This window comes from Corvus cornix, chromosome 12, assembly GCF_000738735.6.
Source record: "Corvus cornix cornix isolate S_Up_H32 chromosome 12, ASM73873v5, whole genome shotgun sequence".
Classification (NCBI taxonomy): domain Eukaryota; kingdom Metazoa; phylum Chordata; class Aves; order Passeriformes; family Corvidae; genus Corvus; species Corvus cornix.
In genome coordinates this window covers 20,257,950-20,469,261 of record NC_046342.1, presented here as the reverse complement: position 1 = coordinate 20,469,261, position 211,312 = coordinate 20,257,950, and the positions used below count along the sequence as shown (strand labels likewise).

Here is a 211,312-nt window from a genome sequence, read left to right as displayed (position 1 = left end):
CCCTCCTTCCCAGGCCCTTCCACAGCCACTGAGATGCAGAATGCTTCTCTGTGCTGCCTGCTTGCACTAGGTAAATTATTTGTGTAATGGGCTGGGGTTATTTTTTAAAGTTGGCAGAGTAACTGTGAATCATCAAATCTCCCTGAATTCACTCCTCACAAGACACCCATAAAAGAACCCATTGTGTGGAGCAGTGATGGGAGCGTAGCCGGGGCCGGACAGAGGACCCACTCAGTGGATTGTGGATCCTGCCTGTCCGAGGGCTCGGATGTGCCATTGCATACGCTGCTGGCAAGTGTGTGAGGTTTCATGGACTGGCTCCCAACCGCTCAACTAGAACCCCTGATAAAGAGCCTTAAGCACTGATGTTGCTTCTGCTGGAACGAACACTTTCTCCTTTTTTCCTTCATTTTAACAAGAAGTGACAAATCTGCTCCCGTGCACCCGCGCAGTCGCAGCGGCGACCGGATGGTGCCGGAGGGGCCGCTCCGGGAGGGGGAATCGTGCGGGGAGAGCGGGGCGCAGAACGGGGCGATCTGCACGCAGCGGTACCGGAGGGTGCCGGAGCACGGCGGCGCTGCCCGGCCCGGGGACCGCGGCCGAGCCGAGCGGAGCGCGGCGGGGCCGGGGCGGGGCCGGGAAGGGGCTCTGGGACGCCCCGCCCCGCGCGCAACCTGAGCGCGGGAGCGGCGCCAGGGCCCCGCCTCGGCCGGCGGCGGGAGCGGTTGCGTTCGGCTCAGCTCGGCTCGGCTCGGCTCTGCCCTGCCCGGCTCCGCTCCCGGCGGCGCTGCGCTCCCCGCGGTGCGGGCGGTGCGCGGTGTCCCCGCGGCGCGCGGTGTCCCCGGCGCCGCCAATGACGGCGGCCGCTGGCGGCGGCGGGGCCGCGGCCGGGTGAGGCGGCGGCGGAGCGCGGCGGGCGGCGGTCCCGGCGGGGCCCGCGCCCTCCCGCACGATGTCAGCGCAGGGCAAGTTCAAGAAGGACAAAGAGATCATCGCCGACTACGAGGCGCAGGTCAAAGGTGCGGAGCGGGGACCGGTGCGGGGCGCGGCGGGGCCGCCTTTGTGTGCGGGGCGGGGCGGGGACGGGCCGGCTCCGGCCGCGGGGGCTGCGCCGCCGCCCCCCGCCCCTCCCGCGCTGCGGCACCGCCGGGCGCGGGAGCCGCGGCCCCACGGAGGCACCGGCGGGCGAGTCCCGGCCCTGCCCGCTGGGCGCTGCGGGCGCCGGTGCCGTCGCCGTGCGGGGACTCGGCGTGCGGGCGGCGGTGATGGGCAGGGATTGTTCAGCCCCCGAAGCGCCGCTGGCCGGGGCTATCCTCCGGGGGCAGCGCCCTGCGCCCACCCGGGAAGTGCCCGCCCGGGGCGCAGGGGAGCGGGACCGGTGGCTAAAGGAGCCCCGGGGCTGTGCGGTGGGGGCTGAGCGCTGCCCACGGCCTCCTGGTGGGGAGCGCATCGATCCTGCGGTCCTTATGTAAGGAACTTCGCCTTCGTGCTCCGGCCCCTCGCCTCCAGGCCCGCAGTCATTATTATGCAAGTGCCGGTACTGGTGCGGGGCGCGGAGCTGTGCGACAGACGCTGCGTTTCTGAGTGCTGGAGAGGAATAAAATTAGACGTTTTGTCTATTGAGACCACTGAGCATCGAATCCCAGGCTCCAAGTTAATTCTTGTTTTGGAGGAAAGTTGGTACCCTGTGACACATGGCAGCTCTGCAGCCCAGGGAAGGTCTGAGCAGGTTGGAGGCTGAAGGAAACGAGCCAGTGTAACCTTCGCTCTATTGCACACCCAGGGATTTTCGTGTTGGTAGCAAACTGTATTAATGGACGTTTTTGGATAACTTAATAAATCTGCTCCATATTGCAATAATTGCTAATTCTGTTAGCTGATGACAATTCCTTTTCCCACCTTCAGACGGAGGATACTCTCAGTTGCTTACTTTGTGCCTTTTCCTTGCACTGCCTCCTTCAGTCCCCCCACTATTATATAAAACCAGCTCCACTCTCCCTTTGCTTGGTTGTTTCATATGGGTATGTGTTCACCACTTCATTATATTTAAGTCCAGGACATGGTTAATTAAAAGTGTAAACCAGCTTTTCTGCAGAGTAACTTGTGCTTGTGCAAACTCCAGAGCTTCCATTTTTCTCCAGATCCCGGCTCAGCTGGGTGATGGCTGGTCTGCACAGACTCCGCTTGGAAAAGTCTCTGCCTAACTGCGGCAGCGTGATGCCAGAGGGAGGGATTCTGGGGAAGGGGCTGGCTGTTGGTTTCGTGCCATTGTTTACTTTCTTGCATTTCAGTCTTTTGTAGTTGGCTTCGAAGAGTGATGGAACAGTCACAACACACCCTGCTCTGTGCCAATTACCTTTCTGCTTGTGTGTAATTTGGGCAAATTGATGTTATTGCACCCTGCAGTTAAGCAGATGAAATATTCTTTTAGCCTGTGGTATTGTTCGTTTTATGGGAGGGGATTTGCATTTGTTCCCAGAGACTGTCCCATGGTTTCATGTTATTCTCAAAGATGTCCTGGGCCGGGTGATTCCTGCTTCTTGGGTGCTCGGGTTGCAGAGGGGTCACTGGGGGCAGGACTGGTTCTGAGCTCTTCCAAAAACTTTGCTGTGGATGTCTCCAGTGTTTTTTCTGATTGTTGTTTGTAACTGGAGTACTCATGTGCCATGATGATTCTTGGCCCAGCTTCTGTAGCCTCATGGTTTCCATATGTGAGGCAGTTAATGTTGGAGTGTGTGTGAGGGTGTTACATTACACCACAGTGATCACGTTTTGGGTGGCTGTAATGCAGACAGTTTGCTGATGGGCCAGTAATAATTTCCTTGATACTGTTCTGTGCATAATTACACCTCCAGGAATGTCTGATTCCTCATATAGGGTACTTGGTCTGTGTTTTCACCTGAATAAAGGCTGATTTTTGTGTTGACAGGGTGTGACTGTGCCTGTAGCTGGGGAGAGGTGGGCAGAGTCAGACCCCAGCGCCTGTGTGTGCTGCCCGCCCGCTGCCTTTGAGGAGGTGGCAGCTCCATCCCTGGGCACATCGGGTCTGTTACACAATGAGGGTGGTCTTGGGATGACTGTGGTGAGGTGCAGGGGCTCCAGTGCTCACAGCTGTGACCTGATAGCCATCACTCGCTCTCTGTGGGGACCAGGGTGGGTCTGATCTTCCCACCTTGCTGAACTGTTGGAGGAGGATAACCATCTGTCTCTGGAGGGATTGGTGCAGAGCAGGGTTAGGGTTAGCCTGTACTTCCTTCACTAAATAGGAGCAGTGTAAACAAACGTGGCTGAGCAGGCAGGACAGCAGTTGGTCATCGCATTTGTAGGTGCCCAAGGAGGGCTGGGAGCTGAGGATGCACTGCAGAAGGAGCGGAGCTTTTCTGTGCTCAGTTGTGTGTTGAGTGTGCCAGCCCAACATGGGCCAGGGTTTGTGATCATCTAAACCTTCTCTGAGGCTGTGACAGTGACCATGAGCACCCACCTCCACTTATGCTCCCTTTGTGCAGAGTCTGGCCTCTCCTGGCTTGACTGAAGGAGTGAATGTAGGCTACCTCATTATCCCAGATACCCTGTTTATTTTCTTCAAGGATTGAGTCATTACGCTATTCATATCTAATCCCTTGCTACCCTGGTGAAGACAGATGCCCAAACCTCCAGAGAAAGACTAAAATGGAAGAGAAATAGGGATAAAGAAGAGGGGAAGTGGTGGCAACGGGGACCGACAGCCGAAAGGTTGGTACGGAAATGCTTAAATATGAAGATGATAATAGATGAAAATTTGAAGAAGTGATGCTGTGTTATGGAGGATGGGTCTAGAATCTGAACATGGCACAGTGCTCATCCCCATTGCATGGACAGGAAGATGGAAGGGAGAAAGGTGGAAAACCCTGCATGTGAGCTCCAGGGCATATATCAGCATGGATGGAAGGGAAGTAACTCCAGCAAAGCTGCATTGGAAGTGCATTTGGAGATGATGTCAGAGAGGATTGGAAGTGGGCAGGATGCTGCTGTTGTGAGGTGTCAGCCAGCGCTGGGTGAGACAATGGTGTTCCAGCAGTGCCTCAGGTGCATGAAGCCTCTGGACTAGAGGAGCTGACAAGACACCTGGAATGACACTGAGGGGGAAAAAGTTACTTAGACTGATTACAGGAAAGTTTTGCTGGAGCCTCTAGCTCCGGCTGTTGGGAAGTAGAGCAAAGGCTGGGGTGGTTTGGGGATGGCCTGTCAGTAGCTGCAGTGTGGGAGCCGAGCCCTGCCCGACCTGCTGTGTTCGGGTGCTGCAGCCTCGGGTACAGCAATCAAGGAGCCCACGCGCTGTGTGGGGAGTGAGATTGGAAGGAGGAGGGTTGAACTGGGGAATTATCTTCATGCACAGGGTGATTTATTGGCCATGATGGCTCTGTGTCTTCCCTCCTTCCCTGGAGAACCGTGTCTGCTCCTCTCATGGTGGGAAGGAGTTGTCCTGAAAATGCATGGAAAAGATAGCGGGGGTGTGTGAGGTGCGTGCGGGTCTGCGAGTGCCCTGCTGCATGCACAGTCTGTTCCTGGGTGTCTCAGAGAGGGCTGGGGGCTGATGGCTGGTCAGGGGCTGACAGTGCTACGTGGTGCATGAGGCTCTGGGTTGGAGCCACTCTGCTTTTGGGAGTGGGAGTATGTGATGGCTGCTGCCCGTGGCTGCTGCAGGTGCTGTTCTTGCAGCCCTGCACAGTGTTTGCTGTCTGCCCGTGCATGGAGACCTCTCTCTCACCTCTCCTGCACACATGCAGCGCTGGCAGGCTCCTTCCCATGGTGCAGTATCTCCTGTCAGTTGTCCATGGTCTGTCCTTCTCTTCTGCTGCTGCTTTGCACCCTCCAGCTGTCGGGACAGGAGAGAGCTGGCCCGAGTGCTGGCAGGAGATGCTTGCTGGATGGTACCAGAAAGGAAATATTTAAGAATACTTCCAGGAGGCAGGTTTTCTTATTTGCCTTAGCCTTGCAGACAGGAGTGGTGGTGTTAAAAATAAACACCAATGGAGATATTGCTGCAGATTTACAACTGCCACATGACAGCTGCCTGCGGAATACAGAACACAGCAGATCCTTGGATGCACAATTTAAAGCGCGTGTTTTCAGACGTACAGTTTTAATTGGTCTATCTGGGCAGAAATCTAAATAAATATCTCTCCCTCATTATGGTCACATGCCTGGTTTGTGGCTTTAATGCAGCAAAATGAACCAGTTATGCAGATGCAACCGCCTATGGTCCAGCATTGGAAATCTTGCAGAAAATTGGGCATTGTGTTGATTGGCTGTTAAATTTTATATTGCTTCCTGCAGTTTTGCCTTAACCCTGGCAAAGCACAGGTCCCTGTGTGATCCCTGCTGTTGGCAGGGAGACTGCTGTGAGGCAGTAGCATCTTGTGTCGTGTGACTGGCAGGTGACATGATCCTTTGTGATCCTGGAGGTGGGGCTCTCCAAATGGTGCATCTGGCTGCATAGTGGCAAAGGGATGATTCCTTGACTTCTGGGACTCTTGGTTGCTGTGTAAATTGATACTAAAACTAGAATTTTGATGGATTTAGCACATAAAACCACTAAAAACGTTTGCAGACTTGGGGCCAAAGAAAACCAATGTGTTCTTTCCCATTTTCATAAAGTTTAGGTTAATTTATCATTGCCCATTAGCTTCCTTTGACTTCTTCTATTGCAGTAGCCGCATCCCTTCTTTTGTATCTGTTCTCTTTTCCTGGCTCTTCTTATCTTTCGACTTTGCTCAGAAAATGTTGGGAAAACTCCCATGCCAGATAATTTTCTAGGATGCTGGTTTGCTCAGGGGAGAAGCTTTGCTTCCCAACGAAGAGGGGCATCAAGGCTTGAAATTGACAGCTCATTCAATGAAATAGTTCTGTGCAAGAGAGAAAGTTGCACCCCTTTGTGGGGGCTGGTGGGAAACTTCTAAGTGTTAATCGCAGAAACAGATAGAATGTCTGTTGGCTTAATTGTGCTTAACAAAATGTGGGGAAGTGTGACCCAAGGGCACCCAGCATGCCTGGCATAGCTCAGCTGGCTTTGGTGGAGCTGTCTGCAGCTGATCAGATCCTGATGAATCTGATCTAGTTTCTGCTGTGAGACTTTGGGAGAACTGCTCCGCGCTGCTGCTGGTTGTTACCATCCTCTTCCCTGCTGTGTTTCCTCCGTGCCTCTGAGTGTGGCCCTGGCAACTGGGTTTTACAGAGCCCTCTGTGTGTAGGCACTGGGCAGGCCATGTGCAGGGATAGCAGGGAGTTTAGATATGATTCCTAATAAAGATTAATTGTCAGTCTCTAATGGAAAGAAATTGAATTTATCAGAGCTATTCCTGCAAAGTTCAAGTCCTGAGCACTTTGGCAGAGGCTGGGATGGTTCAGCTGAGTCAGCAGCTCCTGTGTGCAACTGAAGCCCACCAGCTCTGTGCAGCTGCTGGTGCGATGGTCCATCCATCCTCAGCAGCTCCTCCTGCTTGTCTGCATGACCAGAGGTCGGAACTGCTGAGCAGTATGTCCAGGGTCATGGCTTGTCCCAGGGCAGAGATCTGGTGGCAGGAGCTGGGGTCCTGCCATGCTGTGAGGTGATTTAGATACAAAAGAAGGGTGTTTTGGTCCTGCAAGCCTGGCTGAGTTCTTTCCTGATAGCTGGCAGGTGCCTGGGTGTGCAGCTGGCATTATTTGTCAGTCTACCTCTCCACCTGATAACAATAAAACCCTCTTACAACACTTATTCAAGGCCTGTAGCTAGTCCTGGTTCCAGGTGAAGAGTTTTAAGGGCCATCAGAGTGCAGCACCAAATGCGCTTCAGGTGCTTAGTAGATATCTATAAGCCTCTGTAAGGTGTAATATTGTCAGTTCTGTGTGCGGTTTCAGCCCCTGTGAGGAGCAGGATTTACTCTCCCTTTTGCTGGCCTGCGGAAGATGGTGGGGAGCCCTCCCCTTTGAGCTCTCAGATTTTTCTCCTGCCTGGGTTTGGCTTGGTTTCAAGTTGCTGTTTGTCAAGCTACCACGCACAGCAGCAGCAGCAGTCACCTCCTGAAATGCTTTTAGTGACTTGGGGAGGTACCCGTGCTCCTGCTGGGTGATGGGACAGGTCACACACGTAACGCCTGGCTCGGGCTCAGGGCTGCAGAGGGTTCAGCGGCGTGTGCAGGCGTGTTCCTCATGCCACTCTCCAGCAAAGCTGGCACAAAGTAATCTCCCCTTTCTTACAACCTGGGTGGCTCTTTAGTCCTGACTATTGGTTTTTGCTGAGCTGCCAGCAAACCCTTCTCCTGAAAAGGTGAGTGTTCCTTAGTAATAACTAATGTGCTGCGTGTGCCCCACCCGTGTGTGTTACTGGCATGTGCCATAGCAGTGACTGAGGACAGGGAGATGGGTGAACAGTGTGAGCCTGTGTGGTGATGGGGTGTAGCTGTCACTGCTGACCGCCTTAGAGCTGCCAGCCCTTGCCCCGGGCTTCTGCTCTGGGCCTGTGGTTACTGGATGCACTTTACGCTGTTCATGTCTTCAAGAGCCTGATTTGTAAACTTTTCCCTGACAAACTGGCCTGAGATAACTTATTTTAGACTCCCTTTTCTCTCTGAAAGGCAGTTGCAGTGGTTTGGACAGAGGCAGCCACTGAACAGTGTATTGCAACATGCAATTTTAAGAGAGGAAGTAGAGTATCAAAATAAAATTACTGAGGGAGTTCATGTGGCTGTGGTGTGTTCCCTGCACTGGACTCAGTTGGTGTGATGGGGCTGTGTGTTCCTTACTGCCAGGGTGCTGTGGCAGTGTTTAATGTCTGTGATTTTCCAGCAGCGTGACTTTAGAGTTCACATGAGAAATAGCCCCATCACAGTGCAGCAGCCAGGGCTGCCAGGCCAGGGACATACAGCCCTGCTGTTTATCCCGGGGTTGTGCTATTTCTCACAGGGTTGTTGGTGCTCAGCAGTGAGGAGACAGCTGGTAGCATGGTCATGGTAGGGAGGGAGAGGTTTTAAATCTTCCTCCTTAATTTAAATATTCTCCTCTGTCTTACCAACAAAGATACATAAAAAAGGTGTGGTGACATAATTCCAGTGTGGAAGTTGGTGCTTCCCAGCCTCTTGTGGAGGTGGGTCCCCAAATTCAGCTCTGCAGGCACAGAGTTACCAGAGGGGAGCAGCAGCAGTGCCTCTAGGCTGGTGTTCATGTGGCTGTGGAGTGGTGTGTCTGTCTGTGTGTACTAGAGTGGGTTCTCCAGTATGGGAACCTCTGGCCTAGGAGGGACTGGGGGACCGGGGAGACGGGGAGAAAGCTGCTGGTATCAGAGTCTCTTGCTTCCATGTCTTGTGCTGTTGAGCTGCCTTAAACAATCTGCTTCCCAGAAGTGTTTTTATAGCTTTCCAAATGTCCTTTCCTGGCTATGAAGCTCTGCTGATGTTCAAGGAGATTCTTGTTGTGGTGCAGGTAATAGTCTGGAAACTGCAAATTTTGGGAAAATTACACAGCCACACTGTGTCCAGCAGCTTCTGAGAAGAATTTGCATTAGTATTGGTCGGTCTTGTTGCCTTTGAAGTTGGAGAATGGTTTTGAAGAGGGGAAAAATACCTCTGACTTTTTCACCTCAGCCTTTGGGAGGAACACTTGTGTCTGTGGCAAGAGATGGCAGTCAGTGGAATGTGTCTGGCTTCCCAAAGTAGCTCTGGAAAACATTACTCCATCTTGTAGCAATGGCAGGTGTGCAGGACAGCTGAGGAACTTGCTGCTAGAAGAACTGTGGAGTTAAATGGTCTCAGTGTCTGTATTAGCTGGGAGAGGAGAGGAGGTTGCTCCTGTGTTGAGCATCTCTGATGCCCTGCCTCAGGCAGAGGAGACGGAGTGCCTCTCTTCGGGATTCTGTTCTTCCTGCTGCTTCTTGGAATGCTCAGGGCAGCACTCCAGGGCAGGGATTTTATCCACGTGGCTTATGCTTTAGTTATTAAGGGAGACAGCAAAGTGAGCTGTAGTGGTGGGGTGAAGCTCGGTGCTGTTTTACTCGGGCTTGTATTTTAAGAGTAAATATTTAAGAAGCGAGGAGGATACAGACATGTAAATGACCAGAGTTCAGGAGATGGAGGACTGACTTTAATGATTCCCATTAAGGGAAAAGGGAATCTGGTTTTCCATGGCTTTTCTTCATCTGTTGGTCCAACTTTGTGGAACAGTGTTGCACACAGCAGGACTGCAGTATAAGGCCCTGTCGTGGACTTGCTTCCCCCTTCACCATGACAGAGCCCCAAAGACCCGTTTTCTTCTTGCTGCTGTAGTGTTGCTGCTTTGTTTGTTTGTTTGAAGAGTGGTTTGAGGTCTTGCTGCTTGTTTGTTTGAAGAGTTGGTTTTGGTCTCCAGGTGCTTCTGTGGCATGGTGAGAACCTGAGGGGATGTTGTGCGTTTGGAACTTTAAGAGGAGATGACCTCAAGAACAGATTTCTAAGCTCAGGATCATCAGTTTAATAATTTTTAGTTGCTGGCCTTGTGTGTGTGCAAAGTTTTTCTCTCTGTCAAATGCACTGATAAATCAGTAGTTGCTTCATGGGAATAACGTGGGTATTGGTAACGATTGAAAATGTTTCCCCTGACCAAGGTGCCGGAATTCTGCTCTACTGTATGGTGAATGCTTTCCAGAAACTTTCTGTGTGTGTAACCTTATGGCCTGCCAGCAGCTGGGATCCGAGGGAGCTCACACAGTGAGTGCTTTGGAACATCACTATCGGTGTAAAAGCTCTGGCTCTGAGCCTGGCTACAATAGGTAGCACTGGCTGTCTGGTCCTAGTGACCTGATGGCTCTAAGTGGACTGGGTTTAGTAAGAAGTCTGTCTTTAAATCTCCACTCCCTTTTTTTTTTACTTCAGGGAAGTTCGACTCTCATGGCACTTTAATCATTGAGATTATGGGACTCATGGAAGAGTAGGGACAAGAGATCAGACTGGTGGTGTGGCAGCCTAAAGCTTTTGTGTTGGCAAACACTTCAGAGACAATTGAAGATTTTTGGGAAAAGCTTAAATGATGTTTCATTCAAGACAGCTTGTTAGTGTTGGAAATTTTAAAGATACAGACTTGTATCTGAGCTGGAGAGAGCGAAATCCTGCTGCCATTTTGCAGTGTTGGCAGTGTTAGCAGGACTGAAGCTGCAGGAGAGCTTGAAGATGGGAGCTGCATTGCCAGAGAGTGATGGCCAGGAGGGAAAGCCATGTGCAGACAAGTCCACTTTGGGAATGTTGCCCTGGTGTGGAATGCAGTGTGGGTCAGTGGGCTGTGGCTTAGGACAAGATGGGAATGGTGTGAAAAATGCCGTGTTTAGCCGCTCCGTTAGTGCGGGAGGAAACACTGCCGGCAAGATTATCCTGCCAACAGCAGAGAGTATATTTAGCTTTTTCTTAAAATCCCCATCTACTGCTCCTGCGTGCCCTCAAAAGCTGATTAGTCACTCCAGACTGATGCTGGTGCTGAGCGGGTGACCTGTGGAGTGGGGTCTCTGGACCTTGTAAGCCAGATGGGGATGTCTGTTCAGTGACATCTCTGGAAGGATGCTGTGCACCACTGACCAGCAGTGACTTCCACTGGAAGAAGATAGGGCCCCAGCTGACGAAGATGTATTGGGCCTTCTAAGAAAATGTTATTGTAGGCACCTGTTCTTACTCCTCTGTTATTTAGGAGAGTGTGCTGATTCGTCTGGAAGGACAGTGTGCCCTAAATGACCCTTAAGTGGTGCGGAAGTCCTGCTCTGGCCAAAAGAGAGAGAGTTTAATTTGAAAATATGCTCAGCGGCTGTCAACCATGTCACTGTGGGTTTAAGCAAGTCCTCTTGAATGGGTGGGATGTCTCCCATGAACTGTGGCCTGTGGTGCTTCATGCCCTTGGGATCATGTGTCGAAATCCGTGTTCACATGAGGGACCATGCAGTGCATGTTGCAGCATTAGGAAAGAGTTATGGTGATCCTTTGCCTTCCTCTTCATCCTGCAGTGGCTGAAACCTGTCCACACCCACCCCTCCAGCAGGACCAGTCAGGGGAAACTCTTCCTTTGGGATGTCCCTTCCTGTAGGTAAAAATTCTTGTTGGTTGTCACATGGAGGACCTCAGCAGTAAGGTGTGTGCCACTGAGTGCTTCCCGCTCACCCCTGCTCAGTGCAGTCACACTCTACCAGTGCAGGCTGGAGAACTGTGGGGTGTTTGTTTTGCTGTGTTGCCTAATGGCTATTTCTCTTCCAAAGTGGGCATGTTTTCCAAAGGGCTGAGTACTTTTACTGTCAGTATTATATACAGTGAAGCATGCTGAGGCCAGCACAAGTGAGTATCGTGCTTCAGGGTGGAATGTGATTGCTGGAGAGATCAGAAAACAAATTTCCCTGTGCAGAGTACACAATTGGCTGGATATGTTTCACCTGCAGCATTGAAGCAATGCCCTGAGAGGCCACTGGATTAAGTTACACTGGCATGTCTGTAAATACTTGTGTAATAGCTTCAAAACAGTTAAGAGTATTAATGGCTGTATTTTCCCAGCACTTCCAAGAGGCAGGTGGGATGAGGTAGCAGGATGGGGACTTGGGTGGGGGGCAGTCCTTAGGAGCAGGAGCAGCAGTGGGGTCCCTGCCTCTGCCCCTGTGTGGGAGCCGTGCAGTGGCCGTGTGTCCTCCCCCAGCGGTGTGAGCCCCCATGGACCCTGTGCTGGGCTGAGCTGCGGGGGCTGGTCACCGTGGTCTGGCTGCCCTGCCGGTCTCCCAGCTCAGCTTCCTGTGCAGGGGAGGCAGTTGGCTCCTGGGGCAGGACAAAGTGTTCTCTGTCTGTGGGGCACAAATGGATGGATCTTCCCCAGCACAGTGTGTAACTTCACGTGATGGAGATGTACTGCAGCTCCAGGAGAGAGCAGGCTGCACCAAGCTTGCAGCCGTCGTGGATGGGGAAATGCTGGTTTCTGAGGTGTTGTACAGAAATCCTGATAGCCTGGGAGAGCTTGCCTCACTCTGGGAACAAAACCATTTGTTGTGTCACACCTTGGGGAACGTGAACTGCGTCTCTGGATGGGGCTGGGCATCAGGCAGGGAGAGATGGAGAAGCCGGACGCACTGTAGAGGTCATTCTGTAGCAGATGGCTGGTGAGCGCCCTGTGAGGGTGTGAGGCCTTCGTGCATTCTGTGCTGCACCCAGTGCAAGGGCGGCATCCTGGTCAGAGCTCTTGGAATTGGGTTTTACAGTCATAGACAGAAACTCTTGTATTCTGCCAGCTTTTCCTTTAATCGTTCTTGATTTTACTTTCCATTAAATAAATCAAATGTTTTGTGGGGAATTTCCTATTGCCCTGTTCTTTATTACCGCTAAAGTGAATGGAACTTCTACTCTGGTAATAAATGAACCTGGAAATCGGGATCTCCACTGTAATTGGATTTTTCAAATAGTGCAGGAAGAGCCCGAGGAAGTGTAGCAAAGAGTTTTAGTTTGGAATAGATCAAGTAACCTGGGAATCAGACTCTCAGCAGGTTCTTTCAAAGCATTTTTTGTTTCTTTTAACATCCTTGCTGGATCGTGTTCTGAGTGACTCGCAGCTTTAAAAGCGTTTTTTCCTGCATGTTTTTTCCTGCTTGTGTGCTCTTGACCTACTCTTGCTAAAATTCCTGAAGAAATACTAAGTAAACATATTGTAAGTGAAAATGTCATATTATAAACCCCTGAAAGTGAAACCATTACAAAGAGTACTCATGTAGTCATTGTTCTTCAGGATGGCAGTGTGAGATTGTGAGACTGTTGAAATAACAACAATCTGTTCCATGGCAGAGGTCAGCTCCAAAGTAAGGGAGAGTGGGAAGAAGAGGAAAAAAGAAATGCACACTCTTTTCCTCTCCTCCTGATCACACAGTGTGTACTCGTGCATCCCTGGGACTGTGTTGTTGATGTAGCTGCCTCCTGCTTTTAAATGCCTGCCCAGGGCGGTGGGGAGACATTTGTGTTGCATGGGAGAAGAGCCTGGAGCAGATGGTGTACCTTTCTTAAGGCTCTGGATGGAAGGAAGTAATTTTGCAGGTCACAAAGCCAGAGAGTAACTTCAGAATTAAATTTTCATTGGGAATTTAGTGGCGATTGGTCATGGGAATAGTCACAGGTTGTGTCCCTAGGATTTCCCTGACTGTGTGTGAGAGCTGGGTGCAAACCCCAGCTACCCCGCTGGTTTCTGGCACATGGAGTCTTGTCGGTGTGCCAAGAATTTACATGGAGGCTGGTCACGTTGTCACTGAGTTTGCTGCAGTGTCCTTGTCTGTGGTGTACATCACAATGACAATGAAAAAGACATTTATGGTCACCAAGCTAACTACTGAGCCTGCAGAAATTCATGGTGGCAGTATAGTATGCCTTTGGAAGAAAGAAAAAACCTTCAGCATCCTCTTCTTTCACTTTTCTGGGGTCTTCACCAGGCTGAACGTGTCCAGAGTTTGTTGGGAAGAGCTCCTTGTCCCCAGTCTTTGTGTGAAGAGTCTCAAGTTTCCCAGTAGCTTAACTGCTCTTCATCAGCCTGCATCCAAATGACTTGCCAGGGCAGAAGGACAGCTGGTCTCTGCAGGCTCTGAATTGCCAAGGTGTTAGCTGTGGCTCCAGTTGCAGCTTCAGTGGGCACCCGACATCCTCAACTTCTGGAATCGCCCTGACAGAGCTGCTGAGCTTTCCCGTTCTCCTGCATTGCTAGGCCCATCCCAGGATGAGGCTGGCTGTGTGTCTTCCATGGCACTGCCACTGCTCCCCGTTGCTGTTGTCCCTAAGTGCTGCCTGCTTTCCATTGCACTGTGGGGCTCTGTGCTCTTTAATTGTTGTTTGTTGTCATGGGAATTGCTTGTTCTAAAACCAATTACAACCTGACAAAACTGATTTGCCTTATTTACAAATACATCCATCTGGTCGTGGATTGCCTGATAGTGCTGCCAGAACAATGTGAGGCCTTGATTGCTGCTGCTGAGTTACCAAAGGGTTCCTGTGCCGGCATTGCCTGGAGCCGCGCAGTGCTTTGCTGCACGTGTGTTCTTTATAGGACAGAGGGAATTAATGATTGAAATAACAAATGCTACATAAACCAAAGAGAGATAAAGCATTGTGTGGTGCATCCTGGCCCCAGCCAGGGAGCTTCGCCGCCCACGTGGAGTGAGCGATGTGATGGAGGTGCTGGTGCAGCGGCTGCAGAGCAGCTCCACAGAGCACCAGTGCCCGCTGCATCTGGCACCACGCAGGTGGTGGGTGAGCTCTCTGCCCTGCTCATGGAGGAGCTGTGTTAGGAGAGGGATGCACATGCACGTGCTGGAGCTGGGAGACTGGAAACCTGGACTGTTTGGAAGGGGCTGGTGGTGGGTACCACTCAGGTGTGTGTTCTGTGCCCTTTGGCTGCTGCAACAGCTGTGGGAACCCAGATTGCAGGATCCCCACCTGAGGAAAGCTGGCAGATTCCTAATCTTCCAGAAACCTGTTTGATAATCGAGGCAGGACTAGATTCCTGCATGGAAGCTATAGTCTCAGGATAAGGTTCATGTAGGCAAGAGGAGGTGCCAGGTGCCTGGGGTGCGAGACTCTGATTTCTGTGTGTTCCTGGAACACAGTTTTGAAAAGGCTCAAAAAAGGGGAAAAATGAATGGCTGGTGTCAGGACATTGGAGATAAAAACCATCACATCTGGTAGCTGAAACTGTTTCAGACTATTTTCGTTTTCCTATAAATGTTCAGTTGCAGCTTAAAAAAGAACTGAGACATTATGAGTCAGTTCTGATTTCACCCTTGGGCCAGCAGTTCAAAACTGAATATAGTGAATTTCAGAAGCCTTCACTAACAGCCTTTGTTCCTTGTTTACTCTGTGTGTGGCCCACGGGGGGAGGAAACATGCAGACATACATATATAAACAAATATAGCATGAGGAAAAAAGGAAGAGTTGCCCCCTAAAATAAGTAATTGAGATTAGTGTGGCTGGGTTTTGGCAAGTAACTGGAGGAGAGTGAGTTAGTCATTGTGAATAATTGATATGAGAAATTCAGACCTGTTTTTGTTTGCGATTTATCTAGGAATGAACTTTAACTTTTATATTTATGAATAATCACTCAGTTTTCTCTGGCTGGCTGAATAACTGAAAATTCATAAATTGGGATTAACTGGCAGTACAGAATACTGCAATCTGCATATGAAAACCTGTGTTTACATGGATCTAAGTTTTTTCGATTCCCTGTCACCATAGCAACGAAAGATTTTCCATGGGGGTGAGCTAGTCTGGCAGTGGGAGCGTGAGGTAGGATATTCCCATTTTACCTCCAGATCTCTGAATGGACTTTGACCTCAACTCAGATTTTTAGTACCCCATTAATGTGGGCTTTTGGTGTTGGGCTTTTTGTAGTTGGTGACTGTTACCGTGCTGAAACTGGTGTTTGTGTTATAATCTGTGGTTTCCCCGATTCTCAGCAGTGTCTTTTTCCTGTTCCTGTTAAGAGGTTTTTCATAAGAATTTTTCTGAAATTCATTGGAGGCAAATAACAGCCCCTTGATTTTCCTCCTGGCCCCACCATCCAGTGTGTGCTGGTGCAGCCAGCTGTGGAGAGGCTCGAGAGGAGCCTGGGATTGTACAGTGCTGTTCACATGAGGACTGGTTTTGTTCACTAGTTTTAAATCCAAATAGAAAATTATACTTCCATGTTGATGATCTTTTCCTTGAAACATAATTATAGCTCTGTATAATGCAGCTGTTCCTTATCTCAGTAAAATATCCTGGCTGGAAGCAACTTATTGAACATAATTTATGAGCAAAGGCATCTTGTGACATTTTTTGGGAGAGGGAGAGAGAAAAGAATCCATTAAAATTGGCAGTAAAATTGTTAGGATAAACTGTGAATTTAAAAAAAGTTCGTTTGCTTATAGTTATTAATGAAATCTATGGCTAAGTTTAGGTGTGTTCTTTACACATTCCTTGGTTTGGACAACTGCTCTGCTTTGTTTTGTTCAGTTTCAGTGTTCATTTGAATCAAAAGCTCCTAAATTAAAAGGGGATTTTCTACTGAATTAATTCTGCTGAGTTTGGAATTAATCCTTAATAAGAGATAGTCACATAATATATAGACATTATTTCAGGGAAATATTAATATGTAGCTTTCCACCTTTTCACTAAAGTGACTGTAATTTTATTCATAATTTAAATTTTAAAACTTACAATAAAAGTATGAATCTCGAGCTTGATCTTAAAAGTTCCAGTAAGTTAAAAATATGCAATTATTTGTAAGGGTCTCGGATGTTTTCTTTCCTGTACTTTGCCTTGTGATCAGTCTGTCCGCAGCCTGTGCCTTCCTCAGCTCCAACGTGTGTCTTCCTTAATGAGTTCCCTGAAGGCCATTCTGTGTGATTTTTCCCAAACAGGGAGTGAGCACAAGGCCATCAAACGATAAAGCCTCGACGGTGCTGCTGTGGCTCTGTGTGCTCGGATAAATGAGATGTCCCTCCCTCCAAGAGCAGCACGTGGCTCCTGGGAGAAGTTCCACGTGTATTTCACTAAAGTATTTTTAGCTGTACCCTTTTTGTATTTATAAGTGTGATTTTTGGGTGTTTGCAAGGGGATTTCTGTGGCCTGCCAGGGTGCTGGGGCAGCCAGGCTTTCCCTGCAGATCTGCAGCATGGCCTGGCTGCCCTGCACTGGGGAGGGCAGGAAGGCAGTGACATCCCTTGGCTCTGTGGGAGAGGTTGCTTAGCCAAAAAACTTCCCTAACTAACGCCTCTCTTCTGTATCTTTATATCTTCCTGGCAGAGCAGACGTCTTTGACAGATGCTCATCTAGTCTGTTGATAAAATCCTGCAGTGCTGGGAGATCTGACATCCTCCCTGGGTAGTCTGTTAACTGATTTGATAGTTTTTTCCCAGTACTGAAACTAAATTTTATTTTGTGTAGAGGAGGTGACTTGTTTCTGTGCTTTCCTTGGTGCTTGTGAAATGGGATTCTCCGAGGACAAAATTGCTTCAGGGAAATCATAACATTTTTCTGAGAGTCCAGTTGTATCCTAGGTGAAGCAAACAGTTGCTCTGGCAGTCCTCCAGCTGGAGTGTGGGACTGGTGTGGTCAGGGAGGTGCTGTGTGTTCTGAGTGAGTGCGGCTGACAGACCCAGTGGTTGTGCTGCTGCTCAAAGGCACCTCGAGAGGCTTGGAGAGACAGGCAGCAGGAGTCTCGTGAAGTTCAGCAAGGGAAGTGCCACATCCTGCAAGTCTTTTTTCCCCAAAAGATAGGGAAATAGCCCTTTTAGACTCACTGTACTGTTACAGGTTACATTTCTTAAAAAGCACACTAATAAAATAATGGTGGGCTGGTCTCTGACTGGATTTAAAATGTTTCTTATAATTCACTGTCTTTCCCATCATGTTGCAAGAATGTATGCTGTGACTTTGAGGAGGCAGCAAATGCAATTTGCAGAGAATTCTGAACTGCCATTTATTTTAAGCAAGATCTTAGTTCTCACTTGGAGTTTCCTGCCATTGCTGAGAAGGCTGACACATTTCTCCTTGTTCTTGTGTGCTATTTAATCCCATTAGTGTGCTGGAGGCCCCCCTAAATCACGCTGTGTGAAGCCATTCAGGTCAGTACAGTTTAACGCAGGGGATAAATGTGGGGTGCTTGCCTTGGAGCCTGTGGGGCCACATTTGGTGGTGGGGCCTGAGCTGATTCCAGCCCTTCCTGCTCCTGGCCTGAGGGACCCAGTGTGTGCTGGCACTAAGCTCTGCCTGGCCATCAGTGAAGCAGCACCCTGGGAGTCAATGACAAATACTTACACAACCTTCTGTTTGCGTCCTCTTATTGGCAATATCTTTTGTCTTCTTCTTGGTAATACCTTCTTCTTCTTTTGGTATCTTTATTAATATAGATTCCTATAGAATTTTGCTAAGAGCAGACCAGCTGATCTTTGGCAAGATGGTGCTTTAGACAAAGAGCAGGAGCTGTGCTTGTGTGTGCTTCTTTGCTGAGCAGAGTAACTCTGTACCCCTGCAGTAAGGACACAGCTGTCCTCCCTGTCCCGCTGTCAGTGCAGGAGGTGCCCTTTATCACTGATAGAAACAGTCAGTGCTGGTGAAACTTAGCATTTTGTCCTATTTTTGCATTTATTAGCATACACTGATTATTCATAGCAATAATTACCCTTTACCAATTCACATTAATTTAGATGGCTTTTGAAAAGCAATCAAGAAGAGTGGGAATGATAATGCATCAAAGGCATATGGCACAAAAGAAATAGGGTGCATTTCATATAAGTGACCATGTCAAGACACTGTCAGCTTTTCCCTTCAGATTGCAGTTATTGGAACTCAGTTTGATGGTTGTGGCTAAAGGCCACAATGTGCTCCCTACCTCAGAAGTCCATTCATGCTCTTTGTCTCACTTCTGTGTCCCTTCAGAAAGGAACAGCATCATCTTACGGGGGGACAGCATGAGAGCAGGCAAAACCACGTGCTAGGTCATTTCACCATTCCAAAGTGCCTTGCCTGTCCCTGCACAGGTGTGATTTTATTATCAGGGAGCACATGGAGCTTTGAGGATACAACAGATTTTTGTCTGCCCTCAGCCACAAGGAAGAGCACTGGAGTCTTCTTCGTGGCTGGGGCCAGCATGTTTCTTTTGCAGGGAGGAAGGTCTTGACAGTACAGTCAGATCTTGGGCGTGTCTGGAGGGTCACACACCTCTGCAGTGCTGTGAAGCATTACTGTGTCTAGATCATCAAGAGTCTTCTCTGACTTTGAACTAGGCAATGCAGATGAAAATCTGAGTGTCACATGGGACTCATGGCCTAAAAGTACTGACTGTGTTCTTTTGCTCTAGGTTACAGATGCTGCTCTGAAAGCCAAACGTGATGTGATGAAATAAGAGTGCCTTGGTAGACAGAGATGTGCAGTGAGTAATCGTTAGAGATGGGCAGGAAAAGGCAGGATTCAGTTCAGGTCAGAGGACAGGCTGACCAGTGGAGGGGAGATGGGGCTCCAGGGGTTATGCACATATTGGAGGAGGAGAGCAACAAGCGTATATAGGGTTAGTGTTCGTGATGCTTCAGTGGCTAAAACCTTGTTTTCTCAATTCAGGGAGATACATTCTTCTGTTTTTCAAATGAGCTTGAAATGGCTCCTGTGCAGATTGGTACAAGTGTTGGATCAGCTGGTGCTGCTCGGCAGGAGCAGCTCCACAGCCCAGTGTGATTCCTGTCAATATTGGCTGCTTGTAGCGAGCACAAGTCATCCCTGATTGGAAGTGTCTCACAGAGGGAATGGCTCTTGTGCAGAAAACAAACACCACTGAGCTGTGTCAGATATAGCTCCTGGATTATTTTGCTGACATTGTCAGAATTTTAGTAACTGAGAAGAAATCTCCATTGAGGAACATTTGCAGGGGGTTGGTTACACACTTCATGTGCAGGGAGGGGTGGGTGTCAGTTCTGTTAGTTTGGAATAATGTGTTGTCAGGAGATATGAAGCTGGGATGCTGCTCAGGCTGGCTCTGTGGATTCTGCTGCACGTCATTAATACACTGTTCCGCATTCCATGTGCATTATTTTCGGCTAAATAAGTGAGCCCCTAAGTTCATCACTGCTTCAGCTTTGTGCTGTCAGATTGGAATGAGGACACGCTTTGAATCTGTGTGATAGAGTGGGACTTGTTCCACCAGAGGCTTGTATTAAAGGAGGAACACAGTTATTGTAGGATTGGAGACTTCTGTTTATTCCTGGCACTGATGGCAGGATGTAATCATAAAATTAGGAATTCGTGTGAGAAGCAGTGACAGCATGCTGCCACCTTTGTTTGAAAGAGTCTGTGTACAGCATCAGGAGAAGAGGAAAATACAGTTTTCCACCAGCAGTTCTTCATTACTTCATTTGATCTATGAATCATTTGGTAAGCATGGATGTGCAATAGCAAAGAATACTTTGACACAAAAAGATTGTGAATGTTTTCTTTCACTTTGGGGTCTGAACTCGTGAGATCCCCTGTCTGGGACCTCAAGAATTCCTTGGACTACTCCATGCTTACCCCTTGGCAGCAGTAGCTGCAATTTCAGGGGGTTATTTAGTCCATAAAGTGCTATTGAACAGTGATGGCAAGCTGTTCACATGGGCAAGTTTGTCTTGTTTGTGCCAAGATGGGCAGAGATGGTTTCGGAGCAGGGAGGAAACGTGTCCCCAGTGTGTCTAAGATACCCTGCTGTGCACGGGGGGGTCTGGGCTGAATCCCAAACGTGCTGAGGCTGACTCCTGTCCCTGTGCACACCCCCATCTCCACCTTTCCAGGCTGCCTTTTGTCTTCCCTCACACCTGGTTTGCTCATCTTGCTCGAGAGATGAGAGAAGGCATTTTACAGTGTTGGTTTAGGTGAGTCTTTAGGCTCCAGTTCAGGTCTAAGTGAGTGAAGAGATGGTGCTAAACATACTCCAGAATCACGTAAAACATCAGTTTGATGTGTGGGAGAGAATGAGAATAACACATGGAGCAAAGGAAGGAAAGGCCGGCTCTCGGGAGGAGCCCGAGGGACTCCTATTCTTCAGTGAGTCCATCCAAGCAGGTGGTGATGGATGTCTGAAAGGCAGAGGTTAAAGGTGCCTCTGAAGGAGCTGTTGAGTTCCCCGTGAGAAGGGAGGTGGCCCCTTTGTGATGCTGTTTCCCGGGATAAATGATACCAGAGGGAAGCACAAAGGGAGCTCTGCCCCTGGAGCAGGCAGAGGTGTGAGGTGGAGCCTGGTGGTGAGCAGCTGCACTCGGAGAGCTCTTGTGCACATTCTGCCATTTTAAGGGGGTAAGATGGTGGCTGATGCCTTCAAAACACAGGAGGGTTAGAGTAGAAGAGAGAACGCATGTTTGGAATGCTCCCAAGGTGTAACATATTGCCCATGTATTTTGTAGGCTCGGGAAATGATGTTTAAAGTAGCTGAGCCCACAGGCTACTTGGACAAAGCAAATATTAAGACCATTAAGTTCTCTTCTTGCTAAGCTTGACTTGTCCTTGTTATTAAGGTCACTTCAGTGTGTATTTTGATAAATGTGAGGTTCTTGTGTAAAAACTTTTGTGCTTAAATTTTTTTTTAATTCATTTGGAAAACATTTTGCCAGATTTTTGTCAAGCTGTCAGTGAGGGCTTTGTTACATGCGGGAGTGATAGAGAAACACTTTTGAAAGTAATTTTTCTTCTTTTTCACTCTTAGGCTGACAAATCAGGAGAAGCAGCTTTTCTGGTCATGTAGGTCAAGCAGAGAGAAAGGGAATGGTTCTCGGAGGGACTGCAGGTGTGGTGCTGCTGGGTTGGAAGGGGTTGAGACCCTGTCAGTCACTGCAGGGAGTGTACAGGGAGCATCAGTTCCATGTGTTTTTATAAGCCTGTTCCAATGTCAAACCCTGTCCTAAAAATGTGCTAAAATTGCCTGAGGATATTGACCCCTCAAGATGATCTCAGGGCCAAGGGAAGTTCAAGATTCCTGCTCAGAGAAACTCAGCATTTCAAAAGCGGATTTTGGGAGGGCTGGGGTAAAAAAAATTCCATATGGAATGCAGACTCACAGGTAACAATAACACATTAAGTGATGATGATGTGTGTAAGGCACTGCTGCTGCCTAAACCCTCTGTTTTAGTTTATTTATACCAACCTGTAGCAAATCTTTCCTCTGTCTTTGTAACTAATTGCTCTCTTTAATCTCTTTCCAACTAGCTGGAGTCAGTGTTGGCAATGTTAGCATGGTGTGGATGAATCCTAAGGCCACATGGAAAGACACCCAGGAGAGAGGGCTGAGGAGAAGCTGCCCATGAGCTCAGTGTAGGGAGCAGTGGCTCAGCTGCCCTCACCTCAGACCAGACATCCTGAGCTGGCTGCCTTAGCTCTCTTGCCAAACTCATAGTGCTTCTATCAGATTTAGCCAGGTTCTGTTCCTCTGAACTCCTGAAGTTGGGGCAAGGAAAGAAAGTGGAAGGCAAGGAAATTCTGGACATCCCCACCCATCCACACAGAGAAGCAAAGGATGTCTCTTCTGTGTCAGTTTTGGAAGGGCAAACTGTCAAAATTGCACGTGAGAGTGATGAATGTGACACTGTCAAAAGCAAATGTAGTTAAAGCAGCTTCTAAATAAGCCAGGAACAGTAGTGACTCAGCAGAGAGGGGCTATAAATACTGGAGCTGATGCAGCAGCTGCAGCTGGGGGGCCACCAGGGGAGAAGGGAGCTGAGAGGCTCTGGGATGTACCGGGATCCACATGTGTTTTGAGAAGCTGTCAGAGAGAAGAGAACCAGAACTGCTAATTACAAGGTGCTCTCCAGATGCTTAGTCTAGAGCTAAATGGTTGATTTTCTTAGGTCCTCCCTTAGATGAAGAAAAAATCAGAAATGACTTAGAGCTGTGCTTCAGTGGCAGGGGAGGCTCGTGCAGGTGTAGAGACACTTCACCTGCACTGGAGCAAGCACTGGTTGGTTTTGCATCCGTATTCCCAGCACTCTGGAGGGAGAGTTCACAGCAGTAAACAAACCCTTAATTTAACAGAGTTTTAGAACAACTGTGTTAACTGTCTCTGTGTGGTGTTTTTGGGAGATACAAAAGCAGGGGAGCAGTGCCTGCATGCTGCAGGTGGGGGGTGTGCATGGAAGTGGCATGGTCACAGCTGACAATTCAGAAAGATGAAAGGCAAAATAATGTTCTCATGTGCTTTTGGTATTGAAGATTATCTGGTGATAAAGTCATGAGATGTTTATTTGTGGGGAGGTTTGTGTATGTAATTGCTTCCTTTTACACCTTGGACATCTGCAGCTGTGTATTTTTTAAGTGAATGGTAGAAACCAGGGGCTGATAGGTCTAATTTTTAATTCCTTTCCACTCTCCCACTCCTGCAGGGCTGTACCCACTGACATGCTTCTCTCTGCTGTCCCCATTTGCCAGAGTGATGCAGTGATGGGGTTTCTTGTGCTTCCATTTAGTCTTTGTTTTCAGTTCTTAGTTTAGGTAGAAATCCATGGCTTTATTTGGAACAGTCCCCATGTCCCCCCTGCTCTCCCTGTCCTCAGGTGGGGTGGCAGTGGCATGGTGAGGGTTGCCAGTGGCTCATTGCATCCTTCTGTCTCCTGTGTGTTTTGCTCGAGTCTGAATTTCAGGTAGGCGGGCAGTTCATTACTCTTTCTGCAGCATTTATGCAGATTGTGGTCTGTGCTTATTTTAGAAAAGCAAAAATCAGGAGCAATTAGCAATCTGCTCAGGAAGGATCTAGGAAAGAGCAGACACCAGCTCTGTGGCATGCAGAGGGCTGGGCTCTTTGCTGAGCTCGGCCAGTGTGTCCCCATAGTAGCCCATGGGCTCGTGGATGTTCGTCAGTGTGGCCGTTTTGGGTAAGCATTCCTGCTGACAGCCAGCAGCTGCAGTAAAGCCATTGCAGGTGGTTAATATGGGAGTTCCTGGTGTATTGTAGATGCAAGGTGCAGTCTCAAGGGCTCAGGTGAAGGCAGGGGAGCGTGGCAGCAGTGCTGTACAGGACAGGCAGATGTGTCCATAGCCCAGGGTTCAAGCATGGCTACCAAACTCCGCAAGGGGCACAGGCTGCCCCAGGACATCTCACGATGCCTCCTCACCCAGCACCTGTGGGCAGCTGAGGTGGGTCAGTGGGGGCTCAGGTGGGTCAGGCCATGGCACAGCTGACCCTGTTGGGGAGATCTGAACAAGGGTTAGGTCTGCCTCTCAGTAACAGTTCACATAAATAAACAAATGACAATCTTTATTTGCTCACCCTGCCAGGACTATGCATGACTTCATTTTTTAAGTGACTGTTGTTAAGCTGGCTGGTATCTCAGCCAAGCTGCAAGCCCTGTATTGTTGCCTTGTGTGAAGGGATGTGAATTCAAAGAATTGGAGAACTCTGCACATCAGAGTGGGAGCAGAAGGAGGGTATTTTTTTAAATAAACAGTGCCTCGACAGAAGGAATGCTGGAATGTTTACATCTAGCCCTTGTCTTCCTTACACGTGTGACACAAGCCAAGCATGGCAGGAGAGTCCTGCAGGGACAGTGCTGCAGCAGCTCTGGCTCTGCATACCAAGGGAATCAAGTGAAATATTTGAGGGATTATTTTCTGGAAGTGATGGACACCTGCAGTGACAGCTGATTTTAGCCAGAGCTGTAGCTGTGGGAGCTCTTTCTGTCCTGATGGTTCTTCAGGAAAAGCCACTCACTCTGGTGCGTATGGATTGCGTTTCCCTGCTGACTCACTTCCCCTGGAGCTGCCCAAGTACCTTTAATGCCCTTTCTTATTTCTGGGTGGGAATTTAACACTTCTGTACTACACCAGGCTATTTCTGTGTTTTCTTTGGTATTGTTTATCTGTAACCATCTGGTTCTGCACCCACTAATAAATGGGATGCTGGGGAAGATGGTGAGAGCAGACAATACGCTTTATGCTGATTTTCCGTTCCTTTAGAAGGCAGGAACACGATCACTTCGTCCTGAAGAAATGAAGCAAGCGAGGGCGATAATCTCTGCTTTGTGGGTGGCAGCTGCACAACCCAGTGATCCCAGTGTGGAACATATCATTAGCCTCAAACTAAGCTGTCTGCAGTCTGGAACTTGCTCCAGGTCTATAGTAAATGATGAATTCATGAGGAAGTTGTGAAGTATTGAGCTGGATCCTGTCTGGTATGGAAAGCCCTTTGGAGACAGTCTCCCCACAGCTGTTGGATTCTCTATTGCATGTTTGTTACCTTCTGAATATCCACGTGATCCTTCAGCACTGCAGTAGTGAGATTCTGCAGGTCTCTATTCACCCTGAAACACCCCAAGACTGCTGGTGCTGCCTGAGGCTGCCTTTGCAGCCATTGGGGAGACTTGTGCTGGTTCTTGGGAAGGTGAAATTCCTCCCTACCTTGAGCTTCCTCTCTGCAAGTCCAGGCTGGCTGGAGCCGGTGTCAGACGATGTGCTTTCATTGTTCATGGCACAGCTTTCCCTTGCTATTCCAATATTGTTCTTTTCCTGGGAAAGGATGAGGAGTGAAGAGCATTGTCAGCCTTGGGCTGATGTTTTGCTGATCTCTGAGGCAGAGGCTCTGAATGAAGCAGCACTGTTGATTCCCTAGCAGCAGCTGAGGCTTTTCTGGTCAGTGCTGATGAAGGCAATGAGCAGAGCATCTGCACTTGCCTTTGGCCTGGTCCTTTGTGCTGAAATTGAAAAAGCCCAGTGGAGATAGTTAGTTAGCCAAGAGGACATGGAAGAACAGCATTTCTGGGTGATGAGGACATGCTCCAAATGAAGTGTGATTAGGCTCCGGGAATGCTCAGGAGGTTTTGGTCTGGAGGCACAGCAGGGAACTGGATCAGACCCTGGAGGTGCACGGGTTTTGGTCAGTGTGAAGCTGGCTGTGCCAGGTACAGGCTTCAGGGAGCCGGTTGCCCATGATATTTTTAGGAACGTTAAATCAAACAAAAGAAACTGGGCAACTGCTGCTGTTGGACTTGCCGATTCCTGCAGACTCCTCACTTTGTGTCTACTGCTTTGGAATTAGTTTTTCTTGTTTTCTGTGTCCCTCTCGGACTGGGAGCAGTTTGGCCTTGAAATGAAGTTCAGGCCCATCTCCACTGCAGAAAGGCACAGTGGGAAACAGCAATGGCAGAGGTGTCCAAGGAAAGATTTGTTTTATCCTATCTGTAAAATTAGGTTTGTAATCCTTCCCTCCTTCTTGAAGATGTTGAGGCTTATATGATTACCATTTATAGGATGCTTTGAGATGTGAGATGAAAAGTTCTTAAAGGAATTATCCTATATTTTTAATGCATGTAAAGCATTACTCTGGAAGAGAATTGCTTCAGTGGATCCATGAATGCACAGATTTTTCAGGCCAGAAGGCACTGCTGGGTAATCTGATCTGATTTGTGTGTGTAATATTTGATCCTGTTAGGGCTGTACAGAGGTTGGGGAACTTGCACAGATACATGGGGCTGGCTCCAGGAACTGTCTGCAAAGGTCCGCTCTCTTAATGATCTGTGAAATCTTTCCATGCCTGAATTAAGGAATGTGAGGTGCTGAAGTGAACCGTTTAATGATCTTTCCTTTATTCCATCTCAGTGGCTCAGGGCAGCATTCACATTCTTGTTCAGCTCTTTCTTTTCCAGTTTGAATGCATTCTCCTTTGCATCTTAATAGCCCCAAGCCCAGAGCTCTGGTTACATCATTTCAGGGCTTTCAGTGGGTAAAAGACTTTCTCCAGCCGATCCCGGTGCCTCCCATGTGCTGTTTCCACGCTGGAGAGTGGACAGATGAAGGACCTGGAGCTCATGCCGGCTGTGCAGGAGGGCAGTCAGAAGGGCTGTTTTCTCTGGGGGAAAAAGCCACCATCTGTTCTTGTGAAGCTTCCTTTGCTCTTCTTAAATCATGAACAAACACAAGAGATCTGTTTGGCTCTTTCTTTTTAATGCTTTTTTGCATCCCTTGTATTCCTAACAGACAAAAACAGAGGAGGCACAAACTCAGCAAAGGCAGCTGTTCTGCCTTCCCCCTTCTCTTCCTGCTCCTGCCTGGGAAGTGGCTGGGGACAGAGCTCGCTTGGGCAGAAATGCTGGCTGTGGGGCACGAGGGACTGGTGGAGGTGGGGATTCCCCAAAAGATGCAGGCAGCAAAGGATTGCCAGGGATCTTGGAATGCTGGAGGTTTGGCATGGACCTCTTTAAAGTTTGGCTTCTTTAAAATAACACCAAAAACCCCAAAACAAACAAACAAACCCAAATCCAAACCCCAAACGACAAAACCAACCCCAACCCCCTGAAAGTCTTTTGTTAATGAGCATTTCTGGGGTCTTGCTCCACTTTCAGTCCTGTAAATTCTCCTTCCTATTGATCAGTGTGATCAGTGCAGGGCCACAGCCCAGACAACAGGGTATAGGGACAGTAAATGAGATTTACTCCCTCAGAGCTGCTCGCGGTCAGACAAAAGTGGCAGCAGATGTGACCAGTTCAGGCTGTGAATTACAAGTGGACAAGTCTCTGTTCCCAAGGAGACAGGGAGGTGCCAAGGGCTGTGGGAAAAGCAGCAGGAGGATGCTGCAGCTGAGGCCAGGGGTTTCCTCCACGCCCAGCTGCTCTCGCTGGGGCCAGTGTTGGGGTCCCTGTGCAGTGTCACTGCCAGGCCCTTGTGGGCAGGGTGGGATGGGCACGGACCCCTCTGCTGACAGGAGCCTTTAGCTGAAGCAGGCAAGGATTGAGTGATGCAAAGAGCTGGAGTGGCTCTGGAAATTCCAGTGCTCCCTGGAGGAGGACACAGTGTGGAGCTGTACTGTGCCTGTGCTTGCCGTGTCCTGTGCCCTGCACCTTGCACACAGGGGCTGTACCTGTGTGGCCATGGAGGGATCCAGGGTCAGGATCAGTGCCTCACTGCCAGCAGGGTCATCCCTGGATATAACCTGCTGTGCTGCTGGCTGGGCTCTGTGCCAGGCAGGAGAAAACATGAAAATATGCACTTCTCTGCCTGAATTTAGCCCCTAAAGCTTGTCTGGTCCCAGTGCTGACTCCTGCAGCTCCAAAGTGAGGATCAGCCACATCTCCAGCATCTGACAAGGATGTGGGTCAGTACCTACTACCAGTCTTCAGCTCTGCACATGCCTCTCTTCACAGAGAGAGGCAGGGAGAAGAATGACTTTGGGTCAGTCTGGCTCTTTTCTGTGTAGGGTGCAGAGTGAAACAAGCCAGCTCCCGTGCAGAGTGCCAGGCAGCCTGGGAGCTGCCCTGGGCTGAGGCTGAAGGAGCTCAGATACTGTGGTGGGACAGGGCAGAGCTCCCCTGAAGCACTGTGCAGTGTGAGCAGGTTTCCTCTCTTGCTGCAGGTATTTATTTTGGCCAGGGCAGGCCCCCAGGCCCTGTCCCCTCTGCCTGCCTGTGGGTCAGGCTGGGTGCCTGCTGGCCCTTGGGCATTGCTCCCAGCAGAGTGGGCACCCTCACCAAGTCCCTGGGTCTGCTCCACATCCCCATGCCAGGGCTCACTTTGCTTCTCCTTTGGTTCCCCCCTGCCTTTCCCCGTTTCCATTTCACCAGCCACATCTCCACTAATGGATACTCTACATTTCTGCTATCTGCTCAGGGGCGGCTGTAAAAAATAGATATATTTTAAGAGACTGGTTAAATGTGTTCTTGCTTCAGTTCCTTTGGGCTGCATTCTGCCTTCAGCAGCACTGAAGTGATCCTGGACTAATCCTGGTGCTGGTTTTAGGTGGACTACATCCAATGGGAAGTTTGGATTCAGACAGGTGGACTTGGCTGTTCTCCCCATCAGTTCTTCCTGTACCATCACCCTGCCTTTGACCGATGTCCATAGTGATCTTGATGGGACCGGGATGTTGCTTCAGTTATTGGAAGATGGAGTATTAAATGACTAAATTCTGCTCTGTTTTTTCTCTCTTCTCTAATAATGCTGAACATCTTGCCAAGTTCTTTAGAAAACAGTGTAGTCACTAGCGCATTGAATTCATTAGAGGCTGGCATGGAGACAACGGGAGAGCAGCTGACGCCCCACAGAAAAATTTGCAATACATTTACTTGAAAACCAGTCTGCTTATGGATTAATCTCGGCTGAAATTGTTTTATTGGGAAAAGACATTTTGACTCTGGAGTTCAGCCCCCCCCCCCCGCCCCCAATTTCCCTTTGCTAATTTCTGTAGTCAGTGGGCATTGTGAAAGGAGCTTTTTGTGTGTGATAAAGGGTAGCAGGCAGGTAGTGTGAACCACACTGCTCCTGCCACCCCTTTTGCTTTGCAGCCATTCCTCCTCTGGGTGAGGATTTCTTCTACCAGCAGGTTTGCCTTCTCTATAGTCTGAGAGGAAGGGCCATGGTATCCCTGGACAACATTGGGTTCCATGCTGAGAGCACCTGGAGAGGCAGCCGCCCAGCTGCGGTCGGTGTTCCCAGAGCCAGGGAAGCTGTGATTGGCATTGATCCCTGGTCTGGGCACTCTCCTGGCCGGCTCTCTCTTCCCATCTGGCGCACGTGGTGTGTGGTTTGAAGTGCTGCTTCTCTTCTTAAATTGAACATAATTGCAACACACCACTATATCTGTTTTCAGTCTTGATCTGGGGGAAGTTTGGCCTTGAGGCTCAGCTGAAGTTAACAATAAACAGTTTGGATTCCTTTGGTTGGTTTTTTGGTTCCTTGTGTCCCAGGAGCACGGGCTGTCGTGCAGGCAGTGCTGCCTGTGGAAGGGAACTGGGTGCTGTGCTTCACCCAAAACACTTGTTCCCTGCTGCCTCCTCACGAGCCAGGCTGGCCACTTCCAGATCTGCGTTTAGAGCCAGCTTTTAAGGGAAATGCCCCTTCAGTAACTCCTGCGGATTTGGAGTATCAAAGTATATGACAAATGCCACCACCCTGCCAGCAGCAGCGGCTGCCATCCCGTGCAGGGACAGGAGAGGGAAGGGGACTGCATGAGGAGCAGCATGTGGGATCTGCTGTTGCTGTGCCTCTCAGTGGCAGAGCTTTGTCACCTTGTTCTTGTGCTTGCCAAGCTTATTATTAATCATTTCAAGGCTTCGTTGTAACTATATCAGCTGTGATCTTTGTTCTTGGACAGTGAGGAGCTGTTCTCGTCTTCCTTTGCATTAAACGAGGGGCTGCTCTGTAGGCATTGCATAAGTCTTAAGCCCAGTTGGGTGCTGTCATAAGCATAGTGTCTGCTTAGGCCAGGACTAACTTGATCTGAGAGGTTTTCTGGGGAGAAGGTTGATGCCATGAAATTTTCAGAGTGCAGGTCAGAGAGAAGTTGGCATTGTGTCTGGTTTGTGGTTTTGCCTTTTGTCATGGCACTGCCAACTAATTTAAAAGCCACCAATGAATTGGATTACAAAACCTGCACAGCCCAGGTAAGACCAGCCTTTTGCACAGTTTGTATAGCAGGAGCCTGTGCTGTCTTAGCAGCTATATTTGATCTTTCATTATTTGGTAGCAGGAGGCTTGTTTGCCATCTAGGAAGGTGTTTTGTGACCCAGAAAGATGGGTGAGTTGTGGTGTGTCATTTCTAGTGGATGGAATTCCCCTCTCTGACATGCTGGTGAGCAGTTGAACGGAAGTACCTGTGTGGTGGTTCTAACCAGAGGAAATCATTACCCATCTCCTATCAGGGGTATTCTCCTCCTACATTTGCTTTTCTCACAAAGAATGCCCTACTATTAAGCTACATTCTAAAAGTATAAAAGCAAAAAATGACTCAGTTGCTTTATTTTAAAAACATTATGACTCTTTTTCGTTGCATTTTGAATATCACTGTGAAAAATGAGGGGAAAAAAATTGCCAGTGTTTTAAATCTGGCCTAACCTGTTGCCCGTGCTACAGTCATTTCCTAAGAAGTGCTGCTGCTGCAGGGTGAGTGTCTGTGCTTCAGTTAAAAGGAGGAAAGGGATGATGGGGAAGAGTTTCTCCTGTATTCACAGGGAGGCATCACCTTGAATCTTGGGATCAGGTGGTCTGACCCACTGGGGTTCAAACACGCTCCATGGAAGGTCTTCTCTGTTGGGTCATGTTTACGTGCTGTGTAAGGTCTGGAGTAGCTGCGTGTTGTGTTGGGCTGGAATTCCCCCATGCAGGAGTGTGTATACCTTGTGCTGGTGGGCAAGAGCAGGTAGGACAGGTCTGTTGCTCTGGCATCTACCTCCCTGTTGGTCCTCTTCTCACATGGCTGCTTCCTGCCAGAACCCCAGCATGGACACTGTGCCCTGGAAAGGGGGAGTGACAGTGAGGTGACCACCAGCAGTGCCTGGTGCTTCCTTCAGCTCCAGATGTTTCTCCAGAGCACTGTACTGTGTCTGGAGAGCCTGGTCTGCCCAGGTTGTCAGCTTCTCAGTCTGGTTTCTGCAGACCCTCAGAGTGGGGTGTAGGAGGAAGAGGCTGGCTTGGCTGCCAGGTGTTTTTTCCTCTGATGATGTTCCACTCTCTCTGCTTGGGAGAGCTGGAGTATCACAGCAGTGGACCCTTTGGCTCGTGTTGCTTTGCAGGAAGCGGCTGTGTGCTGTGTATTGTCCCCGAGCAGAGCCATCAGCTTCTCCCACAGGGCGAGCAGGACTGTGCTGCTGAACCCTTCTGACCAGGCATTGTGGTGGGGTAAAGATTGTTGCTATTGGGATACTGGAGCCAGCAGATCTCATGGTAGGACCTAAGTGCTGCCTAGGCCTCAGCTTCTGTGCGTTTGGCTGAGTTCCCAGGGGGTCAGGAGGCCCTTGCTCTGCTGGGATTGCACCAGGACGCTGTTTTGGGAACACAGTGTAGAATTTATGCTCCTCACAGGTGGCTGGAAAGCCATTATCAACCCATTTCTGCTGACAAACTGCTTGGGCCTCTTGCAGGGGATGCACAGAGATATTTCCTGTAGCCACTGCTATGACCACGGACTTGAAATTTAAATGGAAAAAGCCTGATGAAGGCCAGTCCCACCCCAAACCATGCACCCCGGTAGCCGCTGTTGGCCGCACGTGTGCCTGTCTGGGTCAGGGCAGCGCAAAACACTGAACTGAGTTATTTGCCTCTTCATTTTGTGATGGGTGAGTTGGGTTTTGGGGGAGTCTTGTTAGAAGCAAAGTTTGTAGGTAACTGGAGAGAGCAGGAGGCAGAGCCCAAGCTGTGGGCTGTGGTCAGCTTGGCCCAGCTGCATTGCTGCCCATGTTGGCAGGAGAAGGTGGTCACCTCCCGCCCGCTGTGGCACTGCTGGGAGGCACACGGCCAGTGTGTCACTGCCCCTTGGAACTGATGGCATGCATGGAGCTGTTGGGATGATGGGTGTTTAGGTGTTATATCTGGCCCTGATGGGGTGCATGTCTTTGGGCACCCACCCACCGGTACACCGGTGCCCTGCTCCGAGGGGTGCCAGCACAGCCGTTCACTTCTGCTGCGTTCTTCCAGTTAATTCCAAGGGAAAAATGCTGTGTTTCAAACTGTATATGCAAATATCCCTACAGAAATGGAGTTTTTCCTTATGGCTTGGCCATGTTTTTCTTGGAGGTGTGGGAGGGAGCCCATCCTGCACCAGGATACTCAGTCTGAACTTGAAGGAACCCCCAGAACTGGCTATACCCTTCCAGGAGTGAGGGGTGAGCAAACAGGGGCTTGGGCAGGGTCCTAAAACCGTCTTGGTCAGCAGCAAAATGATTGTGGTGTTTTCCTAGCTCCTGGGCTGCTAGTTGAGGCTTTGAAACCCCATGGTCCCACAGCACCCTTTGGGGAAGCTACCCCCAGGACAACCCTGTGCCCTGACCTGGGCCCTCTCCAGGGCAGGGGTTTCCCAGGAGAGAAGTCGTCACTGGGTTCAAGATAGAATTTCTTACACTTTCACTTCCCTTCTCAGTAGTTGCAGATGGAGATGTTGCCTCACAGTCCAGCAAGTTGCAGTGTGGGGGCTTGGTGCAGGTACAAGGGAAAACTGAGGCTGTGCACATGAAGCACTGCTGGTCAGGCATGGGCTGGGGATTAAAGACACGCGTGAAAAGAACCTGAGAAGTGCCAGTGCCACAGGAGTTGTTTTCATACTGGAGAGAAGTGTTTTCCTTTCTCTTTTTTTTTTTTTTTTTTTTTTTAAACTGGGAACATCTCGTTTCAGATAAAAGGCTTGTCTTGTTCTTTGTTTTACCAGGAGCCACATCTCCTGTCTTTGTCTAGGTAGTGATGTTACTAATCACACGGAAGGAAGGAGAGGGGAGGCTTGTTGGCTTGCTTTGGGCTGTTTGCTTTCACTGCAGGTCCCCTCCGGCTGGCTCCACAGGGACCTGCGCAGCGGGACGGATGCGCCCCTGGCAGCTCTGTCTGTGGATGCTCCAGGCCGTGGGCCCTGCACCTCCTTGGCTGTTCAAGCTCAGTAGTGTCACTGCTGGGACCTGACAAAGTCTTGCCTGGATTCAGCCCTCACAAGGTTGATGGTCCTCTGGCAGCCCCATCCCTTGCATCCCTCTGCTGCTGCTCCCAGCCCCGTGTTGGCGTTGGGGGCTTGCTGTGCATGGAAAGCACCGTGCCAGAGGTGCCGGCAGCGGGAGCATCCCATGGACATGTGTGGGCTCTCGAAACTCTGCCAATGTCCCTTGCCTGCGGGGCTGAGCCCAGCTCCTTGGGATCTCACAGAGGTTTTGGCCGCTCTTGGGGCTGTGCTGGCAACACCTGCCTGTAGCAGGGGTTTTCCTGGTGGAACAGCCCGCTGGTGTTTCATACTGGATCCAGGCTCCAGTTGCATTAGCTCTGTGTGTGTGTGAGAGAGCTCCCTCAAGGGAAATGGTGTGTGCTGGTGAAACACGGGATGACAAAGCACTGGAAAATACATCCGAGGTATTTCTGTTATGAAGAGGGCTGGACTTTTAGGGAAGGCAGCACATGGATACTCTGAAGGGGGCATAAAAACAATTGAGAGTCAAATGGCCTTGTTAGTGTATTTTGTGTTTGTATAAGAATTGGATCCTCCCTGAGTCCAGCTTGCTGTGCTATATTTGCAATGGACTATTGGGTCTAATCCCAGTTGTGAGAAAATAATGGCTTTTGTTGCCAAGCACATTTTCTCACTTGTCACAAATCAGTGGGGTGGAGCATATGTTAGAGGAGCGGCTGTCTCAGGCTGCCCGGCGGGAGGATCCGTGACAACACTGTTCTCCTGGACGGATAATTCAGATAATTCAGCATCGTGGAGCAGCCACCCCGACCCAGCCGGGGGGGGTGTGTGGCTGCACCCGGAGCTCCGGGCTGGGGACTTGGCAGCCGGGCTTTGTCCCGCTCCCCGCCGGCAGGGGAGAGCGGGAGGCTCCGGCAGCTTTCATCCCAGCCCGTTGCTAGAGAAACCTCTGCTTTTGTCTGTCCCTGTCTGAGCAGCCAGAGCGTGGCTCTGGCCTGGCGGGACTGGGGAGGGGGTGTTGTGCCAAACCCGACATCCTGGAGGAGGAGGAGGAAGGTGCTCGCTTGCACGGGCCCGGCTCCGGTCTGCAGCTGGTGGGGCAGGGCTGTGCAGGGCTCCCAGCCGGCTCTGCTGCCTGGAGCATCACCAATCCCCACGGCTTCAGGCTTCCCCGAGATGGTGCACGCCTGGCTCCCATGGCCTCTCGTGTGTCAGGTTAGGCTCCAACCTTTGCAAGTCTGAACTATCCAGAATTTTCCACTGCCTGCTTTTCACCAGTGTTTGCCTGGGTAGAATTGGGTTTATTTAATAACTCATCCTGAACTTCACACGTGTTGCCTATCCATTAACTCCGCAGCATATCCTGATGCTGTTTGAGGAGCTTGGCCCGTATCAGCACAGGAGGTACAAAGTGAGCAGGCATTACTTGGAAGAGAGGGAGACTTGCAAAATAACTGTCCGGGAAAAGGATTGTCTCACCAGCTCCATTTACTGCCAGAGGATGAAATCCCAGCTACATTGGAGCTGGAGCTGGGATTTCAGCGTGGTGTTTGTGAATTCCTGGAAGTCAAAGATGCTGCTTCCCAGGGAGATATGTGAACTGTACAGAAACACAAAGAATAAGTGAATAATAATAATAATAATAATAATAATGACTACCACTGGTAAAAATTGCATTGATCTCATGGCATTTGTCTACAGTGTAACTTTTATGTTTAAAAAATGAGACCATATGGAAAATACCCTTTAGCAAGCTGAGAGTGGGACAAGTTGGAGTAGCAGCATGTTCGTAACGACCTGGAGCTGAGCGTGTGGTCTTTGGCCTGACTTCTCCACATAAGCATGGTGATTCTAATATAAGTGCTCAAGTTGGCCAGGGCTTGTCCCAGATAATTTTGCTCTTTGTCAAACCCAGTCTCATCCCTGGTGTCAGAGGCATGCTGTTTGGATGTATGTGAGTGTTCCTGGGCTCTGTGCATGGCTGCCAACATTGTCCTCACTGGTGGGAATGGATGAGGTTAACAGCCAAGGAGAGGAAAAAATGAATCTTTCCCTGATCTACTGGCCAAGATGTCAGATAGACCAAAACAGCACTTTTCTGATGTCTTGTGAAGGCTTGGGGAGTTTTCTTCCATTCACCCTTTCCCTGGCACACTGGTGAGTGTCTGTTTCCAACCCAGTGCAGAGCTCCCTCAGGCAGGGAGTTTGCCTTGCCATGGTGGTGGTTGTAGGAATTTCGGGGTTTCTGAAGGTCTGTGTTTCCAGTGGAAATGCCCCTGAGAATAGGTTCTTCTGGGGGCCCATTGTGAGCCCCGTTGACATGCTGCCCAGGCTGACCCAGAATCTTACTGATTTTTCCGATTTCTCACCTGATTTCCTTTATATCAAATTCACATCTCTGTATCTTATGCTGATACGCTTTCATTAGTTGTAAATTGCTCCATTCTTGGGTCGTCTTCCCAACAGACAGCACCTCTATTTGCTCTCTGTTGTTTTCCTGAGTTGCCTTTTGAATAGCTCTGGCAAGTTTTGCGGTGATGTTTTAAAACTTTTTTTTCTTTATTTGGTAGTTTTGTTTTCCCCCCCAGTTTTTAAAATGTTGCTGTTCATTTACAGACCTGCCAAAGGCTGAATGTAAATCGTGTCTGTCTCTCACACTTGGGTACCAGTTGTCTTCTGGTGGTAGGAGGGAGTCTGCGGTGGGTTTATCCCCCCATGGGCACCTCAGCCTGTGCTCTGTCACTCGGTTCCTTCTCAGAACAGCACTCAGAAGCCTTTTGCTGGGTTTCAGAGGGGTGGGGACATTCTTGGGGGTCTTTGACTGATGAGGGATTTTGCCATACCCTGGCAGCCTGGAAATGTGAACTCTGCCAACATCTCATGTGGCCTGAGGATAATGAGCAGTTATGGCTGTGATACAGGCTGACTGATTTGGAAATATTACAAAAACCAAATCCCCGGATGTTCTGATACAGATGTTCCCTCTCTTGTCTGGATTAGCAGTTCCACAGCCCACATTGACCCTTGCTGCTCTCCTTGGTTTGCCAAGGAATTTTGTTTTCTCCAGCGTCCCTGTCACTGTTGCAGAAATGCTGAGGAAATCAGATTTCCTGCATTTTCTACCCCTGATTCTGCATTTTAAATAACAGGACTGTTGACCGTGGAAACTCCTTCTTATGAGCCAAAGGTAAGGTTTTGGGGTTGGGTGCTGAAGAGAGATTATCTAATGTGGAAAACATAACTGGCACTTGGTTGAAGGTTGGAATTCCAGACCTGTGAATCCCCCCACAATGGAGAGGATGGATGTAGCATGGCTGCAGAATCTGTCGGGGCTGTGTCCGGGAGCGCTGACTCCCAGGGACCCTTGGAGCACTGAGCGATGTCCTTCTCTCTGCCACCATGTCTGTCTTTGCATTGATGATGCCAGCAGCTTCTCATTTTGTTTTCTACACAAACCCTTCCCATTTAGCATGCAGCAGCAGCCCCTGGGGTCAGTGCCCATCTCCACTGTTGGTGTGATGGCTTGTCACTGGGTGGCTTTACGGTCACGGCTGGCAGCTCCCTGTGCCCGCAGAGCCTGTCCTTTGCCTCTGCAGGCTGGGCTGGCGCTGACCTGCTGAACTCCTGCAAGGAAATGTAGAAGTGTCAAATCAACATATTACAGGCATAGGAAAAACAAAGAAATTCTGTTGACAAAGGTCAAAGTGTGCCAGGGACAGAGAGAGCTGGACCCCAGCAAAGTGGGGAGAGAATAAAGACTGAGGCACTCTGATACCAGTTGTTGTGAGACCTCGTTTGCAATTTTGTTTCCTTTTCTGCATTCTTTTAGCAGAAAATTTAACTTTTAAAGGTATCTCTAGCATTCTCTATGGAGTGGTATTGTCCTTCATTTTGGAGTTTCTACAGCTTGCTGTGAGTGAGGGCTAATGTCTTTTTGTCTATGTGCAGCAGATGCCCAGAGTCTCAGGGAAACCCCTGTCTGGGCAGAGGCAGCAGCTGTGCTGAGCATCCCTGCTGTGCCTCACCCTTCCTCCTCTGCAGGGGCCTCGGCCCTGCCGGCTCCTGTGTCAGTGTCCTTGTGGCTGCAGATGGGATGGATGTAGGTTAGAAAGGAGTTGGAGTGCTCGGGCTCTGCAGGGATGGTAACATGGTTCTCCAGGCAGCCTTCAGGAACAGCAAAGGGCTTTGCTGGTGGACAAGTGCTGTGTGTTGAGTCCCTTGCCATCGCTGGCTGTGAGCCTTGGAGGCATTTTTTGAACAGTTGTGCTATCCTCTCATGGTATATTTAGGACATAAAGAAAGTGCCCAGGGAGGGTCCCATGTAAGGTGATTAACTTTGGAGCATTTAGCATTTCTTATTTCTGAGGAGTTTGGCTTTAGGTGACCTTCATGCAGCCTCCAAGTCCCACTGTCATTGTTAAGTGACCAGTGATGAGCTAACCTGCCAAGCTGCCAGAGCTGAGACTCACATGAGAGTTGTTATATGAAGAAATGTTGAAAAATACCAGATTGAAATTGTTCATAAATCTTTCATGATTTCAGTCACCGCTTTGCATCATCATTACTCCATCATTTATTAATTCAGCATCCAGCACGGAGTGATGATTGTCTGACAGGATCTTGCTGTAGTGGTGAGGCTGTGGGAAAGCCCAGTGCCGGCAGGGACTGGCAGGGCCAGCCTACCTCGTGTACATGTAATACACAGGTACTGAAGATTCTTCCACGCACTGGAATGACACCTCTGTATTGTCTCTGTGTCATTGAGTGCCTCGGTGACCATGCAGCCATTTCAGGCCGTGCAGGCATTTTTAGTTTGCTGGGACTCTTGTGGGTAAGGTACTGTTTGTCATCCTAGTATGCTGAACTTGCAGGAGGAACCAAGGATGAGCTCTAGGCATCTTGCCAAAGAAGGATTTTGTGACTTCCTTCTCGGTACAGGCTAAGCCCTGTCACACAGGCAGCAACAGCTTGACATGCTGCAGTCCTGCAGCAGCACTTTGGGAAAGTCCAGCTCCTGCTGCAGCAGAAAATCCAGGCTGAGTCAGCCAAGTACTTCAGGATTTTGGGCACTAATTGGGAAAGGAAAGAACAATGTTGGGTCAGGAGAGAGAGTTGAGTTGGTTGTGGTGCGGTTACTGTGGCAGTGAACTGGCCCATCACGGGCCCACGGAGGGATGGGTGCTCCCCAAGGTGTCAGTGGGCTGCCCTGTGCTGCCCTGGCCCCCTCGAGCCCGGGGGTGCTCCACGGCAAGGGGGGCAGATGTGATGCTGTGCTCCTGCTGCCAAACTTCGCTGCTGGCTTTTGGCTGGGCCTGCTCTGCAAGTATTGGGGTCTACCAACGACAGGTGAGCAAAGTGAGAAAAATAGACCTCCTCACAATCCTTAGGGAAAGACAAAGGAGTGTTGTGTGTTGTGGATTGTTTATATATCTGTTAGGAGCAGTAAAGAGGCTGTTTCTGTAGGTAGACTAAAATGGCCTCAGGTGCTATGGCTGTTCTGGGCACTGTCATGAAGGGAAGAAAGTGAAGGGTCTCAAGGTGAGCACATGAAGGAGCTGCCTCACCTCAGGTGTGCTCACCTGCCTTCTGCCAGGGGGTGTGTGGTATTGGGGAGCTGGGCACTGCTCTTGCCTCTCCCCATGGGCTTTGGGAACAGGCAGGCAGCACATGGACCCATTCCATTAGCTGATCCCTGCCATTCCAACTCCTCTGATCCCTCCACCGTGCAGCTGCTCCCCAAAGCCAGCTCAGCCCAATTGTTCTCACTTTGAATAGATTTTCCTACCACCTAGTCTCATTTTTCCCTTCTTTTCAGTTCTGCAGGCCCCCTCCTGCTGGGGTCCCCGTCCCTCTGGGCCGAGCTCAGCTGCTGCTCCAAAGAGAGTGAGTGGCTCCTGCACTGGCGTCCTGGCCAGGTGCACTTCACAGAGCTGCAGAAACCCCGCCCAGGGTTGGGAAAGGTTGGGAAGAGTTGGGGAGGTGTATTTCCATCACATCCTGTGCCACAGGTGCTGTGTTGCTTCTCTTGCAGACAGGGCAAGGGGTCTGGCTGCTCCCATGAGCAGTGCTCCCTTCCCCACTGCCTGCCTGTCTTGTGGGATCAGACCCGTGTGGGGAATTTGCAGCCCAGGGGTGGGTTCTGGCAGTGCCAGGGAGAGTCAGCACTGGAGACCAGCTCTGTCTGTTGTTCCTGCTGTGCCTGTTCCCTGCAGGACACAGCAGGGACCCCGGTGCTGCAGGAGACACCAGCTGCCCAGTGAGCCCATCCCCACACTCCACAGGCACCTCCAGGCACTGCTGAGCCCACTTTGGGAAAGGTTGCAGGGGGCTGCAGTGTGTCTGTACTGGTGTCCAAAGGTCCTTATGGGAAAGCAAATAAACCTGGAATAGATGAAACCTTTTGTGTTTTTGAGCTGGGATTTGGAAGGTGTGAAAGACTTTTTAAGCCTTTGAGCCAAAGCCGCATTGGATTTGTTGGTAAACCCAGCAGTGCAGAGGGATGGGGGGAGAGGAGGGTGCATTGGCAGTGCCAGCTTCCTTAAGGTCAGTGCTGGCCATGCTGGAGGTATTCACATGGACATTTATCAAGAAATAATATATTTATATGAAAATAGTATGTGATTTCAGGTAGTACCAGAGAGATAGAAGTATCGTTTTCTGGTTTCAAAAGACAATTGAAGGATCTGAGGTTGGTCTCAGTGTTCTAAGACCATTTGTTTTGATGAAGAATAAGGGTTAATATGAGGCTGGTCAGCAGCATTGTTCTGCTCTCCCTTGGGATGCAGATCCATTGGCCTTATCAAACCCTGAATTCACCCCAGGGCTTGGAGGGAACTCCAGCAGAGCTGTGCTGTTTGCTCTGGGACAAGGAAGGACAACCTTCGTGACTGGTGTCTGTTGCTGATGTCTTTTGTTCTTTCTCCTCTTCTGTGTGCCTGCAGAAATCCGAACGCAGCTGGTGGAGCAGTTCAAATGCCTGGAGCAGCAGTCAGAGTCACGCCTGCAGCTGCTGCAGGACCTGCAGGAGTTCTTCCGCAGGAAGGCCGAGATCGAGCTGGAGTACTCCCGGAGCCTGGAGAAGCTGGCTGAGCGCTTCTCCTCCAAGATCCGCAGCTCCAGAGAGCACCAATTCAAGTAAGTGGGTGTTCCCAGGGACAAACTGGTGCAAAATGATGGGCAGAGGTTGCTGTGAGCACTGAAGGTTGGTTTGTAGCTGCACAGTCCTAAAGTGGAGTAAAGTCCATCATGTCAGCAGTGACCTCGTCTGTCCCATCCCTGTGTGGGGCTCACAGAGGAAACTGGACATGTCTCTTTCCAAGACTTCCACCACAGTGTCACTGACCCGTGCTGCATGAATTGCACTGACTGTGCACTTCTTGAGCAATACAACAAGAATATGAATCAGGGACAGGAAGGAGTCAAACCCCTTGATTTTTTGAAGGGTCTTGAATTCAGCCACTGGTTTGATTGTGCAAATAGTGGTGGGCCTGGTCTATACCCCTGGTTTCTGTGCGTAGTCCAGTCCGCAGCTGTCCCGGTGCTGCGTGTTTCATGCAGGCTCACTGGCAGGCTCAGGCTTGAAAGCAGTTTCTGGAAATGGAATTTACTGCAGTTTATTTGCAATAAAGTATGTGTTTTTTCTGTGCTTAGCTGTATGGTGCTGGAGGCAGGCAGATCCTTAGTGGAAATACTGTGAAACAAAGCTTTGAAGTAGGACGTATGAACTGGGTCCTGGGATTGTGTGAGTATCAAACCAGTGATACAGTTGTGAAAGCCATGAATATGTAAATATGCATTTTCAAAAGCAGCTTCTTTTCAGTTTAACCACACTTGTGAGCTTGGCTAAAACAGAAAATATCTGAAAAAAATAGAAAGAAAAACAAATGTGGAATTTCAGTTTGGAGCTGACTGCTGTGTGGTGAGGGTGCTGGCTTGTGCCAGCCATTTCTTCTGGCTGGTGGCCTCGAGGCTCTGTGAAGGCCACTGCCCCATTGCTGCTGGGGGCTGGTTCCTGCTCCCTGCATGCCCGTGTGTGTGCCAGGCCAGAGGTGTCCGGCTGGGCTCTGCGGGATGATGCTTGGTGCTCCTGCTGGGTGTCAGCAGCTGCTGGGGGTTGTTTTGTCCCTTGCCACAGAGGAGAGCGGTGCTGAGGGCGTGGGGGTCTCGCTGGGCAGCACGAGCGGTGCCACGGATGTGCCCGGCAGGAGCTGTGCTCTGGGGCTGTGTGGCAGCACTGGCTGTATGGAGCCGGGAGCTGATCCTGGCTGCTCCCCTTGCAGCACCTCAGCTCGAGCTCTCTGCCTTTTCCTCCCTGGGCCACAGTGTTGGTCCTTCTCTCTTCTTCTGCCAGCGGTATCTGTGAAAGAGTCTTTCGGCTGGAATTGTGCCCTTTGTTCCAGATGAAACTCATGTCATTCAGTTCAGTGGCTAAAGACTGCAGCTGCTGTTCAGTGCATTTCACAGAGAGCCTGGGGTTTGCCTGCTTGCTGCCCTTCTCTTTGCCAGCCCCAGGCTCTTCATGGTCTTTTTCTTCCTCTAACCCCTGGTGGTTTTTTTCCCGTTTCAGCTGCAAGAGCAGTGATTTCTGCTGTTACATTACTAAATCCTATTTATTCCATATTACTAAATCCCATTTAATCTGTTTACTCAGTCTCTCCAGTGTGAGGCTTTACTGCTGTCTTATGCCAAGCTCTGCTGCTGATGAGTTGCTGTTCAGATCCTCTCTGTCCTTTTGGCATCTGACTGTTGCGTGTTGGTTGTGTGGTGCCGAGTGCTGCAGTGTGCACCAAGGAATTGGGCAGTAAGGAGTTCTGGTTCAGAGATGGAGCCCACAAAGGTTCAGGGGATGTCTAGCCTCACCCATTAGTTCAGAGCAGTATTAGGGCTCTCCGTTGCTTACAGTTCTGAAAGCTGCTGCTCTGCGGTGTCCACAGGTGACAGTGGCTCTCCACTGTTACAAAACACCTGGGCACAAGTGCTGGTGTTGGTGGTGTTAATCAGGTCAGCTTCATTTCAGTGCTCACTCCTGCTGAGTCCTCACTGTCAGTTCCATGTCCAGAGACTCCCTTAATGCATTTTTTTTCTTCCGGACTGCTCTGTACCTGCCCTTACCAGGCTCATCTGCACCCCTTCCCCAGCTGCTCATGTGTGTCATTATTCTGATGAGGCTGTGACACGCTGAGGATTTACGGTCCCTTCAGCACTCCTTTGTCCCCATGTAGCTGTGTGCAGCGGGCTGTGCCCAGCCCTGGATCTGTCAATCACCGCGGTGCCGTAGCTCATGGTGGTTCCAGGTCCACGGACTCGTCCCAGTTTCTGTACACGGTTGTTCTGTCTGTGCGTGCATGCAGAGGTGTCTGAAGTCGCCATGCTGTCCCCTCCAGCATGCCTGAGTGTGTTCATGTTGTGCACAGACACTTGGAGGAAATGCTGGATGCAGAACCCTTTCATGAGCACTTTTTAGTGGACTAAAACCAGCACAGTGTATTGGGTGGCAAAGGGCCCTTCTGCAGTGGAGTGACAGCCATATTCTTAGTGTGAGTGGAAAGAATGAGCAAAACCCTCTCTCTTTCCAGGGATGTCTCTCCTCCTGTGCCATCTTCCAGAGCACCCAGTTTGGGAAGGGGCTAGCTGGGGTTCTGGTGTGGTACGGGTGCCTGTGTGCCACTGGACATCCCTGTGTGGCAATGCTGGTACAGCTGGAAGAGGAGATCACGCCCTGAAGCCCAGTGGCTGCATTCAGGGGAGGGGGGCAACATGCTGACAGCATTCATTTGAAAATGTGCCTTTTTGACGTGTTCACCTGATGATTTACCAAAATATGAATATCGATATCCAACTGAGATGGACAAAATCTCTCTAACAGCTTAGAGTTAGAAAGTGTGTATGTTTTATTTGGCGCCAGGCACTGTGTGGGATAGCTCCCTAAGACGCAGGGCCCCGATCCAAGCAAACACAAAGCTTTTTATTTACAAAAATTATGAATGTCCAAAATACAAATGCATATTCATAACATTAACACCTCCCATTCTCCACTTCATATGGAAATGAGCTTAAATGTCATTAAGCATGCATAGTGTGTGTCCTGAATGGAGTCAGTGGTCTTGAATTGGGTCAGTGGTCTCAAAAACATGAAGTAACTCATCTTCCTCATTTTGACCTTTTTGCCTTTTTGAACTTTAACAATCCGAATTACTTTAGTGACCTCTAAGTTTCCTCTTGCATGACTTTTGAACGGGTTCCCACCAAGGGAGGAAATTGGTAATTCTCCTTGTTCCCTACACCAACTTATCAATGTTTCTATTCCTCGTTCTAAGCACAGCTAAGCAAACATGCAAATGACAGATCATCAGTTATTTGGTAATCAGGTACTAACATCTTAAAACCCATTTCTGGTCCAGCTCTCTTAACTATTTTAATTAACTCTAGCTGGGCCCAAATTCCTTCCTATTCTAACTAATTTCAACACAGCTAGCCTGTAACTAAAATCTTTATGTTTCTTCTAAATCTATGTTTCACTGACCTTTTTGATTTTTGTTTCCACATTCTCTAGGAAAGATCAGCACCTCCTTTCCCCTGTGAACTGCTGGTACCTGGTTCTGACGCAGACCCGTCGGGAGAGCCGGGACCACGCCACCCTGAACGACATCTTCATGAACAATGTCATCGTCCGACTGTCGCAGATCAGCGAGGATGTCATCAGGCTCTTTAAAAAGGTAACCTGGGCAGCCTTGCTTCATGAGCATCCATCCTGGCATTTTAGTCTAAAATAGAGATGTCATAAATGTTGCAGAGCACATCTTGCAAGGACTACCACTAAAAGTCTTTCCAGGTAGTATTTATCCTAGAGTTTTAAAGAAACTGAGATCTAGACCTGTCAAGTCTAGAGTGTGAAGTGTGACCTGGTGCTCAAAGTGTGAGTGCTGGAGAAATGAGAGGTGGCAACGCGAGGACTTTTTTTGAAGACTCTTGGAGGGCCTCAGAGAAAGTCAGAACAGGCTCATTGGGTGGAACCTTGCTCAAGAGCAGGATGACAACTATGAGGCAGGTACGAGAAAGTCAGTGTGGCTTTCTGAAGGGAAGAGTCATGCCTCAGAAATTCGGTGGAGGTATTTTCAGGAGCTAGAGATCATGTCATTAGCTGGTGCAGGGCCTTCACTGGAAAAGGGCCTTAGCTGAAATTCTTGAAGAGCTGTTAAAGAGAGGGGTTGTTTTCTGGATTAATGATTAGTTAAAAGACAGGAAAAAAGGAAAGGAGAGTTCCAATGAAGTTCTTAATAAATTAGTTGGAAAAAGCCTGAATAGTAAGATGACAAAATCTGCTGATGATACGGAATTATTAATGATAACCAAATTAAAAAGCAGCTTCAAAGACTTCTGAGAATCACGCAGTCAGGTGGACCAGGACTGTCATTGGAAGTGAGGAGTGCAGTAAGGGCACAAAGAGTCCCAGCAGCCGGTAGGCTCTGTGGCCTTGTTTTCGTCAGGGGCAGCTGGGGACTGTAATGAGGAGCAGGGTGAGCCACAGGGCACCTGCCTCTCCAACAGGAGAAGGCTCATAATCAGGCCTTATCTTGAAATTTCAGCCTGACTGGAGAATAAATTTAATGTGATATTTTTATGGCCAGTTTCCTCTAGTTTATAGGTCTGACCTAGAAATTAAACTGCAAGGTCAGATTTGGGTTGGCTGATTTGATACAGGATATCATCCCTTTTCCTGTTCCCCTGGCCTCCAGAAATGGAGACATTTGGTATATGTTGGTTAGTCCAGTTCTGTCTCAAAATCTTCCTCCCATTTGCATTTTGCTCTGATCCTGTTTTTGAGATTTATATTTAAACTATCCTGCTTTCCCTGCCCATGTCTGTGGATGGTGTGTCTCATTTGGAAAAACAGGACAAATTCAGTCAGCTTGCAAACAAGGACATATGTTGAGTGTTTCCAGCGTTCTCTCGTCATATGTCAATCCTCAGCCAGGACAAGATGATGAAGTATTTCATCCACTCAACAGAATTATTTCTTTGTGTTTGGTTTTCTTCCATCTCCCCTCAGTTTTGAACTTAAATTTCAACTTCTAAGGCTCAACACTTACATTCGATAGAAATGGTTGCTCCTTGTTTCTCCCTCCTCTGTCTCCTGCCAGGAGAGCTGGTGTGACTCTCTCTGCAGCCTGCCAGAGCCAGCACCTGCTTTGCATCCAAAGGAGCCTCTGTAGTTGTGGTCATCTGTGATGTCACTGCATTTGTCCCTTGGACTTACCTGTCCCTGAAAATAATGTTCAGCTAAATCAGGGAAAAGACTTATTTTGTGTCAACATTTGCCTTTTATGTGGACCGGGAGGCTTCCACTTTTGGGCGTATTCAGGTTATTTATTTTTTTCAACCTATGGCACACCTTGTCTGAAGGGATCTGAGGCTGCACTTCCACTTCACAGCAGTGTTCAGTGGGAGCCTTGGGCACCTGTGTGGGAGCAGGAGCACGCTGGTAAATGGATTTTGACGATCTAGCCTTGCAGTGAATGAGGCTGCTCAGAGGAGGATCTTTCCCTCTTGTGTCCAGTCTGGTTTTGAGTGTGGTGGATAAAGTGCTCGAAGTACTCCTCCAGGGGGGCCATGCTGTGCAGGGCCACTGGCAGAGAACCCGGCTCCGGAAGGGTTAAAGCACCCACAGTTGTGGTTCAGCTGCTGGGTGTGCTGGAGATAGCTCTGTGATGGTAAATTAGGGTAACATTTTTTCCCAGAAATGTCACTTTTAATTCTTCCCATCTAGAATTTATTAATGGCCCGTGACATGCTGTGGGGACGTGAGGAACCAGGAGGTTTTGTGTTTCCTGCATTCATTATGTAAATGTAAACAATCCCAGCAAAGCGGCAGGGGGGGCTCACTGGGGTACAGGATGAGCATAACTAAGGAGCAATTGCTCAGCAAGTGGTCAGTTGCCTAGAAAGATGTGGGGTGCTGAGCTGGGGTGCTGAGCTGCCGCTGCCTCGGCTCCCCTGGGTGAGCTTGGCGGTGGTGGGGACACCCATCACCAAACTGGGGCGCTGCACTTTGTTCCTCTCCACCCAAGTGTTCTGCCCCCCGCTGACCGGCAGCAGCGACTCCAAACACGCCTCTTCTCGTGTCCGGCTGGGAACCCTTCCAACCCAAACCATTCTGTGATTCTGGGAGGAAAGCAGAAGAAGAAAACTCAATTGGGCAAATCTCCCTGGAGCTTCCAGGGCGAGTCACGTTCCCGATGCAGGAGGAGATGATCAAGGCGAGTGTGTTGATGTTGCTAATAGGCAGCAAAAAATGGAGATGCCAAGATGTGTCTCTCTGGAGATCTGTCTCGCTCTGCTGTTGGGGTGGGTCTCTGTCACCATGAGGTCTCGCAGCGTGTCCTGGCAGAGTCAGACCCAGGCTGAAGAACCCATTGCCAGGCAAGTGTTTGCTCCACTCTAACCTGCTGTGGCAGAAGGAAGGAAGTTTGATGCTTCTTCCAGGTATGGAATACAGGAAATTACACATTTGAGACAGAGCGTTGTTATGCCCAAAATAAGGGTGCTGGGTTACTCCCCAGTGTGGGATTTAATTATGTGCTATGACAGTGAATTTGATTACACCCCGTGCTGCATTGTCCTGGATGGAGGTTGGATGAAGAAGTAGTGTCTGGATGGGAGCTCTTTAGAATAAGCATTCTCCATGCTGCTCTTCCCCTTACTTTGTCACCAGTAGCAGGAATTTTAATAAATTGCTAACTTGAAGCCATTGCTGTCTCAGTTAGCAACTGTGGGTTTTAGGAGGAATGGGAGGGATAAAGGAAGCAGCTAAATTGTAGTTTGGGTTTTGTGGATGGTCCCAGGGAACTGGAATGATGTTTTGGTGTTGTCTTCCATAAGCACAGAAATATAATTTCTCCGTTGGAGAAAGGGAAGGCAGCAGGCTCAGAGGAGAGGCAAGTCCTTCAGCTGCTCACTTGCCTGTGCTTGAAAGAGGCTCCAGCATCCTCACTCTGGACACTGCCCTCCTGGATGCTGGGAGACTCCCGACGAAGCCGCAGACCCGTTGGTTTCCTGCAGCAGGTGTTGGGTTATAGTGTCTGTAATGGCTCTTCAGCTGTGGTCCCCACCTGTGGTCTCCTGTGCAGGCACAGCTCGTGGAGCAACACACTGAGCTGATTTGTGTTGCTCTATTTCAGAGTCTAAAATTGGGTTTGAAAATTACAGCTTTGTGGCCTTGCCCTGCGCTGCACAGGAAATCTGGGGCAGAGGCAGGAGCTGCAGCTGAGCCTGGGCCGTGGCTTCTGCCACCAGCCTGTCCTGTCCTCCTGCACAGACTTTTGGGAAGCCTTGGTTTGGGAGCAGCCTGTGACTCGTGGCAGCAGGGATGGCTGGAGGGGCTACATGTGACTTGGCTCCTGCAGGCTCTGGGCTCTGAGACCCCCGTTTGAAGACCTTGACCAAAATAACTCGTATTACAGAATTGTTTAGGTTGGAAAAGCCCTCTGAGACCATCGAGTCCAACCCTTACCCCAGCACTGCCAAGGCCACCACTAACCCATGTCACCAAGTGCCACATCCACACAGCTTTTAAATCCCTCCAGGCATGGGACAGAAATTTTTCCTAATATTCAACCTAAACCTCCCTGGCACAACTTGAGGCTGTTTCCTCTTGTCCTGTCCCTTGTTTCCTGGAAGCAGAACCTGACCCTCCACCTGGCTGCACCCTCCTGTCAGGGAGTTGTAGAGAGTGAGAAGGTCGCCAAGCATCTTTGGGCTGTCTGGGGGGATGCACACCTATCATGGCTCTGTTGGGAATTAGCAAGTCCCAGTGAGATCTTTGAGAGCAGTGATGACCATCAGTGTTTGTGGGCAGGGGACAGGGACTGGGGTCCAGTCCAGATGAGGGTTCCTGGTGGCTGTGGGCCTCAGCTGAGCACCTTCTGGTCATTGGCATCATCCTGGCACCTTGTACCAGTGGGAGTGGGACCAGTGTGCATCAGTTGGGCCTCTGAGGTCCTGTCCCAAGTACCCTGACACTAACTCACGGACACACTGTGGTTACTGGGTGGGACTTTCACCCTTTAGACTCCTTGCTTCAGGCTTTGCTTCAATTCTAATTTCTCATAATCTAGACTAAACTTTCAAAGTATGTAAGTTGTCCTTTTGACTGGAATTAGAGGACCTTTCTGTACCTTGGGCTTCTCTTGTCACCCAGCCTGATGGAATGTTGTTTTCCCTGCCCACGTGCACAAAACTTCCTGGAGTTATTTGAGGAAATCTGGAAGAAGCTGCTCAGTTTTGTTTTGGTTTGGTTTAGGGGAGGGAGGAGGGGGTGTCTGTACTTAGTTTAAACTCATCTTCAAGCTATAATAAGTGTTTCCTAGCCAAGAAGATTCCACAGAGAGATTTGTGGTGTAATTACAGGGAGGCAGGAAAGCAGTTCAAGTGCATCCCAGCACCTCCAGCCTCTGGGTTGCAGTAGGAGTTGGCTTGATCTGCAGCCAAGCTCCAGTGTTGGGCAGCTCCCCATGCTGTGGCCTTCCATGAAGAGCTGTGTCCATGCTGTAGGAGGCTGGCGACTGGATCTGCCTCATCCTGCCTGGCAGGGAAAGGGAAAACACAGGCTGGTAATGGGATTTCAGCAGACAGGAGTATGCCAGGAGTTCCTCACTGGCAGCGAGTGTCTCCTCAGCTGGCTGAACTTTGGCTGCTGCTGTTGTGAAACTGGAAACTTTATTATGTAACTGTGGTGTAGCTATTTTGTAAAGTCCTTTTTTCAGAGATGCTTTGGTTCACTTGGGTTATAATAGTGAAAATACTGAGCAGAAAATACTCAGAGTATTGAGGAGAAGCTGGGAGGGTGGGTCATGGCCAAGGGAAACATAAACCTGGGATGCCAGTGCTGAGGAGCCTTCATAATCTTTGCTCTGAAATACCAGCGTTGGCTGGAAATTGCAAGTCCAGGAGCAGGTGTGTTTAATGAGTGTTTCAGTTCAAGGCAGATTGACAGGTGATGCTGTGGGAGTGGAGAATGCCAGACTAGGGAACTCTGTACCCACAAATGGCTATTGGATGATGTACACCCTGCCAGTCCCAGACTGGGGCAGGGTGTTACGTGTTAGACCCAAACGGGGAGTTGGCTGGGCTGGGGAGGAATTCTACCAGTGGGAGGGCAAAGCAGTATTGCCTGTAATTTTAGATTAATCTGTTTTGCAGGATAAATATGTTAAATTATCTGAAATTCCTCCTAATGGTCTCTGAAACCCAGGCTGGGTGATCCATGAGCAAACATCAACCTCAAAGGAATACGCAGCAGTTCTGAAACCGCACGAGACTTTGCTGCACTCTGCATTCACGTTTCCCTCCAAAATGTATTTTCATTTCAGAACTGCATGTTTTGAACATAACAGTCTCAACTCTCCTTGCTTTTGTCTTGCAGAGCAAGGAGATTGGCCTCCAGATGCATGAAGAGCTCCTGAAAGTCACCAATGAGCTCTACACGGTGAGCAATGAGCCAATCCCACCATTCCTGGCCGGCAGCGTGGGGAGAACAGGCGTTTGTTAGAGCAAATCTGAGGGGGCTCTGCCCTGGCTGTCCTGCAGCATGGCCCATTCCTTCCCCCTGCATCCTGTGGGGAGAGTCTCACTCCTCACTGGGGGGATGGCAGTGGTGGAGGATTTCCCAGCGGTCCAAGGCCAAGGGCTGGATCACGCTGCCCAGCTGCTTCTCTTGAGCATAGCTGGGGATGTTTGGGGGTGATCCAGTGTGATCCCTGTGTCCCTAATGCTCTCACCTGCTGGGCACCACGTTGCCTTTTGGCCGTGCTCAGTCACTTGGTTGGTGATTTCCAGGCACCAGTGGCTCTGAGCTGGCTGTGCTTGTTTGTTGGACACCTCCCTGCTCCTGTGAGCCCGTGACCTTTTGCTGGGGAGTGCAGAAAATTTCTAGCTCGTAGGTGCTCAGCTCTGTCTTGTGCCCTGAGGAGCACTTTGGCTGCAGAGCTGCCTGGGCCTTCTGGTGGGATCATGCGCTGTTAGTCAGGACATGGCTCTTCAAGCAGGTTTTCTTAGCAGGGTAGTAAAAGTCTTTGTGTTGCTTCTGCCTGTTGCCCTGTAGCAATTGTTTTTTAAAGAATTTATTTTATTTGTGGTTTAGGAGCAACAAAACCATATAAAGTCTGTGTTTTGTTGGAAAATTGAGATAATATATTAGCTTTGTTTGGTTGTATCTGCTACTGGTACATAAATAATACTGCAGTAGTTTATTCCTAAACTATCATTCTATTTCATCTTTTTGAATAACAGGCCTTAACAACAGAGCGTGAACGATTGTATTTGAAATTTCTGCCATAAATCTTCCCTTAACAGGTTTGTTCCTACATTGGCTGTTGAAGGATTTGGTTGTTGTGAGACCTGCAGCGTGGGTGGACAGCAGATCAGATTAAAAAGCCTGTGTGAGATTTGGGAGGGCATTGTTGATGATTGAATGTCACAAGTTGTGTTAGGGGTGGTGGCTAATTAAGATTAATTACAACAGCAGCATGACAGATGCAAAACACAGAAAGACTAACAAGGGCTGGGCTGACCTGAGTACCTGTGGACCAGTGTGGTCTGAACCCAAACCCGGGACAGGGCCATCCCTGAGGGACGCGCTGGGGTCGGGGGGGACCAGCAGTGTGCTGAGTCTGAAGTGGGAGCAGTGCCCAAGGAGGAGCACGGAGGGAGATTCTGCCCATCCTCACAGGAGCTGAGCTTTTTCCCATTCTCTGCTTTGCTCCACATGCTGAGCAGAATGGGCTTGAAAGGTGAAACACACTGGTTTGAATGGTGAAACTGGAACAGCTGGAGAGCTGTGTGTTTGCATTCAGCCTTGCTGCTAAGATAACAAACTGGTTGTGTCATCCAGCCAGGTAGGAGCAGGGAAGGGACACGCTGGCTTCAAAAGCATGAAGAAAAAGCTGTGGGGCAATCAGGGTCACCTCAAATCTGCTTGGTGCCAGCAGCTCCTGCCAGTCAGGGTTCTGTCCTTGAGCCCACTGGGTGAAATGGGCCCAGCTGGCCCCTGGCTCACAGGTGCTGGGGGTGGCTGGGGATAACTTTGGGACTGAGCTGCTGTTGGTGTGTTCTTTGCAGCACATTGGGTCCCCACGAGCAGCACGAGAACTGTGGCTGCTGTCAAAGCCAGATAAGGATCTGGCTCCCAGGACACCAGGCTGCTGCTTCTTGAGAAATGTCACTTGTCTGCTGTCAGCACAGGGAAGTCGATTTTCTTGCCTTTGGCCAGGCCTTTACCCAGAGCTCATCTGGGCCCTGGCAAGGCTGCTTTTTAAGCCTCTCCAAGGGGAATTCTGTGCACTGGGAGGAAACTACAATTTTTTACAGGCTTCTCAGGGATTCACTGTCTCAAACTTAAGCCAAAACAAGCACATTGATTTTAACTCAGCCTTGTTGCTGTTCTGATGCAAGTCACCCTGTGGCCTCTCTGTGGAAAGAACCAACACTGATTTTAATCAAAACAGAAGTGGGTGACTTTCGTTCAGAAGTGGAGATGGTTGTGAATGGTTTTGTGCAGAAATAGTTCAGCTGTGAATTAAAACCAGCTTCGTTCCTTTGGTTCCTGCTTATGGATTCCAGCAGAGAGGTACCAGTTGGAGCTGGTAAAGGCAGAAGGCTGAGGGGGCCTGAGCCTGTACCTGCCCTGGTCACCCCATTTCTGCTCTGGCTCCTCTGCTGGGTCAGAACCTTGGGGATGAGCTGTTGAGGAGAACAAAGCCCTTGTAGCTGGAGACAGCCAACTGTGCCATTTACGGCCAGTATTTTGGCAACAGCCTTTATCCAGAACGTGTAATTAATATGGAAAACACAACTCGTGTTGTTAAATAACTAATGAACATTGGAACATATTTTTCCTCCTTCGCTGCAGCTAATTAACTGATTTGCAGGAAAGCTCCCCGGGATGCAGCTGTGGCAGTTTGTCTTTGTGTCACAGCAGTGCGAGCCAGGGACAGCGTGATTTGATTGCGGGCACCGAGATGGCACGAGGGAATTGCAGATCGGGCTGATTGCTGCAGTGCAGGTTGACCCTGGCCAAATTTAAGGCAGATATTAAACAGAAATATCCCCTGAATTTCCAAGAGTGAGCTGTGTGGCAGGGCAGCTGGTGAGGAGCACAGTGAACTGTTTAAGGTGTCTGTTTTGGTTGGGTAACTGTCCCATAGCCTTTAGATTTCACAAAAATCCTGCGATTTGGACCCCTGTTATTTGTTGGGCTTCTGTCATGTTGTGTCAGGGCCTGAGTGCTGCAGAAACCTTTCCTCTTACTGCCTGAAGCCCTGATGTGCAGCACTTTGCTTTTTCACTTCCCTCTGTGTGTTTCACAAAAAGATGGAGATGGTGAGGATGAGGTTGAGGGAAGGGCTCAATGAAATCCCCTGGTCTTTCTTTTTAAGAAAATCCTAGGAATCCTCTGGTTTGTGTGTATCCTGTGACATTCACTGCAGAAAATGCAGTTTGAAATACGTGGCTGGAATCTGTGTTAAGAATTTGCAAGGTCTGGAGATGAAGCAGCCCAGGGCCAAGGCAGGAACCTTTGCTCACTGTCCCTTGCCTTTGCCTGCAGTTGGATCTCGCTGCAGTGGCAGGTTTGTATGGCTCCGATGCGGCATTAGGAGCCTGCTTCAGCTGAGGTTTGTGCTTGGCAGGAGGAGGGATCATGCGGCTCAGCCTGACCTGCTCCAAGTCAAACACTCCTGGGTCCTGCTGACAGCCGCAGCTGAGGGAAACTCTGTGTTTTCTTCATTAAGCCGTGTGTAAAAATCCCCTGCATTTGCAGGTTCCTGCTCTATTTTAACCCTTGGGCCTCATGCAGCCCGTCCCAGCGTGCCCCAGCCTGCAGTGCCCAGCTCTGCTGAGCCCGACCGCAGCGAGCAGTCGGGCACCGTGGGCCGTGTCAAGGCAATGTGAAATAAACCATCCACATCCCGAAGGGAGATGATAGAAGGGGACAGTGTGACTAAAGGCATAAAGAGAAAGGAGCAGATGTGTCCCTCTTGCCAGCTCCATTAAAATGATCCAGTCTGCCCTTTGGGCTCCTGTTTCTGAAAGGGAAGGTTGTAGTGGAAGTTCTGCCTGCAGAGGGTTCCTGGATCAGCATTATCCCTCCTGGATCTGCAATGTGAAGGACAAGGTGCTGCTGCACCTACCCGAGCACTGCCTGTGCCTGCTGGCGGCTGCAAGAGGAGGATGAGGTGGTGACAGGAGACAAACCCCATTTCTGCCTGGGAATTGCAGCTCCTCCGCTTATGGATGGTTCTGCTGTCTGGGTGGAAGAGCAGGGGCTGTTTGATGGCTTTGCAAGTTCCAGTGTAGGAACGGAGGGCTTGGGTCAAAAGGGAGTTTGGGGTGATTGTGGCCTCATCACAGCCACTTACCATGGAGACCCTTATCCCAACTGCAGAGCACTGAGGTTATTCCTTATTTCCCTGTTGGCAGGCACACGGTGCTCTTTGACTGGGGGTGTGTGCTGGAGCACGTCCCCACAGTGGGACTGTTCTTAGACCAGCCTGGAGTCTCTAGAAATAGGGCTGGGGCTGGGATTAATCTCACAAGCTTTCCTCCCCGCTTTGTTCCTTAGTGCCACAGTGGCTCCCACAGCGGCCCCCACAGCCCCTCTGCCCTGCCCATGGCAGCTGGATTGTCCTGCTCCGGTGCTCTGAGTGGCCGTGGGCAGGTGGCTCATGACCTCCTGTGTCTGCAGGTGATGAAGACCTACCACATGTACCATGCAGAGAGCATCAGTGCCGAGAGCAAGCTGAAGGAGGCGGAGAAGCAGGAAGAAAAGCAGTTCAACAAGTCAGGGGACATCAGTGTGAACCTGCTGCGACACGAGGACCGGCCTCAGCGGCGCAGCTCTGTCAAGAAGATTGAGAAGATGAAGGAGAAGGTGGGTGAGAGGGAAGGAGGAGGGAGCTGGGCTGGGGTTGGGGCTCCCTGCGGGGGTTGGCTTCAGCCTTTTCTTTGTCTGTGAAGCCATTCCTGTATCTATGGGAAGGGGTTAGGAAGGGTGGTGTCTCGTGTGCATGTTCTGCTGAAAGGCAACCCAGGGAGACCATCACAAGTCTCTTCCCTGCTCGTGGCTGTGGAGAAGGGCCAGGACCAGCTGCTAGAGAAGGTTTGACCCAAAGTCAGGATGGCATGACAGGGATGGGCAGTGCAGCCTTGGGTGGGGGGTGGACCTGCACAGGAGCCATGTGGCCACCTGTGACACCTTCCTGACTGGCTCTCTGGAGGGAGAGCTGAGACAGGCAGCTGGAGGGGCCTTGGGGGCCATGGCTCCTGGAGCGCAGGACAAGAAGGGGTGGTGGGAGCTGCACCAGCAGCTCGGGCCAGAGTTTGCCGGGGGCCTGGCTGTGCCAGCGGGGACGTGGGAGGCCGTGCTGAGGAGGGCGGCACACCAGGATGTGTGGTTTGGCGTGATCCTGATCTGGACACCAGACCCTGCTCTGGGAAATTGGAGCTTGTCTGTGATGTATTCTTTTAAAAATGAACAACAACAGCCTCAGAGTTTGCTCAGGCATTGACTCCTGGTAGCAAAAAAATAGTTGGATCTATAAAATACCAGTGTTTTTCCTCTGTAGACTGGGCATGAGAGTGCAATATTTAGATGGATTTGCTAAGCAAAACACTTTGTGCCGTTCTGGCCTCAGCAAATCCCCCAGGCCTCAGGATCTCCACAAATTTGTGTGCTAATTTTGGAGAAAAGGAGATAGCTTCCTCAGCCAGGACGTGTTTGCTCACTGGCTCACCCAGCCCTGGGACATTTCTAACAGTGAATTTCTCGGAAGGGTTAATCTTTTGATTCAGCCTTCAGAGCAGGAATCTGTCTGAGCGGATGTCCCAGGTCTGGAGCACATCTGCTTTCCTACAGTTTTGAATTCTGGGTCCTGTTCTAGCTGTTCTGTGTAGCTTGGGCCTCTGGGCCAGATTCCACTCTGATACAGCTGCACACATCTGGAGCAAGTCCAAACGTATGTCAGCATTTCTGGGGGGAAAATTTGGCCATCTGATTTTGACTGATGCCAAAACCCCCAGCAGCAGCTGTGCTCAGGGGCTCCAAATACCTCTGAACAGGAGGCACTCATTGTGGCTGGCTGACACAGCGAGGGATGTTCAGATGGGATCTCCTCCACCCTGGCAAGGTCCCTGTTTCCGTACCAGATACCAAGTTGTAGTAATTACCTTGTCACGCCCAGGCTGCAGGGTGCTGTGCGGCTTTGTGGCAGGAGAAACTGTGCAAAACCATCCTGTTTGTGCTCTGACACTCCATTCTGCTTTTTCAGAGACAAGCCAAGTATTCTGAAAACAAGCTGAAGTGTACAAAAGCCAGGAATGACTACCTGCTGAACCTGGCAGCCACCAATGCAGCCGTCAGTAAATACTACATCCACGACGTCTCCGACCTCATCGACGTGAGTCCCTTCCCTGTGCCCATCCAGCCTGGCTGGGCTCTTAATTGCGCTCCTGTGTGGTGGTGAAGGGGTGTCTGTGGGGGCTTTAGGATACTCTTAACTGGGGCTGAAGATGTGCTGTAAATTGGATTTGCCTTGGGGTCAGCCAGGTGAGACTGAGGTTTGTTCTCGGCCCATCAGTCTGTGTTTGAGACAGAGAAATGCTTCCCAAGGTCAGACACAGCCTTGGTGCTGAAACTGAAGGTTTTTTTCTTTCTACTGCTTGGTGACTTTGGTGGTGGTTCAGTACATGTGGAAGTGCTGTCCTGGCTGGGGAAGGTGCCTTTGGAGCTTTGTCCCAGTGCTCCTTGCAGGGAATAGCCTCAGGGCAGGAACTGCTGGAGGCAGGATTCATGGCAGTGGCAGGAACTGAACACTGGTGACTCCTACAAACTGCTTTGAGATGATTTAAAGGAGGGATTTACCCAGAGAAGGGATTTCTGTTTCTTCCTTTAACAGACGTCTCACAGCGTGTAGATTGCACGGTGCAGTTTCTTCCTGCTGGAGTTGCCTCAGTGAGCACATAAATAGCTGAGCTCGAAGCACTGAGTTCCCATCATTACCTAAATGTACAATTTAAAAAACTGCTTGAGTGTTTACCTCCTTTTCTAACCCACTAACATGTAGTTACACTTCTGAGAGTTAATTAAAGTAAGTCTGATGCAAAACCCCTGATGACTTCAAGATTTTGATATACGATAAAATGCTCATTATGTCCCTTTTGTTCTCTTTATTATTGAAGATGTATTAAAAAACAAATGACTTGATTGTGGAGACATTTGAATGGCAAGGTATGAGAACACCTTGATTTATTTGCAGGCTTTCTGCTTTTGTGGTGTATATTCTCTCTTTCTTTCTCTTGTTTAATTATTTTTTAGGCAAGAATGACTTACTTTTGTGGAGTTTTTTGAATTTTGATTTTCTGGAGATTTGCTGAGTTCCATTTTAGCTCTGTCTGTTTATATTATTCTTCCCAACTTTTATTTCCTCACTGACACTTCCACTGGAGTCAGCAGATGGCTTTTCCGCTGCACTCCAGGAATCCCTTCAGGGACTTTAGCTAAAGCATCTTTAACATGGAGCAATGAAATTTCCCTGATTTTAAATTCTATTTATAGGCAAGAAACAAAAGTATTGGATGTGTGAGCTGCACATGGCTGTCCTATATCCTCAAAGGGAAAGCAGTTTATCTGAACAGGCTTTTTTACAAATTCAGTGTATTTTGCAGGGGTGAGGCAAGAAGGGCTTCAGCAGCTCCAAAAGAAATCAATCCAAGTTACCGGATCCCAGTGGTGCTGAAGGGGGTCTCTGCAGGGCAGCTGAGCCCATGGAGGGAGTGGGTCTGGGGGAGAATGTGGGTGAGAAGGGGCTCCATGGGACAGCAGAGCTTGGGGCAGCTCAGAGCCCAGCTGGCTGTGCTCCTGTGGATCCTGCACCGTGGGGATGGTGAGGGATGCACCGGGCTGGCTTTCTGGGACGTGGCAGAGGTGAGGGGGCTTGCACACCCTCCATCTCCAGCACAAATTGCCACGTGCAGCTGCGATTTCACGCAAATCCGAACCGTCAGGACACTACAGCAGCCAATTTACCAGCGTTTCCCCCAAATCCCAGCTGCCTCAGCGTCATCTCTTAGGCACAGCCTTGACATGGCTTGCTCCCTGAGCATCACTGCAGAGCAGTGGCTGGTAACAAAGTCGGGCTCTGCTCTCCAACTCTGGCAAGGCAGAGGACCCAGCTGCTCCGGGGGAGGGTGAGAGGCCTCCCAGGGCTGCGGCTTAATGAGAGCTGTAAAGCCCATCAGAGGAGCTGTGAAGGGACAAAGAGCTTGTCTGCCCCTCTGTCTCCAGTGGCCTTGGTGTTTTGTCTTAGAAGGGAAAGGAAGAATATAGCGACAGATCAAATTAGCCTTGGACTGGCAGTGCACCATTTGGGCCTCTTCCTCGGGTGACACGTGTGTCTGTTTAAACTCCTGGGCTTGACTCATTTCTGTCATTAACTGTGTGACCAAGTTAATCTCTTCAGCCACGTATGTAAAGTGGAGATAAAGCTCCTTATCCATCCCTCTGGAGTTCTGTGGGAAATGGCTGCAAGGTGGTTTGAACTGGTCATGTTTAGCAGAGAAAATGGAACAGTCGGTGTCCATACAAACTGATCTGCCAAAAAGTGCGCAGTCTCCTCTGAGTCCTGGAACAGCAGCTTGCTTCCCTATGGATTAGTGTTTGCTGTATCTGAGACAAACAAGCCAGGAAAGGAGGGGAACTCTGAGGAATTTACATGTAACTGTCAAATTGCTTGGTCCCTGGAAAAATTAGCTGAGTCAGGTTAGGGAAACAGAAACAGCAGTTGAAAAAGTTACGCCAAAAATCCTCAGTTGGCTTTGCTGGCCTGGTTGAACAGGGCTTGGAGCAACCTGGGCTAGTGGAAGGTGACCCTGTTCATGGCAGGGCAGTTGGAATTAGATCATCTTTCCGGTTTCCCCCAACCCAATTCTGTGATTTACTTGCCTCACAATACAGCTCTGGATTTTGCGGCAACATCAAGAGAGTAGAGGCCAGAGATTAAAATAGGCATAGAATTATTATATATTATGCATATAATTAAAAATAATGCAGAATATTTTTAAAAGAAAGGATAAAGAAAAAAATGCAGAAAAGAGGGAGCAAAGCAGATGAGCTGGGTTGTTTGTTTTCAGGCAGTGCTGGGTCCTGTGGAGGCTGGGGCATTACTGCTCTGCCTGGGAAGTGAAGGGGTGGCCTGCAGGACACCCAGGTGCTCAGGTGTTACTCCAGGGTTCCACTCCAGGGTCATCATTCAGGTGAGGCGTGGGCCTGGCTGAGCTCTGTCATGCAGATTCAGCCTCCCAGATAACAGAGGGACTCAAAGTTGCTGGAGCCACAGACCGTGTGCATTTGCTTCTCCCTGGAGCCCAGGACTGCCCCCCGGTGCAGCGCTGGGGTGGGCAGTGGAAGGCACACAGGTATTTGGCTGCTTCCGTGGTGTTTTGGCCAAACGTGCTTGCTTGGGCTCCAGGAGCTGGTTTGTTTCTCAAGCTGAACACTGGGATATTTCCACCCCTTGCAGGGTGTTACCAGACATGATGAATTAATGCTTGAGGAGCTCTGAGCTTGGCAGATGAAAGGCACTGCAGAAGGACTGGGGATTATTATTTGTGGTTCTAATTTATTTGCCATCAAAGAGATGAGAGGGGTGAGAAAATTCCATTTGTTCTGGGGTGGGGAGCATCAGTTTGAAGTCTTTTTTCTTCCTTTTTCTTTTCCCCTCCCCATTGTGTGTTCCTCTGGGAATTGCGTGGAAGTCCCTGCTCTGTCTTTTCTTCTCTGGGCACCCGTGTGTGAAGCAGCCGGCACAGTGCTGATCACCAGGGACTTCAAGGGCTGCAGTGTGTGCAGGAAGTGCCTGCCCTGGTTTTCAGGAGCAGCTGATTTCTGGGGGCTGCAAATCACCGCTGGCTTCAGTGCGAGTCCAGCAGCAAAAGAAGGGGAACATTTCACATGGAATTTTGTCCTAAAAGCAGCTGGCAGTGCCCTGAGCCCCTCTCCTTGGGTTCTATGGCATTCAGTGCTTTGCCTTGTAGTGGCTTGGTTAGTGTGCTGTGGGAATTCCCACCCTTGAACAGTGGCAGATATTTCTTCCTGGTACTTTGTAGCCTGGCTTTTTGTAGTCGAGTAGCTGTGATTTCAGGGGCTGGGAGAGCACTGGTGAGGGCTGGGAGGTGCTGGGGAATGTGCGGTCCGTTCCCAGGGCTGTGGTCAGCTGGTCATGGCAGGAGTGCTGGTCTTCCGCCAGCGCTGGCACAGGGGTACTGGCCCTGGTCCCTGCCCCATCTGTGTGACAGCCCCTCAGCTGCACTGTTCCAGCTCTGGGGTTTCTGTATGACCTGGAGGGTTCATACGGGTGTTGGTGCTGAAACTGTCTCATGGGAGAGACCTGCAACACAGAATGAGGTTTTGCCCCAAGCAGCAAATGGAAATTCACCCCTTATCTTTCTTGTGTTGCTTGTTGATTTTTTAAGGCAGGTCTGTGCCAGTCCATAACTGCCCATGCTCTCAACTAGTGTGATTAGAAGCTAAATAGAAGCAGGATAAATGGAGGGCAATTTGATAGTTTTTACAAAACGCCTCGTTATTGCACATGGGGTTTCAGAGCTTTTAAAGACTAGAAGGGACAGTGGGGCTCTCTTTGGCACCTGCGGGTGGGAATCTGACCAGTGTAGCTCTGCTGCTGCTGGTTTTAGCAGAAACTGAAGCAAGCACAGCTCTGCTGTGACGTGATCTGAGCTGAGCGGTGTCTTCTCACATCGGCACAGAGCGTGAGATGGCTTCTTGGGTTGGAGCTGCTCGTGGCACCAACTGAGCTTTCGGATTTCACTTAGAGTTTATCAGTATGAATTTTGGAAGAATTTCTTCACGGAAAGAGTTGTCAGACACTGGAATGGGCTGCCCAGGGAGATGGTGGAGTCCCCATCCCTGGAGGTGCACAAGGAATAGTTAGACGTGGCACTCTGCTCTGGGCTGGGTGACGAGGTGGAGATCGGTCGTAGGTTGGACTTATGATCTTGGAGGTAATTTCCAACATCAGTGAATCTGTGATTCTGTGAATATCTGATGTTCTGATACGGAATCACTTTCTGTGCCTTTCTGCATTGGTTCAGTAGTGCCTGTGGATGCTGCAGAGCTGGAGAAGTGACTTTCAACTACCAGCTCCCAAGAGGGAGCTCTGCAGAAAAGTTGGGCTCATTTGGATCATTGAGATTGCACCAGCAATCTGTCTCATCTTTCCTATAGCTTTTGTGCTGCGCTGGTCCTCCCGGCAACACTCATGGTGGGACTACACTGCGTGGCAACAAAGTGTCTTAACTTCTGTAATAGAAATTGTCCCATGGCAGTTTTCATGTGATTGGAGAGATTTGCTGGCAGTGGTTAGTTTGGTGGTGCAGCCGTGGGAGGTATTTGAGGCGTTCCTCCCAGGATTCCTCTGTTTCTCCCATAATTATCTAACTTTACATCTGTCAGGAACTCCAGCTCTCTCTTACATCCCAGAAATACCTGTGTGTCAGTGCTGGACTGTGGCCCTTCTGTTCTGCTGTGCTCTCTTTCCAGCCCCAGGGCTGTGGCTCAGGCTGAGGCATTGCTGTTCCCGCTTCCAGCATCCTCTGTCTCGCCTTTCCCTGCAGAACAACATCTGCTGACTGCCAGATTTGGAGTGGTTCTTCAGTGCTGTCCTTGCTTCTCTCCCGGGGTCTCCTGATCGCTGCTCATGGGCGCAGAGCCCTGTGAAGCCCTGTGCTGGGTCAGGCTCCTGGAGGGGACTGGAGCTGCTTCTTGCTCAGCTCTGGAGCTTTCTGAGCAGCAAATCAAGCTGTGCTGGTATGAGCAGCAGTGCTGGTATGACACTTGACATGCTAAATTCAATTATAGTGAGGACAGAGTTTAAAAGCAGTCTTTTGTCTAAAGTACAGTATTTTGGCAGCAATTAACTCCCAAGTTTTATGATTCTCCCCAGGACAGACATGAGAGTGATCAGTTATGCATGAGGAGCTGCTCCATGGTGAGAGGCAGGCAGCTGCCCAGGGACAGAGCAGGATGTACACACACTGCAGGGCATGATGTCCACTGCCACCTTGCTTCAATGTCCGTGTTTGAGAACTTTGGGAAATGGTTTGGGAGTGTTTGTGCGACCAGACCCTCCTTTGTGTTTCTCAGTGCTGTGATCTGGGATTCCACGCCAGCCTTGCTCGGACCTTCAGGACATACCTGTCTGCTGAGTACAACCTGGAAACGTCCCGCCATGAGGGCCTGGACATCATTGAGAACGCTGTGGACAACCTGGATGCACGGAGCGACAAGCACACCATCATGGACATGTGCAACCAGGTCTTCTGCCCACCGCTGAAATTTGAGTTCCAGCCACACATGGGGGATGAGGTAAGGTGCTCACCTGTGGGGCTGCAGAGGGGCCTGGCCTGGCCTGGCCTGGCCCGGCCCTCCTCTGAACCATCACTTTGAAATTGTTCCTGACTCCTTACCCCTCTCTGCTGCCTTCACACACTGCTGTTCATGTTTCCTTTCCTAATGAGACTCTTGGCTCGTCAGGGCTCCTCCTTTCAGGCTGCCTCTTGCTCTGTGTCTCTTCCAATTAGGGAGTCCATGGTTTGGCTCTCTCTGCCCCACAGATCTGCACAGGGGAACTGTGATTAACGTGCTGTAATTGGGAGAGTGCTGAGTGCAAAACATCGGTGCTGGCCCAGGTCCAGGGCACTGCTGATGGGACACATGGCAATGCAACCTCTCTGGAGGCTGCTAGGAGCTTGTGGGGGCTGGAGGGAGTTGTGTGGGTATGGAAATGTGTGTCTGGTCCATGCATGAGCCATGGAATGTCTCCTGTCTCAGGTGTGCCAGGTGAGCGCCCAGCAGCCTGTGCAGACCGAGCTGCTGATGCGGTACCACCAGCTGCAGTCTCGACTGGCCACCCTCAAGATAGAGAATGAAGAGGTAAGAGCTCAGGTTTGTGGGCAGTGCTGCTGAGCCTTTCTTCTGTTGGAGGTTTCCTGGTGTGCTCAGTGTGGAGCCCCTCCTGTGACAGAGCTGGAAGTGCCCACAGACCGCAGCCAATGCTAGCCCAGGGCTCAGGAGCTGCCTTTTGGCTGGTTGTTTTGGCTCAAGATGTGTCCTTTCCCCAGTCTACCTCAAACCTGCGCTGTCCTGTTTCTGATAGGTACGGAAAACGCTGGATGCCACGATGCAGACCTTGCAGGACATGCTGACAGTGGAAGATTTTGATGTTTCTGATGCCTTCCAGCACAGCCGCTCCACTGAGTCGGTCAAATCAGCTGCATCAGAGACCTACATGAGCAAAATCAACATTGCCAAGAGGAGAGCCAACCAGCAGGAGACTGAAATGTTCTATTTCACTGTAAGTCTCAGCTCAGGCCATACAGGACATGAAGCATGAATTGCCAGGGCTAAGGCCCAGTTAAGTGCTCATTAGTGAAGAGCAAGAACCAGTTCAGTCTCTTTAGGTACTTGTATTCTGTCAGATTTGAGTCTGGAATGCATTTTAGTGGCAGGGCACCACATAGGGACTGACAATCCAGGGCCTGCCTTGTTTTTCTCTTTGAAGGAACAACTGGAGAAGCCAGGCGAGATCGAAAACTTACTGAGTAGGAGAGGCTCAGAGCAGGGTGCAGACTTCAGATGGCCTCACCGTGGGCCACCATCCAGGGGCTCTTCAGGAAGGCCTTCAGGACTGTGAACTATCAGCCAAGCCTTCTCTCTCTAGCCTACACAGCTTAAATTTGCTCTGAGCCTGCAGATGAGCTGAAGCCACTCACATACCAAGGAAGGCACAAAAGCCAGGCTGTGGTGTGTGTGCCTGCCCTGCAGCTCTCATGCTGCACTCCCAGGCAGAATTCAGGTCTCTGTTCTGGTACCTGAAATACAAGTTACAGCCATGAGTTCATCAGAAGTCTCCCTCATTTCAGTGTGGGTCATAGCCTACAGTTAACAGCATCTTGTGATATATTACATGTGCATAGAAGAACTACTTTCTCTTAATAATATTATTGTAAATTGGGAGGGAAATTGCAGTTTTCATTTGGAGTTGTGCTTGGGGTTATTTTAATGGTTTTTGCAGAGATTTGATCTTTCCCATTCTCTGTCTCCTGTTTTCCATCTCTGTCTCCCTCTCTCCTCTTCCCTGTATAATGCCTTGCTCTGGAGTGTTCCTGGGTGTCCGATGGCCTCACTGTGGGGTGGGCAGTTGTGCTGCGCAGTGTCACCTGCTGCATGGAGCACCTGACAGTCCCTGCCCTGGGAGGGCTCAGGCACTGGGAGTTCTTGCTTGGCATTGTTGGTTGCACAGAGGCAAAGCCCTGGCAGTGCAGGCAAAGCTGCTTTGATTTCCTAGGCCATTCCCAGAAGCCTGACAAAAGAAAGCCAGCTTTGAACTCTTTGTCCCTCCCTGCGTTCCCAGGCAGGAGGGGCAGCACCAAGGCGACCAGGCTAATAAGATCATCAGGCCGGTGCCTGGAGCAGGGAGAAGTGATTAGAGCCTGCTGAGCCCGCTCCAGCAGCACCAGGCCCCCCCTGCAGCCCCCAGGCAACACTTAACGTCCATTAGGGGCTTCGTTGCTTAACCCACTGTGTGTGTTTGTTAATTCCAGAAATTTAAGGAGTATCTGAATGGCAGTAACCTCATCACGAAGCTCCAGGCTAAACACGACCTGCTGAAGCAAACTCTGGGAGAAGGTGAGTTGGGGTCAGGTCCAGAGAGGATCCTCCAGTCACCTGAGAGGGTTTAAACCATGTGTCATGTGTCAGCCTCACTTGTGTGTTCTCCTGAGTGACTGATGGTTCTGTGCCTGGCTGCTGCTGCTGCTCAGGTTAACCAGTGACATGCCAAAATCATGATTTCCTTGGAATATTACTCCTCCCACTTTTCTTTGGGAGTGCACATAGAGAAATCTCTTTGAATCTGATACTGTGTGCTGAAGTGCTGGGTTACTTCTCCAGCAGCAGAGATTCCCACTCACTCCCACCCTCTGCCTCTTTCCTTCCTCTCCCTCTTCTCCCCCGCTTTCTGCAGCCCTGACATGGTGTTTTCCTGCCCTTGGTGCCGTGTGTCTGTCACAGATTTGCAGCACCCTTGTTGATTCAACAGACTCCTTGACCCATGGCCATACATATTTTGACTTGTTCTAAACAAGAACTGCAAGGACATCCTTGTTTTTAAACCAGTTTTCCCATAAGAGTCTTTTATTCTCCCAGATAGTTTCACAGATCTGTTTTAGAGCACGTGCACACAGGCTCCACACAAAGCAGGGGCAGTGAGTGGCTCTGGGTGGAACCCACCACTGCTGGGATAGTGATGTCACCATGCCCCTGGGAGAAGATTTTAGCTCTTTAAAGCATCTCAACTAACTGAATTATTTCTGGTGTAAAGAAGATGGAGATGAGTTGGTATCCTGATTCAACAGGAGAGAATATATTTAAATGAAAACACACAAATGGTCCATGGCCTTATTTTAACAATACAAAAATTGGAATCCTCATCTTAGAGTAAAAACAATAAATAATAAATAATGGCTTTTTGTTGGCTGCTTTGCCAAACATGTTTTCTTTGCCAGATTTATTTAACCTTAAAATCCACTTTCTGTGGTGTGCTCCACTCAGTGAAGACAGGGCCCAGTCAGGCACAGACTGTGAGCACAGGGAAGGCCCAAGGGCCTGTAGGCAGGGCTGGCATACAGTGCTTGGGCTCCTGTGGATCGGGGCAAGAAGTGAGTAATCTGCTGAAGATTCACTTAATGCTGTGCTGCTTCCTTCCCCCAAATCCACACTGCTGCTGTGCTCAGGATGGAGATGCAGGGCCAGGCATGTCATTCTCCAGAGCTGTGCAGAAGCAGCTGTGGAAGATCCTCACATGAAGCTTTCCAAGCTTTTCCCAGGCCATGGGATCATCCTGCTCTGTAGGCTTTCAGCAAGTTTTTAGCCCAGAAATACCAAGTGCTGTGTTTCAGCGTGAGCTGATTCTCATTAGGAAGGAGTCTGAATTTGCAAATCACGCGTGTGGAATTCTTTGCTGTTTCAGTGAGGAATTGGCTCCCAGCTTGTTTTCTGCAGGTGCCAAGGGAAAGCAGGATGGAGGCATGTGCAGCCAAATGCTTCCTTTTATGTGTTTTAGCAAGGGAAGAATAACTCAGCTTTCCTAGCCCTGGGAGACAGGCACAAAGAGCATGTGAAATTAGTTTAGTTTTTTTCAGTGGATTGACAAATACTGTAAAAAATGAAGAGATCTAGTCAGCAGGGATCCGCTCGCATTTCTATAAGATCCAAGCACTAAAAATACACAAAGGGAATGGAAATAGTGACGGTCACAACAGAGTTTGCCTGATGGTGATTAGATGGGCTGTTATCTCCCAGGAAAAGCTGGGGACCCAAATACTCTGTTGCTTTCAGGTGCTGTTCATGGCCCTTCGTGAGGCAGTTGGGTGATCTCTGTGGCCTCCCTGGGCTCCAGCGCCTCTTGGGCTGCCCTGTTCCTGCTGGCACTCAGCCTGTCCTACCTGGTGCCCAGGAGCCTGTGCTGTGGGCCTGCTGTGCCACTGGGTACACACATGGTGGATTTCACATGGAAAAGGAGCTGGTGTTGTCAGTGGGAGCTGCAGATCCTTTCCATCTCTTGTGGCTGGGTCTTGGATTTCTAATATGTCTTTAATGGTGGGGGCACCAGGTGGGCATCTCTCCTCCCCAAATTCAGCTTCTCTCTGCCAGGAGCCATTACCTTGGGTAACCAGCAGTGAGGGTGTGAGCACCTGTACAGCTGTGCTCTGCAGTTGTGTGGTGGTGGCTGGTGTGGAGCGATGATGGGAACTTGTGTTTCTTACAGGTGAAAGAGCTGAGTGCGGAACAACCAGGTGAGCACTTTCTTCTCCTTACTTGCTCCTGGGGAGGGCTGGCGCTGGCAGGAGGGGGCTGTGGGAAGGGGGGTTTGCTTTGCTACTGGTGCAGCTTGGTGGGGTTCAGTTGCCCACCTCCAGCCCCCCTGTGCTGATGGGCTGGCAGTCCCCATGCCCCACATCCTGCTTCCCAGCTGCATGGCCTGGAATGCCTGGATCAGGGGGGTTACACACAGGCCCTTGGTTCTGCTGCAGTGTGGTTTCTGGCTGACTGGCTCTGATGTGCCTGGATGTGCTTTGTCAGCATGGTGCAGTGCCCTGGAGCGTAGCTGAGATGGGGTTGTGTTTGGACAGGGTGACATGAAGGTGTCCACCCACTCCCTGCCATCCCTCTTCCTCTGAGGACTTTAATATGTCCCTGAAATGCTCTCCCAGCTCTGGTTGCTTTGCCTATGAGTGCAGAGCATGTCTGTATCACAGACTTAATCCCCCTACTGCAGGGGGTGGGGCTGGGGTAAATGTGACAGAGAGGAGGCTTTGATCTGTGTCCAGTCCGTGAAGCTTCTCCACAGAACTCCAGTGGCTTGCTGGGAGTGTGCTGGTGTTCTGACAGTGAGACATAGGCCAGCAGAGCCTCCAAACTGCTCCCTAGAACACGCACAGCCTCTCTGTGTGTGAGCTTGTTCCAACCTTGTTTGTATTTAATAAAATTTATAATACCAGCAAAAAAAAGCTCCATTCCCTCTTAGAAGTGGTGAAGCAGATGGTGCGGCCTGGGCTGCCGTGCCAGGCAGGAAGGAGGCTCCTTGTGCTGCCGGCACCAGGCCGAGTGGCGTCAGGGCTGGGCACCCAGTGGGGCACTGAGGTGCTGTGAGGACAGAGAGGGACCTGCAGAGAGCAGGGGCTGTGCAGTGTGTGGCTGCCCCGGTGCACTCCGAGGAGCTGTCCGTGGCCCTGCTCACCAGTCCCTGCCGGATCAGCTGTCAGAGCAGCCACCCCTCACTGCCATTGCTGCCTCTGGGCACAGGGGAGCTGCCCCGAAGGCCTGGGCCCGGGTGTGTGTGCAGGCCCTGGCTGGGGGCTGCAGGCACAGCCCCTGCAGTGTGAGGGGCAGGGATGCTCCAGTGGGCAGCAGTCACCTCTGCTCCTCAGTTACCTCTCGAAGGAGTGGTTAGAAGCTGTAGGAGTGTAGAGTCAAGATTGCTTAATTAGAGGCATCTGATTAAGGAACCAGCAGGTGATGTCAGTGGGAGCTGCAGACCCTTTCCCTCTCCTGTGGCTGAGTCCTGCTGTCCCCTTTGCACCAAGCTTTGTGTAAAGTGTCCATGTTATTCCATGAGGACTCCTGCATGAAGGCTCCCAGCACCCAGTTTTGTGTGTGTTTGCAGTTGTGTTCTCTCCCCTACAGACAGTAGGGCCTGGGGCAGAGGGCAGGGCAGAAATCTGTTTGGGATTTTGTGGTGTTTTTCTCCTTTTTCTAGATCTAGACACTGAATGTCCTTCATTATCCAAAGAAATTGGACTGGGAATAGCATTAATGGAAGCAGCCCTCCAGTGTCCTCAGTACTGCACTGAAACCTGTCACAAGCTTCCCTGGCTTCTTGGTCACTAGCAGTGGCAGGGTCATTCCCCTCCCTGGGATTCCAAACAGAAGTTAGACACGGGAAGGTAGAGGTGTTCCCATTGTCCTCATTCAGGAACTTTCTGTGAGCAGAATGAAATCTCTTTGGGAACAAAAAGGAATACCCCAGCATTTTCTAGGGTAGCTGAGGTTTATATCCCCTCAGCTGCTCTTGGTGCCTTTTTGGGCTGAGGGAGTGCTGAGCTGTGGTGGTGGGAGGCAGGTGTTAAATCCAGCTGACCACCAATGCCTTTGGTTTCCTGCTGGAGCGGTGTCCATGTGGGACACACCAGTGTGAGTGGCTGCAGGGTGTGTGGAGCTACATGTCGAATCCTCACAGAAGGATTTTTCTGTTTGATTTTTTTATTCTCAGTTTTAACCTGTGAGATCTCACCCTGTCATTGCATTTATGTTGGTGTTTTGTTGATTTATTTTGTTCCATTTTCTCCCAGGCCCCCATGTCTTCCCCCTAAGCCACAGAAAATGAGGAGACCTAGGCCTCTCTCAGTCTATAATCATAAACTCTTTAACGGCAATATGGAAACATTCATTAAGGTACTTGTTGGCTTGCAATAGGAGTGTCTGTGAACGCTGGGAATGGAATGGTGGCTTTCCTGTCCTGGCTGCGTGCCATCCTCAGGGGGTCCCTCCGGCCCATCTGCAGCCTCTGCCTCGGTGATGATTTCACTCCATAGCTTCCCTCGTTCATTCCTGGTGTTCCCTGTCCCATCAACTCTGTGCCCCAGACCAGGGCAGCAGGGAGGGCCCATGGCTGGTGGCCATGTGCAGTATGAGGCAGTCCTGGCTGAGTGTTCTCATTGTCCTGCTGCTTCTACCCATCCTGAGAAAAAAGATTACACAAGCTCAGCCCAGCCCTCAAAGGATCAACAGACATCCCCCCTTCCCCTTTTCCACATGGTTTTGGTGGCCATCCATGCTTGTGGCTGAGAAGGAAGATAAAATGTCTCATAAGCCCCCAGAAAGTGTCTCCGACTTTCAAGGATTGTCAGCCTGTGGTAGAAATCCTGTTGTATGGGTGGCCATGTTGGAGGGCAGACAGGAGATCCTCAGCCTTACACAAAAATACATCAATAACAACCAGCCCAGCTGGCTCATCCCCTGCCAGCTGCTGACAGGTGATGTCCTATGCAGCCTGGGGCTTACTGGGTTCCCACAGCCCAGAGTAGGCACTAACCTTTGGGGAGGACAGGTGACCTTGTCCCTGCAGAGTCACCATCCTGTCTGGGTGACCATGACCTCGGAATGCTGCAGGGGAGGGGACTCGGTGGCCTGCACACTGACCAGCCCACGCCAGGGCCAGCCAGGGCCAGCACCTGGGCTCACTATCCAGCCTCGGAGCAGTCATTCCTAGGCAGCTGCCGAGGGTAGTCTCCTCCAAACCAGCGCTGGTAATGTATGGCATGGGGCTGTCATCCGTGGGACAGAGTATTCCTTTCCTTATGGTGGGGTGAACTTGGATGAACTCAGTTAATCCCAGTGCATCCCAGTGTAAGGGACTTTGGCGCTGCTCATCCTAGGAAATGACCCAGAGGGGAGGTTTGAGGAGCAAAATGAAGAGCTGTGGATGTGGGATTTGTCCCAAAGGATGCCTCCAACTATCCCACTGCCAGTCCTCCAAACCCTGCCGTTAGCTGTGGAATGGCTGTGGGAAGGATTTCCAAAGGCAGTGATGCTATTCCAGTGGCAGCGTTTAATCCTGCTCTGGAGAAAGCTTCAGTGAAAACACTGTAGGAAGCAGTAATGATGAACTGTTGGATTAGGTGACTAATAGGCATCATCTGGCTGGGGTTTATTCCCTAAGTCTCAGGGCAGTGTCTGTACACAGTGCCAGCACAGAGAGTACCGGCCCTGCTGGCAAAGCCTGTAATCCTGTTAGGATTTGTGATTACTCCTGACTTAAACTGGTTTTTAAAAAAGTAATGCTCATTAAATCCCAGCCTGTTCATCACTGAGAAGGAGGAATTACCTGCTCTAGAAAGCCATCTGAGCAGAAGTGTCCCGTGCTAGCAAAGACCCCTCAGGGGATGGCTGGCTGCCCCTGGGATGTACAGCCTCACAGGCAGCTGGGCCACTGGCAGCTGCCCAGTTGTCCCCTGGTCACCCAGTGCCCCCATGGCTGCCCAGTGCCCCCTCAGAGCCTTGCCTGTGCTCCAGGCAAGGTCTGGCCTTGTCCTCAGGCTCCTGGGAACGCCACAGGTTCAGAGAGGGAGGAAATCTGAGAGGCTGTCCCTGCAGGTCGCTGAGGCTGGGGTGCAGCGTGCCGAAGGGGTTTGGGCGGGAGGGCAGACATCCCAAAGGCCTGTGTTGGCCCTTGCCAAGCTGCCATTGCATTTGAGCGTTCATGGCCTCCGAAGGAGATGCTTACCTCTAACTGAACTTACCCCTGCTTAATCTGTTCTCTTTTTTCCACTCTGCTGCTTTTTTGTGTGCTCAGAGGAAGGAGGAATGCGCGAACGAGGAATCAGGTACTTACTGGAGGCCTATCTGTGAGATGAAGGGAATTGCCAGAGATGCCACTGTGCTGTCCTGGAAAAACAGCCAGAATCCCAAAGAGAAATGTGTCCACTTGGGCTGTCAGACATGGCCCATGGTCCCCTTGAGCTTCTGCCACCAGGGGCCTGGGGAGAAGCCAGAACTCTTCACTGGTTCAGATTCAGGCACTTCATTCCATGCACAGTGGTGTTTGTTCGGTTTTTTAGCACCTGCTGACAATGGCTGTTTCCTTTGGTGGAAATAATGTTGTAAGCTGTGTTACTGGAAGCTTATTCCACCAGCCAGGTGTAGCACAAGTTTTATTTCAGCTCAGCATTCCACCTTCGGGGTGGAATAGCTGTGATCCCTCACGGCAGTTCCTTGTCTGAGCCAGAGAGGGAGCAGCAATGTTTCACACACCTTAGTGACAGCTTTCTTGTGTGTTTTTGGCTGCACACGGTATCCTCAGCGCTCTTCGATGGCTCCATGTTTGTAACACCTCCTTTCCCTGCCTGTCCTCTTACTAAACTCCCCAGCACTAATTTTCAAATGTCTGGTTTTGCAGTCTTTAATGCATTTCCCATGCTTTGTTAGCAATAAACCAGTAATTTTTCCTCTTTTTCCTTTCCTTTCCTGAAGGATTCGGGACAGGCCATTCCACTTGTCGTAGAAAGCTGCATCCGCTACATCAATCTGTATGGTAAGTAGACTCAGTACATCCACAGAAACCTTCTGCCAAGGAATAAAGTACTTGAGTGAGCAGTGAGATCCAGCAGATCGCAGGGGTGCCTGCAGTCCATTCTCCATGGGCTTGGGTTATAATTCCAATGGTGTTGGCTGTAATGCAGCATTGGATGACTGGCAAATAGTGAGTTTTTGCTAGCATGTGCCCAGGTTAAATTGTTCACTCAGGCCATGAGCTCTTTCAGCACCCTGATCTGGGGCCTTGGTTGGAGAATATGAGCAGAAGTGAGATGGAGCAGGCTGTCCCTGCTTGGTCCAAGCCTGTCTGGTACATCGACTCCGGGGTTCTGCTGTTTTTACCTGCAGGTATTGCCCAACAGTTCCAGGAATCTCTCCTAAAGTGTTGTTCTCTTCCAGGCCTCCAGCAACAGGGCATCTTCAGAGTCCCTGGCTCCCAGGTGGAAGTCAACGATATCAAGAACTCATTTGAGAGAGGTGTGTAGCTGGGGTGTGCAGATACAGCAGGATGCCCTGTCCAAGCAAGGATCCTTGGTGGGAGTTGGTGTGTGCTGGCTGCATTAGCCATGGTGTAAAGCCTGTGTAAATCCCTTTCTGCTACGAGACATGAGAAGGTTTTATCCCTTCTGGGTTTCTCAGTGTTGTGTCTCTGGGAATAGCAAAGAGTCACCCAGGGAAGGAGTATGAGCAGTAGGGGTACATGCAGATGTCTTTTCCACAGTCATTAAAAACACAAGAGTCATAAAAGACTTTGCTGGGGATCCTTGTTCATCCTTCCTGCAGCAGTTTGCCAAGGGATGCACAGCATTCCTGCCTGTACCTGGTGGCAGTGCTGGCTGTGGAGGTGCCAGTGAATCTGTTGAGAAAATCACATTCAGGGTGCCGGGCTGGTGAGAAAGGGAAAGCAGTCCTGCTGTCCTGGGTGGAGGGGAGCTGGGACAGTCCTGCTGGGAATAGTGACCCTTAATCCTTGAGCAGCATTGGAAGGATCAGGGTGAAGGTGGATGGGGCAATGGGTAAGGGAGTGTTGGGATTGTCAAAGGCTGGAGGATTTGCATATCCAATTTAAGACGAATTAGTATCCAGATTTCTGGGGCGCTGAAAGCCTTTCATAGGTGTGAGTCAGTACAAAGCTGTCCAGAACCGCTGTGTCTCTTCCAGGGGTGTAGTTGTATCCTCCAGCCAAGCCTGTCCTCTCAGGCTCTCACTTGCTGTCGTTCAGACCACCTCAGCTTTCTGGGCTGGTGCTGTAAATGTAAATTTGCTGGACTGGAAACTGTGAAGGAGAGATAACCAATACCATCCTTGTCCTCAGGAAAGGTTTGAAATCCCCCAGTAAAACTGGTTTTCAGGAAAAATCAGCATTGCCGTTGCACATGAGGAGGGTTTCTGCACCCTGGGAATTTTGGGTGTTCCACTAAATGAGGAAAACCACTTGTTGTGTTAGTCCAGCTTGATGCTGATGCTGGACATAAAACCTTTTCTCTGGGCAGGTGAAGACCCCCTTGCTGATGATCAGAATGAACGAGACATTAACTCAGTGGCTGGAGTCTTGAAGCTGTATTTCCGAGGACTGGAAAACCCCCTCTTTCCTAAGGAAAGGTTTCAAGATTTGATATCTACTATAAGTAAGTACATGTGACAGCTCTTCGTGGAGAACTGGGTGGGACGAGAGAAATACTAACACACATAACACAGGCTGCACACTTGGTGTCCCAGCCTAAGCAGGGTGAAGGACTTTTCCTTTTATTCTTGGAGGGCTGGGGCTTTATGTGGAAGTTCCTCAAAGGCACATGGGCGATAGACAGGTCAAAAGGCACTTTGCAGAGGCCACATGGGGCTGTCCTCATGTGTGCAGTGGTGATGGTTATCCCCGTTAATTCCTGAATTATGCCCAGTTGGAACATTTTGCTCAATGAGAAAGGCAAGTGCTTTGAGAGTTTATTCCTCTAGGTGTCAAAACAGATCTCTATTGTCATAGGGTTTTATCCAGTTTGTATTTAGTTGTTTTGTTTTAACAAACATCCTCTTATGTAAAACCAAACTGAAGAAGTAGAGAACCCAGCAGGCAATAATGGGATAAATCAAATGGAAAAATTCCCCACATTAAATACTATAAAGCTATCCATCTTGGTACTGAGGCGGGATTTAGCTCAGAATTTTGATTAAATGGCAGCCCAGCTACATGTTGTCAGTGAATTTTATTGTGATTAGCAAATGGCATAGTTTGAGCCAGAGCAACACTTCTGTGTGATCTGCCTGCTCCAGAAAAGCTCTGGTGCTTGTCCTCTGCTTCCTATGGAACAGCAGCCACAGGATTAACTCTCTACAGAACACAGGGATAGCTTAGGGCAGGACAGCCCCGAGTCACCCCCTTCCCAAGGGAGGGAGCAGGTGTCTGATGGCAGCTCCGGGCTCTATGCACCCCTGTGGAGTGGAGAGCAACAAATCTGAGAGTACTGACTCAGCACTGGTTCAGCTAACCTATTTCCTAGGAATTTCTAATTCCTCTTCAGAGCAGTAGGAGACAGCAGTGGAAGGGCTCAGAAGGATCCAATGCATAGCCCAAAAGAGCAACACGAATAAAAACCGCATTTAAAAATCTGCCCTAGAAAACAGTGCTCTGTTTTCTGTGCCACATTGACTCAGGCTTTTGAGGAACAGAGGAGTTGTTGAGGAATGAAATAAATAATGCATAAACATTTGTTTTAAAAATAAACCCACGGAAATGTCTTTATATGCTCTTTATGCTGAATCTGAACATACAAATTGCCCTCTGGAGGAGCAGTGTGCCCCATTCTCTTCCTGCACCTTAGTGCCAAACTCATGGATGACCTCTGGAGACAGGTGTTTGTTTTCCTCTCTTACTGGGCCACTAGATCTGGAACAAGTCCCTCTGGTGCTGAGCTGTCTGGTCCTGAGAAGGTTTTTAAGGATGTGCTTTCTATCCATGTGTTCCAGAAATTGAGAACCCTGCAGAGAGAGTGCACCAGATCCAGCAGATCATTGTCACTCTGCCTCGGGCTGTCATCGTGGTCATGAGATACCTCTTCGCTTTCCTTAACCAGTGAGTCTGTTTTCCTGCTTTGCCAAGCTTCTCCTTGCCACCCCTTTTGCCCGGGCTTCCCTGTCTTTGCTGCCCGAGTTCTCTCTGGTGTTGCCATGCGGAGCTGTGCTTTGCTTCTTCCCCAGCCTTGCTGGGCCGTGGCTGTGTGTCCGGGGAAGGGGGCAGCTCGCTGACGATGCGTCCCGGGCCGGTGGGGGTTGGTGCTGGGAGGTTTTCCAAGCGAGCGGGAATGCGGCACGGCAGCTCCCTCACACATGTGCTTGCAGCTTGTCACAGTACAGCGATGAGAACATGATGGATCCCTACAACCTGGCCATCTGCTTCGGGCCCACGCTGATGCACATTCCTGATGGGCAGGATCCGGTGTCCTGCCAGGCCCATGTCAATGAGGTCATCAAAACCATCATCATTCACCACGAGGGCATCTTCCCCAGCCACCGAGAGTTGGAAGGGCCTGTCTATGAGAAGTGCATGACCGGAGGGGAGGAGTACTGGTGAGCTCTCTGCAGGGTTCCTGCGTACAAACACCTGCATCAGGCCAAGAGGCTCTTGCACGCTGAACCGTTTGATTTAGTGTTAGCAGTCAAAACAGGCAGTTTCACCAGATACTTCATTTTCTTGTATTAGAAAACCTCAGTAAAAAACATCAGAAGAAACTTTTTCCAGTGCAAATACTAATATTGATGAAGATTTTTTGAGCTGCAGATCCACAGAAGCATGTTCAACGAAACAGAATTTTAGGTCAATTCTATCTAAATTCCTGCTAGGCTGGGAATTTTGAGTAAAGTCCCATAGTTCCATCATAACTTGCTGGTTGGATGAAATCCCTCAGCCTGAGGTTAACCCAAACCTTCCAGTTCCCTTTGTTGCTGGAATTCTAACCCAGCATTCAGGTCTGGGTTTAACAAACCAGGATCAATAACAGACTTGAGCTGATTTTCTACAAATTTCATACATTTCTGAGACCTCACTGTGCCTGATACTAGTCACTTGCCACCATCCTTCCTGGTGCAGCAGAGGATAAAATGCTAAAGCTCACTGTGAATTAGGGAACAGGACATTTAACTCGGCGTCACTTTGTGTTACTTTTGCCAAACTCTACTAAATAGACACAAGAGCCAACAGAATGTGACATTCTGGGCCTGGTGATCGTGGTGCGGGTGTTTGCTATTCTCAGAGCAAGTTTGGAGATACACTGTGATTTGAAATCATAGAATCAGAGAATCACAGAATCAGTTAGCTTGGAAAAGACCTCCAAGATCGAGTCTAACCTTTGACCAAACCACCACCTTGTTGCCTAGACATGTCCAGTCATTTCTTGTACACCTCCAGGGATGGGGTCTCCACCACCTCCCTGGGCAGCATCTCCCTCAACACATGAGGTGTGCTGAGTGCATTGGGAGCAGTGCCATTTGTTGTGCGACAGCCTGATGTGTTTCTTTGCAGTGACAGCCCGCACAGTGAGCCGGGCACCATCGATGAAGTGGACCATGACAATGGGACAGAGCCGCACACCAGTGATGATGGTGAGCAGGGTGTGAGCAGGGGCTGGGTCCGTGTCAGCAGAGCCATGCCTGCAGGAGGGCAGCGAGCACTGCGGGATAGAGGCTGGACAGGCTGGCTGCTGGCAGGGCTGGGCTGGAGCAGGAGGCAGCGCTGTGCTTCCTGTGTCCCAGCAACACCAGCCATGAGGGGGAGTTTGGGAAATGCCGCGGGCACCGCTGTGGGGCAGGGAACCATGGCAGGGCTTGCTGTGTTGGGAGGGCCCTGGGGAGCTGAGCACCTTCTGCTTCTGACAGCTGCTGCTGCCTCGGCTGCGTCCTGCCTCGGCAGAACACGTCTGCCCTGCGAGGCCTGCGGGGAGGAGGATGGGCTCACCTGGCAAGCGGGGCCACGGGAGGAGGAATGGCACAGGGAAGGGCACGTGAGGCCAGGCGGCTCCGGGCACAGGGAAGGGGCACGCAGGGCCGGGTGGCTCCAGGCCTGCTCTCAGCTCCAGGCAGGAGCCGACAGGCCTGGCAGAGGGAGGCAAGGGAGCTGCTGTGCAGCCAATTTCACACTTAGGTGGCCACGTTAATGGCTCCGATTGGGATTTCCGAGTGATTAACTGTGGTGCCAAGTGTACAGCAGAGGAACGGCTTTGTGAATTTACATATTCCCTCTCCCCCTTGCCCTGCACACACTCCCTGCTGGTAGTCCAGCATTGTGTCAGGGCTGTGGGAGCCCTTCTGGCTCTGTCTCCTCCATAACATTTCCTGTTGACTCTGCCCTCATGTGGGGGTTGCTTAAGGTGGGGAAGATGAATCTGCTGAAGCGGCCTGGCCTGTCCCAGGTGGGGCTGGAATGGGGCAGGGGTCCAATGCAGCATCTCCCATGTCCTTTGGTGTCCCCCTTCTCCGTGTGGGTTTGGTCCCTAAGCAGAGTGTTGGTTCACACAGTGATGGTTGCTGAGCCCACAGTCAGTGATGGGGCAGAGCAAGTTTCTGTGTTTAATCAGAATGTGCACATCTGGAGGAACTGGGCAGGCTTGCCCTGTTTTGTTTTGTCCTTTTCTGTCTGCCAGTGTCCACGTGGGGATTGAAATGATCCAGTCTCATATAATCAAGGCACGATAATGCTCCGACAGTGGCAGGGGCAGCTGGGGAGTGGCAGCAGTCTGCCACCCAAGCAAGGCAGAGTGTGGGTTGCTGTGGTTAGTGAGGAGAGACACTGTTGCTGCTTTGCAGTTGTTGCAATGGTTTCTTTAGGATTCAGTGTTCCCCAGCTGGAAACAGATTGGCATTTTCACAGGCTCCTCTGTGCTGGGTGCCCCAGCAGCTCCTGCTGTGATGCCCTTGGCCAGAGGCTTAGAGAACCCTGTGTGCTCATGACCTTCCAAAGTGAAGTTCTGCCTCAGCCCTCCTGTATTTCAGGCCCTGAGCTCCCAGTTTGAGAGTCACAGGTGTTTGGTAGAGCTCACATTAGGAAAAGTGGGGTAGCAATGAGGCAAGGTGCTGCAGATGGTGGGGTGCAGAGCAGCTGCCTGGCTGGAGCCGGTATCATTATTTCCATGGGGGTCCCCAAAGGGGCATTAGTTGTTCATCAGTAATTCAGGCCAAACTGTCTCCAGAATAAGGAAGGGAAGAGAAGGTAAGTGGGGTTTGATCACAGCATCTGACACAGCTTGGCAAAATCTCAGGCTGGAGGATAATGGGGTTCTGTAACCAAAGGCGGAAAATGGGAGTGTGGGTGAGGATGCCATACGCACAGAGGGAGATTCCTGCTGCTCCCCATCTGGTTTGTAGCTGTTTGTAATTGCCGGTGGTTTGTGAGTCTGAGAGAGGTCCCAGAAAAGCTGGAACAACAATAAGAATTGATCAGTCTGGAAACAAGGCCTGTGCTCAGTGTCAGATGCTCTGGGGACACTGGGCAGCAGCAGCAGTGCTGCTCTGGTGAGATGGCTCTTTTGGGTTCATCTTCCCCTGTGGTGGCTGAACTGAGCTGCTCTCTTGCTGTGCCTCTCTCCTGTGCAGAGGTGGAGCAGATCGAAGCCATAGCCAAGTTTGACTACATTGGACGATCTCCACGGGAGCTCTCATTCAAGAAAGGGGCCTCACTCCTGCTGTACCATCGGGCATCAGAAGACTGGTGGGAAGGGAGACACAATGGGGTGGATGGGCTCATTCCCCACCAGTACATCGTGGTGCAAGACATGTGAGTAAAGTGGTGAGGGTTGTTAAAATCCTATACTTGCACAAGGTCCACTTCAGTCACCTAAAATAATCAGTCAGTTTTGCTGAGGTTTAATGACTTTGGTGAGAAATCTGGGCCTGTTCACTTCTCCCTGTCCATGTATTGGCTCCATTTTTTTCTCATTCGGGCTGATAAAGACAAGTACTAAACACTGTACCTCAGTGTACCTGGACCCCATCTCTCATGGACTCCTCGAAGTGATGTGACCCAGGCTTACCACTGGCCTTCCCCCTGTGAGCATTGACCTGGATAGTTTGGTGCTCACCTGGCCTGTGGGCAGATCCCAGGGCCCTTTGCAGGTGCTGCTTCTATTATAAGTACACAGGGGATGTGGCAGGGGATGTGGAGGAAGATGTGCACTGTTTCCAAGCTCCCAGTGAAGTTGTGGCCTTGGTCCAGCTCCTTGTTAACAAAGTGGGAGCTGCTGGAGTGGTGATGTTTGGATTCACGTGGCATCTGGGCCCTGGCTCCCTGGGGCACAGCCCTGTCCCTGATGTGGTCTCCTTTCCCTAGGGATGATGCGTTCTCCGACAGCCTGAGCCAGAAGGCAGACAGCGAGGCGAGCAGCGGGCCACTGCTGGATGATAAAGCCTCCTCCAAGAATGACATCCAGTCGCCAACAGATCATATCATGGACTATGGCTTTGGGGGAGTGATGGGCAGGTAACTCTCATTTTCCTGTGATCATGGAAGTGGTTGCTGTCACAGGTGTGGACAGTCGGTGTGTGGGGTAGGGCAGGACGAGAGGGAAGGCTCTAGTAAGCACTGCAGGATAATATGAGTAATGGAGGGGGTTTCATGTGCACTGCTAGTGGGGATTTAACATGTACAGAGGGGGGCCCTAAGCAGCCTGTTCTAGTGGAAGGTGTCCCTGCCCATGGCAGGGGGTTGAAACAAGATGACCTTTGAGGTCCCTTGCAATCCAAACTACTCTTACGATTTGATGCTGTCCCTTTCTTGGTACTAGCTAAAATATTTGTCTTCCCCCTTGCTTGAGTCTTCTGAAGCTGGAAGGCTCGAGTTTGGTTTGAGCTGAACAATTTTCTTGCAGCATGTGGCCAGCCACGGTCAGGCTGGCAGACGCTGACCTGCTATTGTGCTGGATTCTTTGCAGAGTGCGACTGAGGTCTGATGGTGCGGCCATCCCCCGGCGCCGCAGCGGCGGGGACACCCACAGCCCGCCCCGAGGGATGGGGCCTGGCATAGACACCCCTCCTCGAGCAGCAGCCTGCCCCAGCAGCCCCCACAAGATCCCCCTCAACAGGGGCAGGATCGAGAGTCCTGAGAAGCGCAGGATGGCGACGTTTGGCAGCGCCGGCAGCATCAATTTCCCAGACAGGAAGGCCCTGGCTGACAGCCACCCACTGAGATCGACCTGTGGATCCACCCGGCACAGCAGTCTTGGGGATCAGAAATCTCTGGAAGCAGAAGCTCTTGCTGAGGTAAGAGGGGTGGGAAAGGACCAAGAGGCTGAAGGGGAACTCACTAGGGAGTGCCCAGAGCCCCTTCACCTCAGACACTGTCACGGTGCTGCTGTCACAGCTGTTACCCAACTGCATTGGGTTGTTGTTGTAAAAGATGCTCCCCCAGCTGATGTAAATTTTCATCTTGAAGCCTGTGGGGCTGCTGGGCTTGGGAATATTTTCACTCATCATCTGAGCAGCTTAATAGAATGAATTGGAGCTAACTTGATAATTATTTCCCTTCAGCTGAACTTTACCTGAGGCTCAGCGAGCATTTTGTAGGTGTTATAAAATAAGGACTTGTCTACACCAGGACAGCATTAACTAGAGTGACTTTTCAGCACTTGACTCTGGTGCCTTAAGTTACTTCTCCCATGGTCTTGCTGAGTTAGTGGCCTTAATTAAATTAAGGTGAATTTAAGTAAATCCAAACTAGGGCCTCTCCATTTGTGCAGGAGACCCCAGCACTGTAGCCATAGGCAGTGTAGCTAGTTCTCTGTGCATGGGCACTTCTGGTTGAACTGCGTTCACCTTCCGGGGGATCCCTGTGGACAGACTGTGGAGGCTGGAGGTGGGTGGGCGGTGAGGGGCTGGAGCCAATCTCTCCTCAGCTGCCTCAGGCCTTGTTGCTGCCTCGTATATCCATGGCAAGCTGCTGTCGTGCCACTCACTCCATAAACATCCCTGTGCGTGTCCCCGCCACGTGCCAATGTCCTGTGGGCACAGGGACAGCAGAGGCCCCATGCATCCAATGGAGGCTGCAGGGCCTCTTTTGTGGGGAAAAGCCAGCCTCAGTGCTGAGGGGGAGCTGTGTGGGCAGGCTGGTGCTCACCCCATCACTCCTGGTGCTCAGGATTTACGCCCTTTGGAGCTAGTGATCAAGCTCCTGCTGACCTGGGGAACACCGGGTACCTTTGTGTGGCCAATTTGGGCTTCACACCTTCTCCCAAAGCTCCTGTTTTCCCTGGGGGCTCTTAGGTCAGAAACCCTCTCTGCAGACAGGCATGCCAGGACTGTGGGGTGGGGTGCAGAAGAGCAGGTGATGCTGTGGCACAGTGCAGACATTCCTTTGGCATTCACAGGACATCGAGAAGACCATGAGCACAGCGCTGAACGAGCTGCGGGAGCTGGAGAGGCAGAACACGGCCAAGCAGGCCCCTGACGTGGTGCTGGACACACTAGAGCCCATGAAGAACCCCCCGGTGGGCGCTGCCAACTCGGAGCCGGCCAGCCCCCTGCACACCATCCTGATCCGGGACCCCGACGCGGCCATGCGGCGCAGCAGCAGCTCCACCACCGAGATGATGACCACCTTCAAGCCGGCGCTGTCGGCCCGGCTGGCTGGGGCGCAGCTGCGGCCGCCGCCGATGCGGCCGGTGCGGCCAGTGGTGCAGCACCGCTCCAGCAGCAGCAGCAGCTCGGGGGTGGGCAGCCCCGCCGTCACCCCCACCGAGAAGCTCTTCCCCAGCAGCTCGGCAGATAAATCGGGCACCATGTAGGGTGGGACACGGGGACTGCGGCAGGAGAGCCGGCACCCGGACGGTGGGAGCGGGGCGGGTGCGGCGAAGCCTCGCTGCAGGAGCAGGGCTCAGAGCCTTGCTGCGGGGAGCCTCTGTGAAAGGAAACGTGTGTGGCCTTGGCCTGGTGCTGTACATACGTGTGTGTGTATGTACATAGGTGTGCACACACCCCATCCATGCAGAAACACTTCCCGAGCTTGCAGTCCTACAGCAGGAGGAGACGGCAGGTCTACGTGTTGGCACTGGAGAACATGCTCAATGTAGAAGTATATATTAAAAACAAAGTGTACAAAGTTCAGTGACTTCTTAAAACAGTAGATTTACCTCAGAAACTGGCTCTGAAATGTCCTCTCTTGAGACAGTGGGTTGGTCTGGGTTTCCAAGGCTCTCTGTGCACACATGGAAGTCCACACTGCAGCAGCTGTGCGTCAAGCAATACAAGGCCATCCTGGAATTTATTTTCTGTACTTCTTGGTGTTGAAAAAAAAAAAAACGGATGGGCATACAGTGGGGTCTGTTCACTGCTGGGCTGTGGAGAAGAGCTGGAAATCCATAAATTACCTTGTGTGTCTGGCCAGCTAGAGTCTTTCCAATCCTGAATCCTCAGATGTCTTCATGTGCCCATGATGCCCTGGGCAGCAGGGACAAAGCAAGGTGTGTGCCATGAGTGGGATGGAGTGAAGTGAGTGTCATGAGTGGGGACAGAGTGAGGTGTGTGCCATCACCCTTGCGCCAGGAGGAGGACACTGTGCTGCACCGGGACCGTGGAACACTGCTTCTCTGCAAGTTTTCAGAGTGAACAAGGACTAGTGACCAAACCTGTGGTAAAGCATGGAGTAATTTACAGAGTTTGGAGATTCTTCATCTCCCTTTCCCCATGCGCTTTTTCTGTTTTTTTTTTTTTAATCAAAACCCAACCCAATGCTCTCACGACAGTCCGGCCTGAGCAGCGAGGAGGGGTCTCGGGTCAGAGTGGTTGTCCTGCATGAGAAGCATGAGCCGTATTTGACCGCGTCAGATGCAAAACTGATCTGATGGGTTATACTTTGCACTTTTTGTACTGTACCATGTAATACAACCATTTGAGTTTATGCAATGGAATCTGCATTTTGTTTTACCCAGAGAAAAAAATATGCAGAAGGCTGGGCATTGCATGGTCCTCTCTGATGATCCAGACTCCTCTGTAAGCACTGAATCCAAGATGCTCTGTGCTTCTCCTGCAGCTTTTCCTTGTACAGATTTCCACGCAATGCCCCATGGTTTGATTTGGCACTTCCCCATGGTCATGTACTAATGGCTCCTTAACATTCATCCTTCCTCCCTGCCATCTCTGATCCTGCTGCTCTGTCTGTGCCTGGGCGAAGATGCCTACAAGCCCTCCTGACTCACCCAGCGGCCACCTACCCTGCCTGGGGTTTTGCTTTGTCCCCCCACTTCATCTTCCTCCTCTCTCCAGCACTGCTGTGGACCCCAGCTCTGCAGGAGAAGCAGCCTGACTTCCAGAAGGCAGTGGAGGTGTTGAGCAGGGTGGCAGAGCCCGTCAGTCCTGCAGTGGCTCGTGTCTCCTCGGCTGGGGAGCTCACACTCACGCAAGACCACCTGTACATGCACACCTGTACCTCTGTACCTGTACCTCCATGCTTGTACTTTCACAGCTGCACCCCCATATCTGTACCTCCACACCTGCACCTCTGTGCACCGGGCACGGAGTTGACACCGCGGACCGTTGGGACCGGCTGGCGCCTGTCCCGTGCCCATCGCACGTGTCCCCTCACACCCCGCTCTGCCAGCCCTGTATATATTGCTATACTTGCTTAACTGCTCGAAAGTAACTGTTAACCTGTAAACTGTACAAAGATAGGCTAAAATTAGATAAAAGCCGATGCCACTCAACAAATCTTTGCACTTAGTAGGTAGCTCGATGTAAAAATAAACCCAGTAATAATAATAGTAATTCCGAAGGGAAGCGAAGCCGCCGGCACCCTTCGCAGAGCCCGTGGGGAGCAGCTCTGCCCATGTCCCTCCCTGTCACACTGGCAGGGCAGATGGTGTGTGTGCTTGTCTGTGAACGTCCTTGGCGTTTGTAATGACCACAATTGGTTCATGTTGGTGTTTATTTCTCCATCATCCCCCTTTCCTGTCACAGCCCTGGCCACTGCCCGGCCTGGCGCAGATGTTCAGTCAGGCTGGGCTGGTCACGGACCTTGTGCTGGGAGAGGGAAGGATCCATTTGGCACGAGTGCTGTGTATCCATTGCCAGTAATTATTACTTTTGTTTCCATTTAGTTCCTGGAGAACGTTCACTTTGCCAGTTTTCTGTTTTTTATATGCTTTCTGAGATGACTTGAGAGCAAACCCATCTTCATTCAGGGTTTTATTTCCTCCCTTCTTGCTTTTGACCATACGGTACAAGTTCCAGTGTCTTTCTATTAAATTATTGCCTTTCGTTTTCCTTTGTTTTGTTTTGTTGTGAGTTTTAATACAATTATTTTCTTATCTTTAAGTGCCTTTTTGAGCACCAAAACAAACGGTTGGAGTTCAGGCCTGGGAGCTGTGCACACATGGGTTTGTCTGGGCAGTTGTGTTGTGCTGGGGGTGATTGCTTTTAAAGTCCTTCCATTTTTCTGTTTAATGAAAAGGGAACCAAGACTTTTTGTTGGAGAATAAACTCCCCCTTTGTAATATGGTATTCCAAGTGTAGTTTTAACTACTGTAAATTTAAGGGAAGAAATGTATTTTTCTTTAAGCAAACTTGGCACAAAATTGAACCACATACATTGTAGGAACATTATAACTGGAACCTGCTCATGGTTTGTGAGTGACTGACTCCGATCCACGGTACCTCCCCGAGGGCACAGACTGTGTGTGGGCTTCAGAGTTCACAGAGCTTCACTGTGACAACCCACGGCCGAGCTGCCGCCGGACCCAGGGTGGGTGTGCTCGTGCCCCAGGAGCGCAGCCCTCGCAGGGCGGCTGCACGGGGCAGCTGTTTCTCTGCTGTGCAGAGCGAGCGCGGATCTGGGCTCGGCTCCGCGGGCCTGCCCCACCCAGCCCGTTCTGCCGGGGCAGTTGGGCCCCGGGCCTGCGGTAGTGCTGGGGGCAGCGCCACGGCACCGCGGCCCCTTCCGTGGGGCGAGCGCTTGGTCCGGGGCGGCGATGACAGTGCACTTTGTTCCCTAGGCTGAAGTCCCTGGTAGGTGGTTTTTGTATCCCCGGGTATGTTATTTAACTAGCAGTGTTGTGGTTCTCGCGGGGCGGCAGTAGATGTCCCGAGTCTGATTTGCTTTGCGTGGCTGGGCTGCGAGGTCTGGTGGGGACGGGGTTGGTTATGCCGGGAGGCCGTGGGAAACCGCCGGCTGCTGCCCACTGTACCGGTCATCCTCCTCCTCCTCTTCCTCCTCTGGTATTGTCTCTGTAATGTATGGTGAGATGCCGTCAGCTAGAGTGTCTGAGTGGGTCCTCGTGTGTGCTGGTGATGCCATGTAGATGAAGCCACTGGTTGGGTGTGGACTCATCCTGTTGAATAAACTGCTTAACTTTTCTCAAAAATGTTGTCTGTGGTTTCAGAAGACTTGCTGCCTCTTGCCTGTGCTTCTTCCCCACCCCTCATCCCCTGGATCCTCAGCACCTGCCTTTGTGTGTGTTTGGATGGGCCATGGAGATGACATATGGGCTCTTTCAGCTCTGGGCATATGGTGCAAACACAGGAAAGAAGGATGTAGGTGAATAAAATGACCCACCCAGCACCTCCAAGGGATTTGCTCATTTCCACTGAGGTGGCAGGACCTGTGCTGATCTGTGCCAGCCGAGATATCCCCCCATGGGGGGTGTCACGGTATCCCACAGTGGTAGGGAGGAGAAGAAAGATCCAGCAGGCAGGAATTGTGCAGCAAGATTGATTTAGTTAATTATTTTACAACTCTTTTATAGACTTCTTTTCTTCATAGTCTAATTGGTCAGAGGATCAGCCACCCCTTGGGGTGACTGTCTAAAATCCTAAAACAACCATTGTCGAAATATTTTTCTACTGTACTGTAAACAAAGGTTTGCAAGGTCGCAGGTGTTCATAGTTTATAGAACTCTGCTAATATCTTCCGTGAGAGAGAAAAATATCTCACGGCACTGGAAAGAAGCAAGAGAAATTCTTGCTAGCTGCATATTTGTATCCATGGGGGGAGCCCCCTGCCCTGCCACAGGGGACACATCACATTCTGCTCTGGGAAGGGGACTGTGCCCGCAGCGCACAAATGAGGGCAGATGAAAGCAGATGTCAAAATGAGCTTTAAGCAGAGATTATTTAGTGCTTGCTGTGTGGCAAATGGGACAAGAGTGATCTCCTCCCAAAGGGAAGGAGCATAGCAGTGAGGGGGTAGCACGGCCAAGGGGACAAACCAAGCCCCTTCCTGCAGTGGCGGTGGGTCCCCAGCAGGCACCATGGGCCTTGGGACTGTCTACCTTGGCTTTTACGGAATCAATTAGAGCCAGCTCAGTGACATGAGAACCACAGGAAGCACAGGAGGACCTTGTCCATGGCAGTGTGCTCGGTGCTCAGCTCGGCCCCACTGTGTATCCAGTATCCTGCCACGGAGGTGCCCAGGCAGCACCGTCCTGCCCAGCTCTGTCAGCCCTCTCGGCAGTCACTGCCTTGCCAGCCGAGCTGGTCACACCTCACCAGGGCTCTGCGCTCGCCAAGCAGCACCTTGCTGCACTGCACCTCTAACCCATGAGATTTATCACCAGGTTCAGTAAAACAATGCAATTAAACAGCTTTCCCAATGAACCTGCACTGCTGGGTTCATCAAGGGTCTGTCCTGCATCCAAAATGCTCCCAGGCAGGCTCACCTCTAGCTGAGAAGGTCCCCACACCAACACTGGCAATGAGCCAAATGAAACCTTTGCCTGACAGTTAATGTCACTGTTACCAATAATAGTTTCAATTAAAAAGTCCCTGTTCTGCAGTACTCCTAATCCAGGCTCGTGTGAAGCTGTTCGTCCTCTCTTCTGACAGTGAGGCTTTAAGTTCCACAGCTGGGGTGGTAAATGGACCATGGGAGCTGTGCCCTTTGTCCCTTGGCCCCATGCAGGAGCTGACCTCGGGGCTGGGGTGTGGGCTGCTGTGGCTCTAGATGGGAGGTTGGGATTCAGCTCCTGGGCTGAAGTTACAGGCAGCTTTGTAAGTCAGGTTTGTTCAGGCTAGTTTTGGGTGGGCTCACCAGGGGCTAATGTACCTCTTGCAGACAGCAAGGTTCCAGCCTTTGTCAGCAATCTCTGAGGCAGAGGCTGTCCCGTGGCCCAGTGTGGGAGCAGCAGGATGGGGAAGTGTCACCACAAAGCAGGTGATACTGCAACCTGGGAACATGGGAGACCCTTGGCCTCTGCCTCTGCCAGGTGCCAGCGTGGGCTGTCAAGGTGCAGAGCCCTCCTGCGCCCCACAGCATCCTGTCCTGGGCAATACAGACACCATGTCCTGCCCCTATAGCTGGGCTCTGGGTGCTGTTTATGGCTGCTGAGAGGATAAAAAACTCCAATTCTAAACAAACAGCCCCAGAGCCCTTTGCACCCGAGCTGCAAGGAACCATGCTGGAGGTTCACTCACACTGGGTTATCTCTCTTCCCATTTTTTTTTTTTCTGCTGCTGGTTCATGGCTTCACTTCCCTCCCATCCTGGCAGCGTGGAGAGGCAGAGACCTCCCTGATTCCATCCATCATCCATCCCTGAGGTGGGGCAGCTGCAGACGCAGCTGGCGATGCTCGAGCAGGGGTTTGTGTGGGCCATGAGCAGGGGGAGGACTGGCTGAGCTGCAGGTGGGGCTCCACCTACATCACCCCGTCCTTAATTACACCTCCCATTAACCACTGGTTAATGGGGACAGCCTCAGGGGAGGGGAGTGCAGGGCAGGATAGGATAGAGGATAGAGGATAGGATAGGATAGGATAGGATAGGATAGGATAGGATAGGATAGAGGAGAGGAGAGGAGAGGAGAGGATAGGATAGAGGAGAGGAGAGGAGAGGATAGGATAGGATAGGATAGGATGAGTTCTGGACTGCCAGGCCTGCCCTGTACTGGTCACCACCCTCTCCTCAGCACCGAGAGCAGCAGGGTCCGGTTCTGACACGGCCCGGTGCCCACCGCGGGAGCATCCTGGGCACCGCCCCGGGGGAAAGCGCGGGGGTGGCTCCAGCAGGTCCCTGGGCAGCGGATGCGTGTGGAGGAGCAGGGCCCTGGCCAGGCCCTTGAGGGTGCCAGCTGTGTGCGACACTCATGAGGCCTCTCCGGGCTGTGTGTAAGGTGTGCACCGGGTGTGCTCGGTGCCCGTCTCGTCCCGCGGCGGGCGGGCCCGGTGTCCGGAGGGTGTGCGGAGGGTGTCCGGAGGGTGTGCGGAGGGTGTCCGGAGGGTGTCCGGAGGGTGTGCGGAGGGTGTCCGGAGGGTGTCCGGAGGGTGTGCGGAGGGTGTGCGGAGGGTGTGCGGAGGGTGTGCGGAGGGTCCCCGCGGTGTCCGCCCGCCGCCAGCAGGGGGCAGCAGCGCCCCGCGCCCGGCCGGGCCGAGCGACCCGCGCGGGGAGGGGGGACCCGACCCTTCCCTTCCCCTTCCTCTTCCCCTTCCCCTTCCCCTTCCCCTTCCCCTTCCCCTTCCCCTTCCCCTTCCCCTTCCCCTTCCCCTTCCCCTTTCCCTTCCCGACCCTCCCCGGCCGCTGCCCCCGCTCGGGGCCGGGCCGGGCCGGGCACTGCCGTCGCTCCGGGGGAAGGTGCTGTGCAGGCTCTCACTGACTGATTGAACTGAAATTAATACCTTTTCTGTTTCTCTCCAGAGGGTCCAGTTACCCGGCTGAGGTGTAATAATCATTAACTCTGTGAACAATAAGTTGAATGTGTTTATTAATTTCTATGGGCCGAATGCAGTATTTGCATTTAAATTACCTTTCCACACTGCTGCGCACTGACACGTGTGTTGATTTCCTTCTAAAGTTAAAAATGCCTTTTAACTGGTGAGTGTGTGTAAGCACGTCCTCGTCTGCTGCATCGGAGCGCTACTGGGCAGCTGCTCTGCTCCTTGCCCAGCCCACCGGAGCAAAGGGGCCTTTGGGGCTCAAGGAACTTGTGGCTGGCAGGTGCCTGCAGTGCCCTAGAAGCAGACCTGGGTGCTGGGCCCGGTCAGGGTACGCTGAGTTGCTCTGTCCCCATTTGGGGTTCTGCTGTGGGGTGCAGGGCACGGAGCAGGGGCTGCAGGAGCCTGGCTGGCCCCTCTGAGCAGAGGCTCTCCCAGGGGCTCCGGGAGCTTGGAAGTGATGGTGGTGTCTGAGATGGGTGCGTGGTGGGTCTTGCTGATGCCCCTTGCTGGAAGATACCACAGGACTGGACATGAACCAGGTGATAAAAAAAGACAAGGAGGTAAAATCATGACTCTGTGTCTACCTCTCTGAGCAACTGGGTGAATAAGACTCCTGGCAAAGCTGTGTTGTGTATGTCCAAAGTGCAGCCTGTCACAGGGTGAAATGTGCTCATCACAGCAGGGCAGCTCTGCGGTGGGATTGTCTGCACGGAGAATTTGCTGAGAGCGCCGCTGCGGAGCGGGGCCGGGGCCGGCTCTGGCTGAGCAGGAGCAGCCATGGTGCTGCAGGGAGCATGCGGCAGTGCTTGAGGGCCACAGCAGGGCCTGCCTGGGCTCTAGACAAGGGTGACTGGGGAAGCAGCAGCTCCCAACAATTCCTTCTTGGTGACTCTGGTTTTCTTCTTCTGGATAAATGGTGTTTCCTCCTGCAGCGCCAACGTCGCCCTGGATGAACCACACCGCTGTGAGATGGCACATGGCAGGATGAGGGCTGGGTGGAAGATGCTGTCCCAGCCAGCCCTGCTCTCCTCTGGTGAGGAGAAATAGCACAGAACCTGCTTTTAGCTCTGGGAGCGCTCCTGGCCTGATGCTGCCAGGGCTGGAACAGGACAGTGCCGGAGTGTGGCAGTGCCAGGCCTTGCCTCTGCCTCACCAGGACCTCATTCAACCCTAGAACCCTCTGAGGTGCTGAAACGAACTCTCAGCTTCCTCCAGTCATCTCTGGAGTAGTTGACCACCAAGGAATGCTCTGTGGGTGACTTGCCTTTAACTTGGATGGGTCCAGCAGTTCAGTACTTGGCTGGATCCAAGAGCCACTCACTCTGTGGGCTCCAAGGGGCACCTAAGGGCACTCTGGCACCTGTCACACTCATCACTAATGAATGAAAAAATGACACAGAAATGAAATGTAAAGGAAATGATGCAGAACTTAGTGATTAGTGCTTTGAACCTGGACTCAAAGTGAAGCAAGTGCTCTCAGTCGTGCTGACTGAATCAAATAATCCAAATTACTGATACATTTTAGTGGGTTTTTTTCTGTGCAAAGACATTAAAGTGCTTTTAGCAAATGAGGTAAAGGTTTTCCATCCATGTTTAAAACTAAAACAGAGCACTGTGCTGTGGGTGCCCAGAGCTTGCTGTGAGCTCATGGCAGGGACTGTGCGTGGCAGCCCCGTCCCTCCTGCATCCTCTGAGTCCGACTGCCCTGGGAATGGCTCTGCCTGGGAATGGCATCTGTGCACAGCCGTGGGCCACGCTGGGGAGCCAGCTTGGAGCCCAGGGTGCAGAGAGGAGCATTCCTTCCCAGTGAGAGCTGGGGCCAGCGGCTCACCCCAGGCATCTCAGTTCAGAGAGTTTTGGCAGCCCCTGCTGTTGTTTCAGCTCAGATATGGCTGCAGGTTGGTCCCTTTGGGCAGCAGCTCTGACTTTCATGGAGCTCCCTGGTCTTGTGAACATTTGAGAGATTCTCTATTGCATTGGCTTTGTTGCTGAGGGTGTATATTAATTGCTAAGGCTGTACATTAATTGCACCCTCATTGCTTCTGGCTGGACTATGCCCATGCTGGGCCATTTAGTGCCGTTTTTCCTGCCTGATCCCCTCTGCCTTTGGCACCCTCGGTGTCTGGGGCTGCCCAACAGCTCAGTCCCCCGGGGCAGGGCAGCAGGAGTGACCACAGCCCCAGGGATGTGGCAGAGATTTTCTCACGTGGGTGTGCGTGTGTTTGGAGACATTCCCTGTGAGCATATGTTTCAATTCCTGTGGAGAGGAGAAAAGACGTGCCAGATGAGATTGATTCTTGAAACTGGCAAAGTGTTTTTCAGTTGTCAGTTCCCCTGGCCAGTGATAGCTCATCAGCTGTGGGAGGGACAGTACTGGCACCAGCCAGTGCTGCTGTGGGATGTGCTGGGTTTTGGTGCAATTTGGTTTCAGAGTTAATATTTTTCTTTGCATGTTTCCCTCCCTGCTCCAGCACAAGCCAGAGCAGTGTCCCCATCTCCCTGGAGTGAAGCCCTTCCCTTGGCTGACCAGAGCTGACGTGGTGGGTGTCTGGAGTGTTCCTGGTGCCCCGGCTCTCCCCACCCCCCTGCCCACCTCTGGGCTTAAGCAGGACCTGGAGCAGCCAGGGCTGAGTGAGCCACTCCCTTGGGGAGGTTGTGCTGTATCCCGAGCCTGAGCCGGCTGCAGGCACAGGATGAAAATAAGAATATTTCCCCAACTTTTGATAACTTTTTTGTTTCCCCTTAATATACACCTCCAGCCTCACTGTGGAAACATTGGAAAGCAGACTTTAGCAGCCCTGAGAGACTGCAGTGTTATCCATCTTCTGTAAATACTGTGGAGCAGTTGGAAACCTTTTTATGATCACAGCTCAGCTGGAAAACAGCACCACATTCCTGATGCCCTTTGGGATCACTTTCCTTGCTTGTGGGGTGGAGGGCAGCAGCTGTTGAAGCATTTTGGTTTGTGTTCCATGAGATAAAAGTGTAATTTGCTGGATTTTAACTACTCGTGCATCAGATCAGCATAAACATTACAGGTATACCAGCCTTGCTCTGTTCCACAGAGATGCCTCTTCCCTCCCCAGGAACCTTCCAGAGACTTGGGCTTGGAATCCTTGATGCTGCAAAATCAGTGGAGGTTTGTGTGTTGGAAATGAAGCTTCAGCTTTGGAGCAAAGCTTATCCCAGACTTTAAATCTAATAACACCCTCCTGACAGCATCCAAAGGCCAGGCACCCTCTGACAGCTCCTAATTCCACCCGAGCCCCACCAGCGTGAGACTCATCTCTGGACATGCAAACGTGTCCGGTTCTATCTAACGAAGATAAATTTTTAAATTAAGATACCCAGCTGTCTGGGGCACTCAGAGATTTCGATGAGTGTGAGCTTGGCTGGGAGCTGGTGCAGATCCTTTGGCTGCTCTTCCAGGGAGCTCCTGCAGTGAGGTGGTGATGAGCCTGGATGGGGTTCTGCAGCCTGGTGAGAGCCCTGTTCTCCCTGTGACACTCCCCCAGGGAAGGGCTGTCACCAGTGCTGGTCACCAGCCCACACCTTCCTATCCCACTCAAAGCTAACGAGCTTGTTTCCCTCCTTTATGTGTCTCAGCTGACAAGAAATAACTGTCCTTGGCAGCCTTACCCACACCCTACCTGCTGCTGCTGAACACCAATGAAACTTGTGTTGAATTTCTGTCTCTAACTGTTGTTGCATCCATTTTTTACACCCCCTTCAAGACAGCCTTTATAAAAATAATGTATTTACAATGACTGGGCAAGTGCTGAAGCTGGCAGAGCCGTGCCACAGGGCAGGGCAGCGCTGGGCTTGTGGGGCTGTGGCAGTGGCCGAGGGTGACGAGGCTCTCAGGAAGTCTCTAGGGTGAGATGCAGCCTTTTTCTTAAAAGAAAGAAAGAAAAAAATTAAGTCTTACGTAAGTCAAAACATCTGCTAGTGCATGACTAATGCTTTCCCTCCTCCCTGGTGTGGCAACTGAAGTCCATGGGAATTATATAAATGATTGTTTCCTGTAAGAAGTTATACATTGTTCATAGGGCTTTTGGGGACAAGCCTCGTGTTCAGCCACCCCTTCCCTTGCGCTGTTTGCTCATGGCTTTGGACCCAGCTGATCCTGGCCCCGCTGCACTGCTGCCGTGAGCTGACAGCAGCAGAGCCCAAACACATTGTCCCTGGCCCAGCTGGTGCCAGGGCAGATTTATTCCTGCCAAAGTCAGCTTCACTGGACAGTTACCTGTGTTTAAAGCTGAGGTTATTGATGTACAGTGCTGACAGCTGAATTAGCTGAGTGCTGGGCTGTGGGTGTGCCCAGTGTGGCAGCCTCTGGTGATGCTGCTGTGCCCTCCAGATCACCCTGCCTGACACTGGGGTGCTGGTGCCTTCCCCACGACAGGGCTCATGGCAGTGACAGATCCCAAGATCTGCATCCCTTTGGTGTGAGAATGTGTTGCTGAGGGCTGGTCTGCCTGAGGGGAAGTGCAAGGAAATGTTTTACAGACCTGACAGCCAAAGCAGCCCCCAGATGTGGTTTTATTCCCACAGAACTTTCCCACTCTGGCAGTGCTGCTCTGCAGCATCTTTATAATTTTGCTCACTTGTTTGCCTCTTGATTCCAGCTGAAACCTTGGGTGGGTCTGGTGCCCCCTGCCCACCCTAAGCCTCCAACCTCCCCACGTCCCAGCAGGAGTCCTGCGGCTGCCAGTCTGCCCAGTACCACCCAGCGGGGAATGGGGCTAACTCACTTCTGTGCTGAATTTTTCTTGATATGTCTTCTTTTTTGTTCTAGTTTCCCTGCATGGATGTCTCAGTTCTGGATACTCTGTGTCTGTGCCTCTGGACAGAGCTGGAGGAGCTGCTGGGTCCTGCAGAGGTGAGCGCTCCTGGCAGATGGATGGATGCAGGATGTCTCTCAGCTTCCAAACACTGCACCAGGACATGCTCTGGGTTTCTGCTTTCCATGGTCTGGGACATTAACTGCTGCCAGAATTACTAATGGGCTTCTGCTTTTAGCCTGAGTGCTGCAGGCTGCTGCTCCAAGGTGGAAATCATGGAGTCAATTAAGTAATTACCTGGTGTTTCAGCTGCCAACACTCAAGGGGTTTTGTTTTTCACCACTGGCATCAATCCCAACACACATCTCACCCCAGACTCATCAGCAGTGGTCTGTGCACTACTATAGCAGGCTGCAGCACCATGGATGGGCTGGAGCTGCTTTTTCTGCAGGTGTTCTGGTGACAAATGGCTCCTCCTCCCTCTGTTTGGTCTCACTCTGGCACATAAATCCAGGCATAAACAGGCTAAGCTGAGCAGGAGCTGAAATTGTCTCTTCATAGTTCTCGTGTTCTGACTGTTTTACCCTCGCTTAGTTGATGAGCAGCAGTTCACCAGTGAAATGCAGAGTGAGCTGAGCTGTAGGTGACGCACAGTGGCACAAGGAGCAGCCAGAGACTCTGCTGGGGCCCCATGATCCAGGGAAATACATCTCCAGTGGCTCCTGGGACTCATTAGCATCTTGGCAAGACAGTGCTGGAAGTGCTGGGGACTGCTGGAGAGTACTAATGAGCAGGGATAGGGCTGGTGGGAGGCAGGATGGATCCCTGACCTCAGGCACCTCTGGGCAGAAAGTCCAGGGGCACAAGTTCATAATCCATGGCAAAGCATGGAAACCTTGTTGTTGAAAGTTGTGTTCTTAACTAAACCAGAATTGGGAAGTGCTTGAGGGGGCCAGAGCCCCATGGGGAGCTCTCCAGACTCTCTTGCACTTCCCAGTAATTAAGAGGGAGGATAAATGAACCTTCATTGGAGCAGGGGCATGTTTGGGGAATGCCTTACCCTGGCATAGGGATGGAGTGGAGGGAGGTGTGCTACTCTTGCATTGCAAAGGCTGAGAACTGCTTAATGTTTAGGAACAGGGGAAGGCAGCAACAAAGTGATAAATACAGCAGCAGAACAACCCATACAAGTTTTAGCAAAGGTGTGAAGTCCCAGTGATGGGCATTTTGGTGGCAAATCAGCAGCCATATGGCACAAGGGACTGGGAACAGCTTGTATCCAAACTCTGCTCCCAAGTCCTTCAACTGAAAAAGGCTAAATCTGTGCAGGAGAGCTGGAATGTCAACTAAGAAACACTTCTGTTAACATACGTCTCTTGCCTTTGGATTTCACCTGATTTACCCAAGAACCAAACAGCCAAAGAGTGACTCTAAGGTACAAAGCTGGCAATGGAATACACTGTTGGGAGACAGTCAAAGGAAATGGAAGGTATTACAGACCTACCACTGTGTCTAAGTGTGTGTGGACTGTCGGTGTGGGAGTTTTTATACTGGGGTAGTTTGGAGCTAGTGAGATTACTCATGATTTTTATAACATTTATTGCATCAGCATCAGTGTCCAAATGGGAGGTATCTGCATATGCAAAACAATGTCTCTGAAACGTCAGCAAGTGTTGCTGTGGCAGAAGGCCAAAACCAGCAAAGGCCAATTCACTGCTGGCTCATTCTTTGACACTGCGTTGCTGTCCCAGGTCAGAGCTGTGCCAGTTCATCTGCTGCCTCCTCTTCCCAGGCTGCCTGTCCAGCAGCCACTGTCATTTCATCCTGCCCCCTGGTCAAGCCCAACTCAATCACCATTGGTTTACTTGAAATACCCAGAGTGATTTTACCCATGATGTCCATCTTAAAGCACTCCAGGAAAAAGTTTAAATATTATTTCTGGCTCCTTCGGCTGCTAACTCTCACAGCATTTTCATGAAAGTTTCCATGCTGCTCTGTAAAACTGTAAGATGCTTTTCACTGGTTTATGTTGGCCTAAAATCATTGCAGTAGACTATAAAACAAAAAACCAAACCAAAACAAACAAAAAAGAAAAAGATTTCATCTGTGCTTTCAAGTAATTTCTGTGTGAAATGACCAGATACTTGTGGAGCTGTGGCACAGCCAAAGCAGCAAACGTTGGGTGTGAGGTTCCTGCCAGCACAACCTCTGCTAGGGTGATAAATTCGCTTCAGCACATAGGCTGTGAACATTTTGACTAATGAAAGGTTGTTAGCATGTCCTGTGGTCTTTTGTGCTTGCAAGGCTGCGACTGAGGCTCTTGGCATCACTGGCTGCACAGGAGGCTGCTGTGCTTGGCTCGCCAAGGAAACGACAGAGAGGTGGTGGGACCATTGCTGAAACAGAGGCTTTTAGCCAAAAACTAATGACAGGGAAGAAAAACCAGCACCTCCGAATCCGCCTCTGCAGTCTGTTTTCTTTGAATATGGCAGTGCAGAAAACCAGCAGATCCTGACCCCACAGCCCCTCGCAGGTGCCCTGATGCCTCACTCCAGGACATCCTCTGGCTGCCCCAGGCCTGCACCTGGTTGCGCTGGTTTTGGCTGGGGTAGAGTTAATTTTCTTCCCAGTGGCTGGTGTGGGGCTGTGTTTGGGATTTGTGCTGAACACAGTGATTATAAATAGAGATGTTTTTGCTCTTGCTGAGCAGGGCTCACACAGAACCAAGGCCTTTACTGCTCCTCGTACTGCCACGCTGGCAAGAAAGTTGGGAGTGCTGGGAGGTTGGGAGGGGAAACAGCCAGGACAGGTGATCCCAACTGACCCAAAGGATATTCCAGACCATAGGACATCATGCTCAGTACACAAGGTGGAGGGTCGTTGGAATCTGTCTTCCCAATTATCTGCTGCATGTGATGGAGCCCCGCTGCCCTGGAAATAGCTGAACACCTGACTGCCCATGGAAGGTAGGGAATTAATTCCTTTGCTTTGCTGGTGTGTGTGGCTTTTGCTTCATCTATTAAACTGTCTTTATCTGAACCCATGAGTTTTCTCACTTTTGCTCTTCTGATTCTCTTCTCAGTCCCACTGGTGGGGAAACAAGCGAGCGGCTGCGTGGAGCTTGGATGCTGACTGGGGTTAAACCATGACAATGTGGGATCTTTTTGTTCCAAAAGTCTCAACATCAGATTAAATTTAGTCCTATAAAAATCAATAAATGGTCGCCAACTTTAACACGAGGGCAGAGAAAGGTCACTGTTAAATATTTCTGAACAATCTTACCTGTGGTTTCAGGTTCTTCTCCTTTCCAGTTGGGAATGATATGATGAGAAACTTTCCACTGCTTTAAACATTAAGGAATCTCTGAAAATACTTAGAAACAATTAACTCAAAATGTTCTCTGGTTTGGGGTTTGATATTTTCTTTTGAAGTACAGTATGTTGTTCTGCTGATTTTTCATCCAATCCACGTGCTGGTATCCCAGAGGCTTGTTTCTGTGGTGTGTTTGTACATCTACAATGAAGAATGTCCAGTGACTCAGACATACAGGGCAGACCTTGGTGGAGTCTTAGCTTTTAGTTTTGAGATCCATGTACTAAGGGCAGCTGAGGATGAGCTGTTTGTGTCGGGGCATGGAGGAAAACAACAGTTCTGCATGAGGTGCTGAGCACCACGGGGGAACAAATACTCTTTACATTATTGAGTTGTGCACAACCAGCTGGGAATTATGTAAAACTCCACTTAAGTATTTTGTCTCAACAACACAAGTGAAAACCAGTAGCTTTTGGAGATTTGCTTTGTGTCAGGCTGCTCCACCTCCTACTAAGCTTTCCGTACATTTCTCTGCTAACAGAATAAGGCAACAAGTTTATGAAAATGCAGTTGGGACCTCCTGGTATTTTAATTTAAATGAGTATTTCAGGGGCTTGGGAGGAGGAGATATGTTCTCTGTTTTGGTGTTCTGTGTATAATAACAAGTTGTAACTTCGTCGTTCAGCAAGATAAACCAGTTTATTCCTGCTACAGCAAAGCCCGCAGTGCCAATAAAACAGCGGGAAGCATTCCTATGGAGGAGAACTGTCCTCACTTGGCAGGGCTCTACGGGGCCACTCTGCTCCCGGGGATGTGCTCGAGCGGGCTCCAGCCGGGCAGGTGGGAGCGCTTTGCCGGCCAAGCTCTTGGGCAGGGCGGCACGGCCCGAGGGCTGCCGGGGCTTCCCAGCGGCTCGGCCATGGTGGGACAGCCCACAGCACTGCATCCCAACGGGAAAGTGCTCACAGATCAGCGGGCTATGCACCGTGGGTTAAAGGGATCATCCTGCCATGCAGCCTAAGGAGGTGGATGCTCTCCAGCTTCTGCAGCATGCAGGATTCGGGTGAAAGCACAGATTTTCCAGGGTTCCTTTTCATGGTGCTTTTACTGTGGAAATAGTTTAAATTGTGTTTCATTCAGCAGTGGTCTATGTGGATGGTGCTTGGCTGCAAATTCACTGCCCTTCGCTCTTCATCAGATGACTTAAACAAAAAATAAACGTGTTGCTGCAGAAATGAACTCATGAACCCTCTGGGCCCATTCCTCAGTGGGTGAATTAATTCCCACCCAATGAGCTCTTGTCAAAATGTGTGAACCAAGATTTGCCATGTGTACGAGGGAAGGAAAAGAACAGAAAATTGCTAGAGTTTGATACATTAATTAGGTCGCAGCTCACAGAGAAAGCAGAAATTGATTCCTTAAGGTGAAAAGAACAGGCACTTAACTGTAAATTCCAGCACTTTTGGCAAGGGGCAGGCAGTGATCAGATCCATTCAAATATGTAAATTCAGAGATTCATCGTGCCCAAGGCCAGCAGAGATTATTGTGATGATTTCTTCTGACCTTCTCCATCATGTGGGTCATGGAGTACCTTTTATATAGATATGTATGAGTGTCAGTTGAGGGAGTTTGGCTTGTTTCAAAATTCACACTAGCTCAGATCAGGAGCAAGAGCATGTAAATTGCACTGCTACAAAAACCTCATAGGAAAAATCAGGCACACATGCACACAATTTTCGGGTAACAGCATGTTTGAGTCACCAGCAGCTGCAAAAGTGAAGGGCTTAAAACACAGCTGTGAGATGAAGTAAGCAAAGAGACGTAGTACTGTTCTGTAGAGTATTATAAAAAATGGTGAAATATATTTTGTGTGTGTGTGTGTGTAAAAACCTCTGCTGCAGCTAGTTAAATCAACAGGAATATTGTTAACAGTGTGAAGCGTGCCCGAGGACCCGCCAGGGGACCGGGATCGCTCGTGGTCAGTGAGCCCGGAGCGCGGCGGGCAGCGCCCGGACACAGGGCCGGGCAGCGCCTGGACACAGGGCCGGGGCAGCACCCGGACACAGGGCTGGGCAGCACCCGGACACAGGGCCGGGGCAGCACCCGGACACAGGGCTGGGCAGCGCCTGGACACAGGGCCGGGGCAGCACCCGCACACAGGGCTGGGCAGCGCCCGGACACAGGGCCGGGGCAGCACCCGCACACAGGGCCGGGGCAGGCCCGGACACAGGGCCGGGCAGCGCCTGGACACAGGGCCGGGGCAGCACCCGGACACAGGGCCGGGGCAGCACCCGGACACAGGGCCGGGCAGCGCCCGGACACAGGGCCGGGGCAGCGCCCGGACACAGGGCTGGGGCAGCACCCGCATACAGGGCCGGGCAGCGCCTGGACACAGGGCCGGGGCAGCACCCGCACACAGGGCTGGGGCAGCGCCCGGACACAGGGCTGGGCAGCGCCCGCACACAGGCCGGGCAGCACCCGGACACAGGGCCGGGGCAGCGCCCGGACACAGGGCCGGGGCAGCGCCCGGACACAGGGCCGGGCAGCGCCCGCACACAGGGCTGGGCAGCGCCCGGACACAGGGCTGGGCAGCACCCGGACACAGGGCTGGGGCAGGCCCGGACACAGGGCTGGGCAGCACCCGGACACAGGGCTGGGGCAGGCCCGGACACAGGGCCGGGCAGCGCCCGCACACAGGGCCGGGGCAGCGCCCGCACACAGGGCTGGGCAGCACCCGGACACAGGGCTGGGGCAGGCCCGGACACAGGGCTGGGCAGCACCCGGACACAGGGCCGGGGCAGCGCCCGCACACAGGGCCGGGGCAGCGCCCGGACACAGGGCTGGGCAGCGCCCGCACACAGGGCCGGGCAGCACCCGCACACAGGGCTGGGGCAGGCCCGGACACAGGGCTGGGGCAGGCCCGGACACAGGGCTGGGCAGCACCCGGACACAGGGCTGGGGCAGGCCCGGACACAGGGCTGGGCAGCACCCGGACACAGGGCCGGGGCAGCGCCCGCACACAGGGCCGGGGCAGCGCCCGGACACAGGGCTGGGCAGCACCCGGACACAGGGCTGGGCAGCGCCCGCACACAGGGCCGGGCAGCGCCCGGACACAGGGCTGGGCAGCACCCGGACACAGGGCCGGGGCAGCACCCGCACACAGGGCCGGGCAGCGCCCGGACACAGGGCTGGGCAGCACCCGGACACAGGGCCGGGGCAGCGCCCGCACACAGGGCTGGGCAGCGCCCGGACACAGGGCCGGGGCAGCGCCCGCACACAGGGCTGGGCAGCGCCCGGACACAGGGCTGGGCAGCGCCCGCACACAGGGCCGGGCAGCACCCGGACACAGGGCTGGGCAGCGCCCGGACACAGGGCTGGGCAGCACCCGCACACAGGGCTGGGGCAGGCCCGGACACAGGGCCGGGCAGCACCCGGACACAGGGCCGGGGCAGCACCCGCACACAGGGCTGGGCAGCACCCGGACACAGGGCCGGGCAGCGCCCGCACACAGGGCTGGGGCAGCGCCCGCACACAGGGCCGGGGCAGCGCCCGCACACAGGGCCGGGGCAGCGCCCGCACACAGGGCCGGGGCAGCGCCCGCACACAGGGCTGGGCAGCGCCTGCCCTCTGCAGTCACAGCTGCACCCAGACACCGCAGTTCGCTTTGCAGTTTTATCCTACGTGACTTGGGCAATACGTTCATTTCCCTCAAACTCCGGGGCAATTATTAAACCTCCCGACAACCCATGGGGAGCACTCAGCTCTGGTCACTACCTGCCGTTTTTGCGGGTTTCAGCCATCAGGCCGTGTATTTTAAGCCTGGTTTTTGCTGTCCCCTCTGTGGAATTCAGAGAGGCAGTCCCGGCCATGCCCGGGGCAGAGGTGATGTGGATGCTGCCCATTGCCGTGGCAACCCGGCAGGGCTGTGGGAAGGAGGTTCCCACAGCAAAGAGCAGACACACATCTGGGCAGAGCGCAGGTAACTGCAGAGGGAGGGAGGCGGGTCAGTGTGTTTCCAAATCGCACCGACACGTCTTAGATAGGTTTTAAATTAATGTCATCTGGAAGATACAGACGAGGACACCCATGTCCATCTTATGGGATCGCTCAGACACATCTCGTTCGGCAGCTGAGTAAACCAGCGATGGCAGCGGCTGTAAATCCTGTGGCATCCACAGAGAACAGCGGTCGGAGCTGCGCCGCGGGAGGGAGCCGCACGCTGCTCTGGGGCCTGCCCTAATAATATTCAGTCACAGGATTCTGGAACTGCCCGAGCAGGTGTTTAATACGACTTCATTAGAAAGTGAACGCGGAACGCTTTGCAGCTGTGACACAACCCCGCCCTCTGAAGAGGTCCCGCAGCGGTCTGTGTCGAGAGCGGGCGGATGGCGGTGCTGCGGCTCTTTTCCGGGGGCCAGGGCTGTCCGCGGGCCCGCGGCTCTGCCGGGAGGGAGCGGGGAACAGCGGGGTCACCGCACACGGGCCGGGAACGAGCGGCGGGGCTGGGCGCGAGGCGCGGCGGGGCCCGGGTAGGCGGCGCGGCCCCAGCCCGCTCCCTAACCCCGCGCCCCGGCCCAGCTGCCCGTTCCCGGCCCTAGTCCTAGCCCTAGCCCCAGCCCCGCTGCCCGTTCCCAGCCCCGCTGCCCGTTCCCAGCCCCGCTGCCCGGCCCCATCCCCGTTCCCGGCCCCGTTCCCGGCCGCTCCCGGAAGCGCCGCCGGAAGCGCGGGTGGAGGCGCGCGCGGCGCTGAGCGCGCGGGATCCGGGCCCGCCGCCCGCGCGGAGCGGGGCTGTGGGGCCTTGGGGTTGTGGGGCCGGGACATGGCCCTGGCGCTGCCGCTGCTCGAGCCGCCCTGGCCGCCCGGCCTGGCCCCGCTGAAGGTGCGTGCGGCGCGGCGGGGCCGGAGACCGGGAGGGTGGGCGGGGGTCCCCGGGGTGGCCCGTGAGCGGCCCCGCCGCCCCTGGAGCGCGGGCGGCGTTCGCAGCCGGTGCCGGCACCGCCGCTGCATCCGCCCTCGCCCCGCGCGGCCGCCGCCCTGGAGCGGCCCCTCGGCGCAGCGAGCCCCGCTGCCGGGGGCACCCTCTGCCCGTGCCGCCCGGGCGGCCTTGCCCGTGGCTGATCCCGCTCTCGTTGCAGGCCGTGGATGAGCTGCTGCGCTGTGGGATTTGCTTCGACTACTTCAGCATCGCCGTGATCATCCCGCAGTGCTCGCACAACTGTGAGTGCCGCGGCGGGAGGGCTGCGAGGACATTGGTTGCTCTTGCGGGACTTGCCCCGTCCCGCTGAAGTGGATGAGCTTCCCGAGTGTGAACTGAGAGGAAAGGCCGGGCGACTTGGAATTGTCCAGCGTGGCGAAGAGAAGGTTTTGGAGGGTGACCTAATTGTGGCCTTCCAGTGCCTGATGGGAGCCTGCAGGAAAGATGGAGAGAGACTATTCACAAGGGCCTGGAGTACCAGCACAAGGGGGAATGGCTTCCCACTGACAGAGGACAGGGTTAGATTAGAGATGCAGAAGAAATTGTTCCCTGTCAGGGTGGTAAGGCCTTGGCACAGGTTGCCCAGAGAAGCTGTGGCTGCCCCATCCTTGAAAGTGTCCAAAGCCAGGTTGGATAGGGCTTGGAGCACCCTGGGACAGTGGAAGGTGTCCCTGCTCATGGCAGGGGGTGGCACTGGATGGGCCTTAAGGTCCCTTCCCACCTAAACCATTCTAGGATTCTGTGATTCTCTTGGCGACGGAAGCTGGGAGGAGCTTTGTGAGATGGAAGCAGCCAGAGCCTTCCCTTTTGTAGTTCCTGCTGCAATACAAACATGTGGCATCTGGCATTCTTCATTTAAATATCTTTCTTACCATCTTGAGGGTGGTACAAATGCAAAGCTCTATGTGGAGAGCATTAATGAGCTCAAATTTTCCATGCTGTTCTGTCTGCCCTGGGCGATATCTGCTGGAACCTGGCCCCAAGCAGTTTGCTGAAGCCAGATTAGGGAGGAAGTTCGTTGCCTTTTTTCACGTTAAAATAAATGCTTATAGTTGTTTGGTTCAGAAACTGTAGTAGTTCCTTCTGTGAAGGGGGACATTGTAGCTTGGCAATTAAGTTTAGTTTAGCTTGGCAAAGCTGTCGCCATTGAAACCAGTGTGGGGAGCCACAAGACTGGAAATTCTCTACACTTGCTGGTAGTACAGCCTGCCTGGGGCACAGTGGGGTTCAGAGGCCCTTAACTTTGAAAAGAATCTGTCTACCTTATTTTTTTTTTTAATAGAGTACACATTTACTTTCCCCTGCAAACTGCAGAAGGTCCAAGGTTTTTACAGTAGATCAAGATTTCTTGAAGTATTTTCCTTTCTTTTGTCTCTGTAATTTCAGATGACTGAGGTTGGACAACTGGAGCCAAAAGCCCTTTGCCTTTAATGAGTAATTTGAATGGATGACAATGAAATACATCTACTTGCAAAACTTTTTGCTGATTCTCATTTTCTTAATGATCTATTTCAGGGCTTCTGAGCATCTCTGTAATCTGTTTTCACCTGTAGCCACATAAAATTCCTCCTCTGCTCCTCCTTGGGTGCCTGGGAGGATTCAGTAGCTCATGTGACAGTAGGTATTAACTGTCACAGTGGTTTGGACTGTGTCATCAGTGACAGAACCAGATGTGCTGTTGGTATTTTTTTCACACAATAAAAGCATCTGAAGGTGAATGTCTTCTCTAATATGAGCAGAGTGACATGTGGCCCAGGGATTTCTTATACTCTTGAGTCTGAGAGGATGAATTTGGTCCTCAGGCCAGCATAGCTGAAAGGTGGGCAGGGGAGCCCAGGCATAAATGCTGAGAGCTTGTGTGGTTTGTTCTCCCTGAGGGAGCTGTGGCTGCAATCGTTGCACACATGGGCCTGGCCCATTGACAGGGGCTGTCAGATGCTGGCAGCCTGGATCTCCCACTTCATTTGTACTCATACAGTTAAAGTTTGTTTCTTTTCTGTATGGGTTTCTCACCCTGTATTACTTCTTACTATGTATGTAGTAATTTTTGAGCATTTAGATGGATTTGCAGTTTTAAGTGTTAATCGGTGCATAACACCAGGTTGGACAGGGCTTGGAGCAACCTGGTCTAGTGGAAGGTGTCCCTGTCCATGGCAGGAGGTGGAATGAAATGAACTTTAAGGTCCTTCCCAAACCATTCTGGGATTATTTAATGCTTCTGCTGCTTTTCAGATGCATTCCCAGAGGGTCCATGAAATATGGATCTGTTTTGGGAGCTGCTGCTGAGTGTGTTCAGTGCTGAGGCTCTGACCCATAATGATCTACTGAGGGAATGTCTTTTCCTGGAGAATGATGAGACTTTTAAAATCCTTAAGTGACTGTGAAAGCTCACAGATAAGTTGACAAAGTGTAACGAATGCAGAAGTTTACTGTGACAATATGAAGCTTATGGTGTGTTTCAGCACCGAGTCTGTTGAGGCATCCTGTGATGATTGGATGACGTTAAGCTGTCTCCCAGCATTTCAGTGCAGTCTCCCTCCTTTTTAGCCTCTTCTTTCACCAAGTTGGTATTGTTTTGGAAAGGGGCTGAAGAGCCTGGGAAAAAGAAGGGATTGTGAGTTTGTCTGGGGTTGTACAGGAAGATGAAAGTGATCCAACATTAGTCATGTCAAAAACCCAACATGGTGAGGGAGTGAGCAGTGCAAACACTGCTGCAGTGGTGGTGGCTGATGAAGCTTTTCTTGTCATGCACTGGGAAATAAAAGGACCCAAACATCAGCTTTAGACAGAGCTGATATTTGATGTTGAAACATGTTGATATAGAACACAGGTTTTTTTTTTTGCAACAATGATAACCTCAATTCCATGGAAAAATGGTATATTTTCAATATTTGTGTATTGTGGAATATCTTGCACATATTGTACAATAAGGAAATACACAAGCAAGGATGTGGAACTGCATTTGGAAGAATGTCTGCTTCAAAATTATGTGTTTCCTTTTTCCAGATTGCTCCCTTTGCATCCGCAAGTTTTTATCCTACAAAACACAGTGTCCAACATGCTGTGTGGTAAGTGTGGGGTTTTTTTGGTTTGGTATTTTCCCCCCTTTTTTTTTTTTTTTTTAATTTTTCTGGCAAATCTCAGGAGCTTTTTCCTTTGGACTATGCCAAATAATTCTGATCACAGGGGCAAAGTGGGGTGCTCTTGCATCTGGAATTCTTGTGTTTCAGAGGTGCTCCAATGTCAGTGCATGCAGAAGTGGATGGAGCATCAGGCCTGGGCTTTGGCTTGGGGCTGTGTATACAATCTGTCACAAACCACTGAACATTAATTGGTTAAAATACTCCATCTTTTAAACCAGCAGTGCTGAAACATAAGCACTTACTTTTCCATGTGTGAGAGGCCTCATTTCGTCTCAAAGAGTGTCTGCAGGTGACCACACACCTCCTAGTGCTAAAGGTGGCTGTGCTGCGTGGCTTTTGGGGAGGGGAGCCCTCTGCTCTGCCCTGGGAACAGGAGGCTGAATGTGCAGAGCACTGGAGGCAGGCTGTGGCTGCTCTGCAGGTGGGTTGTTATTAGGATCTCACTTAAAGCCTTTTTTTTGATTAAAGAACACAGAACACAATTTTTTCTAGGCTTTAACTTTTCACCTTAAGCTGTTTGGGCTTTATTAACCTCAGAAACAGTGCCTAAAAACTGAGTGGCGCTTCAGGAATATTGGCAAAATAGAAGTAATTTTGGTCTGTGTTCTAAAGCATGAAACAGATGAGACTTTTCAAGACTAGAAAATGTACTTATTTGTATCTTTGCCAGTTTTTAAACATCAAACGAGTGGAGACTACAATAGAGTACATTTTACTACCACCTGTTTAAAGCTTAGAGGTACTGGTATGAGAAACTAAAAAAAAACTTTGTTAAAAAGAAGAACGGAGTTGCAGTGAGATAAAAATCAGAAATTGTTTAAAAAGAATGAATTGGATGCATAAAGTCATCTCATAATTCACATTTTCATTCCATAATCAGAAGATTAACATTTCCCTTCATCAGTTTTCATGCTTTGCTGCTTAAGGTTCTTACCCCCTTCAGAAGATCCTTGGTTTGGTAGACCTGTGCTACGATAAACCATTGTTGGAGCCTGGGCACACTGGGCTTTGTTGCTTTAGCTTTATGCTTTGTTTTTATCTATTACCCTTAATATCCCAGACTTAAGTTCTCAGGCAGTTATTTTAATATGAGATATTTTTTAGGGAAAAGTGTTTACCCTTTAAGCATCTTAATTTCTGTAGCACTTCAGTGGGGGTGGTTGAGGCATTGAGCCAAGAAGCAAGTTATTGATCACTTGAACATTTTCTGGGCACTTGCTGTTTTCACTGCATTAGAATGTTTGTTTAGGTTTGTTTTTGCTTTTTCTTTCTTTTTTTAATAGGCAGTCTCAGAATCTGACCTGAAAAACAACCGGATTTTAGATGATCTAGTGAAGAGCTTTAATTCTGCAAGGTATTTATGTGGTTTTATGACTATTGCCTCTGTTTTGGCAGCTGGAAAGGTGTGACTGTGGGGGGGGGGGACCAGGCTCAGTCCATGGAGAGGAGCAGTGTGAGAACTGAGCAAAAATATTGTGGTGTCACAGAAGCATTGTCAAAGATGAATGTTTTCACTTTGGAAAAATCCTGCAGTGTTCTAGCTGAAGGTTACTGTCCACTAGAGTGATGTGGAGGTTTTAGAAGCTTATTTTGGTTCTGCTTCTGGTTAGCTGCTCTGGAAGTTACAGTCTCTGCCCGTGTGTGGGAAGTCAACAGATATGTCAGGATTCTGTGGGGGAAATAATGGTAATAAAGATTTTCTTCGAAGATCCTTCCTATGTGTGCAGGGGAAATTCTGAATAGAAGGATTTTGTCCAGTGGTAATGGTCAACTTGCAAGAGACTTCTCTTGGTGAAGTTGTTGGCTGGGAAAAACATAGGTATTGAGAGACTAAAAATATGAGTTTTCTTGAGTAAGGAAAGTGACGGAGTGCTGTGTTTGCAACTCGATTTCTTAGCTGCTTTTCTGTTTGTTTTTAATTCATTTTTGAGCTTCACATCCTTTTAAAAGACAGGAACAACAGAATAAATATGACTTGGTGAACTCTCACCACAGTAGATACATGAAGCTCCTTGTATTATTTGTTTTCTTTTGATGAGAAGCAACTCAGTGATTTGCTGGGAATTCTGTGGGTATTCCTGTCTCTATAGGAGACAAATGCAATTTCATCTTTTTCTCTGAAATTAACTTGGAGCTGGAAGTCAATGAGACTCTTGGCTTTGTAAGTGACAAGAAGCATAGTTCAGCTGATGGCTTTGTTTCATGAGAGAATTTTTCTCTGATGAAGATCATAGAATGTAGATAGATGTAATCTTCTATATGACCTCTACTAGATTCAGTTGATTTATTTGAGTAATTTAAATCCTACAGTTCCATTGTTTCAGCTTGAATTTTGGTACTTCCTAGTGATAAATGGATTACTATTTTTTTGTTAATGCCTAATTTTGTAGGGAACAAGTAGTGCTGACTTGTATCCATTTATGATATTGAATCTTAAATGTTAATTTTTTTGGACTGCTTTAATGGATCAGTATAAATCTTACCAGTGAGAGTAGTTCAATAACCTTTCCTTTTGTGACTTGGAGTTCAATCAATTTCTCGTGTAGAGTTAGATCAGTAGGATTGTGGAGCCCAGTCTGGCCCGGGTGGAGGGAACCAGTGCAGGGTGTGCTCCAGGTCTGGGTGGGAAAGGCTCCCTGCTGGCTGCTGTAATGGGACAGACTCCTCAGGGGAATGCAGGTAATGGTCAGGATGGTGTCCAGGGGCTGGGTCTCTCTCCTGTGGCTGCACATGCCCTGAGCTGAGGGGACACTGCTTGTCCAGGGAGCGTTATGTGGGGTGGGTATCATTAAATTGTAACACCTTTGCTGTATTCTGCCCTGGTGATGTTGGTACAGGACAAATCTTCTGTGTCCCCCCTCCTTCTCCATCTGCTTTGTTTCCCCTTGGCTGTCCCCAAACCCAAAGTCCAGGGGTTGAAGAGCTCAGCATGTTTGAAAGACAAAGTATGTTCTAACTTGACTTTGAGCCTCGGGTAGTTTGATGTTTATGAAAATTAGGCCTTAAATCTTCTCAACATTTCACAAAGTGCAAACCCATTTCTTAAGTCAGGCCTGGAGGGGAAGGAAATGGTAATGTTGGTGGCACTTAGCAGAGTGAAAGCTGTGCTCCAAGGTCAGCGTATGCAGGGAATGGGAATCGTTCCAACCAGAGCCGAGTGCTGATCCCATTTATACTCTGCTCAGCGTCAGGTGTTTGCAGGATGAGCTGTCAGGATGTGCTCAGGGGTGCTGTGTAGGAATGCAGCTCCCTCCCTGTACAGAGAGTGGGCTCTCCTGTCTCCCAGTGAAAGTGGAGGTGTCCTGTGCTTTGTTAAGGCCATGGGTGTTTTACTGTGTGTGAAAGGGAGAGGAGCAGCTCTGACCAGGCTTTGCAGTGCCCTGCTGAGGGGCACACCCTGACCCCATTGGGGCAGGAGCTTGCGGGGCATTCCCATGAGTGGTTTTCTGTTCCCTTGCCTGTCTGTGCTCTGGGGCAGAATTCATGGCTCTGGCCAGGCCAGGAGAGAAGGATGAGGAGCAGTATTTGCACCAGCTGTCCTTAATGAAGAGTTCTTCTATCAGTTGCAGTGAGGCCAGTATCTTCAAAAATAATGTGTAAAGTTTTGTGTGAAGTGTAAAGAATTTGTTTCATTGCCCTCTACTAAAGAGAATATTTTGATAAAATTTGTCAGTTTGTGCATCACCTTGCCAGAAAACAATAGAAATTAGAGTTACACTTGCATAAGTAGAAAAGTAGTAGCCCTTGCTGAAAAGAATCTTTGCTTTTCTTCATACATAGGGAAGAAAAATGTTTTTACTGTCAAGTTTGAATCTGTTTCCTAATCAGGGTTACTCGACAGGTAGTGAGTCAGAGGAATAAACACATCAGCTCTGGGTGCTTGAGAGAGCAGGTGCTGTCATTGCTGATACACTGATTGAACCTCCAGCAGGAATGCAGGAGGAATTTCAAGGAGATACATTGCCTTTAGTGCAGTTGGGAATGTCCTGTGTGAGTTCTTCCTAGGGAAATTCACAGCTCCCGGCTCTTCCTTGGAATTTATTTATGTGGAAGCCCTAAATTCCCAACAACTTTGCTTCATTGCTGCTTCAGCAAGAGAGAAGTAAAAGAACCATAGAATAGGAACCGGGATCCTGATGAAGGACACTTAGTTTTTGTGGGCATTACAGATCTGAAGGAAAAAATGTGGGGAGCTGCTTATGCTGTTATTGCAGTAGAGGGAGGGTGCTGGAGGAGAGGATGTTAAGAAACCATCTGTCTTTGGTTAAACAAATGGTTTTTAACTCCCTGCTGTAACCCCACTCAGCAGCTGAGGAGGATGGGTCTCGCAGGAGGGTTTGGGTACTGGCTGTTCTGGTGGACCTGGGCTCACTGGCCCCTGGCTGATTCATCTCTCAGCCTTCAAAGGGAAGGACGCTGCTCTGCTCATAAACTGAGTGTTGTCAGCTGTGCTGCAGTTACTCCTTTGTGCCAGGAAGGTAAAATTCTGTCAGCTCAGACCTCTCAGAGCTCATAGCAGTCTGTTAAATTCGTGAGAGTATCACAGGGAATGTTGAGACCGTACACAAAATGCCGAGCTTTTTGAAAATCTGACTGAGGACTGAGGTTTGCCGTAGGATCAGCTCCCAGGTGAGCTGGACAGGCTGGTGATGGCAGAGGCTGGACCCTCCATCACTGCATGCTTCCTCTGGGCTCGCTGAGTGATGGATGAGTCTTCTGCTCTAGACATGCTTGTCCCAATCTCTCCAATAACAACTGTCAGAATTTCTGTGATTAGTGAGAAATTTGAGTAATTAGCTCTGGTGCTGAGGGAGGGGGTGGCAGGTGACAAAGTGTTGTTGGAGGGCCCAGGGCTGTGCAAGGAGCATCCCCATGCCCTGACTCTTCCATCCCTGGGGCTGAGGCATGGGACCATGAGATGTCATCACCCAGCTGCTCATGAGCCCAAAATACCACATTCTGGGAGAAGCCAGCATGGGACTGCTCCTTCCTCTTTTGCCTGCAGTACTAGCATTTTCTGTATTTTCCCACCCAAAAAAGTGGGTGTTGGCAAACAAGTTTTCAAGTTCTTCTGCTAGTGTTCTTTCCATTAATTCTGTGCCAAGATCAGATCCCTTCAGAAAGTCTGTTCCTATGCCTCTATTTTTTAATATGAGGAAAAGCTCCCTAGAATTATTTTAGATCAATGATGTAATTAGAGCAACATTTGCTATCAAATTATTGTTAGGATGGAGTTTTGTACTGTTTTTCCAGTTTCTCTCTGTTTTAGACCAGGTCATATTTTATTGAGCCAGCTGCTACTACAGAATGTGAATCAGAGTCTGTTCAGTTTTCTCTCTTCTGGCTCCCTTTGTACAAAAACAACACCCTTCATGTGAAGCGAGCTTGGTTCTCCTTGGATAATCTGTCCTCTTGGGCCTTGGGGCTTCAGGAGAGAGCTGTAACACTCTATGGTAGTGCACATTCTGTAAGGACATTGCTCACAGTCCTCTTCTTTTAAAGGAACAGGAATCCAAATTATTTCAGCTGTTATTAAGTGTTCTCCAGTTAAAACCTTTGCAAGTTGAGGATCTGCAGCTGTGCTGCTTTCCCTGGGCTTTGTCACCTCAGCTGCAGTGAACTGTGTCACAGCAGTGTGTAAAGCCATGGAATTTGATTACAGAGCATGTGCTGGCTGAGCCATGGAGTGTGGCAGTGCCTGCTGCAGAGTCCTTGCTCCAGGAGCCTCTGTAACAGCTGGGTTTGGGTGTTGTTTGAGGTGCTTTGGCCTGAAAAGGGTCTCCTGTCAGCTTCAAGTAAGGGAGAAAACTCCTTGATTTCTACTGCATTCCAGGTGGTGTTTGAGAGGCATGTCACTGTGTCTGCAAAATGCAATTTATTTAGTTTGGAATCAGGAAGATGGTGCTTAGGTTCTGCAGAGCATGGGAGGCTTGGCTGGCTTCTGCTCCAGGTTCTGAGGGCTGGGCAATCCCTGGGTGCTGCATGTGAGCAGGGGGGAGAGGGAAGAAGGAATCGGTGAAAAGCTCCATCTGTTTTCATCCTGCTTTCTCCAAGAAAAACTTAATACTGTCCAGTGCGCTAACTGTGTTTTCTTCTGGGTGCTTCTAGACAGCAGCTGTTCCAGTTAGTGTTGGATGCTCCCCTAATTCCATCCACTCCAGCCTGCAGCCAGTGTCCAGCTGCCGAGAGCCACAGGAGTCCTGTTCCTCAGCCAGATTCAAAAGAGGTGCTAGGGATTGACAGCTTCTTAAGAAAGGATAAAGTCTGCACCTCCACAAAGGCAGGTGGCCTGGCATGGACTGATCAGAAGAGTTTCAAAACTGAGGAACACCATGACCTTTACAGCACTTCTTCAGCGGTTTGTGGTAAAGACAGCAAAGTGGGATCACAAGAGATTCCTGGGTGCACCAAAAGTCATGAAAAGCCTTCTACATCTGTGGTAAAAGGAGACAAGAAAGGTGAGGTGTTTAATTGCTGGTTATGTCCTGCTCTCTCCCCCATGTGTGGGTGGCTGTACACATTAGAGGACCCTCAGTCCGTGGCACTCATCCCATTTCTCCACGTGGTTCTGATCCGTGTTGGCATGTTCAGCTCCTTCCCCTTTAACTGTCCCAGACTCCCTTCACATCGCTGCTTGTGTGGGACAGCTCTGCTCCAAGTGTGTTCTTCAGGAGGAAGCTTGAGCTGCTGCCAGGGAATGGAATGGAATTCAGCGCTTACGGATTCCTTTGCTTTGAGTAACAACACTAAAAAACAATAGTTGTGCAACAGACTTAGTAAAAATGAAGTAATTCCTCCTTCATCCTTGAGTAACCAGATGCAGGTTATTTTATAGCATGTTTGTTATTTGAGGGGTGAGCCTGAACTCAAAATGAGCATGGCAGCAGCTCTGTTAATATTTCTGTTCACACACTCTCCAGAAGATTCATCTGCTTCATTCTTTTGTAATTCCAGAGAGTTAAGGTGAATTTATTTTGAAGCACGATGGTACCAGTTTATACTAATCAACCACAATAAAATGGCAGAATCCTCTTAGTTCTATCGTGCTGGCAGCCATCCTATGGACCCAGCCAAAAGCCTAAATTAAAATAAAACACCATGTAGGAGTACACCCCTGGTTCTTATTAGTTCAAATTTATCTGTTCTTTTGTTTCGTGATTTATTTGTCTGGAACTCTGAAGTTCATATGTATTCATTAGCTGGGTGAATCCTGCTCAGAGAGGTACCACAGCCAGGAAAGGAGCCATGGGAAACCTGTCATGGCTTTATGCATCAGACCTGCTTGTGTTGGTAATTTGAAACTCAAATGAAATTTTACTGCTCATTTATTTTTGAGCAATTGAAACTTTGACCTGCTTGCCTGCAGTGAGGGGTTTTAGTGTTATTTATTCCTATTCTAAGAACTCAAATGTAACTTCCAATTCAGTCACAGACTGCTCAGGATTAGTGTGTTTTGTTACTGTCCCAACCATTTGGGGTGTTTTAACCTTTGGAATATGACATAGTGGGAGTTGGGAATTGTGGAGCAGAGAACTTGCTCAATCCCCACAACACCTCAGTGTTTTTCAGAGGTTGTTTTTTGTTTTGTTGTTTAAATCAAAGTTGGCTTCCTCAAGCTGACACAGAGGGGGATACAGACTCTCATCCTGTTCATTCAAAATTAGCCTTTTGTTTGTGACATAATCTGGCTGCTAAAGAGGAATATGTTAAGTCTATCTTTACAGATAATGCTTATAGGTGCTTCTTGAAAATATGGTACAAAAGTAATTGAGCTGTGTGTATCCATGCCTGTGGTGTTCGTGAGCCTCAGGCCAAGCACAGAATCCAGTTACCTGTGCTCAGAAGTGAGTGGGGAGCATGGCTGGATTGTGGGGTTCCTGTGAGGCTGTTACCTTGTGCATTGACAGTCCTGGGAGGGCCATACATTGGGAACACAATGTCAACATGAATAAAGCTTCTGCTGTAGTGTTTTCTCCTTTGTTTAGGAGTAAAATACTGCAAAAGTGGAAAGCATTACCAGGGAAATCTGCTGCTGTTTCTGTTAGCCCCGAGGTTACTGTGTAGTGTGTGTGTGTTAGTCTAGATTTTATTAGATATACTATTCCCTCTGACTGCAGGCAAGATGAGAGCCAGTCTGATATCACATAGAGAGGGAATTCGTTGCTCTGGAAAGAGCTAAAAAGGAAGATTCTGGACAGACACATGAGATCTTGTAAAACAAGAAATCTAGAGTTTTGGATTTTCATTTTCAATCAACAATTAGTTTCTCAGACGAAAACATTTGCTCTTTGCTGTTATAGCCACACTAGACAATTCCTTCTCCCTTGCTTTCAGTGGAATGTCCTGTTTGTGAGGTTGCTATCCTAGAGCAATATATAAACAAACATCTGGATAGCTGCTTGACCAGAGAGGAGAAGAAGGACAGCCTCCGAAGGTAAGGAACAGCTCTGAGAACTTCCAAATGCACGTGGCTGGTTTGTGCACTGCTGAACTAAGAACTGTTTGTTGCTGGGGTGTAATAGTAGTGCTTTGTGTTTGTTTCTGGCTTCCCTGCTGTGTAGAGCACTCCGAAATCACAGTGGGGATTGTCCCCTCTTGAGAAAGTCTGTGGATTGCCAGCACAATTGCTCTTTGGCTTTTAGTGGCAAGAAAACAGTGGCCAATGCTTTAACAAATTCAGCACAGGGAGGAGAACTTTGACTGTGCGTTGTTCTTGTCACCTTTCTTCTCTCTGGCATTAAAATTCCCTTCAGATAACACTGGTTCCCATTTTTCATTTGGTGAATGAATTGCTTGCCTTGGTTCAGGTGTGCCAAGAGACATTTTCTTCAATAGCTGTCAAGTTAAAGAATAAAAATTGTGCCTTGCTCTCCCTGCCGTGGGGTTGTTGAAATTTCCTGAAGATCTCGATTTCCATAAGATTAATGCATTCCTTTGGCTTTGTGCCCCTGCCCCAGCATTGGTCACGGTCGCCACGTTCACATCAGAAGTGGAGCTTCAGTTTGTTTTACTTACAGCAGAAATTTAGGCTGTTGTTATTTCTGACTGATCAGACTGAAGAACTGGGAGGATTTGTACTGCAATGCTTATTTTTCCAATTCCCCTGAACCTTGAATTAGAAAGTAATTTTATGTTAAAGCTCTTGTTTTGCCCAGTCACGCTTAGTGTGCAGTCCGTAAGCTAAAGGACTTTCAAGATGAAAAAATGGTAAATGAGTAATGAAATCTGATGTTACATTTAATTTCAGTTTGGAGTGTTTTAGTGCTTTCTCTGTTCTTAATAAATAGAAATACAAGCCAGATCTGTCCTTGGTGTCATGCCCATGTCCTTAACAGGATTTAAAATTCTGCTTATTTAATCTCTAGACTGCTTAGGCCTTCAGCAGGTGTCACACCAGACACTGCCCCTTGGGCACTGGCAGTTTTGGGTGGGTGCTGGCCCTTGGCAGTGTCTGGTTTGTGGCAGTGGTGTGTGGTTCCAGTAGCAGCACATCCCTAGTGCTTCTCTGAGGAGTGGGAGCTCTGTTTATTCTCAAACAAGGAGCACCATGGCTGTGTTAACAGCTGAGCAGTTTCAGCAGAACTGCTAATTTGGCCCCTCAAGGCTCCACAGGGGTAATTCCAACAGGTAAGTGTGTTTCCAGAGAACACTGTGTTTCTTAAGCGTGGGAAAACCCAACCAACATTGGATTTAAGCCTGTTGTGAGCTGTTTTCCTGGGGCTGGCTGCTGGAAAGCTGTTGGCACACTTTAGCTCATGCTTCTGGTGAACTGGAATACACACCAAGCTTCTGTAGGACTTTCCAAAGATTTAATTATTCTGTGAAATTTTTTTGTATTTCCCGAAGAATCTGAAAGAAGTTTCCCTGAACAGTGTATTGTGATAATCCATCTTCTTTTTACCAGCCATGCTACAGGGCTGGATGAGAGTAAATGAATTAATGACAATTTTTGCATAAGACGTTTTTTTTTAACCTTGAAATTTTCAACATGATAAGTTGAAAGTGCTGAATAGTTTTCAAATCTCTTGTTTTCACAGTGGAAAGCTGTTAACTGCTCTCTAATCCAGAGTAGTGCAGCTGAGCTTTATTTTGCTGCAGAAAGAAAAATGTCTAAATAAGTGCTGTTCCTCTGTGAATGATTGCAGTTGCAGAAGATGAGTGAGGCAGTAGATGGGTTTTGGCCCCTTTGTTTTTCCTAGTTTGAGAGTATCTCACCTGGAGGTGTAGGGAAGCCTGAGCTAATTTGACAGGAGGAAATGTTCTGCTAATTTTAGGTGACAAAAGTGGTACTAGGACTTGAATTCTCTCTGGCAGTTTCCTATAATTAAGATGCTTTCCCCAGCTGTGCCAGGAATGTTGAGTTCTTCTGACAGACAGCAATGGAAAGCAGCAAATTTTGGCTTTAGATGCTATTTCTCTGAGAGCACTGTTACTTATCTTTAATGTCTCTCTCTGTATCACCAAACCACCCTTCTGTTAGCTGGGAGCTGCTGCCTTCAGGTACATGACTATTTTTCTCAAAGACATTTTCCCAGAAAGCTGAAAAATCTCCTAATTCAAGTTTTGGCTTGATGTTTTAATGCTTTTAATATTTCTCCACCTGAATCAAGTAAGACATGAGCAGGACTGGGGTGGAAAACCCAAGTTTCTTTTATATGTATTTTACTCTGAGTGGGTGAAGTACCCTTAAGTAATTGTAAATACTTTGATTTTAATAGAGTATTAATTAAATAAAGTCTCTTTTGTTTTCCTTTGGCAGTTCTGCTCACAAAAGGAAGCTGATGTCCAAAGTTGTTTATAACCTACTGTCGGATCGAGATCTGAGGAAGAAGCTCAAGGAACATGGTCTGTCTACCTCTGGGACCCGCCAGCAGCTCATTAAGAGACACCAGGAGTTTGTGCACATGTACAATGCTCAGTGTGATTCCCTAAATCCCAAATCAGGTAAGTGAGAGAGTGCAGGGAAGTTGCTGCCATCACAAACCATCAGTCTGCATTTCCCCTTCTGTCACCTCTTGAGGTGGGAGTAACGCTGGTTTGACTGTTTGGGAGAACTGGAGCTGGAAGAATTTATCTTGTGTAAATCAAGATCAATGCAGAATACTTCTTTAACCTGCTGGGGGTACTCAGGGTGAGTCTGCACTCAGTGCTGGTGATGAAGTGGCACTGAGTCTCTGCCTCATTCATCCAGGGTGAAGGAAGAGTTCTGGGGTGTGTGGCATGTCCTTCAGCTGCTCTCCCCTAAATAATGCAAAACTCTTCCTTTGTTCAAAACCTGTGCACAAAGGGTGAATTATTAAACTCGCGCTTAGGATGCAGACGTGCATTTTGGGTGGTAGCAGGGAGCCTGAGGTCACTATGTAGCACGAATAGCTGAGCTTCTGAGGAAGCATAGGTGCCAAATTCCTGGCGTGTGCTTAAACCAGTTTGGAACAGGTTTTATTCTTTCATAGCTTAATAAGCTTTTGTTCTGACTGCTTCACTGTCTGGTGAAAGTGTTTGTTTTAATAACTGCCCACAGCTACCTGGCAGTGCAATGGAGATGATGAAATGCAGGAACAGATTTGTAAAAGTAAACGTTAGAGTAAACTGTGCAGGGTTCTGCATAGCCGTGGCTCTAGTTAAATGTTAAGAAACAGTTATGTTGTTTCTAGGCTTTGGATGTGTCTGAAGTTGAAGTTGATTGTTGAAGTAGGTTGTAATTCCTCTGTGGGCTGGGGGCTTTGGCCTTCAGCCTGCACATGGTTCTGTTGCCCTGGAAGGTGGTTTGGGGACAAAGTAAGATAAACAGTAGATGCAACTGTTGTGTCTTCCACTGAAACATCCAGTATGAAATGGAAAGCCTCTCTGAATGATGTGCCTGTGTGCCACAAGCGCTGTTGTGTGCAGGAGGGAGGTTCAGTAGGATTTGGAAAGACTGCACGTTTGCCTGGCGTTGGAGCCTGAGCTTTCCCTCTGGGAGGGCTAATGCTGTTTGTGTTTTAAATTCATGGTAATTTCAGTCTGTGCTGTTACAGCTCTCTATTACCCAGCTCCTGCTTCAGCGATCCCTTTCTTGTATTTCCAAACAGTTGCAGAGGTTGTTAAAGAGCTGGAAAAGAATGAGAAGATTCGGGTTCAGCTTGAGTGTAATAAACCTGGTGAAAATGTAAGTGACTGATCTTGGTTCTCACAGAGGGGTGGCCAGCAGAAACTGCAGAGTGGGCACTGAAAGTGCCTGCCCATTGCTTTATTGTGGGAACTCCTGGGTTGCATATTAGAATTCAGGTATAGCATCCTGTAATGAACCTGATTTTTCTCCCACCACGCATTTGTGTCCTTGGTGCACTGCTGAGCTTTATGCCCAAACCGTTAAAGTAGGAGCAACTTTTGACTGCAAAAAATTCTTGAGTAATGTTCCCTTGGCCATACTGGAGGATTTTGACCCTTCATGGCAGTGTGGGTAATAAATACTTTGCTTCCTAGAATTCTCTAGGATTTAGTTAGCAAATTCCATGTTCTGTATTGGCAATAGCGCCTGTTCTTTTCCCATGACATTTGATACTTTGGTGACTTTTGAAGCCTGTTTGTTGTACAGTGTTAGGAAATATTTTATGGCCCACATGTGCTGGGTGTTACGTGGGCTGGCTTGGTCCTGGTGACTCGGTGGAAGCAGGGCAGGACACTGTGCATATGTTCTGTAAATGTGAATTAATGTGATGAGGTGCTGAAAGCTGGGGGAGGGGGGGGAACCAGATAGTTGCTTCTTCCAGTTGTAAGTCTCTAATTTCAAAGTCTGCAGCTTTATCATCTTTTTATTTACATTAAAAACACTTGTGTGATTTCTGTAGAGCTTGACCTTCACAAAGGACCAGACAGAGGAAGAAATAGATGAGATCCACGCTGAATATCGTAAGTAATATGCAAATTTCACCTCATTTTGCTTTTAAATTCATGTTATTTTCCATAGAACTAAAATACACGCTCTGATTGCCTCCAAAGGCATCTCTATTTATGCACTTTGTTCTTTCTTAACGTCCTCCCATGTTTGCTGGACGTAAAAGCAGCAGAGCAGGGTGTTGGTGTCTCCTGCCAGGCTGTGGGATGTGCAGGCGTGTGGTTCACTGGGAACCCTCTGCAGCAGAACTGCTGAAAGGCCTTCCTGAGCCCCAGGCAGGGGATTGGCCTTCCTGCTCCTGGATTTACTTTCTTGGTCTGTTGTACACATTTAGAACAAAAATACATTAAATACTGTCTTAATTTGTCAAAGACAGGTGTTTTATTGAGTTTAGGTTGCTAAAAGGGCATGGCTACAAAACTGATTTACTCACTTGGAGATCTTGATAATCTCAAGCAGCTTAACTGAAAACTTAAAAGTCTAAAAAGATAGGGAAAAGGGGAAGATAGAGAAGTATTTTAATGGGAACATACGGTTTTAAAATTAATAAAAAAAACTGACCAAAGAGGTAAATGGTAACTGGTGCCAGGTAATTATTTCCTCATAAAAACAATAAGGAAGCAATCATAAGCATGAAAAAAGAATTATTATGTTAAAATTCAAGAACAGTCTGAGGTTAAAGAACTCTTGTCAAATGCCATTATTTCACTGTACCACAGATGGACTTTAAAAAGCTTTATTACACAACGAAGTGGTTTTTTTCCCTTCTATTTTACAGCATTTGCACCCCAGACCCTAATTCCCAGCTGAATGAATGCACTCTGGTGTAAATTCTGGATAAAAACCTCCCATATGTACTTTTGTTCTGCTTTTCCATATGAAAAAACACACTGGGGGCTGTGAACAGCTTTGGGGAAAGGCAGGACAAACTGTCTGGGAGAAAACACTTTTTTTTTTTTTTCTGCTTCTTTGCACTTTCCCAGGCGCTTGGCAAATTGCACCGTTGGCATTTTTTTGCTGTTTATGAAATAGCAATTAGTACTTTGGCTTGATGAACCTGAGGATGGGAGCTGGCTGACATGTGCTGGCTGGGAGCTCTGCCTGGCAATCACAGCCGCTGTCACTTCCTTCTGCTCCACAGGACTCGGGGACACCCTCGGCCCACTCTGCTTTTTTTCATGGTCTCTATTTAAAGAGTTAAAAAATCTACAGGAAAGGAAATACAGCTGTGAAAATGAATTTATTCAGTTGCCTTTTCTGCTTATAAATCTTTTAATTTACAGTGTTCATTGAAGGTCTACTGCTGCTGTCTTGTGTTCTAAATGTTTGCCGTTCTGTCTGGGGCCGCTTTCCGTGGTGGGATGTGCCTGGGGTGTCATTTCAGCACCACAGTGATCTACAGTGTAGCTGAGCAGTGCTTGTGTGCCAGGACATTTCTTTTCAGAAAAGCTTTGTAGTTCTGCCATGAGCCAGAACAACAAAAGATAGTAATGCTGGAAAAACTGAAGCGCCAAAGGAATTCCGTAATGAGAGTGCAGCAACTCAGACACGACATCTGAGGCAGAACTTGCTTTTTATTAACAGAATTTTTGGCCTTATGTGGTGTTTTCAGCTACTCAGGGAAAGGGAGTCAGTGTCAAATCTGTTTCCTTCTGTAGGGCAGAACTTGGTGTTATTTTATTGTAGAATACTCAAAGAATCTCTTCACTGAAAAGGTGGTCAGTCATTGGAATGGGCTCCTCAGGGAGGTGACACAGTGCTTGACAGTCCTTTCTAGGAAATTCCTGCTGATGTCCACCCTGAGCCTCCCCTGGCCCAGCCTGAGGCTGTTTTCTCTCATCCTGTCCCTGTTCCCTGGGAGCAGAGCCCGACCCCCCCGGCTGCCCCCTCCTGTCAGTGGGTTCCCTCCCTGACTCGCCAGGGTTAGGTGATCCACAGCATCCTGCTGAGGATGCTGGGTATTTTCCCCGCCTCTGAGTAAAGCATTTGAAGTATCGAGGTTAAATAATTCCATTGCTTTGGCTGAGCACCAGAGGATTGCCTAAAATGTACCAAGTGATTGAAAGTGCAGAGAGTATTTGCATTATTAACTTACCTAAAGGGTCCAAATCCCAACAGTGTAATGGGCATGACACAGAGCATGAAGTGTTCATCTGTGCCAGTGCTGTGGGTAGCTCTATAAAAGCACAGACACAGATTTGGATCGTTAATAGAATGTGGAACATATCACAGTGCTGGGTTGGTTTTCATCTGCTGTAACAAAAACGTTTTTAATTCAGTGTTTTGTGTCCATTTTTGTTCACGTCCTTTCAGTGTTTGTGCCATACCTTAGTCCTGTGGGTGTGGTCAGTGATGCTCTGTTACCTTTCAGGAAACAAACACAGAAGTGAATTCAAGTTCTTGGTGGATCAAGTAAATAAACGGTGGAAGAAAAAAGGTGAGAGCAAAGCAGAAGGTGCAAAACAAAACAAAGAGGAAGTTGCTGTCAAAGAGCTGCCAGCAGCCACAGGTCAGTGACATTCAGTATTGTCCCCTCTTGGACTGCACTAAGACCACTCTTCTAGAACCTTTAAGGGGGAAAAAACCCAACCAGCATAAAGATCAAACAGACCCTAAAATGACTGACTGCTGTTGATTTTAGTATGGAACATAAGCACGACCCGTAATAAATATATTAGTTTGATTTCTGTGTGTTGTGTCTGGATGTGGTTTATCTGGGGCACATCCCAGTTGGTTGAAAAGGGGTTTCAGGTTCTGGTTCAGGTTTGCTGGAGGTGCTGCGGGTGGCCACGTGACCACTCTGGAATGAAGGTGAAGATGGGTGCTGCTTGCTGCCTTTCAGCCTTCCAGGATCATTACTGTGAGAGGGGTTGGTAACTGGGAGCTACAAAAGTATTTGTGGGGATTGGATTCAGGAATTATTTGTCCTGAGACTGAAGCAATAAAATCCTTGGGCTTGTTTTAGGCTGTTCACACAGGATGTTGCCTGTCTCTGATTTGCTGTGTTTTGTGTTTGTGTGCTTGGGCACAGTGAGAAGTGGGAATGCATGGCTGCAGTCACTCACTTGTTAGGAGGAAGGAACAGCCTCCAGCCTGTTCGTTATCCTCCCTCCCCACAGCACCAAACATCACCCATGTGTGCTCCCAGCATGTTCCCTGTGGGATCCTTTGGTCTCCTTTGGTCTGTGCTTCATGGCGGCTTTGGCAGGGAACATCTTATCTTTGAATATGGGATTTAGAAGAGCATTCCTCAGCGTAATAGAACTTGTGGATTTCTAATCTATTTAAGAGACTGAGTTTTGGCGAGAATCCCACTGGCCGAAATGGGACGTGCTGTTGTCTGTATGCTTGGGAAAACATGGCAGTGCAGTTTGCCCCAGCTCTCACAAATCCCTGTGCTCTTGAGCTGAGTTAATCTGTGGCTCTCTCTGGAGCTGGCTCTTCTGGCAGAACTCTCAAGAAAAAAAAGCAATGAAAAAAAAGTATAATAGCGTGAATTTTATCCTTATTGTTTCCTGCAGACCTTGATGCAGTGCATAATCCTTTCTGTGTGAAGAGTGAAAGTTAGGGAATCTTAAGGACAAAAGATTTTAAGATATTCTTCTCCTGTATAGAAGCAGAGGCAATGTGTTATTGGATAGTGGGGTCACAGCCTTAATTTCCAACTCTGGAAGGGAGGGATGGGCTGCTGTGGATTTTGGGGTGTCTGTCTCCTATGTGAGCTGTTCTGTGTGTGCTGCCCTGCAGGCTCTGAGAAGCTGAAGTAAAACCACAGAGTTTTTCCAAAAGAGTGATCAGATAGAAAATAACTCGGATCAGGTGTATCATCCTGCATCGTGTTCAGAATGCAGCAGCACCTCGTTTGGTTCTGGCAAACCCGCACAACTTCCACGACACTTTGTTCACTGAGCTTCCAACAATCCTTGGAATTTCAGTTTTGAGTTTGATGCAAAACATCTGCACTTGGATGACTATAAACAATTGAAAAAGCAAAAAGGTGATTTACAAGGGAAGGAACAGATGCCTAAAGCCTGTTTCCTCAGGGTTCCTTGTTAACAGCAATTGCCTTTGTATTAAACTGGGAATTACAGTATGGGAAAGGAAGAAGCCGGTAATGGCCTGATGGTAACAGCTGGAAGAGCCAAGGCTTTGTCTGCATTCCTTACCCACTTCCTTTGGGTTCTCATGGAAGTGGTGGAATTGTGCAGAATTAAAACAGACCTTTGGTTTGGTTGGGATTTTGTTGGCTTGTTCATTTATTTTAATTTCCCCCTCCATCTCTCCCATTGCCTTCTCCTATTGGTTGATGTAATTTAAGCTCACTGTTTGTGGTGACATTTTAATCATCTGTTCCTGATTTACATCATCTTCCTTTTCATCTTTAAGCTTAAAATGTCTGTTTTCCCATCTTTATAACTTTTGCACATGTGGCTATGCTGTGCCTAAGGGGAGAGCGCTGTAAGGATTTGATAGATATTGGTGCTAAATAATTTGATTCAATAAATATTAGCTGTGCTAGGCTGCATTATTGCACAGGCCTTTGCTATTTTTACCCTGCTCATTTCAGAGTTGTGTTTCATTAGCTGGACAACTGACTCACTGGGATCTGCTGGTTGTTTTCAGCAGACAAAAATATGCCCCTGATAATTAATTATGCCTGTTAGCAGGAGAGAAAGGGCAAGCTGAGCTGAATCCAAAGATTGTGAAGCCCCTCCACACTCTAATTAAAGTTCTGCTTGGCCATTTCTGTCCAAACCATTGCTGGAAGGGTAGAAAAGTCAGAGTGGTCTGAGCAGGAACATGGCTTGGGCCCTGAGATGGAGACAGGACACATCTGTGACTCTCACAATCTGAGTTATCAGTGAGATGGATCTGGGGAGGGCTTCATGTCCTGAGCAATTTTCAAGTTAAGTAACTCACTTGAAAATATTTGTGGGTATGGCATAAGGGCAGTCTATCTTTTCATACCAAAATTTTAACCTATATTTGTTTTCTCTTTGGAGGGGCAGAAGGTGTCTTTTCAGAGAACTGTTCATCTTTTCATTGAACGAAACACTTGACACAATACCAGCAGAATGGTTTTCAATTTTTGTCTGTTGTGTTGTCTAGAAATTATTTTTCCTATTGAAATGTCAGTGCATTGACCTTGTCTTAGCTGCATAAGGAAGTAAATCACAACTGAAAATAAGCCTGTTAACTTGATCTGTAAAACTTAAAGCTCAAGCTGTCTGATGCAGGGGCTGAAGGGGATTAGTGGCACAAGCAGCCAACAGCACTGTCTCATTAAGTGCTTGCTAATTTCTGAAATAAAGTTCCATCTCATGACATGTGTAAAACATTGTCACCCTTTATTTCTCCCCTTGTGTTTGAAACTCAACAGTGAAACATTTCTGGTTCTCAGGGAGTTGTTGGTTGGTTTCTTGTTTTAAACATACATGAAAAGAAATTAAACCTTTGAAACTGTGAAAGTTTTGGAAAACCAGTATGTAGGAATGAGATTTTGATATTTAAATATTTTTAACCTATTTTTTTCTTAAACATCTATCTCTAGGCTGCAGAATTATAAACAATAGTATTTTGCATTATCATTCCTTCTAATCTCTGTCTTTCCTCTTGGTAGAACCTGAGGAAGAGCATCACACAGCTGTTGTCCTTGGAAAAGCTCAGGAACTCCAGTCAGAAGTTCATGATGGCCAAAGAAGTGAATCTCATTGCTTTAAGGAAATCCAGAGATCGGCCTCTCCTGAGTTCTCCCTGTCATCTGGGTCAACAAGCAGGTTAGTGAGGGGGCCACTTCTACCTGGTTTGTGCCAGATGAGAGCAAACAGGGAAAAGCTGTGCCAGTAACATCGAGCAGTGCAGGCCTCCTGCTTCACAGGCGGGGTGCTGAGCTGTGCTCACAGATTCCTTCTCCATGGTGTTCCTGGGTGTTCAGTAGCTTGAGAAAGGGAGCTAAAATACATGTAGAATTCACTTAATAGTTTGTAATGCCTTCTTAAAGGATTGATAGTGTAAATGCTCCTTTTGATACAGAAGCAGGGAGTGGAATGTCTGGGGAACTGGGAATATATTTGGTGCATCACCTTCCCATATGCTGGAAATTTTATGCAGAGAGGTCCCAAAATTGGTACAGCCCCAGTCTTTTAAGTAGTATTGCTGTAAGGAACTGTGGCCCCAGTTTCTGGATGAAAAGTGAAAAAGTAATTGAAAACAAATACAGAATAATTGGGTTTTGCTATGTGTCTAAAAGCAAGAGACCTAATCTTTTGCTACCTTGTTGGTAACAGAAATGAGAGGAGAATGCAGGTCTGCATTACCAGGAATAAAAAGGTTTCCTGTGTTTTTAGAAGTGGGAGATAATCAGAGGAAGTAGCTGAAGGTCACCAGCTGAGTTAGGAGTGACATTTCATAATTTCCCACCCCTTAGACCACTAGTACCTGCCTCTTCCTCCTTGTTCTGCAAACACTAAGAGTAAAGTAGTGCTTGGCTTCATTGTTGGTTATTAACAGAGCAATCTAATTGAAATATTTTAACAGAAACAGGTTTTCCTAAAGTCATTTTGGTTCACAAAGAGCTTTTAAAAGTCGTCATGCGGGTTCCCTTTCACAGAGGGAAATGTTGAACTGTGAGTGAAAGCCTAGGGGAGGCATTGGGTTGAGGAGATCAGCTGAGGGGATTAGAGAGCATCAAATAGTAAATGTCTTGGTTTTACAGGATCAAGCTTTGCTGCCTGTTTCCATTTACTTGAATGAATGGGAGCATACAGTCAATATTTGTCAGTAAACAGCAGTTTGTCAGTAAATGGCTGGCAGAGCACTGGTGGAGGCAGGAAGGGTGGTTGTTGCCCTTTCAGAATATCACTGCATTTCTGTTTGGCTTCAGGCCTGCGTTATAGACCAATAAAGCCCTTCCCCTCCTGTGGCCCTTCCCCTCTGTGCTATCTCTGTCTTTCTGCCTGAACTGGTACTGTAAAATTGATAAAGGCAGCAAATCAGTTATTTGCTGTTCATTGTGTAACAAGCTGTTAAGATTATTACTGGACTAGTTTTATCTCAGTTTCTCAGAATGTAAATGATGACAACAGTTTTTTCTTTCCTGTGACCAGGGACCTGTTCTCCTGCTCGTTTCTTGGTCATTCCCAGTGCTCTGCACTCACGCAGAGCTCACACATTGTCATACCCAATGTTGGAGTGTCTCATCTCCAGGTGTGTGGTGTTCCAGCAGATTCCCCAGCTCTGTGGGACACACTGACCTGCAGAGGTTAGGTAACCCTCTGGTCTGACTGCCCAGGGCAGGGGCAGCTGGAGAGGCCCAGGGAGCCTGGCGGCATTGCAGCCTGCAGCTTCTCCTCGTTTGCATCCAACCCCAGTGTCTGGCCTGCACAGAGAGATGAGAACAGCAGCAGTAATGCAGGGAAAGCTCAGCTGAAGTGACAGATGCTGCCTGGGGATGATGGAAAGTCCCTCTTGTCTGAGCACAGTGTTCCTCATGCCAACCTGTACCTTGCTAAACTGCACTTCAGAGTGTTTTCCTGTGTTTTCTGGGAAATAAAGAAAGGTTACAGGGGTCTCCCCCTCTCCAAATGCTGAAGTAGAGGGACACTTACTGAAAAGTGTCAAATGTGCTCTTTGTCTTGACTGTGCTCCTGGTAGCTGCTCTGAAGGGGCAGGAGAGCTGCTGGGCTCAGTAAAGTGCCCAGGTCCTGGTTTGGCCCTTGGAGGCCTGTTGGGTCCTGCCATGGCCATGGACCAGCTTTGGACCGTGCAGTTCCACCCAGGACTGCAGCTCATCCTCCCAGCATGCTGCTCCCACAGGTCTCTGTATCCAAAAGGGCCCTGAATTATGGCAGCATTGGCAGGGGCTGTAACAAGCAGGTGTAGTCATTTAAACTGCTTGAAAGAAAGATGTATTTTGTCACTGTGTGGTTACCATGGGGCTGGTTTTTGTTAATTGTAGTGAAACAGATCCAGTACAAATCAACAAGAATGATTTAGATGTTGATGGTTTTAGTAGTATTGTGGTACTGTATCAAGTAATGGTTTTCTGAGGCTTGTGTTTTTCTGATAACGAGAGGGTATCCTTTGCCAAGAGTAAATGTTTTTCACATTGAAATGTCAAAACTGGAAAAATAGTTGGAATTCCCAATCTGCATACTGTGTTCCTGTGAGGGCACTTCTAAAGGGAGGGCTGTTTTGATGAATTAAAACAAAGGATGTTTAGTACCATATAGAATATAACAGAACAATCTGTGAGTCAGAGTTGAGATGTTTGTTCTGCCAAAAGATGCTGCAAAGAAATCAGTGATTCTTCTGTTCTCTCCTTCATAAGGTTTGTCCCTTTTCAGTCTCGTATCAGTACTTGCTAGCGGAGTAGTTGGTCAAGATTATAAATTCATTCATTGTACACTAATCACTGATGAACTGATATTATTCAAAGGTTGATGTTAAACTGAGAAAATGAGAATTTTACTCCTGCTGGAGAAAAGATCCAGACCAGGCGTGGAGGATGTAGCAGCGCCCCAAACATGCTTGTGCTCTACAGAGATTGATGATCCCACCAGGAGAGTAAACTGTGTGTTACAGATAAGCACCAAAACACAGCCATGGGTTTGAAAGGGTAATTTTTCAAAGCTCTGAAGTCACAGTTGCACAAAGCTTCCACAGGACTGCTGTGCTCTGTGAGAATAGTCCTGTAGTATTCTTTGACTGTCTGGGACTGAAGCCAAATTTTACGCAACTACTTAAACAATAGGAAAATTAGAAAAGAAATTAGGAGGAACAGTGATAAGCCAGTTAATGAGCTATGTAATAAAGAAAATATTCCATTATAAGTATTCCATATAATGGGGATAATATGCAGTTTTCTAAGTAAATTATTTTTTTTCTTAAAACTGTGTTAGATGCGAATGTCAGTTCCTGATGACTACAGTGAGACTTGAACAGCAGACAAAATACAACATGGGCCTTGTCTGAGATGCTGAAACACAGTCAGAAGTTTGAAATCCTGGTGGGAAAGTGCTATATCCGCAGCCTGTATAAATCCCTATGCTGTTGGAATACCCAGAGTGGCTGCAGTGTCTGCCAGGAGGGGTTCATGCCCAAGGAAGGGGCCTCATTTGCAATATGTGGGGCTTTTTGGCAGCGAGTTTAGGAGCCACTGATCAGGATCCAAGATCTGCATTTAGCAGGTCACTTTTCCTTGGATTTCTGTGCTTTACCGAATATGGGCTTGAGTTCATCAGCAGAAGAAGAGGTAGAAATAGGAGTGCACTGGATGGCAACAATCCTCTGAACTCTGCCTGGCTGACATGGGTTTGGCTAAGCTGACAGGGCAGAGTGCTTGGAAATGCTGTGTGAGCTCTTCCTGGGCAGTTGCCTCAGTCTGAGTTTGAAGGCAGCGTTGTCCTGTGCCCTGGCCATCACTGTCAGATGAGAGAAGTGTATGAAAATGTGTTGATCAGTGCAATAATTGCCTTTTTTTAGTTCTTCAGGGCTTTTTTACTTAATAAATCTTGCACTGATTTGGCTCAGAGATGATGTACATCACAGTCTTAGACAGGAGTGTTTGATATGTGAGTTTTGGCCTCAAATACAGGTTCATTGTGAAAGGATTATGATACTTTTCTGCTATGCTGTTGATTCATACTTTTCTTCCCAAAACTCTGAGCTGTAATAAATGGCAGGAGCTGTGAGGATTGGTGGCAAGAGTCCTGGGGACATTGTGTCAGATAGGGACAGCTGGTGGCCTCAGACGTGCATTGTGGCAGCTCTTACATACAGCCTGTGTCCAGGAGGATGTTGGTCCCTGGTCAGGAGCCATGGGGTCTGGACATCTCCGAGCCCTGAAAACAGGAGTCATGGTAGGGAGTGCTCTTGGTGCTTCAGCCGCCACATCCCACTGCTGCCAGACTCCTGAGGGAAGCAGTTCAGAGAGGTGCAGCAGATCTTTCCCTTTTCCCAAGGCACAGCCTCAAAGGTGTATACTTGGACTGCAGAGGAGGCTGTGGAAAACTAAGGAAGCCTGGAGAGAGTCAAGGAAAACAGCAAGACGGTGGAACCTGTGTAAGGTTTAGTGCAGACAGGAGCCCTCCATGGGGGCCTGGGCAAAGCCAAGGCTGGCAGGCCTCTGCAGAGACAGGAGGATGAAGCCATGGACACGTGGTCTGAAGAGGAGGTTCTGCAAAGCCAGGGAAGATGTTGTGTTGCACAGCTCACCTTGGATATAACGCGGTGCTTGGGCTGCTCCAGCAGTGAGCTCCTCCTGTTCGTTATGGGTGGGACAAAGTGCAAGCAGGATTGCAAGAGGGAGAAAACAGTTGTTTTCCCTCACTCCTGGTGACTGGGCATTCACCTCCAAATGACATTGGTAAAACGAGATGGCTGGAGCTCATTTCTTGTGCCAGCATTGAGGGAAAGCTCAGAGCACGTGCCAGAGCCTGGTGCACAACACACGGCGGGATGGACGGATGGAAGGACGCTGGCTGCTCATGCGAGGCCAAGAAGAAACTTAGTCTGCCTTAAAATAAACCAATTCAAAGAGCCATTTGCTCCTCTCAGTTTTAGAACAAGACATGTCATTCACACTTACATCAGCTTTTTTCTCTCTGTTTTAGGGTGGTGTGTTTATCTTAAATGAAAAAAGGGGGGAGGGGGGTGGAAGTCAAGCCCAACCGATGGTCAAGAAAGGAAGAGTTGACTCTTGGTTGACTGACTCTAAAGGATCAGGGAAACCAATCCTGCAGGAATATGGAGTTGAGGAATTGCCTGAGTCACTGGAGCTGCATTTTTCCCAATGTGGAGCCATGAATAAGTGCAGGATCACCCTGCCACAGGATGCTGGCTGCATCTTGAGCAGTTCAGGTGAAGAACTTTAATCATTTTGCTGTAAAATTTGACTCATCTGGAAACGATCTGTAAAATTGTGGGAGAGATTAGTGACCTTTAGTTAAGAACAGGACAGAAAACCTGTTGTGGGAATTTGTCTTGGAGTCTGACTGAAGTCTGAAGAAGTGTTTTGCTGTGCCTGGATGCAATGTAGGCAGATACCTCTGGGGCATTGAAAAGGCAGAAAACACTGGAGAAATGAACAAAACAATTCTAAATTCTGTGATCTCTTCGATCTTTTTCTTTCTAGGAAAAAAACCTTCAGAATGAGGCAGCTGTTCCTCTTATTTAACTCATAATCTTCAGTTTAAGGGCTAATCATTTGATGCTAAGAAGAGGGAGGAGTTTTCTTCAGGGAAAGAAAAAGAGTTAATTTAAAATATGAATTCAGTTGGTGGTCAAAATTGCTTTTGTTTAGTTGACTTTTTTTTGATAATTGTTTTTTAACTGTGGCATACTTAAGGATTTTTTTTTTTTAAGTTTTTGAACGTTTGTCCCCTGGCATGTGTCTGAAAGGTGTATAATTACCTCAGCTCCACTCTAGCCTTGCTCAGGCTTTTAACCAAAAGCGATGTCTGGGAGAGCCGGGATGCAGAGAGCTGCTTCAGTGAGGGGCTGGCGTGGAGCAGTGGGGTGTTGGAAGAGATCCTGAAACACAGGGCTTTTATCTCCAGCTGGAAGTTCAGAACCCTGGTTTGTAGAGCTACTGCAGCTCCTCAGTCTCTCACTGCAATTAGGGCGTAGGAGTTAATTGGGTTCTCTGGGGACCAATGCCTGTGGCATCAAGGGCCCATTCACAGCTCTGTGTGTAGGCCAAAGGTGGAACTTGCTGCAGGACGTTTTGTACTCGGTTTTAAAAAAGTTTGGTAGGCATAGACCATGGATTCCACATGTGAATTTTGAATGCGCATTATTGGCTTGAGCGTTAGCCAGATTTTTTCAGTTTTATTGTTTTGCGGTGACAAACACGGCGGGTGATAAATGCTGCTGTTTTCAAGGCAGGGAAGTACATCATGTTCAGGCCTCAAACCTGTTCTTTTTCTATTTTAGGGGACTAAAAGCACACAAATAGCCCTGTGTCCTCCCCAGTTCTTTTTTTTTAATGTAACTGGAACATTAGAGTAGGGTTTGGAAATATGATGATAACTCATTCCCTGGGCATCCAGTTTGTGCACTGAAAATGAGCTTTTGATGGACTTTTAATTCTGAGAGTAAAAACAATGTTGACCATCAAAACTTTCCCCATCCATTTTTGGTATCTTTTTCTTTTTATCTGTATGTCTGAGTGTGCATGTGTTCGAGGTTACTCTAACCTGGTGTTGTTTGCCCACCCGAGTTCCTCTTGATTCTGCAGTTACCGCCACAGTAACAGCTGAGGACTCTCACTTCACAGGGGAGACAAAATGGCAAAGGGTGAAAAAAATCCTGCTGTCTTACAGAAATTGTGTCATGTTGATTTATTTAAGGGAGACTTTAAAAAAAGAAGGTGCACTTTACCCATGAAAGCATCTTGGAGATCCTCTCCAGAGAAACTTTCTGGTGCCTGGGAATACAGAGGTGGTGTAGTTACCAAAGAGACATAAACATAGAAGGGTCTTGTGTGTTAAATAATGATAATGAGACCCCAGGAATACCTGAAAATGAAGTGATACAGAGATAGAAGTTTCTGGACTGTACTGTAGGTTGATGTTATTTCTCATTGCTGTTGCTACTGGAGGGGTTGGTCTCATCCACGTGTTCTGCTGCCATTGCCAAGTTGAGCCCTGCATTGCTGTAGGTGTTGCTAAAATAATTTCCATCCATTTTATTTTCCCCTTCAGCACCAATTCGGACATTCTGGCAGATGGGGAAGGGTCTGAGACGTGTTCGGCATCCTCTGACAGGTGAGTAGAATATCCAAGAACTGAAGTCCTTGGGATGGGTTTAGGTCTGTAGTTTGCAGTTGGTGGAATCCTGGAGAAGCAAATGCCTTTGGAGAGTCAGATTCTTGGAGAATCCCCACAATTCTGGGAAGCACAGTTTGGTCAGTGAACGTGGATCCTTGAAAAATGATACTTGTGTGCTCCAAGAATCCACAGGTGCCCAACTGAGTATTGTTCTAAAGTGTATATATAAAGTATATATTCTAATTAAAAAAATAAAAGAGGAAACTGTTTTTTTATGGAAAATTAAATCTGATCTTCTGTTGCGTTTGAAAATTCCATTGTTGACAGAGCTGTAGGTGAGGCTGACAAGTTGAACATGCTGGAATTGAGTATCTGTTCTGATTTACTTCTGTTTGAAATGAGAAGAGCACTTCCTGGTTGTTAAAAGCTTAATGTCTGCAAATCTCTGAGTCATGTTTTTGTGACCCATTGGGATTCACACAGATCTCCCTGGGTGTGGCTGAGGGTCCCATGGATGCAGGAGATCCATTTCCACCATGGTGTAGCTCTGAAACATGAGTTGTTCCTGCCAGTATCTTTAGTGTGTATCTGGTGGTAGCCAGTGATGCCATGAAGATTTTTGCCTTTTTTTTTTATACCCCTGTTATACCTTTTTACAACTTCTGTATTCTCAGTGCTTTTTGCCTGCATTCTTGGACTTGTCTGTCAAGCTGAGAGATTAAACATTTCAGAAGCTTTGTAGTTAGGGATCAGTGTGCCTCAGACCCCAAGGTCCTCTCCAGAACACATTCTGTAAACCAAGATAGAACCATCCAGGGGAAGGTTCCTTGGGGAGAGGGGCTCACTCGAGCCTCTCATTGGGGAATCTTTGATAGATCTGCTAATTAGTAACACCTATAATGATATACCCAATGCTGGGGGGGGGAGGCAGACACAGAGACTCGGTGGGGTGCATCTCGATGCATATGACGTGTACACCTAAAGATCCTTAAAATAAATACCAAGGTCAAATCCCTTTTCCCCTTCTAACCATGTATGACTCTTGATTTTAAGACCAGGAAAAGGCATCACCAGCAGATGTGGACTTGGGCATCTCCGAGTTTTCCATTGTTATTTTCAGTTGTGAATTCCCAGTTTAAGACGAAAGTCCCTGCAGGATGGATTCAGCCTAGCAGATGGCATAAAACAGAGTGCACTTATAAGGAATGTTTAATTAGTAAAAGCTGTTGACGGATTAGCAGCATCTTTCATGTCAACACTATGTGGAATTTAAATCTCCAAGGCTGAATGATGGAAATCAGCCGCTTCATTTACATATGGCTAGTTTAAGAATTTTTTCTTTAACTCTGTGACTAAAAACACTTGTTGAGTTTTCAGTGGAAAATACTTTGTCCATAAATGAGGAGAGTGCCTGGCAAGGCTGTGAGCCCCAAGCACTGTCCTTTGGGGGTAACGTGGACCAACCTCTCGTCCTGCTTCCAGGTGGCTGTGCCCCTGCGGACGGTGACTCAAACTGCCTTTTCTGATAGAGCATCCTCATGGTTTTGTCAGTGCCAGGGATTGTCCTCAGTTACGGACAAGGAATTTGGGAGGATGCTGCTGTTCCTTGGGTTCCAAACTGGTCTCTGGGGACAGAAGGAGAGGCATTGTGATGACCCTGTTCCTGCAGGCTCAGGGTCTATGGGATGATTCATGGTGCTGTCACCTTCAAATGAGAAGACAGAAATATTTCTCTCACCATCCTTGGAAGTGTTCAGGGTCAGGCTGGACGGGGCTTGGAGCAACCTGGGATATAGTGGAAGGTGTCCCTGCGCATGACAGGGGGTGGAATGAGATGATTGTTAAGGTCCCTTCCAACCCAAACCGCTCCATGATTCCCCATCACCTGTAGCACGTACATGTGCAGCATCCATGTACTGCTCACAGTGCTTCCATACAGCACCAGTGTGTGCTGTGTTTAGGGCACTTGCAAACCCCTTATTACCCTTCTTTTCTTTCTTTCCCCCAGCAGCAGCTCCGTGGCTCTGACAGGGAACAAGAGGAAGTTGCGTCGGCCGCAAATGCCCGAGAACGATCGAGCGATTCCCCAGGGCAAGCGGAAGAGGAGCTAGTGCTGCAGAACGCCTGAGCTCAGCGCTGGGAAACCCCTCTTGGCCTTTTCCCATTCTCAGAGTATCTGGGTACTGAGTAAAATGCTGTATTTTCACATCACTGCCATTCCAGCTGCATTAATGACCAGGCTGGTGGGTTTGCCCACAGCCCTGTGGGCCACTGGCGGTTGAGGTTGGGCACAGAGTGCCGGAGCCCTGCAGGAGCCTGGCCTGGCTCCTGTGCCATGAGTTCCCTCGCCAGCGCAGCACGCCAGGTCCCTGTGTTGCTACTGTTCCTGCTTGCATCCTGTGGAAGCCTCATCTGCCCTCCTGGAAGCAGCTCCAGGACAGTGTCTTGTTTGGGGGCAGGCAGGTACTGGTGCCCCAGTTCCCTGGCACAGCCAGGGGAGGGAGGGACTGAGGAATGCAGGGAGATTCTGTCCTACACAAATAGGCTTTTTTATACATGTCTGTGTAAACGTACTCAGTATTACATGTCATTATTTTAGTTTAAAGTCCTGAAACTGGAAAGAAGTTGGAAAGTCGTTGGACATGAAGTATTCTAGCTTTCAAACAAATAGTTACATTGAAAAATCTGATCTTCCCTAGGAGGTGGTGGAATTTTGTAATGCAATAAAGCAGTGCAAGAAAGTGAAGGAAATGAAAGAAACCTGAACACCAGGGAAGGCTTTTAAAAATAAAGCTTGTAAGCAAAATATGAAAAATACTTCAGGTGCTTTTGCTGAGCCTGAAGTTTTGGTCAGACCCTGTCAGTGGGAGCTTGGCAAAGAAGGCACAAAATCTGGGTAAGATTGAGGGTGGTTGTGTCTTGACTTCGGACTGTAGCTGAGATTCAGAAATAATCCTCCTCAGGCCATGGTTCCCAGGAATATTTGTGTGTGGAACTGGCTAAATCGTGGCACATATAAACTGTCATAAGTACATGAGGTGGGGAGATGCAGAGGCAAAGCAGGCATCTGTGTTGGTTTGATTGTTTTGAAAGACAGTAATTACTGATGTCTGCTTTAGGGCTGCCTTTTTGTCACAGCAGCTCACATAAGACATTGAAATTGGTTGCAGTCAGCCAGTGAATGGTAATAATATTGTAAATTAGTATCCAAGGGCTTTCCCCAGGCGCTGGCAAAGCAGCTGCTGTTGCAGTGAGGGAAGGCACTGCACTGTCGCTGGTGGGGCACTGGTGTGGCTGCAGGTGCTGACATTTCCCTTGGAAATGAGCTAAAGAGCCTCACTGCCATGGGGGCTGTGACAGTTCTGTGGTGTGGTAGAAGGGAGAGAACAGCTGGCACGTTAAATATGGGCATGAATCAAACTGCTTCGCTGACAACCTGTGGGGGTTCATTTTTTTTATAAAAAGTATTGTTGTCATCACCACTTAAAGTCCAAACTGGTGACCTTTGCCTGAGATGGAGCTGTGGGTCAGTGCTGGAGGAGGGCGATGGTATTTGTAGAGGTGACAAACGTGAGTGGGGTGTGTGGACGTGTGACATGGTGGTCGAGGTGCTGGGGGAGGCTGCATGGAGCAGACACACTGGGCAATGTGGAGGCTTAGGAAAAAATGTGGATTTGATGGTCTGATGCCTCATTCCTGCCTGGACAGAGTGGGTGCCTGGGCAGGATCCGGTCTCTCCTGCCAGACCCAGTGCCAGGGCCAGCTCCAGCCCCAGGCAAGTGCCAGGGTGCTGCCAGGTCCAGCCTTTGCCAGGAGTAGCTGCTGATCCCCTGGGTGCCATAAATGACGCTTGCTACACATCTCACCAACCCAAGATTCACAGGAATCGCATAACGTAAGGGAAAAAACAACAGGGAAGGAAACACAATGTCCTCCCCACGCTGTCCTGTCCCCTGCTCCCCTGGGCAGCTCTGCTCCTCCGTCACAGAGTCAAGGGGCAAGCGGGAGCAGTTGGGGACTGTGAACAGGCAGGCTGGGGGCAGAAGTCACGGCCAGAGAAGCCAGGGCAGCACTGGCGGTGGTGACGCACAGGGCGGTGCTGGGACAGGTCCTGCTGGGGCTGAGCGTGGCCCAGCTGCCACTGGCCCAGGGCCCCACAGAGGGGGAAACGCACCACTGTGGTCTTTGGGTGAGTAATTGTGAAGGTGCTGCATCCTCTTACACCTTTTCATTGGGCTGATTGTGACCAGTGTTTGTCACATCACCCACAGCTGATGCCTTGTGCTGGGCTTGGCAGTGCAGGAGAGGTGTGGGGTCCCAGGGACCCTCTGTCTCACCCTGCTGCCAGGGATGTGGGATCCTGGGACCCTCCATCCCACCCTGCTGTGGGTCCAGCCTCTCTGCAGCAATTCCCAGCGTGAATCCGGGGCAGATTCCTGATGACTGCGGTCCCTGGAGGACTGGGAGTAGGGCAGAAGCTCCCTGGAGGACTGATACTGGCAGCCAGGGTGGTGCTGGGCTGCCACTGGAAAACTCCGGGAAGGGCTGCTTTGGGCAGGGAGTCCATTCAGGAGGAAATTAATTCAGTCACGGAGCAGTCCCTCAGGCTGGGGCAGAAGGGCAAAACTGGAAACAAAATAATCAAAAAGTAAAAATGTCCTGTTCCCCCAGCCCGGCAGTGGAGCCATGAGAAAGGCAGCGATCCTGGGAATGGGGGAGAGGCAGGAGCAGAGTCACCCTGCCGGCCATGGGGCTCCCTGCTGGCTCCCGCTCCGTGACTCCTCTGAAATGAGTAGCTGGGGGTTAAACAGGAGTTTGGGGAGGTGGGGGGGGGGGGGGGGGATGTCACCTGGTTTTGTTTGGCTTTGCAGATGTCAGGGAGTTTCTATTGGGTTGTTTCTGTCAGGCAGGAATGCCTTTGAAAGCAAAGGGAATTGCCCCAGACTGATACCCAGAGCTGGGAGCTCTCCCATCTCCCTGCCCCTGTGAGCAACCAGGGCAGACATCCCTGGAAAGGATCCCATTCCGGGGTGGGATGCCCCAGCACCAGCTGATGTGGGGGAAAGGCAAATGGATCATTTGCACTGCTTTACATGCTGACAAGGGCAATGGGCTGTTCCGATACTGCTCTTAATGTTTCACAGGAAATAATAAGGGATTCACTTGCCTCTCACTGTGTCTCACTCATCTGGGAGCAGGCCATGTGCCCCAGGGATGGCTGTGCTGTGGTGTTTCCTGGTGTTTTCCCAGAAGTTCTGATTTTGGAGGAGAACTGCACTGATGGGCTGATTCCTCCTGCCTTTGGTTGGACGTTGTGTGTCACAAACAGCAGGACAGCCAGTGCTCCGGCCGGGCTCTGGCAGGGACTGGAGGGGTTCCTTGGAGCTCAGGACACAGGGGGGGTTGGGCTGAGCACCCCGGGGAGGGACCTGCGGCGGCGGGGGACAGGCAGGTGTCAGGGTCTCTCAAGGACACTTCTCCTGTGTTTGCTGGCAGGAGTTAAAAATAAAAAAGGAGAGTCTGTTTTGATAGAAGAACAGATACTCTGGAACTGGAACACGTTACACAAGCAGAGGAATTGAAGGTGAATCAGAGTTACCTGCTGGGCAAGCCCAACACCAGGATATGCTGTCCAGAGGAAAGAAAAATCATGGTTCTGTCCCACCTGGCATTGGAGGAGCCAGAGAGCCTGAAGTCAAAATGATCTGGACAAATTGGTGAGTTGGCTCCAAATCAACCACCTGGAATTAAATAAAGAGGAGGATGAATTACCAGCTTCAGGAAGGAGAAGGTAAACACATTACTGCAAATGGGAAGTAATTAGTGAGGCAGAAAAGTTTGTATAAATGTAGTTGGGCTTCATTTTCGTGGTGAAAGCTCACTGCTCTGGTTAATTATTTGGCCCCACAGAGGCATTCCTGAACCTGGACGGGGGATTTCATAGCAGGTACTCGGTGGGAGAGAAATGGGGGCTGTGTGGAATCACCCTCACCTATGTGGGCATTCCCAGACACACATCTCCTTATATACTTACACATATATACTGAATTATCCTGAGGACTGCAGCCTCCTTCATATCACTTGGCCAAGATTTTGTTGTGATGAGCAGCAAACTTGATTCACTTTCCTTTGTATACATATGCAAATAATTGTAATCAAAACAAGCAGACCTTTGTTCTGGCTCTTCTGTCTTTAGCTAACAAAATCTCAAATAGATCTTGTTCTTTCTATCTTTTTCAAATAGAAAAGTGCCTCACATCACTGGACAGAAGCATCAGTGTGTGTACAGGGGTTGCAGGCAGTGCTGTGCATGGGGTGCCTGGCATTACCCGGGTGATCCATACCTCTGACTATGGAAATGTTGAGTTAATATCCCAGATCCCAGCAGATGACACTCAACATGTCACTGGGGTGTGCAGGTCCCATAACACCTGTCACTGCTGCAGGTGTGAATCCCTGTGCCACAGGTACAGCCCCAGGGCTCCTGGGTCTCACCAGCTCTGCTTTGCTTTTCCTTCTAGATGGTGAGTGAGATTTCAGGGTACTGCAATGAACAGCTTGAAGTTACACACAAATGTAGTAATCCCCCCCAAAAGTAATAAAATTATTATGTAGTCTCCCAACAGCTTGAACATGAACCTTCTTTGTTAAAAACCTATGGACTATGGATACATATTTCAACTTTATTATACCAACTTGCTACTCCCAGGGTCTGTGCAGGCTCCATTGGTTTTATGGGCTTTGAGGCCACAATGGGATGAAGCAAGGAACATTTTAGCACAGTGTCCTTGGGAACCGTGTACAGACCTGGCTCCTTGGGGAGGTGCCTGGGGAGAGCCTCTGTCCCTCTTTGCTGGGACAGGATGTGCAGGGCAGTGTGGCCTGTGTACGATGGGCAGATGGAAGCAGGGGGAATTCCCTACAGAAACCAGCCATCTACCCTGTGAGGCTCTGCCCCAGCCTGAATGGGACTCTCTGGGCTATAGGATCAGCCTGGATTATTGGATCAGCAGGATCCATAGCCTGCTCTAGTTTAAATAGGTTTAAGCTTGTTGATTTGATCAGAGCACTGCTGCTGTATCCCAGGGCTCACCCCGGGGCAGGAGGTGGCATCCCAGTGTGCTCTGGGATGTGTCTTCAGAGGCTCTGGGGGTTTCATTTGGAGTGCCAGTGATAGAGGGTATGGAAAGTGTACTGGCTTAATGCCAGGAAATTCAGGCTCTTTTTCCAGGGTTTACCTCCCAAAGCTGGACAAGCCTGACTCAGGCTCTGGTGCTGGTGTGGCTGGAGGCCATGGGAGCAGAGGCTGATGGATTTCAGTGAGTTGGGGATTCAAAGGAAATGGTTTGAATCCCATGAACCTTTCAGGGACATGATGTCAAAGGTTCTCTAACACTGAGTAAGTTTAGTGTGTTCCCAGATAAACCAGGGGAAAGAGAAGAAATTATCTTGATATATGCATGAACTCATAGGAATTCTTTTTCTGCTGTGAATGCTTTACAGAACTCAAGACTGCAGCGTCCAAGCTGATCTCCCTTCTCCATTTGTCTGTGTACACAAGTCAGCTTCTCTGGCTCCCTTTCCCCTCCCAGTAATGTTCTGATGACTCAGTTTCCAAAGCCTTCCCCAGCCATGGCACAGCTCTGTGCAGAGCCCAGACAGCCAGCCTGTGTGCCGGGGCAGGAATTCTGGGACTCACCATGGGCTGCAGGTTTTTTTTCCAGTTTTTTTTATTGTGGTCAATCTCAGCACTAGGTTTTTGGTTGGTTTTTTTTGTTTTTCAGCTAACAAAAAGAAATACCATGGCCAGAGCATGGTGCAGGCAGGTGATGTGATGGATGACACAGCACTACCCAGGAATGTAACTGTTACCTGCATCTGGACATGCCGTCTGCACTGGCCTATTTAACCCCTGATCAGTGAACTCAGTAACACAATGAATTTTGAATATGGTTTTGGGACCAAATAATTCTGTGCGTTGCTATTATTTTCATGTTTTGTCTCCAAAGCCTTGTTTCCTTTGGTACAGAACATTTTACAGTATTGACTCTGTGTTTTTCTGGAAATCAGCACACCAACTGGTGAGCCATGGAGGAATTCGGTCTCAGACTTGAGAATTGACTCATGCACGTTAATAAAGACATGGAAAATTTGTAATTTACTGTGCCCTTAGTACATTCTCAAGACTGATTTAAAGCCCAGAGCATTCATCAGCTCTGTATTGAAGCACAAATATGCCTTTTCCAGGAAGGTGTGTCCCTGGCACTGCTTGTCTCTGTGGTTTTAGTAGACTTACTAAAGTTAGGCTTCCTGCAGGCTGAGTGCAAGAGGTGAGGACTAGGAAAAAATTCTAGGATAAAGAGAAATTCCCATGCAAGAGCAGCTGGTACCACATCCTGGCTCTCCAGCCTGCAGTGCCTGCTGTGGGCTGCAGCCATGCACGAGCTCATGGGCGGCTGCAGCTCCATCTGCAAAGCTGTGGCCTGGGCTTGATGTCGTGCCAGACCTCTTCTGTCCTGGGGACTATAAAGTTGGGATTCCAGATAGCTATTGGAAAAACAGCTATTTCAGCTCCAGCAGTAAACCCAAATGCAATTAAATTTAGCTTTATTTAGTGTTTGTGCTTTTGATTATCCCAAAGCATGTATTTTTAAAATAAAAATGTTTCCAGCTCTATGGCATCCCTGAATGTTTAAAGCTGGAAGAAGCAGGGGATGACTCAGAAAACGCTTTGATTCTCACAGGATTCTTTGCTTCGAAATCACATGTGTTTGGGTTTTAGTTGTGCGGCAGCTGCAGCTTTGCCTGAATAAGGACAGAGGAGCTGCGAGGGGCCACGAGCATCTCTGGCTGTTGGGGGGCAATGCCCGGCCCCGACAGGATCACTCAGGGAAGGGCACTGGGAGCTGAATGTTATCCTAAGCCCAATCCCCAAATTTCAGGCCCCAGGCATGTGATCCTCACTGCGCTGCTCCTATGCTCCAAGTCAAGGCAGAGCATGGCAGAGGCTGTGGCCCTGGGAGCGGTGTGGCATTGGCATGGGGACAAACGGCATCAATCCTGGGAGAGCTCTTCCCCAGCCACGCACCTGTGATTCCTTGCTGACAGCAAATGCACTTCACAGTTGCTCACCACTCCTGGAGGTGCTCACTGCCACGTGTAGGGGCTGCACAAGGGGCACGGGGCTCTTTCCTAGCAGTTCAGGTCTGTTCTGGAAGGGAGCTGGGCTCTGTGCAGTCCTGAGTGACACCTCATCCAAGGCCAGAGAGGAGCAGTGGCTGCTCTGCCCCTCCTCTGACGGTGTCTCATGGTGCTGCTGCCCCACCTGGGCCCCAAGGACATCCCTCAAGTCCCTGCAAGTTGCTCAAGGAGCTGTGCAGAAGCCAAGGGCAAACCTTTCCTTGCCTTCACTGGAGCCAGGATTTCACCCACAGTCACGTCCTCCCTCAGAGCTCTCCCAAAACCAGCAGAACAATACAAAAAAAGCATTGCACATGGTGAGCTGCGATCTGCAGCCATTCCCACAGCAGTTCTGTTGCCTGAAGGAGGAAGAACGTGAACCCTGGAGGGAAGAACTTGCCAAAGTATTTAATATTTCTACATCTTGCATGGAGCTAAAGCTTCCCAAAAATCTTTAAAAATAGCTGCAGGGATGTTTGTTCAGGGTCTAAGGCTGGGCTGAGGAGGATTTGAGATACGACTTGAAGTGGGGAGCAGAGGGTGGTGATGCTGGGGGGCTTCAGCACCACTGGACTGAGGGATGAACGGGGAGGGTTCCATGCTCTTCTGAACATCCCACCTGCACTTTCAGGTTCCACATCCCCTGTAGGGAGCCTGAAAATGGGGAGGACCCTTGAGCTGTGCTGATGAGCTGGTGACAAATGGTGTCACACATTCCTACCACTCCTTATTTCATAGAAATAATACTTTGAAATGTTCCCCTTGAAGGAAAAGGGAAGCTCTTAGTTGTGTGTGTTAGCTGCCAAGTGCCCAACGCCTGAGCCTGCTCCTTTGGACGAGGCCGGGCTGACAGCTACGGGGGACCCTTCCCTGGGCGTCCTGCGAAGGCAGCTCCGGCAGGGCAGGGCTGTGCTGGGGAGGTGAGCCCGGTGCGTGCTCCCGCCCTCCGTTGTGTGCCCAGAGACGCGATGCCGGGGGGCTTTGGTCTATCGGGTGCGCTGGCGGCCCCCGCCCACCCCCGCGGCCTCGCTCCGCCGCTCCCCCTCGCGGCACCGCTCTGGGAGCCGGGGCTGCCCGAGAGGAGAGGGGCTGCGGGGGAGCCGGTGCCGCCGGTCGGGTGCGGGAACGGCCGCGCTCCGGGGAGGGCGAGGGGAAGATGCTGAGGCGGGTCCGGGTGCGGGGCCAGCGGCCGCGGGCGGGCCCCGAGGGGCCGGTCCGGGACCCGCCTCTGCCCGCCGCCCCCGCCGCTCGCCCGGCCCCTGCGCCGGGGCTCGTCGCGGGGCAGCAGCCGGCGGAGACGCCGAGTGACCGGCGAGGGGACAGGGAGCAGCCGCGGGGAGCCGCCACCCGGGGCACGGGGACAGGGACCGGAGGGCAGAGAGGGCGGCACGGCGGGGACGGAAGCGCCGGGAGGGGACCGGCGGGGGACACAGCACGGGGGGACACGGAGAGCGGTGGAATATTGAGAATCGAGGAGACACGGAGAGAGAGCGGCGGGGACACCCGGCTACCGCACAGGAACGCATCGGTAGAGGCTCTGCCCGCTCTCTGCCCTCACCCTGCCCCAGGCTCGATGCGGGCCGGCGCTGGCCATGGAGAAGCTGTACCTGGCGGGGAGCAGTACCTGGACCATCAACAGCTCCCTGGGGAACGGCAGCCTCCGGCTGGGGAACCTGAGCGCCGGCAGGAACAGTACCGCCGACCCCCTGAAGAGGAACGAGGACATGGCCAAGGTGGAGGTGACAGTCCTGTGCCTCATCCTGTTCCTCGCTCTGACCGGCAACCTGTGCGTGCTACTGGCCATCCACACCACCCGCCACAAGCACTCCCGCATGTACTTCTTCATGAAGCACCTGAGCATCGCTGACCTGGTCGTGGCCATCTTCCAGGTGCTGCCCCAGCTCATTTGGGACATCACCTTCAGGTTCTATGGGCCAGATTTCCTCTGCCGCTTGATCAAGTACTTGCAGGTAGTGGGAATGTTCGCTTCCACCTACATGCTCCTGCTGATGTCCCTGGACCGGTGCTTGGCCATCTGTCAGCCACTGAGGTCCCTGCACAGGAGAGCTGACCGGGTCTCTGTCCTCCTCACCTGGCTGCTGTGCCTGCTGGTCAGCATCCCTCAGATCCACATATTTTCTCTAAGGGATGTGGGGAACGGGGTTTATGACTGTTGGGCAGATTTCATCCAGCCCTGGGGACCGAAAGCCTATGTTACCTGGATCACCCTCATGGTCTATATCATCCCTGTGTTGATGCTGAGCATCTGCTACGGCTTAATCAGCTTCAAAATCTGGCAGAACGTGAAGCTGAAGACGGCTCACGGGCCCAGCGTGGGTCTGGGCTCAGGCTCCCGCAGAGGGATGGTGTTTGCCAGGGTCAGCAGCACCAGGCTCATCTCTAAAGCCAAGATCCGGACAGTCAAAATGACCTTTATCATCGTGCTGGCGTTCATAGTGTGCTGGACTCCCTTCTTCTTCGTGCAGATGTGGTCAGTGTGGGACACCAACGCGCCGCAGGAAGGTACAGCCTCCCCTCCCTCGCCCTGGTGTGCTTGGACGGCTCCGCTCAGTGCCCCGGGGACACCCACGGCAGAAACTGCTCCGAGCTGGTTTTGGGCGGGTGGGAGGGAGATGGGAGAAAGTCCTGAACACGGATAAACCCCCCACAGGCAGCTGAGCCGCAGCTTTCCCAGGTCAACGCCTACCACAGTCCTGGCAAATTCAGGGCCACTGTGGCTCAGGGGCAGCTCACAGGGCACGGCTGCTCAGCCTGGCCACTCTGCCCTTCCCGAGCCCTATCCCAGCTACACAGCTGTGGAAAACCCCGTGTCCTGCAGCCCATATGCATCTGTTCCCATGGGCTGGACAGAGCCGGAGCCAGGCAGGTGTGCTTTGCCTCTCCTGCTTCTCTCTGCTCCATTTATTTCAGGAGAAGTGGAATATGGCTTGTGCTCCAGGGGTTTTCCACCTGATTTAGGCTGATCAAAACTTCTAGTTCCTAGATGGGCTCTGGGGTGAAGCAGCAGCCCTCACTCATGCTGTGTTTTAATCCTGCAGTCTTGAGAGCTGCCCCTCCCTTCCCAGCACCCAAACCTCTGCTGCTTTGCTGACCCTTGGTGGAGCGGGGGTAGACAGGATTTGTCTGTCCCAATCCTTCTGGCTGCATGGGGAACCTTTCTCTTTCTCACACGGTGCCATCGGCCTTGCAGCACTTTTCCCTTTTTCCTTTTTCCTTTTCCCTTTTTCCTTTTTCTTTTTTCTCCCCTCTTCACTTTAAGGTATCAGGGGGCTCTCCAGCCCTCCGAGCCGTTCCACACTCCTCACTCCTGTCCCCACCACGTTCCTGTCTCCGGGCAGCCCGTGGCTGCGGCACAGGGTGGGAGCTCTGCCAGGGCACTTGCTGGAGGCTTTCATGGCATGGGGAGGAAAAGCCAGGGGGTGGGTACAAGTGTTGGGAGACCCCAGCCCTTCTTCCCAGGCTCTCCTCCTCCTTGCTGGCTGCCCAGAGGCACGAGGGGGGAGCAGCACAGCCAGACTTCTCTGCAGAGGACACAGGCTTTGCTTGCAGCGTTCCCACAGCCTTGCCCTGATCCCGGACCCCTTCCCGTTACTGAGGCTTGGACACTGTGGCCAGGCAGCGTGGTGGGGTGCAGGAGAGGTGTACCCCGTGTTGGGAAGGGACTGTGGCTGTTCCTCACCTCACAGCTGTGTGGGCATAGCCACGGAAAGGGCAGAGGAGAGGGAGGGCAGGGGTCCCTGGGTGCCAGCAGCAATGGGGGCACGACTGCACCCCAATGAGCTGCACTGGGGGTGATCAGCAGATCCCAAAGGCAGGTGAGGGAGCAGTCACCTCCTTAGAAAGTGTGTTGCTTTCTCCACATAGGATGTCTTACAGAGTGTCCCTGGTGAGGGCAGGTCTCTCGGTACCTGACTGAGCCCTGCTGAAGTCTGAGGGGGCTGAACAGGGGCCCTGCCCCTGATCCCGTGTGCCACATCCCGGAGCGTGGCGAGCCGCAGAACTCGGGCATGAGCAGAGCGATGCACAGAGCTTGGTCTGTGCTGGGTGAAACCCTGACACCGCTCGGAGCTGGGCTCCCACCTCAGCAGGATGCGCTCGGCATGTGCAGAGTGAAAGATGAGGCTGTAAAGAGAACAAGGCAGCGCCCTCCTTCCCTCGCTAGCGAGGGGAGAACCAGGGAGGGCTCTCCCTGTTCCCACTGATCCACTTCATTTGCTCTCCTCGCTTCCATAGAACAAGGCCCATAAGCCGAGGCCAGGGCGGCGCAGAGGCTGCAGCCCTGCCCTGAGCAGAGCGGGGTGGGCAGCAGGACGGGGCCGGTCCCAGGCAGCTGCACGGCCCCACTCCCCCAGCCCCGCCAGCCCCTGCCCTGCAGCCCCTCCGTGTCCCTTCCCCGTGGCTGATGGGGCACATGAAGGTGCCTAAATGTGAGCTCCTCGCTCCTCGCAGCCCAGCTGCAGTGCCGGGCTCGTGGGGCAGCCCCGGAAGGGCAGGGCTGTCAGCCTGATGCTGCCTCCCCGGCCAGGCAGCAGAGATCCATCCCCCCCTAGGCGGCCACACACCCCAAAGCCTCTGTAAGGTGGGTCCGAGCTGCAGGTTATGATCCAGGTGCTGGTTTGAGCACCGGGGACCCTGCACTGCCCGCGGGTTGGAAAGAGGCTCCTGCTGCCCGCACTTCACAGGGAGCACATGCGGGGTTCCGAGCTCGGAGTCGGTCGGCTCAAGGCGCCTGTGAGGACACGAGCAGGGCTGTGAAGCACCATGATGTTATATCGGTCCCTTCACCTTGGGGCAGGAGCCCTGACACGTGGGCTGTGAGCGATGGCCCCAGTCAGTGTGTGAGAATGGGGGAGCCCCTCATCCCATCCCGCTCCTGTACTGGGTGTTTGCAGCAGAGCCCCCACAGCCCTGCTGGGGCACAGCCTCCACCCCTGCCCACCGCTCCGGACATCCCCAGGAGCGGGGAGTGCCGGGGGGAGGGGACATCCTTGAGGGACAGAGCTTGCTGGTTGCAGCACCCCTCGGGGGTCTCTGGTGTTCCAGCCAGGGAGGGGAGCAGCCCACCCTCCGGACCTGCCCTGCGGTAAGCTCCCTGAAATTCAATTTGCCTCCCGCAGAGAGGGAAGAGCTGAGTCAGCCCTGGCTGGATGTTTTTAAGTGGATAGAAACGCTGTGATGTATTTCAGGTCTTGTGCCTGGGATTTGTAACCATTCCCCATGGAATAATTTTTTAGCATATGCTTGAAATTAAAAGTAGTTGGAGCAGACATCACAAGAGCAGGAATTACGCATCCATTGGCTGAAGGTGAATTTGGAAGCTAACATTTATAGTCACACTTCTTCACTGGTTTAAAAACTGCCAGTGGATTTTTGCAGAGGCACGAAGGGACCAGAACAGCCAAACCAGCCATGTTCATCCTCGCTGCTGGCGCGTCCTCTGGCAGCAGAGGGGCTGAGGAGATGAGCTGGAACACAGGGAGCAGGATAAAGGCTCCATCTCCACCAGCAGCCACTTCATGGAGGGGATGTCCCCCCTTGTCTCGGTGCCACGGCAGATGCCCGTCCCACCATCCCGTTGTCACCAGAAGGCGCTGATCCAACCTCCCAGGTGGGACAGTGGGTACTTTCTGCTCTGGGGACAGAGAGCAGCAGCCAGAGACTCGATGTCTTGGCACCGCACTGCCACCATCCCCCCCAACACCGGGGGATGCCAGGCTCCCGGACTTCATTTGCGGTGTGGGAATGGCTGTTGTCTTTCCTGGCAGAGCGCTGTGTGGGAAAAATTAATTTGAGGGAAAGAAAAATGACTGGAGAAAGGTGCTGGGAGAGCATTGGGCTGCTGGGCTGGCAGTGGGGACAGCCCAGGAGCAGGGGACGCCCCGTGGCCTGGGGACTATGGCTGTCCCACAGCCCGAGGAGCTGGAAGCTGAGAGTCTGCCTCAAATCAACCACCGGTGTGGAAAAACGAGCCACCGACTCTGCTTGCTCCCAGTCCTGCTCTTTGCCACGGCAACTCCAAGGGCCGCGGTCCCTTTCCCGGGTTTGGGCACCTTAGACTAGGCTGACTGTGCAGGTGCTGCTGGGGGCAGCTCTGCCTCCTGGCCAGGCACTCCAGGGTAACGCCGGGCAGGCAGCAGGAGCAGGGAAATGCAGCTCATGCGGGGAAAAAACCTAAACCTAAGGTGCTGGAACGGAGGCTCGCCCCCCGCCCCGCAGCAGCTCTCATTGCCCATGGTGTTCCTGCGGGCGGGGGGCACATCCCTGGCGGGGAGGAGGTGCCGCGGTGCCGCCAGGGCTGGGGCTCTCGGCAGAGGCCACCGCGGCGTGGCCGTGCCCTGACACTGCCGTGCCTCTGTCTCGCAGCCTCCCCGTTCATCATTGCCATGCTCCTGGCCAGCCTCAACAGCTGCTGCAACCCCTGGATCTACATGCTCTACACCGGGCACCTCTTCCACGACCTCGTGCGCCGCTTCCTCTGCTGCTCCACGCGCTACCTGAAGTCGCGGCCAGCGTGTGACCTGGGCAAGAAGAGCAACTCCTCCTCCTTCGTCCTCAGCTGCAGGAGCACGAGCCAGAGGAGCTTCATGCAGCCGTCCACGACGTGAGGCCATCACCAGCCAGGACGTTGTGCCTCTGCTGTGCTGCCTCCAGTGCTTCCCTGTGGCAAGCTGTGCCCGGACAAGGAGGGGGTCTATAAATAGGTGTATATATGCCTGTCAGCATGTACAGAGGGCCTTATTTAACTGAGACGGGAGTGGGGCAGGAATTCTGTGTCCAAGTTTCAGGCTGGGATTAGACACCAGGAACTCGCTCCTGAGCCCCAAACGCTAACATCAGTGGCTTAGGGATGCCACCAGGAGGGACAGGTCTTGTCCCGAGCGACCGGGTGCTGCTGGGGCAGGTGTGACGCACCACATGGGATGGAAGGGGCTGCTGCAGCACAGGGTGATGAGTGTCATCCCCGGCACAGCGCTGGGCACTGTCCCACCTGCACCTGCAGCACGGTCCTGCAGGATGCCGGCTCCTGGCACCGCGCTCTCAGCACAGGCGCTCTCGCTTCACTTGCAGCCATTGGGGCAGAGGCAGCCCCATCCCCGCAGCCCCGCAGCCCCGCAGCCCCGCAGCCCCGCAGCCCCGCAGCCCTGCACCGTGCCAGCCCTGCACCGTGCCAGCCCTGCTCCCCCTGCCTAGGCTCAGAGAAGGGCATCCTGGCGGGCAACAGGGACCAGCCTTGCAGGGCACAGCGCTGTCGCCCCAGTGTCCCCACCCCAGCTCTGGACCTCATCCCCAGCGAGGCCGTGCAGACGGTCGGCAGGAGCCTGGAGCGGGCACGGCTGGGGCCGGGATCCGGGCAGGAACGCCCTGGCCGAGCGTGCTCAGCAGCTTCCACACGGGCGGGTGTGCGGGATCCGGGCTGGGCTCCGTGGGCTCTGACAGGGACAGTCCCGTCACGTCCCCGACACCAGGCCTGGCTCTGGGGTCGGCGCAGATCCCGTGAAGGCTCCCGTGAAGGTTCCAGTGCCTTTCGCTTGCTCTCTAGCGCACAGGGCATGCTCACGGCATGGATTTTAATTGCTGACAAAACCTGTAAATAAAGTTTTCTGACTGTGTCTGGTGGAAGGTGGGAGGGAGGCGTGGGTGGAGCGCTGGGCTGAGCGAACGAAGGGGGCCGGTGGGCAGCAGGGCTGGAGCACCGCACACACCCAGCTGCGCTCACCGCGGTGCCGCTGCCGGTGCAGCGCTGCCCAGCGCTGGGATCCGCACCCGGCGGCACAGAGCTGCCTGTGACATGGGCACTGGAGGGGGCACAGCTGGGGCTTTCATACGGTGATGTAATTTGGCCTTTCATGTTGGGAATGAACATGAAAAATACATTTAAATGTGTCCTTTATTTTTTCACTGTCACCAGCAGGTCTATTTGCACCTTTCCTACCCTGACCTTCCTTTGATTTTTTTTTTTTGTGGGAGCTCCAAGTGAGCTCTCAGCACATTTGCTGACTGGTTGAAATCCTCAGGACACTATAGAGCATCTTCCTCCCACGTTCACCTCCTTCTCCTTGAGGGTCACTCACTCCCGCACAAAACGAGGAAGGAGGGGTCTCCTTTTCTCGAGAGTCTGAGGGCCTGGTGCATCCTCCACCTGCCGGGGAGGAGAGAACATGGCAGTAGATGTTACTGGGACGGATGCCTGGAGAAGAGAGGGAGCTTTGGGAGACACGGGGAATTGCCCTCCAGCCCTGGCTGCAGTTTCTGGTGGTGGTCTGGGGCTCAGGCAGGGCCATGCCCCATGCCTGGAGGTGCTGCAGCCAAGTGGTGCCACGGCTGAGCTCCTGCACTGTTCCCAGGCTGCGGCAGAGCAGGGACAGGGAGAGCAGGAGTGTCCCAGGGGAATGCATTGCCAAAAGGCTTTTCAGGAGGGTCAAAAGTGAAACAGAGGTGCTGACAGGTGTGCCCCAAGTATTGGGAGCCCAGAGAGCAATGTGGTGGGGACATCAGCATTTCAGGGTTTTTTGGGTTCAGGCAGTGAACTACTAGAACAACAACAACAAAAAAATTAGAAGTAGTAATAAGCCCATTATACAATTGATTTTAATTATTTTTATTCCCACAAAAAATGCTCATGGTGAAGTGTTTTTTGAGACTTTTTTCCCCCTATAAATACCTAAATATATTTTTCTTTTTAATCACTCCATCCTTCTTGGGCCCTGATGTTGCAGGAGCTTGGGTACCACATTGCTATGGAGTAACAGCAGTATGCAATCCCAAGCCCTTGGAAGAGCTCCAGTAGAAAACCTGGCTCCCTCTTGTCCTTGGCATGGCACTAGAGGAACCTTTGGCTCCAAGTCTTTGCTGGAAGCCAAGGGAAAGGCACACATGGACACAATTGAGAACAGCCTCTGAACAACGAGACCTCCTGGACCCTGGCTCAGCAAAGCACTTAAGGCTGGAGCCAAAAGAGTATTCAAGGGCCTCAAAGTGGAAGTGCAGCTCCGTGGAAGAGGGACCGGCAAATTAATTGACAGGACAGGGGCGGAAATAGCTCTGAATCGGCCCTCTCGCCCCTCACTCCTCTTTCCCTGGAGCCAGAGCAGCAGGGTCCCGGCAGAGGCTTCTTCCTCTGCTCTCCCCACCCATCAGGGCGACCCCGGGATGCTGAGGGAGGGCCTGGCTGGGTGTGAGTCCCCCCTGCCGGGCAGAGCCCGAGGGTCGGTGCGGTCCTGCCCCTCCCGCAGCCTCCTCGCTCCATCCCAGGACGCAGTGGAGGGACAGCGCTGCCCGTGTGGGATGCACACGCTGCTGTGGCTGGAGCAAACTCGGCAGCGACTGAGCAATTGTGTAGTGAGGATTGTCCGTGCAGAACGAACCCAAGCTTTGCTTAGAGCCCAGCTCAAGCGAGGTTCCCCAGGCTCTGTGTCCCCCCTGCCCTCCTGCAGCCCCAGCGCTCAGGGCCATGCACAGGGCTGGGTCCCACCCGCGCTGTCCTGCCCCGTGTCCTGCCCATGGCACTGAGCGATGCTCCACAATTAAGTGCATAACTGAGCATCAAAGTGCCACGAGCGGGTTTGCAGCTGGCGGTGGCCCAGGATCAGCTCACACTCTCAGAGCAGACACAACACGTCATGCATGGCCTGGTCTGGCTCTCACAGCTTGGCTGAAATGCAAGTACACATGAAAAAATTTGGTTTAGCTATTCTATCCCTAAAAGTTTTGTGCAGCAGTTTAATGCAGAAGCTCCCACAACAGCAGTTGTTTGCCACAAATAACAACTCCTGTGAGGGAGTTTCTGTCAGTGCCTTCCCAGCCTGAAGGGATGGAGGAACAGGCAGGGTTTAGTTGGTGGCCAGCAGCAGCTCTGCAGCCTCACTGCTTGCCCTGCACCTGCAGGCTGTGGCCGAGGGCTGTGGTCCAGGAGGTGCTGCCGTCTCTCCCACAGGAAATCCCAGGGGTCCTGGAGGGCAGAGGGTCTGTCTGGGCTGCTCCCTGAGCCATGATGGGCTTCTGGCTTTGGGATGGAGTAAGGAGCAGCCTCGGGGCCTGCCTCCATCTGCAGAGAGCATCCCTGAGAGCCAGCTCTGCTGTGGGGTCCTGCTGTGATGCCCAGTTCCCTTATCAGGGGTGTCCATGTGCAGGTCCCTCACCAGGCAGGGGTGTCCGTGTGTGCAGTGTCCACCTGCCCGAGGGCAGGGAGCCTGCATAGAGGGGGTTGTGCAAGGGCTGCTGGGGCAGCTGTCAGGACCTAAATCTCCTTCCGGAGAGCAACTCGGATGTTGCTGCAGATCTTGGAGAGTGCCTCAAAGAGGGGGTCACAGAAGGTGTGGATGCAGAGGGAGTAGATCCGGCTGACACACTGGATCTCTATCAGGTAGCTCTTGATGCAGGGCACCACTGCCCAGATGTGGCAGAAGGAGATGAGGGCAAAGAGGAAGCCCCAGACGACGGCCAGGGGGATGCCCAGGACGGCAGAGAGCAGCCGGTAGCACCAGTACTTGCTGACGGTGAAGGTGGTGTAGCTGGTTTTCCAGACGCCGTCGAAGCTGTATGTTCCCACAGGCTCAGCTATCACATCCTCAAAATCCACCTGGGAGGAGAGCAGATGGACATAGGGGAGGTTGGGGGTCAGCAAAGGCCCCAATGCAAGGAGGAGGGGCTGCACAAGGTGGGAGCAGATGCCAAACGGACGGGGCTGGGGAGAGTGGGGACTGTGCTGGGGGTGGATCCATGGATCCTTGCACCCCCAGCAGGGACAAGCCCCTGCGGAGATGGGAGATCCTCAGGGCTCCCAGCACTGCCTGGCCACAGCCTGTGGGCAGCACAGTGGTTGGCTCAACCCACAGCTGAGACTCCAGCACCGGGGGGTCACAGTGCCAACCCCATCCCCTGATCTGGGGTGAGGTGTGAGGGCCAGGCGGGAGCCCTTGGAACAGGAGCTGTGCGTGGGAGTGTTGGCTGCAGAGGCGGCCAGAGCCCATTCCTGCTCTTTTTTAGCATTCAGGGACGTGGCTGCCCACTCAGTGGGAAGGTGTTTGTGCTAATAAAGATCCAGCAGCCCTCTGGATTTATGGATTATTTATTTATACCCGTAGAATGAGGTGCTCAGTGCTGTCTGTCCATGTTCCTCCTGGGAAAGGGAGCTGGGGCTCAGCCCTGCCTATGCTGTTTGTGCAGGCACAGGGGGTGTCTCTGAGTGGCACACACTCCCCAAAACTCCATGCAGAGATCCCCTTGGGTGTAACTCACTTCTAGGGAATAGATAAGCTGAGCTATTTGCCTTAAAATCCAGCCTGGCCTCCCCTTGGGCAGCTGATGTGTCTGTACATTCATGTTAAATTACAATATCCATTCTGCTTTTGGAAGCACTTGGCTCACAAAATCACCCTGTGTCATCTTTAATTTCCTGGAGTGAGCAGGAGGTGCTGGGAGAAGCATTGACATGAGTGAGGAGCCAGCAGCCCTGAGAGCTGGTCCTGAGGTTCCATCAGCAGCCCCTGGAAAGTCCAGGTGTGCTGGGGACTAGCCCAGGTTACTGCCCAACTGCCTGATGAGCTCATCAGGGATCAATTAATGCAGGGAGCAGCAGGATATAAAAGCAGAGGCTCTGCCTCTTTGCTTGTTTTGCTGCCATCACAGTGGGAGTGGATCTGGAGGAGCAGTGGAGCTTTAGACTCAGACTGATTCTGGCTCCTGGGCAATGCCTGGAGAGGCTCAGGGACCAGCATGTGCAGGTACTGCTCCTTTATAGAATCGTGGGACCATTTAGGTTGGAAAAGCTCTCTTAAGGTCACCCAGTGCAGCTGTGCACTGCTCTGTTGCTGTGTTTGGAGGAGGTTTGTGAAGCTCTGCAAAGCCTCTGTGGCCAGTGCCACCCCTGCAACTTGATCCCAAGTTCTGGCTGTTGCTTTGTGATGCTCAGGATGTTTATCCGTGGCCAGGTGAGCCCTTCATCAAATACAGCACTGTTGTTCCCTGCTCCCCTGCTGGCTGGCTCTCTGCTCCCCGTGTTCCAGAGCACTCCTGGATGCCCCGGGGTTTTGGAGCGTGCCTCTGGCTGTCCCTGGGAGGAGGAGGGGGAGCTGTGCTCTGTCCCGGGGCTGGCTCTGCCCTCCGGCCCCAGCTCGATCGGCTGGGCTATTTTAGGGTGGAGGAATGCTGAGGAGCCCGAGCTCTGAAGCCTTCCAGTGCTGGTGGAGCAGCAGCGTGGCCGTGGGAGTGGGGAGCTTGGAAGGTCTCTTCAGGCTTTGGCGACTCTGGAGTGGGAAAAGGCAGGGAGGGGCTGGTGGGAGGCCTGTGGGTGGCTAGGACAGCACTGGCATTGTCCTCCAGGAGTAGCTGGTGGCATTCCCAAGCTGGGGAGCAGGTGTGTGCCCCAAAGCGCTGCCTGGCCCTGGGGTGAGTGGGCTGAGGGCTCTCCTGGTCCCTGCTGCCATGGCAGAGGGCTGCTCCCCTGGCCTGGCACCTGTCCAAGCCTCAGGCCAAGGCTGTGGGATGCACTGGCAGGGAGTGGCACAGATGCTGGACATGGTGCTGGGAATGTGCTTGGGATGCCGAGGTGTTGGGCAGACAGGTCTCACTGTGCCAGAAAGGAGCCCAGCGATACTGTCACAGCTCAGCCAAGGGAGTTTAATTTGGCCATTTGGTTGTAGCTGTAATGATGTTTTAATGCCCAAATCCAAGTGCTGCCAAGGTCACGGCCCTTTGCAGAGCCTGTGTGAGCAGTGCTGTGCACGCTGTCCCTTCTGGTGTGACAAACACAGTTTTAGCAAAACCCTTCCACCTCCTGTGGTTCCCCTTTGGGCTGGAATTACCTCTGGCTAACAGAGACAAATTTTGTTTGCAATTCTAAGGGAGCCTAGAGGAAGCCCCGGAGTTAGAATGGGAATTCCTCTTGGTCAGAAACAGGGAGGGAGCTGGGAGCTCCTGCACCTCTGGGCTGCCCTGGGGGAACAGTCTTCCACAAATATGACAATGTACATCAAACAATCCGGTAGGGAGGCTGTTGTGTCTTGAAGGCCAGCAGCCTTTCCCCAATATCCCTTTAAATCAGTGATATTTAATCTCTGTGTTATTTTTGGCTGCCCACTTGCTGGTACAAAGGAAGGCATCTCCATAAATTTTCAAGCCGTTATGAAACTGGAGAGCCCATTCAAGGAATGGGAAATATGGCATTAACTGGAGCCAGGCATGCCACCCCACCAGTGTCTGGGTGCCCAGCCAGCAGGGCTGTCACCTCCCCACAGCCCTGGAGACGGCACCTCTTGGGGCACATGGACAAAGATCAACAGCACCGGCTGAGTCGAGCCAAACACAGACCAAGGTCTGACACCAAATCCTGGTTCCAGTGGCACTTCTACAGCGCAGTGTGGGACAGCCCTACCTTCACGACGTCCTCGTTGATGTGCTTGGGGTCTCTGTTGACCAGGTCGATCTCCTTGGTGTGCTGGTCCTTGATGATGATCCTCTCCTCCAGCTCGCTGTGCTCCTCTGCCATGGCTGCTCTGCCGGCCCCGGAGTGGAGCGGGGACTGTGGCTGTGCTGGGGGGACCCGGGGAGGGCAAGGGGGAGGCACTGGCCCCGCCTGCAGCAGCTGCCCTGCTCTCCTGGCACTGCTCCAGGCTAAAATTAATGTCCTGACTGCCGAGGCCACCCTGAAGTGTCCCTTAAAGGGGCTTTTCTGGGGCCAGCCCCTGTGCTGTCACCTCAGGGGCATGGCATGTGTGTGGGTGGCTGGTGGCCTTTGAGCCAGGGCAGGGGTGGCATGGGGTGGGTGTGCAGTCCCCCCACCCCAGTTGTGCTGGGGGGATTTTACCCTTGTGTGGGGGAAACAATGCCCAAATTGGGGCAAAATTCCTCAAAAGCCTGAAAGAAATTGATGTTTATGAATCTGAGTGATTAGGGAGACAGGAACCATGTCTATAAATATCACCCAGAGAATCCACATTGTCCTGGGATGGCCAGCGCTCCTCAGGGTCCCTTCAGAGCCCAGGAGAAGGCTTGTGGTGCCAGCCTGGATTCCTTAGGTTCCAGCTTTTTCATCCACAGAAACTTGAGGAAATCCAAGACCAACCCACAGAACCAGAGTGGCTGGAATTTCTCTTCCAGGGATACTTAGTACATTAATGAAGATTTATTTAACTTAGGCTGTATTTTGCTAATCCTCCTCAATGTCTCCTGTGAGCTCTTGGCTTTCATGATCTGAAGATTTGTTCAAAAGTAAAGGTTTTGTGAAAAAAGCACTTCAAAAAATAGGGGTAGAGAGAGAAGGCTATGTGTCCCCCCCAGGATGGGTGGAGAGGGAGGGATGGGCAGCTCCCTGAGCAGGCTGGAGGTGCCCACACAAGTGCTGAACGTGGAAGGGCCACCGTGGAGCCCATGAGCACGGCTGGCATGGCAGGGGAGGTATTTTAAGGCAAAAGGCTCTGCTGCCTTCCAAAAACATCAGTGCCTGGACAGTGCTGCTTTTATCAAACCCTCGTGGCTCCGTGCCTGGAGCTTTCAGCCCTTGGGGCTGATAGAATACAGAGCAGAAATGGGATTGAGTTCCTTCATTGGGCTGAGGTGTTGCAGGTCTCGGACATGTTCACGTTTCCTGAAAACTTGTGATGGCAAAGGTCTGGCTGAGCCTGACTGTGGGTCTAAGGCTGCCAGCCTCCTCCAACTCCTTTTTTTCACTATTTTTTCTGGAGTCAGGTTGGTGCCTCAGTCTGGAGACTTTTTTGTTTTTTCCTCGGGATTTCAGCTCCGGTGGAAGCTGATGTGGTGATGCCCTGGGTGTGACACATCCACGGCTGAAACTGAAGTGAATGCAGCTTGTCAGAGACCTCCTTGACTCCCTCTACAGGGAGAGAAAGGGCAGCGCTGGGGTGTGAAAGTCTGTGAACCCGCAGGATCCTGCAAAGGCATGCGGGGCACCTGTGGAGAGGGGACAAACTCTGGAAAGGGTCATGAGCGTGGGGCTGTGAGTGTAAATCTGGCAGGTTGTTCTGGAGAGGAGTGCCCATCAATGCCCCTCTTCTGGGCAAAAGGACACTGGAAAACTCTTTGATGGCACCCATTCCACATCCCTGCATCTCCCTCTGCTACTCCACAGAAGCTGGAAGGTCCCTAACACAGCACAGACTGGTGTTGGAGGTAAAACCCTTCCACACCCCAAGATTTTGGGCAGCAGCTCCAAGGCCAGACCTGCTTGGTCACAGCTGGATCCTCTAGCAGAGCTCTGTAGCCCTGCTGCTCAGTGGCTGAGCACGAATTGTGCAGGGTGTTTTAGCAAAATCAGCTGTTTCCCGGCGTCGGGGCCGAGGAGCCGGCTCTGGTGTGAGCTCAGAGCTGCGGCTGCCCTGGCCGGGAGCCAGCCCCCAATTTAGGAGGCGCAGCTGCTCTGCGGGGCTGTCCCTGCCCGCTGGGGACTGCGGCCTCGGGCATTTGCTCCCCGATTCTCCTGGGCCGCTCCCACCTGGATGCTCTGCCGGGGCCGCGGGTGCCGGTGCCCTGCGCTCCCCAGGGCCGGGGCTCTCCCCGGCTGCCCCGGGCCGGGCGGAGGGCGGCGGAGGGGTGTCGGGGCACTCACTCCTGCCCCTCCTCCGTGAGGCATTTCTGGGGGCATGAGTCACTCCCTGTCTTTAGGCCGGGCCGGGCTGCTCCGTGCTGTCCCCAGCGGGCAGGCGGCTCCGGCGGGCCGGGCGTGGGAGGAGGGGAATGCGCACCCGCGCAGGGCAGCGTGCAGGTAGCCGATGTCTCCAGCAGCAAGGAGAGGGAGGGGGATATTCTGTTGCACTGTAGGTGCTATAAATAAATGTATTTCCGAGTACTTTCAGGCTGTGAATGGGACACCGTGTAAAAGTGGAGTCACATACACAACGGAGGCAGGAGCAGGGGACACCTGCTCAGTGCTGCTCCCGTCCCCCCCATGTGCTCTGCTGGACAGATCTGCCCCAAAAGGGATGCCATGGAAGGTTTTTTTCACTGAAATCCAAACCTTTCATTGTGAGAACATTTGTTAAGACACCGGGTGACACATTTCCCTCTGCAGAAACAAGCAGTCACCATTGCCCCTGCCCTGACCAGCCTTGTACATGCTCTCAGCGGGAGCATTGCTTTTGGGAACAGACTGTCAAGACCTGAGCAGGTTGTAGGACTCGGACTGTGGACCTGGAAGCCTTCTAGAAGTCAGATAAATAACCTGCTGCTTGGACCCAGTCAGCAAAATGTATTTATTTCTCTTGAGCAGAGAAGAATAAAGCAGAAATAAAGCTCACACAGATCAAAGCTACTGTGAAAATGAACAGACCAGAATTGCAGTGAAGGAATAGCAAAGAAGGAGAAATTGGGAGTGTTTCTATGGAGTCCTGGGAGAGGACAGCCAGGTGAAGCGATGCTGGTGAATTAGGTCTCAGGCCAAAGCAGGAGCAATGGCTCTGTGCATAAATCCTGACCTCGGGGGATTTAATCCTTCACTCAGTTCAGCTTTTCTGAAGGGGCAGCAAATGAGGGAGTGTTCCAGGTGAGTGCCATGTGCTGCTGGATGGGAGTGAGGGTGAGGGAGCAGCTCTACCTGCAGTGCTGGGAGCAGAGCTCTCCTTTCATCTTTTATTTTAAAACAGCGCAAATCTGCCTTCCTGCCTTCTTTGCATGAGCATCTTTCAGCTCCTGCGATAACCTGCTATAGGCTAAAGCCTGGTTTTAATGATCTGTTACCTCTTGCTGCAGTGGTGTGGGGTGGTCCTGCCTGGGGTTCCTTGGGTATCTCCCTGTGCAGTCAGAGGCTGCAGCCTGCCCTCAGTGCCAGGAGAACCCACGGCTGGCCTTGGTGGTGCTGGGGAGCAATTGCTGCTGTTTTGGGTACAAATCTGCCATCCTGGCCAATGGATCTGCAACCGAGTGCCTGTGTCCTGCGCTGGCTTTAGAGAGCCTTGGCACGAAGGTGGGTGGTGACATCGTGTCATGGGAGGTTTGTGCTGGGCAGCACCTCCAGTTCTGTGGCTTTTGCTGAGGGGTTTGCTCAGAAATAATTTATTATTGCAGCAAACAAGTTGGATCAAATGCAGGGGAGGAGCAAAAGCCCCAGGTGAGGGTGTTTAATGCAATTTTGCTGGTGAACTTGAGAACACCTGAGGATTGTGTGCTTCCAAGTGACTGGGATGGATCTTCTTCATCTCCCTCAAATTCCCCCTCTCTGTTCCTGTTCTCCCACCTCTCTCACAGGGATTTCAGGCCATGACTCCCCTCAATCCTAGCCAGCACTTTGCCCTTTTCCTGCCTGGTTCTGCTCTCTGTTAGCATCACAGAGGACTCCAGTCTTACTGGAGCTGTTTGTGTCAGAGCCCTTGGGTGAAAGTCCTGCCTTGGGCATTGGTGTCCTGGCTCCTGCATGGGGCTCTTATGCTTCAGTGACCCCTCAGTCCTCCAGGACCAACGACAGAGGATGCTCAGGGCAGGGATGTGCTGGTGTTACCTCTGCAGAGGCAGCGGAAATTGTGGCTGGCAAATACAAGTTTGAGCAGAAGCTCTGTCATGTTTAATATCAATTAAAATTAAATTTCAGAGAGGAAGTACAGAAGAACAGTAATTTATCATTCAAGTTGTTGTCTTAGTTTGTTTCTATACCAGGAGTCTTGCCCTTTAAAAGAGAGAGAAAGTCTATGAATATCAGATTCATGTCCCTGTGATACACAACCACCAATCCCTCTGCATCCTGGTCTCTGCTGTAAGTGCTGGGAGAGGAGCTGGGGGTCCTGGTGGGATGCTGTGGGTGCTCTGCTGGGGGCTGGTGGGTGCTGCCTCTCTGCAGTCATGAGCCCAAGGGGGGCAAGTGTGGGGCCACATGGAGCAGTCTGGGCTGTCCTTGTGGAAATACTTCTTTATTTGTTCTTTACAAGTTCTTTCCTTTTTAACGAGTTCTTCATTTGCCATGGAGCCCCTCAGTGTAGATCAGGCTGGGAGAGCTCAGCTGTGAGACCACGTGAGGCTGCATTTCATCCCATGGACTGCGATCAACAGTTCTTCCTTTTCCTTAATTTGAGCTATGAGCTTCTTTTTGCTCTGGACATCTTTCTTCTGAGTCATAGGGATGCCAGGGGTGCATCAGCTGCTGTCAGCACCCTTGGGTCTGGACTGTGGGTCCCTCAGGGTGAGCTGGGAGGAGATGAAACCCCATTAAGACACCCAAGTGCTGTTTAATGACTCCAGTGCTCTGGGTGTCTCAGGCCTCATCTGCCACTGCTTCTCCTGTTATGCAGCCCATCAGGCACTGGTTGAGCCCATTCCCTCTCCAGCAGGTCCTTACAGCTGTGGACAAAGCTGGGTTTCAGACGTTGAACCAGAGACTGTCCCTGCTGGGTATGGGGGATGGAGGAGTGTTGGTGCTGGAGGAGCACCCTGGCTGGTGGTGCTGAGGCTGAGCAGGGCTGGAGGTGTGTCCAGCAGTGGGGTCTCACCAGCCCCAGCCAAGCCAGGGGCTTCAGAGCGCTGCTGTGGATAGTGCCAAGGCTGCTGTGATTGAAAACTGCTCTGGGTAACTCACGGGATGTTGCTGCTCCCCTGCTGAAGGCACAGGACAGCTCTGGAGTGGCCTCTTTCAGCTCGTGTTTATGTCGCCTCCTAATCTCAGCTCTTCTCTCTCACACCAGCACTCTGAATTCCTTCGGATTTTCATTTTAAAATAGCCTCACTTGGCTTTTCCTTATCAAGAGACAGTCTTGTCTTGATTTATCACTTGTGACATAACCAGTGGGGTATTCTGAGATAATCAGAGTTAACCAGTTGTGCTGCTGGTTAGAGCAGGGGTCCCAACCTGCCTTGGGCTGTCATTTGTCCCGGTGGTGTTTCTCTCTGGAATCCAGAGCAGGCAGCAGGAGAGTGATGCTTTCCTGTTCAGCATGGAGGATGAGCAGCCAGGCACCAGGGGCACTGCCAGCAGGCAGGAACCCAGTCATGGCTCAGGGAAGGGTTCTTAGCCAGCTACAGTGAATGCAGTGGGAAACCAGGTGGTTCAAACTGTCTCACTGGCAAGAAAACGAGCCCAAATAGGGGCTTTGTAGCACAGGTTTAAGGTAAGAAGAGAGTGAGCGTGTCTGTGTGTGCTCTGTGACGAGCACCCTCAGGGTGGGGCTGGCTGCTCTCCTGGCCTGGTCTAACCCCAGCTCCAAATCTCCTCTTCAGGACCAGATTCCCCCATGGCAGTGTCCAATTTCTCTGTGAAAGCAGAGCTGGGCTTTGTGTGAGCCAGCCCTGGGTGAGAGGTGTGTGAGGCAGCGGTGCCTGAGTGCTCAGGAGGAGGGGAAGGGGCTGCCCCGGTGGGAGCTGCCCCGGTGGGGGCTGCCCTGTGGCTGAGACGTGCAGAGGGGTTTGACATTACTTGGCTGTGGCACAGCCAGCAGGCTCCTAATGCCTGCAAATAAAATCCTTTCAAGCCCTGGAGCAGGATGAGTCTCATAAGAACTCAGCACAGAATCTAGATGCTATTTCTAGCACTGTGAGCTTTACATGTGGAGGTTTCAGCTGCTCTTCCCCATCCTGCTCTTGTTCTGACCTATTGTGGTTCTCTTCTCTCTGGCAGTGCCTGTCTAGAAGCTGAATACTGGGCTGGACTCAGGCTCCAGTGTGGCTGCTGAATACCTTCCCTTTCCAAAGTGGCAACTGTGGAGCTAAGGCAGATGGCCAGGCTGTGTTTCTGTGGCACTGATGGGTGGGCTGGCTGGGCTTGGGGGTCCCTGAGGACAGCATTAGCCCTAACGTGGCAGGGGGGGTTACTTTGAGCCAGAAGCAAAAGCTGACAAGTTTGTGAGCACCTAATATCCCAGCTTAGCATGATGACAGCTGCTGGAACCAGGGCTGGAGAGGGCAAATATAGCAACATGAAAAGAGCTTCCTGTCTCCCTCTCCATCAGAGGAAAGTCTCATGTAGCAGTGCATGTGATGATGTGTGACTGGAAAAACTGCTCTGGTGAAGAATAGAAGCCCCAGCAGGCTGCCCAAACCCCACTGGCAGTTTCCTCTTCCCCTGGGCTGTCAGAGGCAGTGGGATGCTGCTTCAGGACGTGTCCCTGCCCATCATTGCAGGGCTGTCCCAGAACTGTGGCCCCTGGCTGGCTGGTGTGAGCGGTGCCTCTCCAGCTGCCCTGAGCCAGGTCTGTGCCTGGCTGCCCCGGCCAAGACTTGTCCTGGGTTTGCAGCATTCCCTGGGGAGCTGCCCCAGCCCAGGGATGCTGAGCAGAGGGTGGTGTCTTATGGGTCAAGCTGGGCTCTTTCCCCCTTTCTGCCTTGGCTCCAGCAGCCCAGAGGCCATTCTCACTCCCAACAATGACCAACACCAAAAGGAAATGTTACCTCTGCTTTTATTTGTTTTTCCCCTTCTAGACCTTATTTATTGAAAGCAAAACAAACCACGTGTCTTGGGCAAATATTATGACATTTCATTATTCACACTTGGTGTGATAAGTGAGCTGGTTTAGGGGCTGTGGTTCATGATTTATTTAGTTTGGATGTGGATATAAATCCAGTCTGTGGAGGAAGCACTGTAACTCTGTAGGAATGTGGATGCTCTCATGTCTACTGGAGCATAGCCAGTACCCGATACCTAATTTGTGGTGTTTTAATGCAAACAGGGCACACAAACCCATTTGTAATGTTGTAGGAACCAGGTGATTTCAGCAGTGTCTAAGAAGATCTGAGTAGTGGAAGGTGCATATTGGCTCGTTAGATGGAGAAGGGAAATTCCATTTAAAATAAACATTTATTTAGTGCATAAAATTATTGATTGCTCTGCTTAGGATAAAAGGGAGAACTAGAATAAATACTCTTTATTTTGTTCCATTGCCTTTATCTTGAAGACAGCCTTTGGGGATTTCAGCTCCGGCTGTCCATGTTCCTACGATGAACACCTGCAGCAGAGGGTGTCAGGCACAGGAGGGTGCACATGGAGCTTGCCTAGGTGCAGTGACAGTGACAATCCCGTCCCCACTGTGCTTCCCCCTCATCCCACTGCTTCCAGGGGAGATGCCTGTCTGGGCACGGCTCTCCTGGGAGTGCTCTCCTTGCATCGGTGCCTCTCTGGGGTCAGGTCACGGAGCGTCTGTGCCCAGGCCTGGCACAGCTCCTTCCATGACTCGCATCTGTGCCTGAGGTGTAATTTTGGCTCAGAGCTTCCCGGGGTCTCTGGGATGGATAGAACTGCTCTGTATGGCAAGCTGTGCTCTAGGAGAAGAAATGTTTTAAGTGCAAGGCAAGCTGTTGAGGGCTGGAAAAAACAACAGGTTTTGGTCCACCTTTGAGTACCCAAGAGCCAAACCTTGTGAGGTGCTGGTCCTTCCGCTGTGGGTAAAGCTGCTCTGTGACCCCTGTGGGGCTTGGCCATGCTGGGATCTGTGAGCCTGTTCCAGGTCTGTGCTGGGGCTTTCCAGGAGTTAACACTGAACTATTTGTATTTTTATGGGTGTTGCCGACTGGGACTATTTACGACAGAACTAAAGGAATTAATATGCATAACTTCCCCTGACTGTGCCATATAAATCAGGAGGGGCTGTGACAGTGGGCCCTTGTTCCAGCCACAGTGTGGCAGCAGCTCAGATGTGGCTGGACAGTCTTGGTGCACAAATTAAAGCTTTTTGAAAGGCCTCTGCCTTCAGCACTGCCAAGCCAGTCTGTGTCGTGGCAGTGATACACCTCGTGAGGAAGGTGAGCCTCATCCCGTGGGCAGGTATCTATGGACAGGAGATTTCTGGGCTGTCCAGTCCAGACTTGGATCTACATGGCCTTCAGGCACCACAGAGGAGCTCTGCAGACTGATCTCAGATCTGAAGGACATTGTGGGATGGACACACACGTTGGAACACTGCACAAGTGGAGGTGGCACTGCAGCAGCCCAGCACGGGAGCACAGCCCTGCCGAGGACTGGGGCAGCTGGAAATTGCCACCAAACCCCTGCCTGAGCCACGACAGGGCCGACCCCCTGTGAGGTGCCAGGGAAGGCAAAGGGTGGTGTAAGAGCCTTCACTGCACTGCTTGGGGTGGCCTAAGCAGGACCCGAGTGCGTCCCACAGCAGAAGAGCTGTGGCTTCTTGGGGATGTCCAAGACAAGCTGTGGCCTGCAGGGACATGGAGATGTGTCCACCTTGTTCTGGGGCTGGAGACCTGGGGTGTTAGCAGTGCCCTGATGGCCCCGACTGCACCGGGAGAGGAAGGAGTGGCTGTGGGGGCTGGTGGAGAAACTGTGGCTGAGCCACACTGAAGTTGAGGAAAAATATGGCCAAAAAAGGAGTAAGAAAATTAATTGTTAATGATATAATAGATGGGAGGAAAAAATAGACGAAGGTCAACAAGATCCCAGCTATGTCAGAATTCAAAAGGATTATGTTTGTGTGTGTAAATCCCCCTCTGGAACTGGATTCCATACGTGGAAGGAAAGCAATGCTGCTTTTCTCCTTCCACACACTATTTCTGGTGCTCTCTAAAGTCATGGCCCAAGACTCGTTGGTATTTCATGAAGAACCTGCTCAGCCTTCAGGCCAAGCAGTGCCAGAGTCCAGAAAAATAGACACTGCAAGAGCCATGTGCTTGAACAAATGTTATTCTTTCCCCTGTTTTTATACTGAGAAAAAGCATTTGGCAAGAAAGCTTCATCACTTTGAAGACTGACCTCTTCCGTCGTTTAAGCCCTACTGCTTAGATATGGAGAGGGCAAACTGCACCTCCCTGAAAAAAAGCAAAGAGTGGAGTGAGGGAGCAGGGGAGAGCCTGGAGGCTGAGCTGGGCTCTGTGCCTGGGCTCACCTGTCCTGGGGGGAGATGCTGATGTGCCCCTGCTCTGGCAAAAGCCAGCTCCGTGAGCTGGGGTTCAACAGTTCATCTCAGCAGTGCAGGTGGAGAGCTGAGGGACCCAGGGGTGTGCAGGGTCACATCCTCCCTGACCTGCCCTTCCTGAGGAAGTGCCAGCAGGGGGAAATGTATGTTCAACCAACCCTGTCCCCGGTGAGGAGGAGTAGCCTGAAGCCCTACTGTGATTGTTGATTTGGAGCTCTTTCCTGGAAAAAGCCAAAATTATTTGTCCTCGGGACATGGTGGTTATAAGCAGAAGGGCAACATTTTCCAACATTCTTTTCCCAGAGAAATATAAATACACGTGAATATTTTGTGTGCTCGTGCCTGGTTTGCCACGTTCTTGGCTGCAAATGCCCTTCCCCTGCTGAACCTGAGCAATCAAAAACCCCAGACTGACATTTTCCACTCAATTTTCCCCAGTGATAGTGTGTGAGTGCTTTGAGGATGCATGCAGGGAGAAGGGATGGCTTTGTTTGCACATCTGTTAGGAGTTCCAGCTTTGCTGTAGCTCATGGGCAGCTTGAGGGGGGGCTGTGCCCCAGGGCCAGGTGTCTGCTGAGAGTCCTTTGCTCCCTGCGTTTTTACTCTGTGTGCTTTCACCCTGCCATCCCATCTCTTTGACTAAAACAAGGCTATTTGTGACCACCCTGCTGCTGGGGAAGGTCTCAGCCCTGGAGCTCTGGGCAGTTTCAGGTCTCTGCTTTGGGAATCCACCTCACATGTTTTGCGGTTTGGCTCCAGTCTGCAGTTCCAGCAGCTGGAGCCAAGGCAGAGCTCCCAGGCTGCTCTGTGCTGCTTTGGATTCAACCTCTTACTGCCCTTGCTTTGGAGACCGTATTGTCATTGTTTGCTGTCTGTTAAATGGCTGTAAAATGAAAACAGCAGTGACCCTCTGAGCCTTTGAGCCCAACACCTGCTGGAGGTGGAGCTGGCAGCTGCTGCAATAGGTCCTGGTTTGTTCTGCTGGGTTTTGCCTGCAGAAACTTATGGCAAAGAATTTACCTTGGAAAATCCAGGAGAGGAGGAGGGTAAAGGTGCTCACCTGGGCCTCTGGGGTTGGTGGTATGCTCACAGCATGAGAAGGTGATGGAAATCACAGAATGGTTTGGGTTGGAAGAGACCGTAAGGATCATCAAGTTCCAATGCCCTGCCATGGGCAGGGACACCTTCCAGTGGAACACATTGCTCAAAATCCCACCCAGTCCTGAGCACTTCCAGGGATGGGGCATCCACAGCTCAACAGGACCTCGGGTTTCCTCTCCAGGCCTGGGTTGCCACAATATGGCTTTATTCCCTCAGGAAGAATGTCTTGGGATGTGCAGAAGACCAGAGAGCTGGGGTTACTGCTGGGCTCTTCCAGGTGTTCCTGGGATGTGGCTGCTGGGATGAGTAGTGGCTGTCACTGAGACTGCTCAGTGCCTAAAATAGCATCGCTCAGGTCTGGAGATGGGACAGCTCGTGGGGCCTGAGGTGAGGCTTAAAAGGAATTTGAGCTGTCATAAGCAGAACAGGGTGTTTGAAAACACAACCCTCAGCTTTCCCAGTCTCCATGGAACCAAATTGAGTCTGTGTCCATCAACAGGCCAAGGCTCCTTTTATAGTAAAAGCAGATATTGGAGGGGCTTGGGGCCAAATGCCACTTTTTTTGTCAATCTGCATTGCTGGTGTGATTTCCAGAGCTCTGAGCCCTCAAATCCTGACCAGAGGAGGGAGAAGGGATGATGCTTGGCACCTTTTGGAGCTGGGCTGTGGCACCACAAATGCTCAGGGTCTGGAGCAATTTCACCTTCCTTGTGGCTGTTACGTGGATACGGCTCCTCTTCCTTTAAAATGTCCTGAATGAACTTAATATCCCAAAGGACCGGTGCTTCCTGCAGTGTTGTGTCCCTCCTTAAACAAATGATCGGGCATTTTCTACTTGGTGTAGAACACAGAGGTGGAGTAAAGACAGATGTAAGCACTTCTGGCTTTGTTTTAGACAGTGTACATGCAGTGGTGGCTGGAGCTGGAGTCTAGAAAATCTCTTTTCACGTGTGCAGAGTAAGGGCTGGGAGTTTAAACTTTCTCCTGTGAAACTGTCTGTATTTTTAAAAAGCTTTTTTATAGAATCTTTAAAGGAGGTGAAAGGAATGATTCATAGAGGTGACTGGAGATTTGCTCCTAGGAGCTTTGAGTGAAAAATAGATGTCGCAATCAATATGCCAGCCTTGAATGTTTTATCAAACTGGAATTATTTATCTGGAATTTGGATTTGGATCAATAGAGTACGGAGGACTGCAGGAGCAGGACGCGCGGGATTGTGGCGCTACTGAAATAGGCAGCGGAGGGAGATGCTGCCGGTGCTGCTCTGCTGTCTCACAGCACCATCTAGTGAGGGCTGCCCGACAAAGAGCATCCTCCTCCTCCTCCTCCTCCTCCTGAACCACCACCTCGGCCCCGAGAGCAGCCTCCTCCTTTGCCTGGCTCCCGTTTTCCTCGGGGAAAGTTGGATCTGGTGGATTTGTCCCCTAAAGGAAGCAGCCGAAGTTTGCTGTGGTTTCCTCTGGCCTGGCACGGGTGGTTTTTCCCAAGAGCAGGCAGCGGAGCCTTCAGCCTGCCCAGGGAGCTTTGGGCTCAGCAGGAGGGGATGGAACGGTGCAAAGCTGACAGTGGCCCCAGGGAATGCGCTGCACCTGCCCCTTAGGACAGAGGGCTGGATGTGTGCGTGTGCAGTCAGTAAAAGGGGAGAAAGCAATTCCCGGCACTGCAAGAGCTCCAGGCTGCTGTCCCTTCTGCAGGTGTTTGTGCTGAAGCGGAGGAGAGCACGTGCCTGACTCGGGTGGGGATGATCCTTTCAGAGCCCAAATATCCTGCAGACACTGTTTGTAAATATCTCCTTTTGTCCCCTCTCCCTGCGGCAAGATGTAAAGAAGTTTTATGGATCTGAAATCGTAGGAGCCAACACAAGTTCCAGCGCTGGCAGGGGGTGTCCAGCCCCAGGCACTGACCCCGAGCAGTGGCTGCTCTGGCCCCGACCAGTGATGGAGAACGTGAGATTCATCAGGAGAGACTTTAATAGGCAAGAATTTATCCTTTGGGAAAAGTGCATCTGGCTGTGTGTGGGATCAGAGCTGCCCAGGGCAGAGTGTCCTGCTGGGCTCCTGTGCCCCCTCGGGTGGGTCCCTCAGGGCTGCAGGAGCCCTGGCAGGGATCCCCTTATCTCTTACCTGCCCTGCCGGGTGCCACTCGTGCTGCTCCTGGCACACCAGGGGCAGTTTGTGCTTTGGGAGTGTCTCCTGGGGTTTCTCCTGCTGAACCCCTCTCTCACACCAGCACCTGACTCTCTGTGGCACCAGAGCTTGGCGATATCCTGATATTCCAGCTGCAAATGCCAGAGCACACATTTGTTTTAAACTCACTGCACTGTTATTTGCAGCTCTGTATTTCTGGGGAAAGTTTCTGCTACATGTGCCTGTTCTGCCAGAGTTATTTTTACTCATTAGAACAAGCAGTTATTGGTGCACTTTTATGCTTATTGCTTCTTTCCTTCGTGGCTTAATGATAACAAAAGATAACTCTGGCCCTGGCTTGAAGCACTGCTGTTCTGCTTGGACTAATAATTGCATTTTAATGGCTCCAGATAAAGGATTAGCACTTGGTTTTGGCAAAGAGCTGCTTTTACTGCTTGAAATAGTCTGGACTGTGCATTTTATATGGGCAAGTGCCATTAAAAATTATTTGTACCCACCCAAAGGACCAAACCTCAACTATTTGTACTCCTGGGATAAGTCATCAGGAAGTGTTGTGATAGGACAAGAAGTAAGGGGTTCAAACTGAAAGAGGAGAAATTTAGATTAGACATTAGAGAGAAATTATTCCCAGTCTGTGATTGCATGGTAAAGGCACCTCAGAGAAGTCAGGAGTGCAGCTGGGCTCTCCTGCAGGTCTGGACAGGCTGGTGGCCAGGCCCGTGTCCCTTTGGATGGGATGGGGATGCACTGAGATGGAAAGATAAAACAACCATGTCACTGGGCAGATTTTAGTGCTGACGGCTGGAGCAGAGTGCCAGGACGTGCCTGAAGGTCTGTCATGTGAGGGGCTGCTGAGGTGTTGATAAGGGCTAGTATCAGCCAGTTTCATGCTGAAAGTGCTTCTCCTGTATCTGTAAATATTATTTTATTGAACTGTCCATCTGTAGTCAGCTCAGTGTGGGTTTTAAGCATCCAGAATGGTCACGTCAGGTGTGTTTTTAGTGCTGTGTTCAGATGAAAAGATGTTTTTCAGCTGTTCGCAGGGGTGGGTGTTAGAGCCAGTGGGGAGGTGACATCTGGTGAAGGAAAGGGCTCATGTCAGAGGCAGAAGGGTCAGGGAGAGGGTGACAGCACCTTGTCCTGCTGGCTGTGTGTGGCTCCTGCCTGGGAGAGCTGCCTGCTCTGATGGCCGTGGGGTCAGCAAACACTGGAATGCTCATCCAGCCAGCACGGCTGGAACGATGTCGACCTGGAAACCCCAGAGTCTTATTTTAGCTATTTGATCACAAATCCTGTATTTTTATTCCAAACCAGAATGGATTTCAGGTGTCGGGTGTCATAACGGACAGGTTCATCCTGTCACAGGGTGACCCGCGGGAGAGCGGTCCGAGCTCGCCCAAATCCAGCTCCTGGCTGCAATGCTAGAGGGACACGACTGCCTGGGTAAAGGATACACGAGAAATTGCCCCTGTTGGTTACGATGGGGCAGGCACTCGGTTTGAGCAGCAGCAGCTCTTGCTTTGCTCGCAGACAGCCGCAGCAGCTTCTGACCGCCTGTGCTAATCCCCAAATCCCACTGTTTAATGCTGTTAAGCATAACAAATTATCCTATTCCACAGAATCGAGATTTTCCTTTGCTGTCGGATTGGGCGGTTTTGGTGACTTTTTCCAGTGAAAGGGAAAAATTCGGCAACACTGTTATCAGGATCCAACAGGTCCTTTTTTTACAGCTTTGCTTTCCTTTGTATCGCGCTATTCACATGCACTTAAGGGTGTGAACACTCCTAAACACTCACGGTTTCGAGCTCTTTAGCGTCGTTCTCGTCAGTTTTTAACTGTTCACACATTTCAGAGCACAAAAATAGAAAAGAAGCGCTTTCCAAGAGTGTCTCCAGCAAAACAAGAGCGGCAGCAGCGAGCCCCTGGCACTGCCACACGGATGCCACGCTGACGAGTCTCTACTATTTTTGTGCGGTTGTACTTCTTAAAGCTATTCTTAAACTGTGTTTCCAAGTGATATGCTAAAAATAAATGTTTCCAGAGCCGAACTCTCTCTCACCAAGTATCAGTGCACGGGCCGGTGCAGTCGGTGTTTGTGGAAGGGGAGGAAAGGGCTGGCACAGGGCTGTGCCAGGTCTGTGACCTGAAGGTGTTACACATTGCAAAGCCCAGTGATCCCAGTGGGCTTAATGCCTTCCAACCCAGACCAGATTCCCATTGTCTGTGAACTAATTCTCAAACGGCCTGAGACACTGTCCCCACTCCTTGAAGATGATGCTCCTGTTTGGTCTGGACATGACTGAGATGCTGAAGCCGTCTTACTGATTTCCTTTTCACTAGGAAGTTCCTGCAGAGCTTCTTGCTCACCATCCCTTGGGAACCTGTGCTCCTACTGCTCAAGAACAGCCTCTCCTGCACGAGGGATGTGACATTTCCAATTAAGCATGTGGGTTTTTGTTTTCATAGGAAGAAATAATGGAGCGATTAATTTTGCTGCCCATGCTCTCAGAAGAAAACTCCAATAAATCAGTAGGTGGATGACACCCCGAGTCTCTCCCTGTGCTGTCAGATCGGGTGTTGTGGCCAGGCTGGCATTTTCTGGCTCATCTGTGTGCTCTTTTCTTGCCTAGATGGAATTTTTTAAATCTGCTGCAATATGAAGGTCACTTTCATGGGCTGAATAACATCAAGGAGTTTGGACATCAGGAGAACTGATTGTTCCCAGTGGTTATTTTTAGAGTGATACCTAAGGAAATAAACAGCCCATGCCCCATGAGCAGAATGAAAATAAGCTTGAAACTTTAAGGGAAAGGCCAACAGAGTCAGGGCCCTGCCCCTCACCTCCGCAGTCCCCTGCCTTACAGGTGTGTGTGCGGTTCTGAGCTCTGCAGCTACAGCTCCTCGCCTGCTTCCAGACAAAGAGCCTGGGGCTTTGGAAAGCTCCTGGAGCCTTTTTCCTGCCTGGCTGCTCAGCCTAATCTGGGCTGGGGCTCTCTGTCTGCCCATCTGCCAGCACTGCTCCGTGTGCAGATGCCGCAGGATGAGAGCTGATGTCCCTGGTCGCCTTCTGACCTCCAGGGCTTGTGGTGACCGGTCCGGGGCTCTGCCGGGCCCCGGAGGGAGCTGGGGCCCTGCAAGGCTTTGCCACCTACACAGGGGGTCAGTGTTGCTCCACTCCAGCGCAGGAACCGGGCTCCGGGAAAGCAGGGCTGGGAAGGGACAGCAAACCCAATCCTCTGTCTGGATGGGGGCCTGAGGCATCCGTTTGGTCTCTGCAGGCACAGTCCTGCCTCGGGGCTTCCTTGGTCACTGGTGTTTTGTTGGAATATGGGTGAGCTGCTGGTCCCTGCTGCGGGCACAGCCCTGGGCACCGGCCCACTCAGCTGGGGGCTGTCCCAGGGCTTTGCTGGAATGCCCCTGGGATGAGCTGGATCGGCAGCAGGTGCTGGCTGGGGTGTGGGGGTGTTCGAGTTCAGCCCTCTGCTCACCTGGGGATGGCTTGAGCTGCTGCAGCCAAACCTTCCTGCAGCTGTGAGCAGCCTCTGCTTGCGATTTACCCTCGCTTCCAGCCCTCGGCCGTCCTTTCCCAGAGGAGCAGAACTCCTGCCACTCCCTCTGGGTACGGGGGTGAGCCAGGACGCCTTCGTGTGGCACAGCTGAGGAGCCCTGGAGCCGGTGTTGCAGGCACAGCCCTCGCAGGCAGCTCAGCACACCCGGCTGAGCCCTGGCTTCAGCCCCCCAGGCTGATGGGACCCCCCGCTCCTTGGGATGGTGACAGGCACCTCACCGCAGTTCTCATTTTCTGGCTTTTTCCTCATTACGTGCCAGGTAAAATAGCCAGAGATCTCTTCTTCCTGTTGCTTTTTTTCCTCTGTAAGTTTGAGGCAAACTCTTACCACAGCCTTATCCAGAAGCAGTGCTGGATAATCTTTCCTCTTATAAAGGAAATTCCTTTTCCGACATTAGCAGAACATTTGTTTGTGTGACAGTTCCCATTTAGCTTTTGACAAGCTCGGTAGCTGGTCAATTTATTTTACTTTTTAAGTGAAATAATTAATAAAGAAAAAAATTGCTTTCTTTTGCCAGCTCTACAGAGACATTTGCCTTTGTGAAATAATTATTATTTATGGCTGCTTTAATAGTTGTGCAGCACAATTTTATGGCTTTGGATTGTGTCCCGTTAGGAGCAGGATTTTATCACTGAATTTAGATGCAGGAAGTGTGTGTGTGCATAATGCAAGATATCCCAAATCGCCGGGCAGCTCCGTGCAGGAATAATCTCCTGCTGTCAGGAGCGTCACAGCTGTGACACAGCCCCGGCCAGTCCCGGTGCGGGAAGTGCCACGGGGCAGGTCGGGGAGGAGCTGGGCAGCCTGTGCCTTCCTCCTCCTCTAACTTTGGGGTTCAGCTGCCCTTGTTACGAGGGTTGGGCAGCTGTGTGCAGGTGCCGCCCGGCTCCCCCTTACCCCGCATCTCAAACCCCCTCGTGCTCTCTCCGGTTCCCGGCCGATGCTCCTGGGTCCCGCAGAGACGCGGAACAGGGATGTGCCAAGTCCGGCCCAGGTAGCAAAATGTCTTACCCCGTGTGCTGTCAGCACCACAGGTTATGGTGGTGAGAGGAACAGGAGAACTTTCTTCTGCACGGGTGGGAATGAGGCCAGATCTCGGGCAGGAAGCGCAGCAACTGGTCCAGAGCCCTTTCGGGAAGGGCGTGGTGGGATGGGGCTGGACGGAGCTGCCCGGGCAGGGGGTGCTGAGGCCGGGCTGGAGGATCCGTCGGGATCGCAGCTGGAGCCACCGGAGCTGCTCCTCGGGCCGGCTCTGCAGCACCCGGCTGCTCTTGGAGGTGCTACGGCCAGCCTGGAGAATTATTGCCACGCTCTGTTTTATCCAAACAGTGATCTTTAAGGGAGGGAAAAAAAAAAAAAAAAAAAAAAAAGGAAGAAGGGACTGTTCTAAAATTGCTTTGTTTATGCGGCTCCATTAAGTTTGGAATAACAGAGATGGTATCGCGTAACCGTGGCAGTCACTCTAAAGCATGAATCCACTGGGGCTAATGATGGCTTGAAGAGCCTCAATGAATCAGCTGTTAACTGCTGCTAATCCGCGCTGCACCGCTGCCGTCGGGATGCTCCTGCCTCTGCCAGAGCACGGGCAGCAGCCTCTTCAGAGCGGCACCCGCCTTCCTGCACTGGGGGGGAACTGAGATTGTCCTTAATTAGATGTACACATATATTCTTTGGCTAATTCCGCATTTACAGATAGATTTGAGGCTGGTGTTAGTCATTTGTTTTCCCCAGCAAATACCTTGCATCCTTCTCGGCAGGAGCTGGGGGCTGACAGATTAATGGTGAATGTGCTATCGTTGGCTCCTGGAGCTGCCACCCCGGCCGAGCTGCACACACAGACCCAGGGAATCACCGTGGATCCACAGAGCTCTGGGAATGAGCAGTGCTTAGGATCCCGTTTAAAATTCTGTGTTTCTGCACCTGAAGGTGCAGCACCTGGGCTGCTGGGGCAGCACGGCTTGTGCCACCTGTCACAGGGAGAAGCAGCTCCAGCACTTCGAGCAGCTGGGGGCAACCTGGCTGGCAGCACGGGCAGGAGTCCAGGTCAGTGATTTTCATTCCTGATTTTATTGGAAGGCTCAGGAGTTCCGCTGGGCTCTCTGGGGGGAAGCTGAGAGGGGATTTACTGCCTTGGGTCAGGCAGAAACAGGGGCTTGGAGGGGCAGCTTTAGTCCTTAGTGGGGGCAGTCTTGTGGGAGCTGAGTTGGGTTCAGAGGTGGGGGATGGTTTGCGGTCAGAGAAGAGTTCAGGGATGGAGCTGAGCCTCTGCCCGGTCCGAGCCCCAAGGCCCCCGAACGCCAGGGGTGACGTGGGCCAGTGCCTGGGCTCCTTTTCCAGGGCTTCGGTGACAGCCGCTGGCTGCTGCTGGTGGAATGCTCTGGCATTTCCATTTGGGAGCTGCAGTGCTGGAGATCACAGATTGGGATGAGAAAAATCTTGTGAGGTTCAGCAAAAAGCCATTACTGTCCTGCTGGGCGCTTCCCGAGCACTTCCCATTTCCCCACAAAGTGCCTTCAATTACTCTGTGCGGAGGCCTTCGTTTGTCAAAACACATCTCCATCCATCCCAGGAGACTGGAAATGGTGCAGCCATGCCCACCACACTGGTGGGGGCCCCGGGGGGTGCCTGGGGGGCACTGCCCCGGGTCAGAACAGCTCTGCCGGAGGAGACCTTCAGCTCCCCCAGGGGCCACCAGCCGCAGCCAAGTCCTGCAGGTAACCGAGCAAAAGGGTTCCCTGTGCCTTTGGAAAGGGAACATAACACCCCTCCCACTGCCAGGAGTTAACAGGAGGCTCTGGAATCATGGTGATCCCCGTGGAGATCTGATTTCGGGACTATTTATGCAAGAGTCATCTGTTACAAGGTTATTAAGAAGCTAATGTGGGAGTGCACATAAATTAGGCAGGATTGGCTATTGTCCTTGGAAATTAGGGAGCATTTGAACATACTCAGGCATTGCGAAAGAGCCTGGAGGCAGTTTCAGAGGTTTTGAAAAATCCTGTCAGATTTAGCAGCAGGAGAAGCAGCTGCTGGGGGAAGGTGCCAGTGGATCCTGCTGGGGCACAGAGTAAACAGAGCCAGTTTTTAATCTGACCTGCCAGCTGCGACCAGCAGTCCCTCCCCATGGGTGCTGCTTTTGGCTGGGCTAGGGTTAGTCTTCCTCACAGAGGCCAGTGTTTGGGGTTGGATTGGGGTGGAGTGCATTTTTTTCTCAGTAGCTGGTTCTTAGTTAATGGCTGGGGTTAAGCCATGACACCGAGCTGTCCTGCACCACGGCAGCACCAGCCTCTCCCTGCAGCACGGACCTGCTTTGGGCACTTCTGCATCGTGTGGAGAGGGATGGACATCTTTTGGGACTTGGAGCTTTGCATTTCCTCCCTGTATTGCCCAGGTCTCGTCTTAATGTGCTGGTAACAGGTGTATTCAATGTGTTTGTGCCAGACAAACAGGGTCTCTCGGAGTGGTTGGGTTTGTGTCTTGCAGATGTTCCCCATCGTTGACTTTTGGAACCAGAGATCCCTCTGGTGTCACAGAGCAGCCCTCGCCACCTCCTCCTGCATCCTGCAGCAGGTAAGGGCCACGTCCTGCTGCCCACCCTGCCCCGGGGCTGCCTCATGGGGACGATTAGTGAGCTTGGGTAAGCACAATAAAATGTTGAGAACAGTCTCTGATTAAAATTTTTATTTAGATTTTAGATCTTTAGCAAATGAAAAAGAAATTCTAATTATAAAAGAAGTCTCAATTACCAAGTGAAATACCAGAAAAATAATTTTTTAGAAATGTATTGAAAGATGAAGGTGACTGGGGTTATTATTGTTCCTTTTACATTTTCAGAGCCCAGGCAGACATTATTTATTACCACTATTTTTATCATAGTAGTTAATTTTGAATAAACATTAGGATTCTACTCCATCTGATCCTCACTGGAGTGTTGCAATCTCTGTTGCTGGTTATGTGATTGCAGATGCGAGAGCTCAGCTACAACATATCGTCTTCACACACAGGAGAGAAGGTTTCACAGGAAAAATGCCAGTAAACCAAAAGACCAAAAAACCCCTAAGTGAGATGGTTTGATTTTCCATGTGGTCTGTCAAAACCAATTCTTCAGCAAATTCCTGGCTTCCACTTAACTGCAGGCTCTAATGTCCCCTCCTCGGTGCTGAGGGCAGTCTGTGCACTGCAGGAGCATCCTCCAGCTCTGTGCAGAGCAGGTGCTCACACCTCCTCTCCCTGCCCAGCCCCAGCACCGTGTGGGGCTCCTGCCAATCCCGCTGCCTCACCTGTGGATTTTCACCCCTACTTTTGTCGTTGGCTGAAGATCTTCTGATTAATAATCACCATCTTTTGGAGAGAGCTGGGGGGTGGTTCTCTCCTTTTCTTGGCAAACCCTTGGTTCCAAGCTTTGAGAGTCTGCAGCATGAAGGAGGCAGGGGCAGGTTTTCCTAAACAGCAAAAGATGCCCCTGCAAAGTCATTCCTTCCCGTACATGCATATAGATATGCATGACCTTGTATGTGTGTGCTTACAGACAGGCCTGGAGCTGGCCTGTGGGATTTGGTCTTGTTTGGATGTTAAACCTTCAAACCTTTTGTCTGGTGTGAGGGGTTAAAGTGGCAGCCGCTCCTGCCCCCTCCCTGAGCCCCTGCACGTGGGCATTGAACCCTCAGGGACACGGGACCAGCAGGTCTGGCTTGGTGCACCTGCAGAGGGAGAATTGTTGACAACAGCAGCAGAGAGCACAGAGAGAGCTGGAGAAGGCTCCCATGGGTCAGGCAGTGAGGGGTGGTGGGGAAATAAGGGAGTGAGGGGTGTTCTGCTCTGGGCACAGGGGCAGGGACTGGGACAGCAGCAGTGGCCAGGCTGAATCCCAGGGCCCTGTCCTGTCCCACGGGAACCAGGCCAGCAGTGAAAAGAAGCTCGCAGCCATCCCACAGGCAGGGCCCCCTCCCTTGTGGAGGACTGCACCTGAGGCTGTCGGAGGGTACCTTTGCCATTTGGGATGACCACACAACACCGTCAGGGCAGAGAGGAAAAATGGTGAGTTTTTCTCCTGAGCCACCAACAGCGAGGGCCCAGACAGTTTGGATAAACTTTCGAAGCTATCCAAATAACCTAAATAATCATCAGGCCAGATTCCTGCTGGCCCCAGCAGTTGCTAGTGGTTGTTCTGAAACAAATACAAACCCAATTCGCTCACGAAGAGTCATTCTTGAAGCACGAGATAAACTTCATCCTCTCCAGTGCTGCTGCCAGAGGCCAAGCAGTGACCCCTCAAACAGCCCCCGACCCTGCCTGGGGCTGGGTGTCCCCTGCCTGACATCCCTGGGCCGTCCCTGCAGGAGCCATCTCGGGGCCTCGTGCTCTCGTGCTGCCAAACGCTCAGAGCTGCCCATGCTCCCGTGCAGGGGAGAGGCTGTGGCCATCTGAGTCTTACCTGGGCACAGGTGGGGGGGCGGCAGGCAGTGGTGCCATCACCCCTCCCCACAGCCCCTCCTTGTGCCAAAGCATCACCCAGAGCATCCTGGCATGAAGGCACACGTGGAAACAAGGGACTGGCACCCAGAGCTGTGTGTCACCTCCCTGGTGCCTGGTGTGGGGTGGGAGTCCGGCCACTCCTGGCAGATTTTAATAGAACTTCAACTATATTTAGATGAAAAATAAATACATTCTTGGCCTGCACACACTTCTTGATGCCTGATGAATGAGCAGGACCTCTTTCACAGGAAACTATTGCATTTCTGGGGCTCTGCTGGGTGCAGGGAGGGGGGCCCTGCCAGCCTGTGCTCGGTGTCGTCACTGCAGACAGCACTGGCCATCGCTGTTATTAATAGCTGCACTCCGTGGTTATTATTAGTGCTGCATGGGAATGAGGAGAGCAACTTGGGGATGCTGACATCCTCAGCCTGTGTGTTTGTGAGGCCCTAGGGGTGAAGGCAGAGGGACCCTGGCTGGGTTGGACTGTCACTGATGCTGCTTGGGGACAGTACCTGAGTGTGGCCAGTTCCAGCCATCTCTTCCCAGCACCATGACTAGAGATGCTTGGGGCCTTGGCCAGCTCCTGAATTTCTCCTTACAGACTTGCTGCCCAGGAATTCCCACAGTGTGGTCCTGAGCACACCCACCCCATGTGTCTGTACAGCTGCCAGGGGTACAGATGCCACTCAGGCAGCTGCAGCTGGAGCACAGCTGTGGCTCTCATTAAATTGGCTGTTATTCCAGTCCTCCAGAATCTGAGTAACCCCTTGGTGAGGCCCCATCTCACCTTTCTGCCCAAAGGAGCAAATTCTGCTGGGTAAGCCCAAATCTTCCCTCACCACCCTCCTGGACCTGGGTCTTGGTGGGGTTTATAAATCAAGTTCAATCTTTTGACACCGCAGCCCCTAAATTCAATTTCATCCAATAAATATGAAAACCTGGTAATGTCTGTGCTGTCAGCTCAGCCCCTCCTGCTCTGGGCATCAGGGGAGTGCAGTGTGGCAGAGGGGAGGTGGGCAGATTCCCAGTGCGTTTGGCTGGGCTCCCTCCGTGGAATCCTTGGCAGCTCTGTCCTTCCCTGGGTGCTGAGCACACCGGGATACCCCAAACAGCTCCTCCCTGCTGGGAGGGATGCAGCCTTGCACTGAAGCCCAGCAGCTTCCCAGCAGCTCCCAGCAGAGCCTGCCCCAGCCCTGCAGCCGGTGTAGGATCTGCACCCCTTCCCCTTCTTCAGCTCGGTCCAGCTTCCTCCCTGTGTTTGGCTTCAAGCCCCTTTAAAATCACATTTCTCCAATTGCCCAGAACAGGCTCATTGCTCTATGTTGAAAAGCCAAAATCATGTTGAAGGAACTCCTCAAAAAACTGTCTCTTCCCAGGAAAAAAATTCTCACGGCATTGATGTGTCCATCTCTCCTAGCACTGGGATCCTTCCCACGCTGACCTCAGGCCCTGCCTGCATTTGGGGAGGAAAGAGCTCTGACTTCAGCTGATTTTCTCTCCCCTTTCCAGGTCCTGAAGGGATTTTTCCCAGCATTGGGACTGTGCGGGCTCTGGGCTCTCAACATGGTAATATCATCCCTGTGTCCTGTGCTTGCTGGTCATCAGTCCAACTCCCATTTTAGGACATATCCTCCCTAAATTGCTGCCTTATTTGGCCTTTCCCTCTGTGATTCCGGTGACATCACCCACCAGGCAGTCGGTTCCAGGGCCATCACCCGGTGCGACCCTGTGAGGAGCTGCTGTGGAGGGAGGATGGGGTGTGGGGTCCCCTCCCAGAGGGACCTGGGGACAGCGGGGCCGTGGGCCTGGAATGCAGCACAGGCATGGTGGGTTGGGTTTGGAAAGGAGCTCTGAACCTCCCTCCACAGGAGAGGCCGGGTGCTCTGGCTCTGCGGCTGGCATGTGGCAAGGGGGCAACATCGGCATCCTGCCCGGGCACCGGGGTGTGTTCAAGGGCCACCTGCCCCAGGCCACCCACCGAGCCTGTCACACGTGTCTCCATCCCCACGGGGTGGGGCAGCCGTGCACGGGGCGCTGGGGACGAGGCAGCTCTGTGCGGAGGGGAAGGCCGGTTCTGAGGAACGTGTGACAGTGACAGCAGTGTCTTGACTGTCATTTACCCCTGGGAACAGGTGTTTTCCCACTGGAACTGCCACCAAAGTCCTGCCCCTGGCACCAGCGGGGCTATTCTCCGTGCCCATGCTCCCATCCAAGGATGATGTGGGAGAACCAGCCCATTTCCCTGGGACACTTTGGGACAACCGCCTTTATTTCCCCGCTCTGGAACTTTTGTCTTGACAAGTCAGAAATTCACAGCCCAACTCATCTCCTTTTGGCTGAAACCTTGCTATAAAAAGCTTTCGTGCCAAGAGCTAATTAGAAATAGAAAGACTGATTTTGAAAAATCAGATGAAGGGGACATTTCTGGGTTAGGGATATTTCCTGATTGCAGAGACACAAACCAAACCAAACTCTCATATTAATGGTTCTTCAGAGATAAATCAATTTATTTTGCTACATTTAAGAATGAATCTGAGTTATTTTGCTACCAGAAGTGGTGTTGCCAGCTCGTGCTGCTGGTATTTCTGGTGATAGAATGGCTGAGGAATATTGAGTTTTGGATGTCCATTGGCTGGACCAGGACAGGGCCCGCATTTTCCAGGGTAAGCTGCTCTGAGAACCGATTTATCATGAGAAGAGACTTTTATATATTTAGAATTAATTTAGAATTAATGAATTTAATTTAGAATTTGATATATTATTTTTATTTCTAATTTTCTATACTATTTATGTAGAAAACCATAACGAAAATCTCTATTGGAGGAAGGTTCATGAAGCAGCAGCAGGAATTGTGCTCATTCCTTTGGTGACTCCGTGGGGGTTGGAGTCCCCTTGACTTGTTGCATCTATTTATGACATGGAACCACTCAGATGGTGAAGATATCAGCTGGCCACACTTGTCCTGCTCTATCGAAATCAAGGAAATGACTGTTCCATGAGGGAAGGGAAGGGAAGGGAAGGGAAGGGAAGGGAAGGGAAGGGAAGGGAAGGGAAGGGAAGGGAAGGGAAGGGAAGGGCAGGAGGCCCTACAAGTGACTGCAAGGGTACAATAATCCTTCAGGCACTAAGAACATATGAAATAAATTGAATTTCATTCTAGGATTAAGGAGGAAAATCTAGGGAGGCTCCGAGACAAATCCGAGACCATGTGAGAGTTGCAGTTAATTGGAGTGTCTCAGACGTGTTTTTTCTTAACTGTTTGGAATTTGTTTTCCCAGAATTGGGATCTCTTTTGGAGAGTTGTGGCTGGGGCTCACACACATCACTTTGAATTCGATACTTCAGAACTATCTAGGATTCCACATCCAGCTGCAGTTGAATGCAGTGCCAGGATACAGGGATTACTCTCAGCCTTTCATTTTCACAGGGGTTTTCTGCATGTTCTCTTCCTTTCCCACTCTGCACCGGCTCATTCCCAGTGGAACAAGCACGGAATTCTGAGGTGCCCATGACACTGAGCACACGAAATGCCAAGGTGCCCACAAGCTGAGGGTGCAGCAGCTCAGCCCTCGGGGTGAGAGGGCACCACGTGCAGCTGTGTTATTGCTGAGGCAGATGTTTCACCACGGGCTCAGCGAATTCCTCCGCAGCCCCACGGAAACGCTCAGAGATGGATATTGGCCCTGCACATGGACCCAACCAGCTGAATGAGACACAGGCCAGGGAATAAAGGTCTCTTTTATAAAAGAAGGCCATTAATGCTTTGCCAAGACCTTCCCTTGAGACTGCCTAAATAAATTTCCCCGGGTTGACAGCGCTTGCAGAGCAGCCCTGTGAGAGAGAGGGGACTCGGGGCCGCTCAGCTGGGAGGCACCTGCCTTCTGGGTGTGCAGCTCTGAATTCCCTCGGGCAAGGAAGGTCATTTTTCATATCCAAGGAAAACTTGTTGCAGCAATTTTTCTTTTCTGGTGACTTTACAGGGACTAAACATATTCTGGAAATCTCCAAATTAATAACAAGTGGCCTTTAATTAACTAATCTTGATAAACTGGCTGTGCCTAATGTTGGGGGGTTTTCACAAAGTTCCTGGCTTTGGGATGGACCTTCCTGCAGCTGGAAGACCACAGGGTTGCGACAGGCAGCTTTGGTGGTGCAACAGTGGCTTGGGAGAGGAGGGATCCTAGAATCACAGAATGGTTTTGGTTGGAAAGGACCTTAAAGCTCATCTTGGAGTGGAGTTAAACTCCCTTTTTTGAGGGGAAAAGAGCCAAACAGCTCTCACTGTGCTTCCTGCAGCCCCTGCACACATGCTTATGCCACAACCTGAAATTAAACGTTTTGTTCCTCTGCCTCTAATTCCCCAGCACTTCCTGCAGCTGCAGGGGCCGCAGAGCCACAGCTGTAGGGGCTGTGTGTGGGACAGACACAGCCCTGGGCTCGGGGTCCCTTTTCTGTGGGTGTCTCCAGGCCTTTCGGTGCCAAACCGCAGCTCCTGGTGAGTGCTGACAGCGAGGGCACAGGACCCAAACCGGGGGCACAGTGTGGGCCCTGCCCTGCAGCTCAGGGCGTGCTGCCAAAGGGGACATGGCTGGGGCCACTGGTGCTCTGGGCCTGTGAGGAAACCCTGCTCTTCTCCTCAGACTCGCACCCAGGCTCCTCTCCTTGGGACATGAGGGAGTCCGGCCCGATTTCACACCACGTTATCAGGACTGATACACCAGGACCACCACCTTCCACCTTTCCAGCCTTTTCCGTAGTGTGCTAATTTGAGGAATGACAGACTGAACTGCAGAGGTGAACAGCTGGAGGGCTTCCTCACCCTCCTGCAAGCTAGTGCTGCCTGAGGACCAGCAGAGCTCCATGAATATTCAGAGCACAGCTCTCAACCTCAGGCTCCTTCTTTATTTTTGAGAGAGAAAAAACCCAGTATTTGCAGAGCCACTCTCCTAATATTTTGCCTGACCAGTTTAATTGTTTTTCTCCTCAGCCCTTAATCGTTGCTGTTCTGTGGCCACTGCTCAGGCATTCCTGCTGCAGATATTAAAGTGTGCTTTGTTTAAATCCCAAGTGCCGGTGTCAAGCCCCGAGCCCCGTGCAGTGGGAGGGGAGCCAGGCAGTGCCTCGCAGGTTGGAGAGGGCTGGGGCACAGCCAGGGCATTCAGAGGAATGAGCTGAGGAATGCTGGTTATATTTTAACACTGTCCAAATATTAACTCTGCCCAGAGGATGTGGAGGTGTTTCCTTGTCACACCAGCATCCGGAACAGCACCGGCCACTGCCAGACGCGGCATCTCCGAGACACCTCTTTAAATGCAGGCCTTGGCTAGAAACTCTGTGAAGGGAAAGGCAGGGAGTGAGCAGGCAGGAGAGCCCCTGGGACAGGGGTGACTTTACAGGACAGGCTTCTGCTGCCACTCCTGGGACACCACTGCCACACGGTGTCACTGGCTCCAGGGGCGGGTGGGCTGGACCTGCACACGGGGCAGCGCTCAGGGTCTGGCCTTGCAGCAGTACCTCTTTGGAGCCACAATAAATACAGTTCCTGTATTTACCCTGCTTTGCTCCTAGTGATGTTAGCATTTTTTGTAACAGAGCCTTATTGTTTGCAGGTTGAAAAATGTGAATTTGTGTCACTTGAGATATTTCCCCACTTTCCAGGGAATTTTCAAAGAGAATGAGTATCCAGAGGGGTCAACACCAAATGGGAGGGACACCCAGTGCCTTTGCAGTAGCCCAAACCCCAGCTGTGGTGAAGGGTTGCTGGTCAGGCTCCAGCACCACTAAATGTAATTAAAGACAGAACAACCTGACCCCCAGGAAATCAGTTCCCAGGAGCTTCCAGTGATTTTGGAAGCCACAGCAGCTCCAGTCTGGGGGCAGCAGTTGCCCACCATGGCCACCAAGGATGCCTTTGTAGAGGCACATCAGTCACAGGAAAAGCCCCTTGACTGTTTTAGTACCAACAAACTGAAGGTTACAAATACCTTACCCTTTGAGATTTACTTTTCCCCATGAGGGCAAAATGCAAACAAATGAATGTTTACAGCTGAAAGCAACCAGTGATGAGAGGGCAGCTCCTGCTTGGGTTACAACAGACCAGAATTTACTTGACTGTCAGGCAAAATATTTAAAGCATAAAGGTTCAAGAAATGACAAGTGCTTTCTGCTAACCATGGCAAATGCCACATGCCACCAAAGCACATGTCCTGCCCTGCTGCCCCCGTGTTCTTCTGATCCCCGGCACTGCTTGGCCCCTCCTGCTGGCTGTTTCACATCCCAGCCCATAACACTTGGATGTAGATGGTTGCTTAGGGCAACAAGTAAAGCTGCTCTTAAAGAGGAACCTTATTTTTGGGGCTGCAGAAATCAAGTCAGTGTGAAAGGCTTTTTCCCTCTGGAAGGAGTAGGATGCAGCTGATGGCATCAGCGGCTCAATTCTGGTTTGCTTTGCTTTTCCAGAATCTCGTGCTTTTATTTTCCATGTCCCTGGGCACTCAAAATGGAACTGACCCATCTGAGGCTGCAGCCTACTCTGCAATCTTCAAGAAAAAACCTTCCTTGCCTTATATATATTTTTTCCCTTGGTCTGGCTTTAAACATCCTGGCATGGCATGGCATCTCCAGCTGCCACACCCCAGTCAACAGTCCCTGGTGTGACATAGCCACGCTTTAAAAGAGCAGGAAAGCGCCCTTGGATTAAACTCACTGGGTCAACTTCCCCTGTGGACTCTTGCTCCAGCCAGCTGAGCAGCAGCAGCGAAAACCTGACCCACTTCGCCTGCAGGGAAGAATTTTGGCACCAGGTGTTGGGGGCTGAATAACAGCCTGGAGAGAGCTGGGGCTGTTGCAAGCACAAATCCTGGAGAGATGGAGGCTGTAGTTAAGACTCTTCACGGCAAAGCAGAGAATTCCAGGAAGAATGTCTATTACAGCACCAGGAATTTTACCCCAGGATCTTTTACCAGCAGAAAGCCAGGATTATTCAAGGGGTTTCCTAAAAATGTTGTTGCCTGGGGAAAAAAAATCATAATTGTTTTCAAAATCAGGACAAATTTTGAATTACCACGTGCACGTGCAAAACCCTAAAGCTGAGTTTTGACCAATTTTGATTAAAATGTTGCACTGACCTTCCCTGCAGAAGCTGCTTTTTGGTGTCTTAAGTCATCAAAATGTCACTTGGAGAGGCTGCCAGGAAGGTGAGTGTTAATCTCCTGATCCTCTTCCGAGGGGGAGTAAGCATTCCATCAGGATTAAGTTCTGGGGTCACTTTTGGTTCCTGACTTCGCTTGGTTTGAGAACAAACTCCAGGCAGAGGTGAATCAGAGGCTGGGCAATTAAACAGCTCTAGCAGGGAGTCGGTGGGTTCGTGGGTTTCAGCGGTGGGGTTTGTCTGCTTGGGAAAGAGAGGTGGGACCAGGGGTGGGGCTGCTGGCATCAGCTGTGCCTGGCCATTGTGTGCCATGTCCCCGGCTCCATGCTGCAGCCACCACCCAGGGCACAGGGCGGAGGGTCAGATTTCCACAAAGACATCTGGCCAGCAGGTTGGCATTGAACATTTTGGGCTGGTTTTGAACCCCATCCCATTTTCAGCCCTGACCATCTGTTTGCAACCGAGACACAATGGGTTGGCAAAGCACCAGCCCCCTGTGGCAACGATGAAGGGATAAATCCAAGGACCCAAAGCAGATGCATTTGGTTGGAACAGGAAGCTCCTGGTCACTTCAGGGCTCCGATAAAGGGGATTTTCCAAGGGCTGACGATGGCCTGGGGCAATGAGCCCCTCGGTATTCAGGGCTGCCCACAGGCCATGCAGAGAGCCTGTGGCCTGTCCGGGCTGCCCCTCACAGCCAGGGGAATGCAGAGGCACCACGGCTGGGCAGGAACCCAGCCCCTCGCTCCGAGAACAGCATTTACAGTGCTCTTCTTGTTTAGGCTGCTCTCAGCAAAAATTCCCACCAGACTGCTGCAGAGAGAGCTTTTCCTGGAGCTTCTGCCTGAATCCCAGAAACTTCCAGTGCTGCCAGCTCCTTCAGCATCCCCAGCCCTGCTCCAAGGGACACGGTGGAGTCGCTATCCCTGGAAGTGTTCAGAAGATGAGCTGGTGTGGCACTTCATGATAGGCTTTAGTGGGTGTGGTGAGTTTGGATCTCACTCCAAACCCCTGCCATGGGCAGGGCTGCTGCCCGTTTACTTTATTACAACACCCCTCTGTTCATGGACATGCAAGAACATCAATCAGGTATTCCTGGGGGGAAGCACCGTGGGATGAGCCCTGTGCCCCAGGGCTGCTGGAGATCCTGAAATCAGGCAAAATCTACAAAACCATCACTGTGGAGAGGGTGATTTTTTGGTGATTTTGCTGAAGAAAGGGAGTTGAAAAGTAAATGAAAGCTCAAATTAGATTTATATAAACATAACCTCACTTTTTACAGAAGAACACACAGCCATATAGGCTTTCTTTAACTCTGCCCTAAAGTAGCAGCTGCTGCAGGTCTTGGAAGTTTCCACTGAAACACACCAGCACTTCATGAGTACTTGCTTTTTCACCTCTAAATTTTTCTCTCTGGGGCTTTTAAGCAAGTTTTATTGTAGTGTTTATACAGCCACCTCACTCTGCCTTTGGTTTATGTTTTTCTCGCCTGCGGCCACTGAATTTTGAGCTTTATTAGTTATAGGTACCTGAAATCACATTTTTTTAAAGAATTGACGGCCTAATAAAACCCCTTAAAAGTTTCTGTTTAAGGCAATTGTCCTCCACCCCAGGATCAGGTTCTTACTGAGTTATACCCAGGATCAACAACTTCTCTATGGCTGTTTGTTACCACCAAGGTAAATAACAAGAATCCCATCCATTCCAATAAATCAGGTCTGCATCAATTCACTGGAGAAGCATCGAAGCAAAGAGTTGTTTTTGGAAACAAACTGTAAAGGAGAAGGCTGATTTGCTTTTCTTGCCTGGAATGATGCAAGCCAGAGCCTGAGCACCTTCAGTCCAAACCCCCACCCTGGGGCTCTGCTCTCACACCCAAAGCCAGGCACTGCAGGGAAACACAGACCACTGTAGTTTTCCCCCCTCATTTAAGGATTTTCTGCACAGTTCCAGAAGCACAGGGGGTGCAGAGCTGGCTCCAGACTCCCCACAGCATCTGTGCCCCACAAATCCCTCCTCCTACCCACCAACCCCTGAGGACAGGGCTTCCACATGTGTCCAGTGCTAATCAATCAGTCAATCAATCTCAGTGTCCAGGTGTTTTCCATAGACCAGGGAAACCTGTTAAATGCCTCCAGACCTCCCTCTCTCCTGGCTGCCTGGAGAGACTTGTGTGGGGCAGTGGTGGGAGTGAGCCCTGCTGTGAGATGCCAACCAGCTTCCTCTGGTGGGTTCCTCTGGTGACCCCTGGCCTTGGAGTGGCAGCTCTTTAACAGTGAGTTACTGTCCTCCTCTCACTCGGACTAGGAGCTTTCTCTTATTCACAGGAGCTGAGAAATTGAATTTCAAGTTTAATTGTTTGTTTTGGCCTGAATATTACAAATGTACAGAAGGAACCAGCAGTGACTGAAGGGCTCCCCCTGGCCCTCCCTCCCTCCCTCTCTGGGGTGTGTAACAGCATCGCTCCGGCCACTGCTCATTTCTCAATGGTTCCTCCCTGCCTCAGCAGGTAAAGCTCCCTGTGCTCAGGTGCAGAGCACAGGCACCTCCCTGGCTGAGGCCAGGTCCTCCTCTGGTCCCACGGGACAATGGCCCCAGGTGGGGATGACGCCGGTGTCGATGGGGGATGTGGGGAGGAAGGTGAGCCCCACGCAGCCACTGTCCTTCAACAGCCTCTGCCTCTCCCAGGTTCAATCTCCCACATCACAGACAGATGGGCCCTTTCTCTGCCTTGAATATTTCTTAAAAAAAAAAAAAAAAGGACACCACAAATGAGACAGCACTGCAAATATTTGCAGCTTCAGAGCAGTTAAGCTCTGAAAAACTTCAGCTTGCAAAACTTCTACTGAAATGTGGCTTCAGCCCAGTCAGTGGCTATTTCTCTCTGTGGGGAGGCTCTGCCCTCCCTCTCTCCCACCCTTGCTCCTGGCTGGGTTGGCAGTGGGGGAGCAGGTGAAGGATTTTTGTATCCAGAAATACTTTATTTAAAGATTTAGGGACATTTAAATGTACTGTCAGTTGTATTTAGAACAACTATACAGAATGTTTTGAGTTTAAATTGGAGCTGGATGTTCACACAGGAGGCACAAATTCCCTGTGCTCACCTGCCCTGGTCATTGACAGGACACGAGGGGCTTTGTCCTTTGCAGCCCCACAAGTTAAAATACTGCCCTTGCTGGGGGGAGGATCAGCTCATGCCTACCCCTAGAATTTCCATTCTAATATCAACACTAAAGGCTCCCACATGCTTCGAGCTGTTTGATGCATTAATTTCACGCTTTTGCTCCTGACACTGGAGAGGCACAGGATTCTGTGAAGCTGTTTAATTGCAGTAAATTTCTTTAGCAGACAGCAGTTTACGAGCTGCAGAAATACCTGCAAGGCTCGAACAGGTGCCAGCAGTCCCAAAGGCCTGAAGCAAGTGCGTGCTGAAACAGGGACTTCTAAGAAATACAATTTACAGATCACAAAATCAAAACTCAGAACATGCTGCAGTGGGCTGCCACTGTCCCTTGTCCACAGTCCCTCTCCAGCTCTCTTGGTCTCTCTCCTTTAGGTTCTGGAAGGTATCTACAAGGTCTCCCTGGAGTCTTTCATTGTACATAAAGTGAACATGACCCCTCTCCTGTCAGAGACCACCTCAGGGCAGGGAGGGTGGTGGGGATGACCCAGCCCTGCCCTCACAGCCCTCAGGAGTGAGGGCTAGGGGAGAGGGCCAGCCCAGTGCTCTCCCCAAATCCCTCCTCACCCTGTGCCTCTGCCCTGACATTTGCCCAAGCTCCCACCCACATTCTTCTGCAGCAAAGAACCACCTCTTCTCCACTGCCACCCGCTGAGTCTGGGCTGGCTTTTAACCGTGGCTGGGGTGGAAGGGGATCCCCTTTTCCCCCACAGCTCCCCAAGCAGTGGAGAGGGGAGGGTTACCCACAAAAACAGGGTTCTACAGGAATATGCCACCTCTGGAGTGCTCACGTGTACATGTGGATCCCCAAATGCAGCAGAAGTGCCACCCATGGGGGCTGGGAGAGACCTCACCCCTCTCTGCACCTCAGCACCTCCCTGCTCCGCTCCTTCCCACTGACTCCTGTAGGCACCCCAGTGTCCCCAGGAGTGTCACCACTCACAGGGGCTGTGACAGGGCTGCTCGAGGCACAGGAGGCACCCAGGAATGGCTGTGCCCCACATGGGGCTCAGCTGCCCCAGCACAGCCATGGGTTTGTCCCACTCCCCGAGGCAGGTCCACAGCTCACCTGCTCCAGCCCTGTAGCAGGTCCAGCTTCACCCAGCTCTCATCTCCCAAGTTATTTCAACAGAAGCAAGCAAACACCCACCAAATGGAGCAGGCCTTGAGGAGAAACCAGAGTCTGCTGAGCAGAAAGAGCCCCCAGCAGCTGTGAGCTCCATGGACACTCACCTTGGTGAGAAAATATTCCAGTTCTCTGGCAAATCATGTAGATACTCAGTATAACAAACAGACTGAGCACAGGCACCTGCCAGCCTGGACTGCCTGATGTTTTCAGTGAGTACCAGAAGCATCACTGTATGTAGGGAATGAATATGATCCACAGGGACTCAGTGCCAGATCCTGGGACAGCGCCACTGCCACCAGACCCAAGAGGCAACGGGAGAGCTGCGGGGCAAGGAGCAGGGCAGGGCCCAGGGCAAGGGGCTGCTGGCTCCGAGGGGAAGGTGCAGCTCCCTGGTACTTGGAAGGGTCACTGAAGTACTGCAGGGAAAAGTGACATTGCAGCATCTCAGGGACACGCACGCACGCACTCTGCCCCCCAAGACAGCTGAGGCTGTAAAGCTGTTTTCCACAAAATTGTTTACATTCCAGTTCCAGGGAGGCAGCTCCATGGGCTGAGCCAGTCGCTGCCCGGGCAGAGCCATGCCCTGCCCCTCTCACCAGAGTGAACCCCTTGCCCTGCGTGCCCACTCCTTGGTTTTGCATCATTGCACAGGACAAAGCCCCAGCTGCGTGTGGTTGCGATTTTGTATCATTTGCTTTCAGCAAGTTGATCAAATTCCTCAAACCCACTGCTTTGGCACAGTGGCAGCAGCCTGTTAGCCTAATTCCAGTAAGGATTTAAAAACCACAAACACCCCTTGTTTTTCACCACAGCCGTAGGTTTAGTATGCCAGAGGTTATTGTTGAGATGTATTATTTCCAAAAGGCTATTGCAAGATCTTAGTCATAAGAAGGTTGGACACACTTGATAAAAACCAGCACAGACACAGCACAGACCCTCCGTTCCAGTTCCTCCTGGCCAGGTACACCGCACACCTCCCACCCGTGGGCATGAGGGCTCCCTGTCAGATCCAAGAGAACCCCAAGGAAATACTCTCCTCAGGCTGTGCTGGATGCAAGGGAACATGGAGTTGCTTGAAACTGAATAGTCAGACTCTTACATTTTTTAACCTTCTCCTTCTGCTGTATTTCCAAATGCCCCCAGTCCTGGTGGGACCTCGGGGAGCCCACGGGGCCCCAGCTGCCCCTGCTCAGACCCTGCTCTGGCTGCAGGTGGTGCACAGGAGGCTGGCATTGGCCAGGGAGAACGGTTTGCCCGTCAGCAGCGTCTCACACTCCAGGCAGGCAAAGTGCTTCTTGTGCCAGGTCAGCCCTTCCACCCGCTCGTAGTCCTCCGAGAAGATGATCTATGGGACAGATAGACAGACAGACAACTGCTTATTTCCACCACTACACCAAGCTGGAGGGTGGCTGGAGCAGGGAGAACCGGCCCCACACTTCCCACCAAGCCCATCAGTCGTGGAGGCCAGGCTTTGGGAATGGGTACATAAAATAATCACAGGATGGTTTGGGTTGGCAGAGACCTCTGAAGGTCACCTTGTTCCAACCCCCTGCCCTGGGCAGGGACACCTTCCACTAGACCAGGTTGCTCAGAAGCCCTGATTGAGCGTGGCACCAGCAGGAGCAGAGGGCCACTGGGTGCTTCCCACCCGGCACTGGTGGGATCAGAGGGTCTCCAGCTTGTCCCCACGCTGGCACAGGGGGGGATCACAGGGACTCTGGTCAGTCCCCACGCTGGCACAGCTGGGATTACAGGGACTCTGGTCAGTCCCCACGCTGGCACAGGGGGGGATCACAGGGACTCTGGTCAGTCCCCACGCTGGCACAGGGGGATCACAGGTCTCAGCTGGTCCGTACCTCGTCGCAGCCGGCGCAGCGGGGCCGGAGGCTCTCGCAGTAGTGGCGCCCGCACCAGGCAGCCCCGCTCTTCCAGAAGTAGATGAGGTCGACGAGGGGCTCGGCGCAGCGGCAGCACACGAAGCAGGCTGGGTGCCACTGCCGGGAGTAGCCGGCGCGGTCGGCGTAGACCACGGGGCAGTCCCCGGGCACCGGCTGCTTGCAGGTCTCGCAGCGCTGCAAGAGACAGGCAGCAGTCAGCGGGGCTGGGCAGCAGCAGGGCAGTGCTCGAGCCCACCACCGGAGCCCTGAGCTCTGCAGCCATGGGACAATATGTACGAGCACCATGGGCACAGGGGGAAGATGGTGCTGAGTAGCTTATTTTTGAGGGGCCTTTGGGACCCCTCCCAAACGAAAACCTTCACCAAAATCCAAAGGTTCTCGAAGAAAAGAATTCCTACAGCGCAGGAATGCAGCACATCAAAGATGTAATTTCGAAAAGAGATCAGGAATTTGGTCTCTTCTCATTGTTTTCTGTCTGTGCCTAACTCAGTTGTCACTCCACGGATTTCAGCAAGCGTTTTCCATTTCTAGCAGGCCAAAGAGCCAGAATTAGATGTGGTTAATCTCAAGATTAATGGCATCCGTGCACATTACACATAAGACCAACTGGGTTTGCTCTTTATCTGTGCCTGCAGAGAGATCCTGTGATTAGTGAAGAGCCAGTTTTAAAGCTCCACTTGAAGACTGGAAGGATGTTGTTCCAGTTCCCATTGAAGCTGGATAGTCCAGGTCAGGGTAAGAGCTTCTGAGTCTGGGCTTTGTCACTCCCTACAAGAAACTCTCTTCAGCAGCTGCTGGAATCTCTTCCAGCAGAGCCTTGCCTGGATTTCTACCAGCAATCCCGCAGCAGCCTGGGCGAGGCAGTGGGAGCAGCCTGTGTGTCACACGGGTTGTGGTTGCACTGCTGTGCCCCATCAGAGCGTTGGCACAGCAGTGTCCCCCTCCAGCATGCTCCAAGTGGCACAGGGTCAGGCACTGGGAATGTCCCTGTGATCAGATGGCGACTTACAAACACCTCAATTTAAGTCAACAGCTTCTAATAGGTATAATAATAGAACCATAGAATGATTTGGGTTGGAAGGGACCTTAAAGATGCCCCAGTTCTGACCCCCTCCATAGGCAGTGACACCTTCCACTTGCCCAGGTTGCTCAAGAGAAGAGGAGACGCAAACCCAAGATTTCTCAGTAGAAAAGGAAAACAACAGTCCCTGAGCTGCAGAAGGACATCAGGGGTGGGGCAGGGACAGAAAAGGGACAATTCCCACCACTGTCAGCCCCTTGCCCCAGCTCACACAGGAGTGCTGGGAGGAGTACTGCTCTTTGCACCGATGGAGTTTCCTTCCCCTCTGCCCTCCCGTTCCAGTGGAGGCCACGGGGCATCTGCACCCCCCAGGTGGCTTTTCTCTGTTTGGCCACTGATCTTTCCAGCATCCCACGCATTTCACCATTGCCTCCTCCCTCCCTCAGCTGGGTTTTCAGAAACTGCCCCACTGTCCTTGGCATGGTTCCACCTCGTTGATGGGCATCTCCCATTTTCCCAGGAAATCCAGGCTGACGAGAACAGGAGACAGAATGTTTCCTGGCTTGGCTGTTCTGTGCGGCTGAAAGGGGATATGTGTGCTGACACTGCTCCTTCCACCATGGAGGGCTTCAGACACATTTGCGAGCGCTCCCAGCCCCACGTCAGTGAAGGGGGAAACTCGGCACGGAGCAGGAGCTGTGGCGTTTCTGGGCTGGCTGAACAAGCACAGCACGGAGCAGCTGGCAGAGCTCTCATGGACAGACAGGCACTGAGGAATTCTGCACCCCTCACACCGGACTGAGGCCTTTTCGCTACGCCCCCAACACCTCCCTGAGGCACCAGATTTGGGGTCAGCCCCAGAGCCAGACCCTGCAGCTGCCTCTGCCCTGTCAGCCCCCAGAAGCCACAGACCCAGCAGCCCCAGCCCTGCTTATCTTTCAGGATCTAAAGCAAGAACAAACACAGCAGTTTCCAACCCTGAGCTCAAGTTTCTTGCCAACAAGAACTGTTAAAAAAACAACTTATTTTGCTGTTCCTTTCTATGGAAATTATTCACAGGGAAAAAACTATTCACAGGGCTTTTCCCAAGCATTGTATAACCTCCATATCCTGATATTTACACACTACAAAGAAGTGATTCTTCAAATTTGAGGTGGGATTACAGCTTGGTGCTCCTTTTACGTCTCCATCATACAGGCAGAGGAGTGAAGACTTTATTAGCTGAATTACCAGAGGTGTTGGCCAAAACAGTGTCCTGTTCTCTGAAGCTTTCCCATCTCACTCTTCCCCAGCTCCTGTTCTGCAGTGCCAGCTCCCGTTCTGCAGTGCCAGCTCCCAGGGAAGGAGCTCCCAGACACCATCAGCCTTCCCCTGAGCACTCCCTGCATCGCTGGCCTCAAGCTTTTGGGAACAATGACTTATTTGGATCAACTGCCTCAGTACTTGATTTGATTCCAGTGCAGGGACTTGTAACACCAGAGCGTTTCTGGTTCTGGGGGGGTAAGGATTTTGTGCTCTGTGGAGAACACCCAGCTTGTGGGACAGACTTGCAGCAGGGATATGGAAGAAGATGAGGCCAGTGGTCAGCAGGGCCAGTGGCCCCAGTCCTTCCTGGGTCTGCCATGACCTAGGCTGCACAGTGTGGCTGTCCCAGTGGATCTGCCACTGCTGTGAAAGCTGCTCCATTTTTCAGCTGGTGCCTTGAGAGAAATGATGCTTCAAACTAAGGAGAATAACATCACAGTTATGTATTTATTTATTTGAAAGGACAAACTCGCAGTTTAAGTAAACCCGTATTGCTAGGATGACTTATTGATATGTTTAAAGGAAAACTTCCTTTTTTGGCTATTTTTTATCTTAAAATTCAGTGTTTTGTTGCAATAGTGAAAATCTTTACTGTGTCACTGGATTCGAAGTCAGAAGGACATTAACAGACCATGGCAGAGGGGAGACATTACCCAATATGGACTGAAAATGAAAACTGCTCTCAACATGTACAACCTCAGTGCAGGAATGGCAGGAAAGAATCTCCTCTTAAAAACACTTGGACACCATTTGTTTTTTCAGCTTTAAATCCTCTGCTGCAAGTCACCCTCACAAGGACCAGGACGAGGTATTTCCACTGACCATATTTTATGATAAGCACCTGTTCAGCAGCCACTCCAGACAGCACTGGGGGAATATAAATCTAAAAAGGTGTTGAGGAATCTCAGTCATTTCCCTGTGGAAGTGTATTTGTATGCCCAGGGGCACAGGGCAGCTGTTTACATCTCCCCAGAGCAATTACAGCCCTGGGAGCACTATCTCCATGTTCACAGCTCCTCGTTAATTGGACAGAGCCTTCACCTCCTGTCATTTGTGGTCTTTCTGGGCTGGAAGCCGACCTGGAAATACTGACTTGCATCACAGAACCGTGAAGGTTGGAAAAGACCTCCAAGATCATCAAGTTCAGCTTTCAACCAAACACCACCACACCCACGAACCATATCATCCAGGGACACGTCATGCCCAACCTTTCAGAGCTGCCGAGAACCCAGAGTTCAAACCAATTCCTACAGTGAGAATTCCCTTACCTTGGTGGCTCAGCAAGGCCTTTGCTGCAGAGAAAGGGAAATGAAAAAGAAGAGAACCCCCCTCACCAGCCCTGTCAGATGGATCCTTGTGCTCAGCAGGGCTGGCTGGAGCAGAGGGTCCCTCCAGGCTCTCTCACAGTGCTGCTCCAAAGCACCATGATGTGACCGAGCACCTGCAGCAGGCATGGAGAATCCCCTGCGAGCAGGATGGGGACAAGGCAGCACAGATCACCCTGGCTGCTGTGATCTCCTGCCCCTCGAGTTGAGGCTGACTCTATTCCCAGCTGCTCCCCGAGCCCGGAGCAGCCCCAGCAGTCCCGTCCCATCCCCTGGCAGCACTCACGTAGTGCCCGGCTGCGGCGCGCTCTCCAGGGCCCCGTTGGGCGACTTGGGGCTCTGCTGGGGTCGGTGCTCTTGTCCTGGAGCTTCTCCTCCTCCTTGCCGCCGCCGCCCTGGCCTGGCAGTGCCACCTCCCCGACTCCCAGTGCCTCGGCCTTGTACTTCCTCACGAACTCCTCCATCAGCTTCTGCTCGCCCTCGGCGAGGCCGCGGCACTGGGCCGGGTCCTGGTCGTAGAGCGGGAGCTGCCGTGTCAGCCGCCGGCGGCGATGGAAGGCCCCGTCCGTGCCCGCCACCGGCTGCAGCTCCTTGGGGATCAGCTCCATGTACTGCATGGCCTGCGACAGGAGACACGAGTCACCCGAGCTGCTGTGCCAGGGACGCAGAGCCGGGCAGGGAGATGCTCCACTCCTGCGATGGAGCAGCAGCAGAAAACGGGCCCTTCCCCTCCCTTCTCCCTCTGAGGTGTTGGAACCCACGGCTCAGAAATAAAAGGCTGAACTGGCTTGGATGCCAGTGGTAGCCAGGTTGTTATAAATAATTTCATCCTCAGAAAACAGACTGGGTATTTCGATGGTGTTTTAGATTATTTTTTGTTTGTTTGTTTGTTCAAAAACAAAACTCAGTCTGCCCAGGAAAGCAAAGCAGCACAGACAGACCTGCTTTGCACAAAAACCCCAGCACACACTCCCTTGCTGGCACTACCATGACACTTTTTCCATGAAATTTGATAACACAGCTGCTGAAAAGACTAAAAACTCATAAATATCAAAACCCATGAGCAGCTCTCTGTTGCCTTGTGCTGGGACAGGGAGAGCTGCGGGGAGCGAGTCGCCACTTGGAGCACTGTAGAGCCCCACGGGGCTGCGTGCAGAGCAGTCCAAAGTGAAAGATCATCCTTTATCAATTAACAAAATTATCATAATACAGGAAAAATTCAGATACCAGTTGGGTCCATGACACCAACAGCCACCAATTCCACCTGACTGCTGATTTCACAGCAGAGGGAAGGTGTTTGGTCACCGGTGCCCTGTGACACAGAAGGGAAATGCCCAGAGACTGCCCAAAATAAAGTCTCTGACTTAACCGGCCACTACCTCAACAGCAGAGTAAACCCATCTCAGTCTCAGGCTGGGTTAGTGCTTGTGGGCCACGGGGGCTGCACAGTTAACTTCTCCTGGCTGGGAATAAGGGAAGGGAGTTTCCTACTCCAGCATTTTTCCTATTGTAGTGTGAAGAGCGACAGGGCAGCCAGTTGGCTCCCTGCCATTCCCTGTTAGACCAGCATCCAGCTGCATTAGATTTGCTTCTTACTGGGTCAGCACTTGAAAACTCAATCTAAAAAAACTTAGCAAAAAGATTTAACTGTTTGTGGCACAGCAGCTGGCTCAGGCTGGGCTTTTCAACACAGACATGCCTGCACAGCACTGAACAACTCAGCATGTCAGGAGAAACTTCCAAGTCACTTCCACTTCGGCTACTCTGAGCCAGAGAGCAGCTCTGTCTCAGGCGGAATTCCTGACAGGAAATTTGGAACAGCAACAGATAATGATTTAATGGAAGCAGGGCTTCTTCCCCATGTCTTGGGGTGCAAGTTAAAATCACTGCACACTGGGATATGAGACATCAACACTCATACATTGTGCCCCTGTGCAAAGGCGGGCTTGATGTCCAGTTTCCTGGGAAGGTTGTTGCCCTGTGCGAGAAGGTGGTGCTTGGGAACAGCTGGTTGGAGAGCTGTGGGATGCTGGGGCAGTGATCTGGTGCACAAATGCCTTTCACAGACGTAGGAATCAATAAGAGGAATGACAGGAGAAAGAGACAGGAATTCCCTGACAGCTCCTCCCAGGCTCACACAGGCACTGCCCCACAACTGGAAAGGAGCTCGATGCTGTGTGACCAGGAACACCAGGCCAGCACGAGCTCCAGCAGAGCAGTAATGTGGTGGGATCTCAGTGGGAGAAATCCTTAATCCACTGATGTGCCAAGACTCATGAACACTTACACCAGAGCAAGGAGCCAGCACAGGCACCTGAGCCTCCTGTTCCACTCCACCTCCAGGATCCCCCTTCCCAATACAAAGTGTCTGTGCTGAGAGTGAGAAAAGCAAAGCCCCAAGGCTTTTTTAAAGGCTTCCTTAAAGCCTGCTCAGAGGCAGGTTTCACTATCTGCCCAGACATGCAGTGGGATTTCACTCCCTGATCAAGGGAATGCTTACAGTTATAATTGCAGATGTCATAAAATGTGTCCAGAGAAAAGATTAGGGGGTGGAAAAAAATCCAACCTGACACCCAAAACTACCACGAAGAAAAAGAAAAAGTTGCTACATCTGCTGCTATCATTTATTGTTATGGCCAATGCTTCACTATGCTGCCTGAGTGCAGGTAATTTTGAGGAAGAGCATTTTAGGTTTTCACTGTTCACTACTGGATCTTGGAGCTATTTTATGATCTGTTCTTTTCACTCTCCCCAAGGACCTGAGTATCTACTTCATGACTTCTGCAGGCACGGCTTAAAGAGAACATGCCCTGAACTTCCTCCAATTATCGACCATCCACTTCAGCAAAACAAGGTTAAAAGCCATCCCAAGTTTCCTGGCTGCCTTCAGGAGGAAACCACTGGAGCAAGGCAGTTTTGCACTAACAGCTTTTTGGCCCAAATCCCTTTGAAACTATCCTGAGAGTGGCTGACATCCAACACTTCTCCTCAAAGTTTGTCAAGTTGATCTGCAAGCCAGAATTTATCAAGGTTGTCTCCAAAGCTCCTGCTTGTTGTTTACTTGAACCAAGATATATTCCAGCCTGTCCAGGCACTATAGAGATCAAAAGCTTTCATAAAATTTTTGAACCTCCCCCATCAGGAGGGTGGGGCTGAGCTGGGGGTTTAGTTTTGCATCCAGCTCCCCATCTCCCCTTTTTATCCTGAGTTCTCTTTATAAAACCTAAACAGATCTATTTTGTACCCTCGGAGCTGCCCCTCTGCCAGCAGCACAAGGATGGAGCTGGAAGCTGCAGGAGAGGGAGAACTGGGCTCTCCAGGGCTGCATTTGGGATCACCCCAAACACACACCCCCAGGAGGGTGGGTTCAGGGCCATGGAAGACGAAATCAGCCCAGGAGCCACAGAGTCTGGGCATCCTTTAGGGCAAGGGGCCGAGCCTGCCCGGGGCACCAGCAGCACCACGCTGCAGCCCATGGAACCCGGGTTCCTGACAATCCCAGGATGGCAGCGTGCTCAGTGACCAGGCTGCTGGAACAGTGCCACCATTGTTCTCCCCATCCCTCAGCAGCTCCCTGATTCCCCCTGGGACCTGCGGAAGGCAAAGGCTGCTCACAAACATTCCTGCTGGGCCAGCTCCAAACGGGAAGGGAAGGGAAGGGAAGGGAAGGGAAGGGAAGGGAAGGGAAGGGAAGGGAAGGGGGGGGGGAAGGGAAGGGAGAAGGGAAGGGAAGGAAGGGAAGGGAGGGAAGGGAAGAAGGAAGGGAAGGGAAGGGAGGAAGGGAAGGGAAGGGAAGGGAAGGGAAGGGAAGGGAAGGGGCACCTGTGAGCACCTCGATGGAGCATCCCCAGCACACAGCTCACTCCCACTGAGCCTGTCTGAGGCCCTCAGGGCAACTGGTTTTTCAGCAGAATTAACCACTCTGGCTCTGGGGGCTGTGGCTGCACTTTCACATCTGTATCCCCAATTCTTCTTTAAAACAGTCAGGTTGCATTTTCAGCAGCTTTCAGCTGTTTGTTATCAACAGCTTGCAGCTATTTGTTTCATTTGAGGAGCAGAGGCTCCTCACTGCCCACTCCTGACCGCGGAATACAGAACGGTTTTATACCATGGCACAGCGAAAAGCCAGCTAAATGCTTTCCCGCAAGAAATGCTCTGCTGGCTCACACTTCCACACGCTGAAAACCACTTCCACCCCTTCCCACACAGCTGGTCCAGATGGAAACCAGGCATGGGAGGGAGGTGGAGCTGGGCTGGGGGCTTGGTTTTGGACCCAGCCCTCGAAACGGGACCACACGCCCCATCTCGCCTTTTTACCCTGAGTTCTCTTTATAAAATATTTTTTTAGACCAGATTATGTTTAAACTGTAAGGAAAAAAAATTCCCAGCTCCAGAGCTGGATGTGAGAGTGGTTCTGCCGGCAGCAGCACTGGGCAGAGCTCCTGCCCACGCAGACAGGAGCTGCAGGCAGCAGCTCTCAGGCACAGAGCTGAGCTCGCGGCCAGGCTCGCACGCCCTGGCACAAGGAGCCCTCCCACTCCTGTTCCCGGGGGCAGGATCTCCACGAGGCTGCTGGAACAGGGATGGGCTGCTGCTGGTCTTCATCAAAGGGAGGGTGGGGGACCCCGGGAATGGGGCCTCTCAGCCCACTGCTCCAGGGAAGGACTCCCCCAGCAGCACAGGGATGCTCTCTGTGAGCAGGAGAGGAGAAGCCCTGAGGCACAACCACCCAGCTGCCCCCCAGAAGCCAAACTCCTTCCTGCTCCTCTGCTTGCCCAGCCCAGACACCCCAAGAAGGCCTGGAGGAATCATTCTCACATCCAGCCTGAGGCCTTGGAGCGGGCAGGGGCTGCACAGGGCTGCAGGACAGCAGGGATGGGATCTCTCCTCAGCCGTGCTTTTATTGCAGATGAGCTTCACTAAAGAGGGAGCTTTCTAGTTGTAAAATCCATTAAGACTTCTCCTAGAAATGTAAACAAACCCATAAAACCCAAAGGCATTCCATCCCCCTCTCCTACCTACTCTGCTTATTTACACAGTTTTCCGAAACACAGAGTGCTCTATACAGTTCTGCTCTCTGAGGCAAACCATGATTTACTACTTTTCCCCAATTACTTTATTCCAGAGCCGAGTTCCGTTCTGAAAAAGCGACCCCAGCCCACACCCAGCCCGCCAGGGATCCCCTTACCAGCTTCTGGGCGAGCCCTGGGGGAGCCCACTCGTAGGTGATGGTGTCGAAGGTGGGGTCCTTGCCCGAGATGTTGGGGTTGGTGACGATCATGCGGTTCCTCTTGTAGATGCGGATGCCGTCGCCGCCCTTGAGCCGGGCCGTGAGTGTGGAGTACTTGGAGTCCGAGAGCAGGCGCCCGATCTTGCGGTCATCCTCCAGCTCCGAGCTCAGGCTGTGCTCCTCCTGGCTGCACTTGCACGACTTGCAGATCTTCCTGTGCCCGACAAGAGAGCATCCCCTGGGTGTGAGCCGGGCCGCGGGGTCACACAAGGGCTCAGTCATGGGGCATCAGCCTCTCCCAAGGGTTAAACACAGCCTGGGCTTACAGCAAGGACGGAAAGCTTACCATGCAATTGTTTGGGTTGAAAAGGATCTTAAAGCCCATCCAGTGCCACCCCTGCCATGGCAGGGACACCTCCACTGTCCCAGGCTGCTCCAAGCCCCAATGTCCAGCCTGGCCTTGGACACTGCCAGGGATCCAGGGGCAGCCCCAGCTGCTCTGGGCACCCTGTGCCAGGGCCTGCCCACCCTCACAGGGAACAATTTCTCCCCAATAGCCCATCTAACCCTGCCCTCTGGCACTACAAAATCTGCTGCCTCCCACCTGCGGGGAGCTGTGGCTTCCCCTGAACTTTGGAAACCCCTTTAAGCATCACTAAATTGGAGATTGGTCTCCTCACCAGACTGCAACAGCCCAGCACCAGCCTCGCCTATTATGAAGCTTTATGTGCCATTAAGAAAGTGACTGCTGGAAGGAACTGATGCTTAATTGACTATAATAGGTATAAATCACCCAGACGAGTGTTTAAGGACACTCTGGTGGCCAGCACTGCCATCAAACACTAATAGCAAAAGGGGCAAAGTAACTCTGACACAACCCCGAGCATTTCAGCAGGATCTTGGAGTGAGAATGAGTCCAACCAGCCTTTAATGGAGTCAATAAAAAAAAAAAAAAAAGTTGTGCTTCCACCAAATGAGTGTTTTAAAGTTTGGATTTCACACAGCTGAGTTATCACAAGTGGGAACACAGCTGGACCACAGCCTCCCTGCACCACCACCACAGCCCACGCAGCCTGGGGAGCCCATGCTGCTCCTCAGGAGCAGAGAGGAGCCCAGTGTTTGTGAGGCGGCTCAGAGGGCACCAATTCTCTTTTAATTACTGACACCTGGACGTCTGCATTCCATTTTAAAGCCCCTTTGTAGTCCTGCTGGGGCAGGGAGCAGCCCCTGCCCTGCTCTGAGCCAGGCACTGTCTGGTCTGCTCCCACCAGCTGCTGCTAACAGGGCCTATTTACCCAAATTTGTGTTTTTAAGAGGAAAAACTGGAAATAAAGTATCAAATAATGAGATGTTCTGTCACTAAGCACGTTTCAGTCAGGATGCAGGATAGGACCAACGTTACCTCCAGGAGTGTGGCTCGAAGCCCGTGCACAGCCCTCTGCAGCGCAAACAAGGCACACCTCTTCCCATCTGTGGCTGGCTCCCCGACATCTGGAAAAGAGCAGGACACCGGGCTGGAAAGGCTTTAGCCTCAGAGGCTACCTGAGACAGCCCTGAGAGTGTATACTGTCCTTCAGACAGGCATTTCTTCAGCCATTCCTTGTGTCCCAAGAAGCCTCCGATCTCCCAAACACCATATGACCATATCCATGCAACCCTGATGTGAGTTTATTTAAGGATGCTCGGGATGAAGGTTTTCACTTCCAAGTGAGGGAAGATGGAGGGGCTGGCACATCAAACCCAGTGAACCTGCCCACACACTGGACAGCCACCTTAACCTCATCCACAGAGACCTCAGGTCTCATTTAAGGGCAGTTTTGATCCAGTCTGTAGGGTTCATATATTGCACATGGATCTGTGCAAGTCAGAAGATCAGGCAGGAGACACGGAGATGCGCTGCCATAACCTGATGCTAAACTTGCTTTACTGCACCTTGGACCTCCTTGGTCTTTCTCCAAGTGTATTTTGGGAATGTGGCATGTTTCCATGCCTGTGGCACTGGACTTCATGGGTGGTTTCCACAGTGAACAGGAAATACAGTGGGGAAATGCTCTGGGGAGGAGAGGTGGTGGTGGAACGACATGGGGGGCTGTTGTTGTGCTGCCTTTTTTGCTGCTCGCTGAAAACAGACGAAAGTCACTCATCCATGGGTGTTCACTGCTGCAGAGACATCCTAACAACCTCCCAGCAGGAGAAAGACGAGCAAAAATCCACACCAGGAGCCAGTAACATCAGAAAATAAACCTAGTGTCTGCCCCATGAATTTATCAAACATGGCTTTCTGAATGTGAAGAATGCAGGGGGTACAGCAGGAGACAAAAACAAAATGCTGCAGGAGGCATCAGGGCAAGGTGACACCACCAGACACTGAATTTATCTCAGCCTGGATGTTTATACAGGAGCTGTCAGGCTCCTGCCTGAAAGACATGCTTGTTCCCTGTAAAAATGAGCTGAAGGAAAACAAGGGCAGTCCCAGGCCCAGCAGGAGCAATGGCAGCACCACGGCAGCGTCACCCCAGCCCAGCACATCTGACCCTGTGCAGTCAGAGATCAAAGCACACGGCTTAACCCACCCTCCAGCACACCCCACACCTTTGGGCCCCAGGAAGCACTGCCAAGTGTCAGGGTTGGGCAGGTTTCTGACCACTCTGGGCATCACAGGTGGCATTTCCCATTAGGGCCTGGGAACACGCACAGGTCTCGCAACTCCCGGCCTTTTTTGGGCCATTTATCAGATTTTGTAGAAGGTTTTTAATCTCTCTTGAGACCTGAGCTTGTTCTAGGAACTGACGATCCAGCTGTGCACACACCTTGAGAGCCTGTCTGACTCAGAATATCTGACATGGGAGGGACCCACAGGGATCATCCTCTTGCATCTCCCTGCTCCAGGACAGGCTCAGGAGCTCAGACCCCGGCAGAGCACGGGTGAGGCTGTGGAGGTGCCCAGTGCTGGAGAGGGCTGGTACCTGCCCATGCAACCTGACCCCAGTCCCTGCACTGTCACAGTCCTTCATTACAAGGTCATGCACTATTTAAATCGCTCTTTGGCACCTCGGAAGAGGCTGTCCTTGCCAAAGCCTATTTTCAAAGGGACAGATCAACAGCAGTGGAAGAACTGAAGCCAAAGAACAGATGCAGCTCCCCAGCCCCATGGGGACCATGGGCTGACCCAAGCTGTGTCCAGCAGCTCCAGGCTCTGAATCTCTGTTCAGAGGCAAACCCAGTGATGATGCTGGCAGCCCTCCTTCCTCCTGCTCCCTCCTACATCCACCTGTCCCACTTCCAGCACCAGGCTCCTCAAAGCTCCTGCATGGACCTGGGGCACCCTGAGCTCTCATCTGATGTTCAAACTCCTTCTGCAGCTTTTGGGAGGAAAAGGTTACTTGATGGCACTCAGGAAAGATATTTCACTTACTTGGAAAACACGATGTTGCTAACAAATACAAAGTTTTTATAAACAGATGTTCTAGAAATGACCAGATGTTTGTCTGCCAATTTCAAGGTAGATGACAGGACTTTACATGCCTTTTTTTCTTGCCCAGAACCATTAAGTCTCCACACAAGGCTGCTCATCCTGGAGAAATCCATCCCAAGGGGTAGGGAATGGTCTGTTTCAGCTCCCTTTGCCCCAGGACTGCTGTTTTATTTCTGCCTCACCTTTCACCTGTAATTTTCATCTCAATTTTCACCTGCAGTTTGTCCCAATATTTTGAAGCCAATGAAAAGACCTCTTACCCTCAGAGTTCATAAAAATACATCTTAAAAATGGCCCTAACATGCCCAAACACTCCCCTCTGCCTCTAATATCCAAACACAGGATGTTCTTGGTTCTTCAGCCATGTGCCAGCTCTCCAGGACAGATAAAGACACGGAGGATTCCCACAGGCCACTCACAACCCTGCCAGTTCTGGAGCCATGTGCCAGGTACCCACTGACTGCTGGGGCTTAGCTGACTCTGATCTTAGTGAGCCAAACAGGAGCTGAGTATCAGCAAGGGACTGCGAGGGGTGGTTTATCTAAAACATAAACATCTGGATTAAAGGAACTCATTTGGAAAAGGTTCATTACACACAAGGGAAAAGGCACAGGGAGAAGTGTGGTCAGTAGCACGAGGCAGCACCGGAACCTCCCCAGACAACCTGACCTCGAGTCATGGAAGTGTCAGTGCAGGAACTCGCAGCCCTTTGGGGTGGCACCAGCCAGGGACCTCCACACGGAGGCACAAACCCTGTGTGCCACTGCACTGCTTCCCTGGGAACCAGCCCCTTTCCTGCTAACTTATTCTGCTTGTCCAAACACAACTCCTGCTCCCTGTCCAAGGTCCAGCTTTAACCAAGGTTAACTGCTCTGTGCTCCAAACGCTGCCAGTGATGGCGTGGGCCCGGCTGTCCCTTGCCAAGGGCAGGGTGAGTGTCCTGCAGCCCCCAGGGAGCAGAGCTGGGGTCACTGGGGGTGATGGATGGACAGGTCTGACCAGTGGTCCCAATCCCAGGGGCCTTGGGGCTATAACCAAAAGCTGAGAACCCATTTCCTCAAGACAAGACTAATGAAGTCCGAGCCATTACTTTTGGGCACAAACAGCTCCAGACACATGCAGGCGACCTGACCACAAGCCCTCCCCCCTGGGCACTGCTCTAGCCAGGACCAGACACCTGTGAGACCAGAGGCTCCAAATCTGACCTCCCCATCCCTGGAAGTGTTCAAGGCCAGGCTGTATGGGGCTTGGAGCAACCTGGGACAGTAGAAGGTGCCCCTGCCCATGGCAGGGGTGGAATGAGATGATCTTTAAGGTCCCTTCCAACCCAAACCATTCTGTGATCATCTGGGGACCTCCTGTTACCAGTGTCAGCAGCAGGAGGCTCCTCACCTGAGCTGGAGCTACAGGAAAACACACGGGGGAACACTTGCAAACTGGGCGGCTCCTCAAGGCAACATGCGGCTCCAGGATGGCTCAGGCCTCCCTGCCCTTGGAGGTGCAGGTGTCCAGCAGCAGGGGAAGGTGCTGACATGGCAGCTGATCCCCACTGCTGCTCAAGTGATCCCATGGAGCCTCAGGGACATCGCTGTGGCATGGGCAGACCTCTCCAGAGCACCAGGAGCAGCCCAGGCAAAGACACCTGAGCCCACCCCATGTGGGGAGGGGACACTGCCATGCCCAGCAAACTCAGACCCCTCTGGGCAGCATCTCCTCGAGGTTCTGAAAGCCCAGGCAGGTTCTGTTTGCAGGAGAGTGCTATTTCTCACTCCTTCAGAAGCAGAGGGAGATTTGAGCCACACTCACTCCCATCCCTGAGCGGGGGCCAAACACAACAGGCGCCAGTGCCCGGTCACTGCACGTCCTGCCCAGGCACGGAGCTTCTCCTTGTGCTCTGCTACAGCTCCTCACATAGGCATAAAAGGAGATTTCTTCTTAAAAATTATGCAAGATACTGCAAAAAGCCCCAAACCCGTAAGATAATGTGAAACAAATGCTCCGACTGTCCCAGGCTCCACCTATGCCCAAGCCCATCCAGGAACTGCAGCTGAACTTCGGCATCACCTTAAGATAAAGACTTTGGAGACATTTGTAATGCTTTAAAAAAGCTCCAAAACCCCCAAACCAGGCTTGTGTCAACAGACTGGGTGAAGAAAAGCAAATCCTGCTCACCAGGACTAGATAGACACTCCTTGCAAGATTTCTGTTTTGGCTTTCTGTGCCTCACAGCATTCTTGCTGCTAGGAGAAAGCATGTCAGGGCAGAGGAAATTCTTGGGTAGTGAAATGATAGGAAATCGAGGCTGTTCTACCCACAAAAACATTGCTGAGCAGTCTCAGGAACACACCAGTAATGCCATGGTTTGCTGTTACACCGGCCAAAGGCAGGGCCATCATTCGCTGAGCAGCTGGAAAATAGAGAGCCCAGAGTGACAAGTGACAAGGAAAGAACCCAAACATGGCTCCACCTTGGTTTAGAGCTCGAGGACTCCTCTGGAAAGGAGCACTGAGCTTCCCAGGCAGGTCTGGTGAGACGGAGTCCTGGCTAGCAGCTATGAGCAGGTCAGGCTCCAGCTGCACAGCCTGCTCTCTTTGCTGCTCAGCTGAGGCTCCAGAAGGGTCTTTGTTTTGTCACCTTCTGGCCAGCCCAGCACACCTTGGCCAAGGACCCTTTGCCGAAGGCTCTGCTGCAACCAGTTAGACAATTGGGTTTGGTGCCAGGGACTGTCCTCAGTGGCAGCAGAACCTGTAGAACTCAGGCCTGAAATCACGTTCAGAGTTTCAGTAAGCTTGGCCAGTGTGGTGGTTAATCAAGGACCACCAAGGACCCATCACACATCCCAGCACAGCTGTCCTCACCGCGGGCAGGACTTGGCTCTCTCCCACTGCTGTGCTCGATGCCAGCAGAGCACGAGTGTCACCGGGGCAGGTCCATGGGCAGGGTGAAGGATATCCCACAGCAGTTATCCCTCCTGGCACTGCTGCCTGAGTCACCTGCGGCTCTCCAGCCCCCAAAAGGGCTCTGGGGACACAGTGCCACAGCCACAGGTCCAGAAGGAACTGGCAAAGGGGGCCCTCCTGCTTCCACAGAGGCTTCTGGATCCTGAAAGCATTTATTGCACAACACCCTATTTGGAGACTGAAAACGGTGCTGGAGACACGTAACTACCTCAAGTATGTTTTCCCCTCCTTTTTAGGGAGGGAAGAGGAAAAGCTGGTTTCCAAAAAGTTACTCCAAGTTCACAACAGCCCTTCACAGCTGAGGTCCTCATTTCACCTCTCCCCACAGCCAGTGCTCCCCAGTGGCCATGACAGGCTCAATCCAAACCCTTCCCTGCAGCCTCGGATCAGATACCCTACCCCTAAATCACAGCCATGGCAGGAGAGAGCTCCAGGGAGGCTGAAGGACCTCAAGAGCCCTTTGGGGGGTTCCTCCAGCTGCAACGAGTTTGGAAGATTAACAACCAACTCTGAAATAGACCCTTGAACAAAGGAACAGGGAAAAGCCACACAATATTCACATGGGTGGGACCAGTCTGCTGAGCACAATTGCTGAGGAGTTTTGGGATAGGGATGGACAGCAGATCATTTGTTGTCATCAATTGACTATAATAGAGCTAAGCTTGCATAATAATAGAGGGCTAGCTCAAAATTCATTATGGATTTGGGGCTAGCTCAAAGTTCCTTACGGATTTCCAGTAACTGGAGGGTGCAAAGGTTTACATCCAACAAAAGAGGTGTCTGTGCCAGCAAGGGGAATGCTGCATACTCCAGTTCACATATCGGGCATTTGGCTCAATTTCTCCTCTCCTGCTGATGCCCAACAAACAGAATGGTTTGGGCTGGAAGGGACCTTAAAGTTCAACATCCTCCTTGGGTGCACCTGATGTCTGGTGAGGTCCAGCCTCAGGTGTGCTCAGGAACCAACTCCCAGTCCTGGCACAGAACAGTCCAAAACATCCCCTGAACCTCCTGCAGGAGGGTTCAGCTTGGGTGGGACACTCGGGGCTGTTCTGGATTTCAGGAGAGGCTCCTTGACTCTGCAAGGGGAATAAACGGGTGCAAGGCAAGCAACTGCTCTTAGACGTGCATTAACCAATACACACATTCACTACTGCAGTTCTGAGAACAGCAAAGGGATCTTTTATTTTCTTCTCATTTTCATAGAAAACATCCATTGTAGTCATGACCTGCAAGCAATTTGTTTCCCTGCCAGATTCCAAGCAAGCGCTATCCCAATTACCACACTCACAGGAAAAAAATTCCCTTACAAAAGGCTGTCTTTCATCTCGAATTCTCTCTACTGGATTTATTCAAGGCACCAGTGAATGAGTTGATATCATCTCGAATACTGGAAGCACTTATTGTATTAAACTTTGCAGAGTAAGAAGTTTGCTGCCTTTTATTTTAGCAACATAAAGACCAGGGAAAGGCACTGATACTGGAGGAAAATATTTCAATGGAGCTGCCAGATCCCAACCTACAGGATGACAGAGCTCCAACAACCAGGGCCTCTGCAAATATCTCCCTCTTCCAAGAGCACATAGCTGGCAGCATTCCTTTCTTCACTAACAATGTGTGAATTAATGATAAGAGAAGGGCAAATGCTGAAAAATCAGATTTTTTCACGAGCCAGACAGTGCTTCAGATACTTGGACTTAATTATAAACCCAAACCAAGCTGTGAGGAAGTGTCTGGAATGGGAAGAACCCCCCCGAACCTAATTAAACAGCAGACATGCAGAGCTCCAGAGCACTCAGGTAAGAGTCTCGGTGATCTCCAGTTACCTGCCCAGAACCAGCTGTGTCCTCCCATCTCCCACAGGAGGAGAAGGTTCTGGATGCCACTGGGAATGGGGGGCCCTCAGAACCCTGACAGGATGCACCGATGGAGCTGCTTCCATCAGATTTCCATATAACAACTGATTTAGGACTTAGTAACTTCTCAGCAGTAGGAGAAGGATCTTTACAGTTGAGGAAACAGGAGAAAGCTGAAGGTGGGCACTAGGGCAGGGCCATGCCTGGGCCCCCCATCCCTTTCCTTCACCCTGTCCTGCACTGCAGCCTCTCTGTATCAGCCCTGAGCTTCACCATCTCAACACAATGGATGGAAAATAAAGTGAGGTGGTTTTGAGCAACACATTTGCAGGTCTTCAGAAACAGCATGAACAAGTCCAAGTGAATCTTGTGGCTGGTGATGCCCTGAAACCAAGGCAGAAGCTGAGGGACTGTGCCACCCCAAATACTGGCAAGACACAGGCAACCAGCCACGATGCTTTGGAGAGAATTTACTTTCCTGTGTTCATCTGATGGAACCAAGTGAGGGAGGCAAAGTGCTGGGAGTAGGTGAGATGGTAAAAGTGTGGGGAATCCAGCTGGTACCAGCATTAGGAAACTCCTGCTCTTCAAAAATTGCAAATAGCTGCCTGGAAATCTTACCCTTTCTCTGAGCCCCATCTCTAAATGGAACAGTAGCTCCAAGATGGGACATCTGAGTACTGCCTTTCCTGGATGGCTGAAATACAGTATTTCCTTCTTTAAAAAAAAGGAGAAAAACCCCAGCCTAAACAAATATGCCAGACACTGCCTCCCTGCAGGACCAGAGGGATTTCTGTAATTTGTAAATTGCATTTTATTGGAGTCAGTTTAGCTCTGAGTCCAAGTCCCAAAATAAGGTCTTTAACCCCTGTGCTGCTTTATGATTTCATGTCTATAAATACTTGCCCAGAGCAGGTTTCTCTATTAAGATCCACATCTGCTTTCCAGTGGCAGCTGCTTCCTCCCGAGGACACTGCTCTGGGAGCAGGGATTTAGTCCCATGAGGACAAACCAGCTTTCAGGGCGGGTCACAGCCATCTCCCCAGGCCACCAGCCATGTGTGACCTGTCCCCAGCACTGGGACCAAGCTCCTCATCCTCAAGGAGTGGCTCTGCAGAGACAGTACCAGCTCCATAATGAAACCGAGCTTCTGCTAGAGGGGACTACAACCAGAAATGACAGGCATGAAAACTCTGCAAGGGACAAACAACTCCCAGGCGTGTAACTGTTCAAAGTCCGTGGTCCAACCCCACAGAGCTGGGATGAAGCTGTTTTGCAGCCCTGACAACGTTTACACAACAGAGCAGCAGCACCTTCAAGGGACTCGGGCGCTGCCTCCACAGCCCCTTGCTCAGCATCCTCACCAGCACCCACCCAAACTGCTCACAGAGCTTGGGGACACGACAGATGTGTCCCACAGAAAATCTCTGGGCAGAACCCCCTGTTATTTGGGAGCTGAGCATCCTTCCCACAGAGCCAGGCACCTGCCAGGCCGCAGGAACAGCTCGGGGCTCAGCCCAGGCACCCTGCACGCCCTGACCAAGGCACCCAGTTTGGGAAAACATGAACGACAAAGCTGATTTTCTAACTGTGATGGCAAGTTTTTAAAAGCTCCAAGTTTTTGGACTTTACCAATGGAAGCTCCCAGTCCCTACCAGCATTCCCATCCACATCTGCAGATACACACAGAGGGCTCTTCAAGCATCCAGGTACTTTGCTGATAAAAAGGGAGTTCCTGCCTCTCCCTGAGGCACCAAGACCCCCAGACCATCCCCTGGAACCCATTTATCCCTGCAACAGCAGCACTTCTCTCCTGTCCTGCAGGATGCTTTGGATGTTTGCAAGTCCCATACTGAAGAACCGAAGAAAGAAAAAGTTAAAGAACCAAAATTTGTATTAACTGAGTAAACTTTACCTTGGCTTTGATGGGTGCTTTTAGCTTCGTGGGTTATTTTGTTCTGACAAGAAGGGACAGAGTTTAGTGAGAACAGTACACAAGCCCCAGGGCCCGCCCGGCCAGCTGGACCTGCTCCAGTGCTCGCGCCGTGCCAGCCATCGCCTTCTCCCTGCTTTGAGCTTTAACTCTCCACTCAGAATTTAATCTAAACAAGCCCTGTGCCAAACAGAATGCTGTCCCACTCATGCTGCTTTAATTTCCTCAGAAAGCATCCCAGAATACGCTAGGCAAGATATCAACAATAATTAAACCCAACAGTGATTGAAAATCAAATTTTCGGGGCCTCGCAACAAGCTCTAATGAGTTCCAGACTTGCCTTCCCCGACTTGCTCAGACTGGCTGTGTGACACTGCCAAGCTAAATTAAAATTTGACAGTATTCCACACCATGCCCAGAAAAAGTGCCCGTCTTAGGATTCAGGAAATTAAACAGCCGTCTACTGCAGAGACACCCATTTATGTTTGGACATAGATTATTCAGACACTGATCCAGGGTCTGTATTATTCTTTTTCCTTGATTTCATTATGTCATTTCATATCCCTTTTGAAGTACAAACTAGCTGGGACATCTTTTTTTCATGCTGCAGTGTTCAGGTGAGAGGAGACAGGCAGCTGGGCAGCAGAAACGTGCAGAGCCCGGCATCCCCCGCCCATGCAGGGGCTTCACTCAGCACTGCCCACGGCAGCCCGAGAGGGTGCCCACAGAACTACCCCTTGCACTGCAGAATCTGTGCTACTGCCTCAGATCTAAGTGACTTTAAACGTGACATCTTGTCCTTTGCCCTGCCACCAATGGGAGCTGAGGGTCCAGCCGCACATTTTGGGAAGTCTCGGATGCTTTCTGCATTCACAAGCCTTTTGGGGTGCACTGTGAGCCCTCCCTGCTCCGCTCCCTGCAGATGATGCTTGAGAAGCTCCTGGGAGATGGCTCCAGTGCAGAAACAGCTTTGCCAGGGCACATCCCACAGCCAGGACTTGCTCAGTCCTCCTTGCTGTCCAAGTCCAGCCCTGCTCCTGCACTCCCTCCCCTGAGGAACCTCAGCCTGGGGCTGCAGGCAGGAGCTTGGCCCTGCTCAGACCCCCCTGCTCCAGACAAGGCAGGAATTGAGCTGCTGCAGCAGACCCAGCCTGACCACAGCCCAGCAGCCAGCACACAGCCCCATGAAAAAGGCTCAGTTTTCACTCCCGTGGGATCCATCTCCACTCAGTGCCTGGCAAGAGCTTCCTGAGGGCAACAGCTGGCACCCACGGGAGCTGTGGCAGGCAGCACCCTGTGGACATGCCTGAGGTATCAGCAGCACAGACCTGCTGGGAGAGGACACACTGCTCGGAGTCTCTGCGGATGGCACACCAGCAGGTCCCACCAAACCCCGACCACCTCCTGCAGGGACAGGGCCACCCTGCAGTGCCACGCTGGGGGTGCCTGCCCTTGTCAGCAAGCACTGACCGTGTCCCCATGGTGGGCAGCCAACGGTCAGCAGACAGGGAAGGAGGAATCCTGTATCCGTCAGCCCCACCTCAAAGCACTGTGTATTTCAGGGAGAGCAGGACAGGAGGACGCTGAGGAGCACAGCACAGCCCGGCCACCCAGACCGTGTCAGACAGCAGCTCCTGCTGCCAAACACCAACCTTTGCCCGGCTATCCTGCCGGATAGCCAGTTTTCAGTAAAACCTGGTACACAGTTTTCCTTGGGATCCAGCAGCGGCTCAGTTCAAACCTAATGGGACAGAAGGTGCTACACCTCGACAACAGCCAGGCTGACCTTCCCATCCCGACGGGCAGGATGGACCCCCAAGGCCAGCACTGGCAAGAAACTTCACGGCAGAGGGAACCACCCCCCATGCGGAAGGGTCTGAGGTGCCCCTGTGCCCTGGGAGATCCCTGGCCACTGGTCCCAGGGCACGGCTCTGGGCACTGCCCAGCGAGACGGGACCACACTAGGCTGATATGGGGTGTTGAACTCATCCCCAAACCACGCGGTGACAAAGGTGCAGCGAGGAAGGTCATGAGAGCAGCTGCTCCCGTTCCACACGCTTTTATCCGGCAATTAGAATCCCCTCCATCCAGCTCAGTGCCTGCCGGCTCACAGGACACTGTGCTAAGAGCCGGGATTTCTTGGAGTAAACACTTTCCAGAGGGTCTAGAAGGGGACAAGCAACTCCCTCACTCCCTCAGACTGTAGCTCAGCACAGCTGTGCCGTACACGAGTTAATTCAGACAACAAACAGTTGCTTTCCCAGCAAAAGCTTTGGTGGGGCGATTTTTGCACGGAAAAAAGCACAAAGGCAAGCACGGAGTTGGGCAGTCCCAGAGCCGGTCTGGGGACTGCAGCGCACGGCTCAGGTGCCTGTGGAAGGGCAGGAAGGAGGGAAGAACTTGAGGGACGGGGTCTGTCCCCCGCGGCCCCGAGTGGGGATGTCTGTCCCGTCCCAGCCCCGGGCGGGAGGGTTTGCCCGCTCGCAGCCCTGCCCAGCCGCCGGTACCGGGCGGGCTACGCGGGCAAGAAAACCAGGAGTTGAGGGATATTGGGAAAAAAAATAAACCCCCGGCGTTTCTCAGCCGTGCGGTGCCCGGTGCGCACCCGCCCCTCCCGGGCACCTCCGGACGCGGCTCCCGCTCGGGCGGCCCCCGGGAAGGGCAGGGAGCGCTCGCCCCGGGCACCGCGCTCGGCCGGTCCCCGACCGGACCGCATCCTGTCCACCTGGACTGTCCCGGCACCGGGATCGCTCCCGGTGTCCCCCCGGGCTGTCCCTCGATCGGGATCGCTCCCGGTGTCCCCCGGGCTGTCCCGGCACCGGGATCGCTCCCGGTGTCCCCCCGGGCTGTCCCTCGATCGGGATCGCTCCCGGTGTCCCCCCGGGCTGTCCCTGGATCGGGATCATTCCCGGTGTCCCCCCGGGCTGTCCCTCGATCGGGATCGCTCCCGGTGTCCCCCGGGCTGTCCCTCGATCGGGATCATTCCCGGTGTCCCCCCGGGCTGTCCCTGGATCGGGATCATTCCCACTGTCCCCCGGGCTGTCCCTCGATCGGGATCATTCCCGGTGTCCCCCGGGCTGTCCCTGGATCGGGATCCTTCCCACTGTCCCCCGGGCTGTCCCTCGATCGGGATCATTCCCGGTGTCCGCCGGGCTGTCCTTGGATCGGGATCATTCCCGGTGTCCCTCCGCACTCACCTCCGCCCGCTCCGCTGCTCGCGCGCCGCCGCCGCTCGCGCTGCCCGAGCGCCGCATTTCATTGGCGCGCGCGGGGGCCGCGCGCCGCTCTCAGCCAATCCGACGCCGCCCCGGAACTTTTCTGGCCAATGGCGTGCGGGGGCGGGGCGCGCGGGGGAACTCGCGCACGTGGGCGCGTGCCCGCGGCGGAACGGGGATCGTGGAAAGGGGGACAGGGACAGGGACAGGGACAGGGACAGGGACAGGGACAGGGACAGGGCGGGGGGAATGGCTTCGGAGAGGGCACGGTGAGATCGGCAACTGGGGAAGAATCCTTCCCTGGGAGGGTGGTGAGGCCCTGGCGCAGGGTGCCCAGAGCAGCTGTGGCTGCCCCATCCCTGGAAGAGTCCAAGGCCAGGTTGGACGGGGCTTGGAGCAGCCTGGGAAAGTGGAAGGTGTCCCTGCCCTTGGCAGGGAGGATGGAAGTGGATAAAGGTCATCCTTTTCAATAACCAAACCATTCTGGGATTCTGTGCTAGGACAGCACAGCCCCCGGGGCTTAAATGAAGAGGGCAAAGAAAGAAAAGAATGGTATTTATAAGCGTTCCTGCCCCAAAGAAGCGGTGCCAGAGAGGGGTGCGGAGGGGAGGGATGGGGCCGTTGCTTGTGGGTACCCAAGCACTGTGCAGCCCCTGGCTGGGGTGGAGTGAGCTGGCAGCTCTCCAGCCAAGCTGCCTGTTGTGGCTGGGCTGGGACTGTCCCGCGGTCCCTCTGTCCCGCAGTCCCTCTGTCCCACTGCTCCACCATCCTCCCATCCCAGTCTCTGACACCAAGTGCAGGGAAATGGATTTCTGAATCAGACAGGAATGTGCTGGGGCAGTTTATCACAGCAGACGGACACAGAATGTTTTTAGCAGAAGAAACTGCCCGAAAGCATATTTCTCTTGTTATTTCAATGGATGTAGAGCACTGAATGACAATCTATTGCCTTTTGTATTTTGGGGTTTTTTTTAACATGGATTGGTGAGGTCTTTACTGCTTTAGCAAACATTCCTGCCTGCTCCAACAAACATTCCTGCCTGCTCCTGCTGTGGCCAGGAGGTCCAGCACAAAGCCCCTTTGTGCAGGTGAGGGAGGGAGGGCTCCACATGCTCCCAGCTCACTCCCCCGCTTCTCCATTTCCCACTGATCCCAGCCATTCTCCCTTCTTCATTGTGCCTTCATTGAGTCCAGGGAAAACCCTGAAGTAACAGAAACCAGGATCCAGCTGCCTGTTGTGATTTGGGAGCACAACCCCTGCTCAGAGCTGAACTGTCTCCTTAGAACTGTAATCTGGAAAAAAAATCCTAAACTCGTGTAGATTTAATTTCTCCCATGTTGGTACATTTTTTTTTCCTGGGATTTCTCGCAGCATTCCTTCACAGAAGGGGAACAGGGAAACAGATATCCCAGGATCATTTGGACTTGGATACGCTTTTCCAAATGAAGGAATAGAATTTACAGCAGCCCTGTGGACAGGGAAATGAGTGAACAGCGGCAGAAGCCGGTACCTCACTGGGGGGAGATGGGAACGCAGCACAGGACTGTGTTTGCCGTCCCCAACCCCGCTTTGCTTCCCCAGCAAGAAGAGGACTTTCTGCTGCTCCCGCCTGTGGGGTGTGTTGCCCGGGTCCGTGCAGGGGCAGCTGGGTCACTGAATTCTCCACTCGAGCCTCAGAATCCGCTGGGACAGCAATGCCATCGCCCTCGGCGGTGAGCGCTGGGCTCCCGCGGCCCCGGGCACTGGTGGGGCTCTCCCCGGGCGCAGGACGGAGCGGGCAGTGCCCCCGGGATCCGGCCCTGGGAGAAGGGATTCATCCTCTTCAGGACAGAGAGTGCAAGGAGCAGGGGAGGTACAGCAAAGAGGCCAAGGGCACTGGGGGCTGGCAGCCCCTCCGCAGAGCAGGAATGTGCCCCTGAGTGAATCTCTGAACATTCTTAGAAGAGGTATTTGAACATCCTCAGAAAAATCTGGGTTAAAAAGCAAAGACAGAAGAGAAATTCTGGAGAGATAAAATCCCTCCAGGGAGGGTGTTTGAACCTGACCTTCCAGAGACATTTTGGGAGCGAGCAGAGAGAACAAACAGCACAGGGATATTGTTTTTCAAACCCATGAAGGGCTTGGCAGCCCCGGGAAACGTTTGACATGGCAATGGGGTGACATTATCTCCCTTTCCCAAGGCACACACACACGTGGCGACCTGGGACTTAGGAAAGAACTTACCAAGGGATTTCAGGGCACCACGAGGCACGGGGTGACAGGCCAGCACCCAGCAGGAGCAGTGGCACTGCCATGCTGCCTCCCACCGCAGGGACACTGTGGCAGG

General features: G+C 51.2%; 5 protein-coding genes and 1 long non-coding RNA gene across 9 annotated transcripts; 4 read left to right on the top strand and 2 right to left on the bottom strand.

Annotated features, from left to right (window-relative positions):
* The first annotated feature begins 895 nt into the window (after positions 1-895).
* Positions 896-83,881, top strand: SRGAP3 (SLIT-ROBO Rho GTPase activating protein 3). Of its 2 annotated transcripts, none has more exons than XM_039558902.1 (22): positions 896-1,019; positions 39,772-39,964; positions 43,383-43,545; positions 49,251-49,313; positions 53,568-53,753; positions 55,150-55,278; positions 61,041-61,262; positions 61,728-61,829; positions 62,053-62,250; positions 63,500-63,584; positions 65,725-65,752; positions 69,811-69,841; positions 70,488-70,548; positions 70,950-71,027; positions 72,044-72,178; positions 73,512-73,617; positions 73,884-74,111; positions 75,064-75,143; positions 77,130-77,310; positions 77,863-78,012; positions 78,464-78,791; positions 79,895-83,881. In XM_039558902.1, the coding sequence occupies exons 1-22, from the start codon at positions 953-955 to the stop codon at positions 80,309-80,311; spliced, it is 3,231 nt and encodes a 1,076-aa protein (XP_039414836.1). In that variant the 5' UTR covers positions 896-952; the 3' UTR covers positions 80,312-83,881. The 2 variants fall into 2 exon arrangements, with proteins under 2 accessions (XP_039414836.1, XP_039414835.1); XM_039558901.1 differs by lacking the exon at positions 69,811-69,841 and adding an exon at positions 67,808-67,910.
* A 2,494-nt stretch (positions 83,882-86,375) lies between these two features.
* On the top strand, positions 86,376-97,029 carry LOC104683397. Its single transcript, XR_750825.4, has 4 exons — positions 86,376-86,622; positions 91,962-92,045; positions 94,788-94,913; positions 95,030-97,029. It is a non-coding gene; the product is annotated as an uncharacterized LOC104683397 (long non-coding RNA).
* A 2,959-nt stretch (positions 97,030-99,988) lies between these two features.
* On the top strand, positions 99,989-131,839 carry RAD18 (RAD18 E3 ubiquitin protein ligase). 2 transcript variants are annotated; one of them, XM_039558998.1, is made up of 13 exons: positions 99,989-100,138; positions 100,395-100,476; positions 103,241-103,302; positions 104,661-104,731; positions 109,486-109,835; positions 111,712-111,811; positions 114,137-114,321; positions 115,449-115,525; positions 116,208-116,268; positions 118,626-118,763; positions 121,875-122,031; positions 128,959-129,021; positions 131,036-131,839. In XM_039558998.1, the coding sequence occupies exons 1-13, from the start codon at positions 100,079-100,081 to the stop codon at positions 131,133-131,135; spliced, it is 1,506 nt and encodes a 501-aa protein (XP_039414932.1). In that variant the 5' UTR covers positions 99,989-100,078; the 3' UTR covers positions 131,136-131,839. The 2 variants fall into 2 exon arrangements, with proteins under 2 accessions (XP_039414932.1, XP_039414931.1); XM_039558997.1 differs by having other exon boundaries at positions 131,033-131,839.
* A 7,681-nt stretch (positions 131,840-139,520) lies between these two features.
* On the top strand, positions 139,521-146,099 carry OXTR (oxytocin receptor). Its single transcript, XM_039559258.1, has 2 exons — positions 139,521-140,727; positions 144,589-146,099. The coding sequence occupies exons 1-2, from the start codon at positions 139,797-139,799 to the stop codon at positions 144,828-144,830; spliced, it is 1,173 nt and encodes a 390-aa protein (XP_039415192.1). The 5' UTR covers positions 139,521-139,796; the 3' UTR covers positions 144,831-146,099.
* A 704-nt stretch (positions 146,100-146,803) lies between these two features.
* Positions 146,804-151,753, bottom strand: CAV3 (caveolin 3). Its single transcript, XM_010390278.4, has 2 exons — positions 151,598-151,753; positions 146,804-148,804 (listed from the first exon to the last, which is right to left on the bottom strand). Exons 1-2 carry the CDS (start codon positions 151,709-151,711, stop codon positions 148,463-148,465), a joined length of 456 nt encoding a protein of 151 aa, XP_010388580.1. The 5' UTR covers positions 151,712-151,753; the 3' UTR covers positions 146,804-148,462.
* Positions 151,754-179,292: 27,539 nt separating this feature from the next.
* LMCD1 (LIM and cysteine rich domains 1) lies at positions 179,293-209,002 on the bottom strand. Of its 2 annotated transcripts, none has more exons than XM_039559101.1 (6): positions 208,968-209,002; positions 196,949-197,037; positions 195,505-195,760; positions 190,603-190,936; positions 186,624-186,839; positions 179,293-186,112 (listed from the first exon to the last, which is right to left on the bottom strand). In XM_039559101.1, exons 2-6 carry the CDS (start codon positions 197,035-197,037, stop codon positions 186,036-186,038), a joined length of 972 nt encoding a protein of 323 aa, XP_039415035.1. In that variant the 5' UTR covers positions 208,968-209,002; the 3' UTR covers positions 179,293-186,035. The 2 variants fall into 2 exon arrangements, with proteins under 2 accessions (XP_039415035.1, XP_039415036.1); XM_039559102.1 differs by lacking the exon at positions 208,968-209,002 and adding an exon at positions 205,753-205,833.
* Between the last annotated feature and the right edge of the window lie 2,310 nt (positions 209,003-211,312).

What these genes read in the sequence shown, in the direction of transcription:
- LMCD1 (XM_039559101.1), bottom strand. Translation starts at nt 197,037, where the DNA reads ATGTCGGGGAGCCAGCCACAGATGGGAAGAGGTGTGCCTTGTTTGCGC. An exon ending in TTCGAGCCACACTCCTGGAG is followed by an intron (nt 195,761 to 196,948) that starts GTAACGTTGGTC and finishes TGTCGGGCACAG; the next exon opens with GAAGATCTGCAAGTCGTGCA. An exon ending in GCTGCGCCGGCTGCGACGAG is followed by an intron (nt 186,113 to 186,623) that starts GTACGGACCAGC and finishes TCTGTCCCATAG; the next exon opens with ATCATCTTCTCGGAGGACTA.
- CAV3 (XM_010390278.4), bottom strand. Translation starts at nt 151,711, where the DNA reads ATGGCAGAGGAGCACAGCGAGCTGGAGGAGAGGATCATCATCAAGGAC. An exon ending in TCAACGAGGACGTCGTGAAG is followed by an intron (nt 148,805 to 151,597) that starts GTAGGGCTGTCC and finishes CTCTCCTCCCAG; the next exon opens with GTGGATTTTGAGGATGTGAT.
- SRGAP3 (XM_039558901.1), top strand. Translation starts at nt 953, where the DNA reads ATGTCAGCGCAGGGCAAGTTCAAGAAGGACAAAGAGATCATCGCCGAC. An exon ending in AGCCACACATGGGGGATGAG is followed by an intron (nt 61,263 to 61,727) that starts GTAAGGTGCTCA and finishes CTCCTGTCTCAG; the next exon opens with GTGTGCCAGGTGAGCGCCCA. An exon ending in TCAAGATAGAGAATGAAGAG is followed by an intron (nt 61,830 to 62,052) that starts GTAAGAGCTCAG and finishes TGTTTCTGATAG; the next exon opens with GTACGGAAAACGCTGGATGC.
- OXTR (XM_039559258.1), top strand. Translation starts at nt 139,797, where the DNA reads ATGGAGAAGCTGTACCTGGCGGGGAGCAGTACCTGGACCATCAACAGC. An exon ending in CACCAACGCGCCGCAGGAAG is followed by an intron (nt 140,728 to 144,588) that starts GTACAGCCTCCC and finishes TCTGTCTCGCAG; the next exon opens with CCTCCCCGTTCATCATTGCC.
- RAD18 (XM_039558997.1), top strand. Translation starts at nt 100,079, where the DNA reads ATGGCCCTGGCGCTGCCGCTGCTCGAGCCGCCCTGGCCGCCCGGCCTG. An exon ending in AGTGTCCAACATGCTGTGTG is followed by an intron (nt 103,303 to 104,660) that starts GTAAGTGTGGGG and finishes TTTTTTTAATAG; the next exon opens with GCAGTCTCAGAATCTGACCT. An exon ending in TGTTCGGCATCCTCTGACAG is followed by an intron (nt 129,022 to 131,032) that starts GTGAGTAGAATA and finishes TCTTTCCCCCAG; the next exon opens with CAGCAGCTCCGTGGCTCTGA.